The sequence below is a fragment of the Dermacentor andersoni genome, chromosome 6 (genome assembly GCF_023375885.2).
Source record: "Dermacentor andersoni chromosome 6, qqDerAnde1_hic_scaffold, whole genome shotgun sequence".
Taxonomy (NCBI): Eukaryota; Metazoa; Arthropoda; class Arachnida; order Ixodida; family Ixodidae; genus Dermacentor; species Dermacentor andersoni.
In genome coordinates, this window is record NC_092819.1 from 166,188,809 (window position 1) to 166,477,166 (window position 288,358).

Sequence of the window (288,358 nt, forward strand, 5' to 3'; positions counted from 1 at the left end):
CCTCGTTTTCCAACGCCGCAAACATCCCCCTCGTCGTTCAACCGCCCCGTTGTAGCCGGTGCCTTGCCCAGCACGTGCCTTTGACCGAGTAGGCATGGACACTTATGGACCTCTGCCAACCACATCAGACGGCAATCGCTGGGTAATCAATCAATCAATCAATCAATCAATCAATCAATCAATCAATCAATCAATCAATCAATCAATCAATCAATCAATCAATCAATCAATCAATCAATCAATCAATCAAGTTTTATTTTCGCCGCAGACAATACATTGTTACTGCGAAAATAGGGGGCCAGAGAAAAAAGCTGCATCTGTGCAGCTTGACTAAGCTCTAGCCACCCCTTACAACAGCAGTGACACGACGATTTGTTATCTTGATTCAGTTATATAAACATATCAGCAAATAAACGATAAGACAGTCCGATCACAAATGACAATTACAAGAACAATTAGAAGCATAAGCAGTTTCAATACAGTCAAACATATCGTGACCATCGACCATCTTACGCGCTATGCGGAAACTTCCCCTTTGTCCAGCGCTTCTGCACGTGACGTCGCCTTGTTTCTCCTGCGCCACATCATCCTTCGCCACGGAGCTCCCAGTGAATTACTTAGTGACAGAAGCCGCGTCGTCCTCTCCGACGTCATCGAGGCTCTCCTCAAAGAATGCCGCATCATTCATCGCACCACTACTGCATATCATTCGCAGACAAATGGCATGACCGAGCGCTTTAATCGCACTCTTGGTGACATGCTGGCGATGTACATTGCATCCGACGAAAGCAAATGGGACCATGTTCTACCATTTCTGACCTACACTTATAATACCGCCACGCAGACTACCACGGGATTTTCGCCCTTCTTTCTCCTGTACGTACGCGAACCTTTTTCCGCAATGGATTCTATCCTTCCGTACCGCCATGACACCACGGAAACCACTACCTTGTCCGAAGCTGTCGCACACGCAGAAGAGTGTCACAAGCTGCCTATGAATGCCTGCTCTATTTACGGCAGAAGAACAGCAACGCCAGAAGCACCATCGAGAAATTTCCCATGCCTCTGTATCCTATGCTCCTGGCTCGCTAGTGTGGCTTTGGATTCCAGCCCCTACCCCTGGACTGTCACCGAAGCTCGCGTCGAAGTACCAGGGCCCATACCGCGTGATCAACCAAACGTCTTCAGTTAACTATATCGTGGAACCCCTCGAGCTACCTTTGGATCATCGCCGTCGAGGACGTTAAATTGTGCATGTCCAGCGTCTAAAGCCGCGCTATGTGTTGTCGTACCTTCCTTTTTCGCGAGGGATATAACTGTACTGTAAACTATATATATACATATATATATATATATATAAATGTATATATATATATATATATATATATATATATATATATATATATATATATATATATATATATATATATATTGTTACGCGAACGAAGGATTAAGAACTGGAGACTATTTACAAAGGATAATGCAGTGCTGGCCAATTCAGTCGACAGCTCGAGAGCCAGAGACCGTGCGTCGTCTTCGTCGGGGCGCCCGGGTGCATCGCCCGCAAGAAACACGCAATGTGCAAGTATCATTATCTCCGGCGGCGGAAGCACCGTCCCTGTGCATCTAAATATCGGTGATAACAGGAGAGTAATATGGTTTGAGGCGTGCGACATGCAAAACGTCAGTAGAATTCGGGGCAGATGAGGCACTGGTACTGACTGGGGCGATTTCGTACGTAACTGGAGTCACGGCACGCAGCACTCGATGTGGGCCTGTGTACCGAGACAGGAGTTTTTCTTACTGGCCAACATGACAAATCGGGGACCACAGGAGTACCAGAGATCCAGGTGAAAAGTGGACGTCTCTGTGTTGGCGATCGTACAAACGCCATTGCTTCTCTTGCGAGGCCGGGAGGCGAGCGTGGGCAATTTCGCGTGCTTGGGCTGCCTTGGTGATGGCGTCAAGTGCATACTCGCTGGTCTCTGCTAAAGCGGACGGAACAGATGCGTCCGGTGGCAATGTGGGTTCTCGGCCGAACAACAGAAAAAACGGGGAATAACTGGCAGTGTCGTGACGCGAAGAATTATATGCAAAAGTGACATAGGGTAGGGCAAGGTCCCAATCAGTATGGTCGGACGAGACATACTTTGCAAGCATGTCTGTTAGGGTACGATTCAGACGCTCCGTGAGACCATTAGTCTGTGGATGGTAAGACGTAGTCAGCTTGGTGCTTGGTTGAGCGGGACTGCAGGATGTCGGCGATGACTTTAGAAAGAAATGTCCGACCACAATCAGTGAGCAGTTGGTGTAGAGCGCCATGCTGCAGAATCAAGTCGCGTAAAATAAAATCGGCGATATCCGTGGCGCAGCTCGTTGGAAGGGTTAGGGTGATGGCGTAGCGTGTGGCATAATATATCGCCACAGCGATCCACTGTTTGCCAGACGTGGATAGAGGGAAAGGACCAAGTAAATCTAGGCCAACGCGAAAGAACGGCTCCGAAGGAATGTCGAGCGGTTGAAGGCACCCAGCAGGCAGCGTCGCTGGTGTTTTTCGGCGCTGGCATATCTCACACGCCGCAACCTATTTCCGGACGGAGCGGACAAGACCTGGCCAGCAGAAGCGTCGGCGAAACCGGTCATAGGTGCGGGAGACGCCAAGGTGACCTGCCGTTGGTAAATCGTGAAGTTCTTGAGGAACAGCTGACCGGAGGCGCTTGGGAATGACGAGGAGTAGGGCAGGACCGTTGTGGCGTACATTGTGCCGGTATAATACACAATCTATGAGAACAAACAAGTGAAGGGACGAATCAGAAGACGAAGATTCCAAGCCATCAATGATGGCGTGCAAGGTGGCATCACGGTGTTGCTCGTTGGCAACGTGTAGCACCTGAAAAACGAAGAAAACGCAAACGTCGGCATCGGAGTCAGGGTCGGCAGGTGGTTCGTCTACTGGATAGCATGATAAACAGTCTGCGTCTTGATGTAATCGGCTCGACTTGCACACTATTGCATAGGAATATTCTTGCAGCCGCAGAGCACAGCGACCAAGCCGGCCGGTAGGATCCTTGAGTGAGGAAAGCCAACAGAGCGCATGGTGGTCCGTGATTACAGAGAAGTGCGTGCCATACAACTACGGGCAGAATTTGGAAAGCGCCCAGACGAGAGCCAGGCATTCACGATTTCTAATCGAATAGTTGCGCTCCGTTGCTGCGAGGAGGCGGCTAGCGTAGGCGATAACACGATCTTTGACCCTGTTGGCGCTGGGCTAACACGACTCCGATACCGTGGCAACTGGCATTGGTACGCACCTCTGTAGGAGAGGACGGGCCAATGTGGGGGAGTACACGTGGCGTGATGAGAATGTTGGTAATCTGGGCAAACGCGGCAGTTTAGCGGGACCCCACGTAAACGGCACGCCCTTCTACAGAAGATCAGTAAGCCGTCGGGCAATCGCTGCGAAGTCTTTAACGAAGCGTCGGAAGTCGGAACAGAGTCCTACAAAACTTCGGACGTCTTTGACAGACTGAGGTACAGGAAAAGGCGTGACAGCACGAATTTTCTCCGGGTGTGATGGAATACCGGAAGCGTCGACGACGTGGCCCAGCATTGTAATCTGCTGACGACCGAAGTGACACTTCGATGAATTTAGTTGCAGTCCAGCCTCGCGGAATACTTAAATGACAGCTGATAAGCGCTCAAGGTGCGTCTCAAATGTAGGTGAAAATACGAGAACGTCGTCTAGGTAGCAGAGGCGTGTTGACCATTTGAACCCTTGAAGCAAAGAGTCCATCGTACGTTCGAACGTTGCTGGGGTGTTGCATAGACCGAATGGCATAACCTTCAATTGATATAGACCATCAGGGGTGACGAACCACCTGATGGAGATTGATCCCCAGAAATTTGCCAATAACCCGACCGAAGGTCCATTGATGAGAAGTATTTGGCACCGTGGAGACAATCGAGGGCGTCGTCAATGCCAGGCAAAGGGTAGACGACTTTCTTGGTAATGTGGTTTAGATGACGATAATCTACGCAGAAACGCCATGTGCCATCTTTCTTTTTAACAAGTACCATGGGCGACGCCCAAGGGCTTGACGAAGGTTCGACAATACCTTTAGCAAGGATCTTGTTCTCTTCATCTTGAATAACCTTACGCTCTAAAGCAGAACCTCGACATGGCCGGCGATGAATAGGACTGGCACCACCAGTATTTGTGATGCTTAACAATTGAAGTCTGGCCCAATTGGCGATTGTTGAGGTCGAAGGTGTCGTGATAGGAAACGAAAAGGCGACACATAGCTGCTGCTTGTTCAGACAATAGGTCCGCAGCAATCATGAGACGAAACGTTGCGTCACGGCAAATAGCATCCTGTGGACATGGTGAAGAATCTAAGCAGACGTCTACTGAAAACGTCATGACGTGGTCATCTCTTATAGCGCGCAGCGTTGCAACCGTTATGTCTTTGGGTAGAACTTCCTTTGTCAGGCCAAAATTGACGACGGGGAGGCATGTCCCGTTATCGGCGACGGTGACGATGGAGTGGGGCACAGTGATATTGCGCTTGAAGATGACATCAGGAACAGGTGTGGCACCTTAATCACTAATCACGATTGGGCACAGGAAAAGACGATAGCCAATCGACGATTGTCAAGGCTTTAGGCGGCAGGCGGAAGAAGGCGGTCGTACTAAAGTTGTTCGGCAGTTCGGCACGAATATGCGCGAATAGAGGGAGTTCGAGGCAAAGGGTGCCGGCAGAACAGTCGATCAAAGCTGAATGCGCCGCAAGAAACTCCAGTCCGAGGATTAGGTCATGGGGACAATTGGTCAGCACTGTAAAAAGAACAGGAGCGTGTCGGTCGGCGATACTGACACGGGAAGTACACATTCCAGTGACGTCAACAGTGCTACCATTCGCCATGCGTACGGCTCGAGTAGTAGGAGGTGTGAGAACCTTCCTCAGTCGACGATGGAAGTTACAACTCATTACGGATACCTAGGTTCCAGTATCTATAAACGCCGTCAAAGGGAGACTGTCGACGTGAACATCAAGTTCTGGTTCGTTGGGAGCGTCAATGGAGGATTTCGACTCGACGAAGATAGCGCAGCACTACTCCCAGGAGCCATGGTCCGGTTTTCCTTCCGGGAGGGTCCATAATATGTCGGCGACGAATAGTGGCGTGGCTGGGGCGACGGGGACCAACGGTGCTGAGGTGACGGTGAGCGAGCGGGACGACTGTCATCGACGGATGCGCCTGAAGTAGGAGGCATACGGCGAGGCGAGTGACGGCGCGGGTCGGCATATGGGCGAGGAGACGGGGGAAAAGGATCTCGAATACGGTGACGTCCAGTAGGTGCGGCAGTAGCGAGCGACGTGGCCACTGTGGAAGCAGCGGAAGCAAATGGGCTTGTTGACCGGAGTTCTCCACTCGGAAGGGTTGTGGTATCTCGGAGGTGAATACAGATCGCTGTGAGGCGTAGCTGTCGGCACCGGTCGGGCGTCAGGTCGGGAGACAGAGCAGGCACTAGGAAAACCGAGGTTTGCAAATTCTTGCCGCACAACTGCTTGAATGAGAGAGATCGCTGGGGCCGGTTGGTCGATGGTGGGGTCAAGTGGGCGTGTATGGAACGGCGCAGGACTTGTAGCCTCAAGCTCGCGGCGAACAATACCTGTGACGTGCTCATTTAAGGGTGGTGAAGCGGTAAGGTCGACGCAAGACGACGTCGCAGCCGAGTTAGGGAGCCGGAAGAACTGTGGAATGACGCGGCGGATTTTGGCTAGCTCAAAGCGGCGGCATTCCTTGACAATGACGTCGATGGTGGACACATTGTTGAAGACCGACAAGTTGAACCCATCGTCCGCGATCCCTTTGAGTACGTGGCCGACTTTGTCGACCTCGGCTATTTTGTCGTCGGCTTTCCCGCAAAGAGCGAGCACGTCTTGTATGTACGAGACATACAATTCAGTAGAAGACTGAACTCTGGTAGCAAGCTCTTTTCTAGCAGACAGCTGCTGATCGATGGGATTTCCAAAGAGGTCGCTGAGCTTCTCCTTGAAAGCATCCCGGCTAGAGATCTCGCCCTCGTGTGTCCGGAACTAGACGTGAGTTCGGCCCAAGTAGAATAGGACATTCGCGAGCATAATGGTAGGGTCCCAGCGATTGCTTTGGCTAACACGCTCATACAGGTTGAGCCAGTCCTCGACGTCGCCATTATCTTGGCCGGAGAATATGCCAGGAAAGCGGAGGTTGGTAACCGTAACGTACATTGTTTGCGGGGTCGCAGGAGTAGAAGCAGACAAGGTGTCGCCGAGAGCCATGGCGGAATGCAGGACGGGGCGGCCGCTACGGAGCTCCGTGGCGAGGACGGGGAACGGCACCCTCCACCAAAATATTGGAGGACCCTTAAGCTTCGCCTTCAAGAGTGGAATGCGATAGCGTTATCGCAGCCCGTTCGCACCGCCCACTCCTTCGCTCGGCATGCTCTTGAGTCACACAAAGACAGTTTTCATATACGACACTTCTAAGTCCTCAGCACAACTTTGGCGCATCCTCGCACCGGTCCCCGTACGGCCCCAATGCGCTCAAACGAGACGAAGGGGAGAAGTGGGCGAGTGGCGCGCCACCTGTCGAGGCAGCGCCGTACATTGCGAGGAGGGGGTCTTCTGTGTTTGCCGCAAGATGGCTCTGCGTGTGCGCCAAGCATTGTAGCGGAAACGTACTTCGCTACTCGTTTAACTGCGACTTCTGTAATTTACATGCTCATAATTACAGATATACACCGCAGCATGCCTTTCTACGGCCCGTTTCTAAGGCAAAACGGCATTCACTAGAGGCGCTTTTGTCCCGCTTTGAACCATCGAACTCATGGCTGGGTGGTAGCGTCTCCGTCTCACACTCCGGAGACCCTGGTTCGATTCCCACCCAGTCCATCTTGCAAGTTGTTTTTATTTATGAATTGCCTTCCGGAGTTTTTCGCTCACGGCCAACGCCGCCGACGCCGACGACACCGGCTTTTCTGCGAGACGAGCTCCTTAACGCTGTCGCGTGAAAATGTTATGCGAACGAAAGATTAGCAACTGGGGACTATTTAGAAAGTATACTTACAAAGGGTAATGCAGCGCTGGCCAGTACAACCGACAGCTCGAGAGCCAGGGAGCGTTCGTTGTCTTCGTCGGGGCTCTCGTGTGCATCGTCCACAAGAAACGCGCAATATGCATGTATCAATATTATGGGAACTCCGCCATCATAATCATCATCGGAGCCACCGGCATCATCGGAACTCCGGCATCGGAGCCAGAAGTCGAAGAAGCAGAGGACAACGTGATGGCGTCGACATCACCTCCGTTAGTGGGTGCGTCCTTCGGCAATGTAGTGTGAGGACTTCCGCACACTAGGCTCGAGAGGACCTGGCGAGTGGTGCCCGGTGTTCCAGTGAAATTTCGGGCACTCGAGGCCAGTTGTCAACTGTAGTGGAAGCAGCACTCTTCGGGCAACAACAATCATGATAGCCTGGGATCTTGCCATCCTGTTACCGGCGCACCTGGGGTGGCTGGCACTTGTCTCTGTGCGGTGGCATGACAGTAAGCATGCGGCTGCACCTTCAGGCTACCTACTGCGTGCAATCCCCAGAACGAGGTCGGGAAAGAGGACCGGACCAAGTGTGCCAAGTGAGCAAGTCCACGTGTCCTTCCAGGCAAACGACACACCCGACGCCAAACAGCGGGACAGTTTCCTGGTCAGCTGCGGGACCCGCGTCTTCAGTCTCTTGCTCGACCTTCTCAAGCCAGGCACGCCGCACATTAAGGCGCTGGGTGAGCTGCTCGCCATACTGCGCTCGCATTTCAACCCAGCACCGTCCACACTAATGGAGCGCTTCCGCTTCAACAACCGGAGCCGCCGGGAAGGAGAGACTCCCGGGCAGTTCGTTGCTGCGCTACGAGGGTTAGCCAGTGCCTGCGCCTTCGGGGACCAACTGGACTCGTTGCTCCGGGACCGTTTCGTCTGCGGCATCAACAACACCGCCATGCAGACGCGACTCCTGGAGCTTCCCTACCTTTCGCTGGACGACGCCGTGAGGGCCTCGCTGGCAATAGAAGCTGCCGCCAAGGACGCCGGCGAGATTGCCCGTGCGACTGGCACACCGTCGGTGGAAGCGGCGGTCAACGAGTTCGCGACAAAGGGCAGTAGCTGCGGTCGCTGTGGTGGTGCCCACTCTCCCACACAGTGCGAGTTCTCTCAAGCACCATGCTTTACGTGCGGGAAAACTGGGCACCTGGCACGTGTATGCTGAAGGGGGAGGACGAACAGCAAACAGCAGCAGCAGCCTGATTCAAGCCCAGGTACGACACAAGCCCGCGGCCAGGGTAGCTATCGCAAGCGTAGGCGGCGGGGGCGTGCGGAGCAGGCGCAAGTTCTTCCGCTGCCAGGCTTTACGTCGTGGCCGAGGACCCGCCGATTTTTGACATGTGGCACATAGGCTTTGTACCGCCGTCTGTGCCGCCATACACGCTGACGGTCGAAATCTGCGGGCACCCCATTTCCATGGAGCTGGACACAGGGGCCAGCGACTCAGTAATGGCCAGGAAACTCTTCAAGCGCACCTTCCCCGGCGTGTCCATCGAGGCTTCGGGCGTGATGCTGCGCAGCTCCTCCGGGCAACTCTCCTGTGCCTGACCCAGGGGTCAGGCACAGGTCAGCGTTCGTTTTGGGGACAGCGAGGCAACCCTTCCCCTCTACTTAACGAAGGGGTCGTCGCCGACGCTACTGGGCCGAAACTGGATTCATGCACTGGGAATTCGTCTGCCAGAGTACCCAGAAGCCAGCCTGCATGTGGTGCAGAGCTGCCAAATCTGCCAGGAGTACCAGCGAGCCTCGCTTCATGTGGAAAGCACCCCCTGGCCGTTCTCACAGAGACCCTGGTCCCGCCTTATGTGGATTTTGGGGGACCCTTCAAGGGCCATTACTTCCTGGTGGTTGTGGACGCCTTTTCAATGTGGGTGGAGGTTCTACCTGTCACCACTCCGTCAGCAGGCGCGACCATTGCAGCGCTACGACAGGTCTTCGCCGCCCAGGGGTTGCCGGATGTCATCGTGTCCGACAATGGTCCTGCTTTCGCCTCCAAGATATTCAAGAATAAGATATTTAAATATCTTGTTGCGAGGTTTTGTGTATACGTGCAGTGAGCTTTGTTTCCAGTGACACTTTTTTGCCCTTTATCAAGCTGTATCTTCGCAATTGTATATTTCATTGTATCTTCGCATTTCTAATGTATGAGGGCGGGTCAAATGAAAGTCAGTATAGCCTTCCCGCGCAATAATGGTTCGGTTCATTACCTGCGAGGCATGCGCATAGCGCACAGGCATCTCTCATATACAAAAGTGACAGGCAGGTGTGAGGATAAATGTTCTTTAATGCTCCAATACACTGCTTTGAACATGGTTCTGTGTCATAATGGACACTGCAAAAGTTGAAGAGCATGGTGTCGTGAGGTTTTCGCCAGCTGAAGGTGTTTCCCAAGAAAGAAATTATTTGCCATACGGCTGCCCTGTACATTGAACGTCGTATTTCATTGGCCACCGCGAAGCATTGGAGCAAATGGTTCAAAGAAGGCCGTGAAAGTTGCAAATACGATCCAAGACCGGGCCAAAGCGACCTTGCAATCATACCCAACAAAATTGCAACGGGTTAATGAGCTGATTAGATAAGAACGGAAGATAAGCATCGATGAACTGGCAGAGCGTGCGACCATCAGCCACGGTTCGTTTTACAACATAATTCACGACAATCTCGGTTATCGGCTCTTGTGTGTGCAACGTATGCCTAAGATTTTGAACCTCCGCCAGAAGACTGAGAGGTTCGGCGCTGCCTTGACTCATCTGATCCGGTATCACAATGCGGGCGGCGACTTCTCGTCTGCAATTTTCACCGGGGACGAATCATAATGCCACTACTACGAGCCTGCAACACGATGGCAAATCTTACAGTGGAGACATTCGAATTCACTACTCCAAAGGAAGATTTCCGCCGGAAAGGTTTTGTTGACTTTTTTTTTCGAGCGGCCATTACTGATAGAATTTGCTAGACCTGGAGAGTATACCAATCATTTCCGATATTGTGAAATGCCGGATGGGATGCGTGTCGCAATCAAGAGCAAACGACGTGGAAATTTGACGAATCCGGTCATATTGCTCCACGACAATGCCCGTCCCTACGGCGCTGATGTGGTTAACAGAAAACTGGCAGCCGCCGTGGTTGCTCAGTGGCTATGGTGTTAGGCTCCTGAGCACGAGGTCGCGGGATCGAATCCCGGCCATGGCGGCCGCATTTCAAAGGAGGCGAAATTCGAAAACACCCGTGTACTTAGATTTAGGCGCACGTTAAAGATACCCAGGTGGTCGAAATTTCCGGAGTCCTCCACTACGGCGTGCCTCGTAATCAGAAAGTGGTTTTGGCACGTAAGACCCCATAATTTAATTTTTAATTTAAGAAAACTGGCAAAGTTGAAGTGGGAAACGCTGCAACATCTGCAATACAGCCCGAACCTGTCGCCTTGCGACTTCCACATCTTGGGACAATTGAAAAAAAAACAGCTCAATGGAACCAAATTCATGTAGGACGATGACGTGAAAGAGTCAGTTGCAGACTTTTTGAAGCAGCAACCCAAGGAATTCTATAAGACGTGAACCCCACTACCGGTTAGTCAGTGGGACAAATGTCTAAATGGTCATGTAGACTACATTTAATTAAAGTACACCGTTTATCATATATTCACATCGGCTCACTTTCATTTGATTCGCCCTCGTACACTTTGCAGAACACTGCTTTTTATATGTGCGCTCTGTTCCGACTACAATTTCGGTGCAGTTACTCACAATACACGACCGGTGACAGCTGCTCCTACGCAATACATTAGAACAAAGAACAGCGCCATTTAGATTTTTCCCTGGCCGTTGCGTATGTACAGAAATGTAAACAAGGTTCTTGAATGACAAAGTTTCATTAAAATATTTGTCCTCAACTTGTTCATTTCATGGCTTTTACATTTTTCATATCAGCGGCATGCACTGATTTGCTGGTTTCGAACTGATATAGTTCTAAAGTTCTTGCGATATTTTCTTAACTTGGTAAATAGACAAAAAACGTGGAAGCATAGATATCAGTTATTTCAGGTACAATTTTTGGGACATGCGAGTATATGCTTTCATGAAAAAAATACGTATTTTACTTGTCTTACAGTGCGTAGCGATCAAATTCGTTTGCAGGCATATTTGGCAATGGCATTGCAGTTATTATTCATGTATTTGATCCCTCAACAAATTCCATAACGAGGAGGCCGAGCTGCAACGTGACCCCCCCCCCCCCCCCCCCCTTAACGAATATTCTGGCCACGCCACTGCCCCTATCGTGGGCAGTCGACCTCGAAGACCCCCCGGTCTATCAATACATACATGTAGCACACATGACTCAGGGCACTTGCCGTAAGTTTCTTTTTTGAGCATATATCGTGCTGATGTACAAGACTGAACAAATGGCTATTCTACTTGGACATTCCCTACTGCTGCTCTACACCTACATTGTTGGATATTCAACTTCTGCGATGAAAGGAGTGTTTTTGCCGTCCTTGGAGTCTGCGCATAGCATCGAGCACCCGGCATGCAGTTCGCCACGTCGACAAGCATCGCAGCATAAATACGTGCACGCATCCTTGTTCACGCGGCAGCAGTGGCGCGAACGGCACGGCCACATTTCGTCCGGTCTTCCTCTTTGCAATGCAGATTTTACGGCTTTATAATTTGCACTGGTATTCGGTGGACTGTCGTGCCACTGCTGCCACTGTGGAAACGCGCCTGTGACACCTTCCTTTGCTGTACTGTACCTGATTACACTTGCAGGACATCGATGCATGCTTCAAAGTGGCATGGCTAAATTAAGCAAAGAGCTAGTTCCCGTGCTTGATGATTTGAAGAAGGAAATAAGAGCTGAATTCAAAGCTTTCAAAGATTCTTTTGAGCGCGACATGCGAAATCAACTCACGAAACTCAGATCCAGTTTATTTTTAATTGACAAGAAGTATGGCACTGTTCAGGCCAATCAAAAGAAAGTTCTTGCAGAAGACAACAACTGAAAGATGAAAACACGTCTCAGGAAACGATGGGACATGCTTGCTGCTCAGGGTATAACAAGGGAAGGGCATTTGTTATAGTGTGAACCATACTTACGTAATGCCAATGTTGAAGTAAAAGGAATACCAGTGGAAGTTGGCGAAAAGTTGACTGAGATAATGTCAAAGACTGGTAAGACAATTGGTGAAGATATTACCGCGGCAGGCATTGAAGTATGCCTTAGAATCACTGTGCCGGGCAACGCGTCAGAAAAGAAAATAATAGCTCAGTTCCTTCACCGGCAAAAGCGGAACGCAGCTCTCTATAAGGCCAGAAAAAATGGGTTCTTATGCGAGGAACTTGGTTTTGCAACAAAGGCGCCTGCATACGTAAATGAGCATTTCTGTCCGGATCGTAAATGCTTGTTTGCACAAGCCATAAACAAGAAACGCGATGCAGACGGGAAATTTGTCTGGGTTCGCGGAGGCCAAAACTATGCGGAAAAGATCAAAGTAGCCGCGCATTAAAAGTTTCAAACACATCTTATTTGGCAAAAATACCCTAAAACACTCAAGACGAATTGTCACGAGCTTGTTGCGTCACGGGCACTAAAAGCACTCACAGGTGAAAATAGTTTAAAAGTTTTATTTCACAGGAACTGCCACTCGGCGTACAATAAAACTGACGAGTTGCAGTGCCTCTTTGACGCCTTAGATACCGATTTTGACGTTATTATGTTTAGTGAGACTCGGTTGAGACGGAAGATTATGGTAAACGAGAACTTTACATTGTCCAGCCCAGACATTGAAATGTTAAAAGGTGAAGATGCACACAATGTTTCTTTTTTGTGCTGTACTGCCGACCGGACGGTGACATAGAAAAATGCCTTAATCTTTTAGAGGGTCTCCTACATTACGTCTAAAAAAATCAGCTTCGTTTATTCTTTTGTGGCGATATTAACATTGACATACAAGTTGTATCACTGAGAAAAAGAATTTGCATCATCGTTACATGCTTACGGTTTTCCTAATCTTATCGATGCCCCGACGCGTGTTACATGCTCCAGTTTCACAACCATACTTATTATAATCACTAAAGGCTCATTCACATCGGCGACTGACAGTGGTCGCGCGACCAAGTTGGTCACAAATGGTCGCTTTTCTCGAAAAGCGACCATTTTGGGCTAGTCGCTCGCTGCTCGATTTTTGAAGTCGCGTTACCGTGGTCACGAAGCTGATAAACCAATCAGCGGCGCACCGGAAGTGATCTTTCATGTGTCTACATTCGGCCTCCTGCGGCGTCGCGGCAAATTCCACGTAGATTTCGGGAGTTCTCTCTAATGACGATAATCTCCGGGATTGCGACTTGCGGGTCGCGCTCAGCGGGGCTTGCCGCTGTGAACATCAGTCGCCTTCGGTCGCTTTTTGGTCGCGAGTCGCCAATGGTCGCGTGACCTCCTCAAGTCGCCGGTGTGAATGAGCGATAATGCTGGTGGCCAAACGACTTCCGGTACAATATTTTTTGACATGAGTGATCATAGTCCTGTATTTGGCTTTTTACAGCGAAGCTGTAAAAAGCCAAAAGCCGTTGTCGTCTGGCTTCGCTAGAAAGGGGCCACACGACCTAGCGGGTGAGAAATAGAAGAGCTCAACCGGGGAAAAGTGGAGTGACCCCTTTTCCCTTGTGCCCCTGTGAGAATGCTATCTTATGCGCGAATCTCGTTCGGCTGTCACACGGTGCATTTTCGACGATCGAGCCAGATCGGCATCGAATTTATCGACCATTCTACCCTGCCGAAAAATGAACAAGTGAACTGGCAGTTTGCGGCTAACGAATAGTGCCAAGCGATTGAAACGTGATACTAGAAGCGCGTGGTTGCCGGCACTTCTCGCGCCAGCAGAAAGTGCCAGCAGCGATGTCTATGGTCGAGCCAATCCAGCGAGTCGTCAAAACGATTGCACCGTCCGAATCTCCAGTGGTGGGCCTTGCACCCACCACTGGAGTTGGATTAGTGGTTCCCCACATTGCATCTCAGCTACAACTATGGGAAGGCCACTAGTAGTGCGTACTCCTGAGGAAGAAGCCGCCTACCGCGAGCGTCAGCAAGAGTCAGCGGTGAAACGCGCAAAAAAACAACACTGGGAGAACCGCAATAGAAAAAGCACTCCTAAAGCATGGTCACCACGTGAAGCATGCAAAAGCGAAAATGAGGAGAAATAAAGGTGAAAAATTTTACAATATAGACTGCCTGCGAAGTTTGACTTGTTGGTGTAACACTCGGTGCAATTAACACAGCTTCGCTGTTCGACCATCTTACGGACTAGAAGGGGCGGTGATATTTTTTCTATGTGCAGCCCTCATCAAACTTCTACCAGTAATTCTTTGCAACATCAGCGAATCGATACAATTACTTTAGACCGTTTACGAACTGCAGTTACTGCACTTCAGTGGTGCGATGTGTTGTCTATGAACAACGTAGATGATTCGTACAATGCACTCATAACAAAAATCAAACCTGTGTATGACAAATGCTTTCCATTACAACGCACTCGAAAACAAAAAGCCAGCAAGCCTTGAATCACGTGCGAACTAATGCGCGACATAAAAACGAAAGGTAAACTGTTCGTTCAGCTTTTCAAACCTAGAGAACTTTCAAAATTGCAGACATACAAAAAATATCGCATCCTTTTAAACTGGGAACTCAGAGTAGCTAAAATACAGTATTGTAAGAAGGCATTTTCAAATTCACCTAACAGTGTGAAAAACCAATGGGACCATCTAAATAACATACTAAACTGCATTTCTAAAAACACTATTACGTCGCTTATGAAGGATGGCCCTGTACTAAGTGGAGAAGACCTCTCTAAAGAACCTAATATTTTTTTGTTTAACTTTACCGAAACGTTGTGTTGCTCCACAAATCGCGTACATCACGCCCCTGGCGTTTCACACTCGCTTCTTATGTTTACCACAACGAAAAGTGATTTATTTACAGCGTTTTCGTATCTTAGAACAAATAAAGCTGAAGACAGCGATGGATTTCAAATCAAACCTAAGTAAGTTGTGGGTTTGTTAGCTCCAGTGTTGATGCACAGCAGTTTTTTCAGAAGAAATGCAGGTAACGGAAGTTACAGTCATCCATAAAGGGGGTGCCGCATCAAATTTCCAATACCAATCTCAATACTTCCAGTGTTATCAAAATGCCTAGAAAAAGTGATATATGGTAGAATTATCAAGTTCTTAATGAACATGGTGTCTTATCTGATTGTCAATTCTGTTGCCGATAAAAAATGTCCACAGAAGTAGCACTCATGAAGCGAAAATACATTATAATTGACGGATTTGAAGCAAAGGAATTCGGGATATATGTAGACTTTTCAAAAGCATTTGATCTCCTGAATCACGACCTACTAATGCAAAACCTCGAGCACTATGGGATAAGAGGAAATAGGCTAAGATTCTTGGAATCCTACCTGAAACACTGAAAACAGATGGTTGTTCATAACCGCACATTTTCTAGAATAGCGCCCATCCGGTATGGTGTACCGCAGGGAAGCATTTTAGGGCCTCTCCTCTTCATTCCATACATTATTGATATTTTTTTGCCTCCACAGCAGTAACTATCATAGCGTACGCCGATGGCCTAACCATGCGAATTTCAGGTAGAACAGAACGAAAAGTATTTAATAATGTTAAATATTATGCTCCGAAAAAGAAAAGAAGAGGAAGTTAGGAGCGAGCGTGGACACGAGCGCGCGCCTGCATTTCTTTAGTTGTTTTTGCAAACTTCAAATAAACAAGACGTTCTCTACTTCGGCTCCGTTTTCAACAGTATGGGGCCGTGACCAGGATATCAGATCTACAGTTGAAGACCCCTGACGATCAAGCGAGCTCCCTGAAGAGGACGACCGACCAACGCGATCAACGCGACGACGCTGCGACAGAATCGAAGAACGATCCACGTCGTCATGCCTCCGATTATCGACGTGACGACATGGAAAGATTACGACAAAAGCGTGCTACCGTTAGAGCGGCGGTCACCAAGATCATCAACGACATGACAACTCTTTGCAGACGGAACCAACACCATCTGGTGAGCTGACCGACCAAATTATTCTATTGAAGGTAAATGAAACTGTGCTTACGGACCTTGATAACCAAGTAGAAGAGCATGTTACCGTTCATAACCTTGAAGATGAGCTTCAAAGCGTCGGACAGTATCAAGAATCTATCGTCCTCGCGAAATCCCGTGCTGAACGCATTTTATCCGCTCTGCAAATAACGACTACGTGCGCATCTCACGATGACTTTCATCAAGCACGCGCGCACACGTTAAGCTACCTAAGCTCGATGAGCCGAAGTTTCATGGTGACCCCATTAAACGGTCAGAATTTTTGGATCAATTTGAGTCTACCGTTCAGCAGAACCTGTATATCACAGATGTAGACAAATTGAAGTATCTTCGGAGCTACTTGATGGGTGAAGCGGAAGGTGTCATCAGCGGCCTGTCGACAACTAACGAAAGCTATAGCACGGCTACAGAACTTCTCAAAGAAAGATTCGGTCAGAAGTCGCTGATTGTTAACGACCACATGCGTCGTCTTCTAAACCTACGTAAAGATCTTTCTTGCGAAGATTTCCAAGGGCTTCAATGGTTGCATGAAGAAGTGCAGACTCACGTGAGATCCCTGCATAACCTTGGCGCCGAAGAAAAACAATATGGAGTGCTTCTGAAAGCTGCTATAATACAAAATCTTCCGCAAGAAATTTTACTCCATTATACTCAGGGCACCTTGTCTTCGACAAATACAGGCGTTACTAGTGACAGGCTAAATGAAATGCCTGTTATTCTAGACTTCTTGAGCCTTGAAGTAAGAAGCCGGGTAAAGGCTACAATGACGATTTCTGACAAGAGAGAACAAGTCTCAACCGCAAGACGACAATCTAATGAGTATTTCCAAGGTTCTGCGTCTATGTTAACCGTGAAACTGACTCTAGAGAGTTGTATACTATTCGAAGACAAAGATCACTCGGTGGATGTCTGCCCAACGGAACTAACATTAGACGAGAAAAAAGAGAAACTACACAAATTGGGATGCTGTTTCCGTTGCGCTAGACGATTTCACAATGCTAAGGAACGCCGAAGCTGGAAAAGACTAAGAGAGAGAGAAAAATTTATTTACAGAAAGGCAGAGAGGTCCACCTGAGCTGTGCGAAATGCAAGGCGCGATATATCACCACGATGTGTCACCCAAAATGGAAGCAGAATACAGAAACGCAGACAACTGTTTCCAGCTCGTCAACAGGCTCGCTAAAGTACACAGTTCTTCAGTAGACCGCCCAAGTTTTGGTTCTGGGCACTGGAGGCAGAATGTTGGTTGATGGTGACAGTCAACGCAGCTTCATCACGGAAGAATCATCTAGGAAGCTGAAAGCCACTGTGTTAGCCGAAGAGCAGCTCACCATCTCGGGATTTGGAAACGTCTCAGCACCGCGGAAATATTATAGGAGAGTACGAGTCACGCTGCATAGCCAGTAGGACTCAAACTCCCTTGAAGTAGAGGCTATATAGGTTCCCGAAATATGCAATGACTTGTCAGCATTGACCAAAACAAATGTACTTACAAAGTTGAAAAGCAAGAACTTACGTTTGGCTGACGTCAACGCTGTTCAGGTCTCACCTGAGCCTGGAATAAGCGTGCTTATAGGTGCAGACTATTAATCGTAGCTCGACTGCGGAAGAATTCATCGACTGGCCGATTCCTCGACCACCATCGAAACTATCATAGGATGGACACTTGATGGAGATACCAGCAGTCCACCTAAGTTCTACAAGCCGGAAACCGTAAGGAACTTTAAAATACGGCTAACGGAAGCCAATGTTTCCCAGCAACTGAGGTCTTTCTGGGAAGTAGAACATCCGGGACTGACTAACGAAGAGGGAGTTTCGAAAGATGACGAATACTTCCTGAAGCACTTCGTGCAATCAACTATTAGAAACAATAGTCGCTTTCAAGTTGAACTGCCGTGGTGCAGCAATTGTTCTCAGCTTAAAAATAACCGGAACGTCGCGTTAAAGAGGCTGGAGTCCTTGCAGAGTACGCTACATGGAGAACCAGAGTTTCAGAAGGAAGAGGACAGTGCCATTAGGAGCTACTATAACAAAGACTTCGCTGAGAAGGTCACAACGGACAGTACGAATAAACTTATCACGTACTATATGCCACTCCGAAGCAGTAACGCGGCGCGACAGAACTACGACTAAAGTACGGGTGGTATTCGACGCCTCTTCTCGTGCTTCGGACTCACCTTCACTCAACGACGTCTTGTGGACAGAGTCGAATTTGAACCCCAACATCCTCGACTTACTGCTGAAGTTTCGCAGCTTCAAGATTGGAATTTCCGCCGACATCGAAAAAGCGTTTCTTCAAGTGTCGCTGGCTGAACACGACCGAGACTCGTTCCGTTACTTCTGGTTTGAAGAAGGGTCTTCCAATATTGAAGAACTACGCATGACAAGGGTTCCTTTTGGCGCCTGCAGCAGTCCCTTTATCCTTGCTCAAACTCTGCAACACCACTTCCAACTGGTAGAAAACAAATACCCTTCTACTGCCAAACTATTGAAAAAATCATTTCTACGTAGATGACTTGGTCATCGGGGCACAGAACAAAGAAGAAGCGCAGCAAGTCGTTAGCCATTGCTTCAGTATCTTGAAAGAGGCAGGAATGAATCTAAGAAAGTGGACGGCAAATGATGGACACTAACGAAACTTTTACAATAGTAGAGACTTAAAGGTACAGTTCGATGTAGAAAACAAAAAGAAGATTCTTGGTGTCGTTTGGGATACCGACAAAGACATCTTAAAGCTATCACTAACGAAGATGCTTGAACCGTTGAGCGAACAACAGGTTACGAAGAGATAGATTTTAAGCTTCGCCTCACTCATGTACGATCCTTTTGGATTCTTAGCACCGTTCGTGCTGGCAGTCAAGCTATTTATACAAAGGCTGTGGTTAGAGAAATACACCTGGGGTGCGCCACTTCCTGAGTCTCTTATATATAGAGTGGACAGCGTGGACTAAAGGCCTCAGAACTGTTAATCAGCTGGAAGAGACATTTTGGCCAAACCCTTCTGGACAAGAATCTGCAGGTTACCATCCACGTCTTTAGTGACGCTAGCCCAGTTGCGTGCGGCGCCGTGCTTTACCTTCAGATACGAGACTTCAAGGAAGCCACAACAGCTCAGCTAGTGCTAGCAAAGTCGAGAGACTCATCCTCCACAAACGATAAATGTACCACCTAAAATCTGCTGGACAAGCTCCGCGTTGAAAAGAAACAAGCACACCGAAATTGTTCCGCCGGGAGCTGTTAAATATTACGCTCCGAAAAAGAAGAGAAGAAATAAAAGTTAGAAGCGAGCGGGGACACGAGCGCGCGCCCTTATTTTTTGGGTTGTTTTTGCAAGCGTCGAATAAACAAGACGTTCTCTACTTTGACTCCGCTTCCCGGTTTTCAACAAATAAAGACAATTATTTTCTGCAATATTTGATGCAAGGGGTACTCAAAGACTGTTTAAATACTGATACAAATGAAACTATAGGAATTCCGTTTACACCGAAAGGCAGAATATATTACTGTAATTTTCATCTTTCTTTAGAGAATAGTAAAATTGAGATCTTACCAGCTATAAAAAGCCTAGGCGTGGTTTTTAATTAATTGCTCAGTTGGGATGAGCATGTAGATAACGTAAGGTTAAGAATAAAGGGCATACTAAGTCGCCCTAGACAAGCACTTCCTGAAAAGGCAAATATTTTGATTTACAATGCATATATATTACGAATTATTTCGCACTGTTTTACTATATGGGGCAGAATGAAAAAGTAAAATGAACAAAAATATTGTTGCTAAAAAACAAGCAATACGTCTAATGACGAATGTACCAGGGTACACACAACACTAACCCATACTTCAGTGATATTGATATTTTCAGTCACCGAGCTGTATGCTACAAGTTGTTTTGCATGTACAAAAACGCGATTTGGGAAATAAAGACGAAATCTTGTACTTGTTTAAACTAAACTGTTCCATACCAGCTTACGATACCCGACATGCTGTCTAATCGTGCCAACATTATTGTTGCACTACATATCGCCAACAGTCGCTATCCTATATTTTACCTAGGTACCTTAACATTCTTAACGCAAATAACATTTCTGTTGTACAAATCCCAAATGGCAAGCTGATTAACCACCTTTACTTGTTTGAAATTGTGTAGTAATAGTTTGTCTGACCTGTTTTTAGGTGATCAGCGTTGTAATACAATTTACTTATTGATCTATACAAAGACTTGTATTAATGGCCTATAGATACCAGTATGTTTCAGTGGAAGTATCTCTGTGACGTAAGTGTTTTACGTCGTATTTACTTTGCTTGTTTATTTTTTTCGATGAAAGTAAGTCGGTTTCTCTGTCTCTGTAGCAGGAGCAGCATCGGCGTCGCATGAGAATTACGTAGACGCTCGCGTCTACGCAAGGCACGAGCGGCTGGCACGCTCCGGCAGGGGCTAGCGTTCGAAAAAGAGGATTAAAAAAAGAATGCTACGCCAAGAGATCGAGTGTCGGGTTTGTTTTCTCCCGCGAGAGCCCGGGACTTTACCGGTCTACGTGGTCGCTCGTCGCCACAAGTCTTTTCTTCGATCAACTGATTTTCAGCAGCTTTCGTATGATAACATGTACATCACTGCATCCACGCGAAGCTTCCACGACGCCTTTCACGGGACGCATTTAGCCTTTAATGCCTTTAATTGGGCTGCTGCAGGTACACACATCGCCGAACCTCTGGTACTCGTGCGGGGTCGCATAATATCCAAAACAATTATTCGTCTCGTCTCGTGCCAGCGGCTTTCAGAAGCGAGGAGCAAATATTTCAAACACACCTTGCTGAGATCGAAGTCAGCCTTCACATTTGTCGTTCCGAAGAAACAGCCTGAAAAATTGCATAATAATAGCATCTCCGTTCAAATAAATGTTTCTCCCGATCCCCTGCGTGATTAAAAGAAAGTTTTTATCTCGTTAGCTAAATACGTCAAACAGGTGATGTTGTTTTATTTGGCGACTATTGTACCAATTCTGATGAAGTTTGTTGCAGATTAATAAAATGTTAAAAGTATGTGAATGTATAGGAAGCCTACAGTCTGCATGGGCCGTCATTATTGAATTTTACAAAAATCAAAATTGCAAAATCGTAATGCACTCAAGTACCAAGTTTTCAACTCGAACACACAAATGAATTATATCACAATTATGTACTGTAGCCTAATAAAACATGTATATCGAACGAAATTGATGTATTATACATAGATGCCAAATATATATCAATAATGTGTGAGTAGAGCATTTACAACGCCCTCGTAATAACGATTACAATTTGACGTCATCCGTAAGTTGTTTATAAAATTTGACGGCTTGAAATTTGCTCACAGATGCAGCATGCAGAACTGGGATATCCGTTTTTCTGCTGAGTTACGCATTGTATACTTTATACTTCAATTTTGAAATAACGAATATTCGATAATTCTCGTAAAACTTGCAAGCCATAAATCAAATTTGTGCTTCCTGGCTTCTTTAGAATTTAACTTTCTCCCTCAAATCCAACAAATTTATTTCAAATCAGTTCAGCGGCGGTCTTGTCGAATCAATTCGACATGTTACGTGCATTTAAGCAGAAGGTTGGAGTTGGCCCCGAGATAAATCTCTTTTCATAAGACGACTTCTTTGACTTTCTGCGCACACAAACAACGCATTCGAGGCCAGGCAAAGCGTGGCGTTGCGCCGAGGCGTGTTGTCGACACTCGTGGAGGTTCCCAGCCAGAACTGCACATGAAACCCGCCAGGGTGGCGCTTGGCCTTTAATTGTCGTCCTGCTCGAGGGCCACAGCCTCAGCAGTGCATATGTATAAACTGTAAAAGAAATGCGCACCAAGTTTAAACTGCGTACCATCCACGTTAAAGAACTCCAGGTGGCCGAAATTTATTCGTTGCCCTCCAATTGCACGGTGTCTGTCAAGGAAAATTTATTATAGCATGACACAGGACTGAAAGAAGAATGCAGGACAGAGTGCTTTGTGTTGATTTGGGACGCTCGAGGGAGATGTAGATGACGCGTGGCGTGCGGGCCCGTTTCTTTCGACGCGTTCACGTCAGGCGACATTTTCATAAAGTCAAACATGGGCTTCAAGTGAAGGCGTCTAGTGATTCTTTCGTCCGTGTGCGCAACCTAAAGTATGAGTGGGCAGTAAGCTTTCAGCTCTTATGTTGTAAATATATGGTACGCTACTACGTGCAGGTACAAATGGAAGGATACCAAGGCTGAAGTGTTTCAACATTCCAGATCTTCCTTTCTCACTTGAACACACGGTCGACACTACTGTATATATTTTATGAGACCACTAACAATGCCCAACAAGAGATAACGACGCGTTCTTTGTTTCGAGATAGGTCTCATCGTTCGAAACTGGCAATGAGTCGTCTTACTACTATCACAGTTAACGTCATATAGTCCGGTTTTTAATCCATATGCTGCCGTATATATATTTTTCTTAGAGGTGACTGAACGATGCAGGTTGCGCTACGTTTAAAAGCATGCAAGTTGTCTGTGCAAGTGGTACAACTGTCTGCGCGGCTTTGCATCGGCCAACGTGCTCGCCACGACACGGTCTCAGAATTGGAGTGTGCCACTTAGTCTCGCCAGTTGAGCAAGCATATCATATGACACCGTATTTCGTGCATGAAAAATTGACACTGTTCTCATCACAGACCTTAGCAACCACCACCTTCCCCCGTTCTTTTGAAGGGCCCCTCACCAGGTCTGGCCATATTGCGCTGACTAGCGCAGAACATACAATGCGCGCTAGCGATCGTGTTTGCAAAGAATTACATCGCTACGCGCCATAGAAAAATCTGAAATTTCAATCCGAACGCCATTTTCCCTTTCCTTCGCGGCGACCGCGCTCCAAGCCGGACGATGACGTAGTCGCGTCCCTGCGCCTACGTAGTCGTGTCCGCAGTGTGACGTTGCTCGTCGTGACAAGTTACTTTGAGAATTATTCTAGGCGACATCTTTTATTTGTGTGATATGGTGTTTGAATTGACGAATTGAATTTTAGAGAAACAATAGAACACACAAACGGAATCTCTGCGTGTTTTTTGTTTTACTTCGCACTGAAGCAAGAGAGATGTACTTCCGCTTCGTCTGCTTGTTCCCACGGTCGTGCAGTCACACGCGCAGGTACCGAAACTATGCCATCTTCTACCGTGCTCCAGCGCGTGATCATGTTCTGGGATCCGCTTGCTCTGCCTCAGTATTGGTGTTGCACTGAATTATACCGCTAGTCATGCGCCCTTGCGCACAGCGCGCTAATTCGTGCGCTGCTTGAAACCAATCTCAACAGCTCGGGCGCAGCGCCGCAAAAGAAAAATAGAAAGCGAAGAGAATAAAAAAATGAAGGCGGGGCCCTTGACATATGCGTCACGCGGTCCTCGAGGTCCGGTATGGGAGAACGCAGGGAAGGAACTTCGCTTACGGTGGCTAGACAGGGCGAGTGGAGTGAGCGTCTCGCTATGCAGTGGAGCTCGCCTTCTGAAATCATAGGTTCGCGGCACTGAAATATTTCTATCGCAGCTATTAATCAACCGATTTCAAAAATGCTTGTGACAGAACGCTCCCTAGAGGACACGTAACAACTTCCAGTGTATAACCAAAATTTGCTATGGGGCCTGGTGAGGGGCCCTTTAAGCAGCTCGCCGTCTTATTGTTAAGTTATGAAAAAAAAAACTGTTATTCGTAAGGCTGCGGGAACAGGCTCTGTCATAGAATTTGTTTTGAAATGCGGAAGTAGCGGCACTATCTCGTTCAGCACTGTGAATTCGCTTCGGTGCGTACACTTGGAGTTACGGTACTGCCACTGCAGTTCCTTTGGCGCGTGTTTACGTAGCGTTGTGGTTGCACAGCCGTGCGAGACTGACACACTGTCGAAACGCAGGCGGCGTTGGGGAGGAGCGAACTGCGCTCTCCTATCGGTTCCAACGGGCACCATGAATGCGCGCATGAGGCGCGAAAGAAGTCGACTTGGGACCCTTCCCGCGGGACCAGGGCGACAGCCAGGCAGACGCGCGCGTAGCAGTTGCAAGCACATCCGCTCAAGTGGCACCGAAGTTCAGATGGCGGCCAGGGCGGTGTCGTTGGAGGCCAGCGGCGATACGTGGTGGCCGACGAATCCAGCGACGCTTGGGTCTTGGATGTTCTCGAGAAAGAGGAACGCGAGCAGCAGGAAACCGGTGCCGCACAGGTCCCCGAAACCCGTCAGAAGCGGAATGAGCGCGTTGTCCGGGTCGATCTTGCGCCGCCACATCCAGTAGGCGCCACAGCGGGCCAGGTACAGCAGAACGGTCAGCTGCAATGCATCGAGAGTTTCGCATGCATGCTAAACGTCTTTTTTTACCGGTAACTAATGACATCCATAGAAGCCTCTAACATATTTTGGTCAAACGATAAACCTCATTGTTGAATACTGTTTGGCATAAAAAGAAGACAACTCTCAACTCGCCTCCCCTAATAGGCTCTGGATTTCATTCCCCGTGTTTGATTCAAACGGCTGAATAACAAGAAGCAATGAACAACCTAAATGTCTAATAGGTATAACAAGCGCAGCAGCTAAAAATTTTCTGTCTTAAGCGAGGTGAAATGCTATGACCGGATGTCGGAGTAAAAATTCTGTGGGTGGAAAGTTGGCCTAGATGGTTCACGGTTATATAGGTAAAACGCGAGGAAGACTAGATGCACAGCTTTCCGTCGGACAGACAGCAATATAAAGCGGGAGCATGATTGCAATGTCAAACGCGCTCTTTTGGGGTGCTTGATTGTCCACTGTAAATCGTCCGAACGCTCTCCCGTGTTCAGCAATTCATTGTTTTGAGCAAGCACAGGATTTGCCTAACACGCAAAATTTTTGAAGTTGAAAAGAATGCACAGTTATGCGATACCTGTGTAAGCACTCCACAGGTATCCTTCATAGACATTATCGGCAAATGTGATATGGCAAAGTGAAGTACTTCTTTCTCTTAGTGTTTTATCGGCATGCGAGGATATATACACCTGATGTCCGATGCATCTTTGCGCAGTGCAGGGCCACATTGCGATATGCAGGTGCGATTATTTATGAATTATTTCGAACTACCTTACAGGCGGTATATACAGGAATTGTGATCATAACAACTAGTGAATTATACAACAAATTATGCAACAATTATACAAACGCTACAGAGGGAACGACGAGAGCCTCTACGTTGCGTGTAGTTATAAAGCTTCAACGTTTCTCAGCTCGTTGCTCAATTTCGCAGCAAAAGAAGTGAGCGAGAAAGGTGCGAGAGGTACCAGGAGGTTCTCCTCGTACTTAGGTAGAGGAGTCTGAGGTAATGTGACATAGAGCTTGGCTCCCTCCACCAGATTGTTGCCCTCCACGAAACCAACGTATTGTACCCGTCATCGTTCCATCGACGCCATTCCTTTTTTGTCGTTATATCTTAGTGACGTTGTCGTCATTCAATTGCGATTACGAAGCCGTTGTCCTGCCATCGCAGACATTGCGTCGTGTTATGCCGTCCTCGTCGTTCCATCTTCGTCACCCGATCTTTGTCATGCCGTCTTCGTTGTCGTCATACAGTCGTCGTCAAACCATACCACGCCATCGTTGTAGTCGTCCTATTGTGGCCGTCATCCGATTCGCGTCATACAGTCATCGTAACGCCATCTGAGGCCATCATTGGTATATAGTCGTCGTCATACAAGCTACCTCTTTCGATTCCCGGATAAATTAGTGCCCATCTAGCATCGTCATGTGGTTCTAATTTAGCCGTCGTCGTCACGCCATTGTCATCATACAATCATCGTCACTCTATATTACACCATCATCGTCATGCATTCATCGTCATCCAATTGTCATCATATCGTTGTGTTAATCCAATTGTCCCCCATGGCGTTGTCGTTACGCTGTTATTATTTCAGAATCGTCATTGCGCCGTGGTCATACATTCGTTGTCACACCGTCGTCGTCATGCTTTCGTGGTCGAAATTTCGGCTTCGTTATCCGATTCTCGTCACGCCATCGTTTATCATACAGTCATTGTCACGTCATTGTCGTCATACGTTCGTGTCCTCCCATTGTCTTCATGCCGCCGTGGTCACACTGTCGCCACCATTGTCACCGTTGTCATAATCTCGAATTCGTCATTGTGCCGTTGTCATACAATCGTTGTCATGCACTCGTTGGCATGAAGTCGTTGAAATGCTGCCGTGGTGGTTGCATTGTTGTCATTCGAGCTTCGTCAACTGATTCTCGTCACACCGTCGTCATCACGCCGAGTCGTCGTCGCGCTATAGTCTTCATAGGGTCATCGTCATACGCTTGTCGTTATAACATTGTCACCATGCCTTGGTCGTCCCGCTGTCATTGTTATATCTCTGTCATCATTTCATAATTTGCGTCACATTTTAGCCGTGCCGTCGTCTTGTCTTGGATCCTCAACAGTGGCGCGTACCCACTCTGGGGGATTGGCCAAGGAGCAGGCGGTTTTCCGTATGCTTAGAAGTAAAGCGAAACTAGGAACGTGGGACGACAGAACCATAATTTCGAAGTGTAATGAAAATAGTGTTAAGAATTTAGATAAAATAACTTAACATAAAGTACTGAAGCAATAGAAATTATTGGTAATTTTAGAAATTCAGCAAGGTACTCTTTTCGTCTCTAGTCGTTATCACACAGCCTTCAGCTTCGTCAGTGTATGCTTAAGAAAGCCAGCGAGAACTCGTGCATCGGCGAGAAGCGTAGCAGTTCAAACGAGAGCGCTATGAAACATCATTTACACTGTAGTGTCACGGAGCAAGCGGGACCTACAGAGCCTCCTAGCGATTCGGCGAGCTCGAGATCGAAAACGCCTAAACCGCATCACAGATAACGCTTCAAGGGCAACTGCAGCCGTTTTTTGATGTGAGCGGAGGCAGAAAAAAAAAAGAGGAGCGAGAAAAGAGCAACAATCCGTTTTCCTCCTTCAGGCCGGTGAGCTCCTCCGTTACACGTGACGGTGATGATGATGATTTATTGGCAACCCCTTTGAAACCCTCCCCTTTGGTGAAAAATTTTGGTGATTTCTCACCGTCCCCTTTGGTGAAAAATCGTCACCTAACCTGCTTCAGTTACTCAGGTATACTAGCAATGCTTTTCCTTCTAGCAATCTTGTATGCCCCCATCTCTTTATTCTTCTTTATTTATTTTGTACCGCTGCCTATGCCGGTAACGGATCCGGTCGTATTAGTCTGTCTCTTCGCTGCTTTTTTCCACCAATACTCTAAAGGTATATTGCTTATGTAAACTGCTGACCGGTTGATATTTCCGTCTATTTTAAACCCAAGCGCTTCTGGAAGTTGTACGCTGCATACTAGTGTCGCTGGGGGAAAGCCTTTGCATTCTAATAGGATGTGCTGAGTGGCCCACGAATTTTTGCTGCAGCATGCACATGCCTCATCTAAATGCGAATATTTTCTCTGGTATATTTTTATCCTTAGGCAATCAGCCCGAGCGTCAAAGAGCAAGGCACTTCCCTTCGTGTTATCGTACAGATGTTACACCTTAATTTCTTTTTTTCTCATTCTTGTAAATCTCCATGCTAGTTTTCGTTTCGATTCCTTGCATCCAATTCGCTATCTCTGTTTCTCTTACATTCTTTCTGATTACTCCTGCTTGTCTATCTACGCTTTTAATTACCCTGTACCTGGTTGCCAACTTTCTTGACCTCATCCTTCATTCTTTCTCCACGCTTTTTCTGGTGCAGATACTTGTGCACTTTAGTGGCCCAATTATTTTGATCCATGTTCCGGAGTATTGCTTCAAAACTAGTTTTGCTTTGCGCTTCTCTGACTTCAAACAAGGCGCAACCCATTCCTCTTGCACCGGCTCATTTATGCTGTTGCCGTGGGCTCCCAAAGCAAACAGGGCCACCGATGTTTGGTTAACTTCCAACTCTGTCAATGTATCCGATTTTAGCACAAAATGGCACTTGCCGACGTCAACGCTGCTACCATGACTCCTTTCCAGATTCCACGCACCACCTCACATTTATTGTGATCCCTAGTGCCCTATGTTTCATTATTGCTCCGTTACGCTGGCCTTTTATATTGTTACGGTTAACGTTAAACCGGCTTTATTTAAGGGACGAGATTGATGGTGAACTTAAGATGGCGTCCCGAGGCTGCACCAGCTAACCTCTTCTTCCTCTTCTCCTCGCCCGGCTCATGACGTAGCAGTCCCCGGTTGCCAGACGAAGCCCGCTGGGCAAGTCCAAATTACTCGGAAAGCGTGGGGTGAAACCGCTTAAGACGGGGCAACATGTACTAACTGGGTCCGGCTAGACCGACGACCTGCGGACGTCAAGCGTGCCACCACGTACAAGTCACTCAAGCGATCTACAATGACGAATCGGCCCGTGTACTGGGGTAAAAACTTTTCACATAAGCTACGTTTACGTTCCGGAGTCAACAACCACACAAAGTCTCCTTTAGCGTACGAGACAGACTGGTGTCGGCTGTCATAGCGCTCTTTCGATCGGTGTTGCGATGCCACAGTACGAAGACGAGCGACACGCCGGGCTTCTTCGGCAAGACAAAGCGTCTTGGCAACAGAGTACTCGCTGTGAAAGTCAAACGGTAGTATAGTGTCAATGCAGTTTAGCGGTGAACGTGCGCAAAGGAGATAAAAAGGACTGTAATCGGTCGTCTCATGCTTTGCAGTATTATAAGCATAGGTGATGAAGGGGAGTAGGTCATCCCAGTCCTTGTGATCGGAAGACACGTACATGGCCAGCATGTTCGTTAGAGTTCTGTTTGTACGTTCTACAAGCCCATTTGTCTGAGGGTGATAAGGCGTTGAATGACGGAACTGCGAACTGCAGAGACGAAGCAGTTCTTCTACGGCGTCCGCAACGAACTGACGACCGCGATCGCTAATGATGACACGGGGGGGACCTTGTCGAAGAATAATGAATCGAAGCAAAAACGTTGCAACGGACGGAGCTATTGAAGATGGTACGGCCGCCGTTTCCGCGTAACGGGTCAGATGGTCGACACATACGATCACCCATCGGTTGTCGTTAGATGATCGGGGAAATGGGCCCAGAAGATCGATACCCACTTATTCAAATGGCAGGCGAGGCGGCGGCAGAGGTTGGAGAAGACCTGGCGGAGCGGTCGTAGGGCGCTTGTAGCGTTGACATTGTTCGCAACTGGCGACGTAGTGCTTGACTGTGTCCCGCATTCTGGGCCAGTAAAAACGCTCCTGTGCCCGGTTCAACGTTCTGATGAATCCTAGATGGCCAGAGGTCACATCGTCGTGCATGGCTCTCAATATGTCCGTTCGCAGACTCTGCGGCACCACCAGAAGGAAGCGTGCGCCTGTAGCCGAATAATTGGTCTTGTAAAGCAAGCCGTCACGGACACAAAATCGACCAGTGACTCCAGGACGCTATGCGGCTACAAATAGAGGTTCCAAACTAATATCATATTCCTGCTCTGCTTTGAAAGTCATCGAGTCTGGGAATGTAGAAGAAATGGGAGCAAAACAGTCATCAAAATTGTCTTCGTCACATTCCGTCGTCGTCAGAGGAAGGCGGGAGAGACAGTCCGCATCTGCGTGGCGACGCCCGGACTTGTAGGAAATAACGAAGTCGTACTCCTGCAGTCGAAGAGCCCAACGTGCCAGTCGACCACTCGGGTCACGGAGATTCACCAACCAGCATAACGCGTGGTGGTCAGTAACGGTAGTGAACGGGCGTCCGTAGATATAAGGCCGAAATTTGTGGACAGCGAAAACAGCTGCCAAGCATTCTTGCTCGGTGACAGTGTAATTGCGTTCCGCCTTGGTCAAAGAGCGACTAGCGTAAGCCACAACGTGTTCAGCTCCTTGATGACGTTGCACTAGTACAGCACCGATGCCGATGCCACTGACGTCAGCGTGCACTTCCGTAGGTGCGGATGCATCGAAGTGACGCAATATGGGCCCTGATGTTAGCAGAAATTTTAGCTGGCGGAACGCGTCGTCGCAAGCCGATGTCCAGTTGAAAGGGACGGCTTTTTGGAGAAGACATGTTAGGGGTACACCACGTCGGCGAATCTTGGGACGAAGCGACGAAAATACGAGCACAGGCCCAAGAAACTCCTTAACTCCCGCACTGACTTCGGTGCTTCGAAGGAGCTGACTGCCTCAATCTTCCGTGGATCTGGCCTCACACCGTTTTTGTCGACCAGATGCCCAAGTACTAACGTCTCGGTTTTCCCGAAACGACATTTCTTGGAATTCAGGATCAAGCTGGCTTGTTTGACACAATCCAGAACAAGACTGAGACGGCTGTTATGCTCACTCAATTTGCTGCCAAAAATAACCACATCATCGAGGTAGCACAAACAAATTTCCCATTTAAGTCCTAGGATAGTATCCATGAATCGTTCGAATGTTGCTGGCGCGTTACAAAGGCCGAACGGCATAACGTTAAATTCAGAAAGACCGTCTGGTGTCACGAAGGCCGTTTTCTCCTTATCGTCTGGGTGCATGGGTACCTGCCAATACCCTGATCGCAAATCCAGTGATGAAAAGTAGGCAGCGGTATGTAGACAATCGATGACATCATCAATTCTAGGAAGCGCATACACATCCTTTTTGGTGACCGCATTCAGTTTCCTGTAATCAACGCAAAACCGCCACGATCCATCCTTCTTCTTTACTAAGATTACGGGTGCTGCCCACGGACTAGAGGACTCTTGAACAACACTTTTCCGCAGCATGTCTTTCACCTGTTCAGCAATAACTGTCCTCTCTGTTGAAGAAACGCGGTAAGGCTTCTGCCGAATGGGGTGCGCAGATCCGGTGTCAATTCTGTGGCGAGCACGAGAACGCGGGAGTGAAGCCTGCTTGTCGCTTTGTGTAAAATCGAACACAGAAAGGTGTGCCCACAAAACTTGTGCGAGAGCGTGACGCTCATGTGAGGGTAGCGCCTTGTTGATCATCCGTTGGATCTGCTCTTCAGAAGTGCTTTGGTGGGGATCGCTAGTATGAGACTGCTCCTCCTCGCTTAGAACTGTAATGGAGCTGGAAGTAATCTCGTCGAATTCAGCGAGCTTCATATCGCGCGGGAGAACAGCAGGGATGCAAGAACAATTGAAAGCCCACAAATTTGAGGCGCCATTCACTACTCTCACGACAGAGCGTGGTACAAGTACATCTTCCTTTGCGCAGCTCGACGTAAGTGGCTGGACTTGCGCGTCAAACGATGAAAGGTCGGCAGCAGCGAAATTGACCGGGATACGTGACAGCGACCAAGGCGGTAGCAGCAAATCGTTCGAAACAACACAATAGTTTTTCACTGGTAAGGATGTGTCGGCAAGGGTGGCGAGAAGCGCGCTATTCAAAGTAATTTCGCCTGTGCCACAGTTAACGGATGCACCGCAATCCTGAAGAAAGTCAATCCAGAGAATCACATCATGAGTACACCACGGTAGTACGAGAAATTCTGTTTTAAGATCTTCTCCTCCGAATAAAACACTTGCAACACAAATACCAAGGGGGACTAGGAACTCTCCACTGACACCACGAAACGTCACACCATCATTCCACGGGAACATAACTTTCCGACCCAGCCTCTCTTTGAAGGAAGACGACGAGCGATAGGCTCGCTTCCGAACGCCTGTCGGTAATTTTAAGTCTTTTTTAGCAAGTGTAGAGCGCCTTTTTACTCTTTGTGCCTCTCTTTCACCGAACGCCGGCCTGGGGGTCACCGTCCTGCGAGAGAAGCGCAGCAAGCGGCTCCCGAAGCGCACCGGACCGAAGCAGCGCGGCGAGCCTCCGCCGTCGGCCGCCCTTCGTGATGCTGTGATGGCATCCGTCGCAAGCAATCAGCAATCAGGTCAGCACGTTGCTCCTGTAGACCACAGAGAAGATGAGCAAGCAAGGAAAAGGCTACGTGAAGATGACATCGACGCAAGGCAATCTGCAGGAGACAACGAAGAGATGGACCAGACAGCCTTCACTGTTGTCTCTTACAAAAAGAAAAGAGCCGCAGGTGTTCCTGTTATATTCAAGCCAACTCAGCCTGACAGCAGCTTATGGAAAGTAAACCCAAATCTTCTGGCTTCTGCGGTCGTGACAACAGCACAAGAAAAGATACTCAGCCACCGTCTCAACAAGGATGGCAGCCTCATGGTGACAGTGTCTACACTTCCTGCAGCCAATCGTCTCCTCACAGTGACAGATCTATCGGGTATTCCTGTAGAAGCTCGAGTTCCATACTCCTACTCTGCCACGTACGGGAGGATACAGGACGTTCCTGTTGAGTACTCAGATGACGACCTCAAGGAGTATTTGAGCGAACAAGGAGTCATATCTGCTAAAAGGCAAGTTTTCTACGTCCCTAACGAAGATGGCGTAGTAACGGAAACCCGAAGACGCTCGGTCATCCTGGAATTCTCTAAGGACGCCCCTTTACCAAACCGAGTGTCGCTTGGATTCTGCAGTTATCCTGTGACGGAATACATGGGGTCTGCTACTCAATGTTTCAGATGTCAAAGACATGGACATATAGCGAAATATTGTAAAGGCCCCATCCGCTGCAAGATATGCGCTGGTGCACATACGCATAAGGAGTGTACGTCACGTTCCCAGCCTCGGTGTGCAAACTGTGGAGCTGAGCATGCTGCGTCATACGGAGGGTGTCCTAAGAAGAAATCAGCCACTCTTGCACGGACGATGGAGCAAATCCAAGGAAAAGTGCGGAAACGACGAGAACCACCACCGAATACGGATGTGATGTATACATCTACAAACCAAAAGGAACACGACACGGTGCAGCGCAGCGACACGGCTTTGAAAAAGTCCTACGCCTCAGTCGTGAAAGAAAACCAGCAAAGGCCTTCAACTACAACGAATCCATCAAAGCCCTCAAGTGATATAACCTCAAGCCCACGACAGCAACAAGTGTCCTCAAGGTCGCAGCAGAAGAACAGGAAGAACCAAGAAAAGTTGTTAGATGGTAGCACTGCAAATGAGATACCAAGTATGCTGATTCCCATGATGTTCGCCGCAATCAAGGCTATTCTGCGTGCCAGCCCATCGTTTAAGAGCATCCCTGAAATAGAGGCCGTCCTGGCTTTGGAACCGCTAGTGTCGTCTTCTTTCACGGCGCAAAGCCGTGATTCTTCGCAGTAGCAACGATGGCTTCGCCAACAATCATCTCCCAAGCGGTGTCCACCAACAAACACTTCCGCACATGTACTATATTCCAGTGGAACGCTCGCGGCTTGCGCTCGAAGTTAGCAGACTTTAAGCATCTTACGCGAGTGTACCGATTCCCTTTTTTAGTCATTTCCGAGTCTCGCGTCGACGAGCACTTTAGGATAAAGGGGTATTATTTTCATCATTCAAGGCGACAAAATGGAATTAGCCGACTGCTCGTTGGATTTCGCAACGACATACCTGCCTCTGCGATTGACGTAGCACCACATGACAAGAACGAATATATTTGCGCAACCACAGTGATTTCATCTAAAGTGTTTACCCTGATCGGCGTCTACTTGGAACCAGGATCACCTTTCGACGTGACAAGATTGGAAAACTTGTTAACAAACACTCAGTCTCCACATATTATTTGTGGCGATTTCAATGCACATAACGAGATCTGGGGCAGTTCACATACATGTGCTCGGGGTGCCAAGCTGGCGAAGCTTTTTGCAAAATACAATATAGAGCCCTTGAACGATGGCAGCATAACATACCTGAAAAATCCGACGACTGTTAGCTGCATTGACGTCACATTCGTATCAAGTCAAGTGGCCCCTATGTTCGGGTGGTGTACAGATTTCGAGACTCGAGGTAGTGATCACTACCCGATCCTAATCTCTGCCCTCCATTTTCGGACGTCGCCCAGAAAAGTGAAACTGAAGTCGGTAGACTGGGAAGCTTACACAGCAGCCGTAGACAAAGGAATCACAGCCTCAACTACGAATACAGAAATAATACCGACAATAGCTCATTGCCTCAAACAAAGTACCCGCTCTGCCACTAAGCATTGTAATGTACCAACAAACGACGAGGAATTTGAAAGGTTATGTGCCATTAGAAGGCGTGCCGAAAGGAAGGCTCTCCGTACGAAGGATATCGAAGACCTCAGAACTTGTCGACGGGCACAAAGACATATACGACGTTACCTCACCAAACTGGACCGAAAAAGGTGGAGGGACTTTTGTGGGACACTGGACATACGACAACCGCTGAGCAAAATCTGGCGAGTCCTCAGAGGCATTCGCAAAGAGCCGCAACAGCTGTATCCTTTTATCGCCCTCTCATTACATGAGCGCGCATCCCTGAAAGAGGTGGCAGAGCAGTACTGCAGGCTCCTTTCCAACGGGGCACAACCTTTGCGGCAAATTGCAAGTCGTCAGCCTAGTCCACCTCGAGCTACCCTTCCTGACTTAGAATTACCATTCACCATCGAAGAGCTCACGGCAGCAATCGGCGACGTAAACAAGCGATCATCACCTGGCCATGACGGCGTGAGTTATGAAGCGCTCGCAAATCTATGCCACACATCTCGCCTACGCCTTCTGGAGTACTACAACGCCTCATGGATAACTGGGGAGGTTCCTACGGAATGGAAGCTTGCGAAAGTCATTCCTATATTGAAACCAGCGAAGCAGCCAACAAATTACGCCTCCTTCAGACCCATATCTCTGCTTAGCTGCGTAGGGAAGCTATTCGAAAAAATGATCTACAAACGACTAAATTGGTTCTTGGAAACTGCAAAAGTTTACCCGGAGGAAATGAATGGCTTCCGGCAAAATAGATCCGCAATTGATAATGTCATTGCCTTGGTCTCATCAATTGAAGAGGAATTGGTCTCTGGAAACATACCTACTGCATTATTTTTAGACATTAAGGCAGCATATGATTCGGTCTATCATAAAGCAATACTTGACGCTTTGGAAACCCTTGGTCTTGGAGGACGGCTCTACGCATGGATTGAAGACTATCTTCAAGGACGCCAACTTTTCATGTGTACCCCGGATGGCCCCACGGCGCTTTATGCCGTCGAGAAGGGAGTGCCACAAGGAGCTGTGTTAAGCCCGGTATTATTTAATTCAGTCCTCATCCATCTGAAAAGAAACCTGCCCCCTGGCGTCAAAATCACACTGTATGCGGACGACATCTGCATTTGGAGTGCGGCGCGTTCCCGCAGTACCACCCAACAACGCCTCCAGAGAGCGCTAGCAAATATATCGGCCTACCTAAATCCAAGGGGTCTGAAATTGTCCCCCGACAAAAGCGTTGCCATGGCTTTCACGCGAAGGTGTATGGAAAAATACCCACTAGTGTTGGGTGGTCGTGCCCTTCCATACGTCAAGACGCAAAGGTTTCTTGGAGTGACGATCGATAGGAACCTCACATGGTCGCCCCAAGTGAAAAAACTGAGTGAGAAGATTTCCTCGGCGTCGCACGTATTCCGATTTTTAGCCGGATCACAGTGGGGCAGCAACTGTAGATCAATGGTGCTCCTCCATAAGGCCTACGTCGACGGAACACTACGATATTACCTCCCGATCCTGCACAAAATATCTCCCACAAGCAAGAGAAAACTCGAGGCAGCACGAAACAACTGTCTTCGCGTATGTCTTGGCCTTCCGAAGGGGTCGTTCCGGTCAGGGACTGTAGCAGAAGCTGCATGCCTGCCTCTGGAAGTGCTATGTTCGCAGGAGACACTTCGGATACACCTCCGCCACGTCATTCATACGAAGACTCACTTTTTAAGGGATATTTCCAGAACCCGTGCTACATCTAGCTTTGGGCAGGCCGTCGGAAGCATATCTATTTCGATTCCTGCTCAGGCGTCACAAATTATGCCGCGAAACATTTCACCATGGACACTGTCCCCACTGGAAATCGTGCCATATATACCTGGAATCAGTGCGAAAAAGAAAATGCCTCAGGCAGCGACTTATCAGATAGCTTTAGAATATATGCACAAAGAATACGCAGCCGCAACGCACATTTTCACAGATGGCTCTACAACTCCACATCGTTCATCATGCGGACTTTTTGTAACCTCTACAGGGCAACGATTCTCGTTTCGTCTTGAGCGAGCGACATCATCTACTTCAGCGGAGCTATATGGCATTAAGGAGGCCCTTGTGTATGTACTTCGACAGCAGCCGCCAAAGACATGGGCGATTTTCACAGACTCAAAAGCAGCCCTACAAAGTATCTGGAACAGGCACAAGCGTTGCAATAATCAACCAGCAGCATTTGACATTGCTTATCTTCACCACAGGGCTAAGATTGCTGGGCATTGCATAAAGTTCCAGTGGATACCTGGCCATGCCGGCATTTCGGGAAATGAAAGAGCGGACGAAGCCGCCAGAAATGGACTCCAATACCGCAAGTTCAAAAGAACATATTTTACAAAAGCCGATGCTTCAAACATGGCAAAAAAATACGCCTATCAAGAAAAAGACCGCATCTTGAATCTGCCGCTTCACCAAGATAACTTCCTACGTTACATTGACCCAGAAATGAGACCGAAAATTCCACGACCACTTCCTCGACACTTAGAGACATTGTACCATCGTCTTCGACTGAACGTGGCATACACGAACAATTATCTGTACCGCATAGGACTTACCACTAACCCATACTGTGATAACTGTCGCAACTTAGAGACAATTGAGCACATATTACTAGAATGCCCCGCGTACCGCGACGAGAGACAATTTTTTGAGCACCAAATGGACATGATTTGCCACGAACCGTTAACGTTACCGAGCATCTTAGGTCCAATGCCCGGCCCTTCAAAACAGCGACGGGTGTTGGATTTATTGTTCAATTACCTGACAGAAATTGGTCAAATAGGAAAGCTTTAAAAATTGCATCCTTCCTATACAAAAGCTGAAATTTACCCGCCATGTCACCTGTAAACATTAGTATGAGGTCCACTCGGACATTTCATATTTACTTTTATCCTTTTTTCTCCAACTCTTTTCTGGAATCTTTTAATCCCATTCCCCATCCCTATACAGAGTAGCATGCCAGCAGTTATATACGCGCCGGCAAAATTCTCTGTTTTTCCAATAAAGAGCCCTCTCTCTATCTCTCTCTCTCTTTGAAAGTCACACTCATGACGGAAACGGTAGCACCAGTATCCACTAATGCTGTTGCAGGTATACTATCAGTTAAGACACGCACTTTGTTCTTCACCATCATAATACGCAGAGGACTATTTCGCAGAGACGCAGACTGTCCGGCGACCTTACCTCCATCGGCCGCGCCGGCTAGTTTCCCGACGGCGGTGGAGACGTAGCACGTCGCCGTGGTGACGGTGAACGGCGTTGGCGACTGGTTGGGGGCGTCAGGCTGCTTTCTGAAGCTGGCGAGCCACTGCTTCTACTATATTGACGGAAGGTATTCCGGGGTGACGCGCCTGTGGTGTTGGCAGTATCAGGGTCTGTCGGCCAGCGGTCGTCATAACTGTCACGTTCAAAATTCGGCCAAGTTGGTGGTGGGCCATATGTTGTTGTCTGTCGGCGCCGGCGACAAAAACGAGCAATGTCTCCTGAGGCGCCACAGCTGTAACAAACAGGCGATGCGCGACCGACGTTGTAAGCCTGGGGGTCAACCCTGGGACGCTGCGAATAATAAACGTGATCTTCCGAATTCCGATTCGTGGTGGTAGCTCGACGAGTTCGTTGATCGTGCGCCATGTCATTGGGAAAGGTACGTCGGTGCTGTCGCAGCTGATCGACTCGACAGTCTGCAACGCCTGGCATGGCAGACAATGCGGACACAGCAGATGCATGTTCTTGACGTTGGTTGGAAGCGCATCCAAGCTGTTCGACATCCGCCCCTTTGGTGTGTCGTTCAAGTTCTTCGCGGACAATTTGCCTTATAGTTGCCGCAAGGTCAAATTGAAAACCGTAGTTGTCGCTTTCGTCAACGCTTGCCACCGTTGTGACATTTGCTAACCTGCCGAACTTTGGCGTGATACGGCGCAACTTAAAGGCCTCAAATGTGCGGCAATGCTTGATGAGGTCGGCGACCGAGGCGAGACTCTCCTTTCCGATTAAATAATTATAACATCCTCGGCTATGCCTTTGAGAAGGTGTCCAACCTTGTCCTCTTCGGACATTCGAGGACTGACCGTTCTGCAAAGCTTCAGGATTGCCTCTATGTACGTAGTACAGGTCTCACCTGGTACTTGAGCGCGCTGAAGCAATGTCTGCTCCACCCGCTTCCTTTTCGTTGTGGAATCGCCGAAGCACTGTGTGAGGTGAGTAACGAAGCTGTTCCACGTTGTGCAGGTATCTTCATGGTTCTCGAACCACACTAGCGCAGTGTCTGTGAGGAACAGAACCACATTGTCGAGCTGAGCCGTGGAGTTCCAGTCGTACTTGCTCACACGCTTGTAGTGGGTGAGCCATTCCTCCACGTCCTCACCGAATTTTCCTGAGAAAGGGCGGGGCTCCATCTGATGCACCCAGGCGCCGGTTGTTCGCACTGGAGCAGCCAGAGAAGGCTGTTGGTCGCCGCTGTTGGACATCGGGATCTCAAGCGGTGTTGGAGGCAGTCGAGCGAGGCGTCGGCTCCGGCGTGGCACTTGCTGCAGCAGCTCCGTCGTCTTGGTCGAAGTACCCCGCACCTCCACCACAAAACTGTTACGGTTAACGTTAAACCGGCTTTATTTAAGGGACGAGATTGATGGTGAACTCAAGATGGCGTCCCGAGGCTGCACCAGCTAACCTCTTCTTCCTCTTCTCCTCCCCCGGCTCATGCCGTAGCAATATTGAGATAACCTTTGTGGGTGTTTGAATAAGTCTTTCCCTTGTTTATGTATTCTTATACTATGGGTATGACATACTGTTGAATAAACACTATGTAGTTACTCGTCTCTCCATTAAAGATAATAATTCCCGATTTCTTTGTGCTAAATTTCAGGACAAGAATTGCCGTTGCGCTACTTCACATATTGAACAGTGTGTGTAAATCTGTGGCATTGTCCGCTAGTAGCACTATGCCATCCACATGTATCATTGTGGGGACCTCCTGTTGCGCCATTTGTCTATTGCGCGTGTATGACAAATCAAATTCCTATTGACCGTTTTCCAGTTGCCTTTTGATGCCCTTCACAAAAGCGTGAACGACAATGCAGACAGAGGGAATCTGTGCTTCCGTCCTTGATTAATTTCCACCGCTTCAATACGATTTCGGCCTTCCCATACAACATTTAATTGGTTGTGTTTATATATCTCCCTCAGAAGCTCCACGAAATCGTCATTTATGTCTTCGTGCTTCAGAATATCCCATAACAGCTCCCTGTCTACGTTGTCGAAGGCTCCCTTAATATCCAGAATTGCTATCCACAGAGGTCTATTCAGAGCTACTGAAATTTCTATGCGATGAGTTAGAACAAAAATACATTCTAAGTGTGTGTCTGGTTTGAAAACGTTCTCTAGCTTCCAAAGTACATAATTTGTTTCCGCCCCTTTACACAGTTTTAATTTTACAGCTGGCATTGCCATACAATATAGCATCGACATTACTGTAATTGGCCTGTACGAGCCCGTCCTATGCATATCACTTTTGCCTTTGTAGATGAAGTTCATCTTGCTTTCACGCTATTTAAACGGAATTTTCTGAGCTTGAATCACTTGCTCAATAGAATGGTAGTCAGCGGTGCCTTGTGCTTTGGACTGTTGTGCATGATTAGTTATATTAGGATTTCATGGGGTCCAGTGGCGGTGTTATTAGTACGTTTTCTTCGATTTTTTTCAGTAAATGCTTTTTACGGTGACTCTTAATCTCTCAGCCTACTCTGCTGATGCTGCACCTACTAATCTCTCAGCCTACTATGCTGATGCTTCGAATACGTTAACGCCTTCAACCATTAGAGGAGTACATGGTTTCGGAATCTTATTGGTGCGGCTTAATCTCTTTTGTAAATGTTATGCACCCAACGTTCACTTGTGCGCTAAATTTTCTCTTGCACGAACTCATCACCTAACCTTTTCTTTTCTCAGTATTTGTACCATCAAAGGAGCACACCTTCGTGTAATCCTAACTTTCTGCCTTCTCGATGATCCCAATATGCATGCTGTCGCTCTTCTATACCTTGCTTTATTTCCTTGTACCATCCCTTTTGCGATTTCCTCTTTCCAATTGAACAGTTTCATCTTATCTCCTTCTGCATCATCAGCCTGGCTACGCCCACTGCAGGGCAAAGGCATCTCCCATACTTCTCCAACTACCCCGGTCATATGCTAATCGTGGCCATGTTGTCCCTGCAAACTTCTTAATCTCATCCGCCCACCTAACTTTCTGCCGCCCCCTGCTACGCTTCCCTTCTCTTAGAATCCAGTCTGTAACACTTGATGACCATTGGTTATCTTCCCTCCTCATTACATGTCCTGCTCATGCCGATTTCTTTTTCTTGGTTGCAACTAAGATATCAACTCCTTCTGCATAACGCCTACCAAGTGCTTAGATTCCAGGCTGTCGTAGGAAACGCCTACATTTTCTTCTCTACCTGTTTTTCGATCTCTGTTATTAGCTTCTCGTTCACTTTAAGACATTCTGACGCTATTGTTTTATGTTCGTGGGCTCGGCGGCTTTGTACAGGCGCAAACCGCTAACCCTTACAATCTTGTCATGCAGGGGTATCAGGTCGCATTCGTGAGCCTCTTACTCGCAGACCTAGTTACAGCTTCCCCGACAGCGCCTCTGCTATATCGTGCTTGGCCAAGTGTACATGACGGGACTGCCTGTCATCCATCCGTAGTGTGCGCCTCTGGATTTCAGACTGTACCACCCTTTAAGACATTCGATTTCGTCGGGAGCGACAGTTCTGCGTTTTCACTGCAACCGCTAACGGAGACGGTGGTCCTCGATGCAGCGTGGCAGAATCTGTCATCGACATCAACATTCCGGCCAACAATAAAAGAGCAGGCACTACCGGTGGCGCTTTGTGGGCTCGGCGGCTGTGCACAGACGCAGACCGTTAATCCTTACACTCTTGTCATGCAGGTGTATCAGGTCGCATTCCCGCGCTTGTTGCTCGCATTCCTAGTGACAGCTTCCCCGGCACCCCTCTGCTACATCGTGCTTGGCCGAGTGTGCATGACACGACTGCCTGTCATCTATCCGTAGTGTGCGCCTCCGGATTTTAGACTGTACCACCCCTCAAGCCATTCGATGTCATCGTGAGCGACAGTTCTGCGTTTTCACTGCCGCCGCTAACGGAGACGGTTGTCTTCGATGCAGAGTGGCAGAGCTTGTCATCAACATCAACATTCCGGGCAACTATGAAAGAGCAAGCACTACCTGTGGCGCTTTGTGAGCTCGGCGGCTGTATGGAAACACAGGGAAAAACAATAACCGTGAAGGGGAAGGTAAATGCAGCTATAATGAAGCACAGAGCGCTATGGGGTGTACGAGGTGCTGCAGCGTATGTTGAAAAGTGTATTTGGTTCCAGGACTTACGTTTGGAAATGCGGTTGTTTGCTTTAAATCAGGGGTACTATCAGGACTCGATGGGAACCAAAGGTCAGTGGGTCACCCCGCATTGGGCGCTCACGGGAAGACTACAAATGAAGCTGTGCAGGGTGATATGGGCTGGACTAATTTTAAAGTGGGGGAAGGTCGCAGTATAATTGTTTATGAAGAACGACTGAGCAATATGGAAGGAAGTAAATGGGCTGGGAAAGTGGCATCTGTAGAAAAAACATTGAGTCACAGTGGAGGAAAACAACTAGGAGCTTACCAGCAATTAAGTATCCGGCCTGCAGGGCGGGTGACACAGCAACAAAGAACGTCAAGCGAAAAGTCAGAGAGGCTGAAATAATCCCATGGGTGGCGGCAATGGAAAAGAAACCTGCCATGAGTAACTACTTAACAGGAAAAAACTAGATCGAGAAAAACATTTCCTGATAACTCAAAGGGAAGCTCATTAAATACTTTGTTCAGCGCGATACAACGGACATAAGAAAGGCGACCAGGACAAGGCACTACTCTCAACTTCTGTATTGTCGCCTTTCTTGTGTCCAATGTATTGCGCTAAACAAAGTATTTACGGATCCGCACCAACTAGCCCGCCAACGCATTGTGCGGAAGCTCATTACTTTTCGAAGCGACATCGGGATGCCTTAGAACACGCACCTATAAAGCGAGATATAGGAAGAAAGAAGAAGCATGTGCTTGCTGCGGTAAAGCTAGAGAAACGATGAAGCATGTTTTATTAGAACGTGAAGGCGTCTGCCCAGCAATCGATTTAGGGACCACTGGCCTCCTTGAAGCCCTTGGGTTCAGCGGGAGCGGTGGAAAAGTAAACATGTCCGCAATAGAGATTAGTAAGAGGCGATTGGAAGATTGGTGGAAGTAGGGAAACGACGAAAAACTGAGACGTGCAAAAGCTAAGTTCGCAATAGGGGATCAGAAAATTTGGTTGTGAGAGTTCATAGTGTTTTCTTTTCTTTCTTTAAACTAGGTAGGACATGAGGCAGTATAATAGCAAGAGCTTGGTGGCACAGCCCACCGCCTCGGTCCAAAAGGGACGCTCAACATCCATCCGTCCATCCACCGGCTGTGCACAGACGCAGACCGCTAATCCTTTCACTCGTATTATGCAGGTGCTTCAGCGCGCATTCGTGCGCCTGTTGCTCGCAGCCCTTGTGACAGCTTCCCCCCTAGTGCTCGTGTTGTTGGTCTGCCATCTAGCCTGCAGCCGTCTCTCTCCGTACATATTTTGTAAATACAATTTCCTATCTATTTTGCTGTTCTCATCCCTGTGGCAATATGAATATGATGAGTGAATAAACCTAGTAGCAGGACTTTGTAGTTACTCGAGTGCATTTATGATATAGGTTTGATGCGGGTTCCAGATGGGAGATGCATGCTCATGTTTCGATCTTACAAATGATTGATAGGCTAACACTTTTACTTGTTGTTGAGTGTGACGCAGATGTGTTCTAAGAAATCCCAGTGATTTATTAGCAGCTGAGATGATGTTAGTAGTATGCAAGCGCAGGGACAGATGACAAGAGAGAGTGACACCGAGGTATTTGAATGATTGGACTGATTCCACTGGGGCGTTAGCGACGAAATAGATCAATCTGAGGGGGTTATGGGCAGCGAGTGAAAGACACAAGTTTGCGTTTGTTAGGATTTAGGTTCATTAGCCAGCGGTTACGCCATTGTTGTGCATTATTACGGTCGTTCTGGATGAATGTGTGGTCAAGTGTGTTTGTAACTGTGCGGTAGAGTGCACAGTGATCTGCAAACACACGAATGTTACCTGATACATACGATGGTAGATCGTTAATATATATTGAGAAAAGAAGCGGTCGTAAGACTGATCCCTGCGGGACGCCTGATGTTACGGGGAGCCTGCTAGAATAATGTTTATTAACGAAGACAAACTGAGACCGGTTAATTAAGAATGCTCGGTCACCCTGTAGGTGTCCACTGGGAGTATTTCGATCACAGTCAGTGGAACTCTGAACTTCCTTTGGGTTTTGTTGGGGCGCCGGTGTGCTCTGGAACGCAGCGCATGTCTTCTATGTCTCCAACACTCAGCTGGTCTGCTGTGAAGTGATGCTTGTCGAAGTACTGCTTCGACTTTTCTTGCTGGCTCACTATTCCCTTTTGAGCCGTCTCTTGAAGTTGCTCCGGACATACCGACTCGTTATTCTACGTGTTTAGCCATCTTAGAACAGCATCCTGCGTCCTTGGTTGATATTCATGCAGAAGCCTGAAAGGGATAGTGCCTGTTGAGACATTGTATGCAGTGTTTAGGTAGCTCTCTAACTCCTTGATGTTCTGGTCCCAGTCCTTCTGAGTAGGGTCCTTGATCGTAGCCATAATACACGGTACTAGAGTTCGATTCACACGCTCTACCTGACCGTTAGCCCTTGGATGGTGAGCAGAGTTCAGTGTGTGAACCACACCATTTTCCTGACAGAAGCCTTCGAAGCCGTGGGACGTGAAACGGGAACCACGGTGCGAGATGATGCGCTCCGGTAGTCCGAACTCGGTTATAAAACTCCGCACGCACCGTAGTACATTTCTCGCTGACATGTCTCGCATGGGGTAGAGACGCACAGAATTGGTTAGATTGTCCACTAACACCAAGATCCACTGGTTTTTATTGGAGCTTCTCACAAACGGACCAACATGGTCAACGTGTACAACTTGAAATGGTATCTTCCCTAGTAGATAGTACGGGGTGTAAAATTCCAGGTTTCTTCTCTCCTGGAATCATTGTGAGCAGGTACACTTATGGATGTGCTGGTCCACATAGCGCTTCATCCGAGGAAACCAATAAAGTTTCTTGATTTTCGTCACTGTTCGGTCTGTACTAAAATGCCCTTGTAAGTCGTGGAACTTGACACACAGTGTTTTATGCATGCGCTTAGGCATCACGAAAAGAAGTCGTCCATCTTCCTCCACGTAAAAGAGCCTTCCATCCTTCAGCCGTAGGTTTTTGACCTTGACACTTTCTTCCTCGGTCCTTTCCTTGATTGGCTTCTCGAGAATTCGTGCGAGGTTAGCTGCCAAGTCCGCATCTGATCGCTGGGTGATCACAACTTGGTCCTCTAAACTCAAGGCAAGGCACACTTCATTCCTTGTCTCGATAACCTCATCGAGCGTGTCCTGCGGCGTTCCTACGGGTTCACGACTCAAATAGCCCACGTGTGCGATTTTCTCATCTGCTCGGTTATTCACCTCAGTCACATTCTTGAAGTAAGTCGAACCACCTTGCTATCTGTGGTTTAAGAGTCTTGTGCATATTCAGATACACAATTGCTTGGTAATCGTTTGCCAGCGTGAACGGAATGCCTAGGAGGAATGAACGAAGTCCTTCCATACTCCAGACTATTGCCATCAGCTCCAGTTTACCATGCTCCATGCGGGAGCATGGTAATTCTTCTCAGCCTCAACGGTTCATTTACTGACACAAAACACCAAGTTCCAGCGTCCCGACTCATCTTCTTGAAGAATAATTCCCGCAAGTCCATGCTTGCTTGCGTCCGTGTGGAGTTCTGTTTGAGCCGAAGCGTCATACAACTTTAGAACCGGAGGCTCTGACAGTTCTCTTCGGAGCTTGTTGAAAGCTTCCTGTTGCTCCACTCTCCGAATAAACTTTGTGTCTTTCTTGGCCAGCGAAGTAAGAGGTTCTGCCTTCAGAGCATAATGGGGAATGAACCGTCTGAAAAATCCTGTCAGGCCCAGAAATCTCTTGACATTGTGAACATCAGTTGGCGTGCTAGCGTCCAATATAGCTTGTTGCTTCACTTCACCTGGCTGCAGGTAGCCTTTCATAATCTTGAAACCTAATAAAAATAAATTATGGGGTTTTACGTACCAAAACCACTTTCTGATTATGAGGCACGCCGTAGTGGAGGACTCCGGAAATTTCGACTACGTGGGGTTCTTTAACGTGCACCTAAATCTAAGTACACGGGTGTTTTCGCATTTCGCCCCCATCGAAATGCGGCCGCCGTGGCCAGGATTCGATCCCGCGACCTCGTGCTCAGCAGCCTAGATCTTGAAACCTAAATAGTCGAGTTCATCACTTCCAAACACACACTTGGATAGCTTCAAGATTAGACCAGCAGCTCGCAGAGCATCCAGTACTTGTTGGAGCCGAACCAGCAAGTCTTCCCAGTCCTTGGCTGGAATCAGCAAGTCGTCCACACACTACACAGTTGCACAGAGATGCGAGGACCTTGTCCATTAATTTTGACGTTGAAATACAGCAGGACCGTTTATCAACCCAAACACCATACGTTCAAACTGCGCGATCTCATCAGGCGTGATGAATGCATTTTTGGCCTTCGATTCCTACCTCAGTGGAATTTGAAGGTATTCTTTAGCACAGTCTAACACACAGTACATTTGTGCTCCGGACAGTCGTTGCAGCTGGTCATCAATGTTTGGCAAGGGAAAGTGTTCCGGCACCATGTGGCTATTTAGCCGTCGATAGTCTATGCGTACACGATTTTCTCCATTTTTCTTCTTTTCGAGTAGCACTGAACTTGCGTATGGCGAAGATGTTTGGGCTACAATGCCAGTCGCTTTCTACTCTGACAATTTCTTGGACTGCTTCTCTTTCCTCTGCATTAGTCGTGTACGGTTCGCAGCTGACTGGAGTTTTTCCGGAATACCCTGTGATAGTCATTTGCAGTTGGTTACAACACCCCAACTCTGACAAATTTAGTGCAAAGCAGTCTCTGTATTCATTCAGCATCTTCAGCAGTGTATCCACTTGTTGTTCATTGACGTCTTTCCCGACATTCAGCATGCTACGTGAGATCGTGCTACGTGAGACCGTGAGACCTGTGCTTCGGCTGAAGCACAGGTCTCACGGGGGTCAACACTTCGCTCCCTGAAAGCAGTTCAGCGTGAGCCAACAAACTTCCCTTGATCAGCTGTTGGTCTTCATCCTTGTCGCTTAACATGGGTATCTCAACCCTTCCGTTTTCGAAGAGAAGTAGCATTCCCTTACCAGGCCCACTAGGTAAGATCAGATTTCCTTCACTCTTACCGGTCTCCACTGTCACCCAACACACAGTTCTTTTGGGCGGTACAATAGTTTCCTTGACACGGAGTGGTTCCTTGGAAGGCTTCATCTGGGTAAGGTCGATGTTACAAAATGGAAGATCATCTCGGTAGCCAATCCTGAGTTCGTCTCCTATGCGTAGGTATGCAATGTGCTCTTGTTCCGTACAGGTTCTGCCAACCAGCATGTCCACGGACAAGGCACTGTTGTCGACGCCTCCATCGAAATGCGGCCGCCGTGGCCGGGATTCAATCCCGCGACCTCGTGTTCAGCAGCCCAACACCATAGCCACTGAGCAACCACGGCGGGTTGTGATCACTTGCTCAGGTGGACACGCGACAGTCCAAAATCCTTGAGGTCGGAGGCTTGGCACAAGGTGTCGTGGCACCTGTATCACCACCTTGTGGCTTGGCCCCTGGTGACTTCTGCATTCTCGATTCGGTTATTCGCTCCAGTCTTCCCAAGTCTGCCAGCAATTCATCCTCATCCTTGTGTTCCTTCACCGTCATGGAGAACGTGCGTCTCTTAAATCGCAGCCCCACTAAAAATTGCTCTTTGGTATCTTGTACACCGAGGCCCGATCCCTTGCATAACAAGGTCTTTTCGAGGAAGTACGCCGTGGTGGACTCTCCCCTCATCTGGACTCTTTCCTGCGTTTGCTCCAACTTTTCGGCCGTGCTTGTCTGGCCTACAAATGTCTTTTTGAAGGCAGTCTTGAAGTCCTCCCACGTAGTGAGGTCATCCACATGGGCATGAAGTCAAAATCAAGCAGGTCCCTTCATGTGAAGCCTGGCGTTTTCTAGTTTGAAGCTGTCCGGCCAGCCGTGCAGGACCGCCATGGAATCGATACTTTTCAGCGACGCCCCAGCTTCGTGGGATAAGCCCTCGCCGTCGAAATCGTAGATAGCTTTATTCAGGTCCGGCATAACGTGGATCGCTTCAGGTTTTCTCTCGAGGAGCTCCAGTAACCGCCGGTTTTGCTCCAGCAGAGCTTGTATCATTTGGGTTTCGCGAGTTCCGCCGCGGTCTGCCATGTTCGGGGTTGTCTAGGCGTCTCCCTAGGCGTACACACAGTTTTTCGCCTCGAGCTAAGCGTCTAGGCCTACGAAATCACAGAGAGTCTGCACACACGTTTGTGAGGCGGCACGAAGACTCAAGTTTTCGATGTCGGTACACCACGAAGACGGTACCGTTGCGTCTCGTAGACGTGACACAGAGCGTCCGCACGCACGTTTTTCAAGGCAACGCAGAGGGCCCCTTTTACGGTCAGTACCTTACGAAGGCGGCACCAACGCAGCGTCCATTGAAAAGTCAGCGAGCATCACCGTCGACGTCGGCTCCAACAAGATCGGCTTCCACGATCGTCTCATCACGAAGGTTTCGGTGTATTCCACCTCTGGGATGTTAGGAATTTCTTCGCAAACACACAAATTTTAAAGAAGGGCGCTCTTTAATAGATAAATAAAAGAAAAAAAAACGAGTTCAAAAAAGCGTGACGACTGCCTTCCTTCGCACCACGATCTCTCTCCTCTATGTTGCCAGCCTTCGCTTCCGATTCCGCTAACACGCTAAAGCATTGAACACGGTTCCTCACCAACGTTTGCTATAAAATTGTATCACTTAAATTTACACTCCAATGTGGAAAAGTGGATTGAAGCATTCTTGACTAACCGATCTTGTTTGTCTTCGTTAATAACCATTATTCTAGAAGACATCTTAGTGTTACGTTTTGCGCCAGGCGTGCCGAAAGGATCAGACAAGTTCCGGGTGAACGACGTTTATTAACCCATGCTTGTTGGTTGGGGCTCGGGCAAGAAAAGAGAACCGCTAGCAAGCTGCACTCCGCTTTTAACACTTAGTGGCGCATGCGCACTTCGCAGAGTGCTCTTATCAACATGAGCGCCAGCCGACACAACACTTAGGACCGCTTCTGTTTTCAATATATATTAACAATCTACCAACCTATATATCAGGCAACATTCGTATGTTTGCAGATGACTGTGCAATCTACCGCACAGTTACAAACACACTTGACCACACATTCATCCAGAACGACCATAATAATGCACAACAATGGTGTAACCGCTGGCTAATGAACCTAAATCCTAACAAACGCAAACTTGTGTCTTTCACTCGCTGCCCATAACCCCCTCAGATTGATCTATTTCGTCACAAACTTCCCGGTGGAATCAGTCCAATCATTCAAATGCCTCGGTATCACTATCTCTTGTGATCGGTCCAGGAATTTGCACACTACAAACATCATCTCAGCTGCTAATAAATCACTGGGATTTCTTAGGAGGTATCAGCGTCATACTCCACAACAAGTAAAAGTGTTAGCCTATCAATCATTTGTAAGATCGAAACTTGAGCATGCATCTCCCATCTGGAACCCGCATCAACCTTATATCATAAATGCTCTCGAGTCACTACAAAATTGTGCTACTAGATTTATTCACTCATCATATTCATACTGCCACGTGGATGAGAATAGCCAAAATGGATAGGAAATTGTATTTATAAAATATATGCAGAGAGGCGGCTGCAGGCTAGATGTAAACAATACGAGCGCTACTGTGATCGTCGTCTTCACCGTCTTTTTGGCGCATTCTCCCATGCTCGGCAGGATGCGTATTTCTGTAAGCGTCTCGGCGCTTAAGAAGTAGGATCATGTCCGGCAACATAAGGCTTAAGTCGGGAGACGTGCACGATATCAGTGGCGGACGCGGCAGATGATCGACTGTCCACTTGGGCGATCTCGTACATGATGTCAGTGATCTGGCGTAGGACCTTGTAATGCCCGGAGTAGCGGGAAAGAAGCTGTGGCGACAAGCAAAGTGCCGGCAAGGCGTCCAGAGGAGGACCAAAGAGCCCAGAGAGTAATTAACGACTCTGCGATGGTGATCGTAACGGGCTTTCTGGGACAGCTTGGAGGCACAAAGACGATCCCTTGCAATCTGGCGCGCCGTTGCAGCCCGAGAAGCTGCATCGCGGGTGTAGTCTGAACAGGGTGCACAGGTGTTGGTAAAAGTATCGAAGGGCAACGTGGGATGGCGGCCAAACAAGAGATAAAAGGGGGAACAGCCAGCGGTGTCATGGTGTGACGAGTTGTAGGCTAACGTCACATAAGGCAAGATGCTGTCTCCATCACGCTGGTCTAAGGAAACATATATGGGGAGCATTATGGTCAGCGTGCGGTTGAGGCGCTCGGTAAGCACATTGGTTTGCGGATGGTAGGTAGTAGTTAGGTTGTGACGTAAGGAACATGAACAAAGAATGTCGTCGACGACTTGGGAAGGAAATGAGCGACCATGGTCGGTCAGCAGCTGTCGAGGAGCGGTGTGTTGAAGAAGAACGTCTTAAAGGATTAATTCAGTCAGTGGCAACGTCAGTGGCACAGCTTGTTGGCAGTGCTCGCGTGACAGCGTATCGTGTCGCGTAGTCCGTAGCTACGGTAATTCATTTGTTCCCAGTCAGAGATGTTGGGGACAGCCTGATGAGGTCAAGGCCGACGCGGTAAAACGGGACACCGGGAATATCTATGGGCTGAAGAGGACCGACTGGCGAGAAGGATGGATGCTTGTGGTGCTACAGGACTCACAAGCAGCAACGTATCGGCGCACAGAGCGGTGGAGGCCTGGCCAGAAGAACCGACGCCGAATGCGATCGTGCGTGCGAGTTGCTCCGAGATGACCAGCGGTTGGGGCGTCATGAAGCTGTTCGAGTACAGCGGAACGGAGTGTTTCGGAAACAACCAGTAGAAGCTCTGGGCCATCGGAGCTGGTGTTGCGTCTGTATACGATTTCGTCACGAAGCCCGAGTAATTGTAGGGACGGGACAGTGGGATGAGAGTGTAGAAGGTGGATAATTGACTGCAAATTGGCATCGCGGAGCTGTTCGCTGCGTATGTCGGGTAAATCGGTTATAGCGAAGACAGGCATCTGAATCGTGCGCTGACAAGTCGGGAGGATCCACTGAATGACGGGATAGGCAGTCAGCATCTTGGTGCAGTATGCGAGACTTGTAAGTGACGTTAAAGCTGTATTGTGCAGTTTCATTGCCCAGCGGCCAAGTCCTCCAGTCAGATCTTTGAGGGAAGACAACCAGCAAAGCGCATGGTGGTATGCGATGACCAAAAAGGTGCGGCCGAACAAGTATGGTCGAAACTTGCCGACAGCCCAAACTAGTGCGAGGTACTAGCGCTCAGTGATCAAAAATTTGCACTCTGAAGAGGAAAGAAGGCGACTGGCATAGGCGATGACGCGGTCTCGTCCTTTTTGCTGCTGGCCGAGAACAGCGCCGATGCCATGTCCACTGGTATCCGTGCAAAGTTCACCGGAGGCTGACGGGTCAAAATGGGCCAAGATGGGCGTTGACGTAAGTTAAGTCGTGATCGTGCGAAACGCAGTGGCATGTTCAGAGCCCCAAGAAAATGACGCTTCCTTCTTCAAGAGTTGCGTGAGTGGACGGGGTAAGTCGGCGAAGTTCTTGACAAAACGTCGAAAATGAGAGCACAAGCCGACAAAGCTCCGCACGTCTTTAGTGGAACGTGACATAGGTAAGTATTTGACAACGCGCATTTTTCTGCGTCAGGTTGCAGGCCTTCAGCACTCACAAGGTGGCCAAGCACAGTGATTTCGCGGCGGCCAAAACGGCACTTGGCAGAGTTGAGCTCAAGGCCTGCTTGTAGGAAAACTTCAAGAACTGCCGACAAGCGGCCAAGGTGGCTTTCATATGTCGGTGAGAAGACAATGACATCGTCAAGGTAACAGAGGCATGTTGACCACTTGTATCCCCGAAGGAGGGAGTCCATCATCCTTTAATATGTGGCTGGGGCATTAAACAGTCCAAGGGCATGACCTTAAATTGGTAAATTCTACCGGTCGTAACAATTGCGTTCTTTTCACGGTCTTGATCATCGACGGATATCTGCCAGTATCTTGACATCAGGTCGATAGAAGAGAAATAGGCAGAGCCGTGTAGACAGTCGAAAGAGTCATCGATCCGCGGCAGAGGGTAGACGTCCTTTCGCGTTACTTAGTTTAAGTGGCGGTAGTCTACGCAGAAGCGCCAGCTGCCATCTTTCTTCTTGACTAGGATGACCGGTGATGCCCATGGACTGCATGAAGGTTCAATGACGTCCTTGGTGATCATCTTGTCGACTTCACGCTGTATCACTTCTCGCTCGGCATAGGACACTCGATGAGGACGTCGTCTGATTGGGCTGGCGCCCCCAATATTGATCTTATGAGTGACCACAGATCTCTGTCCCAAAGGACGGTCATTAAAATCAAAGATGTCGCGGTAGGACTTCAATATGCGCCTCATATCGGCTGTCTTAGCAGGAAGGAGGTCAGACGCTATCATCTTGTCAATATCACCGTCGACGAGATTTCGCGAGGAATGGGAAGGGGCAGCGGACATAAAAGCGTCGGTGACGAATGCAGAAACGGCACACTCATCGATAGAAGGTATGTGGGCTAGAGTCATGCCGCCTGGTATAAGTTGTGTGCACCAGCTAAAGTTCAATATGGCTATAGACGTTTGATTATCCGTAACTCTAATAAGGGTGTGAGGAAGAGCGACGTCCTTGGCGAATGAGACGTCAACGATCGGGATGAAGATATAGTCGCCATAGCGAATGGGAGAAAAAGACCGCAAGTTCACATATATAACTGCTTGAGGAGGTAGACGAACGTAATCCACTGAGCACAAGCGCGGTTAGTGTGCAGTAGGAGCGTCATGGTAGCACGGTAGCTCTAGCTGAAGCAAGCCGGTTCCACAGTCAATAAGGGCAGAATAGGCAGACAGAAAATCCATACCGACGATGGGTTCATGGGAGCATTTCTTGAGCATGGCAAGTAGTACGCTTGTGGATTGGTCAGCAACACTTAATCGAGCGAAGCACATCCCTAGTACGGGAAACGTTCCACCATCGGCGACACGAATGAACGGTAGTGTGGGTGGTGTTATGACCTTCTTAAGGCGGCGACGTAAGTCAGGGGACCAATTGCAATGCATGCTCACTGACCTGGAAAGGCAAAGGAGAAGTGTGGGTCTAAAAATTAATCTGCAGTAAACTAAAGTAATGCTCAACAGTCTCGGAAGAGAAGCAGTTTATGATAGGTAGCCAGGCACTGGAACTGGTAAGGGAATACATCTACTTAGGGCAGGTGGTTACGGCGGATCCGGATCATGAGACAGTATTAATCAGAAGAATAAGAATGGGTTGCGGTGCGTTTGGCAGGCATTCTCAGATCATGACCAGCAGGTTGCCATTATCCCTCAAGAGAAAAGTGTATAAGAACTACGTCGTACCAGTACTCACGTACGGGGCTTACGAAAAGAGTTCTACTTAAATTGAGGACGAAGCAACGAGCTATGGAAAGAAGAATGATGGGTGTAACGTTAAGGGATAAGAAAAGAGCAGATTGGGTGAGGAAGCAAACGCGAGATACTGACATCTTAGTTGAAATGAAGAAAAAGAAATGGGCGTGGACAGGACATGTAATGAGGAGGGAAGATAACCGATGGTCATTAAGGGTTACGGACTGGATTGCAAGGGAAGGGAAGCGTAGCAGGGGGCGGCAGAAAGTTAGGTGGGTGCATGAGATTAAGAATTTTGCAGGGACAACATGGCCACAATTAATATATGACCGGGGTAGTGGAGAAGTATGGGAGAGACCTTTGCCCTGTAGTGGGAGTAACGAGGCTGATGATGATGATGATGATGATGAAGGCGGGGACGAAGCGCCGAATGCATTACTGATATCTGAACCACAGTATCCACTAGAGCAACAACATGTGCGTCATTCAGTTTAACGTCTATCAGGTTCCTTCTGGTCTGCAGTGTGATCAGACGATTTGGCAGGCGAGTTGTCGATGCAGGATCACCTCTGGGAGATGCATCATCTAGGTTTTCCCGAGGGAGTCGTTCAATCGGCGACGTAGGGCGGCGGGATTGGGGCGACCTAGATGATTGGCGACGAGACAACGGCGAACGGGACTGGTGACCACGTGGCGATGGTGTACGACGATGCGGCATGGAAGGAGCGTCGTCGCCAGTGGTTTGGGGAGGCTCGCGGTAGGGCTGAAATCGGCCATAATCCATATCAGGGCGACGGTTGTGTCCATAGGGGCCTGATACCAATACCACCGGCATTTACAATGACGGGCCACGTGTCGCATATGACGGCAGCTGAAGCAAATGGGACGGCCATCAGCAGTCATCCACTCGGCTGTATTGCGAGTACGGAACGGGGGCCTTTGACCTTGGCCGTGCGGAAGTGTGGAAAGGCGGTCGATCGGCTGGTAAGGAGCTGCGGCGCACCACTAAGAATCCAGGCCAGCATTGGAGAGCTCCTGATGAACGACAGCTTGAACTAGTGGTACCACCTGGGAGCTGTCAGAGGTACGGGCATACTAAGAAGCAGGAGACGCAGCATCACGTTGACGTCGGAGCGATGGCTCAGGTACGTCTTCGCACGACCACGTTGCTGCCGTGTTTGGAAGTCGAGCGAAATGATGGGCAATGCGTCGACTTTTGGCGGCCTCAAAGCGCTTGTACTCTTGGATGATGGGATCGACAATTTCGCCGTCTTTACAGATTAGCAGATTGAAGGCATCATCTGCTATGCCCTTTAACACGTGGCCCACTTTCTAAGACTCCGTCATGCCGTCGTCGGCTTTGCGCCAAAGGGCAAGCACGTCATCTATATAAGTCAGGTACGATTCTGTCACTGTCTGCGCACGAGATGCCAGCTCCTTCTTTGGTGCTGCCTTTCTACCTGAAGACTTGCCGAACAGGGAACGCATCTTCTCCTTACATGCATCCCAACTCCCAATTTTGTCTTCGTTATTCTCAAACCACACCTTCGCGGTTCCTTTGAGGTAAAATAATGTTTGCCAACATGATCGTCTCATCCCAGTGATTGTTCTTACCTGCACGCTCGTACAGGGGCAGCCAGTCCTCGATGTCGACGTTGGCGGCCCCGCAGAATGTACCTGGGTCTTTTAGCTGAGCGAGGACGACCGTTGTCGTTGCAGTCGCCTCGTTGGGCGCCGACCCCTCTTCCGTCATCGTGGAGAAAGCCAAACGTAGGCCGCTGCGGAGCTCCGTTGTAACATGTGGTCACCCCGCGCCTCCAACCAAAATGCCACGGGGATGAGAGTAGCCGAAAGGGATACGAAATTGTATTTACAAAATATGTACAGAGAGAGATGGCTGCAGGCTAGATGGCAGAACAACACGAGCACTTCTCTGATCAACGTCTTCACCGACTTTCTGACGCATTCTTCCATGCTCCCCAGGATGCGTGCTTCAGTGCGCAGAGATAGCGCGTAACAATATATCAGCATGTCATCGTTGAAAGCGGAATCTGGTTTGGCAACGCTTTGTTTGCGTGGACAGGTTGCCACCCTCTCTCCCCTTAATCACCCACCTTACATCGTGCCCCCTTCGTACATTTAGCACCAGTCATCCTCTTTAAGTTGCACGCGCACGTGCCCGGACCACCACTTCTCAAGCATCATTTTTTATTCGAGCAGCAAGGGACTGGAATGGCCGTCCACACGCCAACGCAGGCATCACAAGCCCATCTGCCTTTACCGAAGCTATTTCAACCCATATTCGAAAATGACCACCTGTTTCCAATATTTATTTTATTAACCACCCCTTACGTAATACCCCTCCAATGGGGTTTTAAGGTAATAAAGTCAAGTGTATTGCGTTAGTATCTCTCGCAAATTTTAAGGCTAAACGTTTATGATCGCCACCCAGGCTATCTTCTCAGTGTTGATCTAACATAATTTGGTCTATGAGCAAAACGTGAACAAGGTGAATGCGGGAGCCAACTTTGCGACTTTGTCTTCTTCAAGGCGGTGTACGCTTACGTCGTCGCAAGCGTACGTCGCCTTGAAGAAGACAAGTCCACTTGTCGAAACGTTGGCTCCTGCATTCACCTTGTTCACGTTCCGCTCATCGTCTTGAATTTCCATCTCCCGCATTCCCCATGTTTCCCCATAATTTGGTCTAGTCGTTCGTAGACCGTTCCTGAGACTAAGGCGTAATCGACACGTGACTGCCTATTTCCGCATTGTCACGTTATCTGTCCACGACACTGATTCTCTCTGTTAGCTACTATAAGGTTCTGTTCATCTCACAGATCCAGCCCCAGAGAACCGTTGTAATCAGTATATCCTTCTAAATCATCCATGTGCGCGTTCATAGCTCCCACTAATATCACCTGCTCTATTTTCTTCAACTCATTAATATGGCTTCTAACGCAATCAATCAAGTGCCTATTTTAGAGCGCAGCTTTAAGCGCCCATTCCTGCGCTGAGCGTCCAAGTGTCTCAGCGCTATACCAGCCCCTGAAAGGCGAGTGCTAGTTTTGGTTTCAAAGAACATGCGCACTCCAAGCGGTTGCCGGACATCGTAACTTATCTTTTTATTTCTCTTTTGGTGAATCGGGCGAAGCGCGGGAAGTGATTGTCTTCGCGCGTCCGTCGAGCTTGCCTCCGTTCACCCTTGCCACTCGCTCAGCGATATCAAAAGTCGGATCGCGCTTGGTCATCTGCTTCGGTCATCGTCCCAAGTATGAAGATGGAAAAGATTCGACAGAGAAGCCTGATCGGGCGTGATAGGGACGGAAGACACAGGAAAGCAGGGCGACCAATTATTAGACGAAGATGGCTAAATCGAGGCATCACATTTGTTAAGCGGCTCTGTGGTGCTTTAACACCGGAAATGCCGGAAATTCCAGTTCAACAAAGTTTTTTCAGGTTTCCTAATGACAGGAGGTAAGCACAAGTACTTCTCTTCTATGCAAGCCTGAGTGGACTAAGATAGGAGCAGTGTCTCTCGGCCCATTCGTTATGACGGCAGGCCACCTGCTGTCGGTGAAATACTTGTACCGCAGGGCTCGAGTGTGTGTTTGTTGGGTTACACATTTCGTGCACTTTTTGTCTACACATACATCCAAGGCTAAAAAAAAGACACAGCCGTGCTGTTTTATGAAACTTTAAGAGCAATGACGGCAAAAGTATGCACGCACGTAATTTATTGTTGCGTTTTGATTCACCACTGCTAAGATGTCGTACTGAAGAAGGTTGAAACACTGTATTTTATCGGAATTTTGGAGCGTACATTGTACCATACGCTCAGTTACATTGCTTTAGGCTCAGATTCATTGTGTGAAAGCTTTTGAGCACTTTTAATATAGAGGAGGCGCTATGTTATTTGTTGTGTCGGCAAAATGTCGTTAATAACACCAGTAATACAAGTATAGAGTATCTAATGCATAAAAGTACGAACTGGTAATCCCCCTTGTGATGAAGAGTGCTATTAAGTTTTTTATGAACGGTTAGTTGCTCGCGTTGCTGCTGTGCCAAATAGTGTCCTAATACTCCCCGTGCTTTTCTGTATATATGAATATAACGTAAAGTATGTGAGCGCTATAGAAATATGCTCCCTCATTCGGCATGTACTTCAAGTATTGAGAGCAATCATAGGCTACTTGTTGTTCATGCAGATGCATGTAGCCAGTTTAAAATTCTGTAGCTCCTTACTTCTCATACTGTCAGTGAAATACAGGTATCGTACTCTACATTCTTTCAGGAAGCCACAAAATGTGTCGCCGTCATAACATACGTGATAGTCAAGTTCCATGTGACCATCAAGCGATGGTTAATTTTCGCTTTGGTTTGGATCTTCTGGAAACTATGTTCGCTCATCATGTACAAATTTCAGTTGTGAATGAAAATTGCTTCTGTAGATTGACACTTTCGCAATGCGTGTAGGTCAGTCTTCTTGCAGTATGGAATATGTAAATAGAAAGAGAAACGTTCAACTTTTAGTTGTGTTGAGTTTTAGCTGACTGAGAAATCGGCCAGTTTTAGTTGATCCACTTCACAACAGAGGAACAAAATTAACGATTCATGGTGCCTGAAGTTATTTTCTTCATACTACCCACCACTATACCTACGGACTGGTTTAACTGTAGCCCTAAACTTAAGCACAAGTTAGGAATTTGAAAGCTACAACTTTCACGAAGTGATGAAGTGTAATATTTCCTCTAGCATTGCGAGAACAAAAAGACGACCGCCACATCCCAACTGCGTTTCAAAGAGCCACCACACCGCAAGCGTCAAGCAAAGCACCGCAAGGCAACACTGGGCCGGTGCTGACAGACCGGCGGCTCGTGCGCGAGAATCGGACTGGCCCGTGACAGGAGGCGACAAAGAGGAGAACGACGTTTGAAGAAGCGAGGCTCGAGGGACGTTTTTGTTGAGTGCACAGTCGGTTTTTGTTGACGAGCACTGGTTCGCCCGGAATAAATAAGTTTTCATAGAAACGGCTGTCGTAAGTGTTGGTTACATGTCTGGTGGAGGTGCGGGGTATGATTCGAAGCCCCACACACGCCAGGGAAGGTAGACCGGATCCCCGAAGCTTGGAGCCAACGCAGTTAACGCCTGTCCACCAACGCACGAGCCGCCGCATACGAGGTGAGGCCCCCGAGTTTGCTCCTCTCGCCGATTCACCAAGGGCAGCGGCGGCAATCAGCCTAGGTACCAGTGCGATGGCTGCTCAAGTAACCCCTCCTCACGTTGTCGTTGACTCACCCCGGACGCCAGAATCCTTTCAAGGAGACACATTCGAGGATGCCGAGGACTGGCTCGAAAACTTCGAGCGCGTCGCCAGATGTAACGGTTTGGACGAAATAAAAAAACTCCGGTATGTGTACTCCGCGCTGAAGAAATCTCCACGCACGTGGTTTCAAAACCACGAAGCGTCGTTATCATCGTGGAATGACTTCCGACGAGAGCTACTTGCTACGTACCCGAGCACGGAGCGCAGAGAGAGGGCAGAAGCCGCTTTTCAGGCGAGGAACCAGGGAACAACGAAAGTGTGACCATGTACATTGAAGACATGACCCACCTCTTCCGCCGAGCCGACCCAAACATGGCTGAGGACAGGAAATTTCGGTACCTAATGCGCGGTGTGAAACAGGAGCACTTTGCCGGCCTGGTTCGTAATCCTCCCCTCACTAAATTATGGGGTTTTACGTGCCAAAACCACTTTCTGATTATGAGGCACGCCGTAGTGGAGGACTCCGGAAATTTTCACCACCTGGGGTTCTTTAACGTGCACCTAAATCTAAGTACACAGGTGTTTTCGCATTTTGCCCCCATCGAAATGCGGCCGCCGTGGCCGGGATTTGATCCCGCGACCTCGTGCTCAGCAGCCCAACACCATAGCCACTGAGCAACCACGGCGGGTAATCCTCCCTGCACTGTAGCCGAATTTCGATCAGAGGCGAAGACGATGGAGAAGACGCTGCAGCAGCGTGCGAGGCAGTACAACAGAGATGTAAGCGTCTCATCATTTGACGTTGGGTCAGGAGCCCTCCCCAAGAACATGGACATCCTACGTGAAATGGTGAGGTCCGTCGTAAGGGAAAATCTGCAGAACCTGCAGCTGGCTCAAAGTCCTCCTACGGTGTCCTCAATTGCCGATGTGACACGCGAAGAAGTAGGGCAAGTAATTTGTGAGCCAGAGCCCCAGGAACGGCCCCGCGCACAACCAGAGCGTCAGCCGCGGATATCGTACACCCAATTTGTACGTCAGGACCTAGGACGCACCGACTCTGGACGAACGGCCACAATACCCCAGGTACTTCCTCGCAATGTACCGCCCATGGCAGAAGGAAGACCACGCAAAAGCGATGTATGGCCCACTGCAGACCGGCGTCCCCTTTGCAACCTCTGTGGAGTGGCTAGTCACTTATACCGGGAATGCCAGCATCGCCGAGTAGGACTGCGTGGCTGCTCTGTGAATGCGCCTTGCCCTCAAAACAGTGGGCGCCCTGATGAAATTGAAGCATTTTTGTATACGCGCCAAACTATTCGGAACCCCCAGCAACATCAACCTCTATAGGCAGCGCCTATGCGTTATAGGTCGCCCAGTCCGCGTCCCTCTTCCATTTCACTGAGGCGTCGCTCACAAAGTCCGCGACGGGAAAACTAGAGAAAGCGACCTGTGGAGGCAAGGCTGCTGACGCCCGGAACACCGAAGGCCCTCCATAGCCAATAAGACCAGACGACGGCAGTGACGAAACGACGAACAAGTGCAGTGATGATGCCATTACTTCTGAGTTGCGCGTCATCATCGACGACTTCGAAGTGACTGCGTTGATAGACACTGGTGCGGACTATTCAATTAGCAGTGTACTCGCCAGAAAATTGAAAAAAAGGTATTGACCCATTGGACCGGATCTCCAATACGTACCGCGGGGGGACACTTAGTCGACCCCATAGAAATGTGCACAGCGTGAATCGGAATTAGAGGCTTTACATACGTCAGCAGCTTTAGTGTTCTCCCTGAGTGTTCCCGTGAGCTGATACTGGGCGTGGACTTTTTGCAAACCAATCGCGCAATTATCAACTTGCAAGAATCACGCGTGTTGTTTTCTACAGAAAATGCTGTTACCATTTCTGATACAGAACAGCCACATATTTCCTCTCTCCATATTGACACGTGTACTTATATTTATCGGGCGACCACGTTTCGCCGCCTAACAAATCTTATCGCACAGCGCGGGACGCGCCTGCATGTATCCGAGGATTCTGAAATGTTATCGATAGTTCCATCCACTGTCTGTGACCGAAACTTGCGTAATCTGATTGCATGTGTGCGCGACGCGAATAATGCAGAACTTTGTGGAAGGTGCGCGGGTCACAGCGATTAGTCTGGAACATTCGACGATTGATGTATAAAAGCCGACGCACTTGACCCGTTGATGAGATTTTCGACGATCGCCGACCGTGTTCGCCGCTATCGTTGTGCTATAAGTGTAGCCTGTGTTTGTGGGCACAGGTTCCCCCAATAAAAGTTAGTTTTGTCCTTCACAGTATTGCTACTGTGTTCTTCAACGTCACCATCACGTGACATTATTGTGGATGAACACGTGACGGTGCCGGCATGGTGCAATGTGACTTTCGTTGTAAGGAGTGACGTATTTCGTAACTATGAGGGACTTGCAGACAGAAATATCGGGCTGCTACTGGAAAAGCAAATATGCGTGGCAAGAGGCCTGGTTCACCTGCATAAGGGATGTGCGGATGTCCTCTCGACTAACTTTGGCAATGAGGCACAACACGTGGCGAAGGGAACAACCGTAGCGTCTCTTCATGACTATGCCCAACTTGCGGATGTGTCAACCCTCGATGCAGCATCACCAGCTTCTCTCACTGTAGACAGTGTCCTTACCTCCATCGACATTGAGCGAGAGCTGTCATCACCACAAAGGGGTGAGATTTTGAGCTTGGTCACAGAGTTGCTGAATGCTATTCTAATTCACCAAAAGTCCGTCGTACTCCTGTCGCAAAACACCGCATTGTGGTCGAAGAACCTGCAAGACCAGTGCGCCAACACCCGTACCGAGTGGCTCCAAAAGACAGAGAAGCAAGAAGAAGTCAAGTGCGGGAAATGCTCAAGAACGATGTAATACAGCCATCCAATAGCCCCTGGGCATCCTGGTCAAAAAGAAGGATAACACCCTAAGATTTCGTGTTGATTGCAGGAAAATAAACCTCGTCACCATTGCAGGAAACTAAACTTTATCCACTCCCACGCATCGATGAAACGTTGGAAAAACCACGCATCTCTTCTTTGAATCTCAAAAGCGGATACTGGCAGATAGAAGTGGACGAGCGAGATCACGAAAAAACGGCATTCGCGACACGGGATGGTATATACGAGTTTAAGGTGCTTCAATTTGGTGTGTGTTCTGTGCCTGCCATCTCCCAGCGGATGATGGACACTGTTCTCCCCGGACTGAAGTGGCAGTCGTGCCTCGTCTACCTTGGCGATGTGGTGGTCTTCTCCACTACATTCGAGCAGCACGTGCAGCGACTGAGAGTAGTTCTGGATGCTGTTCTTACGGCGGGATTGACCATAAAACCCGAAAAATGCCACTTCGGCTTTCGCGAGCTCCGCTTTCTCGGACACATTATCAGTGCTCAAGGCGTCCGCCCCGATCCTGAGAAGACCACTGCAGTAAAAACGTTCCCGAAGCCACTAGGCAAAAAAGCTATTAGACGTTTCCTGTACTGTGTGCCTACTGCAGGCGTTTCGTAGAAAATTTTTCTAAAATTGCCGAACCATTCACGAGATTGACAAAAGAAGATGTACCTTTTGTGTAGAAGAAAGAACAAGAAGACGCCTTCTCTCAGCTACGGTGGCATTTGCAGAGTCCTCCTATACTTGCCCATTTTCATGAAAAGGCTGAAACGGACATCCACACCGACGCGAGTAACGTTGGTCTCGGTGCCATACTTATTCGGTGGCAGAATGGAGAAGAAAAAGTTATTGCGTACGCAAGCCGTGCCTTACCAAAAGCCGAGACAAATTACTCAGCTACAAGAAAGGAATGCCTGGCGGTTATATGGGCCATCAGTAAGTTCCGGACATCATAGTTCCGGACCGTTTCGAGCCATCAGCGACAATCATTCATTGTGCTGGCTGGCGAGCCTCCAGGACCCTTCTGTAAGACTCGCTAGATGGAGTTTGCGTCTACAGGAGTGTGACATCATGGTCGTTTACAAGTCCGGTCTCAAGCACAATGATGCTGATTGCTTATCACGCGCACCAATCGAAGCTACGCCACCTGAATACGAGCAAGATTTCCCATTTCTTGGGGCTGTGAATACGACGAAAATGGCTCATCATCAGCGTATTGATCCGGAATTACTTCTGCTCATCGAGTACCTGGAGGGTCGACAAGTGAAAGTGCCTCCCGGTTTCGTCCGCGGATTGTGTTCGTATGTTCTCCGGACCAACGTCCTCTACAAACGAAACTTCGAGCACAGTGGTGAGACGTTTCTACTTCTCGTACCATCATCGCTGCAAGCTGAAATCTTAAAAGCTTGCCATGATGATCCTGCAGCTGGCCACTTAGGCGTTAGTAGGACTCTGGCGAGAATCCGCCAGAAATACTACTGGCCGAAGTTGATGAATTCAGTGCATCACTATGTCAAATCTTGCCGAGATTGTCAAAGATGCAAAACACTGCTGCTCAAACCAGCAGGTTTTCTGCAACCGAATGAAGCCACCAGCAGTACCATTTGAACAAATAGGAGTGGATTCTCTTGGACCATTTCCCGTTTCAACCTCAGGAAAGCGGTGGATTGTGGTAGCAACCGATTATCTGACACGGTATGCTGAGACATCTTCTCTAACAAAAGGAACCGCCATTGAAGTGGCTCAGTTTTTCGTCACACACATAGTGTTACTACATGGCGCACCTAAAGTACTAATAACAGACAAAGGAACAGCTTTTATGGCCCGTTTGATGCAGTCTATTATGAAACTAACACATACTGCTCATAGAAAAACCACAGCTTACCATCCGCAAACAAACGGCCTGACTGAACGGCTCAATAGAACGCTCGCTGACATGATGTCAATGTACGTGGACATCGAGCATCGGACATGTGACAGCATTCTACCATATGCTACCTTTGCGTATTTTACTGCAGTACAAGAGACGACAAAGAGACGAGGATCTGGTGCGGATGAAAAACTTACCCAATGGATTAACGAGTTCTTATCTGGTTGCTCTCAATCAGTAACCATTAATAACAACCAATTTACTTTCTGCCGCGTTAGGTCAGGGGTGCCTCAAGGGTCAGTGTTAGGCCCGTTATTATTCCTATTATAGATTAATTAACCTAGACCTGAGGAGGGAACGGAAGAAACTGGTACATAAGAAACCGATCAATGAGTTAGCGGTAAGAGGGAAAATAGAGGAATTCCAGATCAAGCTACAGAACAGGTATTCGGCCTTAACTCAGGAAGATGACCTTAGTGTTGAAGCAATGAACGACAATTTTGTGGGCATCATTAAGGACTGTGCAATGGAAGTCGGCAGCAACTCCGTTAGGCACGATACCAGTAAACTATCGCAGGAGACGAAAGATCTGATCAAGAAACGCAAATGCATGAAAGCCTCTAACCCTACAGCTAGAATAGAACTGGCAGAACTTTCGAAGTTAATCAACAAGCGTAAGACAGCTGACATAAGGAAGTATAATATGGATAGAATTGAACATGCTCTCAGGAACGGAGGAAGCCTAAAAGCAGTGAAGAAGAAACTAGGAATTGGCAAGAATCAGATGTATGCGTTAAGAGACAAAGCCGGCAATATCATTACTAATATGGATGAGATAGTTCAAGTGGCTGAGGAGTTCTATAGAGATTTATACAGTACCAGTGGCACCCACGACGATAATGGAAGAGAAAATAGTCTAGAGGAATTCCAAATCCCACAGGTAACGCCGGATGAAGTAAAGAAAGCCTAGGGAGATATGCAAAGAGGGAAAGCAGCTGGGGAGGATCAGATAACAGCAGATTTGTTGAAGGATGGTGGGCAGATTGTTCTAGAGAAACTGGCCACCCTGTATACACAATGCCTCATGACCTCGAGCGTACCTGAATCTTGGAAGAACGCTAGCATAATCCTAATCCATAAGAAAGGGGACGCCAAAGACTTGAAAAATTATAGACCGATCAGCTTACTCTCAGTTGCCTACAAACTATTTACTAAGGTAATCGCAAAGAGAATGAGGAACACCTTAGACTTCTGTCGAGCAAAGGACCAGGCAGGATTACGTAAAGGGTACTCAACAATAGACCATATTCACACTATCAATTAGGTGATAAAGAAATGTGCGGAATATAACCAACCCTTATATATAGCTTTCATTGATTACGGGAAAGCGTTTGATTCTGTCGAAACCTCAGCAGTCATGGAGGCATTACGGAATCAGGGTGTAGACGAGCCATATGTAAAAATACTTATATCTATAGCGGCTCCACAGCCACCGTAGTCCTCCATAAAGAAAGCAACAAAATCCCAATAAAGGCGTCAGGCAGGGAGATACGACCTCTCCAATGCTATTCACAGCGTGTTTACAGGAGGTATTCAGAGACTTGGATTGGGAAGAATTGGGGATAAAAATTAATGGAGAATACCTTAGTAACTTGCGATTCGCTGATGATATTGCCTTGCTTAGTAACTCAGGGGACCAATTGCAATGCATGCTCACTGACCTGGAGAGGCAAAGCAGAAGAGTGGGTCTAAAAATTAATCTGCAGAAAACTAAAGTAATGTTTAACAGTATCGGAAGAGAACAGCAATTTACAATAGGTAGTGAGGCACTGGAAGTGGTAAGGGAATACATCTACTTAGGGCAGGTAGTGACGGCGGATCCGGATCATGAGACGGAAATAATCAGAAGAATAAGAATGGGCTGGGGTGCGTTTGGTAGGTATTCTCAGATCATGAACAGCAGGTTGCCATTATCCCTCAAGAGAAAAGTGTATAATAGCTGTGTCTTACCAGTACTCACCTACGGGGCAGAAACCTGGACGCTTACGAAAAGGGTTCTACTCAAATTGAGGACGACGCAACGAGCTATGGAAAGAAGAATGATGGGTGTAACGTTAAGGGATAAGAAAAGAGCAGATTGGGTGAGGGAACAAACGCGAGTTAATGACATCTTAGTTGAAATCAAGAAAAAGAAATGGGCATGGGCAGGACATGTAATGAGGAGGGAAGATAACCGATGGTCATTAAGGGTTACGGACTGGATTCCAAGGGAAGGGAAGCGTAGCAGGGGGCGGCAGAAAGTTAGGTGGGCGGATGAGATTAAGAAGTTTGCAGGAACGACATGGCCACAATTAGTACATGACCGGGGTTGTTGGAGAAATATGGGAGAGGCCTTTGCCCTGCAGTGGGCGTAACCAGGCTGATGATGATGATATATTAATGCTATAGCTATGAATATAACTTGAAGAATACGGCTTTTTGCCGATGATCGTGTATTTTATAGACAGATAACCACCCCTGACGATGTTGCCATATTGACAATTGCCAAAAAGATTTAACCAATTAGCTGAGTGGTGTCGCGTACGGAAGATGGAAATTAATGCAGATAAAACTAAGGTCATGACATTTTCTTCCAAGTTAAGCTTTCGTCCAACGTACAGACTCTACGCAATTGCATACTTGAACCTCTTCTTTTAAATACCTGGGCGTTATTCTTACATCTGATTTAAGCTGGGTCATGCATGTTGGGCATATTGCTAACAGGGCACTAAAGAAACTTGGCTTTTTAAAGCGCCATCTGTAGCTTGCAAACAGTGACACAAGGCTTCGTACATACATTTCCTTTATCAGAGCAACCCTCGATTACGCCTCCATTATTTGGAACCCTCACACAGCTAACCTTTCTAATTGCATTGAATCCATTCAAAATAAGGCTGCCCGCTTTATTTTGCGCTCCTACTCCCCATAACAAAGTGTGTCTGCGTTAAAGCAGACCCTTAGTCTTCCGGATCTTGGCACACGACGGAAATATTTCCGTCTTTCTTTTTCACTCCCTTTACTATTGCACTTCATCTTTTTCATCTGCTCCCATCTTGCCCGCCCATTATCTGTCCAACCGCAATGACCATGTATGCAAAGTGTCTCCCATATTTGCTAGGACCAAAAAAATTCCAAAATTCCCCTTTGGTGTTATCAGTGAATGAATGGAACGCCCTACCCCAAGATATTGTAACCATCACTGACTCATCTGCCTTGGGATCTGCCCTGCGCACATTCTTAAATGCATAAAATGTTCAGCTGCCGCTTCTTGTCTCGCCTGTTTTATATTTCCATAAATTTTTTAAGTGTATATTTTTCCAACGCCCACCTGCCACGCATGCCTTGTTGAAGCGTGCCATATATATCAAATGTGAATTATACCATGTACTGTCACCCTAATTTCTTTTCGTTTTCTTTCTTCTTTTCTTTACAGCTGTATATTTTACCGAAATCTGTGCTTGATTGTTGTCTTCAGTTGTCTTTATTGTGTTGACATATCATGTGTGAATTGTATCCCCGCCTAAGTAATGCCTTCTGGGGCCTTTAGCGCATTCAAGATAAATAAATTGTTGCGAAGAGGAATGCTCGGCGCTGCAGACACATCGCCAGTCGTCCGGGAGGCGCGAGATTGCCTGAGCTTCTCTGGTTAAGACACGCTGCCTGCTGCTCTCTTGGACCGTATTCATATTAGATTCTGGTGGTTTTCCACCAGCCTGGAATTACGCACCCGAACCCTGCCATGCCAGACGCCCGACATCCCCACCGGTTACTCCAGCCATCGTATGTGCCGGTGCCCAGCGTCAGCGGGATCCTGATACCTTCAGCGGCACCGATGAGAAAGACGTTGGAGATTGGCTGGAATCGTATGAACGCGCGAGCAACACAGAAGAAGCGAACGCTGGCAGCGCGCTGACGTGGCCTGGTTCCTGAGCTCCCGAACACCGGTTCTGGTCAAGTAGCTGGCGGTTTTCTTTTAATCTGTGTCATTTACGTATTTATTTTTGACCTTTTGTTTCAATATCTGCTAACCTTCCAGAGTAATTTCCTGTTTCTTTGCAATGTCACTGTCATCGCCAGGCCAGGAGGCTTCCTCCTGGTCGGCTTCTGTTCCTAACTCTGATTTGCCGGTGGAGCTTTTCTTACGCAGTGGGACGAGCAGCGTACCTGTGGCCTTGGTTCCCAGTGATGGCGGAGTGATTCGCATGAAGAATCCCAAAGCAATTCAAACCGAACTCCGGATGGCCTCGGCCAGTTTTCAAAAAATCACCGAGGTTAAACAGTTTGGCCGAGGGGGGATTATTTGCTGCTCGTCAGACCAGGCTTGTGTTCAAGATTTACTGAAGTGCGATGTTTTCGCGACACATCCGGTGAGCAGTTTCATTCCTCATCTCCTTGCATGTACCAAAGGCCTAGTCCGCGCTGTCGACATAAGTCTATATCCGGCAGAAATTTGGGAAATGTTTTCAGCGGCAGGCGTGATTTCTTTGTATCGTTGCAGCCGTGTCGTTGATAATAAGCGCATGCCCACTGAAACAGCCATTGCTACTTTCGCTGGAATGAACCGCCCATCGGCAATCAAGGCATGGCCACTGATATACCGAGTTGAGCCTCTATCACCTCGTGTCCTTCAGTGCCTAAAGTGCTGGTGGTTCGGGCACTCCATAAAAGGCTGCAGATCCAACACACGATGCCAAATTTGTGGAGAAGGCCATCACTCAAATGACTGTTCTTCCCAAATAAGTCTTGCTGCCTTTGCAGTGGTCCCCACCCCGCAGATGAGCCTAATTGCCCTGCAAGGTCGAAAGAAGTTCAAATCCTTGGAATAATTGATAGACGTCGATGCTCTCGTCTAGAGGCCATTGGAGAAATTCAGAGCAGGACTCAGGGGTATGATGGTATAACGGCCCGTCAAACGATGTGTATGGAAAACTCAATCTCTGAGACTGTGGCAGCTTCCGTAGAAAAGGCGCCGGAGAAAGCAATGGAGAGCATCATGGCAAATCTCACCGACTCCCTTGTTCAGGTGCTGTCCTCACAACTAGCTCCGTTGCTTCAACTAACTAATAAAGCCAATATTGAGGATCCGGTGTCGGATCTACCGCGGAGTCCACCAATTAAAATATCGTCCACGTAGTCATTCACAAATAACGAGTCATCAAAGCCATCATCTTCTGAGAAAATCGACCAAATCTGTCTTTCCGACACAGATGGGATGGAAAATCAAAATGTAGATATGGACCCCCGATCTCTTAAACGAACAAGGTCACCGACAGAGAAAAAACCTAGCTCTCCCACCAACTCCAAGGCAAAAAAGTACGTTAGAGAGATTCCTACTAAGAAAGACTTCTTAAAAGAGAGCGTTTTAGACCAAGAAGTTTGTACTGCTCGGATTTATTCACCATAGGAACTTTACCAGTATTTCTGTGGAAGTGTCGTTCCATACTTCCCGCTGCAGCAGATTTATTATATCTTATTTATAAATATTCTCCAGATATTATTATTTTACAGAAAACTTGGCTTGTTGCTGGTCAGACTTCATCTAAAAAATTTCCGATGTTTTCGATTGGATCGCCTATCCCGAGGCGGTAGTTTAGTTTTGTTTGTCTGATCAAAAATATGTCATAGAGCTACTATAACATACCAGATAATGTCCCCAGACTTTGAAATCTTAGCCGTGGATATAATACTCCCTTATTGCATAGCTTCTTCTATAATTAACGCGTACTTCCCCGCTGGAGTGCAAGATACCCGCTATCTGGATACCTCAATTGCACGCAGTCAGAAGAACATCATACTGGTGGGAGATTTTAATTCTCATCATGTATTGTGGGGTTTCCGAACGGACACTTGTGGCAAACGCTTGTGGGATTGGGTCTTAACGAATCAGTTCTCTTACTTAAATTCGAGAGCACATACTTTCGTTCGGGGTCAGTCGCGATCTGCCCTAGATCTTACGTTTGCTACCTCGAGCATGTCTGTCACCTCCTGGAAGACTGTAGACTCCGGAACTAACAGTGATCACCTCCCTATAATTATTGAACTGCTTACCCCGTTAACTAGTTTAGATAGTATTGTGCGCACTTTTGTTAATTACGAAAAATTCAAAAATGCATTAAAATCAGCTTTACACGCTCAGGAGGGCATGGAGACGGATATTAAAGCAATGAGCCTATGTTCCATTCTAAAACAGTAATAAAAAAAAGCTCAGTTGTGCAATCTACTAAGGGTGGATCATATTGTCCCTGGTGGAATTCTGACTGCGAGCGAGATTTTAGGCGTATAAAAGCAGCATGGAAGAAACTTTTATTCAACCGAAGTCCTGTTATTGGGCTGATTATACATATATAGCTACTACATTTAAACGAACAGTCTCAAAAGCTAAGGAGGATTATGATTCCAAGCACTACACATACCTTTCGAAGTCTTGCAATAAAAAAGGCTCTGTTTAAATTTCTTCGATCTCGTAAAGTTATACCGGCGCCCGTGAATGTCGATTCTGTCGTTCTATCAACAAAAGAAGTATCGGAATCACTTGAGGAAATTGCTCAAGGACTTGCGCGACGTTTGAAACATAAATTACCCTTAGGCCTAAAGAAACCTCCCTTGGCAGACGACTTTGAAACAGTAACAGCGACAGAGATTGAAAGCATTATTAGTTCGTTGCCAGCGTCAGCCCCCGGTCCAGATGGAATTACAAGAGGAATGCTACAAGTTTTATTTGATTATGCGCCTTAGGACCTCTTAAACATACTAAATTTCTCTCTCAAGAATGCATGGGTTCTAAGAGAGTGGAGAGTAGCTGAAATTATTCCACTATTAAAGAAAAAATAAGCTGGACTTAGACAACAAAAGACCAATTTCTTCTACTTCCAATGTTGTCAAATTAATAGAAGGAGTTCTTCACGGCCGTATAAGAAATTTTATGCAGGATGATACCTTTCTCAGTCCTTGCCAGATTGGATTTCGTCCCGGTCACTCCATATGGTGCGCCCATGAAGATTTAGAGAGCCGCGTTAAACTTGCTCGCCGCAAACGAGAGTACGCAGCTTTGGTGACGCTAGATGTATCAAAAGCATACGACTCTGTAGAACATTGTATTCTATTCGATAAACTTCAGTCTACGAATTTCCCAAAATATATAACCGCTTGTATCTAATAATTTATAAGAGATAGAGAGTTTTTGTGTTACCAACACGGTATTTCGACATCCAAACACAAGCAGACAAAAGGTGTACCACAGGGTTCCGTTCTTTCCCCTATATTATTTAAAATTTTGCTAAGCACAATTCCTTTGTGTCCGGAAGTACATGTTTATGTTTACGCGGACGATATCGCATTTTTACGTCCGCAAATAATATACACTCACTACAACAGTCGTCGCAGAATTACTTAGGAATGCTGGAGACATGGCTAGAGGGGTTATGCATGTCGTTAAATATTAGCAAAAGTGTGGTATTAATATTCCCATGAACGGCACAGGTGCATATAACTTTACAATATCGCAGGAAATCACTCCTCAAGTTGACGAAATCAAGTACCTTGTGGTATAAAGTTTGTAAACAGGGATAAGGTGCCTCTGAAAGGCTTGGCAACGTTTCGATAGGAGGACCTATCTTCGTCAAAGGCGGCCTCGTCATCCTCGGCATGTTAGTTTTAAACGGTTAGTGCAGTGACGTCACGTGCGGGTGTTGTCGCTCGCGGCTGGTTTTAAAGGGAGAGACTTCAGAGAAAACGAGCGCTGCCGTCCGACGTCTGTGAGCTTCATACCCAAGAAGGGGGGACAAGAGCCGAAGAGTGTTAGCGCGGGGACAAAAGAAAAGAAAGGCACAGAGAAAAAAAAATAAAAGAAAAGGAAGGGGGGGGGAAGCCAGGGCGACACCAAGACAGAAATTCTTGATTTTGGACTTCAAGTACCTTGGTGTCGTTTACGATGGCAAACTCACCTGGTGCAGTCACATTGAACATATTAAAACAAAGGCAGAACGAGCCGTAGCTATGCTCCGCCGACTCAGCCACCGAAGCTCTGGACTACGCAGGGATATCTTACTGATGATCTATAAAATGTATGTTCGGCAAATATCAGAATTCGGCTGCGTAATATTTTCCGGTGGTCCCGCCGGCAAAATTAAACCTACTACACTTTGACCCGTGTCGGCCATTTCTACGTTCGCACTGCCCTCTCTTTGTCGGCGTTCCAAGCGCTCGCGATTCCTTTCCTTCCGCTCTCCCGTGGTGGCGGTCGCGTCGAAGCGTTACGCGTGTTTCCTCCGAATTCACGGGGCGGTGGCCCCATCATCCACGCGAATGTATATAAACATCACGGTGAACGAGTCCGTATCTGTGTTCAAAATTTTGTGTCACGCCGTATGCTAAACGGCTTCGATGGTCATCTATCTTCGCAGAGTGGAATGGCTCATGATTTTTTTATGAATGCGCAGCCCTTAAGCGCTCGTTCCTACGGCGAGCCTCGGCGCAACCGAACGAACCAGCACAGCGAAAGATGAAAAGGAACGCGGAGCGCAGGGGGCGATGAAAGACGTGAATACGAAAGCGGAGAGGAGGGTGCAGCGAAAAGGGTGATGAGCGAAGCGGAGTGCCGGCACGACCAGGCATGCGCGCAGAAACAATGCGCTGGCGTGTTCTTCGGACCCACTGCGCATGCGCTAGTTCGCCTGCGGTGCCGCCGCCGCTGGGGAATGCACTCCGCACGAGCCACGCATTCTCACTTTCTTTCAAGACTGTGAGCGACGCAACTGGTGGAGTTGCTGAGTCTGTCGCTGCTGAGCAGAGGCTCCGCGCAGCAGCTGAGAGAACCCTTGACCTTCACAATCAAATTCTTTGCCATAATATATCGCGGATTCAAAAGGCCTAAACAGCTGCGCTCGAAATTCGCATTAGGGAGTATCGTTATAGTCGGTGAATTTTTTGGTTCATTACATGTTTTGTACTCCGACTTCTGCCCATTCGCACGTGGCAGGTGGGAAGTGCGAGGCACGTTCCTAAAGTAAGTTTCGTCACTTTTCTGAAAGATATGATGGTACACCAGGTGAAACAAACAATCCCCATAAGAATCCACGTCCGTGGCTGGTTTAACGACGGAAGGAGCGTCAACGGAGGAGGAATGAAGCGTACGCAGAGTGCAGAAGAGAAAGTAGCAGCAGACAGGCGTGGTTAGTCGAGTACTGATCACGATGGCCGACAGATGTGTGCAGACAACGCGTTCGCCAGTGGAAGTGGCTGCTGTTATCTGGTATGGATGGGCGCGTGGGACTAGCGCATTTGTCATCCATGAACGCCTACAGATCGTGTACGGTGAAGAGGTCATGTCTCAGGCCGTGAATTGCAGGGCACAGAGTTTCAGCAGTGATTTAATGATTGCATGATGCGAAAAATGCATCAATGTCGGTGGCGACGGTGTGGAAAAATACTGCAAGGCGTATAGACCATGATGCCCTGGTGTACTTTTTTTGGCAATAAGGTGTCCGTGTGAAAATAAATGACGAAACTTACCTGTGGAACGTCCCTGGGTATCATGCTGAGTAAGAGCAAGCAGGCAAAAGTAAAACGCTCGTCCTCACTGCGTCAGAATGCTGCTGTCGCAGTGAGTGAGTTCAGAGCCGAAAGAATCGCTCAACTAAGCACTCTCTATAGCAATCGGATTTCGTGCGCGAGCCACTCATCGTCGTCTTTCCTGTGACAGACTATCGATAGTTTCCTGCTGAACTTTGGATTTTGCAGGCATCATTTATTAAGTAATTGCTTTATGCTTATACAAATATTTTCACTGCAATATCTAAATATCTTATGTTGACATCTTGATAAGTTTTGACATTGACGTGTCAAAAGCAATTATCACACTTGTAACCCTATCTTGCTGCCACTTGCTCGAATCTCGCTGATAACTATGCACAGTACACCTTACCAGTTTAAGCATTCCTTCAGTACATGTGTCTGCGGCGCTTATTCTATGTGTGGTGATATACCGCACCTTAATTTAGGCCTTGATTGTCACTTTCGTTATTTTTTTATTACATGTGTATGCTTTTGCGCCCTGCCTCGGTGTCGTATCTTGGGAACGGAGCTTAAGGTACTTTAAGCAGCTTTCTTCGCGGCCATTTCCTCACCCTCCTCCATTGTTGAATAGGAAATTCATTAATTCACCGTACGCACCAGCACGACAGAGGCGACCAGGTAGGAGAGCACCAGCCCTACGGTGAGGCGGACGTGGGAGTCGCTGATCACGAAGATGAGCAGCACGAACAGCACGTGACCTGGGATGGAGAGCAGCAGGAGGAGCTGCGACACCCGCGCTTGCCGATCTGTGGGAGATACAATGATGCGATATGGTGTGCACCCGCTTTCGTGGCAAGCTCCGAACGGAGGATCACGTGAGGTCTACCAAACGCGCAACACCAACACAATGGTTCTCTGCAGTCACTTATATATGTTGGGTCCGTGCAAGGGGCCTAGTTTAGTATGGATGCATGGATGTTATGAGCGTCCCCTCTGGAACGGGACCGGTGGGTTGCACCACCAAGCTCTTGCTATTATACTGCCTAATCTCCTACCTAGGTTAAAAGAAAGAAAAAGATGAAAAACCCACGATAAACTCCCTCAACCAAATTTTCTGACCCTCCATTGTGAACTTTGCTTTAGGACGTCTTCGTTTTTGTCGTTTCCCTACTTTTCTTCCACCAATCTTCACATAGCCTCTTACTAATCTCTATTGCAGACATGTTTACTTTTCTCCTGCTCTCGCTGAACCCAAGGGTTTCAAGGAGGCCAGTGGTGGCTAAATCGACCACTGGGCATTTGTCTTCACATTCTAATAAAATATGCTCCGTCGTTTCCCTAGCTTTAACGCAGCAAGCACATGCTTCTTCTTCCTTCTTATATCTCGCTTTATAGGTGCGTGTTCTAATTAGGCATCCCATGCTTGAATTAGTAAAGGCAAGGCGCAGAAGAACAGCACTCAAGAAGAACACACATGACAGGACCGGCGCCTTGCTCTTCTTGTGTGTGTTCTCGAGTCCTGTTCTTCTGCGCCTTGCCTTTACTAATTCAAGCATGAAGCAACTAGTGCAAGCAAGAGTTTTACTTAGGCATCCCAATCCCGCTTCGAAAAGTAAGGAGCTTCCCTTTGAGTTATAAATTCTTTCTTTCGTGATTTCGTTTATTCCTCTTAAGTAGTTACTCATGGCAGGTTTCTTTTCCTTTGCCGCCACCCATGAGATTATTTCAGCCCCTCTGACTTTCCGCTTGACGTTCTTTGTTGCAGTGTTGCTCGCGCTACAGGCCGCATACTTGTTGGTAAGCTTCCTACTTCTTTTCCTCCACTGTGAATCAATGTTTTTCCTGTACAAATACCTGAACACTCTCCCAGCCCATTTACTTTATTCCGCATTTCTCAGTCGTTCTTCATAATCAATTTTACTGTGAGCTGCCCTCACTTCAAAACTAGTCCAGCCCATGTCACCCTGCACAGCTTCCCGTTAGTGCGAGGCGCCCCACTTGTTGCCATCGAGTACTGCTTGTACCCCTGATTTCAAGCAAACAACCGCGTTTCCAAATTCCTGGAACCTTTCCACATACCCCGGAGCACCTCGTACCTATTGCATCCCCGTTATGGGTACCCTTTAGTGTTTTTTCGTTACTATACATAGATTTGCAGCGCTGTTTGCGGGAAATTGTAGTGGGTCACTCAGGCTAGAGCACCGTCTGTTGCTACGTGCTTTGTCTACTAAATAATTTTTTTCTCTTGGCGCACTGAGTCGCTCGCTACTGTCGATCTTTTGATGAGGTGATTGACAAGTGACCAAGCATTTTGATAGAGCTGGTTAGGGCTAATTATTACAATCTTATTCTAAAGATTGAAGTACTGAATGCCAATCTAAAAGAATTGAATCTTCGGCGCAGCATATGTCAGTGATATAGTTTTGATAGTGTCCTAACGAGCCTTAGAACTATGTTTCAACTGTTGTTCATTATCAGTTGTAGAAATCGGAATGTCGCTTCAGGCAAACTGCGTTTCGACAAGAGGCTAGCCTTCGTCAGGGAAGCAGCTGAATTAATCACTTCGAGCCTCCTGTGAACCTATTTTTTCCTTTGGACACGAACTGTTGAAAGAATGCGGAAAGAAAGACGGGATAGGCGAATCTTATGTGGCGCCCCATCTTAGACCGCACCAGTCACTAATCGACTGGAGCGCTTTTTAGTTCCATCATACTTGATTGTTTTGCCTTGCGCCTTAGATGTCGGCTGTGTTCTAGTGATGCCAAACTCAATGGACAACCACGGCAATGCGTTCGTGGTGATCGCCGCCAAGAATAGCAGAAAAAACGCGGCGGAATCCGTCTCAAGAGGACTGTTGATGTTCATAGGATTAGCATTCAGGCAATGTAGCGACATGCTGTGCTGCTGAAAACACCTTTATTTACATTCTGTAGTGCTAATTCTGAGATTTCCAGAGGTTTGGGTTCGTTACCAATGGCACACATAAGGGACCCGTTCTTTTAGCTCGGCAACTGATAAGACCCCCTTAGATGACATGTCTCAAGTGCAAGGGATGTTATATAACCAGATTTACACATAACGGTGGTTAAATTCGCAGCGGAGCAACGTACAGCTGTTGTATTTTGCCTTGTGTCTTTGCTCGCACCTTTGGACGCCACAGCGGGTCTATATTAAAATATAAACCGTCTGTCAGCTTCGGACAATCAGTCTTGTGCCGAACATATCGCACCAGCCGCCGCAAACGGAGCGTAGCTTGGCGCCACTGCCTCGCCCCAAGCCGTCAGCGTTAATACCTGAAGCAGACTTCCGGTTTCGGTTCTGTGCGCGCGCGTATTGAATATTAGCTGGTACGCGTCACGCCGGCTCCGTTGGTGTTTCCTTTCTTTTTTTGCTTTTACACTTCAATCGCGCGCGGTCTTCACGCGAAATCATTTTATTATTAAGCAAAATCGATTCCGAACGATCTTCACAAGCCTCCACCGATAATGTGCCACGTGCAATTTCATAAACACGCAAGACACCTTGTGAAATGAGGAAATGTTTGTTTTATTCTTTATAAATGCTCGTCGCGGGCTTTTTGTGCATTCGTCCAACGTTGTGGTACCAGGTAAGCAGCAGTAGTTTCCGCAGGAAGTTCCACCAGACGACGTGAGCTGAAGAAATTACAAGCAAGTGTTATTTTGGTATTAACATGTAAGAATAATGCGTGTAGAGGCGAAGCGTGCGAAAGTGGTTAATGGGCGGCATTACAAAAAAAAAAAGCAGTTCGTATTTACACACACGGCGTACAAAATACCCGACTCATCCGAAACAATGCCGTGCATACCGCAAAGACATTCTAATTCCAAGCATTCCCCTCTTCCCGGGACTTATTTCCTGCACTTTATTTGCATGAATGCGCGGGCTACGGTGCGTTTCGCGAACTTTGCTAAACCGACGCGATAGTACGCTACGAATGCAGAGGTGGCCACAACACAGGCTCTCAACCAGACCATGCTGGACGCTCGCACAATTCCTTCTACTCGCACCCAAGACAAATGCGTGGGTGCCGTTCAGAAGACAAAATTTTCGAGTTGCTAGTTCCTGGCCTTTGAGCTCCTTGGCTTATCTCTTGCGCCTTCTGCAGGCGCAAGCAACGCACTCCTGTGTTATCACTCCTGACGATTGCACGTCGCGTTTTCGACAAGCGTGGGTATCGAAAGAAGGCTTAAATTATTGCGGGGATATAAAAATTGCCACAAACTTGTCGCAGTAAGATTCAGTACGCGCCAAACTAACTTTGTCACCACGGCCGAGCTGCTTTTCGCTGCCTCACGACAGGCGCGGTGAGCGGGCCTCATAGGTAACATAGAAGTACCGAAAATAATTTTCAACAATGCTGGGCGTCAGAGAAAGCGCCATGAACATGTCAGTGCATTAAAGCGCGAAACCGCGCACCACGGCCGAGCTGCTTTTCGCTAACCGCGTCACAGCGCCAGGCGCGCCCACTGCGCTCGAAAGGTAGCCCAAAAAGTAATGAAATTAGTTTCAACAATGTTGGCAGTCAGAGAAAGCGCCAAAAGTTGCCGCAGTAAAATGCAGTACACGCGAAACTGCGTCACAGCACCCTGTGCGACTAGCGTGCCCAAAAACTACCGAAATTAGTTAAATATTGGGGCTCACAGAAAGCGTCGCAAACATCTCCCAGTACGATTCATTAATTCAAATTAACTGCTCTACGACGGCCACGCTGTTTTTCGTTAACTGCGTCACCAAGTCTAGCCTAGATGCCGGGCAGTAAGCCTAATTGCTTGAAGTGCGTCGCAGACTGTCGAACAGAGTTTCTCACCTTGCCGTAGTCCAATAGTGCAGTGGCGCCATGTCGAAGTTCCGAAGGAACGCAAGAATTCGCCGGGAGGCCACCAAACCAGGCTAAATCCCAAAATAGAAAAACAGGCAGACGGGTGCCCGAACAGTCCAACGCTCAGATGCGCGGCCGGTCTCTCTCGCTTCGGCGGTTTGTCCATACGGAAAGAAATTTCAACAGGAGCGGACATTCCCACAGAGCCCAGCGGCCGAATTGACTGTAGCACACCAAGCGGATGGTATTAACTCCTTCCGGTTTTGGTTTTGGGCGCGCGCGTTTTGAACACCAGTTGGTACGCGCCGCACTGGCTCCGCTGTCCTGCGCGGCGTTTTTTTTTTTTTTCGCTTCTGCTGAACTCCGCGTGGCCTTGGCGTGGAATCGTTTCATTATTTAGTAAAAGTGATTGCGAACGACCTTAACAAGACTCCGCCGAATCCGTCAGGTGCAATTTCATAAAGAAAAAGCAAGACATCTTCTGAAATGCTGAAATGTTTGTTTTGCTGTATATAAATACTCGTTCCGGGCTTCTTCAGCATTCATCCAAAGTTGGGGCACCAGGTAAGCAGCACTCGTTGCCGTACGAAGCTCCACCGGATGCCATCAGCTGAAAGTAAATTACAAGCAGGTATCATTTTGGTATATTCACCTAACAGGAGTATTGCGTGTAGAGGTTAAACGTGCGTAAGTGGTGCATGAGCGGCATTACAGATAAATTCACTTTTACGTACATTTCGCAGCAAGGACTCCTCCCAAACAATGCCATAAAAGTTGAACAAAACGTCCTATTTTCAAGCACCCCTCCTTTCCCGGGCATTATTTCCTGCACTTTAAGTGCACAAATACACGGGTGACTGCGCGTTTCCAAAACAACTTGGCCTCAGTCGACGCGATGGTACGCCAAGTACACAGAGGTGGCTACAACACAGGCTCAGCCAGACCATGTTACACGCTCGCAGAAAGCCTTCTAGTCGCACTCGAGACAGATTCGTGGGTCCAAAGGCTGTTTTCAGTCGCTCAGGATACATAAATGTCATGTTCTTGAGCTCCTCCGTGTTATCTTTTACGCGTCCTGCCAGCGCATGCAACACTCCCGTGTTATCACTCTCTGCAATCGCTCGTCGCGTTTTCGACAAGCGTGAGTACCGAAATAAGGTATATGTTGTTGCAGGGCTATAATATGCGTCACAAACTTGTCCCACTAAAATTCAGTACACGCAAAACTAACTCACTGTGAACGGCTTGCTTTTTTGCTAACAGCTTCACGACCCCAGGCGCGGCGAGCATGCCTCAACATATACAAAAAAATTACCAAATAAATTACAATACTTTTTCGGGTCAGAGAATGCGTCACGAACTTCTACCAGTAAGATTCAGTACACGCTAAACTAACTGCGGCACACAGCCGAGCTGCGTTTCGCTAACTGCGCCACTACGCCGAGCGCGGTCACTGTGCTTGAAAAGTACCCCAAAAATAGTGAAATTAGTTAAAATAATGTCTGGGGGCAGAGAAAGTGCCAATACTTGTCCCGGTAAGATTCAGTACACGCGAAACTGCGTCACACGGCCAAGGTGCTTTTCGTTAGAAAGCCAGGTGCGGCGAGCGTGCCCAAAACCTACCGGAATAAGTTATAATTATGCTTCGGGTCATAGAAAGCGTCTCAAACATCTCCCAGTACGAGTAATTTACTCATATTAACTAGCCTTGGATTGCGGAGCTGTTTTTCGATAACTGCGTCACTATATAGGTTCAGTTTTGTGCAGTAAGCCTAAATGTGCTTGAAGTGCGTCACTGACTGTCAAACAAAATTCCTCACCTTGCTGTAGTCCAGTAGTGCAGCGGTGCCGTGTCGAAATGCAGACGGAACACAAGAGAACGCCGGGAGCCCAAAAAACGGGCTACATCCAAAAGAGACGGGTCGCCGAGCACGCGAGCTTCACATGCGCAGCCGGCCTCGCTCACTCCTGCGGCTTGTCTGGCGCATGACGTATGCACGCCCGTCTGGCGTGCCGCTAGCTTGTTGCTAGGCAACGCAACAAAAATAAGTTGCAAAATATAAGTTCATTTACACGCAAAACTTTTTCACTTTTAGTGGGAAATAAAAAAATAAAACGTTGTCTGGAAGTTTATTTCACATTCTTTTTTTCTGATGCTCGCGTCAACTAACGGATGGAGTTGAAACTAGGTGTGACGTGTTTCCTGTTGCCAGTTTTTGAAGAGTGTCCCCTCTTGTTGAATTTCTTTCTCTACACTCTTACACTCTAAGACCAGTGTACACCCTTTGGCTTGCCCCTTCTGCCACACAACAATAATCGTCATCTGCCTTGATGCGTTTCCTTTCTTTATCGCTGCAAGCCCGGAACTTTCCAGTGACGAACGGCACGCGCGTTATCAGAAGGGGCACTCCGAAGGGTGTAAATTGTTCTATGCTGATAACGCGCGTGCCGTTCTGGAGAAGTTTTGAAGTGAGGGAAGCTCAGAGTAAAATTGATTATGAAGAACGATTGAGGAATATGGAAAAAAGTAAATGGGCTGTGAGAGTGCTGAGTTATCTGTACAGGAAAAACATTGATTCACAGTGGAGAAAAAGAACTAGGAAACTTACCAGCAAGTATGCTACCGGTATGGTAAGCCACATGGCAACAAAGAACGTCAAGCGGAAAGTCAGAGAGGCTGAGACAAACTTATAGGTGGCGGCAATGGACAGGAAACGTGATGTGAGTAACTTCTTGGGAGGAAAAAACAAAATCAGGCAAGCAACAATTTATGATAACTCAAAGGGAAGCTCATTAGTTTTCGAAGCGAGGTTAAGATGCCTTAGAACACGCAGTTATAAAGAGAAATACAGCAAGGAAGAAAAAGCATGTGTATGGCTATGGTAATGCTAGGGAAACGATGGAGCATGTTTCATTAGAATGTGAATATATCTGCCCAGCGGTCGATTAGGCACCTCTAGCCTCCTGGATGGCCTTGGGTTCAGCGAGAGCAGGGGGAAAGCAAACATGTCCGTATTAGAGGTTAGTAAGAGGCGATTGGATGATTGGTGGAAGTAGGCAAACGATAAACAACGGAGGCGTACAAAAATGAAGTTCCGAATACAGGTTCAGGAAGTATGGTGATGGGTATTCGTCGTGGATTCGTTGCCTTTTTTTTCTGTTTACAGCAAAGCTGCATACAGCTAGGGCATTTCCGTCGTCGGCGAACGCACCCCGAACTAGCTCGTCGGCGGCGCAACCGCGCGCCCCTGGTGACACACGCTCGTCGTCCCCTTCCACAGCTGGCTCCGTTGCCGCTCATTGCTTCAAGGGACACTAACGTGGAAAACGATTTCTTCTGCATCAGTAAATTACCGTTCTACAACACCAAAAACACCACTCTTACAAGGATGAGACGTTTGGTAAGCCAGAAAAAGCGCACGAACGAAATACGGGTGGTGACGCGTACCTAGGTTCCCGCACTTGGTGGCTGTGACGTCTTGGATTTTGATGGCATCTTCTGGGGCCTACTAATTATATAGAGCGGTATAGATTGGCTACATTGTGTTCTAAATGAACCAAACATTAAACACGGCAAGTTTCGGGAACTTTTATCCAGCCAACGCGGCCCAAATGCGAAAACATACTTTGGTATCCCTGGCGTCACGGTGACGTACCGGCGCTGGGGTTCCGGCGCGAAATTCAAACACTGATACTTCGACCTTCATTTTCTCATCTAATAGTCAAACTATTTTTTTGAAATGACTACCTGCAGGGTTCTGAAACAATGTTTCATTAGTTTAAACTGATTAAATGTTTCGCTTTAGTTTCCCTTTAAGGGGGGTATGAGACATTCATTGGGAAGAGGAAACTTTCGCCGTCATCATCATCATCAACTATTATTATCAGCAATGGCTCGAGCGTCTTCTTCCCCAGCTGGCTCCATTGCCGCTCATGAGTCCAGTGTAGAATTTCATTTCGCTTCTCTCGTCCTAATGGGGAGGCCGCGTTAAATTTTTTTTTATTTACGGTGGTATAAACCATTGCTTATGGGGATATGAGGTACGTTACGGACGCATTTAATAAAAGGGGTGATACGACAATGTGTGTACCTAGCTATCGTCACGACGACCACGGCTCAGGAGAATATGTTCTTACCTTTGTTCAAAATTCTGTCACCTCTGTTTCGATTGCTAAACAGACTCACTGCTTATCCACCTTCACAAAGTGGAATGTCTCGTGATTTTTTTTAACATAGGTGGGACTTTAGGCAATATAATGATAAGAGCCTGCTGGCGCAACCCACCGCCCCTTTCCAAAGGGGACGCATCCATTCATCCATCCCACGAGAAAGCTGCGGTTGCCGGGAAGCGTGACAAGCAGCAAGGGATCTTTGAAGGCTATCGCGTTCCACTCCGAAAGGTGAAGCTTAAGCATCCTTCAAATTTTGCTGTAGATTGTGCTTTGTGTGTTAACTTTAAGTGTGCAGTGCAAAGGCTTCGTAGGTGTGGCTAGACACTCTTAATAAACGTTTATTATTAATTTTTATGATTATAGATTAAATAATAGTGATTATAAGCCTATTTCTTGAGTTCCGCACAGTGTTAAACTGCCGTTTTCGTTTTTACTTGCCTTACGTTTTGTAGTACGTAGGCTCCTCTTTTCATAATTGTTCTTTTTATTCCTTGTTTTTTACCTATATTACTCTGTAGTTTTTGGTGGGTTTGCTTTGTGTCTTGGTTTTTAATGCAAGCGTGCAGGGGCCATTACTCGGACCTTACGTTTGTTCCTGGGCATGGTGAATGAGTGATTGAGTGATTATTATTATCGACCGTTTTCTCAGATTACTACTGCTACTGCTACTACTGCTTTTCATAGCATAGGTTTACACAGGGGGTGATACTGAGAAGCTCGGCTTGAATTTCGGCCCTTTCACAGAAGGCGGACGACAGGGAACCCCGCATACACGTGTGTTATTGGTGGCACTCCTTTCCTTAGGTAGAAATACAGTTAGAACTTTATCTAACGAAACCAGATTTTATGGAGTTCCCGATCTAACGAAGAAATTTCCATTCCTCTGCAGGTACCCATAGGGTTGGTTTAACGCTGTCATCAACCCGAATTATCGAAACTAACTTGGCCGAACTCGATTCAACGAAGTTTTTCCTGAAATAGATGAGTAAGAGAGCGGTGATTTCTTTCTAATTTTGACAGAGACTTCTTTCTTCGAGCGTGCCCAATAAAGCTAACGCGATCAAACGTCTAGGTGACGTAGTCGCGGCCCAAGCTTTACTTTGACGAGGCTGGACGCCGCGCCTATGCACGGAACTGCGGTCTAAACGCCGCCCCGGTAGGGGCGCCGGTGGTTGCTTGTGTTATTTCATAGTTTATGCAACAGGTGGCTGGATTAACGGCAAATAGGTTGCCGTGGTAGCTTTTGCATGTAGCTACATTAGAATTTTAGATTTCGAAGGACCAAAAATTTCTTTCTAGGTTTTACAAACTTCCCGATTTAACGAAATAATTCGAGAGTGGTAATGACTTCATTAAACCGTGTTTCAACTGTAATTGTAGGATAACTCTTCTGCCGTGATTTGAGTGCGCGTGCTTCAGGGTGCGTGTCATCACTGCTGCACATACAAGAGGCATTCGCGCCTGTGTTGCCGGATCTTTTGCCACTCCCACTAAACCTCGTTCGGGCACAAGCCTACGCTAAGCCCGCGCTGCCCGCTCGGATCACCACAATAACCTATTGCGGGGCTCAGTATGACCTCATAAGCGCCGCACACGTGTGCAAAGCACGCGCTAGAAAAGTACTCAAGCTGTACACTACCAACAAGCAGAATAAAGAATAGACAAAGAGAGAGACAACTACTTCATTGTCAACATAAGAGCTTGAGCAAACTAGACACTGTAGGATGCATGCATGTATGCAGAATTTGAATAGCCTGACATTGACTGGCTCTACCCGTGGCACGGCCAATAATATACCAGTATATATATGGTCATGTTGAGCAACACGGCGGTGAATTGCAATATAGGAGTGAGGACTTAGTACGTCGACGTTGAGCACAAGACGTGGGATGCGGTCTTTCCATACGTAACCTTCGCTTACAACCGGCAGTGGAAGAAACAACGCAGATCACGGCGTTCAGGGTGGCTTACAGAAGGAACCCGACGCCGACTCACGACGCCATGCTGCCGCACGTTAGGGTCCAATAGAATATAGTCACGTTACTGTATATATGACAAAAACTCTTAAGTTTAATCTAATGGAAGGAGACAGTTCCCATCCGACACCTTCACTGAGAGAGCGTCTTCGTCGTCGTCGCCCTCAGCGTCTGCACAAGCGGCAAACCCACTACACAGCCAACTGTTATGCTTGTGGCATTAGCCCCTTCCAGAAAGCATCGTCTCGATACTTCAAATGCGAAACAGAGCAAAGAAACGAAGCACATACAGGGCAACACTGATAAAGTTTGTGAAGAGGAAAGTGCCACACAAGCGGCATGAAGGCGAGTGAAAGTGAGGATGGCCTCCCTCTTCAACGTGAGTGGTAAGGTTTCATCATGGACACATGGACAGCATCCGTAGGCTGCACGCGACGGGATCGCTGACTCGTGTCTTCAGGGAGAACGTCATCTCGCTGAGGCGACGGAGGACTGTAGGGGCCGAAGTAGCAGCGCAGTAATTTTTTCGACCAACCGCGCTGGCGAATCGGGGTCCATACCCAAACTTGATCACCGGGTTGGTAGACAACCTCGCTATGGCAAGCGCTATACCTCTGGGTTTCTATGTCTACGCCATGGGTTGTTTTCAGTCGGCTTTGAGAAAAACTAACAACTTGCAAGCACAAGTTGAGTGAAGCGTTCCTTGAGCAGGGGCTTCGCCTCGATAAGGCTGGATACCCTACTTCAATGCTGCTCACTGCAAACGAAAGGCGACTGAGGAAAACAAAATCGGAGGACAATGGTATTGAAAGAAGCCGAGAGAGAGAGAGAGAGAACTGAACGTTTATTTTTCGAAACAGTGACCCGAATAAGGCCCGGTATCATCCGAAGGTGGGAAGGCTCCTTAGTCCAGGCACCCTCTGGCTTCGGCTGCCCTCTTGGCCCTGGCGACGAGTTGTCGTTGGTCTTCCAGGTCCCAGAAGGCGAGCTTGGTCTCCCACGTTTCGGATAGGTGGTTGGCTTCTTGTGCTCGTTTTGCTTCCATTTCCGGTTGCATTTCGCTGCGTTCCTGCCACGGGAATCCAGAAGCTAGTGTGCCAGAGTGTCGGGTACGTTGCAGAACGGGCAGAGGTAGCCGTGGAGCGTCGGGTAGAGGCGATATATTTAGTTCCGTGAGCGTACGTGTTACTTTGCAGGCGTCTAAGGATCATGCTTTCTTCTCTGTCGAGCCTGTAGTGTTGTAATATGGCCAAATAGTTGGTGGGCACGGCTTCGGCCTCTTTTATCGCGGATTGTAGCTCAAGATAATAGGAAAATTCAGTAATCTCGTATGCAGGCGCGTAGCCAGGGGAGGGGGCTTATGGGGCTTCTGCCCTCCCCTCCCCCCAAATTTTTTCGTACTGTCTATGCACCGCCGACCAAAACAACTCCCGGCGCCGGAAATCATTCTGGATATTGTGTAGAATGCATTTTTCTCGCTCGGAAAGACATTTCAGCGCGCACATTGCGAACTCGGGCTGGATTTCACGGCAACGCCCATACACCGGGAGTCACATAACTCAAGGAGCCCCATCCGAGCACAAGGTTTCAAGGGCGTTTTGATGGTGAGCGGGCTTGTCGCGGCATCTCGCGGAGGCCGCGGAATCTACGGAGCGCATGGATTTCAATTCCGAAATATTATGGGTATAAAGTTCTATAAACTTTTGATGCGAAAGGTACATGAACATTTCCAAAGTCCTGCTTTAGATTTTCAATTCCGAAACTTTGTGGGCTTAATGTTCTAATAAACATTTTACGGCAAAGGTGCATTGACTTTTCTAAAGTCGTACATCCGAACATACAACAAGACAAGCCAAATAAACAGATCATCAGCCAAGTTGACAAAGCACGCAGCCAGGTCCGATGAGACGCAACGTTTTGGTGTTTCATTTGTGCTGTCGTGTGAGAAAAAAAAATATTGAAAATTTTTTTCACTTGCGCCAAAGCCCCTAAAGACTCTAAAGCCAGAAAGCGCAAATACATTCACATTTATTTTTCTACTTTGACTCTCACTCGCGAGGACACATCAAGCCTCTTCAATTTTCTGGTTCTCGCTGTCCGCGGGCTGCCAAAGCCAGCCTGAGCGCATGCGTTTTGCTCGTGTTGCTACGACCACCGCACGGCGCACTTCGGTGCGCGTTCGTTTTTCTCTGGCTGAGTGGGTTTTCACCAGGTAGAGTTTTGGACGCATTCTGGCTAGCAGACGAGAAAAAGAAACAATGGTTGCTCTCCGCCATCACTGTAGGGACTCGACGCACTGTCACGCGTTCGCTTGAGCGCAACCTCTCTGGAAAGTCTTGTCTCACCAGTGTAGGATACCACACAGTATGCGTATGGTTCTCTGCGGAGGAAGCGTCTCACGTTTTCTTCGATATTCCTTCTGTAGGCACTTTAGGTGCCCAAAGTAGGCATTCGATTGTGGTCAACATGCTTTCCTTTGCGTTTTTTTTTTTTTTCATTTCGGTGCCCCCGCCCCACAAAATAAGGAAAGACATTGTTGCGGCGCAGCGAATTGTCGCGTGGTGAAGGTTCGATTTTGTTAATTCTTTTTTTGCGGAATGTGATGGGCCACGGGACACTTCAGTTGCCGGATACTCTTATTATATTGTTGCGAGAGCAACTATATGGACACCCCAGGCGCATTCCTGCCGTCGCGGTCACCGTCATGTTCCCTATGAAGTCGAAGGGCCCATTTACGCTCAAACCGCCCATGGCCGCACGCCGCACCGCAAGCGAGCGGTCCGCCAGTAATGGCCGACGTGCCGTCACGAGAGGCGGTCGTGAACTTTTGCCTTCGTGCGGCGACCGCATAAACATGGCGCTGGTTCGTAGCGAAGCGGAGCGCGAGGCCTAGGCCCCAAGGCATCAGCGGCAGTTTGTTTTTTGTGTGGTTTATTGTGACCATTGCAAGAGCTATTCAGCAGCTGCAAAGCTATTTGTCGAACGCAGCAAGCCGCTGTGCTCTTCCTGACCTCTTCAGTACGTGCGATCGCCAAAGGAAACAGACGGATGTGTGTTGTGTTTACGCGAGAATCGGAAGGAATGAAGCCGCCTATTTCGTGTGTTTTAGGCCGTTTTTTGCATGTGCATTGCAAACTCGAAGGCCATCGCATACAGATGCACTCGAAGCATGACACTAGTTCGGAACGCGCTAAAATGAAAAGATTGCGATCGCCCACCTCATCATATGGTGTTCGTAGGTGTTGTGTGTGCGCGCTTCATCGATACGAAGATTGCACGTTTGTGCAGGGCTGGTTTGTGTTTCAGAAGTGATGACACGATGTGTAGCGATGAGCTTGATTGTCGTCTCATTGCAGGCATTCGTAATGTGCTGTTTGTGTCTTGCTTCGTGTGAGCTGTTTTGCCGGCTGCGATGCTCATTGGTGACCGCTAACACGTACAGAACGTTCGAGCGCTAGGGTTCTTACTTTTACGAGGCGTAAGTGTACTATGATGTGTACGTGCAATGTGTCGCAGTGGTGCTAGGCGTATAAGTGTTCATTTCATGCAATATGCATATGTGCCGAAGTGAACCGTGCATAAGCGTTGCGTGCGAGTTTTGGTTCCGGCTCGTTCTGCCTCGTTCACGTATCTTGTGCGTTTTTCAGTAGTTATTTCTGTGCTATAAAAGTGTTTATAATCGATTAAGGCAATATAAGGAACAGCTTAAAAGTTACATGAGTACATGCGCGCTGTCGTGAAATGTGGGAGCGCTTATGCACTGTTCGCATGAACGCAAATTTCGGGCACTCTTCATTTTTGTCATGTCGACATTGGTGTGAACAGCAGAAATCCTGAGGCGTATTTCTAGTTTAAGCAAAGTATACAGTCTTATACTGAGGGATGTGAGCGCCTTGCATGTGCAAGAAATTCAGCTGCTTCTTTCTTGTTAGTGTCTGAGTACACACTGTTAGTGCCAACACCAGTGGCACAGCGTGATAAGCATATAATCTGTGAAAACTAGATACTTCATTTTGATTCTTGACAAATTGCATTTTTTGATAAAAAGCCATATGCATGTTTTAACAAAGCATGAAGATGACAACACAACTGGTATGGTCAATATATGATTCGAGGATTGTAGCACAAGAACTTACAGAATGCAGACACAGAAGGAACGACTATAGTCGGATACAACTTTAGAAAGAAGGGGAGGCCCCGCCCAGATGATCAAAGCGCGATGTCCGATTGCCTCCGTGACTGAAATAATTCCACTCAAATAATTGTGCTTCTGAAACGCGCAATTCTAGGTATAAATAAAGACTTTTGTATTTTGATAACTGGTTTAGTAGAGTTCTCATGTGCTACAGCACATGCCGGATCGCGACCAAAAAATAACCCCTTGCCTTCCACAACGCTGCCCGTCGTCTGCTCTTTAGATTCATTGCAAGTGACAAAATTAGAAAGAGCAGCTCTGGCTTTTGCGCGTCTTTGCATGTACACGGCACATTTACTACTCCTGTTCCGAGCTTCAAATGAATCAGTTGCTATTGAACAAGTACTTATATAAAACAATGCATTTATCGCAACCATTACAAACTCAAGATGCTCGGTGTCAGCGAAATAACAGTGTTCAAGGTGAGGAGGGAGGTCAAAGCTTCGCATATTTCCGGTGGCAAACTGTCGACGCCTTCGCGAAAGTGCCCACGAAATACGGAGAAAAGAAGACGCAGCACGAAGTATGACACGTTGTGCGCACTGAGGTCCTGTGCACGATTTCTTTCACCGCAACGAGATAGCGACGGTCGAGAAGATCAGTAACGAGTTCTCGAAGCGTATATGGTGTATTGTATGTGCCCTGGGATTTGTGTGACGGAAGGCGAGTGCTATGGTGTGTCGACCGTGGAGGCAGCATTCATCCCCGCAAGGTCCCTGCTTGGGCTAACGACTATGTGCACGACTCGGCTTTCCCCGCGGCTGCACGGCGTCCACGACGGAAGCGGCCACCGGATCACGGGCTGCTATTCGGCTCCTCTCCGTGCTGGCAGCAATGCAACCCCCCTTCCTTTGTCCGGCAGCGCCCGCAACACGAACGACTCCCGCTGTGTTTGGGACGGTTCCCAAAGGAGAGCTGTGTTTCGACCCTGTGCCTTACAGTTGGTTCCCTTTGTCCTATGCGGGCCATAAAACTTCCCCGGCGCACCATTCTGATCGGCCGCCAGATAGGCCCGACGCCGCAGCGCGGTTTGAGGAAGTTCCGGCCACCGAGAGTGGCGTTAGGACCACGGAGGCTGCCCAGACCCTCTCTCTCGACCTTGTTTCGTCCTTAGGGACTGTCTGGGGAATCTGTGGCCCGAGGGGTGTTATTTGAGCAGCTTGCAGCTGCTCTGTTGGCCTCTCTCCTGATAACGACGACAACATGTAAACATTGTATAAAGAATTCTTCACCGAGAAAGCTCTCCTCGTCTCTGACTCTGCGTGAAGTGGGGTCCAGACCTCCTGCCAGCCACACATACCTCGACACACGCAACAATGGATCTCCCACCACTGAAGCGGTGTACTGTGCGTCGCCTGCTTGTCGAGATCTGATTCAAGCACAAGAAGAGGAGCCGCAATTCGCTGCTGATCGACCGGGATGACATCGCTGAATGGCGGAATCGCTACCTTCGTGACGTGGAGCGCTATGGGCAGAAGGCCAAAAGATCTTTTTCCTGGACGAGACATGTGTGACCGCGGTGCACACTGGGTCGATCGTGTGGACAGACATCGTGGTGCAGAAGCGCGGACACCTATACGCTCGAGCAAATGGCCTGTCGACGGGTCTGAAACAACCTTCTGGAAAAGGCCAGCGCCTGATTGTGACGCACATTGGCAGCGAGGATGGCTTCGTCGACGGCTGCTTAGATATAGTCCGAGGCCAAAAAACAAGCGACTACCATGAAGAAATGGACAGCAATCACTTCGAGAGATGGTTTAATGACGTTCTGCAGAAGTTGCCTGCTGGTAGCGTCATTATTTTGGGCAATGCACTTTACCATTCCCGGCTAGAAGAGAAATTGCCGACAACAGCTTGGAAGAAGGAAAAAAATGCAGGAGTGACTCAAAAGCAAACACATCACCTACAGCGAAAGGGTGGTTAAAAAGCAGCTCCTTGAGTTGGTAGCATCTGTAAAGCCACTCTTTCTGAGCTACATCGTAGACAATGCAGCTGAAAGGGCCGGTTGCATTGTACTCAGGCTCCCACCGTACCACTGGGAATTTAATTCTATCGAGCTCGTGTGGGCAAAGGTAAAGAATGGCATAGCTGCGGACAACAGAGGCGTCAAGCTGTCCATGGTCAAAGACGTCTTGAGGGAAAAAATCAAGCACATAACGGCAGAAGACTGGAGGAAGAAACTTCACCATGTGATGGACCTGGAGGCAAAGTTCAGGCTTGATACGTCTGGAAGTGACCGCATCCAACCCATCATCATCCAAATGGGTGAAGATGACAGTGAAGAAAGCTACTCTGACTGCGAGCTGTCCAGCATTGAGCCACTCGATGAAGCATAAGAGCTTCTTATTAATGAAAGAAGAGCCCTTATTAGGGCTACCAAAATCTTGCCGGTGGGTTCGCAGCAGCCAAGCATTCTGCCGTCATCTCTCAAATAAATAAGCAGTTCATTTGGTGACGTATTCCTTTTAATGGAAGCCCAATTCTGAAAAAGCAACGTCCTGCACAGATCGTGCTCAATATAAAAGTATTGGCATGGAAACGTGCTGAAATGCTGGAAAATCTAAATGCAAATACAGTTGTTAACCCTGAATAACTATGTGGGGCCCAAAATGCTCATTCGGGCAGCCAGTGTCCAGCTTCACACGAAAAAGCAGCAGTCAACGGGAAAGTGACAGCCGCACCAATGTGCACGCCAAAGCACATTGTGCTTTGCGTGCAGTTGTGCTGCCCCTACTGTTATTTCCAGCCCAATGAGATAAATAATGCTAATGTCAGAAGGCCCAAAATACTCTATTGGGCAGCCACCTAGAAGGATGACGGGCCCTGTGATGAGATAAAAGTCGTCAGGGCATGCTTGAAAGGCACCTTTAGCATCTGCACTTCAAAGCGAAGCCATGTCGTAGACATTGTAGGTGAAACAGCAGCAGTCAACGCGAAATTGACCGCCACTTTTAGCAGTTTGCATGCAAAAGCATGTTCACGTGGTCAGTGGCGTAGCCAGAAAGTTCGTTCGGGGGGGAGGGGGGGGGGGGGGGGCTCACATTGCAGCTCGACCTCCTTAAGACGAAGCTTTAGCTCGTGTGCACGCACCTGAATACATGTAGAAGGAGAATTCGTTTTTCTCGGCAACCAATGCAACAAATTTGACGAGGCTTGTTGCATTTAAAAGAAAAACTAAAATTCTAGTGACTGCTGGTTTCGAATTTGCCATTTACGTTGTCAATTATTTATTAAAAATTGACCAAGATCGCAAATTTTCAGAAAACGATACTATCAAGTTTAAAACTCCAACTCAGCAATGAAAAATGACATTACAATTCTGTGAATTGCACCTAATAGTACATATACAGCGGAAAAAATTGCTATATTACAAATGAATCTCAAGAAATTTAGCAATATGGAAATACGGCTTTCGGAGAACCCTTGTAGACAAAGTAACCGATTCACGCAAGATACAAGTTGACACATCAGATTTGTCCGCTTTGACTGTTATAATAGAGGCCGTTTACAGAACAGCGACATATATAATTTATGCAGAGCTATTAGTTTGTAAACGTCGCGCTTCTACTTTTTGGGACTTTCGAGTTTTTCAAAATATTTTGAACAGTGTTCAGGCCCTAAATGGAAATTCCGCTTCCAACAAACACTAAAATTTAACTTTCTCTCTCAAATGCAACAAATTTCATTAAAAGCGATCCAGAGGCCCTATAACGTAAAACTATTCTAATATGTTTTATTCCAATCTCCTGACGTCAAATTCGCGTAACCGCCGACGCAAGCACCGGGCGGTCACCCGCAGGGTTGCCTGTACAGACCAATCAAATGCTCTGCTCGTTCATAGGAAGTCACTTTTGTTTGTTGAAAAACGAATAACATTGCCTGCACTGAGCGGCTTCTCTTATCTAATTGGCTCACAAGAGCCGAAGAGCATGCTCAAGTGGAGGGGGGATACGATGGGGCCGAGCCACTGCACTGAATATCGATAACCGGATGAAGAGGGTGGTGCCAGCATCTGCGATTGTACCGGTTTTTCTTACTTAGCTTGCGGTGGCTCGTCGACAATTGCGGCGGCATGCAACGGAAGCTTAAGAATGGCGCTAAAACGGATCCTCCGCAAAGAAGAGTTGGGAGAACGGGGTCGCAAACGTGCCGAAAGTTCTCGAAAACGTTACACGACCACGCAGAAAGTTTTATTACACGCAAATAAACCAATGCTCTCCAGCAGGGGCGAGTAGCCAGTGCCGGAGCGATCGGCGGCAGCCATCTTTTATTCCTTTCGGAACGGGGCAGCCTGCGGCTATTCAGAAGAAAATTCAGTTTTGTTCCGCATATTAATGCATCTTTAAAGCGTACGCGTCACTTTGACGCGGTAAGTTTTTACGGATTTGTGACGTCGCGTGAGAGACAGGTGAAGTGGGTGCAGCCCGAAAACATTTGACCAATAGCCGAGGGCTAATCACAAAAATGCGTCGAATCAGAAATAACTATTTTTGTTTTGTTCGGTCAAATTATGCGTAATAAGTGTGCACACGTCATATCAGATGGGGAGCTATCACGGTTTTCGTGACGTCGTGTAACAGACAGGTGAAGTGGGGGTGGTCCAAAAGAGTTTTTGAGCAATCGCGGTGGGCTGATTGCAGAATTGGAATAAAAAAGTTTGGAATAGCTTTACGTTATAGTGCCCCAGTTCTGCCATGTTTGTTGGCACTTTCTACACGAGTACGCATTTCTTTTTTCTGCTCTGTATCCCTCTTTGTCGCTCTCTGCACTTTTCTGCGTCCTTTTATTTGGCCTCTCCATTCCTTCCAATGCATTATGTGCCGGAGAGTTGCAGAAGCAGGGCCGATTGATGCGGGTGGCCGGTTTCCGGCACATTACCTTGATGGATGTTCTCAGCCATGACTAGCGAAACGCCCATCAAAATCATCCTGGCGAATCTTGCCGGCACACGCGGTTCCACCAAGTTGCTCGTGGTGCGTAGGCTAGCGGGCGACTTTCATTTCGCGCGGGTGTCCGAACCCCATACGCGCAACAATCACATCCCGCATGTGGCCCGCTCCATCGTTCCTTTTCATGCCTCGAAGCACCCGCAAGTGATCGTGCTGGCGCAGGCCCCGGACTTCGACCTCTTTCCCGTGTACGTGTCCCAGCTGATTGTCGCACTCAGCTGCGAGAGCGCCGGATGGGCGTTCGTGCTTGTTGCCACTCATGCCCCACCTCATCGTCCGCTGGATCCATTTTTGGATGAACTGAGCCAAGTTTCCTCTCGGCACCTAACCCAAACCTTCGTTTTTGGTGGCGACTTTAATGCTAAAGACGCACTTTGGGGTCTGACGTCAGTGATGGGCATGTGGCGCAATTACTGCAGTTTGCATGTGCAAACGAATAACAAATTTTAAATCACTCCGACTCTAACTTCGGCTTCGACTCTAGACGCCTTCGAGACGCCTTACGCACGATCGTGGATTGACGTGTAGCTCGCATCTTTTCCCCTCACAGAGCGGGAATATCGTTGGTTGGTCTCCGAGGTGGAGACGCTGCCGGACCATAGACATATTGAGTTCACCCTCTTCGCCGCCACGACGGCGCCGTTACGTCGTCGGACCAATTTTGCGCGTGGACAGATACTAGAGATTCTTCAGGACCATCGCTGGTTCCACGGCGTCTCCCGCTGTCGCTTTTCATCGGCTATCCTGCTTGAATCTGTTTTGGAGGGTTTTTACTCTCTCTATAACGCCCTATGCAGGAGCCACCTTCGAAGGGTTCGCCCGCTTGGCGAGGGGGCGTAGTCGTGGTGGTAGCCTGAATTGCGGGACGAACGTGTCAGGGTGCGCGCGATCAGACGCCGGTTACAGCGCGCGTGTGAACCCGCCATGCGTGAGATCTTTTGTGTCCAGTAGGCCGCCGCTTTCGCTGCTTACAAAGACAACATCGGGCAAGCGAAAGCTGCGGCAGATCGGGCGATGTATCACGACATCACGAGGCGGAATCTCTTTGGCGATCCTTTCAGGGTGGCCTTGGAGAAACTACCTCCCGTTCTAAATCTTCCTCCGCTCGAAGGTCCCTACGACACTTCTACATCATCCGCCCTAGAATCAGCGACCCTTTTATTAAGCGCACATGTAGCCGAGGATGACCCTACAGCCGACAGCGAATACCATCGTCGAATTTGGGCTGTAGTCCGGTGTCCCTATCCTGAGGTACGGGACGACTTCCCCTTTACCACGGCCAAGATCGAGTGCGCGGTGTACCGGGGCAATGCGCAGTCGGCGCCAGGGTTGGACGGGCTCACCGCCATGTTCGTGCGTAATTTATGCCGCTTGCATCCTCGTTTCTTTTTTGTCGTCTTTAATGCCGCCGTTAAGTTGGGCCATTTCCCCTCTGCCTGGAAGGTCGGTCGAATAATTTTTATTCCTAAACCCGGCCGTCCCGCTGACCTACCTTCCGCCTACCGCCCCAAAGTCATGAATTCTCTTTTCGGTAAAATATTGGAACGCCAACTAAACTACTGGCTTTCTTATTTTTTTTAATTCACACAACCTACTTCATGCAGGCGCGGTGTGCGCCTGCCCTGCACGCACTTAAACAGCGCCTCAGTGTGCTCAAAGCAGCAAAGACGCCGACGGTCTTCATTTCGCTCGACTTCACCGGCGCGCTGCACAGCGTGCGGCACTATTCGGTCCTGTTTTTTCTGCGTTTTTTCAGTTTTTTAGCACCGGTGCCCTGCGAATCTGTACCATCTCCTCCAGTCATTCGTGGCGGGCCGCCGGGTCGTGTTTCGTGCATAGAGTTTCTCACTATGACGCCTAGAGGGAAATCTGGCGCCACCGTCTATGGGAGTTTCTTAAGGGGGCACCGTGCCGTCATGGGAATGACGGTATAGACCAGAACACGCTAGCCTCGCACCCAGGCTAATCGAACGCATACTCTCGCACCCGGATTGCCCGGTCAACCAGCGCCATTTTGTTCTGGGCTGCCAAAGCGTGTTCGCCGGCGACCAGCAGACATGGCTAGCGCTAGCTCTAGGACTCCAAAGTGCGGAAATGTGCCCGTTAACGCGAATCCAAAGTACAAGAAGTCATCTGGGCATCGTTGCGTCGTGTTTGGATGCCAAAATAACCAGCGGAAAAGGAGCAGGTTGCTTAGCGCTGTTTGCGAAGAGCACAATACACGTAGGGAATCGTGCCGGTGCGGTGTTTTCAGCCTGCACCGATTTCCATCCGCAACGAAGAATGACAAGCTGCGCCACCGGTGGATAGCTGCAGTGAATAGGAAGAACTACCAACCCAGTGAAAATGCACGAATGAGTATTCGATCTGTGTATATTTTGGTGCCACGTTCAACTTTGCGCCCTACGAACGTAATATGTGTAACACGCAGGTTTGCTCCGAGCACTTTCTGGACAAGCCCACAGAGCAGAATCCCGCGCCGGTGCTTCGCCTTGGCTATAACAAGAAGGCAAGCCTTTTCGTGTTTTCATTCAGGCAGAGCTCCCGACGGTTAAGCGGAACAGTTGAGTTTGCGGTTAGCGATACTTGCAGCTGCTGCACGGCATGACCATTAAGCGTGAACGACAAGTTGTAAACGATAGTATGTTGCCCTGCTGGTGAGCGTTATTGCTAATGAAAGTAAAACGAAGTCTGCTCGTCACGTAGCATGCGTCGACAAAAACGTAAACAACGACTGCTCGTCGCCGAAGGCGTTCTTGCAGCGCGCCTGTCTTTACGAGCTGGTGTTGCAGGTGTCATTCGTAACGAATTCATTTGAGCATCCTGAGCTCTAAACTGCGTGCGGGCTGTTATGCAGGGCAAAGCGCAAAATTTTTCCGTTCATAAGGCGAGGAAAATAAGGTGCTTAATTAGTGTTGTATTTTGTAACAAAATTTTGCTCGTTCTCACCAGTTTCTTTTACTATTTTCTAAGGGAGCGCTAACAATCCGATATGGCCTCGCACAAGCGATACAGGTCTGATACTAGGTAGCTGCAGTTGGTGGGGCTAATTTTTTGGAATGCAGGTGCGGTTGTTGTCTTGTACCAAAGGCTTCCCTGATGATGCAGCTTTAAGTAGGGATGGTAATTTTATGTGCCCTGTCATGGTTTGTGCAACTGTACAAAACCTGCATCCGTCATGCTCGCCCTGTTATATGGGCTTTGACTGCACATGTAGTTGAACATTATAACTACTGTAGTTCCTCATTTTCCAATGAGTGCAGGTTTAGCATCACATGCTGCTTGTTCGAGTACTGTAGGCTTGTGTTCTTAATGTTGTACTCTTAAGGGGTTGCACGATACAATTGGCCTGGTGCATTTTCTATTTCATTTTGAGAGGACTTTATGTCTTCGCAACAGTGATGGCATGGGAAAGAACTACAGCCCTTCTTACTATAACATATATATTGTTTTCAATGTGCAGGTGGTGAAGGGCAGGCGTCTGCTAATCAGGCAGTCAAACGACCTCGCCAGTTGGTTGCCAAACGCGGCCAACCCAGTAGTGACCATGACAAACAAGACCAAACTGAAAGTGCAGAGGACAATGTTCTGCGTGCTTTAATAAAATGTGGCACCAACACAGTGCTGTAAAATCCTTCACAGGTTACGTGCTTACGTGGTTACCCGATGTATTCGCTTCTGCAGTCTGCACATCACTCAGTGTGGCCATTGCGGACTTGCATGAGGTCTTGAAGTTTGATTGAATCGAGACAGCGAAAATGACAGGCTAGAAAAAACGCGAAACACGCCTTCCGCCCAGCTAAAAAGCCCAAGTTTCGCTTTCGCGCCGGGTCGCATCTCCCGGCGTGGCAGCCCAGGCCTGCTACTTCGCGGCGCTTGGGATAGATGGCGCGACCGGCGCTCATCAATATGGCGGCGCGCTTTGAATTCACGGTGTTCTGGTGTATATGTGTCTGCGAGGCTTGTGTTGGCTGGTGTTGTAAGAGTCTTCGTCTAAAACGTGGATATGGCTACACAAATAATGCGTTTTCAATGTGAAATCTTCATAAAATGTTTTCATTCACGCATATTATATCTTTACTCACCTACAGTTACTCACCTAAGAAAAGCAAGAACAGACTAAAAACTGTTTCAAAGCGAGCGCGAACCTTGTCGTGTGTTTTCCAACTTTAGCGGCCCGCTGGTACTTTTTACTTAACATATAATCGTACACGCAATACCAAGTTCTCATAGTTAAACAAAACATGTATTTGCGTAATAATAAAGCCAGAACAGTTTTTCACGTGCTATTTTCATAGAAAATAAATCATTGTGACAGACAAACATTGTGCTTGCCAAGCGCGTCTTCAAGGTGTCCTGTCTCTCCGAGAACGATGCCAATCCGAAGTCACAATATACTGGCATTCCCATGCATACCACAGCACAGCAGCGCCAGATTTCCCTCTAGGTAATGTAGTGAGAAACTCTATGGTTTCGTGCAAATGCGGGAGACGCAGCGCCGCGTCTGTCCACTGGAAGTGCCCAGGGATCGCCGACCAGCCCCTTGTTGTGCAATTTGGTCATTCATTCCATGCTAGTCCTTCCACTTTCACAAGGGGTTCACATCCAGGCGTACGTAGACGACACCATCGTACGTGTTCCAGTTCCTCGCTCTGGCAGAATCTATGCTCACCTTGGTTTGCAATTAGGCCCGGCAAAACACGGTCGAAATTAGTCATCAAAAGTCTTATTTCGTCTTCTTCAACAATGGGCACATTGGCACCTCTAAGCGACGTCCGTCCATTACATTGGATGGCGCTTACCTAAAACAAAAAGACCATATTAAAATTAGCGGCGTGGTCTTTGACTACAAACTTAATTTCCATGCCCATGTTGACTTTATTAATACCAAAGCCGAGGTATTGGTTGCACGATCCCTCAAGTTTCTACGCATGCACTTCTCCCTGCGCCCCGTGCTTATAGGGCGTCTGTAAGACAGGTTCTGCTTCCTGCGATTGCATACGCGTCTCCGATGTGGTGGTCGGTTTTTCCATCATCTTACTTGACCACCCGCGCGTTATCTGTGCAGCACTCCATTCTAGTGGCTTTGACCGGCGCGCATGACACACCACGCGCACCACGGCACTGCATTTTCTGGCGAACTGTCCACCGCTGAATGTGGAGCTGGATTGGTTGGCGGCGGAATTTTCAATCTTTGCGCTGCACCAAGTATCTCATTATGGCCAGGACACATTTTATCCGAACTCCATCGCGCGTCTTTTTGACCAGTGGTCGCACCATCCTCATGCTGCTTGTCGCTTTTCGTTCGAGCGCTTGACGCCCGGCCAGGCTGCCATTATATCGACATCGCCTGCGTACCATCTGTGCACCTCCACGGGTGTCGCTGCGGGTGCAGCGCATGTGGTATTCGACTCGCGCGGTCGGCTCCTCGCAGTTTAGGGCGGAGAACGCCACAAGCGCGCACAGTGCTGAGACCATCGCTTTTTGCAGGGGTTCTGGACTTCATCGCGAAATTGCGCGGAAAGGTTGCGGTGCACATCTATACCGATTGCCTGTCCATTTTGACGGCGCTTTCGCTCCTTTATGTCACGGATGAGCGCATATGGCAATTTAAGAGAATCCTGCGTTCACAAGAACTCACAGGTCGCCGAGTCCTTCTCTACCCCGTCTTGGCCACGGGGGCATGGTGGGTAACGAGGTGGCAGACGCGTCGTCTGCGGCGGCCGCCGGCCTCGTTCGCTGGTGTCTAGCTTCCGTGCGATCGGTCCGGACTCGACTATGTAAAACGCCTCAACATCACTGGCACTGCTACTGGCAGCGCGAGGGCACGGACATTAGTCTTGTCCGTAGTGTGTACGCGATTCCGCGCTGGTTCCCTCCGACCCGTCTTTTAACCCATTTCTTCACTGGGCATGGACATTTTCTGTACTACCTTCATCGCTTTCATCTTAGCACCTTTGATCGGTGCGCGTGCGGTGCTCCTTGTGAGCACGAGACCCATTACCTGACCTGCTGCGCGCGTACAGCGCACATTGCGTCGCAATTGCGAACTCTCTTGCGCCTCGAAAATATTTCGCCTGACGTTTATCCGGCCTTGATACGATCAAAACGTTCCCGTGCCCTGCTCCTGCAAAATCTCATCACTCTTTCTGTTACTTCCTTTTCCGCTGATCCCGATGGGCACTAGCCCACTCCTCAGTTTCACTAATGTCTCAGTGTTTCATATTACTTTTTCATCACTGTTTCCCGCCATCCACACTGTATAAGTCAACTATGGCAGGGCTTCCCCGTGCTGGATGGCTCTAACTGCATGCTTCATTCTCATTATTCACCGCTTCCTCTTCACCTCTGTTATCAATCTCTTTGTGTCACCCATCATTGTGTCAAAACATTGCAGAGCACCACCCTGATGAGCCTCATGGTCACCTCATACTACGCATTACCCTGCCTACCAGACCACTGGCATCGAGTCGAGGCGGCAGGAGTCCGGCAGAGAGGAAGGATGCACTGGCGCATGTGAAATGATGCAATACAGCATGGAAGCTTTGCGGGTCCCTGCGCGGGCGTCGGCGCGTGGCCCTGGGGGACGGTCTGGGTGTGGGCGCTCGTTGCAGACGGTAATTTGTTCCTTTCCGGATGCAGTTTTCAGAGAGGCTTCTCAAAATGGGCCTTTTCCACCCACTAACCTGTTTGTTTAACTATTATTTTTCTGACATTTCCAAGCTTAACTCCGCCTTATTTTTTGTATATTAACGTTTTCTCTAAATTCGTCTTGGGTTGCCTCTGCAGGCCCTTTTCATTTATTTTTAATTGGCCTTTCTGCCTACAGTACCTTTCTGGTGGTGCGTGCTTCCCCATTTTAATTTATTTTTATTGTTCGGGGACATACAAAAACAAAGCTCGATGAGCTGATTAGACAAGAACAGAGGATAAGCATCGAACTGGCAGAGAGTGTCAACATCAGTCATGGTGCGGTGCATACCATTATTCATGAACATCTCGATTATCGGCCTTTGTGTGCCAGACCAGACCGGACGACTTGACCAGACGATATTCCTAATGAAATCTTAGTGAGGTATGCTGAATGGGTGTCTAAGTTCCTTACAACAATATTTAATTCCTCAGTATTGAATGGTTCTTTCCCTACCGCATGGAAACTAGCGAGAATAGTACCAATTCATAAAACCGGGAACACTTCAGACATTAGCAATTACCGACAAATTCTCCTCACAAGTACATGCTGTAAACTTCCGGAACATATCATATCCAAACACTTGTCACAATACCTTGATATGTATAGCTTGGTATCCCCTGTGCAGCATGGATTCCGTAAAGGGCTATCTACGATCACTCAATTAGTTGAATTGGTTCATGACACTTCACAAACAATAAATTCCCGTGCACAGATGGACCTCATTTATTTGGATTTTGCCAAAGTACTCGATAAAGTTTCCCACTACAAACTTTTGTTCAAAATAATACTGCGTTTAAGAATCCTAACCTCACAAAGTGGTTTACATCGTACTTACAGTGACGTCAGCAGTACGTTCAAAAAAACGCGCATAGGCCCAGTCTTCAACCGGTGTTGTCTGGAGTACCTCAGGGAAGTTGGACCTCTTCTATTTCTTATTTTCATTAATGACCTGATGCACCACATTTCTATTTGAATAAGAATATTCGCTGACGATTGTGTTGTTTATAATGATATAGAATCTTCCAGTGACCAAATTAAATTGCAATGCAACTTTGATAACATTATGAAATGGTGTTCTGACTGGCAGATGGTTATAAATCCAACTAAATCAGTAAGCATGTCTATTACAAGAAAAAGGAAGATCCTGCAATTTGCTTATAGTAGACATGGCAACAAGCTTAAAGAGGTAGAGGAGCACTAATATTTGGGATTATTATTTAGAAGTGACTTAAGCTGGAATAGGCATGTAGATGAAGTAAGTAAGAAGGGGAATAATGCGCTTTGGAGCCTAAGACAAAATTTACACAGAGCAACCTCTGAAGTTAAAAACTTGGCCTATAGAACACTGGTCAGAACAATCATTGAGTACGCGAAAATTGTCTGGGATTCTAACACAGAGAAAAACCGTAAGAAACTGGAAATGATTCAGAGGTTTGCTTCTCGATTCATCTTCAACAAATATGGTCGACCTCACTCCGCTTCAAATCTATGTCAGCTTGCAAATCTTTCCAATTTAGAATAAAAGACTAAGTAGGATAGGCTGAAGTTCTTGTTCCTTATTATTCTTAATGAAATAGAAATTATGGGACGAACTATTTTGAAATTTCTACAAACGAATCTTCTAGACATCGTCACAGCATGTATATTCCCCCTCCTGTAACCCGTAATGACACATTTAAATATAGCTTCTTTCCCTGAACGATAAAAGAGTGTAACATGCTTCCCGATTTCGTAGTTCAGTATGTCTCTTTAAATAATTTTCTGAGTAATTTCCATGCCATTATTTATTCCAAGAGCGCGGTGCGTTAATTATCTGACTTTCTGAATCACCTGATTTTATGGTTTTGTTATTATCTGTGTATGTTGTTCTTATTTTACATGCCTCAAGGTACATTGATTGGTTTTTTATGCTTGCTGTATTACAATGTATATGCAATACAATTTCTTGTTTGAACGTTGTATTGAGATGTATTGTACGTCCTGCCTGAATCAGATGTGTTGACATTGCTTGTTTTATTATTTTTTCTCCACTCCTGTAATGGCTTTAAAGAAAGGGCTGACAGTATCAATAAAGAAGAAAGAAGAAAGACATTGGCTGCCCAAGAGCTTGAACCACCGTCAGGAGACGGAGAATTTCGGCGCTGCCTTGACTAATCTGAGCCGGTATCACAAGGAGGGCGACGACTTCTTGTCTGCAATTGTGATCGGAGACGAATCATGGTGCTACTACTACGAGCATGAAACACGACGGCAAAGCTCACAGTGAAAACATCCGAATTCACCACCCCAAAAGAAAACAAAAGACGTCATTTCCACCGGAGAGCTGTGGCTGACTCTTTTTTGTCGTCAGGAGCCATTACTAATAGAATTTTCTGAACCTGGGGAGACTATCAATCGTTTCCGATATTGAGAAACGCCGGATCGGCGGCCTGTCGCAATCAAGAACAAACGACGTGCAAAATTGACGAATGGGGTCATCTTGCTCCACGAAAAGATGATCCCGGCCCGTGCCTACGTCGTCGATATGGTTAATACAAAACTGGCAAATTTCAAGTGGGAAACGCTGCAACATCCGCCATACAACCCAGACCTGTCGCCTTGCGACTTCCTCACGTTGGGGGAATAGAAAAAAACAGCTGAAGGGAACCATGTTCGTGTTGGACGATCACGTAAAAAAGTCAGTTCCAGACTTTTTGAAGCAGCAACCCAAGTAGTTTTACGGGAGTCGCGTGACTCGTTAGTCAGTGGGACAATGCTCATGGAGACCACTTTTAAATAAAGCACTCTGTTTTTCATATATTCGCATTGGGTGACGTGCATTTGACTCACCCTCGTATATTTTGCAGAACTGCTTTCTATATGTGCTCTCGGCTGCGACTATAATTTGGGTGTAATTACTCACAATACACGATCGCTGACAGCTGCTCCTGCGCAAAACAATGGAACAAATGACAGCGTCATTCAGATTTTTCCCGGGCCATTGCATATGTACAAAAACGTAAGCAATGTTTCTGGCTGACAAAGTTTCAATAAAATATTTGTCCTCAACTTGTTCATTGCATGGCCTTTACATATTTCAGATCAGCGGCATGCACTGCTTTGTTTGTTTCGAATTGATTCTAAATTTGTATGATATTTTCTTTACTTATTAATTAGTCAATAAAGAATGGAAGCATTCATATCAGTTATTCCGGGAATAACTTTTAGGATATACGAGTATATTCTTTTGTGAAAAAATACACATTTTCTTGTCTTGACAGTGCGTAGTGTCCAAGAATTCGTTTGCAGCATCTTTGGCAATGACAATGCAGTTATCATTCACGTATTTGATCCCTCGACAAATTCTGTGAAGAGGCCGAGCTGCAACGTGAGCCCCCTCCGAACGAAATCTCTGGCTGCACCACTGCCCGTATGTGCATGGCTGATCGCATAAGCTCAAGAAGGTTGCTGCCAAATATGACGTGAATATAGGTTTTTTCGCCAAGAGACAAAGTGGTTGGGGGGAGGTGTTTGCCCTGCGACAAATAGTATGTATGTAACAAGGTGAACAGTCTTACTAATAAGTGCCGGATGCGTCATGTGCACCAGTTTTTGCAATGTAAAAGAAATGCGGTATATAAAATTCCTTTCAAGTGTGGGCAGCACTATGTCGGTCAGCCTGACCGATGCATAAATGTAAGGTTAAGAGAGCACTTGGCCTGCTTGAAGAGAAGGCCCTATGCGAATCTTGCAGTGCACTGTGCGCAATATTCATTGTGTAAACTGCTGTTTGACCAAAGCGCTATTTTGCATGTTAGTCCTAATCAGACAAAAAGAGATATCTTGGCACATGTCTGGACTACAGGGAGCATGTGTCAGACATCCGTGTGTCGCTCTGTATGATAGTGAAATTAACTTACTCAATATTAGACGATAGTGGGTGTCGAATATGATGCATTTTATTTATTTATTTATTTATTTATTTATTTATTTATTTATTTATTTATTTATTTACAGCACCCTCAGGGCCCAGAAGGGCGCTACTGAGGGGGTGGGTACAATAATGCAACGAAAATGCAACACGTTCAAACAATTATTAGTATTTAGAGAGATAAGCTCAAAATATAATCAGTTATTGCAATCTTGAAAGATGATTCCTCCTCGATGTAAGCGATGGAGGGGGGAAGGCGGTTCCACTCGGCACTGGTTTTTGGCAGAAATGAATCGGAGAAAACCTATGCGCGACAGAAAGGAATGAACACTTTAAACCGATGATCAAGACGCGACGACATGTACGAAGGCTCTGAAATGAAGTCTTGTTTGGGCGTGTTATTTTGGTAACATATTTTTTTGAAAAAGGCAGAGACGGGCCATTTTTCTTCGAAGCTGCAAATTTATAAGGCCGAGATTTGACTTCATTAAAAAGGCTAGCTGTGCGGGAATTATTTGAAAGGATGAAACGTGCTGACTTGTTCTGAACTGACTCAATGGTGTCTGCTAATGTTTTTTGCCCAGGGTCCCAGACAGATTATGCATACTCAAGCTTCGGTCTAATTAGTGTTTTGTAGAGCAGTAAATTCAAATGTGGTGGGGCTTTAGAAAAATTCATGCGAATGTAGCAAAGAGATCTGTTTGTTCGTGATATGTTGGATGTGCGCATGCCACGAAAGGTTACTGTTTAGCTGGATTCCAAGATACTTGTAGGAAGTCACGTGCTCAAGGTTGGTTTCATTGATAATATAGCCGAAAGGAGTTGGTGAGTTTGAGCGACGCGAGAAAGACATAATTTTGCATTTAGTCGGATTTAAGAACATTAGCCATTGTGAGCACCACCTTGAAATTTTATCCAGATCTGGCTGAAGCATAAGGTTATCATGCTGATTAGTTATTTCATGGTATAGAACACAATCGTCGGCAAAAAGTTTAATAGAAATATTAACTACGGCAGGTAAGTCATTTATATAAATTAGGTATAGTAACGATCCCAGGACAGAGCCTTGAGGAACACCTGATTTCACGCGCAGTGCGGGGATGCAGAATCATTAGCTGTTACAAACTGGGTACGGTTGTTTAGAAAACGTTCCATCCATTTCAGAATATTAGGTTCAATGTTAAGAGTACTAAGTTTAAGAAGCAGTAAGTGATGACACACCTTGTCAAACGCTTTCGCAATATCTAGAAAGATACCGTCAATGACTTGGCCTTTGTCTAAAGATGAAGAAATGTTTTGTATAAACGATATTAGTTGTGTTTCGAAGGAGTAGTTTTTGCGAAACCCATGCTGAAACGAAGTGGAGAAAGAGTTGGATTCCAGAAATGAGACAAGATTGGAAAATATGACGTGTTCAAGGATTTTGCGCTGGTAAGTGAAATGGGTCTGTAATTGAGAGGAGAATGCGGGTTACCTGATTTCAACATAGGGAGCACCTTCCCCACCTTCCAGTCTGCGGGCAAAGTTTAGCACTCAATAAATTGGGTGATAGGTACATAAAAAATATAGAGGGATAGACAGCAGTATTCCTCCAAAAATTCGAATGAGTGTTGTTATCATGGGGAACGGAGGCTCAGTTGCCCATGCGTGGTGATCATGTGATTTGTATGGAGGGTATATATGTGCCGTTTTTAGGAATAGACGTTGAGTTGTCAGTCTGCGCTGGTATTTGTGTCCTTTCCTTGTTGTCCTACTTCATTCAGTGTGCGCAAAACTTTCAACAATGGAGTGATTATACAGGCCACGAGCACGTTTCCAAGCCACAGATAGGCACCCGAATTCTTTACCTAGAGTGTTATAGGACGTGCCTCGACAAGTGGTACCACCAAATGAATGAAATTTTCGTATATTTGTTCGAAGAGAAAACTAAGAAAATCACAAAATGACCTAGAATATTTCAATACCACATTCGATAGAGCGTTTTCTGTAATTGCACTGTAAAAAATGGTATGATATTACCTTTACGTAAAGTGAAATTACTGAAACAGCACTAAAGAGTGTATTATTAGAAGATCCTAGATATTCATTCCTCTTTACAATGGAAGGCCCACCTCTCCTTTTCGTTTCCTTCCCAGAAAAAGGGAACTTATGTAGCACTGTCGCAACTGCGAAAATATGTAGCTGAGTTTGGTTTAAGTTTTTGATGGGCACCTTGGTAGTACTTAATTTGGATCAGTCTTTATACATTTGTAATTTAATTTTCTTGGCTGTGACTTACCTTCCTTATTGACCTGTTGAAACTTATTGCTCACATTTTGCATTTATGTATGTTCTTTCTTTATAGTTGTATGCAACTTACGCTCATCCTGCTGGCCCTCACTGGAGCCTGCAGTATGTTTTAAATAAAAAAAATTGAAGGGGCTCTTAGTTATCGCAACGTGGATGAATGCGAAAGCCTTGCGGCCACGTCAGCAGAAGTGCCGCGGCGTGACCAACGGCGTCGTCACAAGGTGCGCTCAAAGGATGATCGTGGGTTCGACCCCCACCAAAAGTTACCGGTTCGAGCGCCCTAATTAACTCTTCCTGCGCCTTAATAATTTAGCCTTTAATAACACCAAAGGTCGTGGGTTCGTAGCTTGTTTCGGACCACAGTGCAGTCACGGCAACAAGGCCGGACTTTCCGCTACATGAGCCACATATAAGGCCCTAACAAACCTTGCCCGCACGAGTGGTCAGAGCGTACTCACTGCGGCCGCAGAGTCCCGTGAGCGGGTCGACGCAGCGGCGCTTGTCGTCCTCCGGATGCCAGCCGAGCTCGGAGCGCTGCGCGAAGAGCGTCGACAGCCGGCTGGCGTGGATGGCCGCCAAGTTGCCGCTGACCCCTGCGGCCGGGTTGGACAGTGAGCCGGGGGAGCGCGCGAGACGGACGCTTCCCCCCTCACTGTGGTTTGCGCCCAGGCGAACTCAACCATCTCTTTAGTAACAAACAAATGCACACCGCCACGATGATACAACGCAAGATTAGGCGGATTAGCATGGCAGAACGTTTATTTACATATTTCGTTTATGTATTTGCTTGCTTGTTTATTTATTTACAACACTGTGAGTCCTTTGGGGCTCTTACGGGGTGGTTGTTTGCATTGCAGAAAAAAAGTACGCACACAAAATAAAAAAAGGCAATAAGAAACTACAGGTAGCGTACAAATAGCACACTGTATGTGGCATATACTGCATGTACAAATAACACATGGTACGTGCAAGTAACAGCAACTACAAGTAAGTAATACAATGCAATTACATTATAGAAACACCATTACTGTAAACTCCATTATTAGCATTAAAACAACACACAAGCATGGCGATAAAACCCCAAAATAAACAAGTAGAAACTTGCGTTTCTTTAAAACATCGCTAGAGAATTCGCGCCTTAAAATACCACTGCGATGAGTTTACAATTTACAAATGGCACCGATATGCGGCAACCGCCTGCAGAGCGCGCAAGCAGCGGACTGTCTTTCCGGAGTGTCACGCCTCCGCGGATTGTTGCAGACCTGCACTGCACCTCGTTCTTGGAACTGCCTCCAGATTTCAGTCGCTAACTGTGCCGTTGATTCCTTTGTGCTCCTCACACGCCACTCCTCAAAGAGCCTCCGCTGTGCGACTTTGCATCAAACGCAGCTGTCGTCGATTCTGTCCCCAAGCGCAGCAACTCAGTCAGGCCGCTCAGTGAACGGTCGATACTCCAGCCACCAAGAACTTCCGGTGCATGCTCTACACCGTACTAATGTCGTTTTGCGGAAAGCTTGTCGCGGGAATGCCGTGTACCACTATACACCCCACTGATGGAGAGAAGAGTGGCGTGCTCACCGTTGATGACGGGTTGAAACACGACCAGTCCGCTGAAGTGGGTGACGGCCAGGTCGAGAATGTAGCGGCCGATGCTAGAGAAAAAAAAAAAACGAAAGTGAGCGCGATATAGAAGTATGCTGAGCCCTATGTTTGATTACGGGGAAATATTTTTAATGCTTAACAATGTTTATGCCTACCCAACGAGGAAACCCGTCTGTCTATCCGTCCGTCACGTAAGGCGATCGCTTTCAAAGCAAGGCCCGCATCAGCGAGTGAATTGACCTTTTGCTGCCTCTCGCTTCAATATGGACTAAGCTGTGAGAACACAGCGCGCACGAAGCTATCAGAACTCGGTGCGCTCCGTTCGCACCGCAAATCGCTTCAAGATAGGCCCCGTGCGGCAGCGCCATATGCAAGCGCCGCCGGAGCACGGCTGATCACTGTTGATAATGGTTCGCATCGAGAGGAGCCAGCGTCATCGACCACGTGTACGTACGAGGTCTACCGAACGTGACACTGTCCAATTGCGTCATGTACTACAGCAAACGTCGGCTAGTGCTCATCTTCCACGAATCAACGGCATCATCCAAACGCACTGACAACCAATTTGACGATAAAGAAGAAACGCAACAAGTAGAGATAGTGTACATAATAAATGTTGTATATATTTGCTGCACTTGCAAAATCTCTCTTGTCATTTAATACCACATCTACATCTTCTAGGAATTATCTATAACATAAGCGAATATTGCTGCTTGTCGCCTCTTTCTTGTCGTCTCATGCTGGCCTAAGTTAACATTTCGGTGTTGCAACCGCGCTACTCCGCTTCACGATCCTCTCGCGGTGTTTCTCACAGTTATACCAAACACAGCACCATAGGACAACGAAACTGCAGCTGATTAGTATGAAATGCTCGCGCATCGTTTCGATAGCTCCCACAAGAGATTATGTGTGTGATTTTTCCAAAGCCAAGGATGGTCAAATGACGCCTACCCGAGCTTTGCCAGCGTCTTGCGTTGCCCTGTGTGTCTTGCCTCTAAAAATGGCGAAAATCACCCGGAACACAGCAAGTCTGCTCTGCAACGAATTTTTCCGAGCGATACGAAATTTGGATGACTGCAGCTCGTATGCCGCTCTTGGCTATGTCGCGGTTTGTATGTCGCGACTTGGGCACCCGCGCTAGTTTTCTATTTTTGTGTCTTGCGTAAACGCGAACGCAAGAAGAAGCTGACTATTGTGATTGCCGATACACAGGCACACCCTGTACCATGTGCTGTCATTGACACGAACACAAGAAGACAGAGTTATTGTCAAAATGTAAACCTTCCAACTCCACACAAATCTCGTGCATTCAAAAAGCAATCTCTTCAGATGTGACTGGCTTGGGTTTTACACGTCCCCAAGTCGCTTGTGTCCCCAATTCTAAAACTCTCTATTACTGTCATGCCGACGCGTCGTGCAAAGTTTTCGATGTGTGACATGGTGTGAACATGTAGTGGGACCGCCGTACGTGGGTGCCCTACCTTGGACCCTTCGCCCTTCGTGACCTTCTTGAGATCAGGGAATCCCTGAAAGGTTGGCCAAAATGCATTCGGACAAGCACCTGAGCAGGCGGCGTATTTACAATACAAATCTGATCTGAGCTTGATGCGGGGAACAAGTTCAAATCAGCCTTGGACAGCAAATAGTATGCAATTCCTCCGCCTCATAAATCGCACTTGACTTCACCAGTGTTGCCGGCCGGTGTCATTGCTTATGCTTATGACCAGTGTCATTGCTTATGCTCCTTTTTTTTTGTTGGCATGCAGATGTGACGTTGGATATCTTTAATACCGTGATCACGTGGTGCACTGGGTTTAGAGGCCGCACGAGACGTTCAGAACGCTGTCAAGGCTACGGTGCGTGCTTTTGTGGCGCATGCTCGGGGGCCGCTCTCGTTTGTGTGATATGTACTCAGCTGCGGGGAAGTGATACAACCGACTACAGTTTTTTCACACGCTCAGTGCCTTGTCTGGTGTGCAATATTTCCGATGTCAGATGCTATTTAGAGCTTCATACAATAGGGGGCAAGGAAAGAGAAAAGAAAGACGAAGCTAGCAGCACCTGGAGATGATCATGGCGACGATGATTGGCCACCAGCCGACGGCCAGCACCTTCCTAGAGGTCGGGTGGCCACGCGCCAGGCACACCCACGCGGGGCACACGAGCACCAAAGCAGCGCCGAACACACTGGCTATCCAGGGCCGTGCTGCGAAAAAGAGAGGTGTTTACTAACAAAAGCAAGAGAAGGATGACACGAAACACGGCATGAGCGCTGTAATGCGCGAAATGGCCGCTTCGTGTCACGAAAGATAATGACCTCTTGAAGGTCGCAATACAGACATAAGACTTAGCCAGTAGACAATAAAACGTAGAAATTTTTCGGGAAAACCGTTTTTGAACGTTTGACTGAAATGTAGAAACAATGGGGACATACACAAAAATAACGACGAAAGTGGACAGGAGCTGCACAGTGAGGCATCGCGCGTGTCACGTGGACGTTACGGATTCGTTTACCACTGGCGAGAAGATGTCTTTTCTTCCAATTTCATTTAACGTTTCCTTATTTCGATATTTCAGTTATACATGAACACTTATTGCTCCTATAATTTCTTAAGCGTCGCTGTATGTAACATTATCATGGTTGTTACTAAAAATTCCGTGCGCTTGGTTTCTGCGATTATTCGAAACCCTTACTTTGGCTCATACCCTAGCTTTACCCAAGCTATGCTCAAGCTGATACTCACTAAGAATGTGCTCAACACGGCTCACTTCGCAACAGAGCTCATAATATAAGACCCGGCCTGGCTCTCTCAGACTCACCGGCAATCAGTCTTGGCGCAGCTCGTTCGCGCTAATTCGATTCAGTCGATGTTATTCGATACACTAAGATACTGAATAATATAGGCAAAACATCGTGATTGCCGATACACAGACACACTCGCTACCATATGCAGTTGGATTGACATGAAGACAAGACAGAGTTACTGTCAAACTGTAAAGCTTCAAACCTCACATCAATCTCGTGGATTTAAAAAACAATCTCTTCACATGTGATTCAGACTTGTTTCAATACACTCAGACTCGCACAAGCTTTCATTCACTGGTACTCCCTCTGACCCACAATCATGATCATTCCAACAACCCTCGACTTGCACAGATTGAGGCCACCGTGGTTTACCTCGGCTCGCTCGGCTTGGGTTTGCTCAGGCTTACATACCAATTGAACTCACTGGAGCCATCGGCTACCAGTTTAACTGAATCAGCTAATAATTGTAGGGCTCGACGAAAATTCGTCTGGTCAGCGGAAATAATGAAGTTGTGCTCAGTGATCAATTGAAGGTGAAAAAAAGTTTGGAGGGCGCTTAAAGGGAAGTTGAAAGGTTTTCCAGAAAAAATGAGTGAAGAGCAGTACGCCGTTGTTTTCAACCCTCTGAATTAGAATATCGCATCGAAATTGAGTGAAAGAAAGCGCAAACATATTTTATTTCGACGAAAAGTGCAGCAGCAGACACGCCCAGCTCACGCGCCTCGTTTCCGCCTGTGATTGGTCGGGCGCCTCGTGACGTCAACAATGGTGTTCGTCCGGACCGACTGCTGCCGCTACACACGAAGCACGGTGCAAAGTAGTTTGGTGGTGTTTTGCTGAGACGGTCATGGAAATTTTCGAGAGCTTGAGTTTCCCTGAGTAGTTCGGCGTTAAGTCCAAACTCTACGAGAGCGATTTTGCGCGCGACGGTGACGGGCGACGGCTTCGAGCGACAAAACGGGCCGTCGCTTGAACAAATCGCTCGGTGTTGTCGCTCGATCGCTCGTTTCTAGAAATCTAGAACTCGTCGCTCGTCGCCCGGAATTGCTATGAGGGACTAGCCAATTGTGCGAAGCCGAAACTGGATGTACATAACTCAAATACTGCTGTTTGTCGCACGGAACGAGCACACTATTGAATTTTACACGTGCAAGAATAAGAACCTAGTGCAAGACCTTCAGAAATATTTTATGCTCCTTCTTGAGTAAAATACGTCAACTTAAATTGATAAAGCTTGCGTCACGCTAGTTTCGGCGCGTATATTGTTGCCCTCATTCCGGGAAGTCGTCGCTCAAAGCCGTCGCTCGCGTGGAGTTCGGCTTGCAGTCGACGAGTGAACGTGACAGCCATCGCCTCGCTTGTAGCGCTGTCGCTGTCGCGTGCTAGATCACTTGTAAGGGGTTTATACTTGTACATACTACACGTACGTACATACTTGTACATACTACATGTATTAGCCGATTGCGAAGAGCCGGCCTCTCCAAGAAGCAAAAAATGCTGGCGCAAGCACTGCTTTCCACGCGAACGAAGGTGAAGTGTTAGCACCTCCTTGTGTTGGAAATGTTCTTTGGCGAGTATGATTTTTGCTAAGCTGAATCCAGCGTTCCAGTGAGTAAGTTTCCGGGCAAACAACTGTAGTGTTATGTTCCTGCATGCCTCCTCGTAGAACGTAAGCGGTGATGCGATCTTCAGCATTTGTGCGCTGCCCCCAAGCTGTCGGCAATCTACACAGACGGTTTAAACGCGGGAAAAGTTTACCGGCTGTTGTAGCACGTGTAGTATAGAACCTTCATCAGCGCGCCATCCGCACGCTACTCGTGACCGGCGAATTCCGCCGGCTACGTGAGATGGTCGGTTTCTTATGTGTGCGAGAGAAGGGGGAGTGCAGCGTCTTTGCGTGAGCAGGCTTTCCAACACATGCAAACTTTAAGCTTGCCCTGCGTTACGGTAGCTGCATGCAGGCTGTTTCACAACACACGTGCGAATAGAAAATTCGCGGCGCTGGGCGATGAAACCTGCGTCAAGGGTGGGCGATAAACATGCACCTTCCGTTCGGCGTGCTAACTGTTTTTTTTAGGAGAACCCAAAGCACGCATTATTGATAAACTCCGGTAGTAATCGTCACGGAAGTGGTTAAAGCACAACACTTGTTCTTGAGCGCTTGAAGTTGTTTCGCTTCACAGCAGCCTCCCACTTAGCTGAAAGCTTCTTGTCTTGCAGGAATTAATGGAACATCGGAACATCGTCGCGGCCGCTGGTGTTCGTGCAAGCGTAGGCTGCACAGAACGCCGGCATGACCGGCCTACAAGTTCAATTGATGCTGCGCACGTCAACTACCACTCCTATATACACAAATAAAGGAATGTAGGGCCGAGCGAAGCAGATTAGGACGAGACGCACGGAGAAGTAAGCCCGGTCAGGCACGGTCGTGGAGGCTGCGAAGGAGCGGAACACCAGTGTTGACGTCACTACGCCGCCGTTTCCGGCCTCCGCTCGCATCATCAGCGTGAGCGGCAGCGCGCGGCGCTCGACGGGGGGCGGAGCTACAGTGCAATTTTCTCCGACGATTGCGTCGCTCCTAAGTGAAAAATCCCCCCCAAAATCTTACCTTCATGGTTTATAAGGTTCCCGCCTCCGTATATGAGCGTCTTATTGAATTCGACAGACTCTTCAGCTTCCCTTTAAGCTTCGTCTTTAAGACCGGAACGCGATATCATTCAAAGATCCACGACTTCTTATCACGCTTCCCGGCAACTGCAGTTTATGTAACCGCAATGTTTTGCAGGCAACGCTGGCGGTGAACGCTGTACACACAAGTGAGCTTTATGCTTTTTTTTTTTTGATGACGTTGCAAGGAACCGAGCGTGCCGTGCCACTCCTACTAAGGCCTCAGTTGCGGAAATAAGCGCGCGCAAAGCCACGCGCCTAAAAACGCGCGCCGCGAAAGCAACAATGCTCTGCTCGCGCGAGGATGGGTTCTTTCGCGGCGCCGCCTTTCCGCAAACCCAAGCGCGCCAATCACAGGCGCCAAAGTCGTCGCGTGGGCGGTCAATGCTGTCAGCGGCAAGCCCGACCGGCGCGCGTGCCGTGTTTTCTCGGCAGGCATCATTGGCGCACGGTGATTCCCGAGGCACCTCGAGAGAAGGCGATGATGATGATGAAAAACTTTATTTATCCCTCTTTAAAGGGAAGGGGGCAATGGAATAGAGGGTGGGGGGAGGAACTAGTTGAAGTAGGCCTCCTTTATCCTCTCAGCCCACTCCAGGATGGCCTCCTGAAGTTCGGGCCTGGAGCTGCGCAAGGCACCCTCCCACTGCTCCTCAGTAGATATTAATTGCCTGAGGAAAGAGGGAAGGGGGTGCTTCGGGCACCCCCACATGATGTGGTAATAAAATTACATTTTCTTGTATATTCAAATTACAATAGGACGCTATCATGTTTGTAGGTTGTGTGTAAGTTGTACTTTGCGACTTTTGTGACACATTTTACTTCGAGAAATTCAGTTATTTTAGTAATGCCTGTGCCTGCGTGTTTCGGGATGCGTGGTCCCGGGATGATTTCTCTCGCCCACAACGACGCCGGATTTTCTGTGACGGTTCCTTGATAGCACTAAGTCAGACAACAGGCGTTTGTCGTTTTTTACGCCAGGATATGATGCAGCGAGTTGAATTTGTAGCAGGTAGGTTTCAATCTGTCCTGTTTAACGGAAAGGTGTGACAAAAACAAGCAGCGGCTTCCATCTAAATTTTATTTGGGTGAATCACATATGCCGTGTATTCCAATTAATGCTAGACAAGCTGTCCGAAGAAAAAATTCAAGAGACACTTGGTTATCCCTACATGGATGAATGCAAAAGTATTGCGACTACCCCGCAATGCTTAAACATTATGGCACAACGCAAGGTCGAGGGCTCGACTCCCAGCAAACGTCGTGGGATCGAGTGCTTTAACTCTACCCTAATTCGCTGTGTCTTAACTAACATTAAAACTAAAGGTGGTGGGATCGACTCTTCCCAAAGATTATGGGTCCGAGTGCCTTAACAAACTGTACCTTAATTCACTGTGCGTTAATTACCTTCCGCTTAACAATAAAGGTGGTGGTTTCCACTCCTACCAAGTGTGGTAGGTTCGAATGCCTTAACTCTATCTGAGTTAACTATGCCCTAGCTAACTTCGCCTTAATTACCACCAAAAGGCGTGGGTTCGACTCCTACCAAGGGTCTGGGGTTCCAGTGCCTTAACACTAGCTTAATTCACTACGCTTTAATTAACTTCGCCTTAACACTGAAGGTGGTGGGCTCGACTCCTACCAAAGGTCGTTGGTTCGAGTGTTTTAACTAACTCTATCTAGGTTAACTCTTCCCTATAGTGGTGGGCTCGACTCTTACCAAAGGTCGTGGGTTCAAGTGTTCTACCTTAATCCACTGTGACTTAATTACCTTCACCTTAATACCAAAGGTGGTGGGGTTCCGCTCCTACCGAGCGTCATGGATTCGAGTGCCTTAATTAACTCTGAGTTTACTCTGCCCAAACTAACTCCGCCTTAATTAGTACAGAAGGTCGTGGGTTCGACTCCTACCAAAGATCATGGGTCCCGTGCCTTAACTTAACCTTAATTCACGGTGCCTTAATTAACTTCGCCTTAAGAATAAAGGTGGTGGGCTCAACTCCTACCAAAGGTCGTGGGTTCGAGTGCTCTACCTAACTCCACCTTAATTCAACGTACCTTGATTAACTTCCCTTTAACACCAAAGCTCGTGGGTGCTGCTCCTACCAGGTGTCATGGGTGCGAGTGCGTTAATTAACTGAAACTGAGTTACTTCTGCCCAAACTATCTCCACCTTAATTAGCACCGAAGGTCGTGGGCTAGACTCCTACTAATGGTCGTGGGTTCGAGTACTTTGCCTTACTCTACCTTAATTCAATTTCTCTATCACCTGATTGATAGTGTGAATATGATCTATTGTTGCGTAGCCTTTACGGAATCCTGCCTGGTCCTTTGGTTGACGGAAGTCTAAGGTGTTCCTGATTCTATTTGCAATTGCCTTAGTAAATACTTTGTAGGCAACGGACAGTAAGCTTATCGGTCTATAATTTTTAAGTCTTTGGCGTCCCCTTTTTTATGAATTAGGATTGTGTTGTTGGCTTTCTTCCAAGATTCCTGTCCACTCGGGGTCACGAGGCATTGCGTATACAGGGTGGCCAGTTTTTCTAGAACAATCTGGCCACCATCCTTCAACAAATCTGATGTTGCCTGATCCTCCCCAGCTGCGTTCCCTCTTTGCATAGCTCCCAAGCCCAAGGCTTTGTTTACTTCTTCCGGCGTTACTCGCGGGATGGCAAATTCCTCTAGACAATTCTCTTTTCCATTATCTTCGTGGGTGCCACTGGTACTGTATAAATTTCTATAAAACTATTCAGCCACTTGAACTATCTCATCCATATTAGTAACGATATTGTCGACTTCGTCTGTTAACGGATACATTTGATTCTTGCCTATGCCTAGTTTCTTCTTCACTGCTTTTAGGCTTGCTCCGTTCATGAGAGCATGTTCATTTCTATCCATACTATACTTCCTTATGTCAGCTGTCTTACGCTTATTGATTAACTTGGAATGTTCTGCCAGTTATATTCTAGCTTTAGGGTTAGAAGCTTTCACACATTGGCGTTTTTCCATCAGATCTTTCGTCTCCTGCGACAGCTTACTGGTATCCTGTCTAACGAAGTTACCACCGACTTCTATTGCACACTCCTTAATGATGCGCATAAGATTGCCGTTCATTGCTTCAACACTAAGGTCACCTTTCTGAGTTAAAGCCGAATATATGTTCTGTAGCTTAATTTGGAATCCTTCTATTTTCTCTTTTACCGCTACCTCAGGTAAAATAGAGGACTTCCGAATCAAGCTACAGAACAGATATTCGGCTTTTTTCTGTACTTTGATTCCCTCTTTCATGTCTAGGCTAATTCGAGTTCTTACCATACTATAGTCACTGCAGAGCACCTTGCCGAGCACGTCCACATCTTGTATAATGCCACGGTTGGCGCAGACTATGAAGTCTATTTCATTTCTAGTCTCGTCATTCTGGCTCCTCCACGTCCACTTTCGGCAATCTCGTTTGCGGAAGAAGGTATTCATTATCCACATATTATTCCGTTCTGCAAACTGTACTAATAACTCTTCCCTGCTATTCCTAGAACATATGCCATATTACCCCATTGACTTGTCTTCAGCCTGCTTTTTGCCTACCCTGGCATTGAAGTCGCCCATCAGAATAGTGTATTTTGTTTTGACTTTATCCATCACCGATTCGACGTCTTCATAGAAGCTTTCGACTTCCTGGTCATCATGACTGGATGTAGGGGCGTAGGCCTGTACGTCCCTCAATTTATACCTCTTATTAAGTTTCACAACAAGACCTGCCACCCTCTCGTTAATGCTATGGAATTCCTGTATGTTACCAGCTATATATTCTTATTAATAAGGAATCCGACTCGTACAGAGTTTTTTTTTTTTCCGAGAGCGGAGCGCAGGCACATTGGCTACGATGTAAAGCGCGATCTATCCCTCAGTATTTGCACCGTTGGATTGTGTTCCCAAATCTTACACCGGGGCATACACTATCTCAGCTGCGTGTCAAGACATGCCCCGTAGTAAGGCATCGCACTCGTGTAATACTAAGGATAGGTTTGTTGATTGCACAATGATATCCTTCACTCCATTGGCCTAAGGTACGGACAGGCCTTAATGGAAGATTACATGAGCACAATATAAAGGTGCAAAAAGGGAGAGAGGCATTTTTCGCTATGCATTGCAGCCAATGCGGCTGTGCTCAATCAATCTCACTGTGGAAGTAACTGCTAAGCATACAAGCGACAGCACCAGGTTGAAGCCGCGGCTATTGCTGCGGGTAAACCTTCTGTCTTCGAAAAGGAAATGTGTTTACCTGGCCGGAGGCGACTACGCCTGTCTACGTAGAGATTTGAAATGTTCTCCATGTTTCGGAAGCTGTGTTTGTGATCTCGTGAACCTTTCTATATTTCATTTATTCATATTTTGTTACTTTCCTTATACAAGATTCCTTATATATTATCTCGCGACACAGAGGTACAACTGCACATGAGGAACAAAGAAAAATGAGTCCAAAACACAGACCTGTCGCAAGGAAAGAAAAAGAAAAGAACATGTTTAAAACACAACACTCAATAAGGTTGCAGAAGCATTGCTTCGGTCAGAGCACCCTTAAAAGCAGCTACTGATGAGTGTCGTTCCATTATTTCAATAACGTATTTATTCTCGTTCAAAAGTTTAGTTATTTGATAATGTATACTTTGTTCGCAGTTATGGCACTCTGCATCCTATTGTTATAATATGAAAATTTAGATTCATTAATATGAACGATAGTTCGAAACTTTGATGGTCTTCTTTGTTTCTGTATATATGTAGGTCGCAAGCTTGCGTTTGTAAAGCTGGTCTACCCTCAAAATGCCTGGCAGTTTCGGAAAGACTGCATGCCTTCGCAATGTTTTAAGCCCGCTTAGAGCTCCAATCCACTTCTTTTGGGCAATGAAAATGTTTTCTATATTGGAAGCAGTAGTGGTGCCCCATATGCGGAGACAATTATATGTGAATGAATCATTGGAGTGTAAAGAATTGGTATGATATTTCTGGGAATTATATTTTTTTTTCTAGAATGCACCTGTACGTGTGCTCCTTATTCAAGGTTTCCCAGCTAACTTGAGCCACATTAAAGACATTCAAATGCCTCCTAGCTGGACCGAAGAAAGGCAACGCAGTTTGCCGTCGCTTGGAGGCACTCAGATTACTTTTTGAATTCCACCTATCTAGATAATTAGTCTTAATTAATCAACTTCTCAAACAATTAATTGCATGAAAAGTTCCAGTGAGGAAATTTTGTAGCGACATTAAAAACTAAAAATACAGATTTCTGTTGCTCCATACGTTCTACATAAGTGTTTTTCCGAATGGGAAAGAAGCCCGCAAATGCACATAAAATTGCCGCGTGACCAGCCGCTCGAGCCACTTTGCACATATTCGAGGGCTACTTCCACTCTCCGAAAAACACTTTTATGCAGCACGTATTGACCAAAAGAAGCTGTACTGGAAGTTTTTCCTGTTGCTCTACAATGTCCTCATTGACTGTATTTTTATCTAATTATGATATTCGAGAAATTGATTATTTAATTACGAGTAATTACCGAATTAGGCGGAATGAAAAACGTTATTTGAGTATATCCAAGTGACAGCAAACAGCATTACCTTTGTTCTATCCAGCCACTTGGCATACGCATATTTTTAAAGTGTATTCACGCAAATGAGATTCATTTGCAAGTCAGCGGCCCCACCGTGCGCTTTCGTGCTTGGTCTGCTGTCGTGCTGTGCACATCATGGATTAACAACTAGCGCGGTCTCAAACAACTACAACTATAGTACGGCTACGTCGCCTACGTTTCTGGTGGCCCCGAGAGTGAACGAGATAGTAGGACATAACGCAGCCACCATGACTCAATTTTTTTGCTACTTACGACCGTGAAAGTCAACTTGATAGGCGGTGCGCGTCAAAGGAGAACGTGTCTGCAATACAGAACCCAAGCAGCGTTGGTTTGTCTTGTCGGCGGGTGGAAACGACCAATATCGGAGTCACGGCGGGAACGGGAAGTTGCGAAGTGGCGCTCGGTTCAAGGGGACGCCAAGGTCGCGGCGGCTGTGGGCCAGCCACGGTCTCCACACAGACAAGTAGGAGCGATTGGAGTCGCGACACTGGGGCAAGAAGAGCTACATAGGCTGGGGGCCGAAGATATCGATTCTCTTATTGCGCTAGACTGAACTAGACTGAGCAGGTGAAGTGTATGAACAGGTTTGCACATCCCTTAATTAGTCTCGTTTGCTTGTGTTCGTCCTTGTTCAAGCTATTTACTCGCTCTATAGCGCAAGAAAAGAAACTTCACAAACTAGCCCAATTCTAAACTTCGCTGGCAGACAAGACGCAAAATAATATTGGCGGTGCATCTATCCTTCAGAGATGATTGGCGAGCCTAATGCAATTAACAATCGATCTTATGGTTAGTGCGTAATTGAAGATATTGTTAGAAGCCCTTCCCGCACATTGGAGAAGGCCCAAGCAAGGGAATGGAGACGAGCATCGAAGAAGCGCTCGTGTGGTTGTTGTTGCGCCATTTCGGCTTCTCTCCGCATACATTACCTAAATACATCTTCCCTTTTGTTTGGCCTAGTCTTATCCCCGCCGCATTTTTGGTGGAAGTGCGAGGTATCGATTCCGGGACCTTTCGTATGTGACTTCACTGTGCTGGCGCAGAAACTTATAAGGGCCAGAGTAGCGAGACAGACGCTTCCAAGACAGGCCCACGTGGCGGGACGGCGTCCAAAGAAGGACCAAAGAGGAGAAGTGAACGGGTCTGTGGTGGCTGTAACAGCGGGCCTTTTTGGAATGTCTGCGATACACAGTGACGATCTTGTGCAATCAGGCGAGCTGATTGAGCCCGAGCAGCAGCATCGCGGTCGTACTCTGTAGGAACGTAGGAGAGTCCCAAAGAGCAGCGTTGGGTGGTGGCCAAAGAACAGGTAGAAAGGAGAAAAGCCGGCGGTGTCGCGGCGGGAGCAGTTGCACGCCAATGTCGCAAAAGGCAGAGTGCTGTCCCAATCACGACGATCTGCGGAAACGTACTTAGAGAGCATCATGGTCAGCGTGCGATTAAGACGTTCGGTAAGCCCATTTGTTTGTGGATGGTAGGCTGTGATTAGCTTGTGACATGTGCGACACGAATGAAGGATGTCGTCAACGACTTTCGAAAGAAATGAACAACTGTGATCAGTCAGCAGCTGTCATGGCGCGCCATGGTGAAGAATGACATTGTGAAGCAGAATGTCCGCGACGTCAGTGGCACAGCTTGTTGGCTGTGCCCGGGTGATGGCATACCGTGTGGTGTAGTTAGTGGCCACGGCAATCGACTTGTTCCCCGTAAAAGAAGTCGGAAATGGTCTAACCAGATCTCGGCCCAAGCGGTAGAACGGCACAGTTGGGTTCTCGATATGCTGAAGTGGACCGGCGGGCAACAAGGACGGGCGCTGCCGGCGCTGGCAGGACTCAATAGCAGCAACATACCCACGTACAGAAGGGTAAATCTCTGGCCAGAAAAACCGACGCCACACCCGGTCGTACGTACGGGACACTCCGGCATGCCCATTGGTTGGGGCATCGTATAGCTATTGGAGCACAGTGGAAAGCAGAGATGTTGGAAGTACAAGCAGAAAGTCTGAGCTGTTGGATTAGTATTGCGTCAGTCGAGAATACCATTACGGAGCACATACACGTGGACAGATGGGTCCGATTGGTGAGAGGTGCAGCTTGTAGATTATTGGAGCGCAATTGTGCACCAGTTAGCTATGCCTCCTGGACATCGCTAAAGTCACAGAGGGCACACGCGCCGGCATCGTGAGCATAGAGGATCCACAGGACGACGGGAGAGGCAGGCGGCATCCTACTGCGTACGCCCGAGCTTTTAATTGATATCAAAGGTATACTTCTGAACCTTCAATGCCCAGCGATGAAGTCATCCAGTGGGGTTTTTAAGGGAGGACAACCAGCATAGTGCATGGTTGTCTATGATGACCTAAAACGCACGGCCAAACAACTATGTTCAAAATTTTGCGACCACCCAAACGGCATTCCCGTTCAGCGATTGAAAACGTTGCAGTTCGGCCGACTCATTACAGAACTAGTCGAGGGATCAAATACACGAATAATAAATGAATTGTCATTGCCAAAGATGCTGCAAAAGAATTCTTGAACGCTACGCACTGTCAAGACATATAAAATATGTATTTTTCATAACAGAATATACTCGTACGTACAAAAAGTTGTGTCCGAAATAACTGATATCAGTGCTTCCATGTTTTTTGTCTATTTAATAACTAAAGAACTTTAGAACTATGTCAGTTCGAAACCAGCAAAGCAGTGAATACTGCTCATATGAAAAATGTAAAAACAATAAAATGAACAAGTTGAGGACAAATATGTTAATGAAACTTTGTCAGTCAAGAAACATGTTTACATTTTTGTACATACGAGTATTCAACGGCCAGGGAAGAGATCCCAATGACACTGTCGTTTGTTCCAATGTATTCCGCAGGGGCAGCGGTCACCGGTCGTGTAAATTACAGTGGCAACAGGTAGTAGATATAAGAAGTAGGAGTTCTGCAAAATATGCGAGGGCTAGTCAAATGAAAGTGAGCCGATGCGAATATATTACGACCGGGGTACTTAATTTAAAAGTAGCTTCCATGAGCGTTTAGACAGTTGTCCCACTGACTAACCAGCCACGTGATTCCCCTTTCATAAACGTCCTCGGGTTGCTGCTTAAAAAATTCCGTAACTGACCGTTTCACGCCATCGTCCAACACGAATCTGGCTCCCTTGACTGTTTCTTCAATTGCCCCGGAATGAGAAAGTCGCACGGCGACAGGTATAGGCTGTACGGCGGATGATGAGCCTTTCCCACTTGAACTTTGCCAGTTTTGTAATAATGACATCAGCGACGTGGGCACGGGCATTGCGGAGTAAGATGATCCCAACCGTCAATTTTCCACGTCGTTTGTTCTTGATTTTTGTTCTTATTTGTTCTTGTTCTCGTCGACATGTTAGCAATGTACGTTGATCGACGTCGAATACAAAGACGTGGGATACCGTCTTTCCGTATGTAATCGTCGCTTACAACATGGTAGTGCAAGAAACAACGCAGGTCACGACGTTAAATCTCGTTTATGGAAGAACCCCGACCACAACTCTCGACGCCATGCTGCCGCACGTCACTGACGAAGAGAATCTCGACGTCGCCACTTACCTTCATGGCACCGAAGAAGCCCGACGATTCACCCACCTGCGCATGCACTGCATGCGCAGGCACTGTAGTGCCTGCGCTTGCAGCAGGCACTACAATCTTTGACGACGCTACCTAGAATACCAGCCCCGCAATCATGTTTCAATTTGGCCCCTGACACGCCGACGAGGACTTAGTGAGAATTTTTTGCGCGAAAAATTTCGGACCTTGCAAGACCACTTTAACGTCGTGCCAGGCGGAATTTCGCTATCATAGCAGCACCGCGCACAACCTGAAGTCGTCCACGTTGTGCATGTTAAGCCTTTCTACGCCCGCTAACGAACTGTGGGACTTCGTTTCTTCGCTGCTTTATTACTTCTTTTTCCGTAGTGCTCCTTCGTTTTTCGCTCTCCTGTGATGTTTGTAGTGGAGGGACAATGCTTTTGAAGAGCATTGACACGTGTGCTTGTTTATCTTTATCGGGTGACCGCTTTTCCTCGGCTAACAAATGTTAAAGGTTATTGCTCAGCAGCGCAGGACGCGCGTGCATGTATACGAAGTTTCTCGAGTGTTATAGATGGCTCTATCCGCTGTCTATTGTCAACGAACCTTATGTAATCTGATTCTATATGCGACGCGAATTGTGCAGTACTTTCTGGAAGACACACGGGTACCAGCGATTACTCTGGAACCTGCGATGACTCATGTATGAATCATCGTCTTGATGACGCGCTTGACTCGTAGATCAGATTTCAGCGATCGCCTACTATGTTCGCCACTATCGTTGTTGAATGATTGTAACTTGCTTTTGTGGTTACAGGCTCACCGAATAAAAAGTTTCTTTCGTCATTCACAGATTTGTTGCTGTGTTCAGCATCATTACTGCGTGACACTATAGTCGTAGATAACGAAATTCAACAAAGGGAGACACTCGGCGAACAATGGCAATGGAGACTAGTCTCGTCTAGTTTTAATCCCATCCGTTAGTGGACCCGAGCATCGAAAAAAAAAGAATGTGAAATAAATTTACAGACGTTTCATCCTTTTTATTCTTTCCCGCTAAAACTAAGAAGTTTTGCGAATAAAGGAACTTATACTTCGCGACCTGGTTTTCCTGCGTCACTTAGCAACAAGCTAGCGGCACGCCAGACGCGTCATATGATGCGTCATGTGCCAGACGTGCCACCGAAGTGAGTGAGGCCGGCTGCGCATGTGAAGTTCGCCTACTCGTTGACTCGTCTATTTTGGATGTAGCCCGTTTGTTGGCATCCCCGCCTTTTCTTGCGTTATTTCTACAATTCGACAAGGCACCACTGCATTATTCGACTACAGCAAGGCGAGAAATCTTGTTTGACAGTCTGCGACGCATTTAAAGAAAATTTAGGCATACAGCACAAAACCGAGACTAGTGATGCAGTTAGCGAAAAACAGCTCGGCCGTCCCGGCGTAGTTAATTTGAGTTAATGGCCCATCCTGGGAGATGTTAGCGAAGCTTTCTATGAGCACCAGCATTCATGATCATCATCAGGACCAGCGTGGCTACGTCCACTGCAGGCCAAAGGCCTTTCCCATACTTCTCCAACTACCCCGGTCATGTGCTAATTATGGTCATGTTGGCCCTGAAAACGTCTTCATCTCATCCGGAAACCCTAACTTTCTGCCGCCCCTTGCTACGCTTTCCTTCTCTTGGAATCCAGTCCGTAACCCTTAATGGCCATCGGTTATCTTCCCTCCTCATTACATGTCCTGCCCACGCCCATTTATTTCTCTTGATTTCAACTAAGATGTCATTAACTCGCCTTTGTTTCCTCACCCAATCTGCTCTCTTATTATCCCTTAACATCCATCATTCTCCTTTCCATAGCTTGTTGCGTCGTCCTCAATTTAAGTAGAACTCTTTTCGTAAGCCTCTACGTTTCTGCCCCGTAGGTGAGTACTGGTAATGCACAGCTGTTATACACTTTTTCTCTTGAGGGATAATGGCAGCACGCGGTTGATGATCTGAGAATGCCTGCCAAACGCACCCCAGCTCATCCTTACTCTTCTGATTATTTCAGTCTCATGATCCGGATCCGCGGTTACTACCTGCCCTAAGTAGATGTATTCCCTTACCACTTCCAGTGCCTCGCTAACTATCGTAAACTGCTGTTCTCTTCCGAGACTGTTAAACAGTACTTTAGTTTTCTGTAGATTCATTTTAGACCCATCCGTCTGCTTTGCCTGTCCAGGTCAGTGAGCATGCATTGGAATTGGTCCCCTGAGTTACTAAGCAAGGCAATATCATCAGCGAATCGCAAGTTACTAAGGTATTCTCCATTAACTTTTATCCCCAATTCTTCTCAATCCAGCTCTCTGAATACCTCCTGTAAGCACGCTGTGAATTGCATTGGAGAGATCGTATCTCCCTGCCTGACGCCCTTCTTTATTGGGATTTTGTTGCTTTCTTTACGGAGGACTATGGTGGCTGTAGAGCCGCTATAGATATCTTTCAGCATTTTTACATACGGCTCGTCTACACCCTGATTCCGTTTTGCCTCCATGACTGCTGAGGTTTCGATTGAATCAAACGCTTTCTCGTATTCAATGAAAGCTATATATAAGGGTCTGTTATATTTCGCACATTTCTCTATCACCTGATTGATAGTGTGACTATGGTATATTGTTGAGTAGCCTCTACAAAATCCTGCCTTCTCCTTTAGTTAACAGAAGTATAAGGTGTTCCAGATTCTATTTGCGATTCCCTTAGTAAATATATTGTAGGCAACGGACAGTAAGCTGATCGGTCAATAATTTTTCAAGACTTTATGGATTAAGATTATGTTGGCGTTCTTCCAAGATACCAGTATGCTCGAGGTCACGAGGCATTGGGTATACAGGGTGGCCAGTTTTTCTAGAACAATCTGCGCACCATCCTTCAACAAATATGCTGTTAACTGATCCTCTCTAACTGCCTTCCCCCTTTATATAGCTCCCAAGGCTTTCTTGACTACTTGCGGGACTACTTTACTACTTGTGAGATGTCAAATTCCTCTAATCTATCCCCTCTTCCATTATCTTCGTGGTTGCCACTGGTGCAGTGTAAATTTCTATAGAACTCTTCAGCCACTTTAACTATCTTATCCATATTAGTGATGATATTGCCGGCTTTGTCTCTTGACGCATGCATCTGTTTCTTGCCTATTCCTAGTTTCTTCTTCACTGCTTTTAGGCTTCCTCCGTTCCTGAGAGCATGCTCAATTCTGTCCATATTATACTTCCTTATATCAGCTATCGTACGCTTTTTGATTAACTTGAAACTTCTGCCAGTTCAATTCTAGCTGTAGGGTTAGAGGCTTTAATGCATTGTCGTTTTGAATACTGAATACTTAAAGCGTAACTGACACAAATTTTTTTTGTCGTAGCCACGAACTCTGTAATGAGTGGGTGTGACACTGTTCCTTAAACGAGCAACTCATGAATTACATATTTTATAGCGATGAATTAAAAAAAAAACGCATCAAATGTTTTGCCGAAGGGTTAGTTTACAAGGGACCTTTGTATGTCATGAGCATTGGTCGTGGTCACAAGGTATCACTGATGCAGTAGTAGCAGCTGCATTGTGATCACCTTGTAAAAACGTTCAAACAGTATAATAGGAGAGAAAGGGGCGAGGGATAAACGGCGCTGTGCATTTTGGCAAAATTAACAATAGAGGACCAAGCTCATCCTTTCTTGTTTAAAGCCGGGAAGCGCAGAGTGAAAGAGGACAGTTGTATTTTCGGCACTTAAGCTTTCTGAAATACATGGTCATTGTGTAGCTTGCAACCAGTCGACTTGACTGATGAACATGTGAACCACCGTCTCTTAATTTCATGACATGCAAAGATGCTTTGTAAGCAGACCTTCTTTTACAAGAAACTGCCCTCTATTTGGTGCACATATTGAAATGGTCATCTTAAAGAAGGTATGAAGGGTGATCTTTAGCTTATTCAAGAAATTATGCCGTGCATAATTTGTTTGCATGATTTGACAGCTGTCTGATAAACCAGCCGTGGTTGCTTAGTGACCATGTTGTGGTGCTGCTAATCACGAGGTCCCGGAATCAAATCCTGGCTACGGCGGCCAGGATTTGATCCCGGCGGCCGCATTTTGATGGGGGTGAAATGCATGAACACACATGTGGTAGTTTAATTTAGGTGCACAATAAAGAATTATTATTATTATTTGTTTTGAACACATACACATATACACAGGTATCAGGAAAGGGAAAGCGAGGAGCAGGCTGGCAACTGCCACCGGAAGGGGCACAACGCCTGCCTACTCTTCTGAAGGGAGGTGACAGCAACACAGAAATGGAAGGAGGGGAGGAAAAAGGAAAGAGGAAAGGAAGAGCAACAGGACAAATCTAAAGACCAAAGTAGAACACTGCAACAGGTAAAATCTAAAGACTAAAGTAGAACTCTGCAGCCGGAGTTAAAGTGACGCCGCGTCGAACAGCCTCCACAATTATCAACAACATCCATGGCTAGTTCGCTATGCGGCTAATTGTGTTCTCCACGATGAGACGCCAAGTAAAGCTGCACGTTATCACCGTTTCACCGGTAGTCGGTTCACAATGTACACTATAAGGTGTTTGAACCCGCCACCTCCCATCTTCGAAGGAAGAAGCGTTAGGGTACAGTACTGATCACACACAGTAGAGTCGGTCACTGAACGTCACGCTACTATAGAATGTTATTGCTACAAACGTGAATCCAAGTGAGTTAGTTCTATAAAGGTTAGTAGGGCGCGATGGGCCTGATCACGCTTAGATGCACAGCCACTGGGGTATAAACATTCCTCGAGTGTCGCACACCGCAGGCCAAGGAGATGATAGTTTCTCACTAGCGACATGCGCTGCGCACTGAAAGCGGGACACTCAAATATAAGGTGCTGAAGTGTCTCGTAGCAGCCACAAGACGTACACAATGGACTTTCCGCACGCCCTTGTCTGTATAAACGTTCGTGCACGTTCACGCAACCAACCCTCAACTTGAGCAGTTGTGCTCTAGCGCGACGAGGCAAGCCTCGACCACGAACACGGGGCGGGAACGTTCCATTTGCGACGCGCTGATCTGGATGCTGCTTGAGTAGGTGGCGACGAATCAGCAGACGAGCGTCATCAAGCTTGCACAAAATTTCTGGGCAGTCACAGTTGTTATGAACGCAACTTGAAGCGAGCCGATCAGCCTCTTCATTGCCGGCGATTCCTACGTGTGAAGGTATCCATTGAGCAACGAGAGATACCCTACGTGATGCAATTTTGCTCGCAGAGTCATTAATGCTGCGCACAAGTGGACAATCAAGCTCACTGCGTTGTAACCTGCTAAGGGCAGCACGGGAGTCCGTAAAGATGACAACCTTCGATGTATTTAACTCCTCTTGCACGTATTTCAGTGCAACATTAATCGCTGCTAGTTCCGCAGTTGTTGACGAAGTTGGATGAGGTATTTTAAAGATACGTCGTAGTTGAGTTGAAGGGCAGTAAAAAGCTACAGAGGCGCTTTGACCGTCGTTGTGTACAGATGCATCTGTGAAAACTTGAAGATAATCTGGAAACTTTTCGAACAAGTGAGACTGAGCCAATTGGAATATTGCCGAAACAGCCATATCAGACTTTTTGTGCATGTCAGGGATTGTGAGGAAAATGGGGAATACGTGTTTCGTAATACCTTTTGGAGGCGGAGACGTATCTGAAGCAGCATGTTCAGAAATCGTAGTGATATCCTTAAATAATGCTGCCATTTTTCCCATGCGAGATAATGGGCGGTGAATCAGACGATCAAGGAGCGATTGACCATTCGATGTGCGGTGCAGACGCTCAATATGATATAGAGCTCTCTGATCTGCTTGCTGCCTCAGAGGTAACTGATGCGCTTCAGTAAGTAATGCAATAGATTGCGCCTCACGAGGTAATCCAAGCATTAGTCGAAGGGCAATGCGATGATCTCGCTCCAGTTGAGCCATCAAACTAGGTGGTATGTTCAAAATTGGTAATGCGTACAGCATGCCTGAAAGTACAGATGACTGGTGCACCTGAAGAGCCGTTGTTTGGTCGCAACCAGCACCACGAGCAGTCAAGGCGGCCACATACTTAAGAAGGGAGTGTGATTTGCGTCGTACACATTTAACAGCAGGACGCCAAGAGATGCGATCATCCACAATTAACCCCAAGTAACGGTGTTGACGCACCCAGTTTATAGGCGTTTCGTCAAGATACAGTCGGCTCATTGTTCGACGAGTGCGTTGTTTAGGGTGATATGCTATTGCAGCCGACTTAGCAGGTGATATGAGCAGGCCAACTTCACCCAAGTACTCCGAAGTAGCGTTGAGAGCTCTTTGCAAGCTTGCACGAAGCCGCGGACCAAGGTGCGAAGGACCGCTTATCCACAGAGCAATGTCATCTGCGTAGACAGCTATGCTCACAGGGAAGTCAGTGTCTCGAGGCAAACGACTTGGAAGCGCGGCGAGTACCGCGTTAAACAATAGCGGCGATAATACGCTGCCCTGTGGAACACCGCACTTCACATTTCGGTATTCACTAGTTACTCCTCCGACACGCACTTTCATCCGGCGCTCCGATAGAAAATTATGCACAAACTGGAGCAGACGACCCGAAATTCCCGCGGTTGCAAGAGCGAAAATAATCGCCTTATGCGGAACTGAATCGAAAGCTTGCTGTATGTCTAGGAAGAGCATGTAGGCGGAATGCTTGTTTTCTTTAGCAAATTCGAGTGCTGAGACAAGGTCAGATATGCTGTCCAGAGCCGAGCGGCGGCGACGAACGCCACTCATGACATCAGGGAAAAAATTCAGCTCCTCTAGCCTGACATCTAAGCGAAACAAGACCATTCGCTCCATTAACTTGATGATGCTTGAAGTTAGGGATATTGGTCGGTAGGACTTGAGGTGCCTTGCTGGACGCCCGGGCTTTAAAATTGGTATTACCACGGACGATTTCCACTCAGCAGGGATTACACCGGTTCTCCATACTTCATTATACTCGTCCAATATACGGTCATGGAAACTCTTATCAACGTTCCGCAATGCTTGGTACGTCACACCATCTGCGCCTGGAGCAGTGCGGCGTTTGGAGAGGCTCAGCGCGTGTCGCAGCTCCTCAAGAGTGAAATCTGCCTCGTCCATCTGGCAAGCTGGACCGTAGGAAGCGGTTACGGTGCCAGATGGTCCAGATTAATGCGGACTCTGTTACTATGGCGTGCCTCATAATCCGATGGTGATCTAAAATTCTCACGTAAAACCTGAAAAGTTATATTTTTTTATCTATATGATAAAGAAAGAAAAATCGGATCCACAATTGTTTTCAGTACTCTTTTACGTGAATCCGCAGCAGAAGTGCCACATGCTCATAGAGCTTGCGAGGGCCACATTATTTCGTCAGAAATACTCTTAGCCACACAAACTAAATGTGGCAGCTGCTCTCAAAAATTAGCTACAATGAAGTATAAGACACGTATCATTTCTTGTGTAACAGCTGTTTTCATCTTCCCAGTGCCTTGTGCAAACTACGATAACATTGTCATCTAAGCTTGGGAACATCCCATTTATTATGTTCTGTACAATTTTAATGCGTGTATCAAAGCGGTCACACCTTATCAGAGTTCTGTCAACGACTTTGAGGAAGCTGGGATGTGGAAAAGCTAGTTAATACATATAGTTGCGTTCAAATGAAGCACTATATGCGCACAAGCATATAAAAAAGAGGGGAAATGCATGAAATTTGCCGACTAATGGAGTTCAGCATAATGCCACAATTGGGCTACGCTTATACAGTGAAATCTCATGAAACCATAGTTGGTAGGAGCGTGGGAAAAGTATGTACTGAACGGTAGTACTGCTTAACAAAAATAGCATGAGATTGCCCACTTAGCTGTCAAAAACGGAACTCAGAAACACTGCGATGGAAGGACAAAAACATGCAGTATTTATTCACTTTGCACGTCAAAAGTCTGCTATTCTCATTTTAGTTTGATGACGTGGTGGCCTAGCAGCCTAGCTTAGCGGCCTCAAACTTGCTGAAGCTGCGAGCCACCTATTCAGCCAGCCTCCGCTTCTCGGCAAACACTCACATGGCAGATTCCTCGTTGGCGCTGCATATTCTCCACGCACGCGCATGGCAGTGCTGCAGAAGTCGCCGACCATCTTTTTCATTGCGGGTGCTGTTCTTGTCGGTACGATTGCATTCATGACGCTGATATAACGTGCAGCTTCTGCTACTGTCAGGCCTGAATCGCTCGTGCTGTTGCTTTCGGTGTCGTCCTCATCACTGTTCTTAGGCGACACTTCGGCAACGATGGCAAAAAGCTGAACCTCGTAGCCGACATCCTTTCGCAACTTCTTTGCATTATAAATGCCACATACCGTAGTCAACAGTAGATTCCTGTTGCGTGCCAGCGCCGACTTCATGCCACGTTTGATAGCACGAATGATGTCCAATGTTTCTTCTACGCTGAGCAGCCAGTACTTTTTATCTGAGCTTCGGCATGGTGCGAGTCCTAGCTCGCACGACGCCGGAACGATGTTGATGCGGCTCCACGAGCAAACGCACCAGGCGCTTGGAGGCTGTTTTCCCTGATATCTGACGCTTGTCGTTCTCACGAACCGCCCAATGAGGACGACGCACCGCCATGATTGCGCGACGAAAAGTCGAAACACTACGCGGTAACCGATACGTACGCAATAAGCTGGTGCGGTTTGTGCGGATACAAAACCAATTGTGTTTAATGGCCGTGGAGGTGGGGATTTGATTTTACTGCTTTTGAAACTAAACTACTGTTTAGGCAGGTACGTTTTAACGAGGTTTTATTGTAATTGCATTTTTTTTACTATGTAAGCATATGCAATTTGGTATGGGTGGGTTCAACTATATTTGGTTCTAAGGGCATAACGCTACCACACAGTGTCCTTTAGCATTGCATTTGAGCTGAAGAAGCACGATGGCGACTATTTATTTTGATGTAATGCTACCAATTTTGCAGAGATACAAGTCTGCACTTTCAGCGCCCCCATGCTTCACGAGCGCAAGCCAGGCACCAGCAGGCTTGTTCGAAGATGTAAATGGCCAGGTGACATTGCTTATGATTTATTGAGATTGTAATTAGTGCGGACAGTTAAACGTTCTTTTGCCAAGGATTAACTGCAAATTGTAAATACCGTCCAGTATTTGTTGTTTAGCTTATTTGGTCTGGTTTAATGATATTTCATAGTTTGTGGGAGTTCTGTGTTGTGTACATACCGGTGCAAATTTGTAAACTTCGAAGTGGACAAAACCAAAGCAAGCTCTTTATGAACTTGCTTACATGTGGGCATAGTGCACAGAAGTACCGTGAACTTGGGTTACGTGACCAGACTTTGGTCAAAGAATATTGTAGGGGCACATTCTTCTTTGTGTACACTAGAGATTTAAAGATTGCTGCGGCATTGATTGACACTGCCATTTGAATCTGTCCATTATGATATATTTCTGCTGATAATGATTTCTAGGATCAATTTAGCAGCAGAAAAACAGCAGACGGCTACAATTCCGTTTTGCTTTAGCATTTGATATCAAGCAACTGCAGAAATTAAATCTTAAAGGTGCCACATATGGCATACAGGGAGTGATAGCACCCTTTTAAAGCAAAAAATTATGTTGTTGATGAGGAGGATTGGTGTCCGTATACCTTCTCCTGAGGCTAAGTAGAAAGGGGCTTAACTGAGAAGCCCGATTCTTGTTAATCATATCACAAAAAGCCAACAAACAAAGACACCAATGAAAACATAAGGGAAATTCCTTGTACTTACTAATTTAATTAAAGAAATGAGAAATTAATGGCAATGAAAGTGGATGAAAAAACAACTTGCCACAGGTGGGGAACGATGCCACGTCTTTGCATTACGCATGCAATGCTCTAACCAATTGAGCTACCGCGGCGGGGTTTCCCCATCTAGTTTCTTGTGTTACTACTAGAACTAACCTTGGGGGTGTTCTAGTAACTACCTAACCTAGCGCCACCACTCACAAACCTTGACAGCAGATGTGGAACATCTTTTCTGCCGCGGGCGTCCCGAGTACGTGATCTTTCTGGGTGAAAGCAACTAGTTAATAAACCCGCACGTGCGACATGAAGGCATCAATGTTGCCGGATTCGAGACCCTCGTTATGTAAGAACGAGAAGAAAGGGGGTTAACTGAGGGGCCCAATGTTTATTAATCATATCATGAGAAGCCAACAAACAAAGACACCAACGAAAACATAAGGGAAATTACTTGTGCTTAGTTTGAATTGAAGAAATGATAAATTAAATGAAAAAAAAAACACAACTGGCCACAGGTGGGGAACGATCCCACGTCTTTGCATTCCTCCTGAAGCTGTGGTGTGCGCAAGCTTATATTGATGATGACTGTTTCACATTACTAGGCAGCGGATTCTTTTTTCTTTTCTTGTGCAATATCTGCTTGACTGCAACTTTATAGATGATTATATTTGAGAAAAAAATAATTGTTACTTTTCATCACTATCTTTATGAAGGTAAAAGTTGGGGAAGACGTCTTCATGCCTCTTGACAAATGGCTGTTTGTCATGAAGAAGGTATCGGATGCGAAGTGCTGTTTGTAACTAGCGAAACATTTTTGTGTACGCTCTGAGGCTGACACACGCAGTCTTACGGGCCAGGCTTGCCTCAGAATGGCCACCAACGCAACAAAACTGCCGGCCACACCAGAGAAGGTTGAAATGGTGAAGAGTAAGTATATCCTACAGCAGACATTTTTTGCACACTATTACACATATTGCACTGCAGTGGCTATGGTGTTATGCTGCTGACCGTGAAGGCTACAAGCTCGACTACCACTCACTTCCAATACGGGAATAATTCAAGAACATTCCTGAAGAAGCCAAAGTGGTCATAAATATTGGGAGCCCTCCACTACAGCTTTTCTTCTAGCTCAGCTACTTTTTGCTATGTTAATTCACATCATTTAATCAATCGGTCTACTCAAATAAGTCTGTGGAACCGAAAACGCATATACTTGACTCAAGTGATAGAAAACTCACCTCAGCGGAACTACTGTATCAACTTAAATAGGGTTGTGACATTGGCTGGCTGCCCATGGAATGATAATGATATAGTATATTTCCGTTAGCTAGGCCGGTTAATTCGATCCTGTTCTGAAATCTCCAGCTGGCGTTCATACATTTCCATTGGCTCAAATGCATTATTTCTATCTGAAGTTGGCCTTGGCTAGATAATGAAAATTTAGGCAATCATAATTAGCATGCATGCATGTGAGCCCCCAAAAAGGTGTTCAATAGCTGCTGCATTTGTCTTGGTGTTGTTAAGGGACAGTGAATGCGTTGAAGGTATCTTCCTCCAACTACACCATTTATGGCCTCCATGTAGGCATTTTGAGAAGGGAAAAGAGTTTGCAATGAAATATACACTATTTACCTGAATTTAATGTGCACCTTTTTTTCAATAACATTAGTGCAAAAATTTTCTCCGCAGTACAGTCTAATGAAAAAGACGAGAAAACAGTGCCGCGCACACCTAGCGAAGATATGTGGGCTGGATGCAGTGCGTGGCCAGAGATCAGTTGGAGACTAGTGGTATAGACTATCAAAACACGCTACTAGTTTAGATTACCTAGCATTACACAGAATATGATAGCTGCACCTTTCTTTGGCAACCTTTTGTGCACAGGTAGACATATTGTGCAAACGAAGCAGCATACAGTACAACCTATTGCCTTCACTTAAATGTCCTCAATCCATGTCTTCACTTAAATGAAACTTCATTGAACCGTACACTTTTTTCCCCTCATGTTGTTTAAGTGGATTCCACTGAGCGTCCCTTCGGCAATATTTTTCCGACTGCCTCGCAAAGTACCTCGAGTTACATCCTTCACTACAGCCACCTAAGCAACATCGGAATAATACAGTGAGAAAGTACCTGCGCACTTATTTTACTGAATCTGCACGGCAAGGCAAGAGGGTGCGCAGAGCACCAAAACATGCTGATGGTCAATAAATGGATTCACTAAGCAAGGGTGTTGCACCACTTATGTCAAGCACGGTGTTATAGTGTGTGTTAGGCCTAATACACATGTTTTACCTGACTTCTTTTTTCTCCCTGGGCAAGCTGCTTTTCTTGTTTCATGTTTCTTGGCTCTGAAATTATACATGGTAAACATCAACATTATAGGACTGTTCGATTCACCTGCGCCACTGATAACCAATTTAAAGCAGGCCGTAAGTAGTTCAGAAATTATGCAGTTCATATTTAGTGGTGCAAGCCCAACGCTAAAATGCGATACTGTCCAGACGCGAAGCATGTTTTCTCTGCCTCAAGTGTGCCGCTCGCATCGGTTTAAGAGATGATTTGCCATCCTTGCCACCGCCCACCATCTACTCTCGCCCACCATCCATCCACCATACAACCCGCCCACCATCCACCCACGATGCTAGCTGCCCACCATCCAACCAGCATGCTCGCTGCCCACCATCCACCCAGCATGCTCCCCACTACATTTATCCACTATTATGATGGATGCTGGACTCCTGCGATAGCTTACCGCTATCCTGTCTAACGAAGTTACCACCGATTTCTTTGCACACTCCTTAATGATGCCCATAAGATTCTCGTTCATTGTTTCAACACAAAGGTCCCCTTCCGGAGTTAAAGCCGAATACCTGCTCTGTAGCTTGATCTGGAATTCCTCTATTTTCCCTCTTACCGCTAACTCATCGATCGGCTTCTTATGTACCAGTTTCTTCCGTTCCCTCCTCAAGTCTAGGCTAATTCGAGATCACACCGTCCTATGGTCACTGTAGCGCACTTTGCCGAGCACGTCCACATCATGTATAATGCCAGGGTTAGCGCAGAGTATGAAGTCTATTTCATATCTAGACTCGCCATTCGGGTTCCAGCACGTCCACTTTCGGTTATCCTGCTTGCGGAAGAAGGTATTCATTATCAGCAAATTATTCCATTCTGCAAACTCTACCAATGACTCTCCCCTGCTATTCATAGAACCTATGCCACATTCCCCCACTGAATTGTCTCCACCCTGCTTCTTGCCTACCCTGGCATTGAAGTCGCCCATCAGTATAGTGTATTTTGTCTTGACTTTACCAATCGCCGATTCCACGTCTTCATAGAAGCTTTCGACTTACTCGTCATCATGACTGGATGTACGCGCGTAGGCCTGTACGACCTTCAATTTGTACCTCTTATTAAGTTTCACAACAAACCTGCCGCCCTCTCGTTAATGCTATAGAATTCTTGTATGTTACCAGCTATATCCTTATTAATCAGGAATCCGACTCCTAGTTCTCGTCTCTCCGCTAAGTCCCGGTAGCACAGGACGTGCCCGCTTTTTAGCACTGTATATGCTTAATTTGTCCTCCTAACATCACTGAATCGTATTCTCTCCCATTTAATGTCCCGCTAATTCCTCCAATATCACTGCTAGGCTCTCCTCACTAGATAACATTCTAGCTTTAAACGTTGCTAGGTTCAGATTCCAATGGCGGCCTGTCCGGATCCAGAGATTCTTAGCACTGTTACGTTTCGCCTACAACGCGCGGTAATGCCGGCGCGGATGCAACGGACGCCGGGGCTTCGTTCAAAGCGGCGGACATTTTGGGCCGTTCGACGCCGCCGCAACGCCTCCCCGCCAAGCGTGTCCAGGCGTGTTTCAGTGCCACGTGTCTTCGTATGTGCGTGTGTGTGTGTGTGCCCACGCTTGTCAAAGCGCGGCAGCCGGGGAGCGGAGCTCCCCAAGTGAGGTGCCAGGAGGTTTGTCCGTCGGCGGGTTGGCGATGCGTCACTACACTCGGTTCAGCATGTCTCTCGGCTCGACCGTGCGCGCCGTCGTGGGCTCATGCTCCGCCGTCGCGTGGGCTCATCCCGTGACCTTCCTTCTGGCCCGCGACGCCGAGAGTATAAGAGCAGCTGCCCCCGGACGCCAGGAGAGAAGCTCCGATTTGTACTGTTGAGTTACGTGCTCTCCCGTCTCTCCACTTCGGTCGACCTGACCGGCCGCTCTTTTGCTATGTTAGAATAAACAAGTTGTTCTGTTACCAGTCTTCTCTTGCTTTGCCGGGACCTTCGGATGCTTCCAGTGCCCCAGGCCGCCAGGCCAACGCTACCCTTGGGGCTTGCGACCCATTGGCAATAACGGGCGTCAGCACCGAGACCCCAACAACTGGTTGCCAGCGGTGAGATCGCGACAACGGAGGCCAGCAGCGAAGAGATGCGGTTGAATGTATGCTGAGCAGCACAACGACCATCCGGGAGCAGTGCAACGAGCCCTGTGTGATGACTGGTTGCCTGCAGCGGAACGACTGCGCTGAATTCTTGGCTGCGAGGTTTGGTGAGTGCGGGACTTTCTTCTTCTGAGTTTTGCCAGGCTTTTGTTAGTGTCAGAAACAGAGCTGGTAATTGTGGTTGTCGTTGCTGCCGGGTTAGTTTGCGGCAAGACAATAGTAGGCAGTAGAGAAAGCAGCATTCAGAGCAGCCATGGATTTGAAGTCGTTGCGCAAACCGAAATTGCTGGAGCTTGCAAGAGAGTTGGGTCTGGATGTCTCAGACAAACTCAGAAAACCAGAACTGCTAAGGGCTATTCTTGAGTTAGAAGCTGAGGATGACGAGCTGTCGGAATGCCTTGAGACCATTGAGGAGAGGGAGACGGCAAAAAGACAGGAGCGCGAACTTAAAGAGCAAAAAGAGAAACAGGAGCGCGAACTTAAAGAACAGAAAGAGAAAGATTAGCGTGAACGAAAAGAACAGAAAGAAAAAGAAGAGCGCGAACACGCTTTGGAAATGAAGCGTCTCGAGTTAGAGATGGAACGCGCTCGTAATGGAAGTCAGGCACACGGTGCAGGAGAACGAGTATTGTTCAAAATGACTGACCTGATGCGGCCGTTTAAGCTTGGAGAGGACATTGGTTTGTTCCTGGTTAACTTTGAGCGAACGTGCGAGAAGCAGGGGTTCTCTCGGGAAACGTGGCCACAGCGCTTGCTCACTTTGCTACCCGGCGAGGCGGCCGACGTAGTCGCTCGCTTGGAGAGAGAGGAGGCAGAGGATTTCGACAAAGTGAAATCGAGTCTGCTAAAAAAGTACAGGCTGTCAGCGGAGGCGTTCCGTCGGAAGTTTCGGGAAAACGAGAAAGGCAGAAGTGAGTCATATACAGAGTTTGCGTACAGGCTTATGTCAAACATGCAGGAGTGGCTCAAAGAAGAGAAAGCGTTTGGTGACCACGAGAAAGTTCTGCAGTGTTTCGGGCTAGAACAGTTTTATAGTCGGTTACCTGAGAACGTGCGGTACTGGGTCTTGGATAGGCCAGACGTTAGTACGGTGGCTCGAGCCGCTGAGCTAGCCGAGGAGTTTGTGACGCGTCGGGCTCGCGGAGCTAAGGACGGTCAAAAGGGTGAATTTGGCTCCAAGTTTGAGAGGCCGAAGTTCACGCCCATGAGAAAGCGGTTCGAGACGAGGCAAGCGCGCGTGTGTTATACGTGCCAGAAGCCGGGTCACTTTTCGGCGCAGTGTCCGACCGAACGTGAGGAGACGGCGGCAGCCGAAGCCGAACGCAGAAAGCGGTTCGAGATGAGGCAAGTGCGCGTGTGTTATACGTGTCAGAAGCCGGGTCACTTTTCGGCGCAGTGTCCAGAAACAAAACCAAAAGTCGTGTTTTTGTCTTTATGCAGCACTGACGAGAACATGAAGCTTCTCGAGCCTTACATGCGAGACCTCCTCGTGAACGGGAAAGAGTGCCGAGTGCTTCGCGATTCAGCAGCTACGATGGATGTAGTTCACCCCTCCTACGTAGAACCCGATATGTTCACGGGCGAGTGCGCATGGATCAAGCAAGCAGTGGAAGCTCATAGCGTGTGTCTGCCGGTAGCAAAAGTGCTTATTGAAGGACCTTTCGGAGCACTTGAGACGGAGGCCGCAGTGTCATCTATGCTGCCCCCCCAGTACCCGTACCTATTTTCGAACAGGTCCGATCACCTCCTGCGCGAGAAGGGGCTTTTGTTTGGTGAGGCTAGCGTTCAGGCCTTAACCAGATCAAAGGTTCGGGAGCTCGCTGCAAAGGCGGTAGTTGCGGGGCCGACGTTGTTGAACGATGAGAAAGGGTCAGAGGCGCAGCAAGCTGGTATTCAGAGCACGCCCGAACGGAATAAAATTGTGCCTGTAGCGTTAAAGGCACCAGATACTGGAGAGGAAATTCCCGATGCGGGAAAGTTAGAAGAGCTTCCGGTCGAGCTTCCGGGACTAGGCTCAGTGACGAACAGGAAAGACACCGATCAAGTCATTAGTGACTTAATAAGTAAAGCATCGCTGTCGCCTGAGCAGAAAACCGAACTACACCAGCTCTTACAAGAGTTTCAAGGTCTGTTCTCTGAGAGGCCTGGTAGGACTTCTGTCCTTACTCATGACATAGAACTTACCTCCCCAGAGCCAGTACGATCCAAGGCATACCGGGTGTCACCCCGCCAGAGCGATATTATGGAGGCTGAGGTAAAGAAAATGCTACAGCTCGGTGTTATTGAAGCGGGTGAGAGTGATTATACCTCCCCTTTGATTTTAGTTGAGGTACCGGGCAAGGAACCTCGTCCTTGCGTCGATTACCGCAGGCTTAATTCCATCACTAAGGATCAAATTTATCCGATCCCTAACATCGAGGAGCGCCTTGAGAGAGTGAGTAGCGCTCAGTTTATTTCCACCCTAGATCTTGTCAGGGGTTATTGGCAGGTTCCACTTACAGAAGAGGCTAGTAGGTATGCGGCGTTCATTTCACCAATGGGGACATTCCGTCCTAAAGTTTTGAGTTTTGGTTTGAAGAACGCGCCATACTGCTTTTCAAGCCTCATGGATAAAGTGTTGCGGGGACAGCAAGAATTCGCTTTACCGTATCTAGACGACGTAGCGATATTCTCCGCATCCTGGCCTGAGCATATGGCGCACTTGCGGGCAGTGCTAACCCGCCTGCGCGATGCGGGCTTGACAGTCAAGGCTCCCAAGTGCCAGTTAGCACAGGCCGAGGTTGTCTACCTCGGACACGTGATTGGTCGGGGTCGTCGCCGCCCCTCTGAAATAAAGGTGGCCGCTGTGCGAGACTTCCCGCAACCGCGCACGAAGACCGATATTCGGTCGTTCTTAGGTGTCGCCGGCTACTATCAGAGGTACATCCCCAGGTACTCTGATATCGCGGCTCCCCTAACGGATGCTCTAAGAAAGACAGAGCCGCAAACAGTCGTCTGGGACGAGGCAAAGGAAAGAGCTTTTAGCGCCCTAAAGAGCGCCCTAACAAGCCAGCCTGTGCTACGATCGCCAGACTACACAAAAGGTTTCGTTGTTCAGTGTGATGCTAGTGAGCGAGGCATGGGCGTTGTACTGTGCCAACGGGAAAATGGAGAAGTAGAACACCCCGTCCTGTATGCTAGTCGTAAGCTGACGAGTCGTGAGCAGGCGTATAGCGCCACCGAGAAAGAGTGTACGTGTATCGTGTGGGCCGTTCAGAAATTGTCATGTTACCTAGCTGGCTCGAGGTTTATCATTGAGACGGATCACTGCCCTCTCCAATGGCTGCAGACCATCTCTCCCAAAAATGGCCGCCTCCTGCGCTGGAGCCTCGCTTTGCAACAATATTCCTTTGAGGTGCGTTACAAAAAGGGGAGTCTCAACGGTAACGCCGATGGCTTAAGTCGAAGCCCCTAACGTGGGAATCAGCCTCAAAATTGCTTGTTACTGATGTTTTTCTTCCTGAGGTAGGATTTTTTAACTTATTGCTTTTGTGTAGTGTTTCAAAGTGATGATGTGCTTTCTAGTGCAATTTTCCGATTTGTGGACGCGTTCTGAGTGCTGCTAAACTACTGTAAGGAACTAGGCAGCAGTATAAAAGGGGAAAGAGCCTGGTAGGGCTTAGTGAGGGTTGTGCCGTGCTTGCTGACTGAGCGGTTGACTTTCGGCGTAGTTCTAACGCTTGCCGGAAACGAGAACAAAAATGTCAACTCTCCCGAAGTCACTTTGCAGTGTCCTGTGTGCACCTGAACGTGAGAACGAGGCCTTCTCTGTGCGCTGCGCTCAAGAAACGCCAAAGGACGCCCGACTTCGGTTATGAGCATCATCGAGCGACATCCCTCCGGACAGCGGATGCAGTCCCCTGACCATCGGGATCTCCTTTCCCCGGCGGGGCGGTCTGTTACGTTTCGCCTACAACGCGCGGTAATGCCGGCGCGGATGCAACGGACGCCGGGGCTTCGTTCAAAGCGGCGGACATTTTGGGCCGTTCGACGCCGCCGCAACGCCTCCCCGCCAAGCGTGTCCAGGCGTGTTTCAGTGCCACGTGTCTTCGTATGTGCGTGTGTGTGTGTGTGCCCACGCTTGTCAAAGCGCGGCAGCCGGGGAGCGGAGCTCCCCAAGTGAGGTGCCAGGAGGTCTGTCCGTCGGCGGGTTGGCGATGCGTCACTACACTCGGTTCAGCATGTCTCTCGGCTCGACCGTGCGCGCCGTCGTGGGCTCATGCTCCGCCGTCGCGTGGGCTCATCCCGTGACCTTCCTTCTGGCCCGCGACGCCGAGAGTATAAGAGCAGCTGCCCCCGGACGCCAGGAGAGAAGCTCCGATTTGTACTGTTGAGTTACGTGCTCTCCCGTCTCTCCACTTCGGTCGACCTGACCGGCCGCTCTTTTGCTATGTTAGAATAAACAAGTTGTTCTGTTACCAGTCTTCTCTTGCTTTGCCGGGACCTTCGGATGCTTCCAGTGCCCCAGGCCGCCAGGCCAACGCTACCCTTGGGGCTTGCGACCCATTGGCAATAACGGGCGTCAGCACCGAGACCCCAACAGCACCCTCTACCGCGTCACAGGTCTGACCACCGCCGTGGTCAGTTGCTTCGTAGCTGCAGGGGACTGAGGGCCGGGACTTGATTGTTGTATTCATATTGGTGGTTGTGGCCAATCCTGCTTTGGTGAGGGAGTGCGTTATTGGTTCTGGTCAACGGGATCAGCCCGCACTCCAGGCCTGTTTAGGCAATTTTATGAGCACGCGAATTTTTTTCTTTTTTTTTTATTCTGGTCGAAAATTGCGCGGCACGGAATTTGAACCATGGTCCACGCGAGGCGAATGCTCTACCTCTAGGCCATCGCGGCCGCCTCCGCATTACTGTAACTTATTTCGGTTGTTTTCGGGCACGCTTTGCGCACCCGGATTTGTGACGCAGCGAAACGCCGCTCGACCGTAGTGGTGGTTTTGCGTGTACTGAATCTTACTGGTACAAGTTCGAGATGCTTTCCCTGACCTCCAACATAATTGTATTTCGTAACTTTTTTAGCATACTTCTGAGGTACGCGCGCCGAGCCTGGCGTTGTGCCGCACTTAGGGAAAAGCAGCTTGGCCTTAGTGAGGCAGTTAGTTTTGCGTGTACTGAACGTTAGTGGGACAAGTTTGCGACGCTTTGTGTGGCCCCGCAACATATACTTCTTTTGGTACTCACGCTTGTCGAAAACGCGACGAGCGATTGCTAAGAATAATGACACGGGAGTGTGCTGCTTGCGCCGGCAGGACGCGCAACAGATAACGCCGAGGAGCTCAAAAACCACGAACTTGAAAATGCTGTCTTCTGAGAGACGGAAAACAAGCTTTAACCCACGCATTCGTCTTGAGGGCGATCAGAAGGAATTCAGCGAGTGTGTAACATGGTCTGGCTGAGAGCCTCTGTTCTGGCCACGTCTTTGTACTTGGCGTACCATTGCGTCGACGGACGCCAAGTTGTTTTGGAAACGCGTAGTCGCTCGTGTATTTGTGCTCTGAAAGTGCAGAAAATAATGCCCGCAAAGGGCGCGATGCTTGAAAATCAGATGTTTTCTTCATATTTGGTGGCATTGTTTGGGAGGAGTCTATTTGCTACGACATCTATTTAAATGTGAATTCATCTATAATGCCGCCAATTCACCATTTAGCACGTTTCGCCTCTAAACGCACTATTCCTGTTAGGTCTATATACCAAAATGATACATGCTTGTAATTTACCTTTTTTCAGCTGATCGTGTCCGGTGGAGTTTCGAACGGCAAGTACTCCTGCTTACCTGGTGCCACAACGTTGGATGAAAATGCAAAAAACCCGGAATGAGCACTTATAAAGAGGAAAAAAAAACATTTCAGACTTTCAGAAGACGTCTTGCGTTTACTTTGTGAAATTGCACGTGGCACAGGTTCGATAGAGGCTTGTAAAGATCATTCGCAAGCATTTTTACTAAATAATAAAATGATTCCGCGCCAAGGCCGCTCGTTGTTCAGCAAAAGAAGCAAAAGAATGCCGCGCCGAGCAGCGGAGCCGGCGTGGCGTGTGCCAGCGGGCGTACAAAACGCGCGCGCCCAAAACCGGAAGGTGCTAATCCCATCCGCTTGGTGCGCTACAGTCAATTCGGCCGCTGGGCGGGAGTGTCCTCTCTTGTTGAATTTCTTTCTCTCGCCCTCCAAACTCTGACGAAGCCACCTGTCGCGGCACTAACCCCACTGGACATGAGCACCTCGCACAATGCCAAGACTTTCCCGACGTGTCAGCCTTTTGGAGAACTGCGCCCTTGGAACCTGGAGAATCTGCCGTGACAACAATTATTCATGCGAACTGGTCAAATGGCCCATTGAGCGAGAAAGCCGGTGTCTGCCTTCTGTAGCAGCGAAACGACAGGTACATTCCCACTGACTGCGACGTGACGTCACGAGTAGAGCTGGCGAAAGGAGAGACCTGCTGCTACGATAGCGCGCAAGTGTTGCGGAGAGGGCATCGTTGCGATGCCAGGACACCCTCGCTCTCGGAAGCCTGTGCACTGTTCCGTTTCTCCCAGCCCCACCATGCCTGCCGGCCTTGGTGGCCGCTGCTGCTTCCTTGGTCAACTGTCGACGCGCGGGACATCGGTGGCCTGCGGCGTTGGCACCACAGCAGCTTGCAGGCGCGGGCTGCACGTGCCGTTATGGTAGATTACTCGCAGTGCAAAACTCGGAGGACCGCTCAGCGGCGTTGTACTGGACATAAATGCGTTCGCATTCACCACTCATAAGAAGTGCTACGGTGACCTCGGATTTTTTTGTTAAACTCATGGATAGCTTAAATCTGTTACCAATTTCCCGCGCTGAGTTTGCAGCTCAATCGAACAGCACAAGTCTTGAGAAGCAGGTTAGGCCCATTTGACTTCAGGCGTTTCAGACACGTATCGAGCCTCCGCAGCGAGGAAACTTCGAAACGTCGACAACATGCCCCTCCAAGGCCAACCGCACTCCGTGTACGTCTACCAACCCAAGGATCACAGGAACTCGCGGGCGTGCGACATGGGGTCCTTCTATTGCTCTCAGAGAACGCTGTGCGCGGTCAACTCGTGATTCAAGGGCGCCACATTCTTTAGTTTCTCCGGCTTTAGCAGAGGCGTAGCATCTGCTTTTCGACCATTTATCGACTATGCCCGCAAAAAAGACTGAGTCAGTAGTGTTTAAGCATCGGATTGACGTGTGCCCCGACGCTGCCATGTGCTCTTGTAGCGCTTTTTGCAGCCAACGTTTCCCATCCGGCACGAAGTCGTCCACTACGTCCTGTGAGTTTGGTGAACAGTGCAGCATCTGCGGTGGAGCGCACCAGCAACTGGTCGAAAGCGGCTAGCACGACAGGTGGTGGACGAAGCAGCGCTCCGCCGCTAGGGGTTCAACCACAATCAGTGACAATGCTCTACTTACCGACCACACGCCGCAGTTGCGATCGTAATCGCTGCCGGACAGCCAGATGTATCCAATAGCTGTAGACCAACAAAGTGCAGCACAAACCGACAGTACAGTATCGCGCATTCAATTATAACATAAACGAAGAAATCTCGCACTGAAGCACTGCGACCTTCCCGCAACAGCACTTGGAACCAACACCTTCAGCTGTTCTAGTCCCAGAACGCACACCTTCGCGATCCCAAAACCAGCACCACCCAGTCGGGATCTGACTGCTTCAAGAGAAACTGCCAGTGGCCTGGCTGCATTGCTTACCGCCGTTGTGCCCAGCGTCATCTATAGTGTAATTTGGTGCATATTCCAACAAACGTGAGCACGATGTTGCCCGCTTAATAAGCGAGTCAACCATCGGCCAAACGGTTCGGCACTTTCCCAAATGAAGTTACCGGTTTCAGAGCCACCGCACAAAGATCTTGGTAGACGTTGTACATGAGACTCCGCTGAGCACTTTAAGCAGACGTACGGTACTTGGTAGCATAAAGGTGCGTCGTATATCCCTCTGGACAGTGGTTCCACTTCCGTGGTCATTTACGATGTGGACGGCTGTGTTTGCCGCGTTGACTTACCTATTCTAGAAAAGCTAGCTTATAATGGCCTCACCATAACTCATGTGTCCCACTTCCGCACATCCTACTGCATGAAGATAATGTTCAAGGGCGAGTCTCGTGCTCCCTTCCCACGTCAAGGTGGCCCACTTTAGACACCTCGTTCAACCACTTATCTCAAAGCCACTCCAGTGCCGCAATTTCGTGAGGCTAGGACACGGGAGCGCAGAGCCTTTGCAGCCACCGTTCTCAAATGCCCTAATTGCCTTCGGTCCGGTGATGCTTCCTCGAGGGCCTGCCCGAAATTAAAGGAAAAGCGCCCTCGTAGATTGAAGTATTTCTTCCCTTTAGGTGGGCTAAAGCCCGAACGAGCTGACGTGCTCCCGCGGAAAGCTTACTCGAGGACCGCCACACTCTGACGTCGTATGATCGGAAACAGAGGTGGTCGTCGACGCTACGTGAAGGAACCGAATTCGTCTTTGACCAAGTACTTTTGAAACTGCGCGACGGCGTCTCGCAAATGGTGGTCCTCCAATCGGAGCCGCTTGGTCTCGGCGGCTTGTTCCGCGGCCGTTCGCTTGGCGGGTCGCTGCTTCTCTTGTACTCCGTCGGCAAGTCGCTTCGCCTACTCCCTCGGCACTATGGTATGCAACGCATGCCTCTATAGTGACTACGGATCCATTGCTATACACTCGTTTTAAGTGCTCTTCAAATTCGCCGAAAATATACCGTCTATACCTAGCCGCGTTCATGGCCGCATGCGTACGGGAGACTCCGAAACCACGATGCTAGAACCATTGAGAAAGGCTATGTTGTGCCACCTCTTGCGATTAACAAAACCTGTATGTCGCGGATAATTGAATTTTTTCCCAGAGGATCCTATTTTCAAGCATGTAGGATCCTCTGGGAAAAAATTCTTCGACGTAAGGTGGCCTCACTCTGCCTCTGGACACGGACGTGTTCGGACGAAAGATGTCGAGCTCTGCAAGAGTGGTTTCAGCGGCCACGTCTGGCCGTGGCAACAGGTCTTTTGTCGGTCCACTGGTCTATCGGTATGTACTACCAACTTTGCCATCAGGTGAAACTATGAAGGAGTGTCTGTTCTTACACTGTGACGTTGCCGGGGCACCATACCGCCTCGAAGATTTCCGTGACCCGTTGCAAGAGCTCGGTGCACTGAAAGACGTGGCCGGAATCGGGTCCTTCCAAATGACGCATGTGTGGCTCATCAAGCTACGAACTCCAGAGGTGAAGGAATTGCCGATTAAAGCGGATAGCCTGGAGGTAACAAGGCCCTTTTGGGCCGTAATTGACCCAGTGCAGCAAGACATCAACTCAATATGTACTGGGTTCCATTCCACGTTACCGGGGAAGCATTGAAGAGGGCTTTCGACCACTATGGCGAAGTGAAAGAAGTACGACAATAGGATCGGAAGGTGAGGGGCTTCGAGCAAGCCGAGTCTACCGCGCGTATTGTGCGGATGCCTCTCCGAGAGAACTTAACACCGGATGCTCTGCCCCATTTGTTCAAGATATTTCGTGGCGCAGTGCTGGTCGTCGTTCCTGGGAGAGCTCCAGTTTGCCTTCGATGTCGACGCAAAGGACACATTAGAAGAGACTGCAGAGTGCCAAGGTGTTCTGAGTGCCAGGAATTCGGCCTTGAAGCACATGACTGCGTGCGTACGTATGCAAGAGTTAGTGACAGCACGCAACCTGACGACGAAGGTCTCGAATTGATGGAAGAGGAGGTAACGAAAAAACTTACAGCGTCCTCCGAAACGCCTGTCCAACGGGGCAAGTGTCACGAAAAAGGTGGAAACGCCATCCGCCTCGACACAGGACGTCACAGCAGGAAGAAAGCAGAGAGAAAGAAGAATGAACAAAGAGAGCACACAGCCTGCACCCAAACAGACGCACCATGGGGGGCGACGGGTTTAACGTGGAACTGAGGACGCGGAGCCAGAGACGCCATATGAGACGCCGGATGAGACGGCCACTGAGGAGCCGGCCATGCCTTCCAAGCGGCACCGAAGTGATGCTCCAGATCAGGAGGCTCCGGCGGACAATGTTCAACGCCTGCGGCCGCAGTGGATGGTGGTCCGCTCGACCCGGGCCAAGAAACGGAAGTACGCCCCCGCGCAAAGGTCAGCGTCGCTCACCCGAGAAGGGCAGGTGACGCAGTGACCAACGCGACTGGCGTCGCGGGTGCCCGTTTAAGCTGTCGTGCCGACAGGGACACTCGGTTTTTGAATGTTGCTATTTGCTGGGAGCCCTACCGTTGTTTTACTCTTGCTGTGTGAAATGGCTATGTCATTAGCTCCGTTGCGCGTGGGAACGCTCGACGTTAGCGGTCTCGGGACGAGACGGCGGCAGCTCCGACGCGTAATGTTGGAAGAAGGTTTAGATATATTGGCGATTCAAGATACTAAAATAGAGAGTGAGAGTCAGACTGACGGTATGGTTGCACAGTTTAGTTACCGCTATACCGTATGCGTTAGCCATGCTGTCAGCACAACGGCCCGTTGCTGCATGTTTATTAAGAAAAGTTTGGGAATAGTTGAAGAAACAATTATAAGTTGTCAGAGTGGACGATTCGTGCTGTGCAATTTTGTATATTGCAACATAAAATTCCGAATACTCTGTGTGTACGCACCAACGAAAGTGAATGACCGGCTAAGTTTCTTTGAAAAAATATCGCAATATCTGAAAACAGACAGATGTTTGATAGTGTTAGGAGATTTCAATTGCGTTTTGAGCTCGGACGATCGTTCGAGGGATGGATGGATACTGGGCTGATAAGAGCGTTGTCTTTCTGAGTGGGGCCATTGGAAGAGCTCTGTTGGAGGACATTGCACATTACGCGAAAGGAGGCAATAATCGGCATTATACTCATATTCAAGGCAATAGCCATGCAAGGTTAGACAGAGCTTATCTTTCGCAAGAAATCGCCATAGTGTGTGATGATTACAAGGTGCTGAACATAGCATTTAGTGACCATTCTTTAGTAACCTTCACGTTAGGGAAAAAGATCACCGCAAAACCTAGAATGAAATGGGAAACATGGAAATTAAACGCGATACTCCTGAAGCACGACCAATTTCTGGGTGGGGTGAGCGATGGGAGCGATTTAAGGAAGTCGTCAAAATGAATGCGATGGAGCGAGCCGTACAAATACGTTTTGAGAAGCGCCAAGAGGAAAAATAACCTTAAAAATGCTTCAGGAATTGGTGAATGCTGAAACTGCAACACCAGGCACCTATATGGAAGAAATAAGGGAAAGAAATAATAAAATTGAGGCTATCACCACAGGAAAATACCGTGGCGCACTTATTCGCGCACGAATGCGAAATATCTTGGCTGATGAAATGCCAACAAAGCGTGCTTTGGGAACTCAGACAAAGTGTGCGAGGAGAAACGAAATAGTTGAGTTTGAATACAAAGGGAAAATATGTAGAGATGCCGAAGAAATCAATTATGCGTTTACGGAATATTACAGGGAGCTCTTCAAGTGTAGAATACCGAGCAAGGCTGGGCATGAAAGCCATTTTCGAACCTCTCTACCTAGGCTAGACACCGAAGAAACAGAAAAATTGTCAGAAGATATCACAGCAAAGGAGATCGAAATGGCCATTGAAAACCTCAACCCTCGAAAATCGCCAGGACCTGACGGCTTAAAAGCTGTTTTTTACAAAGCCTTTTGCTCGAAGATAGCCGTTGTATTAAACGTGTTCTTGTGGAGGCGTATCAAGAAGGTCGTATGCCACCGTCCTTTAAGAGGGCGTATATAGTCTTGATGCCAAAAAGCGATGACGCGAATAAACTTAACTAAGTAACAGGCTACAGGCCAATTACGCTGACATACGTAGATTATAGAGCATTAATGAAGATATTTGCGCGGAGTCTACATGGGTTTATTGGTGCTTTAGTAGGACCGCATCAGACCTCCGGGACAAGAGGGAGGTCTATATTTACTAATATCCATGTGGCTCGCAGCATTCTTGAAACTTGTGATGCAGATTTTGGGAAAGTCGCTATGTTACAAATTGATCTAGAAAATGCATTCGACAGAGTAGGTCACGATCTCCTGTTTACAATTCTTGGTTACGTCGGTGGTGGATCACGGATAACAGAGGGAGTTAAAATGGCATACAATAATTGTACAACTAACCTCATTATCAACCATAACCTAACTGAAAGGATTGAAGTACGTTCCTCTGTTCGTAAGGGATGCCCCCTAGTCACCTCTTTTGTTCGCAATATATCTAGAGGCCCTCTGTAAAAAAATTATTGATAGTCCGTATGTGCGTGGATTCAGCCTAGAAGGGTGTGAGGTGCGTTTATTAGCTTACGCTGATGATGTTCATTCTGCGCTGATAAGGAGAGTGTTCGAGTGGCCATGACAATATGTGTGAGTTTTGTGGCATGACGGACAGCAATATAAACCTCAATAGGTGTGCAGGCTTGTGGCATGGCCGGTGGCAAACAACGCCGCGTGTTTTTTAAGGTATGCAGTGGAAGCCCACGCCTGGGATTTATCTTGGTGTACCATTAGGCACGCATCGAGACACCAAAGATTTATGGAATGGCAAAGTGCAGGAATTAAAAGCTCAAACTGATAAGCGGGCCTGGCGTGACCTCTCCATATTCGCACGTGCGTCTATTTGCAGAATCTTCTTGGTGAGCAAGCTGTGGTATCTCATGCAAGTCCTGAGCTGTTCCCGATTCAATTTTAAGAAATTTCATAGAGCGTTTGCTGTGTTTGTGTGGCAGTCTAAATATGAACGAAAAAGCAGGAACTACTTGTTTCACAAGTTGGATCAGGGGGCTTGTTATTACCGAATTAATACGCAAAACAACTGGTTTCTAGATTTTTATTCTTACGAGACGCGACAAATCATTTCTTGCGAACAGTTATTCAAGTCCGATTGAGCAATGTCTTACCTAACTTTGCTGTCTCGATGAGGGAGGGTGGGTGTTCCGCAACGAGTAAATATTTATGTGAGGTGTTCGTAGCATTTAGATTTTTAAACCATCGCTTTTCCATAGAATACTTGGCTACAGTGAGACGTAAGCGGATAAGCTCGAATTTAATAGACATTCTGTTCCCAGAACCATTATATCAATTATTGTACCGCCAAGGCCAGGAGAAGGATGTGCTAAAACGTGTGAAACGAATGTTTGTACCAGGGGGAGTGAAAGCATTCTTTTTTAAACTACATACTAATACCTTGCCTGCGATAACATGGCTACAAGAAAGAGGGGACTATTTACCATGCGGGGCTAACTGTTTGATTTTCAAGAAACCAGAAACTATGGAACACCTTTTTCTAGACTGTTGGAGTGCCGTGCTCTTTTGGGGTTTAATAGTTCTTATGCAAAGAACTATTAAAAAAGGAATTGCCGTTAACACCGCGTGGTATTCGTTACCTAGCCACAGTGCAAGACAGTATACCTTATGGCATGTTCTTTCTTCTCAGCCTTCATAGTATCTGGAGAAACCTCATGGCTGTAAGGAATTATAATATAAGTGTGAGAGCAGTAAAATCCTACTTTGCCGAAAATATTGTTACGGTGAAGTGAAGGAATAAGTTGAATTGGACTAGAGGAAGACGAAGTCTGGCAGTTGCCTGAGCGCCATATCCACCATTTGTAATATACATTATTTTACACTCGTGGGCCTGCTTTCTTCCCTCAACATTTTGGTGGAAGGTGCGGAGTACAACCACGGAACTTCGCAGCGAACGTCATCTACCTGCCGCCGCAATGGCAAATCAAACGACACAAGCGACAACGCCTCAGCAGCCTGTGCCAACGGTCATCCTAACTCATCCGCGGGACCCGGGGACATTTTGTGGCACGGACAACGCCGACGTCGAGGACTTGCTTACGATGTACGAGCGAGTGTGCGACAACAGGTGGGATCCAACAACGATGCTAGCAAACGTGATATTTTATCTGAGGGGAACTGCGAAGCAATGGTACGACACACATGAAGCTGACCTAACGAACTGGGATGTCTGCAAAGAAAAAATGCGAGACCTGTTTCTCAGACCTGTCGGTCGTCAGCTGGCGGCAAAAAAAGCACTTCCGTACCACGCTCAGACGTCCACAGAATCCTATGTCGTGCACATACAGGATTTGCTGGCCCTCTGTCGCAAGGCTGATGACAACGGGACCGAGGCAGACAAGATTGGTCACATACTGAAAGGTATTGCAGATGATGCCTTAAATCTCCTGATGTGTAAAGATTGTGCCACTGTGGATGCAATTACAAAGGAGTGCCGGCGATTCGAACAAGTGAAGGGCCGCAGCGTCGCTCAAACTTTCGACCGATTGCCCAATACCGTGGCGACATTTTCTTGCGAAGACTTGCCGCGGTTCATTCAGCCCGCAGGACCGGAAGAAATAACGCGCATCGTTCGCCGTGAGCTTGAGGCCATGGCCCCGGCTCCAGTTCGTTGAGACTGTCGGGAAAACGTGCCCGCTATCTCCCTTATACAAGCGGTCGTTCGGGAGGAAATAGCAAGTTTGGGCATTCCATCTCTCTGCTCAGTCCGCGATACGAACACCTACCAGATTTCTCCGGCCGCTCGCTCCCTGACGCAAAGCTTTCCGTCACGCCGTCGCAACCCAGCTGACTGGCGCACAGCGGATGATAAACCCATCTGTTTTAATTGTTCCGGTATTGGACACATCGCCCGTCATTGCCGCAACCACTGGTCGTCGCCTCGTCGGTGGTCGTCTCCGAGTCACTACCGCCAAGTACCAGACAATCGTACTTTCTCGCCCTATACGCCGACAAGGAGCATCAACGCCGACAGTGCTTCACCAAGATCCAGCTGCTCCCCGTCTCCACAAGGTCGTAGGTCCCGTTCGCCTCTTCTTCATCGCTCTTCATCCCCTTCTGCAACAGGTCGCTTCGCTTCGGGAAACTAGGCGGTGCAGCTCCCGGAGGTGAAGCTGCAACTCCGACCCGGCCCACAAATCCTCTGTTGACCCTGCCTACATGTGGAAATCTACTGGACATTGAAGTTGATGGCGTTCCTGTTAGATCTCTCGTTGATACAGGAGCGCAGTTTTCAGTTATGAGCGCTGCTCTCCGCCGAAGGCTCAAAAAGGTTCTGACACCTGCCATACCGTGCACTGTGCGAGTCACCGATGGGAGTACTTCACCTGTCCTTGGAATGTGTACAGCACGTGTGACCATTGGGGGCCATTATACCGTTGTTCTATTTATCGTCCTTGAACACTGTCCACACGACCTAATTCTCGGCCTCGACTTCCTTTCTCAACACTCTACCGAAAACACTCTGCCCAAATTGACTGCTCCGCAGGTGTTGTACAGTTGGATCTGCCGCTTCCTGCCAACGCAACAACTTGCGCTTCACACCGCTTATGTTCTGCTGAGTTTGCAAGGCTGTCTCCACAGGCGGCTACAAATGTCCTCCTGACGCCCTGTCCTGCGTCGTGTCGCCGCTTACTGACGTGGTTTTGTCGCGCAATATTGCCCTGCCGAGTACCTTAATCCGGATCCGCGAAAAATGCGCTCGCATGCCCATCCTCAATTTCGGATTTTCGTCACATGTGCTGCCACACGGTATCTGCTTTGGAAGAATTTGAGATTTCTTCTTTGACCTCTGAATTCTTCCTCAGTACCAACGGACCTTTGTCGCCCACTCCTTCGTACTCGACGCGTGCGGACGATGTTTCTAAGATGATCGCCCCTGACCTTCCTTCCGAGGAAACTACAGCTCTTCGTCACCTCCTGTCATCTTATCGGGACATCTTTGATTTGGACGACCGTCCACTTGGCCAGACATCTGTTGCCACGCATCGCATCAACACCGGTGACGCCAGCCCCATTCATAGGCGGCCATATCGTGTCTCCGCAACAGAAAGGGCCATCATACAAAAAGAGGTAGACAGGATGATGGACAAGAACATCATTGAACCTTCCAGAAGCCCGTGGGCATCACCGGTTGTCTTAGTAAAGAAAACCTTCGTCACACCGAACGGTCTGTACCAATTTAAGGTCATGCCCTTTGGATTATGCTACATTCAAGCACATGATGGACTCTCTCTTGGTCGGCCTGAAGTGGTCTACATGCCTATGTTACCTCGACAATGTGATTATGTTTTCGCCGAACTTTGAAAGCCACCTGCGGCGCCTCCCAACCATACTCTCCGTGTTTCGCAGGGCTGGCCTTCAGCTAAACTCCTCCAAGTGCCATTTCGGTTGCCGTGAAATTAACATGGTCGGCCATCTCGTAAACGCCGCCGGAATCCAACCTGATCCACAGAAAGTTCACGCCGTGCAAAATTTTCCTGAACCTTGTTCAACAAACGATGTCCGCAGTTTTCTGGGCTTATGCTCCTATTTCCAGCGATTTGTGAAAAATTTTGCCGACATCGCTCACCCTCTCACTGACCTTCTGAAGAAAAACGTCTCTTTCTCTTGGGGACCACTGCAAGGGAAAGCCTTCTCTACCTTGATTAAGTGGCTTACAACTTCCCCGATTCTGTCACACTTTGACCCTTCTGCGCCCGCTGAAGTACGAAGTGACGCGAGTGGTCATGACATTGGCGCCGTCCTCGCTCAGCGTCAACAGGGCCAAGACAGTGTTATCGCTTACGCTAGCCGTCGCCTTTCCATGTCCGAGCGAAATTACTCCATTACTGAGAGAGAATGTCTCGCGCTCGTAGGCCGGTTGCGAAATTTCGACCGTACCTTTTAGGTCGGAGCTTCTGTGTCGTAACCGATCATCACGCCCTCTGCTGGCTCTCCTCTTTGATGGACCCAACTGGACAACTTGCACGTTGGGCATTGCGTCTACAAGAATATATATTTTATATTATGTATAAGTCAGGGGGCCTGCAAAAAGCCGCTAACTGTCTGTCCCGCAATCCCGTAGATCAACCGGACGATACCAATGCAGACTCGGACATCAGTGTTCTATCCCTCTCCGGCTTTCTCCATATTGGCGACGAGCAGCGCAAAGATCCTGTTCTTCGAACACTTATGGAACGCCTAAGCTCCTCGCCCAATGACCCGTCCCTTCGGATGTTCACCTTGCGCGATGGAACTTTATACCATCGCAGCGTTCGTCCTGACGGCCCGGAGCTCCTCCTAGTCGTTCCCAAGCACATTCGAGTCGCCGTGCTCCAGCAACTTCACGACGCTCCTACTGCTGGACATCTGGGCATCACTCGTACTCACGACCACCTGCGGCACCGCTTCTTTTCGCCCTGCATTTATCGCTATGTGCGCCATTATGTCGCTTCTTGCGACCTGTGTCAACGCCGGAAGACGCAAGCTATGCCTCCGGCTGGTTTGCTTCAACCAATTGATATACCTACAGAGCCTTTCTTCTGTGTGGGCCTCGACCTCCTTGGCCTCTTTCCAATTTCCATCAAAGGAAACAAATGGATTGCTGTAGCACCTGATTATGCTACGAGATATGCCATCGCACGAGCGCTGCCAACCAGCTGCGCTACAGATGTCGCCGACTTCTTACTATACGGCGTCATCCTGCACCACGGCGCCCCTAACCAGTTGCTGACGGATCGCCGCCGCTACTTTCTATCGAAGGTCGTCGATGATCTGCTCCGCTCCTGTTCTACAGAACACCAGATTGCTACCGCGTACCACCCCCAAACGAACGGCCTCACCGTGCGACTCAACCGCACACTAACTGAAATGCTCACCATGTACGTTTCCGACGATCACCGCGACTGGGACGTCGCTTTACCGTTCATCACTTTCGCATACAACTCGTCCCGTCAAGACACTGCCGGATTTTCACCATTTTACGTTTTGTATGGCCGCGACCCCACCTTGCCCTTTGACACGTTGCTACCTTCCGCAGTACAATCACCCAGGACTGGTTACGCTCGCGATGCTATTGACTTAGCCACCCAGGCCCGAGATGTCACCCGTCATTGCCTCACAGTGTCGCAAGCTTCTCAAAAGCGACGCTATGACCTTCGGCACCGAGACCGCCATTTTTCACCAGGTTCCCTTGTTCTTCTCTGGACGCCTTCACGTGGCGTCGGCTTGTCGGAAAAAACTAGTTTCCCGTTATTCTGGTCCATACCAGATCTTACGCCAACTTTCAGATGTGACGTACGAGATCGCCCCAGTCGGTCAGCCTTCAGTGCCTCGTAACGTAACCAGAGATGTTGTTCACGTCGCCAGGCTGAAGCCCTATGTCGCCCCATTAAGTGAGGCTCTATAACTTGCACTGGGATGGAGCATGGAGCTACCCCGCCGGGAGGGTGATGTTACGGTGAAGCGAAGGAAGAAATTGAATTGGACTAGAGGAAGACGAAGTCTGGCAGTTGCCTGAACGCCATCTACACCATTTGTAAAGATACATTTTTTTACACTCGTGGGCCTGCTTTCTTCCTGCAACAATATGAATAAACTACGGGAAGTATTTCAGAAATTAGCGTATGACGATGAACCGTTGTTATTGATGGATGCCCTTGCCAAAATGAAAGTTTTGTAATCTCAACCTCTAGCTCCAAGTGCCGTGGTGGGAAAGTGAATATTGTCAGATGGTGGCAACAGTGTGCATTGATGTGTTTGCCGATTGTCTGGAAATACAGAAAAAAAAAGACGTAAGGTGGCCTGACAGCCCGCTGCGTTATCTGACTAAGCTAGCTTGGATGCTCGGTTGCCACAGTGAGAAGTTCGAATCCACACGTTAGATTTTTTTATTATTTTGTGTTTTAATATTTCTTTTTTCCTGGTTTTTCTTTTTCTTTTTTTTCTGAAGTTGGGAAGCCTCACCTCCCCCAGTACGCTACATCTCCAGGCTTGGAGTGGCGCCCGACACTGGCCAAAACGCCGAGAGCAAGTGGAGCTATACTAATCCAGGTGCCAACCAAATTAGGAAGACCCGCTAAGCTTCAAGAAGAGACTCCCTCACCAGAACAAGAATTAGCCTCGCTGGTGCAGTATTCGGCCACTCCTTCCAAATGACTCATTAAATTAACCAATGGCACTCTGTCCCCAGCAGCTGAGGAGCAGCTGACCAAGGCGGCGGTCCGACCTGTAACGCAGCAGAAGGTGCTAAGAATCTGTGGACCCGGACAAGCCGCCAATGAAAACTGACCCTGGAAACCTTTAACACTCCAACTTTCTCGTGTGAGGCTCGCTTAGCAGGACTTTTTGAGGAACTGTCAGGCATTGTTTTGGATATCATTGGCCTTATACATTGCTGACAAATGGCCACGTCCTCTGCTATAGAGGACTTCCAGATAAGAAACAGTACGGAGTAGGAAACACAGTCATTGAATACTTATCGCCCAACGAATCACTTAAGTTCTTGAACGTTAATACATTTTCTCTTATTGCCAGCATGGTTTTCGAGCTAAAAGATCGACAAACACATCAGTATTAGCTTTGTCTGACTACATAAATTCTCACTTGGCCAACAACAAATGTGTCCTAGGCATATTTATAGATGTGCGAAAAGCGTTTGACACTGTAGGTCATGTCATACTGCTAAATAAGTTCGAATGCTATGGTTTTTGAGGTCTAACTCTTCATTTTCCTGCAGCTATCTCAATAACAGCAAACAACTAGTAGCCATTGCAGATACCAAATCCGACGTTTCTGACATTGTTACAGAGGTCGCACAAGGCTCAGTACTGGGGCCAACATTTTTTTCTTTATTTGTAAACGATCTTCCGGACGCCTTAGAAAACTTCTCTGCTGTGATGTATGCAGACGACACTGTTTTACTTTGTGCGCTGGACTCCTTGGACAGAATGTTTCAAGTGGCTAATTATGAACTTCGAAGTGTTAACCAGTGGTTCGCGTCAAATAATCTAACTCTGAATACCAAGGAAACTAAACATATTATCTTTACTTCTTCGTGGAAAGCACTTCTAAGAGATTGTCATTCGCTTTCTCTAAACCTTCAGCGGGAAAGTTCATTTCAATACTTGGGTGTCACACTAGATGAGCATCCATTGGAAGCCTCACATTGCATTGCTGTGTAGAAAGTTGAGCAAAGCTTGTTTTATGCTGTACGAATGGCGTTATTGCTTTTAAAGTGCCACTCTGAGAGCAGTTGACTTTAGCATATTCCATAGCCATCTATCCTACTGTATTTCATCTTGGGGTAACACGTACGTTCCATATGTAGAATCTAGTGTACTTAAGAAAAGGACCTTGCGATTTATGACCTTTTCAGATTAGAGTGCTAAATCAATGCCGCTGTTTCAAAGTTTAAATATACTGCTTTTTAATTAAATACTGAATTCTAAAACTATATTACAGACTCATAATAGCACAACCACTAACTGCCCTTTGAGTTTACCAAGTTTTTTACATTCCAGAAGAAATAGACGCAGCACACTTAAGGTAAATTTTCTCTTGCCAAAAACGCATAATGTATATGGAAGGCGAAGGTTAAACAGCACTGGAGCACTCCTATGGGACAGCTTACCATGGGAAGTAAAACAAGCAAAATGTTTTTCAATATCAGTGAAATCCCATTATCACTCACTACTCTTGTCTGCATAGAGTTTTCATCACTCTGTTGTACATATCTGTTTTCCTTTTTCACTTGCAGTGTATATTTACTACATACAAATTGCTTTCTATAGGTTTCTCGTAGCTATTACACGTACCCTGCCTTGTGTTTATAAATGAATATTTATGTATATATGATTTATTTATGCTTTGTGATATTGCCGTTATGATTGTGAGTTATAACTAGCTTGGATCCCAACAAGCCTTGAGGTAGGGATTCAGAAGTGCTGTACAATATTTCCTGTGTACTTTTCTTATTTTGAATAATCTTCAACTTCAACAACTAACCAATAAGGACATAGCGTGCAACATTGACGAGTTATACAGCATTAATGAGAGGATAGCAGTAGTTGTAATGAAACTAAATAAGAGGTATACATTAAACGTAGTACAAGCCTACGCTCCAACCTGCAGTCATTCTGATGATGAAATATATCAGTTTTGGGAAGATGTAGAATTTGCGATGAGAAAAGTCCAAACTCAGTATACTGCAGTTATGGGCAACATCAATGCAAAAGTGGTGAAAAAGCAGGGTGGTGAGCAAGCAGTTGGCAACTTTGGTGTGGACTTTAGGAACACTCGAGGAGAGATGTTGGTAGAATTCGCGGAAAGGAATAAGCTGCGTATAATGAACACCTTCTTCAGGAAGAGTTGGAAGAAAAAGTGGACCTGAAAAAGCCATAATGGTGAAACAAGGAATGAAATTCATTTCATGCTTTCTGCCGATCCCAGCACAGGAGGTAGGAGTGTTAGGTAGGGTAAAGTGAAGTGATCATAGGTCACTTAGGGCTAGGGTTGACCTCAATTTGAAGAGAGAAAGAGTAAACTTGGTCAAGAAGAAACAGGCCAGCCTAGACGCAGTAAGGGTAAAAGGAGACCAATTCTGGTTGGCACTTGCAAACAAATATGCAGCCCTAAAACAGAGAGATGAAGATGACATAGAGGCAATGAATCAAACCGTAACTAGCCAGCAATATAAGTGTGAGGTAAGCCACCAAGTCAACCAATAGGTAAATTCTCCCAAGTAACAACAGACCTAATAAAGAAACGACAAAGAATGGAGGTGCCCAACTCAAGAGATCGGATATATTTCGCGGAACTGTTAAAGCTCATCAACAAGGAGAAAATAAGGGATATATTCGAAATTACAACGTAAGAAAGACTGAGGAAGCAGTAAAAATAGGACGCAGCCTGAAATCAATGAGAAGGAAACTTGGCATCGGACAAACGAAGATTTATGTACTGAAAGATAAGAAAAGTAATATCACCAGTAATCTCGAAGATACAGTAAAAGCAGCGGAAGCATTCGTTACTGACTTTTACAGTACCGAAAGCAGCCAAGACGCGTCGATTCGAAGTCATAATGAACAAGTTACAGAGGCTCCTTCTATAACTAGCGATGAAGTTAGAAAGACCTTGCAAGGCATGAAACACCCACCGTGGTTGCTCAGTGGCTATGGTGTTGGGCTGCTGAGCGCGAGGTCGCGGCATCGAATCCCGGCCGCTACGGCCGCATTTCGGAAGGGGCAAAATGCGAAAAGACCCGTGTACTTAGATTTAGGTGCACGTTAAGGAACCCCAGGTGGTCGAAATTTCTGGAGCCCTCCACTACGTTATGCCTCATAATCAGGAAGTGGTTTTGGCGCGAAAAAACCCCATAATTTAATTTCAATTTAAGACATGAAACAGGAAAAGCAGCAGGTGAAGACGGACTAGCAGTCGATTTAATCAAAAATGGACGAGACATAATGCTTGAAAAACTAGCAGCCCGTTATACGAATTGTCTATCGACTTCCAGAGTCTCAGAGAACTGAAAGAATGCCAAAGTTATGCTAATCCACAGAAAGGGAAACGCTTAATAATTGAAACATTACAGGCCTATTAGCTTACTTACAGTATTATATAAAATATTCACCAAGATATTCTCCAATAGAATAAGGGAAACACTGGACTTTAGTCAACCAAGGCAGCAGGCAGGTTCCAGGAAGGGATACTTTACAATTGGCTTATCCTTGTGATCAATCAGGTAATCGAGAAATCCGCAAAGTATAATCAGCCTCTCTATATGGCTTTCATAGATTACGAAAAGGCACTTGATTCAGTAGAGATACCAGCAGTCATAGAGGCATTACGCAATAAAGGAATAGAGGAGGCTTACGTAAATATCTTCGGAAATATCTACAAAAATTTCACTGCTACCTTAATTCCCCAAAAGAAAATTGGGAAGCCGCCTATAAAGGAAGTAGTCAGACAAGGAGATGCAATCTCTCGAATCTTATTCACTGCGTGCTTGGAAAAAGTATTCAAGCTATTGAATTGGGAAGGCTTAGAGATAGGGATCGACGACGAATATCTCAGCAACCTTCCATTTGCAGTTGACATTGTCCTTTCAGTAACACTGGGGACGAGTTACAACAAATGATTGAGGACCTTAAGAGACTGTGCATAAGAGTGGGGTTGAAGAATAATAGTCAGAAGACAAATATAATGATCAATAAGGGTGCAAAGGAACAATAGGTCAGGATCGACAGTCAGCCTCTAAAGTATGTGATGGAGTGCGTTTACCCAGGTCAATTACTCATAGGGGACCCTGAGCTTGAAAAGAGAATTTACAGAAGAATAAAAACGGGTTGGATCGCATTCGGCAGACATTGTCAGATCCTGACTGGTAGCTTACCATTATCATAAAAAGAAAGGTGTACAATCAATGCATTCTACCGGTGCTGCCATATGGTTCAGAAACTTTGAAACTGACAAAGAAACTGGAAAACAAGTTAAGGACCGTGCCAAGCGGGATGAAACGATGAACTCTAGGTATAACGTTAAGAGACGGAAAGAGAGCGGTTTGGATCAGAGAGAAAACGATATAGCCGATATTCTAATTGACATTAAGAAAAGAAAATGGAGCTGGGCAGGTCATGTAATGCGCAGATTAGATAACCGGTGGGCCATTAGGGTTACAGAATGGGTGCCAAGAGAAGGGAAAGGTAGTTGATGACGGCAGAAGACTAGATGGGGTGATGAAATAAGAAAATTCGCTGCTCTAGTTGGAATCGGTTGGCGCAGGACAGGGGTAATGGACGGTTTGCATAAAACTCCTTAAACTTCGTAAAGTAGCGCCACGCTTTCAAGAATGCCGCCTCCTCCTCGCGCGCTCTGGCCGAAGCCGACGCCGCGTCGCTATTGGCCTAATGGAATCACGTGGGATTTCGCACCGGCTTCGTTTGTTTACAGTCGCGCTTCAGCGCCATTTTCGCTTGAGAAGTGTCTGCGGAAGGGCGAGGAGCTCATGTCGGCACCGTTGCTCTTCTGTGTCGTTTCGATTTGCGAGCGCCTTCAAATAAATATTGTGGTAAGTGCGACGTCGCTTCGCGGCATTTTCCATGACGATGATCTGCTGCGCCTTGAGATGCCAGAATAGTTTAACAAAGGCGAAAAACTATTCTCGATACCGTCCGGTAAGCGCGATGGGTTAAGAAGAAAGACATGGCTTCACCGAATCGGAAGGGAGAACTTCAGACCAACAGCCTCCACACGACTATGCCAGGTAACTTGTGAGTCTCTCACAGTACAGTTTGTGTCAGGCTCGCGTAATTTGTTGCGGGCGTTAACGTAATACGTATTGCACAGTTCACTGAGCATGTTGTGGTTAGTCTGCATGTTTTAACACCATTCCTACGCGACGTGTACTTTGTTTATATAAGCAGTACGTGGTCTCGTTAGTCGTATTTGGTGCGCTTAATCATGTTGTGCGCCAACAAGCTTAAATTGGCGGGCACGCGAGGCTGGGTGCGATAACCTGATTACTACACTTTTTAAGATTCAGCACAGCATTTTGACACAATTCCAGGCTCGATCATGAAATCTCCTGTTAGGGAAGCAACTATATGCCTTTTGTGGTTACTTACTAGGCTTCTTTAGGTAGAATAGCTTTGTTTGCCTGATTTGTTTGTAGTCGTCGTTGGTGGTCGCCCGGTGGATTTGTGATACAAAGGCACCGATGAAAAGCGTGCGTGTTCTCCCGAAACCGAGGTACACGGTGCGTTCGTAGCCGAGCGTCAGCATCTTCAGTCATTGAGCTAATTTGCGTGAGCTTTAAAGTGTGCAAAGGTTAACATGCACCTGGGGAGCACTAGCAAAGAAAACATGCGGTCGCCCGCTCGTTCCCTGGAAGGTTTAGCCGCCGTTCGAGCTCGTTCAGTCACTTGCTTGTTCGTTTAGTTCGCCCGGTTGTTTAGTCGTTCGCTTGCTCGTTCGTGCCACTATAAGTTTCACTATGTTTCTGAGGCGCACCTGCTGTGATTTGTGACTGCTGTTACGTTTCGCCTACGACGCGCGGTATAGCCGGCGCGGATGCAACGGACGCCGGGGCTTCGTTCAAAGCGGCGGACATTTTGGCCCGTTCAGCGCCGCCGATACGCCTCCCCGCCAAGCGCGTCCAGGCATGTTTCAATGCCACGTGTCTTCAAGTGTGCGTGTGTGTGTGTGTGCATGTTGGTGCCCACGCTTGTCAAAGCGCGGCAGCCGGGGAGAGGAGCTCCCCAAGTGTGAAGCGAGGAGGTCTGACCGGCGCCGGCCTGGCGGATGCCTCACTACACTCGTCTCAACGTGTTTCTCAGCCTGTCCGTGCCCCGCCGTCACGTGGCCTCGTCACGGGGCCTTCCTCTTGCCCTCGACTCCGAGAGTATAAGAGCAGCTGCCCCCGGACGCCAAGAGAGAGGCTCCGATTTCTTCCGTTGAGTTACGTGCTCTCCCGTCTCTCCACTTCGATCGACCTGACCGCCCGCTCTTTTGCGATGTTAGAATAAACAAGTTGTTCTGTTACCAGTCTACTCATGCTTTGCCGGGACCTTCGGATGCTTCCAGTTGCGCCCCAGGCCGCCAGGCCAACGCTACCCTTGGGGCTTGCGACCCATTTGCAACAACTCGTGCTAGCGGTGCGATTGCAATAACGGGAGTCAGCGCCGAGATTCCAACAACTGGCTGGTAGCGGTGAGATCGCGACAACGGAGGCCAGCAGCGAAGATATGCGGTTGACTGTATGCTGAGCAGCACAACGACCATCCGGGAGCAGTGCGACGAGCCCTGTGTGATGACTGGTTGCCTGCAGCGGAACGACTGCGCTGAATTCTTGGCTGCGAGGTTTGGTGAGTGCGGGACTTTATTCTTCTGAGTTTTGCCAGGCTTTTGTTAGTGTCAGAAACAGAGCTGGTAATTGTGGTTGTCGTTGCTGCCGGGTTAGTTTGCGGCAAGACAATAGTAGGCAGTAGAGAAAGCAGCATTCAGAGTAGCCATGGATTGGAAGTCGTTGCGCAAACCGAAATTGCTGGAGCTTGCAAGAGAGTTGGGTCTGGATGTCTCAGACAAACTCAGAAAACCAGAACTGCTGAGGGCTATTCTGAGTTAGAAGCTGAGGATGACGAGCTGTCGGAATGCCTTGAGACCATTGAGGAGAGGGAGACGGCAAAAAGACAGGAGCGCGAACTTAAAGAGCTAAAAGAGAAAGAAAAAGAAGAGCGCGACCACGCTTTGGAAATGAAGCGTCTCGAGATAGAGATGGAACGCGCTCGTAATGGAAGTCAGGCACACGGTGCAGGAGAACGAGTATTGTTCAAAATGACTGACCTGATGCGGCCATTTAAGCTTGGAGAGGACATTGGTTTGTTCCTGGTTAACTTTGAGCGAACGTGCGAGAAGCAGGGGTTCTCTCGGGAAACGTGGCCACAGCGCTTGCTCACTTTGTTACCCGGCGAGGCGGCCGACGTAGTCGCTCGCTTGAAGAGAGAGGAGGCAGAGGATTTCGACCAAGTGAAATCGAGTCTGCGAAAGAAGTACAGGCTGTCAGCGGAGGCTTTCCGTCGGAAGTTTCGGGAAAATGAGAAAGGCAGAAGTGAGTCATATACAGAGTTTGCCTACAGGCTAATGTCAAACATGCAGGAGTGGCTCAAAGAAGAGAAAGCGTTTGGTGACCACGAAAAAGTTCTGCAGTGTTTCGGGCTGGAACAGTTTTATAGTCGGTTACCTGAGAACGTGCGGTACTGGGTCTTGGATAGGCCAGACGTTAGTACGGTGGCTAGAGCCGCTGAGCTAGCCGAGGAGTTTGCGACGCGTCGGGCTCGCGGAGCTAAGGACGGTCAAAAGGGTGAATTTGGCTCCAAGTTTGAGAGGCCGAAGTTCACACCCATGAGAGCAAGGGGGAACACACGTAGTGCGGATGCGAGTGAAAGCAGTCCAACCGAACGTAAGGAGACGGCGGCAGCCGAAGCCGAACGCAGAAAGCGGTTCGAGACGAGGCAAGCGCGCGTGTGTTATACGTGCCAGAAGCCGGGTCACTTTTCGGCGCAGTGTCCAGAAACAAAAACAAAAGTCGTGTTTTTGTCATTATGCAGCACTGACGAGAACATGAAGCTTCTTGAGCCTTACATGCGAGACCTCCTCGTGAACGGGAAAGAGTGCCGAGTGCTTCGCGATTCCGCAGCTACAATGGATGTAGTTCACCCCTCTTACGTAGAACCCGATATGTTCACGGGAGAGTGCGCATGGATCAAGCAAGCCGTGGAAGCTCATAGCGTGTGTCTGCCCGTAGCAAAAGTGCTTATTGAAGGACCTTTCGGAGCGCTTGAGACGGAGGCCGCAGTGTCATCTATGCTGCCCCCCCAGTACCCGTACCTATTTTCGAACAGGTCCGATCACCTCCTGCGCGAGAAAGGGCTTTTGTTTGGTGAGGCTAGCGTTCAGGCCTTAACCAGATCAAAGGTTTGGGAGCTCGCTGCAAAGGCGGTAGTTGCGGGGCCGACGTTGTCGAACGATGAGAAAGGGTCAGAGGCGCAGCAAGCTAATATTCAGAGCACGCCCGAACTGAATAAAATTGAGCCTGTAGCGTTAAAGGCACCAGATACTGGAGAGGAAATTCCCGATGCGGGAAAGTTAGAAGAGCTATCTGCAGATTTGCTCATCGCGCCTACGTCAGACGGACTTAATAGGTTGCTAAAAGTCAGCCGGTCGGCTTTGATAGCCGAGCAAAAGAAGGATGGCAGCCTAGAAAACATACGCTGCATTGTCAAGGAAGGTATCGCCAAGAAAAATGCTCGCTTTGTGGAAAGAGGTGGGGTCCTGTACCGGAAGTATCTAGACCGCAGGGGAGTGGATTTCGATCAGCTGATCGTGCCTCAATGCTATCGTCAGGATCTGTTGCGCTTGTCGCATGGGGGTTCGTGGTCCGGACACCTAGGAGTTAAGAAAACTAAGGACCGTCTCTTGCAAGAGTACTATTGGCCAGGTGTTTTCGGGACGCAGACCACTTTGTGAGGACATGTGACACCTGTCAGCGGGTGGGCAAACCAGGGGACAAATCGAGGGTGCCGTTGAAGCTGGTACCTATCATTACGGAGCCTTTTAGACGGCTCGTTATTGATACAGTGGGACCTCTGCCGGTAACAGCCACGGGGTACAGACACATTTTGACTGTGATCTGCCCAGCGACAAAGTTCCCTGAAGCAGTGCCGCTTAAAGAACTCCGCTCAGTTGAGATAGTCAATGCACTACTGTCCATATTTGCGCGAGTTGGTTTTCCTGCGGAAATCCAATCAGATCAGGGCACAGTGTTTACTAGTGCTTTGACGTCAGCCTTTCTCGAAAGGTGCGGGGTAAAGCTGTTACACAGCTCAGTGTACCACCCCCAGTCGAATTCCGTTGAGAAGCTCCACTCCGTCATGAAGCGAGTGTTGAGAGCATTGTGTTTTGAACATCAAACTGACTGGGAGCTGTGTATGCCTGGGGTGATGTTTGCATTAAGGACCGCGCCGCATGCGGCTACGGGGTTTTCGCCAGCTGAGCTGGTGTACGGTCGCTCGCTGCGGTCTCCGCTTCGCATGCTTCGAGAATCGTGGGAAGGCAGGGGCGACGACCCAGTCGTGGTGGAGTACGTGCTTAAGCTCCTCGAACGCTTAAGAAGGGCACAGGAGTTGTCAGGTGAAGCAATGGCAAAGGCCCAGCAGAGGGCCAAGGTTTATTATGATCGGACAGCCAGGGCCCGTCGTTTTGAGGTGGGCGATGAGGTCATGATATTGCGCACATCGCTAAAGAACAAACTCGACGTGCAGTGGGAGGGCCCAGCACGGATTGTTCAAAAACTGTCGGACGTTAACTACGTGGTGAGTCTGCCAGGAAAGCGGAAAGCACAGCAAGTTTACCACTGTAATCTGCTCAAACCCTATAAACAACGGGAAGCAGTGGTGTGCATGATGGTAAACGTTCCCGAAGAGCTTCCGGTCGAGCTTCCGGGACTAGGCTCAGTGACGAACAGGAAAGACACCGATCAAGTCATTAGTGACTTAATCAGTAAAGCATCGCTGTCGCCTGAGCAGAAAACCGAACTACACCAGCTCTTACAAGAGTTTCAAGGTCTGTTCTCTGAGAGGCCTGGTAGGACTTCTGTCCTTACTCATGACAGAGAACTTACCTCCCCAGAGCCAGTACGATCCAAGGCGTACCGGGTGTCACCCCGCCAGAGCGATATTATGGAGGCTGAGGTAAAGAAAATGCTACAGCTCGGTGTTATTGAGGCGGGTGAGAGTGATTATACCTCCCCTTTGATTTTAGTTGAGGTACCGGGCAAGGAACCTCGTCCTTGCGTCGACTACCGCAGGCTTAATTCCATCACTAAGAATCAAATTTATCCGATCCCTAACATCGAGGAGCGCCTTGAGAGAGTGAGTAGCGCTCAGTTTATTTCCACCCTAGATCTTGTCAGGGGTTATTGGCAGGTTCCACTTACAGAAGAGGCTAGTAGGTATGCGGCGTTCATTTCACCAATGGGGACATTCCGTCCTAAAGTTTTGAGTTTTGGTTTGACGAACGCGCCATACTGCTTATCAAGCCTCATGGATAAAGTGTTGCGGGGACAGCAAGAATTCGCTTTACCGTATCTAGACGACGTAGCGATATTCTCCGCATCCTGGCCTGAGCATATGGCCCACGTGCGGGCAGTGCTAACCCGCCAGCGCGATGCGGGCTTGACAGTCAAGGCTCCCAAGTGCCAGTTAGCACAGGCCGAGGTTGTCTACCTCGGTCACGTGATCGGACGGGGTCGTCGCCGCCCCTCTGAAATAAAGGTGGCCGCTGTGCGAGACTTCCCGCAACCGCGCACGAAGACCGATATTCGGTCGTTCTTAGGTGTCTCCGGCTACTATCAGAGGTACATCCCCAGGTACTCTGATATCGCGGCTCCCCTGACGGATGCTCTAAGAAAAACAGAGCCCCAAACAGTCGTCTGGGACGAGACAAAGGAAAGAGCTTTTAGCGCCCTAAAGAGCGCCCTAACAAGCCAGCCTGTGCTACGATCGCCAGACTACACAAAAGGGTTCGTTGTTCAGTGCGATGCTAGTGAGCGAGGCATGGGCGTTGTACTGTGCCAACGGGAAAATGGAGAAGTGGAACACCCCGTCCTGTATGCTAGTCGTAAGCTGACCAGTCGTGAGCAGGCGTACAGCGCCACCGAGAAAGAGTGTGCGTGTCTCGTGTGGGCCGTTCAGAAATTGTCATGCTACCTAGCCGGCTCGAGGTTTATCATTGAGACGGATCACTGCCCTCTCCAATGGCTGCAGACCATCTCTCCCAAAAATGGCCGCCTCCTGCGCTGGAGCCTCGCTTTGCAACAATATTCCTTTGAGGTGCGTTACAAAAAGGGGAGTCTCAACGGTAACGCCGATGGCTTAAGTCGAAGCCCCTAACGTAGGAATCAGCCTCAAAGTTGTTTGTTACTGATGTTTTTCTTCCTGAGGCAGGATTTTTAACATATTGCTTTTGTGTAGTGTTTCAAAGTGATGACGTGCTTTCTAGTGCAATTTTCCAATTTGTGGACGTGTTCTGGGTGCTGCTAGTCTACTGTAAGGAACTAGGCAGTGGTATAAAAGGGGAAAGAGCCTGGCAGGACTTGGTGAGGGTTGTTTCGTGCTTGCTGACTGAGCGGTTGAGTTTCGGCGTAGTTCTAACGCTTGCCTGAACAAGAGAACGAGGTCTTCTCTGTACGCTGCGCTCAAGAAACGCCGAAGGACGACCGACTTCGGTTATGAGCATCATCGAGCGACATCCCTCCGGACAGCGGATGCAGTCCCCTGACCATCGGGATCTCCTTCCCCCGGCGGGGCGGTCTGTTACGTTTCGCCTACGACGCGCGGTATAGCCGGCGCGGATGCAACGGACGCCGGGGCTTCGTTCAAAGCGGCGGACATTTTGGCCCGTTCAGCGCCGCCGATACGCCTCCCCGCCAAGCGCGTCCAGGCATGTTTCAATGCCACGTGTCTTCAAGTGTGCGTGTGTGTGTGTGTGCATGTTGGTGCCCACGCTTGTCAAAGCGCGGCAGCCGGGGAGAGGAGCTCCCCAAGTGTGAAGCGAGGAGGTCTGACCGGCGCCGGCCTGGCGGATGCGTCACTACACTCGTCTCAACGTGTCTCTCAGCCTGTCCGTGCCCCGCCGTCACGTGGCCTCGTCACGAGGCCTTTCTCTTGCCCTCGACTCCGAGAGTATAAGAGCAGCTGCCCCCGGACGCCAAGAGAGAGGCTCCGATTTCTTCCGTTGAGTTACGTGCTCTCCCGTCTCTCCACTTCGGTCGACCTGACCGCCCGCTCTTTTGCGATGTTAGAATAAACAAGTTGTTCTGTTACCAGTCTACTCATGCTGTGCCGGGACCTTCGGATGCTTCCAGTTGTGCCCCAGGCCGCCAGGCCAACGCTACCCTTGGGGCTTGCGACCCATTTGCAACAACTCGTGCTAGCGGTGCGATTGCAATAACGGGAGTCAGCGCCGAGATTCCAACACTGCAAAGGCAAAGCTATAATGCATCTATGCTGAAAATAAACTATAAACTTGCAGCTCGAATGCTGTTTCACATAGTTTTGCCCTCCATAAAACACCATTTCACTTACCACAATTGCGGCCGCGTCATAGCACGGCAATTCTTTGCGCGGTCATCACTTCACTGCTACTTCGGAGCGTGCGCAACGGTCCTCATTGCATGCACCTTAATGCGACTCGGTTCGCAACAAGTAGGTCACTTAATGAAGACACAAGGAAATGTTATTCGTGATAAGTCACTAACGAGAAAAAAATTTACTCAAGCCCACTATGTTCTTGTTTGAGATTGTGTGAAGCGCTGTTATCGCATTTCCGCTTAGAGAACGAATGCTAAAAAAACTTTTTTTTTATTTTCTGTGTACGCAGAGTCCTGACACGATGATCGGTCGCGGTATTTCTCTCGACTTAGAGGCACGAGAAAGATGATGGCACCAGCGCCCACCTATGAGCCTTTTGGGCGCTTAGAAGATTGGCGAGCACGTATGTTGGCGGCACTGTAGTTTGTAGCACTCTTTCGAACCTTCAGAGCAGCGATCGTTCGTGCCCTCTGTCAGCCATTGTACGTCACAGCTTATACGCGCCGCGAATTCACATCGTACGGACGGTGCAGAATATTTAGGCTACTGAGGGCTAGCTGGGAGTCAGGATGTTGGCATCCGATCGTACATGTTTTATATACAACAATTCGCAGTAATGTCTTGTGACACGCACTTGACGAAGGTTGCTTACCTAATTGTAGTGCGCGCGATACATTCGGAGTCGTCATGGCCGTTGGCGCTCGTTCAGATATTTTTTTATAGTTGTCGAAACAGGAAAAAAAGCTGCCGTCACTGAATTTGTATAGCCGTTCGTATGGAAATGCTATGCTGTATACAAAGTTACTCGGAGCTAGAAAGCCAACGCGAACGCTAAAAGCGCATGGCATTACTATGCGTGCATTTTCTCTACGAAAGGTCGTCTGCTACACTCGAGCGGTGTAGGTGGCGCCATGGTAGAAGAGGGAGCGTGAACGAGAAGAGAAACGAAGAGGAGTGAAAGTGGAGGAGGAGAATGTCGCTACTTCACGAAGTTTAAGGGGTCATAGGTGGGTGTATGGATGGATGAGTGGATGTTATGAGCATCCCCTTTGGAACAGGGCGGTGGATGGCGCCACCGAGCTCTTGCTATTATACTGCCTAATGTCCTACCTAGGTTAAAAAGAAAAAAAGAACAGTGTATTCCCACAACCAAATTTTCTGACCCCGTATTGCGAACGTTGCTTTTGTACGTCTCCGTTTTTTGTCGTTTCCCTACTTTTCTTCCACCAATCTTCCAATCGCCTCTTATTAATCTCCACTGCGGACATGTTTACTTTTCCACTGCTCTCGCTGAAACCAAGGGCATCAAGGAGGCCAGCAGTGCCTAAATCAACCGCTGTGCAGACGTCTTCACATTCTAACAAAACGTGCTCCATTGTTTCCCTATCTTTGCCGCAGCAAGCACATGCTTCTTCTTCCTTCTTATATCTCACTTTATAGGTGCGTGTTGTAAGGCGTCCCGATCTCGCTTCGAAAGGTAATGAGCTTCCCTTTGAGTTATCATAAATGGTTTCTTTCCTGATTTCGTTTTTTTCCTCTTAAGTAGTTACTCATGACAGGTTTCTTTTTGAGTGCCGCCACCCATGAGATTGTAGTTACTCATGACAGGTTTCTTTTTCAGTGCCGCCACCCATGAGATTATTTCGGCCTCTCTGACTTTCCGCTTCACGTTCTTTGTTGCTGTGTTGCCCACCCTACAGGCAGCATACTTGCTGGTAAGCTTCCTAGTTCTTTTCTCCCACTGTGAATCAATGTTTTTCCTGTACAGATACCGCAATACTCTTCCAGCTCATTTATTTTTTCCATATTCCTCAGTCGTTCTTCGTAATCAATTTTACTGTGAGCTTACCTCACTTCAAAACTAGTCCAGCCTATATCATCCTGCACAGCTTCGTTTGTAGTCTTCCCGTGAGCGCGCAATGCGAGGCGACCCACTGACCTTTGGTTCCCATCGAGTCCTGATTGTACCCCTAATTTCAAGCAAACAACCGCATTTCCAAAAGTAAGTCCTGGAACCATTACACATTTCCACATACCTCGGAGGACCTCATACCTATCGTATTCCTATAGCGCTCTGTGCTTCATTATGGCTGCATTTCTCTTCCGCTTTACTGTTATTGTTCTTTCCTGTTTTTCCATATATCTATTGCCTTCGTTTAACCATATACCAATGTATTTATATTCTGTTACCATAGATATTTCCTGGCCCTGTATTGCCACTCTCTGTTCACTGTTTTCATTGAATACCATGACACCTGAGTTCGATATTACTTCCTTCTAGCGCGCTTTCGAACTTCACCATGTACATCATAAACAGCAGTGGGGATAAAGGACCCCCCTGCCTCAGTCCCTTGGTGATATCGACTTTGTGCTCGCTCCTGATCCCTTCGTATTCAACGCAAACGCTATTTTCTAGGTAAATCTCTCTCAAAAGCTGTAGACAATCGTCACCTTCCCTTTCCAGAATACCCCGCAAAATGTTGCGGTCTACGTTGTCATAGGCTGCTGTAAAGTCTAAAAAGGCCACATACAACGGCCTGCTTTCTGCAAAATAGCGAGCGCCATCTGGGGCACATCAGACAAAGCTGCAGCGCTCTGCGTGCGAGAGCATATGCTTAGAAAAGGAATTTCTCGCTTTCTTCCCTGGCCTCTGCCGCGGCAACGCCACATGTTCACTGCGGCAAAAATAATTGAAGAAGCCGTCACTCCGTTGCAGTTCTCGTACATGACATGGACCTCCGACTTCAAGCGTGCCATTCAAACTGATCGCGTGTGGCAGTATCTGCTTTCTATAAGTGCCACTATTCGCCAGGCTCATCGAGGTTTCATAATTTCATAATTTAATTTCATAATTTATTTATTTATTAGTAAAAATACAGATAATTGCATGTGCGTAGTATACATAAGGAGGTCCCATAGTCAAAGACTGTATCGGGACCTGTATCGGGAAGATTACGTTAAGGATATCATATATTCGGAGGCTGCTGCTGCCAGCACGGACTGAGGCGAGCGACATGCACTCCTTCAGAAAGTATCGCAATGCACGTCGTCGAACCGCGCTGCCGAGTGTGCCCACGCCTGGCTTCGCAGACTGGCCGCAAGGCCGTCTGCGAACCTGACCACCTACTGACCACCTTGCAAGGCCGCTCGCCTTATTCGGCCTTTGCTGCCGATCGAGTATGGAGAGAACCAACTCTGTGTTCATTTACCCGCGACATAATCGTCTTGACCCTAAAACGCTAACGAAAATAAATGCTTTATGACTCGCGGCGTTTTCATTACAAGCGCCGTCGGCTTCGACAACTGGGAGATATAGGCCTACCGGCTCGAGCGATCGGCGGCTGTCGACAAAGTGATCGCAGCTAGCGTGACGCTCCACTGAGGAGACATTAACGTACTAACACGGCCCAGCTGCAACAAAGCAAAGTTGCACGGAGCTGTTTGTCTTATTACGACGGTACTTTTTCGCGTACGGTAAATACGGACAAGTCTAAAACGGGCGCGCCGTTCTCTCGACTGTATGCACTAACTGCCCTCGATGAGGATGGAAGGCTTTGCTCGCTGGCCGTGGGTGTCGCCGGTTACGGAGGAGGATAGGATAGGAATAAACTTTATTTGTCCAACGGTTATTTAATGTTGGCGCCCTGGGCTAGGCTGCCAGGGGTCCATCGCCCGAGGAAAATCTTTCGAGATCCTCGGCAACGGCCCTGGCCCGCTGGACGGCCCACTCCTGGTCTTCGGGTGCCTCGCCCAGGAGGGCGGCTTGCCATCTCTCACTGAGGCGCCCCGCTTCAGAGGGTCCTGATGTTGTCTTCTTCCTTCCTCCTTGTCCTTCTTCCTCATGGCGTTGGCATTCCCAAAGCACATGGGCCATATCGGCCCGTTCTCCGGTTACGGAGAGGCTTCTGCTAGCAATTGAACGCATAGTTTTCTGCGAACTCTTTAACGCGTGCATGAATACTAAGAGCATAAATTAAAAATGCATTTGGATATCTGTACACCGTTGGCAGAATAAACCAAACCAGGCGAACAGCGCCACACGGTGGTCGCTCGGCGCTGCCCGTCGGCGACACCTACTGACCTCTGGTGGCGTGTTTCGATCGTTGCAGTGGCGTCGTGCTTGCCGCTGATTGTCACGCGCTTTCGACGTCACTTTATAATATTTATTATAATTACTCGTCACCGACAACTCGGGAGTCATAAGCTGTGATATCAGCGATAATATGCCTATATATCTTTTTCTAGAAAGTAAAGGCGCCGTTAAAAGTGCGTGCACTGAAAAGACAACGCACAGCAACATATCCGCTCAAACGCTAGATAAATTCAGAGAAGCCGCGCGCGAAATAAACTGGTGCGATATTTTTGCCATTGAAAATGCCAATGAGTCATATGATAAGTTTATGAGTAAACTCAAAGCGCTGTACTTCAAAATATTCCCGTTTGAAAACTATCGCAGTCGAAGAATGTCACGCAAGCCATGGATTTCGAAAGAACTCGTCAAGCAAATCAACCAAAAAAAATAAGTTTTATCAGTCTTTTATCAAGTCGAAGGACTTGTCAAAGTGGAGAGAATATAAAGAGTTCAGGAATAAATTGAGCAATGAAAAAGAAAAGGCGAAAATGACTACTACAGCCGTATATTTAACAATGATTGTATGCGCATAAGTAACAAAGTAGGGAAAAAAATAAAGGAAACACTAAATCGGAAGTCAGTCGATACACGAACAGATACGTTGAACATTGATGGCACTTTTGTAGGTGGCACAGAACTTGCGAACCATTTTTACAATTTCTTTGTTAAAGTAGGATGCGTAGATCATGACATTCAAGATACAATGCATGCAGCTTCATTAAGAGAATCTTTATTCCTAAAGACTACTAGCTCCCCTGAGGTGATCACAACATTTTCATCCTTGAAAAATAGCCACAGTCGAGACTTAGATGATTTAGAAATTAGGCCAATTAAGTACGTCACCGACTTACTTGCACCAGCAATAATGCACATTTATGGAGGCGCAATGCGAAAACACCCATGTACTTAGATTTAGATGCACGTTAAAGAACCCCGGGTGGTCGAAATATCCGGAGTCCTCCACTACGGCGTGCATCATAATCAGAAAGCGCTTTGGACACGTAAAACCCCACAATTTTTTAGCAATGCACAATTTTAATATTTCCCTGTCAACCGGAGTTTTCCCGCGTAATATGCAGGTAGCTAGAGTAATAGTTATTCACAAAGGAGGTGACACAAATAATATTGGCAAATATCGACCAGTATCTATCTATACCTCCTGTGCTATCAAAGGGACTCGAAAAAATTGTGAACTTTGATATTGATAATTTTTCGCAAAAACATGGCTTGCTAACGGATTGTCAACACGGGTTTAAGAAAAAGCGGTCTACGGAAACTGCTTTAAGTATACAAAAGGAGCTTATTCTAGAGAACATTGAAAAAAAAGGTCTAACTTTAGGGTTATGCTTAGACTTCAGCAAAGCCTTTGATAGAGTCAACCATAATTTTCTGCTGATAACGCTGGAAAAATATGGCTTCCGAGGAATAACACTTGAACGTATCTCATCTTATATAGAAAGCCGACATCGGTTTGTTTAAATTAATGAGAACAGATCGCCGATAAAACCTTTGACAGCGGGTGTGCCCCAAGGTAGCATCGTTGGCCCGACACTTTTCCCCTATTACATTAATGATAAAGTGCAAGTAAGCGATATGTGTAAATTTGTCGCGTATGCTGATGACTGCTCTGTCTTCTTTACAGGTAAAGGTTCAAAAAAAATAACGCCTATAGCAAGCTCCGTTTGTTATGGACTTCGAGCATGGTCTAAGACAAACGGCCTCACCCTCAATGAAACCAAAACAAAATGCGTTATTTTTCATGCTCCGGGAAGTTCTACTACATTGCCAGGTAATATTGTTTTGGGTCCGTATAAAATTAACATTACGTCATCCATAAAAACCATAGGCGTAATATTCACAGCGCAGGTGTCCTGGAATGAACACGTTAGTCATGCTAGCGCAAAGGCACGAAACGTTTTTGGTGTGTTAAATAGGAATCGAAGCGCATTACCTTTTAAAGTTAAGCGTCTCATTTATCATGCTCTTTTCCATTCACACCTCAGTTACTGTTTACGTATATGGGGTAACACTACAGCGCTAAATATTCAAATGCTAGAAATACTTCAAATAAAAGCGATTCGCGCAATAGCGAACGTTTTTTTTTTTTTCACATTTCAATTCACATTTGCACGCGCCCACGCATGCACCCACGCACAAAAATTTACGCTCGCACGCACGCTCGCACACTCACACAAATGCACGCACACTGATACGACACGTGCTTTCACATTTACACTCGCCCACGCATGCACCTACGCACAAAAACCTACGCACACAGATGCACACACGCATACACGCCCTTGTGCGCATGCATATTCAAATACTGAGACACAAACACGCGCGCACACGCAAATACAAGTACACACGCACGCACACTCAAGGTGTGTACACGCATACACACTCCCTCTTCTTCCCTTCTGCCTCACAATAACATGCGCGTGCAAACAGACTGAGTGACACTCGCTCTGCAATTACCGTTCAAAACATAAGCGGTAATAAATAACTTTACTGTTTAAATTTCGCGCTTCTTGAAGTCAATGCGCCCTATACTGAGAGGGGGTAAGACCGTTTGCTCCTGTCGTGTGACGTAACGACATCACCGCCCATCTCCGGCCAAAACACTGCTTTAACGCACCACCAATGTTCCGACTAGGTGCCATAAATGCATATGTTGTTGCAAAAGACTCACCTCTTGGCGCAGACAGTTCAAATTTGTTGATACTCGGCTATTATACAGAAATAAAATTGCTTAAAAATTTCTACATTCGGTTGCGAATGTGCATTGCCGTGAAGTTCTACAAGATGGTGAAGGTGCAATGTCCCGAATTCCTGATTACATCCCTGCTACAAGGCACGATAGTATATTTTTTAACGTAAGACAAAGATATACTCATGCTTGTCGCTATGCTGTCCAAGGAATAAAATCTGATAATAAAAGCTATGATTTAACAAATAACCAACCCATTCCTACATTTTCGGAAGCAAATATAGAAAAAATAACATTTGAATGGCCCTCCTGAAGAAAGCAAAACAGAAACCTGATCCTGACTTTTGTATTCGGCCACCTGGTGGATGACTGTCGTACTCAGTACTACGTGGCGTAAAAAAAAAAAAAAAAAAAAAAAAAAACATCACGCCGCACGGCATCGAACGACTGCCAGCATAACGTGTAAGGATAGGTGCGAGCGATTAAACGACAAGGCCACGGCTTTCAAAATTTTCGCGAATTGTACGCTCGGGTTTTTATATATACCACGTCAACTTGCACTGCTGTGGGTCAAAAATTGCTTTTGGGAACAGTGTTACGCCATGTGTAGAGAGTCGAAATAGGCATAAATCGAAAGCTGAGTCTCCGGACTACATACGCTGCTGCGACGTTTACGATAGACGCCGTAATTTTATCACAGCTACCGTTTTTGTTTTGAAAATCGAGTACAAATTTTCGTCGTTTCCATGGGCCTCCATCGCTGAATCTTTTAACCACTCTGGGAACAAAATTCTTGCTTGCCAGGGAGTGATCACCGCATTTGGCTCGTGTGGATTGTCTTCCAGAACATGTCTGTCAACTGCCTTTCTCAATAATCGACCTGCAGCTTTTGTTATTGGCGAAAGCCCCGCTCGTTCCATTGAAAACGGGCTAGCTTCTTGCCGAGGGCGCTTGGGGCGCTAGTTGGTACGCGTCCAGAAAAGCTGGATATGTACACATTGTATTGATTTAATAGCTCAAGCAGGCTAGGTGACTATTTGTCGCCCGCCACCCCAAACCCACTTCAAAGGGGATGTGATTCCAAAGCAGCATCATTCTGATGTTCATTATCCGGCGCCAATAAAGCTCCAGCTGAACCGCGGAGAAGCGGAGTAGTATAGCACGAAAGATTGCACTGATCGGAGGCATGTCGAGAGCCATGCGTCGCATTCTACCGAACTCGTTCAGAGTTGCAGTGACATCATCGCTAGAAATGGTGAAACACCGAACAATTGTAGTGGTTATTTCTTAGCTTTCACCTAACTATAGCCATCAGTCATTCGCCGCTACAGGTGTATTCGCAACAGCTTGGACTTTGAAGATACGCAGATTCTGGCGAGTTGTGAGGGCGGGGCTAGTGGCGTACCTGTTATTTCGGTTGTCGCTAGAAAAAGTCTAGAAAGTATTTGTGGACAATATTTTTACATGGTTTTTCGCACGTGTACTGAAAGGTCATAAGCCCCGAGGCCTCCTAGCGGAACAGGGCGGCAATGCGGGCCAGTGGCGATAAAGATCTCGTACGAGACCGTGGAAATAGTATTTACACAGAAGCGTATATATAAAGGAATATCGATGTTTCAGTTCAACAGGCAGCCGCAGATTGCCAGACATATTTAAGACAGTAAATTGTCAAGCACAAAAGGTGTTCTAGAAAGAGTGTCACAGATTAAACCAGCTTGGGTTATTGACACGAAGGCTCAAGAAAATTGTCCCTTGGGCCAGCAGCGCAAGCTTGTCATCAGCGCAAGACAATGGCGATCCCTGCAGCAGGTCATCTTGCCGGAAGCTATCGGTTGATAGAACGAGGCCAACTATTTTTAATCGGCAACTCGAACACTTTTTAGCTCGGCGCCATGGATACTAAACGCGCTTTATACCGAAGTGATCTAATTTGAAGTATCGTTTTATTCCAAGGTTTTTGTGGTCTAGGTCGCATTTACTGCATGTTAGGCCGGATTACTCGAAATGCAGTAGCCCCGGACTCGGAACTTAGTACGAAACGCAAAATCAGTACGGGATCACATGACCCAGAGAGCACTTTCGTTTCATCCTACCGGGTATAAGAGCCCTACGTAGGTACTTCTGCCGCGTGTCGGTATGACATTCATTTATTTGCTGATTTATATTCAATTAATTAATTTAGGCATACTGCGCATAAGCATACGGTCCGGATAGGACAATATCTGGCGACGTTCACGGGTATGAAATTTGTTCCGTTGGACTCGGGTGGCCATCAGCTTTACTAAGAATGTTTAACAATATTTTTGGCTTAACAAAATAAAGCCAAAATCTGGCTTTATCAAAATATTACTCATAGTAAGGGGAATTTTCCACCTTGATAATTTAGTTATAGCGAGCGTTTCCTGTAATGGCAAAATGTAGATACTCACCTATTTGTCCATGTAGGAGTGTAGAGAAACCAGCCAAGATGGCCAATGTGGTCATGTCACCAAGTGCGTCCACCACTGATGTGGCCACATTGTCCGGATTGATGCGGCAGCGGCCGGAATACGCAACCACCAGAACCATCACCGTTCCTGCGTCAACGAGTATATGAATCAAATCGAGTACTTAACTGCATGCTGCAGCTACTCCACTCAGGGTGGGACCAGGTGACCGTTTTTTCATAGGCCCGAACTGCCCGCTGCGCATAAAGCGAACGTAGCGCGATAGGTTCTCAGTTGTGGTGTTTACGCGGGAAATAATCGGGCGGCCCGTGTTTCCTTGTTTGCGAATCTTCGGGAACATGTACAATCTACCAGCCACAGCACTGATAGGTACCAGTGACCGAGCGGGTTTTTCATCCATCTTTTTCGCTTTTAGTAGTGCCATAAGCGTATCCTACAAGCTGCCCTTAACGTTACCGGTTGGGTCATCCGGAATCGCTTCGTAGAAAGTGGCATCCGAGAGTTGTCTGGTGCCACTTTCTACGAAGCACTTCCGGATGACCCAACCGGTAACCTTAAGGGCAGCTTGTAGGATACGCTTATGGCACTACTAAAAGCGAAAAAGATGGATGAAAAACCCGCTCGGTCACTGGTACCTATCAGTGCTGTGGCTGGTAGATTGTACATGCTCCCGAAGATTCACAAACAAGGAAACACGGGCCGCCCGATTATTTCCGGCGTAAACACTACAACTGAGAACCTATCGCGCTACGTAGGCTCCCTTATTTAGAAGATTCCCGAAACATTTCCGTCATTTGTAAAAGATACCAATCACTTTCTTCAAGATGTATTAAATCTTGCCATTCCGCATAACGCGATCCTTGTAACACTCGACGTCACCTCTCTTTATACTAACATACCGCATGCCGATGGAATTGCAGCAGTCTTTAAGACTTATAAAGATTCCTATTTCGAAAAACCTGTTGATAAAGAAACCCTGGGATTGTTGTGAAAGCTTAGTCTTGAGCTCAATAACTTTGAATTTAATAATTGTCATTAAGTTCAGATTAGTGGTACGTCAATGGGAACTCGTATAGGCACAAATAACGCTAATAACTTCATGGGTGTTCTGGAAAATGATTTTTTATCCTGTACTAACCTGCAACCTTTCTTTTATAAGCGCTTTATTGGCGATATCTTTTTATTTGGGCTCACGGAGAGGCCAGCCTGTTAAAGTTCTTAGAAGGGTTAAATCCCTTTCACCCTTCAATCAAATTTTCGCACAATTACTCGTCAACTTCGGTGAACTTTCTGGACGTCACAGTTACGCTATCGACAGGTTATTATTGAGAAAGCTTTTTTGTCAAACCTACTCATAGGAAACAGCTTCTACATTTCCGAAGCAGCCATGTGCTACATTGCAAAATCGGTATCCCCTACAGTCAGGCTCTCCGCTTCAAGCGATTTTGTTCGGATCGCAAAGATTTCATTTCGAATTGCGAACAACTCAAAAGTTAATCTCCTTAAACGGCAGTATCCGTCAAAGTTAATTGACGACGCCACATGCCGAGCAGATATTCTTAGCGAAAAACGGCTACCCGAAAAACGTAACAGCACCAATCTTGTTCTAACATTCTCAGCATCAGCGCCAAAAGCCTTTTCTATATTGAAACGCCACCACAATATCCTTTCCCAAAGTGAACATCTTCTCGATACTTTTCCTGAACCGCCTCGCGTCGTTTACCGACGGTGTAAGAACCTCCGCGATATATTAACGTCCTCCAAATTAAATGAGCACAACAAGACGTCTGGCTGCGCCCCATGCAACAAAGCACGTTGCAAGTTGTGTGTGCACAGGGAAACCACAGAGAGAGTGATTAGTACGCCCTCGGGCTTCACCACAAATCTTCGCGGATCTTTCAATCGCGATACCTCGAATGTTGTACGCGTGCTTGTGTGCACAGTCTGCAGAAAACAGTATTTTGGCCAAACAGAAGCCTCGTTTCGAATACGCTTTAATAATCACAGATCGCATGCTAATACACTTTCTAACCTACCATTATCAAGACATATTCCCATACCAGGCCATTCTTTCGAAAAACTCAGGGCTACTATACCTGAATCAGGCTTTCATTCCCGTCGCGATCGTGAAGTCTGCGAGTCTTGCCGAATCTGTAAGTTTAACACCGTGTCATCTGGCATTAATGAAAGCACAGGCACACTAACCAGCGTGCCTACTGAGCATCCTTGACATTAGCCGTGATGCCTTATGTATGCCATGAGAGGCAGCTTTCTTTCAAGAACCCTTCATTATTATTCTCTTCTTTCGCAGTTGCGTCAATTCTGTGTCACATAATGTCCATAGTCTGCACACGACACTGTATTCCACCGTAGGCATGCCAATAAAATCACTGGTCATTCATCCTGCTAGGTATGACGACTACTGAGCATTGTGCTTCACCCGCACCCTGAATGTACTATCGCGCGGTGCCTTATAATCTCCATGTTTCTTTCTGTTGTATTATTTTTTTATTTATTGTTGATTTCAAGTGGTTTGCATTGTAATATTGAGTAAACGAACGATTCGTTTCTGCCCTGTGCGCCACGTGTATGGTGTCACTATATTTATGTTGTTTTTTCTTGTTATTACTATTGCGCACACCTTTATCGGATGTATCGCGGGTTTATAACGAAGCTCAAATGCATGTACATGTTACTTTGACAAAGTCTCGTCCACCAGCCGAAACGTCAGTGAAACATGCTGTGCTTATTGAACGTACGTCGTACTCTTCTTCACACACACACACACACACACACACACACACACACGCACACACACACACACACACACACACACACACACACACACACACACACACTCACACTCACACTCACACTCACACTCACACTCACACTCACACACACACACAAACACACACACGCACACACGCACGCACGCACGCACGCACACACACACACACACACACACACACACACACACACACACACACACACACACATATATATATATATATATATATATATATATAGGGTGTCCCAGCTAACTTGGACCCACATTTTATAAATACCCAAGAGCTCTAGCGAAATTGTACCGACTACATAGTAGCCGTAGTCGTATGTACTTAAGGCCAGCCTGTCTTTCATTACGAAGCATTACTTCCCTGATTATGTTTACTTAGTGAACTTTCTAATTGTAGCTTGAATCGCAAACATATCAATTACAAAGTTGTAAGGCACCTTAAATAACCTCCGAATCAAGCCGTTATTTCGTGCTGACGTGGTACTGGTTGTTTTTTCGAAGAAAAAGCAAAAGCCCGCGAAATACGCGAAATACGAAATAGATGCATACTTGCACGCCGGTATTCAAGCGCCTACAAGCAACCATTAAAATATACTGCTGCATTCTCTTATCGCCGCATCGTACAAGGCTCCGCAATGCTTATCAATGCGTCAGAGAGGTATTGTCCTGATGCCACAACCATAACATAGCGTGAAGCCCTGTATCGAGCTGCCGCCGCATCGTAAAGCCATGTATCCGTGGTTATTCGCTTGGGAGCGCATGAGTAGCGGTGCGCGTGCGCCTATCTATTTCGTATGTTGGATGTTTCGCGCGCTTTTGTTTTTTCTCGGAAAAAGCAACGAGGCAAAGCTGCGCACTAAATAAATGCTTGATTCGCAGGTAATCTGAGGTGCCCAACCACTTTGTAATTGATATGTTTGCGATTCAAGCAATAAATAAAAAGTTCACTACTTGAAAGTAATTAAGTAATCCTTCGTGATGAAAGAAATACTGGCCGTAGTACATACGTCTACGGCTACTATGCAGTCAGTACGATTTCTGTAGAGCTCTTGGGTATTTCTAAAATCTTGGTCCAAGTTAGCTGGGACACCCTATATATATGTGGGTCATTCCATCTCTAAGTGCACTCGGTGTTTTATCGACCATCTGCGATTCTACTGAAAAAAATCATACTGATTTATCTCAATGTGGGAAGTAATTATTCAAGCGATTTAAAAAAAAAACATTTTATAATGCCGTGAGGACGCTTTGAAGTTTGCGCACACAAGTGAAACTATGCCAGGTAGAAAAATTTTTACAAAGTTATTGCTTTGACCTGTTACTGCGAATATTTTTTAAATTGTCGCCAGACGGTACTCTTTCGTGACTATTGTTGTTTATTACTTTCTGTTTTAATTTACATAATTTTTAGCCGTAAGGAAAAGTCGACAATGGCCCCCTTTTTAATATTTTTTATAAAGGAAAGCAACATTTCCATGAGGAATATATTCACAATAGGAGCTTGGTATGCGTGTATACTAGATGATAAAAATATTCTGAAATAAAAAAGAAATAAAACCTATACTTTGGCTTAATGTCATGGTAAAAATGAAAAAAATTACGTTCTGACTCAAATTGTGGCTTCATTTCCGCAATGTAGCGTTTCAAGTAAATATATGGCATAGTCGGCATTGCATAGTATGCTTTGTTGTCTATCTATGTACAAAGATTTAAAAGATTAAATTTTGTTTTAAGCGAGAAAAAAATTTTTGAACTGCACAATCACAAGGTTGCGCGGAGCATCTCTTTGCTTCGCCTTCACTGCATAGCACGCCGGCCGGCGTTTCAGTCTGGCTCATTTTACGTGTTTCTTCTTTTTCTTTTTGAAGACGACGTCTTCTTTGGCGACTTTAGGTTGAATTGCGGTTCGTGGGGACTGAGTTTCTGGCCATTGTCATCTTGTGAAATTAGATCATTGCAGGCCTTCTAGTGCACGGAGGACAAGAAATAGGCGTCTGAGTTAAGCTTGGAACGAAAAAGATCGCACTACTACATAAAAGAACGCACTACTACATAAAAGAACGCACTACTACATACGGAGAAGTTACAACGCCTAATGGCGAAATAACTTTACATGTGCCCGTTCGCACAGCATGAGCTTAAAACCGGAACCGGTAGTGTGGCTCTACGAAAGATATGGACCAATCCCGGAGAGATTGCTGTCTAAAATTTGTGGCTGATCCCAAAGGCAGGACACTCTAGACAACAAACCACATGGTGCCCTAATGTGCCATGGAAGACACTTTCTTCGATGACCACTGCTAGATGTTGAGTCGTTTTTTTTTTTTTTACCCAGCGCTTCGTTTGCAAATATTTACGATGCCCAAAATAAAACATCACAAATAGAATATACGTTCTCATGGCGGCCTGATTTCGCACGGCATTATTTCAAACCTACTTTGATATAACTTATATAACTGTCCGTCTTGTCTCCGTTCGCGTGTAGCCTTCCGCTGTAAGCATAGTTCACTTCGATACTCGAACTACCTCGGTTGTTGAATAGGATGTAACCCCAGCGAGAATTGAAGCCGACGAGAAGGGCTTAGAGTGATGAAACTTCCGTGTGCCTTTTATGGTAGTCACTTTGCTGAACCGCGGGGATAGCACAATTTTTCTTTTTTGAACAGTTTCCTTCGAAACCCAAAGAATAGTTATCCCTTGGATACTCTCTTTCGCCCATGTAAACAGCTGATGTGGGGTCATGATTTGGTCACGAATTGGCCTCTGAAGACTGGCTCGGGCTGCTAGCCGTTTCACAGTGCCGCCAAGACCGTCACAGGCACTCTTGCCATGAGCTGTAGCATAAAAATTCCATTCTGCACCAATTCCGAAGTCATCTTCGTGATTGCAGAGGTTCACAAGGTTCCTTTTGTTTTTGTATTGTGCTGGAGCTCCGTCAGAAAAGTGGAGGATTTTTCGTAGATGTGACAACTGTTGCTTGAGTACTGTCACAACTTCTGCCTGGAACGCGGACACTGCAACGGCGTCGTGCTCTGTACAGTCAGAAATGACAGCGTAATTCTTGACTACACTTTCTCGGTCAGGGCAGCAATAGACTACAAATGGGTGGAGCGTTCCTTGCTCATTCACCCAGTGGTAGGCCTGCGGGGCATCTTGCACAATGAATGTATAGTTCTCTGAAAAGTCTAGAAGAACAAGCGCTTCGGTTTTGGTAAGCTTTGACTTTGCATGACGAAGGTAGGATGCTTGTTTCTTGCTGATATAATGACGAAATTTCACTTTGGCTAGCATCTCCAAACATTTCTCGCGAAAGTCATCCGGGGTTAGCAGAGGAGTTTCGAGTTTGCATCGTAGGCCACCTACCCACTGCTGTACATGCATGTGGTCCACTTCGTTGTTAAGTAGTGGGCTGTTACGGAGCGCCATTTCGGCGTTTTCAGTACCGGGGCAGGTCTGGCACCTCCCACGCATGCAATCTTCATTTTCTATGTCACACACAGTTGTTGTCAACAATTCTTGCAGGGATTTTCTTAATCCGGAACTGTGGATCATCAACTTAAAATTTTGGTGATCTATGCACACGCAAATGGAGTGTGCGCCACTTGGCCCTGCTACCACGCAGTTTGATGGTCGCAAACTTGCAAAGATGGAAAATCTACACTTGATGTTATGAGTACTTTTCCACTCTGCATACAGCTCCTTTAAATTCAAAAGCAACAGTCGCTTTTGTCGGCCTGCTATTACATCTTTCTTCCCCGGGAGACAGTATGAAACACTATCGTCTTCATAGAAGTCCCTTATCAAAGTCTTCACGCTTTCGCTGATTGTGTGGCCTTTCTTCATTGGTGGGGTGCTGAGGATTCCATGTTCAGCTCTCAGTGTGATTGCTGCCCGTACTTGTCTTTGCGAAGCTCCGAAATAGTCCATAATTGTTTTTTTTGAGACCAAGACACAGGAGCAAGGGTTAAGAGCTATATCTTCCTTTCGCGTTTTCCTTCGACGTGAAGCCTTTAACTTAGATTTCTTATTAAAGTCACATAGTCGCTAAGCATAAAATCGATGCGTTGTCTCTTTGTCCTTGCAGTCTGACTGGGTGCCGGAAAGGTTCGCGCTTGTCTCTATGCAGCGGTTCCGTGGCTCAGGCCTTCGTCTGTTACACAATATGTTGGGCTTCCTTCATCACTTGCTCTGCTGGCAGATGTCTCCACAGCAGTGGCACTCAACCCATTCACACCTCCCACATGTGCGACTACCGAAAGGGCCGGCACCTTTAGATACCGAAGTGCCTCTCGAGAAGAGCGCCTCTTCTCCACCTCAGAGCACCGGCGCAGGCAAGCTTGGCACAATCTAGTTCCTGGAATCAGATCCAAAGATGGGTGCGAATCTGACAAGGATACTGATATCACAGATGAGCCTCGGTAATTCCTGATGTGTGAAAGAAACGGATTCGAGCACCATTTGGATGCTATGTGCGATGTGTACTTCTTTACGTAGAGGCGGTGATGATGGCCACATACTGTATCATCCAGTGTGCATTTTGAACGCAGAATCAAGAGCCGGCGATCAAGTTCGCTCAGTTATTTGACATTACTGATGTACTGATTTTTCACGTAGATTGTCCTGTGGCACCCATTCGGTCCAAGTGAACGGTTCGGTAATTCAGCACCTGAAAATAAATCGTAAATATACTATTGCCAGGAAAACGTGCCATTGAGTTATATGTTGGCGCATACATGCCAGAAAGAACTGACGTAAGCCACCTGTGCCACACAAAAAGAGCAAGAAATGTAATTCAACTTTATGGCCACGTTTTTTCGTCATCCTGCGAATGTAAGGCTACAATTTTTATGTGCGTCCGGCAACACAGTGGTGTTAAAACCACCCCTTGTCCTCGAGAGGAAATACGTGAACTAGAGACATCGCGTAGTTTAAACGTGCCATGAATTATTACGCAAATCCATGTACCTGAATTCTCAGAAACTGAAGGCGCACTGAAACTGTCGTCCAGACCGTCGACTTGATACATTTTCTTCACACATGGACCATAGGAAAGAAACTGTAAACATGAACGCCGGTTTGCTTCGGTGACAGCTGTAGCTTTGCCTGAGATAAAGAGGAGCAATAGCAGACGACACACCTATCGTCTGCTCGTAATGCACGCTCCTCCCGTCGTCTTGACGTCGCTTTCCCAACATCGGTGGGTGGCGTCGCGGGACGCGTTTACGATACGAATACGTGTTCCAACGACATATTTAAAGCCGCTTCGCAGACAGTCTTGGTATCAAGCGGGTCAGTGGCCTTTTTCTTTGATTTAGGTTTAGCAGAACGCCACAAATCGCCTGTTGGTTGAATAAAGCCACAGTTCTGGTTCCTGCTCTGGCGCGTTTTTGGTGAATGGTGACATGTGGATCGAATTTATTTCGCCTTATTTTTTAAGAATTACGCGTTATAACTTCTCCGTATGTGGTAGTACGCTAACTTTGTGCATCTTTTTCGTTCCAAGCTTAACTCAGACGCCTATTTCTTGGCCTCCGTGCACTAGAAGGCCTGCAATTATCTAATTTTACAAGATGGCAATGGCCAGAAACGCAGTCCCCACGAACGGCAAGTCAAGCTGAAGTCGCCAAAGAAGACGTCGTCTTCAAAAAGAAGAAGAAGAAACACGTAAAATGAGCCAGACTGAAACGCCGGCCCACGTGCTATGCAGTGAAGGCGAATCAAAGAGATGCTCCGCGCAACCTTGCGATTGTGCAGTTCAAAATTCTTTTCTCGCTTAAAACAAAATTTAATCTTTTAAATCTTTGTACATAGATAAACAGCAAAGCATACTATGCAATGCCGACTATGCCATAGTTTTACTTGGAACGCTACATTGCGAAAATGCAGCCACAATTTCAGTCAGAAAGTAATTTTTTTCATTTTTACCATGACATTAAGCCAAGTAGGAGGAGGAGGAAAGAACTTTACTGGGTCCTGAGGAACCCCTTCCCACCCACTCTTGGTCTGGTGGTCGGCAGGGGTCGCGGGCCGCACCCACGTTGGGACGGGAAGTCCCTGAGCCTCCGCCCTTTCGTGAGCCCTCTGGACGGCCCGGAGCTGGGTCTGGAGGTCGTCGCTTCGCAGGGCGTCCATCCAGTCTTCTTCTTTGCTGAACACGGTGCCGCTTAACGCGGAGCATCGCCAAAGCATCTGCGATAGCGAGCAGTACGATTCGCCGCAATCCGGACATTGCGGCTCTACGTCCGGTGAATAAAGGCTCATTCTGCCTCTCGAGGGGAACGACCTTGTTTGCAGCATTCTGAATATAGATGACTGTGGTCTAGTAAGTTTAGCGTGGGGGAGCGGGAAGGTCCTCCTCGACAGCTGATAATGCGTTGTTATTTCGTTGAAAGTGAGCAGCGGGTCTCGGTGCTCCCCTCCCTCCCCGCCACTTCGCTCGCCACGATCGCCGCGGTGCGTGAGTCCTCGCGCGCGTCCGTGTGCCAGCTCGTTGGCGTTGGGAAAGTCGGGGTGCACGTCGGCCCCCATGTGGGCTGGAAACCATTTGAGGATGTGATGACCCGCGGCTCCCTCGCTGCCGAGGGCGGCCACCGCTTCCCGCGATATCGAGCCCGAGGCGAATGCTCTGGCCGCCGATCGCGAATTTGTGTATACGTAAGGACGTTCGGGGTCCCTCATTGCCATGGCTATTGCCACCTGTTCGGCCACCTCCTTGACCGATGCTGCGTTAATGATCGTACCATCCCAGCGTATCGAGACGGCTGCGTACCGGTCGCTGCGCCCGTACTGGGCCGCGTCTACAAATGCCGCCAGTCCCGGAGAGCTGGCGGTCGATTTCAGCAGTGCTCGGGCCCTCGCCTTTCGGCGCCCCTCGTTGAATTGCGGGTGGACGTTTCTCGGAAGCGGTTCTACCTTGAAAGTGCCCCTGACCGCCGCGCTGAGCGCGACGCGGCGTGCGTTGCACTCTGCCTCGGCATTTATCCCTGCTTCTTCTAGGATGCTTCTTCTAGGAAACATTAAGCCAAAGTTTAGGTTTTATTTCTTATCAGAATATTTTTATCATCTAGTATGCACACGTACCAAGCCGGTGTTGTGAATATATTCCTCATGGAAATGTTACTTTGTTTTATAAAAAATATTAAAAAAGGGGCCATTGTCGACTTTTCCTTACGGCTAAAAATTATGTAAATTAAAACAGAAAGTAATAAACGACAATAGGCACGAAAGGGTACTGTCTGGCGACAATTTAAAAAAGTATTCGCAGTAACAGGTCAAAGCAATAACTTTGTAGAAATTTTTCTGCCTGGCAAACTTTCACTTGTGTGCGCAACCTTCAAAGCGTCCTCACGGCATTAGAAAATGTTTTTTCAAAAAAATCGCTTGAATAATTACTTCCCACATTGAGATAAATCAGTATGATTTTTTTCAGCAGAATCGCAGATGGTCGATAAAACACCGAGTACACTTGAGATGGAATGACCCATATATATATATATATATATATATATATATATATATATATATATATATATATATATATATATATATATATATATATATATATATATGCTACGAACCATGACATATCTTATATTTACAGTTAAATAGGTTCATCCTTGCACTAACCCATGAGTCACCCACCAATCACCTCCATCTGTAAACCCAGTCTACAGCTACATATTGCCTGCATATTGTCTGCTCACACCCTGCGAACGGCAAGTAGGAATGCTTGTCTCTAATGTGCGTGCCCAGTATACTGGGTGTTTCAGCGAACACTTTCAAAAATCTTTAAACGTTGCCAGTGGCAGATGTCACAATTCTAGTTCATGAGCTGGTTTACTCGAAGCGGCGGACAATAATTGCTCAAAAAATTGAGATGCAAAATCGACGAATTATTAAAAATTCACTAATTAAGTTTTTAACTAAATGCATTACGGCCCATATTGCAATTTGCAAATTCTAGCCGTGGAGCTCGCAAGGCGGATGCACTTCGAAAAAATTTTAAATATAACACTAGTTCCGAGATATAAATTCCCGAACTGTACGGAGAAATGCATTGGTAGTTCCAGTTAATTTGCAAACAAAACGTAGTTTCATGCATTGAAGCAAACAAGTAACTGAAACGCCATTGCATTTCTCCGCAAAATTCGGGAATTTATATTTTGAAACTGGTGTCATCCTGAGGATTCGTTCCAAGTGGATCTGCCTTGCGAAGTCTCCTGCTAGAATTTGTTAATTGCAATATGACTGATATGATAATTGTCTAGAAAGTGAATAATTGAATTCTTGTTAATTATTACATTTCGCATTTGAATTTCTTGTGCAAGTAGTGTCCGCCGCTTCGAGTAGACCGGCTCATCAACCAGAATTGAGCTATCTGCTACAGGCAACCTTTAAAATTTTGGAAGTGCTCGCTGAACCACCCTGTATATAATGACACATATACTTGTATATCTTTTTCGTGCGAGCACTTATCACCGTCTCAAAATGACATCGCTCTGCGCGGGACGCGCCCGCACTAATCACAAGTTTCTCGAATGTTATCGACGGTTCTGGCTGCCATCTGTTGTAAGCGAAGCTTGTGTAATCTGATTGCATGTGCGACGCGAATTGTGTAGAAATTTCTGGAAAACACACGGGCAGTAGTGATTTCTCTGCAACCTTCGATGGTTCATGTATAAAAGCTGACGCGCTTGACCCGCAGATCAGTTTTCGACGATCGCCGACTGTGTTCGCCGCTATCGTTATGCTTTAAGTGTAGCCTATTTTTGCGGGCACAGGTTCGTCCAATAAGAACTAGTTTCGTCATTCACAGATCTTTGACTGTATCCTGCGAGATGTACTACGTGACATCTGGTGGAGTTGCTTTGCGTTCATGTACCGGACGCCCACACAGAGCCATGACCCAAGCATGGACACGGAAGACAACACCAAAGTAGCCATGAATCAGCGAGTTAGCCGCAGGCTGCAAGGACTGCCCCGAACGATCTGCCTGAGACGACAAGGCAGATCGTCGCCAAGTCAACCTCAATGGTAGCCCCAGCGTCCCCCATCGTGCTGCAACAGCCTAGGGAGCCACGACCTTCCATGGATCATCGTCTGAAGACTCAGTAACCTGGCTGAAGACCTATGAAGAAATCGCTACTTTCAGCAATTGGGACTCCGACGAGAAACTGTGGCATATATACTTCTCCTTAGAAGACGCCGGCAGAACGTGATTTGAGAACCGGGAGTCGACCCTGACAACATGGGAACTGTCCCGTAGCGGCTCCCTGCGGACACTTACAAGCGTCGCTCGTAAGGAAAGGGCCGAAGCTATGCTGGAAGCCCAATTACCCCACGAGACCATACCGATCTTCACCGAGTAGATGATGCGCGTGTTCCGCCACGCTGACCCGGATATCCCTGAGGAGAAGAAAATTCGGTTCTTCGTGCGTGGGTAAAGCAAGACCTCTTCGCCGAATTGATACGCAACCCGCCCAAGACTGTTGCCGAATTTATATCCGAGGCCACAACTATCGCGAAGATGCTCGATATGCTGACAAGGCAATATAACCGCCGACCGCTGACCGCAAGCCACACCGAACTTCAAGCACTCGGCAGCGACGACCTGCGAGAGACCATCAGAGCAGTCGTTCGCGAGGAACTGCATATGCTCTTTCCAAGGTCGCAGCCACAAGTAGCCTCAATTACTGACATCATTAAAGAAGAGGTTCAGCGATCGCTTGAAGTTCTTGATGTACAGCCACAATCAGCGCAGTCCCAGCCAGAAGCGATGACCTACGCATCCATCGCCCGCCGTCAAGGGCCCCCTCTGCGACCGCGGCAGGGCCCTGTAACACCGCAATTCCGTCTTTCACCGCCGCCGCTACCAGCACGCCCACCCGTCGCCCCGCGCTACTACGCGAGGAAGGTGGACCTTTCGCTCGTCTCCGACTACCGTCCACTCTGCTATCACTGCGGAGAGACCGGCCACATCTACCGCCGATGTCCTCACCGCGAGAGGGGATTGTGAGTGTTCGCCGTAAACGTGCCGCAACCGCAGGAAAGGCAACGCCCTCGTGATATCGCCGACTACTTCGCCACAACTCAGTGAAGCCCTCGATGACTGTCCCGTTCGCCGTCACCAGGCCGCTACCTGTCGCCGCAGTGCCGTCCATACACCCAGGCCAGGGCCAGTCCGTCAGCCCGTATCCGGAAAACTAAAAGCGCAACCGATGGAGGTGCGGTTGCTGTTCGTCGAACTGACGACAATGTCGAAGAGACTATCTCGACGACATAACATCGACAGGCTGTCATCACGACGAATCCTGGAAGCAAAGAATGCACCGACCAAAGACCTGACGGTGCGACGGGCCAGCCACACGTCAGCACGACGCAGCCGTGATCCGGCGCCAAGACCTAACTGCCATCATCATCATCAGCCTGGTTACGCCTACTGCAGGGCAAAGAAGTCTGCCATACTTCTCCAACTACCCCGGTCATGTACTAATTGTGGCCATGTCGTCCCTGCAAACATCTTAATCTCATCCGGCCACGTAACTTTCTGCCGCCCCCTGCTACGCTTCCCTTCCCTTGGAATCCAGTCCGTGACCCTTAATGACCATCGGTTATCTTCCTTCCTCATTACATGTCCTCCCCATGCCCATTTATTTTTTCTTTATTTCAACTAAGACGTCATTAACTCGCGTTTCTTTCCTAACCCAATCTGCTCTTTTCTTAACCCTTAAGGTTACACCCATCCTTCTTCTTTCCATAGCTGGTTACGTCGTCCTAAACTTAAGTAGAACCCTTTTCGTAAGCCTCCAGGTTTTTCTGCCCCGTACATGAGTACTGGTAAGACACAGCTGTGATACACTTTTCTCTTGAGGGATAATGGCCACCTGCTCTTCATGATATGAGTGTGCCTGCCAAACGCTCCCCAGCCCATTCTTATACTTCTGATTATTTCAGTCTCATGATCGGGATCCGCGGTCACTGCCTGTCCTAAGTAGATGTATTCCCTTACCACTTCCAGTGCCTCGCTACCTATCGTAAACTGCTGTTCTCTTCCGAGACTATTAAACATTACTTTAGTTTTCTGCAGATTAATTTTTAAACCCACCCTTCTGCTTTGCCTCTCCAGGTCAGTGAGCATGCTTTGCAGTTGGTCCCCAGAGTTGCTAAGCAAGGCAATATCATCAGGGAATCGCAAGTTACTAAGGTATTCTCCATTAACTATTATCCCCAATTCTTCCCAATCCAGGTCTCTGAATACCTCCTGTAAACACTCTGTGAATAGCATCGGAGAGATCGTACCTTCCTGCCTGACGCCTTTCTTAATTGGGATTTTGTTGCTTTCTTTATGGAGGACTACGGTGGCTGTGGAGCCGCTATATATATGTTTCAGTATTTTTACATACGGCTCGTCTACACCCTGATTCCGTAATGCCTCCATGACTGCTGAGGTTTCGACTGAATCAAATGCTTTCTCGTAATCAATGAAAGCTATATATAAGGGTTGGTTATATTCCGCACATTTCTCTATCACCTTATTGATAGTGTGAATATGGTCTATTGTTGAGTAGCCTTTACGGAATCCTGCCTGGTCCTTTAATTGACGGAAGTTTAAGGTGTTCCTGATTCTATTTGCAATTACCTTAGTAAATACTTTGTAGGCAATGGACCGACCACCTACGCCTAAGCTGATCGGTCTATAATATTTCAAGTCTTTGGCGTCCCCATTCTTATGGATTAGGATTATGTTAGCGTTCTTCCAAGATTCCGGTACGCTCGAAGTCATGAGGCATTGCGTATACACGGTGGCCAGTTTTTCTAGAACCATCTGCCCACAATCTTTCAACAAATCTGCCGTTACCTGATCCTCCCCAGCTGCCTTCCCCCTTTGCATTGCTCTCAAGGCTTTCTTTGCGTCTTCCGGCGTTACTTGCGGGATTTCGAATTCCTCTAGACTATTGTCTTTTCCATTATCGTCGTGGATGCCACCGGTACTGTATAAATCTCTATATAACTCGTCAGCCACTTGAACGATCTTATCCATATTAGTAATGATACTGGCGGCTTTGTCTCTTAACGCGTATATCTGATTCTTGCCTATTCCTAGTTTCTTCTTCACTGCTTTTGGGCTTCCTCCGTTCCTGAGAGCATGTTCAATTCTACTCATATTATACTTCCTGAAAAAAGCTTTATTGGCGGCTCCTAATGTAAAGGCACAGCAACCGGGAACGGCGAAGCAGCCCGAAGCACTGTCCAAACGGACGTCAGCAATCAACAGCGCGAGCCGAGACGAGCCGCGCGTTGGCGATGCGGCCGTGCCGCGAGGCGCGTCTTCTTCTTCACAATCTCCCCCCGGACAAAAAGAGCCATCCTGGCGCATTAAGAATCGGGAGGCAGAGGGTCGTGGTAGGGCTTGAGACGCGAGACGTGCACAATGTCACGTCCACGCGGGCGAAGTCTTCAGGTGGTGACAGGGGCTCAATGAGAAAATTCACCGGGGATGCTTGCTCCAAGACTCGGTAAGGCCCTTCGAATTTTGGGACGAGTTTTGAGGAAAGCCCCCGCGTTTGGAAAGGGACCGACAACCACACAAGAACGCCTGGAGCGTAGGTGGTGTTTGGAAGCGTGTCGATTCGGTTTTCTTTCTGGCGCTGCTGTTGCTCTGCCGTGAAGGAGCACGCTAGCTGGCGGCATTCTGCGGCTGGTCGGGCGACGTCGGACACAGGTAGACACTCGGAGGCGTCAGGACGGTATGGAAGGAGTGTGTCAGGCGTAGGCTCGCGGCCATACAGGAGGAAGAAAGGTGAAAATCCCGTAGTGGCCTGGATCGCGGTGTTGTACGCGAACGTGATGAATGGAAGGACGCGGTCGCAGTTACCATGATCAGATGCCACGTACATAGAGAGCATATCACTAAGTGTGCGGTTAAATCGCTCTGAGCCCGTTAGTCTGTGGATGGCATGCCGTGCTTGTCCAATGAATAATATGGCATTCCGAAAGCAAACTTTTCGACGACTTCGGAGAGGAAGGCGTGACCTCGATCGCTGAGGAGTTCTCGAGGTGCGCCGTGTCGAAGCACGAAGCGATGTAGAATGAAAGAGGCTACATCCCGCGCTGTAGCACTTGGTAAAGCAGCAGCTTCGGCGTAGCGTATCAAATGGTCAACAGCGACTACGATCCACCGATTGCCGTCTGGCGCCATAGGAAGCGGGCCGTATAGGTCGATGCCGAAGCGATCGAAGGGTGTCGCAGGGCACGGGGGTGGCTGTAAGGCACCAGACGGGCGTAAAGGCAGCGATTTGCGGCGTTGACAGTCAAGAGAGCACCGAACAAACTTGTGTACAAAATTGTACATGACGCACCAGTAGTAGCGGTGGCGAATTCGTTCGTACGTCTTGAAGGCTCCGGCGCGGCCACACTGAGGATCGTTGTGGAAAGCGGCACATATTTGAGACCTTACGCTGCGGGGAAGCACCAGAAGCCACCGACGACCTTCAGGAGTGTAATTGCGTCCTGGTCACGAATGGCAAAATGAACTGCTTGTCGTCGGAGGGTTCGGGATACAGGGACGGTCGAAGATCCAGAAAGACAGTCGAAAAGAGAAGCGATCCACGGGTCACCATGTTGTGCGTTGGCAAAGGAGTCCATGTCGAGAGATGACGCGGAATGTGCGGAAGTTGTTCCGCAGGCCGAGTCTGGAGGTAAAGGTGAACGAGACAAGGCGTCTGCGTCGGAGTATGTGTGTCCGCTGCGGTATACGACGCGAATATCGTACTCCTGGGTGCGTAGTGCCCAACGGGCTAGGCGGCCAATGGGATCTTTCAAGTTGGCGAGCCAACAAAGCGCAACAAGTGACCAAGTCGAACGGGCGCCCGTACAGATATGGTCGGAACTTGCCAAGTGCCCATACCAAAGCCAAGCACTCTTTTTCGGTCACGCTGTAATTGCCCTCAGGCTTCGTCAGCGTGCGACTCGCATAGGCGACTACGTATTCAGGGTAGCCCGGCTTTCGTTGGGCGAGGACGGCGCCGAAACGGACCCCGCTAGCATCTGTATGTGCTTCAGTTGCAGCTGACGGGTCGAAATGGCGCAGAATAGGTGGGGAGATGAGAAGACGACGCAGCGTAGCAAAGGCGGAGTCGCATGCAGGGGACCAGCAGGAGAGGGCGGCGTCACCGCGTAGAAGCTGAGTCAATGGCGCCAAGATCGATGCGAAATTTCGAACAAAGCGCCGGAAATATGAGCATAGGCCCACGAAGCTTCGAAGTTCTTTGATGGTCTGAGGCTTCGGAAACTCAGCGACTGCTCAAAGTTTTGCAGGATTGGGTAGAACGCCATGCTTGGACACAACGTGGCCGAAAATGGTAAGCTCTCGCGCGGCGAAGCGGCACTTCTTGAGGTTGAGTTGAAGGCCAGCGTTTGTTAGACAGGTCCAAACTTGTCTGAGGCAGAGCAGGTTAGTAGGAAAATCAGGCGAGAAAACCACGACATCGTCGAGGTAACACAGATATATAGACCACTTGAGGCCACGCAGCGTGTTGTCCATGAGTCGTTGAAAGGTGGCAGGGGCGTTACAAAGCCCGAAAAGCATCACCTTAAATTCGTATAAGCCGTCAGGCGTAATGAATGCGGTTTTCTGGCGATCGGCCGCAGCCATCGGGACCTGCCAGTACCCTGAACGCAAGTCAAGGGACGAGAAGAATTCCGCTCCCTGAAGACTGTCGAGGGCGTCGTCGATGCGCGGCAAAGGATAGAGTCTTTGCGCGTTACCTTATTTAACCGACGGTAGTCGACGCAAAAGTGAATAGACCTGTCCTTCCCTTCTTGCGAACGAGAACGACAGGAGATGCCCAGGAACTGTGCGAAGGTTGAATAACATCACGGCGCAGCATATCTTCGACTTGGGTGGTAATGACACGACGCTCTTCGGCAGAGACGCGGTACGGTGTTAAGAATGGCCGTACGGGGTGGCAACGTGCCAGCTTTCAGCCCGCTGCACGTGTTCCAAGCCCACCAGACGGGGTGCCCTTCGGAGAACTGCGAAGGGCCGGCGGCCACGTGGCGCGCGATCAGCTCAGGAAATTGGTACTTGGCGGAGCCATCCGGGACAAAGCAGTTCTACGAAGCCCTCTGACGTCGGCACTGAAAGCTGGGCGGTACCGAGAACTGCGGATGACCGGCAGCCACGTGGCGCGCGGTCAGCTCAGGAATGTGGTACTCCGCCGCGCCACCCGAGACGGAGCACAGTTCTACGAAGCCCTCGGTCGTCGACTCCGGAGCCTTTGTGTGTATGTGCTCGAACGTGTGTGCCTTTGTGTGTGTGAGCCATACTGCGGGGCGGCGGCAAGTTTACAATGATTGGACGAACCTTCCCGACCATTCCTGCTCCGTCCCCGCCGAACGATGACGTCGAACTATGACGTCAAGCGGAGAGCTTATAAGCAGCGTTTGCCGGCTGCTAGAGTGTGCTCGTGTCGTGCTCGTTGTCGGGAGCTGAGTGCTCTGTCATACTAGAAATGTACTAGTGAGCTGTGTGCTCGTAAACTGTTTGCTGCATGTTAGTCTTGCGGGCTCCATATGGGAGTCGCGCTAGTCTGCCAATGTATGTCCTGTTTTAAATGGAAATCCTGCAATTAAATCCTGCTCATCTAGCCCTGTCGTCCCAAGTTCATCTCTACAGCTACGACCGCCAAATCTAATAAATGAATGGCAGCGGTGAGATCGGCCTACGGCTCCTAGATCGGCCTACGACTCGGAAACAGCAACGGCAGCTGACGGACGTTGGCACATGGTGACCGACCGGCATCCTGATCAAGTTGGAGGCGACTTGAGATTGACCACCTCTTGCAACTGACTGGATACGGCGGGGAAGGACTGGTGATATGGTGCTGCTTCAGTGGGTAAGCGTTTGGTTTTGGCTGTAAGATTTACCAGGCTTCAATTTCACCGTGTTTTTGGGATTTGATTCGCTGGGATCTTTTACTTGTATTTTGATTTGCGTGGGTATCGCAACAAGTATTGTGTGACAGCAGAGCCAAAGCTTAAAGTAGCGACCATGGTCCTAATGTGTTTGACGAGAGCTGACCTGTTGTGGTTGTGTGAGGAGATCGGGGTAAACGTAGATGAGAACTTGAAGGAATCAGATATTCGTAAGACAATTCTCGAAAGTGAGAATGATTTGAAATTCATAGAGCAAATGGGCAAACGAATTCTAAGTAAGAAACGAGAACAGGAAGCAATTAGGCAAGAACAGAAAGAATTTGAGCAAGAACAGGAAAAAGCTAGGCAGGAACTGAAAAGCATTACACAGGAAGAAGGCCTAACAGAAGTAACGAGGCGGTACATTTATGCATTGAACAATGAGATTCAAGGTTTTGAGCAGTCAATCGAGCGAAGTCAACAGCGGCTGGAGAAATCTGTAGGCTGGACGCAGCGAAAGTGGCAGGAAGTAAATAGCAGATTTTGTTCAAAAGCCGAGGAAAGTAGTAGTACCTGTGAGAGTAGCAGCACGTTCACAAGTGAACTCGAAGTGCTAGCAGCTAACGAAGCCTTAGTGGCAGCGGAGGCCGTTAAAGGCCAGAGTGAGAGCGACGAGGTGCTGTGCCAACAGATGACTGTAGAGACAGCTAGGCCAGCTGCGAACAAATTGGCACAGTTACCGCGCGTGTGCGTCGCATCTCATGGTAGCGAGGTCGTTAGCGAGGTACAGAATACTGCGGACTTGACAGACGCGAGCACCCATGTCGAGTCAGATCTGCGTGCAGAAGTGAAGTGCGAACTGGACGATGCAGTTGAGAATAGTTCTCGGGGTGGCGAGCTCCGTAGCTCACGAGAGAACAACTGCATTGTTCAGGGATCGGTGCGGCTCTCCGCCAGTCTAGATAGCCTAGATAGGGATGATTCAGTTGTTAATCATTCGGACTGTGCGCGTGAGACAGCGATCGATACCGACGGGCTGTGTGCAGATGCAGAGCGTGAGCTGGGCAATGTAGTAGAGGGCAGTTCGCAAGAGTGCGAGTTGTCTAACTCGAGTAAAGCCTGCTGCATTGTTCCAGAGTCGGTTGGGCTGTCCGCCAGTCGAGGCAAAGTGAGAGTAGATTTAAATGTAAATCACTCAGACTGTGCGGGTAAGAGACCGATCCGGGCCGACGAAATGTGTACCGGCCAGCACGAGGCACGAGAAGGCGACATGAAAGCGAGTGCAAAGAGAAAGCGCCGAAATAGAAAGCGTGGTAAAGACCGAAAGACGGTAACTAATGTAGCGCCGCCAAAGATGGCGAGAAACCCAAAAGGGCAGGGCGCGAGGAAAAAGGTGCGGTCGTCACTGATGATGTTGACGCATCAAAAACGTTCGAGCCACCGGTCAAAGGGGGACCGAGAAGCTTGTTCTGCACGGACGCGGACAAAGGGCACGGGGCAGTTAAATTCCTCGTCGTTCCGTCGTTCTCTTCGAAGCTCAGCGTGCAGTACAAAGAAGCGCAAGGTAGCAAGACGAGACCAGGTGGGGAGTAGCGACGCGGTCAGTCGAGGTCATGTTGAAAGCGGGGCGCGAGGACGCAAATTGGCAGGAGACCGTAACGTCTTGGGGAAGCTGATAGTGAGTCAGCCCTTTTGTTGTTCCTCCGTAGCCAGAGTAGCTTTTAAACCGCGACCACCTCGGGTTCGGCTGAAAGTATGAGTCAGTCGTAAGCAATCGGTAACGGGAGGCCAGGAGAGCTTCCGTAGTAGGAAAAACGTGTTGTTTTGTTTTATTTTTGAACATTTGCAAATTTTCGCGATTTGAGACTAGGATTTCTTTCAATATGTAAGGTATGAGCTCTGTTTATGATTTGTTTGAGAAGCTCGAGATTTGAGAGACGCGTTTTAAGTAAACCTGTAGTCTCGCGAGGTGTTCATTAATAAGTAGATAGGCTTTCTTTTTTTTGTGTATGCGTGAGTAACCTGAAGGTCAAGGTTATCGTTGAGAGGCCTATCGTAACGCGCGTGTGTGTTATTTAACCTTCTTTCTTTTTAAGTGTTTCTGAATTTTCTAAGGTTAAGCGCGTAGATTTTCAGTAAGTGCATGATTTGCACTGAGAAGAGCTCTTAAGTCCATTAGCGCGTGTCCTGTGTGGACGGAAAGAATCAGATTTATGTCTGGGTTGCTCGTGTGTGTCGAGGGCAGCCGTATTCTGACTTCTCTAGTACGCGTGCGTAGAGCTAGTTATTAGAAGACACATTTGTTCGAAGGTTCCTCTGTGTTGCGTAAGTTACGCAAATTTGGTTGTTTATTTAAGGAACGTGTCCTGTGTGGACTAAAGGAACAAATGTGAGTCAGCGTGATGAAAACTTTGTATGATGCAAGCACGTGTTCGGAATAGGGACCACAAAGCTAGCGCGATTGTGATTGCGTACCTGTGGAGTTGGCCAGACTGTTCAGTGGCAACAGTACGTGAGATAAGTACGCCACTGCGATAGGGTAAGAACAGGCTGTTCGTGAAGTTAGGCTGCTTATGTTATGTTTGGGTATTGGTGTTTGAGAGCCTTCGGTTTAATTCTGCGTAAACCTTTACTCTTGTGCAGCACGACAGTCAGGTTTGGTCGAACTGAAAGGGAACGGGAACGCTCGCTTTGGCGGCACGAAATTTTGGGGCAAAATTTGGGATTCCCAGTTGAGTGACTTGCATTGGAATTGTGATAGGAGGCCTGGTGGGTTAGCAGCTGATTCCGGGCGTTTGAACGCTGAGCGGTATTGTGTTGCCGGGTCGGCTCTTCTGTGCCAGTTGTTGTAAGATGGTTGAAGGCATTCCAAGTACGCAGGGGTTGCAGAGAGCAAAGCCATCGTCTTGCTCGCCAGCCATTCTCTTCCTGCCCAGCGGTTGCCAGCACTGGCCAGGCGAGATTTTCCGGGCCATGGAGGAGCTGTTAAGAATGGCCGTACGGGGTGGCAGCGTGCCAGCTTTCAGCCCGCTGCACGTATTCCAAGCCCACCAGACGGGGTGCCCTTCGGAGAACTGCGAAGGGCCGGCGGCCACGTGGCGCGCGATCAGCTTAGGAAATTGGTACTTGGCGGAGCCATCCGGGACAAAGCAGTTCTACGAAGCCCTCTGACGTCGGCACTGAAAGCTGGGCGGTACCGAGAACTGCGGATGACCGGCAGCCATGTGGCGCGCGGTCAGCTCAGGAATGTGGTACTCCGCCGCGCCACCCGAGACGGAGCACAGTTCCACGAAGCCCTCGGTCGTCGACTCCGGAGCCTTTGTGTGTATGGGCTCGAACGTGTGTGCCTTTGTGTGTGCGAGCCATACTGCGGGGCGGCGGCAAGTTTACAATGATTGGACGAACCTTCCCGAGCATTCCTGCTCCGTCCCCACCGAACGATGACGTCGAACTATGACGTCAAGCGGAGAGCTTATAAGCAGCGTTTGCCGGCTGCTAGAGTGTGCTCGTGTCGTGCTCGTTGTCGGGAGCTGAGTGCTCTGTCATACTAGAAATGTACTAGTGAGCTGTGTGCTCGTAAACTGTTTGCTGTATGTTAGTCTTGCGGGCTCCATATGGGAGTCGCGCTAGTCTGCCAATGTATGTCCTGTTTTAAATGGAAATCCTGCAATTAAATCCTGCTCATCTAGCCCTGTCGTCCCAAGTTCATCTCTACAGCTACGACCGCCAAATCTAATAACGGTCGTTCACGTAACGGCTGATGTGAACCGGTGTCAATGTAGTGCTGCACTTCCGACGTGCGGCCCAGGTGAGGTTGTGAAACGTCAAATGAACTTCTAAATTTGTGCAGGAGATCAAGAAGGTCGGCGCGTTCGGCAGGTGTGAGGGTATCGGCAATGGCATAGAACGCATCCCTGGATGTTTCCTCAAGCGCGGATATCGAAGACGGTTGGCCGGAGTCGACATCAAAAGAGTCTCCGGAGACGTCAACCAAAGACGAAGAGTCGAGGAATTCACGAAGCCAAGGCATTCACCAACGAGCAACGTAATAGGCGCACAGAGGGGATTGTAAAAGTATATATTGCTGCAGCCGCCAGCCATGTCAAGCGTCGCGAAGGGTAGTGGGAGAGATTTACGGCTCATGAAGACGTCGGACGGTGTGAAGAGGACCGTTGCATCAGCAATGGCATCGCAAGAGACGGGTACGAGGGCGAAGGAGCCAGGTGGAATATCTGTGTCCTCGCGCACGGTAAGTTTAGAAGGGCGGTCGCGATCTTCGTCCAAGGGTGCGTCATAAGGGGAAAATTCAACTTCGGCGCGTGCGCAGTCGATCACGGCTTTGTGACTGGATAAGAAGTCCCATCCGAGGATGCCGTCATGCGAGCAGGTGGAAAGAACAATACACTCGACGATGTAAACAATGCCGTGAATAAGCACACTTACTGTACAGGCTGCGTGCGGAGTGACGTGCTGCGTGCTTGCCGTACGAAGCGACAGTCCAGAAAGCGGCGCGGTCACCTTGCGCAGCGTACGGCACAGTTTGGCGGCTATTACAGAAACGGCTGCGCCGGTATCCACAAGAGCGAATTCAGGAACACCTTCTACAGAAATTTCGACCACGTTAGCAGGAGAGGTGCGAGGACTTAGACAGTTCGAAAGGGGCGCAGTTCTTGCCTCTTGAACTGCTACGTTCAGTTTTCCTGGTCAGGGGGTGCGGGTCGCATACGCATTGGGGAGAGCGAGCATCGGCGAGGGGATGGCGAGCGAAGCGAAGGAAATTCTGGGATGTCAGTACGGGCGTACGGTTGGTGGAAGGAGCGGCGTATTGGCGAAATGGCTGGCTGCCGTACTGGAAGGGCCGCGAGGCGTCGCCGAACGCTTGCGGCAACGGCGGCAATATCGAGCGGCGTGTCCGGGAGTGCAGCAAGAATAACAGATGGGTCGATTGTCAGGCGTCCTCTAAGGATTAGCTCACGGTGCGGTCCAAGATGCAGCATGGGCTTCCGGTGGCAGCGGTTGGGACTGGGTCGCGAAAGACGCCTGTGGAGGCCTGCGTACTGCCTGCGCGTACGTAAGAGGCGCGGCCACAGGCAGGACAGGGTGCGCATAGGTGAGAGGCGTGGCGACAGCCTGCAGTGCCAGCGCAGAGTTGAGATTCGCGGCTGCAGGCGGCTGATGGTGTGCGGAAGCGACAACTTGGGCGACCCCTTCGGAAATGAGGGTGCGGAGCGTGTTTGGAAGACGGGAGGTGGGCTCCTGAGTGAAGGAGACTAAAGAAAGTTGGCGGGCAACTTCCTCACGCACGAAGTCCTTGACCCGCTGAAAGAATGAGGATGGGTCGTACATGTTCTCAAGGCTCGCCAACAAGTCGTCGCTTCCCAGAGGACGCCGAGTCGAAGCGCGTTGCTTCCTTAACTCATCGTAACTTTGGCATAGGCTGACAACTTCAGACACAGTGCGCGGATTCCTGGCTAGGAGCATCTGGAATGCGCCGTCATCGATGCCTTTCAGTATTTGGCGAATTCGCTCAGCTTCGGGCATTGCGGAGTTGACTCGTTTACAAAGGTCCACTACGTCTTCTATGTAGCTTGTGAACGTTTCTGCCGTCTGCTGTGCTCGGGCGCGCAAGCGTTGTTCGGCACGCAGCTTGCGAACAGCGGGTCGGCCGAACACTTCCGTAAAGGTTCTCTTGAAGACTGACCATGTGGGTACGTCACTTTCGTGGTTGTGAAACGACCCTTGGGTAACACCAGCCAGATAAAAGATGACGTGGGTTAACTTGGGTGGATCATCCCACTTGTTGTGTGCGCTCACCCGTTCATATGACGCAAACCAGTCGCCTACGTCTTCGTCGTTTGCACCGCTGAAGATCTTGGGGTCCCGTTGTCGCGGAACGCCGGTGCAGGTGACGGAGTGTGGCGTCGGTGCCGTTTGGGATGAGCTGTTGGTCATGGCGGGCGGTAGCGTTCTTGATCTCAGCTCCAGGGTTTCAAGCGACGGGGTTTGAGTCCCAGCACCTCCACCAATTGAGAAAAGGTTTATTGGCGGCTCCTAATGTAAAGGCACAGCAACCGGGAACGGCGAGGCAGCCCGAAGCACTGTCCGAACGTACGCCAGCAATCAACAGCGCGAGCCGAGACGAGCCGCGCGTTGGCGATGCGGCTGTGCCGCGAGGCGCATCTTCTTCTTCACAATCCTTATGTCAGCTGTCTTACGCTTGTTGATTAACTTGGAAAGTTCTGCGAGTTCTATTCTAGCTGCAGGGTTAGACGCTTCCATACATTGGCGTTTCTTGATCAGATCTTTCGTCTCCTGCGATAGCTTACTGGCTATCTAACAGTACAGTCTAACAGAGTTACCACCGACTTCTATTGGACGTTCCTTAATGATGCCCATAAGATTGTCGTTCATATCTTCAACACTAAGGTCCTCTTCCTGAGCTAAGGTCGAATGCCTGTTCTGTAGCTTGATCCGGAATTCCTCTATTTCCCTCTTACCGCTAACTCATTGATCAGCTTGTTATGTACCAGTTTCTTCGTTTCCCTCCTCAAGTTTAGGCTAATTCGAGTTTTTACCATCCTATAGTCAATGCAGCGCACCTGGCCAAGCACGTCCACATCTCCACGACCACGACCAATACCACGAGCACGTCCCCGACCGAAGCTTGTGTAATCAGATTGGATGCGCGCCGCGAATTGTGCAGAACTTTCAGGAAGACACGCGGGCACGAGCGATAACTCTGGAACCTTCGATGGCTCATGTATAAAAGCTGACGTGCTTGACCCGTAGATCAGACTTCCACGATCGGCGACTGTGTTCGCGCTATCATTGCGCTTTAAGGGAACCTGTTTTTGTGGGCACAGGTTAGCCCAGTAAAAGTTGGCTTCGTCATTCACAGTGTTTCCACTGTGTGCTTTGCCGTCACTACTAGGTAACACTATATACATATATATATATATATATATATATTGTAACGAAGAAGAGTTGCCTGCCTGCGCCACAGCACCATCGCTACCGGTATGAGCTCGTGGTTGCTGTCCTTGCCGAACGCTTCTGACTGTTACCCATTCGCCTGCACCCGTTGCTAACAAATCTCTTAGCAAGTGGTGGATGTGCTGGGTTTCAACCGCCCTGGATTTTCGGAGTCGCACTCTACCCCCATCATGCCCGACGACGCATGCACTCCTCCAACTCCTCCAACGGCGCCGGCCACCTTGGTTTGTGCCGGTGCCTTGAGTCAGCGAGATCCCCCTATCTTCTCCGGCACAGATGACGAAGACGTTGAAGATTGGCTCTCCTCTTATGAGCGAGCGAGTGCCCATAAACTGTGGAACAATGTTACCAAGTTGGGAAACGTCGCATTCTATCTTACGGACGTTGCGAATCTATGGTTTCTAAACCATGAATGTGACCTCACTTCGTGCTTGGTCTTCGAGACCAGCTTTACCCCAGTTTTCGGTCGGCCAGCAGTACAAAAGCTTCGTGCAGAACAACGTTTACGCACACGATCCCAAGAGGCCGGAGAGAACTTCACGAGCTACATTGAAGACATTGTTGACCTTTGCAAACGGACGAGAAGATCAAACATATATTGAAGGGTATTCAGGACGACGCGTTTCAAATCTTATTATCGAAGAGTCCTCACACTGTCGCTGAAGTGATAGAATTGTGCCAGAGTTACGACGAGTTCCGGAGGCAATGGCTTCACACCCGGCGTCCCACTCCGCGTGCCGACTCTCTGTCAAGCCTTGGAGTCGACGACAACCATGCTGATCTGTTCATAAAAATTCACAAATTCGTTCGCGCAGAGGTCACCCGCCAGCTATCTTTGATATATTCTGTCCCGGAACCACCACCCGCTTTGCCTCCTGCGATCCGCGACTTCATTCAAGAGCAAGTATCTCAAGCCGTTCCTCCAGCCGCTGAACAGACACCAGTCACTGCACCTCTCACTTAGGCTGAAGCAGTTTCCCGATCTCGTCCACAAACGCTCTTGCCACCATCTATGCATCGACCACCGACATTGTTGCCGCCATCTATGCCGCTACCCGACCGACAGCATTTTCCCACTCCTCAACCACGACTCAGACCTTACCCCCACCAGTGGCGCACCTTCGATGCCCGCCCGATATGTTTTGCTTGTGGTGGTGCTGGTCCCGTGGCGCGCCATTCCCGTCGATGCATGCTTCCTCTTCGGAACACCCGGCGAGCGCCCCATTTTCCAGCTCCGTTTTGTTCAATCCAATTTATTTCCAGAATTATAAGTGTTCTGGTGGATACCAAAGGTTAAAAGCTGTTGGGAAACAGCTTGACCAGACCGATGGTCCGTTACAAGGCATACATGGTGGTTGCATCAAAATGGTAACATTGTTAGACACTCAGAATAAATTAATTATATAAATGCACGATAACAAAACCGAAAATAATATAGAGACTAAAAAAAAAACATATTTGATACTTCAGAAATATGGAAGTATTTGTGTAAGGCTTACTAACAAAGCTAATACAATTCGCTCTGATATAGAGAATACATAATACAGACTAAAAAATGAAGAAACATTCGATACATCAGAAGATAGAAATACATGTGTTTGGGTTACAAAATCAATAACACGTACAGTTTTCTCTGAAGAATGATAAACAATCACTGATCACATGTTTACAAAATGCATTCGCAGTTCCTTGGATGAAGAAGTATATGTACCTTCATATTTATTTAAATATGTGGTAGATTATGTTTTAATGACTGTAGACTATATTTATTTCGAAACCACGGAACATACCACGTATCACTATTTCTTGTATTGCAAGAATTGAATTTTGGTGCCAAAGATGCACTAGACACTAGGAAATTTTTGAAGGCAGTATTTGAGAAATAAAATGAATCTAGAAGACGAAAAGTCTAGAAATATTCTATTTTTGTAATTTTATGCTTTAAGAACGCTGGCCGCGTTGTCTCCAGATAACCCATGTTGTCAATGTGCCGAATCATTTTCTTTTGCAAAGAAAGGATTTTCATAACATTTGTCTTTCCTGTAGTCGCCCACACTAAGCTACAGCAATCTAAATGAAAAAAAATAAGGCATAATAAATGCTAAGTTTTACTGTGGTTGTAAGAAGACGCCGACATCGAGACAGAACGCCTGTGATAGCAGACATTTTTGTGCAGATATTTTCAATATGTTTATCCCAAGTAAGGTGCGAAGAAAAAGTGACGCCTAATATTTTATGTTCATCCACGATTTCCAGTTCTTTACCAGCACACACTAAAGTTTGATTACTAGTAATAACTTTATTTTTTGCGCGAAATAACGTTACTTTAGTTTTCATAGGGTTTATTTTAGGCAATTAGCGACTGACCATTCAGATAGCTTAGTGAGTAGATACATCTTTTCATTAATTCTTGGGAATTCGGACCAGAAATGAGAAGATTAGTGTCATCGGCATACACGATGAATCTTACAGTTGTGTCAATATTGCTGCCCTCGTGTTCCCATAAGTGACCCTGTGGTTCCTCTCCGCCTTCCAGCCTTCCTACCTCTTCCTTTCCCCTGACCGCCCAACCGCCTCTACTCGCTCCTCACCATCTCCCCGTCGTCGCTCGCTTTCTCTGATGCGGCGCCGTCCCATGTGCACCGAGCAGGAAAACTGATGGCCGCAGTTCCCGAGGCACGAATTGCGTCCACATCGCAATGCCCAAGTCCTCGTCCCTCTCCAGCCAACATAATTGAAGTCTCTGTCGAAGGAATTGCCGTCCTGGCACTTGTAGATACAGGAGCCGCCGTATCCGTAATTTCCGCCGAACTCTGCCGCACACTACGAAAGGTTTTGACGCCTCTCTCCGACTTCTCCCTTCCAACCGCGAACACTCAAAATATAACGCCTCTCGCTGCTTGTACTGCTCGCGTCTTCATTCAAGGTCAACTGTATACCGTGGAATTCGTCGTGCTGCCCTCGTGTTCCCATGACATTATATTAGGCTGGGACTTCCTTGCAAATAATAACGCCGTTATTGGCTGTTGTCACGCCGAACTCGAACTTTCTGCACTTCCGGACCTTGAGACTGTGGAAAACGGCTCTTATAGTGCTAAACTGCTTGTGTCCGAAGACCATGCCGTCCCTCCACGCTCTTCCCTGCTGGTGCCTGTGTCGTGCGCCGCTACTTCTGCTGGCAGACTTCTCTTTACGCCCTCTCAGGTATTCGTTCGCCGGCGATGTTCTCCGCTGCCCTTTGTTCTCCTTACTCTTCGCAGTGGCGTCACGAAAATAATCGCCGACAATCCCACGGCCTGCCCTTCACCTTTATTTCATGGTGAATGCCTACGGCCTCGTTCAACCAGTCGACACATTTTGCATCTTTGACGCTCTTGCCGTTTCTACTTCTGCGGACCTTGGCGCAGTTACTTGTGACCCTGCGGTTGATCAGTCACTCCTCGAAGCTTTTCACTGTTCCATCGACGATGGAACGTCATCTCCAGAAAGAAGCCAGCTTATCAGCGCTTCTTTCGACAGCCATGCTTTCGGTTTGGGCCGCACATCGACCGTTTTTCACCAGATAGATGCCGGCAGTCATGCACCTTTACGGCGGCGCCCTTACCGAGTATCCACCTCTGAACGCCATGTCATTGACCACCAGGTTGCTCACATGCTCAAGCGTGGCGTTGTGCAGCCCTCCAACAGTCCCTGGGCATCACCGGTCGTCCTCGTGAAGAAAAAGGATGGCTCTATTCGATTCTGCGTCGACTACCGACGTCTGAACAAGATAACGCGCAAGGACGTTTACCCGTTATCGCGCATCGACGACGCCCTCGACTGTTTGCAGGGAGCGGAGTTCTTTTCTTCGCTGGATTTACGTTCCGGATGCTGGCAAGTCCCTTTGGCACCATCTGATCGACCTAAAACAGCATTTGTAACACCTGACGGATTGTACGAATTCATCGTAATGCCCTTCGGCCTGTGTAACGCTCCAGCCACTTTTGAGAGAATGATGGACAATATTTTACGCGGCCTCAAATGAAACACATGTTTATGCTACCTAAATGACGTAGTTGTTTATTCCGCTGATTTCCGAACACATCTCAGCCGTCTCGAGCACGTTCTTAAATGCTTTACTGACGCGGGCCTTCGACTCAACTTAAAGAAATGTCGTTTCGGTGCCCGAAAGCTCACTATTCTTGGCCATGTTGTATCGCGAGACGGCGTCCTTCCGGATCCAGCCAAACACCGCGCTGTCGCCGACTTTCCACACCAAAGAAGTTAAAGGAGCTTCAAACTTTCCTTGGTTCATGCTCCTATTTCTAACGTTTTATTCAAAATTTCGCTTCCAAAAGTGCACCCCCGACAAAGTGGCGACAAAGAGCTTTCCGCTTGGTCGACCGCCTGTGATGACGCCTTCACGAAATTACGCCGCCTGCTAACCTCGCCACTTATCCTCCGCCACTTCGATCCTGCAGCGCCCACAGAGGTCCACACCGGTGCCAGCGGTGACGGACTCAGCGCCGTACTCACGCCACGAAAAGCGGGATTCGATGAATATGTCGTTGCCTATGCGAGCCGAACTCTAATAAAGGCTGAGGCTAATTACTCTGTTACAGAGAAAGAGTGTTTAGCCATTATTCGGGCCTTTGGAAAATTCCGTCCTTACATGTATGGTCTCCTTTTCGATGTCGTCACTGACCATCACGCGCTTTGTTGTTTGTCTACCCTTAAGGACCCATCTGGCCGACTTGCTCGTTGGGCCCTTAAGCTACAGGAGTACGACATCCGCGTTCTCTACCGTTCCGGCCGCAAACACACGGACGCTGACGCCCTTTCTCGCTCACCGGTCTCCGCTGACTGCGCTTGCCTATCCGCCCTTGAGCCCACACTTCCATCTCACGCCCTGCGCAACATGCCGTCGGAGCAGCGCAAGGATCCCTGGATCAGTGCTCTCATCAGCATCCTTTCTGATCCATCCACCTCTTCACCATCTCGCGCTATTCGCCGCCAGGCTACCCACTTATGCATTCGCGACGGCCTTCTTTATCGTCGTAATTACCTCTCTGACGGTCGCAAGTGGCTTCTCGTGATACCCCGCCATCTCCGTGACCTTATCTGCGACGCTTTCCACGCAGACCCTCAGGGCGCACATGCCGGCCTCTTCGAGACCTATGCTCGACTACGCGTCCGATTTTATTGGCGCGGCATGTATAACTACGTCAGAAAGTTCATTCGCTCCTGTGCTCAGTGCCAACGCCGAAAATTACCTCCCGGACAAGTCTACCCGTCACAACCCCTTCCCTGCCCTAGTCGGCCCTTTGATCGTGTTGGTATAGACATAAACGGACCGCTACCCTCCACTCCAGCAGGCAGCAGCTGGATTATTGTTGCAGTGGGTCACTTGACCCGCTATGCTGAAACAGCCGCTCTGCCGAATGCCACCGCCCTCGACGTTGCATCGTTTCTGTTACGACGTTTCGTTCTTCGCCATGGTGCCCATGGCGAACTTCTGAGTTATAGAGGCCGCGCTTTTCTTTCCGATGCTCTGAAGGCGCTACTCAACGAATGCCGAATTGTCCACCGCAGCAGCGCAGCGTACCATCCGCAAACTAACGGCATGACCGAGCGCTTCAACCGTACTCTTGGCGATATGCTCTCGATCTACGTCTCCTCGGATCATTCAAACTGGGACCAAGTTCTCCCTTTCGTGACGTATGCGTACAATACCCAAGCAACTACTGGATTTCCCCCTTACTTTCTCCTACACGGACGAGCACCTTCTACTACGCTCGATACCATTCTTTCATATACACCTGACGCGTCCGAAACTACTCCGCCATCTGAAGCTGCTCGTCATGCCGAGGAATGCCGCCAGCTTGCCCGCTCTTTTTCCACCGAGGACCAGTGGCAGCAGCAATCCCGTCAACCTGCCGGCCGTTCTGCACCAACTTTTTCTCCTGGTTCTCTTGTATGGATTCGGGTACCCGCTACCACACCAGGCCTTTCCGCAAAACTTGTCGCAATATACCTAGGACCCCACGGCGCCCTGGAGGAAACGTCCTCCGTCAGTTACATCGTAGAGCCCCTTACGCCATCGACGCACTTACGCCATCGCGGCCGCGAACTTGTTCACGTCTTTCGCATTAAGCCGTACTACGACCCAACAGTAGGCTCTTCGCCTAAAGCGACCAGGATGACGCCTTTTTCTGCGGAGGGCGACTGTAACAAAGAATAGTAGCCTGCCTGCGCCACAGCACCATCACTATCGGTATGAGCTCGTGGTTGCTGTCCTTGCCGAACGCTTTTGACTGCTACCCATTCGCCCGCGCCCGTTGCTAATAAATCTCTTAGCAACACACACACACACACACACACACACACACACACACACACACACACACACACACACACACACACACACACATATATATATATATATATATATATATATATATATATATATATATATATATATATATATTGTCACGTACTAGTGACGGTGAAGAAAGCACTAAAGCCGAGAATGACGAAACTAGTGTTTTATTGGGCTAGCTTTCGCGCTCAGAAATAGGCTACACTCAAGGAACGGCGACAGCGGCGGACACAGTCGGCGATCGGTGAAAATCTGATGAGCGGGTCAAGCGTGTCGGCTTTTATACATTAGTGGCCGAATGATCCAGAGTAATCACTGGGACCCGCGTGTCTTCCACAAAGTTCTACACCATTCGCGTCGCGCACAACATGCAATCAGATTACACAAGGTTTGGTGACAGACAGCATATGGAACCATCTATAACATTCCAGAAGCTTTCTATACATGCAGGCGCGTCCTGCGCGGTGCGATAACATTTGTTAAGCCTGTTCCACATGATGCGGTTTCCGTCGCACCGGAAGTGCGATTTTCGTCGTTTGCGACGAAATCGCAGTCACAGTGCCTGTAATGAAATATCATGCTACTTGCAAGAACATATCACCCGAAGATTTTGGAAGAAATTTCTGCATTTCAACTGTACACAATATGTGGTTTATTCAATAGAGGACCACAAACTGTTTTTTTTTTTGCAATGAAAACTTATTCCAAATTTTACTTACATACAGGCAAGAAAGAAACCTACGGACAAAAATATTGTTCTTCAATTTATTCACCTGCCACTGTGGCTATAGCAATCTGTTGCTAACACAAGGCGAGGGGTTGATTTGCCATCCATGGAAGTCGCATTTCGATGGGAGTCATAGGTAAAAAGAGCTCTTGCACTTATATTTAGTTCATCACCTTTTATTGAACCGTTAAATTTCCAAATACTATTGCATAGGGGGGCATGCTTGTGCAAAATCTAACACCAATCGAAAGCAAAGGGCACAATTGTAAAACAACCATCTTTCGGTATAATTCGAGTGTGTAAACATTCATTGCATCAATAGGTATTTTTCAACAGCACTGCAGAAATAAGCATAATCAGGTATAGCAAGTCCTCTGTTAGGAAGCTGGTTCTACAGATGTATGTCAAGACATGAATGCTCATACTGTGTCGCACACATATCACAAAGAAAACTTTTTTCAAGAGTTGTCCCTTCTGGTAGACATGAGTAAGCCATAAGTAGCAGAAACTTTATTGCAGGGCATTGTGTAATACCGCTTATGAAAGAATAAAGAGAGTGAAAAGGCTTTTAACAGCAGTACATCATGCTACTCCAATAAGAGGAACGATGAGCAAAAACATTTCTGGTAGAGCACCTAAGTTAAACATAACTTTTTGAAAGACATAAAACTCCAGGTGAGAGCTGGAGGTGCATTTGGTCCACCGACACCAAAAACACAGGCAGACTACAAGGAATACTACAGCCTATGGTGTACTACAGTCTATGGGAAAGTTATCTTATACGAAAATCAAGAATGATGTAACAAGCCGTCAACAGCACTGCAGACTTTCTAGGCCAGTCTGGCCTCTCGATTTCTGATAAGTCTGCTTACATCGACGTCGGAAAAAAGGCTAGAATCAAGAACTACTCCAGATTGCACATTGTTCTCCCAATAGCTGGAGAAACAAACCCGCAACTCATCATCCACAAAACCTCAGCTAGTGTAAGACCATGGCGGCAGAGCCAACACGTGGGGGAAACAATTATGCCATGCCTGGATGCAAATTCTACACCTGCTGGAAAGAATAACCTTGGAATCATGGGGGTGGACGAGTGGATACTATGGAAAATCGCAGGTGCTGTGCCTGTGTCCAAGGTATTGTACGGTATGAATTACCACCAGCACACAAAAAAGACAACTCCTCAAATACAGGCGTCGGGTAATAACAGGTCTTCCCGACTTTACCATGCTTCAAGACCTCTATGAGAAAGAGCAAATGAACAAGCACCTAGAAAGAGTAGAGTTGCAGCCTGCAGCACAAATTATTTGCCTCAAGAGCTCAGGACCTGGTCCCGAGATAGTATGCCAGCTAGCATATGAGATGCAAAGACCTCTCCCTTCAGAAACAACCTCGGGAGCACCTGAACTTGAAACACAACAGGCCCATACCGTGAAATATGGGGGAAACAATTACGCCAGGAGACTATATGCAACTGCCAAACCCACAGAGGAGGCTGATAATTTTTATTTATTTTTATTTATACATACTGCAGACCACATAACGTGGTCCAAGCAGGACGGGCATTTTTAACAAATCACATCGAGTATATGGGTGCACATACATTCTGTTTTACATCCAGATACAAATGAATAGCAAAAATGAACCCAATGGCTAAATGTATACAATGCTACACGATGGCAAGACGATCGCGCTCTGGTATAGAATTCCATTGAGACACTGTGTGCGGGAAAAAGGAAAATTTATAAGCATCTGTTTTTGCGAAATATGGCTTTAAAGATCTTGGTTGCTGATGTCGTGTATGTCTTGTGGATAGGGGGGATAAATACAAGGAAGGATCAATAGCGAATTGCTGGTTAAGAAGAGAATTCAGGAAGCCCAAGCGAAATTGCCTTCTTCTGTACTGAAGGGGGGGTATGCTATTCGCTGTCATTAGTTCCGACGGAGAGTCCACACGACGAAATTTAGAAAAGATAAATCGAACAGCCTTTCTTTGAATTCTTTCGAGTTTATCAGTGTTATGTTTTGTGTAGGGGTCCCATACTATGCTTGCATATTCTAGCTTTGGTCTGATGTACGATTGATAGCATAGAATTTTTACATTTGTTGGTGAATTACGAAGCTTGTGTCTTAGGAAACACAACTTTCTGAAAGCAGAGGAACAAATGTTATCAACGTGTGAATTCCAGGAGAGGTTAGCAGTGAACGTTACACCTAAATATTTGTAGCTATCGACATGATTAACTGTAGATGAACCTAGGGAGTAAGCATACTGAAAAGGGGATTTTCTTTTAGTTATAGAAATGGAAACTGTTTTTTGTGCATTTACGACCATGCCCCACTGGTTGCACTATTGGTATACGTAATCTAGATTTTTGTTTCGTTCTTTTTGATCATGTATACTGCAAACTTCACGGAATAATATACAGTCATCTGCGAACAATCGAATTTGAACCGTTGGATCAATTATATCGACGATATCATTTGTATAGTACAAAAATAGCAGCGGCCCTAGCACACTGCCTTGGGGCACACCCGACGTGACTGGTAGAAGGCGCGAATTTTGATCCTCGACTGTGACAAACTGCACCCGATTTCTCAAATATTCAGCCACCCAAGCGACCAACACCTTCGGAAGACCAATGTTGTTTAGTTTATAGATTAGTTTGTCATGAGGAACTTTATCAAAGGCCTTACAGAAATCTAAAAAAATTGTGTCTATCTGAATATTATTATCAAGACCTTTGGCAAACTCATGCGTAACAGTGACGAGTTGCGTCACTGTCGAATACTTCTTTCTAAAGCCTTGCTGAAAACTTCTTAATATGGAGTGTTTGTCAAGGAATTCTGTAATTTGAGTGGCTATAATATGTTCTATAAGTTTACAACATGAGGAAGTTAAAGATATCGGTCTGTAGTTAGATAGTAATAATCTGTCGCCTTTCTTGAAGATAGGGATTACTCGGGCCGTCTTCCAGTCACGCGGCAAGGTTGCTGTTGACAAGGAACTATTAAAAATAATAAAAAGGAACTTGGCAACGCATTCGGCATATCGTCGAAGAAACACATTTGGAATATCGTCAGGACCGCAACATTTTTTCATGTTTAAGTTTAAAAGCATAGAAACCAAACCAGGATATGAAATAAAATTGACTTCGTATGGTTGAAATGACATTGCGGTAGGCGTACATGGTCCGGATACTGAAAACACGCTATGAAAATAGGCATGAAATAATCATGAAGACGCAAGCAAACATCAGGCACACATAGTACACTGATGTGGCAATAGCAGCGTAAGAGTAGTATGACACTACATAAAACTAAACCCCATATAAGTGAGTAACATTCCAGGTCATCCTACTCCTAGAAAGCCTGAACTGAAAGCAATCAAAGCAGCACTTGTAGCGCAGATTACACACTGCACAAGACCTTTCACACCTGCATGGATTCCGCAGAAACTGTCTGGGCCTGCACATCACACAAGATTGTCAGAAAAATCAGGAGATTGACGTGCGACTTGCAAGCAGATGGCCAGAAATTAAATTACAGGATACATAGCCATGCAGATATTCCAGGACACAAGTGGGCTGATAAGCCTGACATAATAACTGAAAACTGCACGAGTTGGTGTGTATTCATTGTTAACTAAAGCGCAACCGAGAATGAAGAAACTAGCGTTTTATTGGGCGAGCTTTCGCCCTCAAGAAATAGGCTACACTTTAAGAACGGCCATGGCGGCAAACACAGTCGGCGACCGTCAAAAATCTGATGAGCAGGTTAAGCGTGTCGGCTTGTATACATCAGTGGTGGAATATTCCAGAGTAATCGCTGGGACTTGCGTGTTTTCCAAAATGTTCTACATCATTCGCGTCGCGCATACATGCAATCAGATTACACAAGGGTCAGTGACAGACAGCGGATGGAACCATCGATAACATTCCCGAAGCTTCCTATACATGCAGGCGCGTCCTGCGCTCTGCGATAACATTTGTTAGGTGGTGAAACGCGGTCACCCGATAAAGAAAAACTTGTTAAATTAAATTATGGGGTTTTACGTGCCAAAACCACTTTCTGATTATGAGGCACGCCGTAGTGGGGGACTCCGGAAATTTCGACCACCTGGGGTTCTTTAACGTGCACCTAAATCTAAGTACACGGGTGTTTTCGCATTTCGCCCCCATCGAGATGCGGCCGCCGTGGCCGGGATTCGATCCCGCGACCTCGTGCTCAGCAGCCTAACACCATAGCCACTGAGCAACCACGGCGGGTAAGAAAAACTTGTACAGGTGTGAATATATATATATATATATATATATATATATATATATATATATATATTCACATATATATGGGCAGTACATGGGATATAATAGGACTCAGTGAAGTTAGGAGGCCAGAAGAAGCATATACAGTCCTAAAAAGCGGGCACGTTCTGTGCTACCGGGACTTAGCGGAGAGACGAGAACTAGGAGTCGCATTCCTGATTAATAAGAATATAGCTGGTAACATACAGGAATTCTATAGCATCAACGAGAGGGTGGCAGGTCCTATGATGAAACTTAATAAGAGGTATAAAATGAAGGTTGTACAGATCTACCCCCCTACATCCAGTCATGATGACCAGGAAGTCGAAAGCTTCTATGAAGACGTGGAATCGGCGATGGCTAGAGTGAAAACAAAATACACTATACTGATGGGCGACTTCAATGCCAAGGTAGGCAAGAAGCAGGCTGGAGACAAGACTGTGGGGGAATATGGCATAGGCACTAGGAATACCAGGGGAAAGTTATTAGTAGAGTTTGCGGAACAGAATAATATGCGGATAATGAATACCTTCTTCCGCAAGCGGGATAGCCGAAACTGGACGTGGGGGAGCCCGAACGGCGAGACTAGAATTGAAATAGACTTCATACTCTGCGCTAACCCTGGCATCATAGAAGATGTGGACGTGCTCAGCAAGGTGCGCTGCAGTGACCATAGGATGGTAAGAACTCGAATTAGCCTAGACCTGAGGAGGGAACGGAAGAAACTGGTACATAAGAAGCCGATCAATGAGTTAGCGGTAAGAGGGAAAATAGAGGAATTCCAGATCAAGCTACAAAACAGGTATTCGGCTTTAACTCAGGAAGAGGACCTTAGTGTTGAAGCAATGAACGACAATCTTGTGGGCATCATTAAGGAGTGTGCAATAGAAATCGGTGGTAACTCCGTTAGACAGGGTACCAGTAAGCTGTCGCAGCAGACGAAAGATCTGATCAAGAAACGCCAATGTATGAAAGCCTCTAACCCTACAGCTAGAATAGAACTGGCACAACTTTCGATGTTAATTAACAAGCATAAGACAGCTGACATAAGGAAGTATAATATGGATAGAATTGAACGTGCTCTCAGGAACGGAGGAAGCCTAAAAGCAGTGAAGAAGAAACTAGGAATTGGCAAGAATCAGATGCATGCGTTAAGAGACAAAGCCGGCAATATCATTACTAATATGGATGAGATAGTTCAAGTGGCTGAGGAGTTCTATAGAGATTTATACAGTACCAGTGGCACTCACAACAATAATGAAAGAGAGAATGGTCTAGAGGAATTTGAAATCGCACAGGTAACGCCGGAAGAAGTAAAGAAAGCCTTGGGAGTTATGCAAAGGCGGAAGGCAGCTGGGGAGGGTCAGGTAACAGCAGATTTGTTGAAGGATGGTGGGCACATTATTCTAGAAAAACTGGCCACCCTGTATACACAATACCTCATGACCTCAAGCGTACCGGAATCTTGGAAAAACGCTAACATAATCCAATTCCATAAGAAAGGAGACGTCAAAGGCTTGAAAAATTATAGGCCGATCAGCTCACTGTCCGTTGCCTACACAATATTTAGTAAGGTAATTGCAAATAGAATCACGAACACCTTAGACTTCTGTCAAGCAAAAGACCAGACAGGATTCCGTAAAGGCTACTCAACAATAGACCATATTCACACTATCAATCAGCTGATACAGAAATGTGCGGAATATAACCAACCCTTATATATAGCTTTCATTGATTACGAGAAAGCGTTTGATTCTGTCGAATCCTCAGCAGTCATGGAGGCATTACGGAATCAGGGTGTAGACGAGCCGTATGTAAAATTACTGAAAGATATCTATAGCGGCTCCACAGCCACCGTAGTCCTTCACAAAGAAAGCCACAAAATCCCAATAAAAAAAGGCGTCAGGCAGGGAGGTACAATCTCTCCAATGATATTCACAGCGTGTTTACAGGAGGTATTCAGAGACCTGAACTGGGAAGCATTGAGGATAAAAGTTAATGGAGAACACCTTAGTGACTTGCGATTCGCTGACGATATTGCCTTGCTTGGTAACTCAGGGGACCAATTGCAATGCGTGCTCACTTACCTGGAGAGGCAAAGCAGAAGAGTGGGTCTAAAAATTAATCTGCAGAAAACTAAAGTAATGTTTAACAGTCTCGGAAGAGAACAGCAATTTAAAATAGGTAGCTGGCACTGGAAGTGGTAAGGGAATACATCTACTTAGTGCGGGTAGTGACGGCAGGTACGGATCATGAGACGGAAATAATCAGAAGAATAAGAAAGGGCTGGGGTGCTTTTGGCAGGCATTCTCAGATCATGAACAGCAGGCTGCCATTATCCCTCAAGAGAAAAGTGTATAATAGCTCTGTCTGACCAGTACACACCTACGGGGCAGAAACCTGGAGGCTTACGAAAAGGGTTCTACTTAAATTGAGGACGACGCAAGGAGCTATGGAAAGAAGAATGATGGGTGTAACGTTAAGGGATAAGAAAAGAGCAGATTGGGTGAGGGAACAAACGCGCGTTAATGATATCTTAGTTGAAATCAAGTAAAAGAAATGGGCAGGGGTAGGACATGTAATAAGGAGGGAAGATAACAGATGGTCATTAAGGGTTACGGAATGGATTCCAAGGGAAAGGAAGCGTAGCAGGGGGCGGTAGAAAGTTAGGGGTGCGGATGAGATTAAGAAGTTTGCTGGGACGACATGGCCACAATTACTACGTGACCGGGGTTGTTGGAGAAGTATGGGAGACGCCTTTGACCTGCAGTGGTCGTAACCAGGTTGATGATGATGATGAGGATGATCATGATGATGGTGATGGTGATGAACCATAGCCCACATTATAATTAGGGGTAACTCTGACCTTTGAGCCACCCACGAGTCACTCACAAACACGCGCAGCCTGACGGATGTGTGTGTGTATTCTGCACCATGACACATTTTATCATTACGGTCAAGTTTGTCAATTTAACATTTCGATAGCTTTGCCACTTATTGCTACAAGCAGTCGATAATGGCAGGTCCTTAAATCAATTATTTTCAACTGATTTAAGGTAATGTTTACATGACTTTCCAATTAAATGCAGCAGTTTTACTATGGGTCGATTCACAGCCTGGATGTAGGTTCATAAATACCACGTTACGCCATCGCCATCCATCCTGCCACCTAAAGCATGGTTGCTTTCCGTGCCGGCTCTTAGGAGGCTCTGCCCCAGTGGCATCAGCGCTTTTCAGGGCTCCGTGGCGGCGACGAAATCATAACTTTTTTTGTGTATGCTATGAGCTTGCTTCTGTTTTTATTTGCTGATTCTTTTAGCCATTGAATAATAATTGGGGAGTTTTCTTTTTTTTTTTGTCTCTTTTTTCGTGTGCGCGGGTGTGTTTCGTGTACATTACGTTTTGCAGGATAGTCAGCGCGTCCTTTCGCGCCACGTACTTGAACACGTGCAACCGACTGGGACGTTAAGTCGTTACAGCTTTTAAATAGTAGCTTGGAAATGACAAGAGTAATAGCTATTAGTGGTTTTACTGTGTGTGCTTTGGTATGGGGCATATGGCTTCGGTAGGAAAGTCAGAGTGCGGCCGCGTAGTTCAACATGTGAACACGTGTCATTCCTTATGTCTGTGCAGCATTGATTGCCTTTAACACATTGATCAGAATTACTTACGGCATTATAAGGGTTTAGATTGTGTGCGTATTGGTGTTTGCCAGTAGGTACGGGCTCTGAAAGCTTCGGTATTTGCGTTAGAAAAAGCCGCGAAATACATGGCAAGAAAGCCGGGAAGGCGTGCAGTGGGCGGGGGGTCTCTCAAAGCAGACGAGGGGACAGATGAGAACGGAGAAGGAATGGAATAAATTGGCAGACGCTGTGATGTCGATGGTAGGCTGAAGAAAATGGAGGCTTTCGAGGATGAGCTTGTCAAACTGGCCGAAAAGTTCAAAGATGAGCTAAATTTGGAGCGTGGTGCACGGAAGTTAGTGGAAGAAAGACTTCAAGCAAGCTGAACAGAGCCGTCATTGTGAACGAGAATGGTTGTGACAATGGAACGCAGTCCGCCGACGTGCCAGGAGAGGGAGTCTCAGCAAAGAAATTGGAATGCGTGCAACGGGGGGAGGAGGTAGCTGGAAAGAGCAGCACCTACCTTGAGGCCGCCACACACAAAAAACAGGAGTGCAGAGGCTATTACCCCTTGTCGAGTCCGAATCGTGCATGAAAAAGGACAAAAGTAAGCTGGAAGAGGTAGGAGAGAGTGAAATGAAATGAAAGTTTATTTTTCCATCTTGTAAGGTACAGATCTTGTAAGATACAGATGGGGGGTGGAGGAAAAAAAGCTGTCCATTGAACAGCTTGACAAGTCCCCCATCCCTCATTTGGGCAGAGGCAGCATCACATTCTTTCATTCAAATATACACATGTATAACGTACATACATAATATTGCCCATCATATACATTACTCAAGAAGTCACGAAGATGATCAAGGAAAAATACACTGAAGTCGTGATTATCGCCGGAGACTCAAACCTGGCTAGGTGCTCACAAGCAATTGTGGAGAGTGTGAAAGGCGATGAAAGAGTGGCGGTAGGGAAATTTCCAGGGCGGACACTGGGATCGGTCATGGAGCGTGAAAAAGCAATGCTCGCGGAAAATTCCTACGTGCGCAACCACGTCTTAAAGAGGAAAGGGACAGGACTAGCCCAGCGCTTGGCGCGAACCATTCCATCAGGTGCAGATCGTGGTGTGCACGGTTCCGGAGGTTCCCGTACGTTACAGTCACGTACAAAGAGCCGTATTGGCTGCTAATGAGGCGATATGGTAAATGAGTCGAAAGAAAGGTTTCGTGGTTGTGGAAGTAAACAGGGAGATGAGAAGGTGTGGTGATCTTGAACGATACGGCATCCATTTCAATTACAGGCTTGCACGAGAATCGGGTCCGCGAATTGCTGTTCGCGCTGTTGCTTGTTTAAGGGGCCTGAGTAGGTAGTATTGAAGAATAATTGCCGAAAATCATCAGAATAACATCGCCGTCAATAACAGAAAAAGAAAAAAAGAAAAAAGACCTCGCCATGCAATGGGCTACATAAAGATGCAGGGCGGCAGAAGAAAGTAAATGTGGGCAGAGATTGAGCAGCACTTAAATAGAGAACAAATAGGGGTGTATGCGGTTACAGAAACGCACCTTAGAGACTCGCAAGAGCCGCCAGGTATTGAAAAATAATGTCTTGGAAGGGTGTAACAAAACAAAGTCGGAAAGAAAGGGCGGGGGAGTCGGAATGCTCATTCATCAGGGGGCCAAAAGGAAAAAAGTACATTGAAAATGTCGAGAACATTTTTGGTTATGAAGTACAACATCATCATCATCAGCCTGGCTACGCCCACTGCAGGGCAAAAACGTCTCCCATACCTCTCCAACTACCCCGCTCATGTGCTAATTCTGGCCATGTTGCCCCTGCAAACTGTTTACTCTCATCCTCTCACCTAAGTTTCCGCCGACCCCTGCTACGCTTCCCTTCTCTTGGAATTCAGTGCGTAATCCAGTCCCTCATAATGCCTTGCCCATGGCCATTTGTGTTTCTTCACTTCAACTAAGATGTGATTAACTCGCGTTTGTTTCCTTACACAATCTGCTCTCTTATCCATCAACGTTACACCAATCATTCTTCTTCCCATAGCTCGTTGCGTCGTCCTCAGTTTAAGCAGAACCCTTTTCGTAAGACTCCAGGTTTCTGCCCCGTATGTGAGAACTGGTAAGACACAGGTGTTATACATATCACTTGTTGCATGTCATATATATTGCACCTGTTATATATCAGGTAAAATAGGTGGGAAAAAACTTGGCTGGGTGTTACATATTTGTGAACCGGAAATAATTGCTCCGAGAAAAATAAATTGCTAGTGGAATGCATAACTGCTGAATTAAAGGATTTCGGCAATGATGCCGAAGTTATGCTATTACATGACATGAATGCTCACATGCAGGATTTAGATGGCTATATGGACAACAACGAGAGATTAATGCTAGATTTTAGTGCGCAACATCACCTTGTTATCGCTTCGCTGCTTGATCTTCCGTTTGCTGAAATCCATGGACCACAGCGGATGCGCACCCTGTCCGGCGCCGCCCTCGACGAGGTGGACTGGCGGGAGAGCGCACCCTACCGCTTCACTTCTACAACTGAGATGGCAGCGATACCAACTGCGTATAAATGGAGCAACTTGTCCATCGTCGGCATTGGGCACGGCCGCACCGCAGTGAGCTTGGCGCTCACGAACCATCTTTCTCGCCCAGGTGAGGAAGGATTACGGGAAATGTTTTCGTAGTAACGATGTCTTTCTTGTGGTGCTGCCGTGCCCATGGCAAATGTGTTCACTTGTTGCCGAGTATGCTGTTTCCTTAAGAGATTTATTACTCTTGTCTGGAGACATAGAAAGCAATCCTGGTCCTACTATTCAAGAAGTCATGAACGAAATACGCGAAATGGCTGCAGATATTAACGACATTAAAAGCGAGAACAACGCGGCTTCTGAATCCTTAGCAACCATTCACGCCAAACTGGATGGACTGTCGCACATCGAGGGTAGGGTAGGGGACGTAGAAGACAAAATTATCCGATTGGAACGAACCGTGACTAACCTAGCACGGTAGGTTGACGACCTCGAAAACAGAAGTAGGCGATCGAACCCAATCGTTTACGGAATTAAAGAAGAACAAGAGGAGACTGCCGAGCGCCTTGAACATGAAATATGTGTGAAACTCATTCAAAATAAACTTGGTGTCACTATTTCTGGAGTAGAGAGGATTCACTGCATTGGGCCCAAAAAAGAAAACAAGACACGTCCTGTCATTTTTAAGCTGCTTGATTCCAGAGATAAAACTAAAATATTTAAGAACTGCACCAACTTAAAGGTACCACCATATCAGTCAGCGAAGATTTCTCGTTAAGGGTGCGTATATTATCCGTCCTGCGCAGAAGCACTGCTTGAAATTGCCCTTAACTTTAGTCTCAAGCAGATTATACATGCACCAACACGTGTAACCACGAAAACCAGCAATATATTAGACCTCACCTTCTTAAGCGACAATATTCCCGATAACACAATCTCTTGGGAAACAGTCAATGGCATTGCAGATCACAAAGCAACCATATGCTCATTAACATTACACAACCGACCGCGAGCGCGAAAGAAAGACTCAAATATACGACTGGACAAATGCCGATGACGTTGGTGTTCTTGACTTCCTAGAAGAACCTTACCCAGAATTCCTTCGGTGTTTCCACGATGGAAGCATGCCAACTGATAACCTATGGGTACTTTTCAGGGCCAATGTTGAGCACTGTCTCAGAAAATTCATTCCTAGGAAAATAAAAACCGTACGCAAAACGAACCCACGGATATCAAGAGAGATTATACATTTAAAACGCAGAATTGCAAGGCTCACAAGACTTAGAAACAAAAGAACTGTTTTCTTCAAGTGTACAAGAAAAATTAGCGAACTTTCTCACGCGTTGAAGATATCAGCGAAAACGGCTAAACAAAAGTACTTAGGTGAAACCTTAAATAACTTCATTAAAAAATCCCCTCATAAATTTTGGCACTATCTCAAATCTAGGGTTCCGAAGAAGAGCAACTTTTTGCCTACAGAAGCCTTAACCAAGGCTACCCAATTTAATCAATTTTTCCAATCAGTTTTCACAGTACACAATAACACTATCCCAGACAAGGTCGCACAGACAAGTGACATAGGTGAAGTACCATGTGAGCTAAATATGACGGAAGCGGGAATTCTTTCTTTATTACTTAATCTTGATATAAAAACATCCAGCGGCCCATACAACATTCCAAATACTTTTCTCAGAAGGTACGCTGAATCGGTTTCCAAATACTTATTGCTAATTTTTACAAAATCGTTGCAAACTTCTGAGGTTCCTCAAGAATGGAAAATTGCAAAAATTATTCCGATGCATAAATCGGGTGATGCTACAAATCCTTCAAACTTCCGGCCTATTTCACTCACTTGTACAGCGGGGAAAATTTTTGAGCATTTAATATTAAAACACATCGTAACTTTTGTTGAAAGTCATTCTCTAATTAACCCTAACCAACATGGATTGAGGAGTGGTTTGTCTACAACTCAATTAATAGAGACTATTCATGACCTAGCATTAACAATCGATAAGCGAGGACAGGTAGACATAATTTTTCCAGACCTATCAAAAGCTTTTGATCGGGTATCGCATCCAAAACTAATCCATAAGCTGCAAGGAATTCTGGGACACGGTATTCTTACAAAATGGTTAAAAGCATATTTGTCACGACGTCAACAATTCGTTCATTTCGAAGGGCAATCCTAAGACTACGTTGAAGTTTTATCCGGTTTGCCTCAGGGCACAGTTTTAGCACCCATTCTCTTCCTTCTTTTCATCAACGACATAGCAAATGGCAAATGGCAACGGTACGCATGTTGGCAGATGCCTGCATTATTTATAAATCAATACAGACCAAGAATGATCAGGTTGTTTTGAATGACGCCCTTAAAAATATAGCAAAATGGTGTCAGGACTGGCAGATGACGCTAAATGCAGAAAAAACTATCTGCATGACAATCACGAGAAAGAAAGCACCACTAACTTTTCCATACCAAATTCAGCAAAGAGAACTACAAAGGGTAGAAGAATATAAGCATTTAGGTATCATTATTTCTTCCGATCTAAAATGGAACAAACACGTGTCATACGTTGCAACAAAATCACTCTCAGCGCTTTTTTCCCTCAAACGCTCCCTCAGATACGCTTCACCCAACACCAAACTACTCGCGTACACGTCACTCATTCGCTCCGTTATAGAATACGGCGCCATATGCTGGTTTCCATACACTAAATGTGCCATTGCGAAGTTAGAGAACGTACAAAGAAAAGCAGCCAGATTCATTTATAATAAATATCGTCGTCATGATTCCCCAACTGAACTTCTACGCTTAGCTGGATTCCCAACAATTAGCGATCGTGCTAGATATCTCCGACTAAAATTCCTGTTTATTCTCCAGAGCAATGCCCTAAATATAGACAAAAAGAAGTTTTTAGTACACTCTAACGCTAGAATTTCAAAAACGAAACACAATAAACAATTATGTGAGTATAGGTTTTACAATGACGCCTTCAGATATTCGTACTTCCCACAAGCTATCAGAGAATGGAATATGTTACCACAAGAGGTTGTCGATTGTACAACCCTCGATTCCTTTTTGTCTAAGCTGTCTAACCATATCTTTGTTGCTACATGATAAAATGTGGTTTTACACTATGTTCTATTGTCACCAAGAATGTGCATTGTCTATATCACTGTACGTATGTATGAATAAGCTTGTTTTTAAACCAAAGCCAAGGTCTCTTGTAAACGATTATCGTTGAACCCTGTGTGAATGATGTATTTTCCCTTTTATGAATGTACCCTTTCCTGCCAAAGCCTTCGTTAAGGCTAGCAGTATGAACCAAATAAATAAATAAATAAATAAATACAGGGCCTAAGTGTGAAGGGCAGATCACACGGGAAGTGGGAAACCAGCAATCGACTATTGATTACTGTCTGTTGACAGAAGGAATTCATGATAAGTTGAGAGAAATAGTCATTGACGAGGAATAGTATAGCTGCATAGGGAATGACCATTATCGCATCATTTTGAATATGGGATATGTAGTTGGGAAAGAGACCAAGGAGTGCAAAATGGACAGTCCAAATTTAAGCGCTGAACAAATAACAAATAACAAATAAAGTCATTAAGTCTAGGAAGAACTTGGCAAATGGCCAATGATACAGTGGGAATATAGTGAGCTTCTAAGTGTAATAACGACAGAAATGCGGAAAGGGAAACAACATGTTCGTTCGAAAGGAAAAAAGAAACAGAAAAGCTGGTGGAACAGGAAGATACGAGAAGTGATCGCCGAATGACAGAAAGCATCCCGAGAGCACAGACAGCAAAGAAGGCGCAGTTGCCGCAGGATGAAGTGGCCAGTAAATGGGAAATACACCGGGAGAAAAAGTCTATGGTTCAAATACTGGTGCAAGCAAAGATAAAAGGTGAAATTGAACGTTGGTTGCCAGAAATACGTGAGAAAAGGAAGGTCGCACCTAAAATATTTTGAAACCACATAAAATTATTAGGCAGGAAGTAAACAGCAATACAACCACATATCCTAGACGAAAATGGAAATAAACTGGAAGGGGAAGCGGCATTAAATTACATCCGAAAAATAACAGCCGAATCTTTCCAAGGCAATGCTGAGGTTGTATCTGAAATAAAAAAAGAGCATGAAAGAGACCCAGGTGAAAAAGGAGCTGGTGCTGACAAATTTCAACTGGAAGAAAGCCGAAGAGAAAATTCCTAAGCGCACAGCCACAGGGCTAGACGAGGTTCCCGTTAGGCGGATTAATGAACTAGGACCTAAAAGTAAGGAAGCTCTGATGAAAGCAGAGGAAAAAAACTTTAAAAGATAGACGAATACCAGGCAGTTGGCGACAAAGTAGAATGAATTTAATTCATAAAGTTAAGGGGGAAAAAGAGCGAATGTACTCGTATAGACGGTTATCCATTACATCGGTAATGTACAAGCAAGACTGGGGCAGAGAGTAATGGGATTTTGGGAGAACTTCAGAATGGCTTCAGAATAGGTAGGCATTTGGATGATAAATGGTTTGTTCTTACTCAGTGTATTTAAATATCGAGAATAGAAAGCAGACCGTTATATGTGGCCTTTTTAGACATTACAGGAGCCCATGACAATGTACACAGCAGAATTTTGTGGGATATTCTGGTAGGGGAAGGCTTAGGCGACTATTGTCTACAGCTTTTGAGAGAGATTTAACTAGAAAATATCATTTGCATTGGTGGGAAGGGATGAAGAGCGAGGAGAAAGTTGATGTCAACAAGGTATTGAGGCAGAGGTGCCCTTTATTCCCACTGCTGTTTATGATGCACATGGTGAGGAAGGAGAGGGCGCTAGAAGTAAGTAATATCGGGTTTAATCTCTCATACAAACAGGTGGGTGCAGTAGTAGAGGAGCAGCTTCCAGGTTTATTTTATGCCGACGAAAATATGTTGCTAGCTAATGAGCAAAGTGATTTGCAACGTCTGGCTAATATCTGTGGACAGGAAGGCGAGAATTTAGGCTAGAAATTTAGCGTTAGAAAATGAGGTGTTATGGTATTCAATGAAAACAGTGAACAGGCAATGACAATACAGGGCCAGGAAATGCCTCGGGTAAAAGAACATAAATATCTTGGTATATGGATAAACGAAGGCAATAGATGTATGGAAACACAGGACAAAAGAATAACAGTAAAAGTGAAGATCAATGCAGCCATAGTGAAGCACGGGACCCTATGGGGATACAATAGGTACGAGGTGCTCCGGGGTATGTGGAAAATTGCAATAGTTTCAGAACTTACTTTTGCTAATGCGGTTGTTAACTTGAAATCAGGGTATACCCAGGACTCGATGGGAACCAAAAGTTAGTGGGACGCCTCGCACTGGGCGCATACGGGAAGACTACAAGTGAAGCTGTGAAGGGTGATATGGGCTGGACTAGTTTTGAAGTGAGGGGAGCTCACAATTAGATTGATTATGAAGAACGACTGAGCAATATGGAAGAAAGTAAATGGTCTGGGAGAGTGTTGAGGCATCTGTACAGGAAGAACGTTGATTCACAGTGGAGGAAAATAACTAGGAAGCTTACCAGCAAGTATGCGCACTGTAGGGTGGGCAACACAGCAACAAAGAACGTCAAGCGGAAAGTCAGAGAGGCTCAAATAATCTCGTGGGTGGCGGCAGTAGAAAAGAAACCGGCCATGAGTTACTACATAAGAGGAAAAAAGGAAATCAGGAAAGAAACAATTTATGATAACTCAAAGGGAAGCTCCTTACTTTTCCAAGCGAGATCGGGATGCCTCAGAACACGCACTTAGAGAGATATAAGAAGGAAGAAGAAGCATGGTGCCTGCTGCGGTAAAGTTAGGGAAGCGATGCAGCACGTTTTATTAGAGTGTGAAGACATCTGCACAGCGGTCTATTTAGGGACCACTGGCCTCCTTGAAGCCCTGCGGTTCTGCGAGAGCAGGGGAAAGGTAAACATGTCCGCAATAGATATTAGTAAGAGGCGATTGGAAGATTGGCGGAAGAAAAGTAGGGAAACGACAAAAAACGGAGACCTACAAAAGCAAAGTTCACAATAGGGGGTCAGTAAATTTGGTTGAGGGAAGTCAGCTTGGTTTTTTTTTTCTTTTTTTAACCTAGGTAGGAGATTACGCAGTATAATGGCGAGAGCTCAGTGACGCAACCCACCACCCCGTACCAAAGGGGACGCTCACAACATCCATCTATCCATACATCCATCCATCCAGCGCCGGTTAAATTACGGTTGAGATTATTTTCCTGTCGTTTGCTGTCACGGCTGTCACTGTGCGTGCACGCTGCACTGACGCCGACCGATGTGGTGGTTTAATCGTGTGTATGCAGTGCCTAGAGAAATTGTGGTGCTTTTTGTCTGTATAAATGATCCGAGACCCCTGGAGCTGCTTAACGCAGCTCGTATTATCTTTCGTGTGGTGCGCCGATGTCAATTATTGTAGTTATGGCCCGTTCGCGCTTTCTTTGTTCCCGGCTCATGAAAAGCCGCTGGTACTATCGCCACGCTCGCATTCGATCACCGTGCACGAAAGAATTTGTTGAAAGTTGTGCTATCGGTGCTAGAGTTCATCTGCAATTCTACATTGTTTACGCCGGAAGCACCTTACACCGACTGTCCTTGCCGCGGTACTCTTACGATGCCACGGCACCTGTGTCACGAAGGAGCGTTTGCCGAGTACGCCTAGAAAGGTGAGTCCGGCACGTTCCCGTATTCTTGTATTCTATTTCCCGTGAAGTGTGCGTTGCTGTACTTATAACCAGATGATTCGTAAAGCGACAGAAATTATAAGTGTGCTTTTTGAATGTTCGTTCTTGTCGCTGGTTACATTTAGCGAACTGTGTGACGAAAATTGCCCTGAAACGTGTTAATGTTTTTAAAAGCTCTACCTATCCATTATTTGCTTTCTGATATTGTGGCGACGAGCGATCACGTAGACCGGTAAAGTCTCGGGCTCTCGCAGGAGCGGAAGATTCGACACTCCACTTCTTAGCATAGCATTCATTTAATAATCTCCTTCGGAGAGAGAGAGAGAGAAACATTATTTGGTTCTTTCAAGGATTTAGCGTCTCGAGGTCTCCGTCGTCTTCTTGGGCGCCGGCGACTTGAAGCCTCTTCCGGCAAGGGTGGGCCCCTATTCCAGGGCTCCACTGAGCCTAGCTACCTCACTAGCGTGCTGCACTAAGGCCCTTTGGACCGTGAGCTCGCAGCTGGTAAGCCGACTCTCCCATTGCTCCGCACTCAGGTTATTGTGTTGGTGGAATGATTGATTGCGTTTACATTCCCATGTGACATGATAGAGTGTGGGTTTGGCCCCGCACCATGGGCAGGTGTCTCTGTATTGTGTTGGGTACATTTTGTTTAGGATGTATAAATTTGGGAAGGAGTTTGTCTGCAGTCTGCGCCAACTCGTTGCTTCCTCCTTCGTTAGAGCTTTGTGCGGTGGGGGATATTTGGCTCTCGTCCCTCTGTGTAAGTTTAAGATTTCTGTGCATCCTCCTTCACAAGCGTGTGGGTGATACTCCGGGGCGTGCGACTGCTCTGCTCGGAACGTGGTCTCTCGAGCTAGGCTGTCTTCCCTTTCGTTACCCTCTATGCCTTCGTGGGCCGGAATCCAGACTAACTTGTGCGTAACGTTCCTCTCGGGGAAGTTGGCTCCGCCAAGAATTCTGAGGGCAGCTTTGCTAATCCTGCCCGTCGTGGAATTTCTGCACGCTTCCTTCGATTCTGTTAAGATGTTTAGAGGCCTGCCTGTCCTATATCCTTCTACTGCCGCCAGCGCCACGGCAATTTCTTCGGCCTCCGCAGTGCCGGCTGCCTTTGCCGTCGCACATGTGATCAGAGTCCCCTCGCCGTCCACCACCACCGCCATGGCCGTGCGCTTCCCTTCTCACGGGTACGTGGCAGCATCCGTGTATACCGTGCTGTCTAGTCGCGCTAGTGGTTTTTCCACACATTCGGCTCGCGCCTGCCTTCTGCTCTCGTGGAGGTTGGGGTCCATGTTCTTAGGTACTGGCCTAACGCTTATTGTTTTTCTTAGGCAGTCGGGCACGTCTGCGTATCTATCTACGTGTCCGCTCGTGTCCCGTCCCAGCCTAGTCAGGAGCGCTCTCCCTGCAGGGGTGCTTTTGAGTCTGGCTTTTTGCGTTTCGAGCAGGGCTTCCGCCAGTTCGCTGAAAGTGTTGCTGATGCCCAGTTGGAGCAGTTTTTCGTTTGACGTGTTTTTTGGCAGATGCAGAGCCGTCTCGTATGCTTTCCTGAGTATCGTGTCCGCCTGTTCCCTCTCTCCTTTGGTCATCTTGTGGTACGGTAGCGAGTAGATGACTCGGCTGACGACCAGGCTACCGACGAGTTTCAGTGTGTCTTCCTCTGTCATGCCGTATCTTTTTTGGGAGACCCTGTTGATCATCCGGCCCACCTGCTCCGTCGCTTTGCTCAGCAGGCTGATGGTGTGGCTGCATTTTCTGTGGCCCTGTAGCCACATGCCCAGGATTCTGATCATGTTCTTTTCCGGGATTTTTTGACCATCAAGCGTTACTTCCAGCGTTCCAGCGCCGATCCACACTGCTCGTGTTGTGCAAGAACTGCTGGAAAAGCGCGCCGTCACTCTCTTGGAGTGGCCGTCTCAATCCCCAGGCGCCAACATCATTTAAGATGTCTGGAGCTCGTTGAAAGTATCGGTGGCGCACCATCCCCTCTACCAGTCGCCCGAGATTAGGCTTGGATCCACCATCGTCAGCGACTGAGACGTGCTGCGAATGAACACATCCCTGATCAAGTCACTCTACACTTCACTGCCTTCCAGGATGAGCGCTGTCATCGCTGACGCTGCGGACATGACGAGATACTAACTGAAGTTCGGAGCGTGACGTGTCCCATTCCCCGCCGGCGGGCAGGGTCTGTCTGGTGCAGTGAATGATTGTCGAGAAAAATCACTTCCAGCTCATTGTCTTAACCTAAAACATTCCTTTATCGTATCCGTTTGTTTCATCGTGTTCGACCCCGATAATTATCATTGTTGAGTGCTTTGTTTTCCTTTCGAGTCAAATAAAGACTGAGCAGGTTGCGCGCACATCTTGGTGTGTCTTGTCGCTGCTTATTACGGTAGCACACACAGTGAAGAAATATACGTGCACGTGCTCAGTACCCCGGCCTTTCGAAAGAACAAACGAAGCATGCTGTCAAAAGAAGTTTGTGGAACTCCATTATCGCCAATGAAGGCTCAGAGTTAGGCGTCGCACAACGTTTAGTAAAGAATATCAGCTCAATTCCCACCATAGAGTTTCTCACTACATTACCTAGAGGGAAATCTGGCGCTGCTGCGCTGTGGTATGCATGGGAATGCCGGTATATTGTGGATTCGGATTGGCATTGTTCTCGTAGGGACAGGACACCTTGAAGACGCGCTTGCCAAGTACCGTTCCGTCTGTCACAATGATTCATTTTCTACTAGAACAGCACGTGAAAAGCTGTTTTAGCTTTGTTATTACGCAAAAACATGTTTTGTTTAACTATGAGAACTTGTTATTGTGTGTACGACTACATGTTACCTAAAAAGTATCAGCGGGCCGCTAAAGTTGGAGGACAGACGACAAGGTTCGCGCTCGCTTTGAAACAGTTGGTCGTCTGTTCTTGCTTTTCTTCGCTTGGTCATGCATCGTGGGTGAGTAAAGATGTAATATGCGTGAATGGAAACGTTTTATGAAGATTTTACTTTGAGAACGCGTTATTTGTGTAGCCATATCCACGTTTTAGACGAAGCCTCTTAGAACACCAGCCAGCACGAGCCTCGCAGACACATATACCGTCATTCCCATGACGGCACGGTGCCCCCTTAAGAAACTCCCATAGACGGTGGCGCCAGATTACCCTCTAGGTGTTATAGTGAGAAACTCTATGGTTCCCACAGTACCGATGAAATCGGTGCACTGCCCCCGACAGTAGCACGCTTCCCGACAATGCGGCAAGCGTGTGCGGCCGTAGCAGACGACGCAGATCACGACTCCGCCCCTCGAGCGTCTGCGCCTGCTCGAGCTACTGCCGCCGCACGACTCCAGTGCCTGCCGCGTCGCGATGCAATACGTTCTGAGTTTTCCCCTAAGTGTGAAGCAGACTGCACACGCCTCTATTTGCCTTCAAGAAGATCTGCACCCTTGACGATTACTTTTATGGCTGCAATGCGGCGAAAGGGCAGCGTCTGCTTAGCCATGTAAGTGACGCTGAGCAGGTAATCGGAAACGACATCGCGTGTGCCGCCGGAAAAATCGTCGGCACATACGATGCGGCACATACATACGGCACATACGAGCTAAAGTAATTTTTGCAGTTTCTCACAAGATGTTTGCTACAAATCCGTGTTGTCTCTGATGGCGACAACGGACTTCCATCGACACTGTGCGGAAATAAAATATATCGCTGCATAGCACAAGTACGACATGCGCACACAACTTTTACTAGTACGTCCCCTACAATATAGAATAGAGGCAGCAATGTAAATAGCTTGGCCATTTTTTAACAGTGCTCAAGAGGCGGAAGTTGAAAGTGTTAGTAATCATTTCTGCTTCAGCAATGCCGGCACGTCCAAGACGCGGGCGTGTATCGTCAGTAACTCGATCGATCGGTGCAGTGGTGATACAGGAATGAACTCCGGTATGTTCAATACATCGTGCACATACTCAATTTCTCGGCATGCGTGAACTTCGGCCACTGCTAGCGCATACAACAGAAGTGGTTTCTATTCGTGGGCAGCGCACACACAAACGAAACACGAAAATGAAGACAGGACAAGCGCTGATCGAACACCTGAAAGCTTTTATATGAATAAAAGGATTATATACCGAGTAATTATCAAATTCATGTGGGTTACATATAAAGACCCTCATACACTCAGGAGTGATCAATGAACGAGCTCGCTTCGTTTGCCAGTTGTTTACTCCGTTCAGCGCACCGCATTAATCCATGTCTGTCGTCTGATTTTTTCGTACCATTTTCTTGTGAATCGGCAGAATTTCACTGGTCGCATCAACCATCTCGTGTTTACATTGCTGTTGTGACAGTTAACAACACAATAATAATTTTCGGTCATCCAAAGAGGGGCCGTCGCAAACAAGAGAAGTGTCACGCGCAGCGCGAACTGAACGCGGACGCGGTCGTGAAGGGAAGCGGCAGCGGAAACCTACACCCGTTGGAGATTAAATCGTGCCGCCAGGGGAGAAACGAGCGCTGGCGTCTAGGATGAAATAGTGTTCCTGTATATGCTCCCGCAGGGAGCAGAGTTGCGCATACCTTTTTCGGCGCCGCTCGCACCGCTATTCGCCGAGCGCAATCACGTGCGCAAAATGACGTCAAATGACCAACCGCGTGCTCCGAAGCCAACTTTACGGAAACGGCGCCGACTCGTTTCTGTCAGTGCCACCAAAATTGCAATCAGCGGACCGTCGAGCGAGCGTGCGTAGCAACGATCGGCTCCGGTTTGCAGGTACGGTATTCGAGCATATTAAGTTAATGACTTTGGTGAAGTGCTACGAAGCAGATCATTTTGACACTTGTATTCGAGTATGACGGGTTGCAGCGCACCAAACTGCGCAAATCGCACGGAAGGTGGCAAAGCTATTTACGCGGTGCCGTGCGGACGGACGAGACCGGCCGGCTCCGAAAGGGACCGGGATATGCGAGGTCCGTTCGCCTTGTTTACAGAGGTGAGTTCAGCTTGTTTACACTAAAGCGGCATTTATCTCGAGTAACACTCGTGTACACGCTGAAATGCGTACGCCTGGCATGAGAAGTTGTTCAGTTGTGCAATTTTTGGTGTATATGTGCAGCGCGACACAGACGCGGTACAAAGAAAGGACGGCACGTCTGTGTCGCGCTGCACATATACGCCAAGAATGTTAACTTACCAACTCTCTCAATTCGCTTTGTTGCTTGTACTATTGTTCTGACTATGCGGCTCCAGAAAAGTGTGTTCAGAACAGAGTAAATGCCAGCAGGTACAATTTGCCCACTGCACCCTGGCTTTTCTCTGCACCGCTCTTTTCTTTTTAATTTGTCGGCGTTCTGATTTTTCATGTAAAGTCGATTGCTGTGCTGGTGTTCATTGTTTTGTAGTAAGCGAAGACACCGTGCGCTCCTGCTTATGAGACAGCTACGATAGCTTCAGCATTTACCGCCCGCAATATGTCGCTTGTTCGATCAGCCTTAGTCGACGTGAGGAATGCGAAATTATTTTTGTACGTTTAGTAAGCGCTGTGTTATAGTAAATTAACCTGGGTAGTATGAAGAGATAAAGAACGATGTGGTGTCATATTACAGTCTCTAATGTGTGAATAATTACTTTGCCAGTTTTTCATCCTATGTGATTAGTCCAATAAAAATAACCGGTTGTTACTCTTAATAACTTGTTGCCTTTCCAGTGTCTTTGAATTCTTCCCTCCGAGGCTCCAAGAACCAGCACTCATCCCCTGCTACTACCAGCCATTGCTCATCCATTCCCTTGTACGAAATAAATTTGATCTAGAAGCTCGTGCCTCTTCAATCTTTTTCCATTTGCAGATTTGCTGCTACGAAGCAGCTGTTAAGTTTGCGGTATGAATCGTAAAAATAAGCTTTGCATAAGATGTGCGCACGTGGACATTTGAAATGCGTTTAAATTTACGCGCCTGCACCGTATATATAGAAAACGTGCAGTTGCTGTGAACGACGTTTAGTGATGAATGACGGTCAACGGTCACTCACATAATTGCAGGCACGATAGTTCTGTTGGCGACATTGATTATTCGTCTCGTTTCGGCAGCCAAAACGTGCTCACATAATTGTCTACCACACGTGTGTGAAGTTTTCTTTAAACGCCCTCGAAAACATTTCTTGTCTTCCGCCTCCGCGAGAAAACTTCGTATACGTGCTGAAAAACATTGCACCGCTTTTTGTTGCAAGGTAATGCGCGTTTGCACGCGAACTTTTGAGCTGTTGGAGCCACGGGCGTAGTCAGGATTTTATTTCGAGGGATCGAGGGGGGGGGGGGGGGGGGGGGGGCTACTGTTTATATGTACATTCGTGCGTCTGTTTGTATATGTGCGTGTATATATGTACACACAAATTAAAAATTTCGGTGGGTTGGCGCCTCTCCGTCTGCGCCAATCGTTCGAGCTTTGCCTGCATTAAAAAGTGTCACCTTGCTCAGCGCTTGCGTACAGTCGCCGCATGTAGCTCGCGACCAGCAGACAAACAAGCAAATGGAACACAAATAGAACGACCCAGCACCCGTGTAACAAGAGGATCGGAAAAATGGATGATAAGGCACCATCGAACAAATTACTTTATGGAAACCCTGACATACAACGTACCCGCGCAATTAAATCAACTGCAGAAGTGTGTAAATGGAGATACGGTTCTATCACGCATGCTATTCCGCGTTATCTTTGTCTTTGATAAATTTCACCTGACTGTTTAAAATTTGTAAATTAGTTGGTTTTCATACCTATTCAGAATGTACTCGTCACATGTATATTCATTTCATTTCTTGTAAGTTGCACGTGCACATTCTTTACTGTTGTTTCACTTGCTTTTAATTATTGCTTTTAATAATGTTCATTTTTTTAAGTGTAACAGTATATATTTCCCTGGCGCTAATGTTATTCACCTGAATTTCAATGCGCTCGGAATGATTATGCATGTATGAAAGTCTATTCATGCCCAGGGAAGTGGATATACACCACGTGTTGTATTACTGAAGCTACTTACGAAAGCTTATTATTTGCACTGCGGATGTGTGCGATGCTGATGTTACCTGGTGGTGGCCCCCTGGCCTCGTCAAGCTGTATGTTTGCAGCTTTCTTGCCAGGGTGGCCTTCAACACTGTACTTTGTACATGTTGTAAATAAACTTGACTTGACCGCGCGGCATTTGCCTCCTGCGCGCGCGAGGAGTAGCTTCACTGCAGGGCTGGATCATAAACCGGACCTATGCGCAACTCTGCTCGCTGCGGGAGCATATACAGGAACGCTAGGATGAAATAAAATCCCTTGATAATTTGAAAGTAGCGACACTCTTTGAACTCTGCCGCCGCCGCGCGACCTCCTCGCCTCCTCCTCGCCGCTTGCGCGTTCCCCCGCGGCAACCAGTTTGCCCCCGCTTTTCTGCACGACGATTGGTCTCCCTGGCGTTGCCCTTGGAAACGCGCGAATCTTGAGTTTTGCTTGTGTTTTTCTTTTTCGTTCGCGCCATTTTCCTCCTGAGCACGGCTGGCTCGGCGCTTTAGCTCGGCGCAGCGAACGTTGTACGCTGTTTCCTGCTCCATGTGCTAGCGCTATGCCGGGCTGTTGCGCATATAAATGTCGCAAGAAGCCTGAAGATGGTTATGCCGTTTTAGAGCGCAGCTCTTTGGCGTCCGTTCCTGGGTTTCGCGTCGTCGTCGGCGTTGTCGTCGGCCTCGTAACCAGCTCCGCCCCCCTTTCATCCCCCCAGCGCTAGCAGCGACCGACTGATACCGCTGGATGCCGCTGACGCCGCTAGAGAGTCAAGATAACGTGACTGCATAGAACACCGTCGCCGCCATGCAGAAAGAGGAGGAAAGGGTCCCCCCCCCCTGTTCTTGTGTGGCGGATAGGGTGCTCTTCAGTTGCCGACGCGCCGGTTATTTCACGTAGGCCCCGGCACGTCGACGAATACGTGACCACCTTCCCACGGCTAGACCTGGTTCTTAGCGCTGCGGAAGCGAGGGTATCATATTGTTTGTGTCGGCATCGGCGGCGTTGTCCCTGAAACCAACTCCGCAGCTGGGGTTGACTCACTATCGGCGTCAGCGGCATCAGTCAGTCGCTGCTATCTCTTCCCTCCTCCCTTTATCGTGTTGTCCGCTTGCTGCGCGCGCTTCTGCCCCCATCGTTTGCCGCTGGGTGTACACGTCGCCCCCCTCCCCCCTCTTCCTGCGAGTCTCCGGTTGTCAAAGCGCCGGCTCGAACTTAATTCCTTTCTTCGCTCCTCCTCCAATGCAACCCCTGTGCGGTGGCAATCAGAGAGCCAGATCGGTGGCGGCGGATCTGTATATGTGCACCGCCCGAGCCGAAATTGCCGCTGCCGTTCGCCCTGTGCGGTGGCAATCAGAGAGCCAGATCGGTGGCGGCGGATCTGTATATGTGCACCGCCCGAGCCGAAATTGCCGCTGGTGTACCAAGTCGAACATATATCAGTCTATTTCTCCGACCACAAAGCTTCCTTCATGACTGTCAAGAACTGTTAGTGGAGTCTTTGTTAAAGGAATACGTGTGAAAAATAAAAAAAAAATTCTGTGATAGCGCATACATGTGTTGCTCGATTTCTTTGCCTCAGTCTATCGAAAAGGTGAAACAGCTTATTTGCTGCGCTCAAATTTCGCATTAGGAAGTAACGTAATCGTCGGTAATTTTTTTTTTTATGATACCACAAGGAAAGCGTGACGGCTTGCGCAGGAAGCAGTGGCTGCATGACATTGGCCGAAAGAACTTTGTTCCGACGACAGTGTTGTTTGGGAGCTGAGGTGTCCTTCTTATAGCTCGTAGCAAAGCATCCCGTAATGCTGCATTTTTTTTTCATTCTTCCGACCTGCTCACCAGCGTTCTTGTTGCCGTTGTCCTAAGTACGCTTAATATTCTGGGGTGACTCCATCACCTCGCATGTCGCTTGTTATTCAGTCGGAAGTGCAGCATTATAGATTCTGCTTTGCGCCCTGAAAAAATTAGTGGCAAGTATACCCGTGGTATTTCAGGTGATGAGCGTTAGCTAGTCAACATTGAGTTTCTTTAAGTTTTAAGGCGAAAGCCTTTGGATCTCTATGTTTCAAGGTCGCGTTGTAAACTGGAAGTATCACGTGACCCAAGGAAGGCCAGAGGTGACCCAAAGCATGTCCACCCCTGTTTAAGAGAATGATTACCCAAGTTAATTAATTAATCATTAGTGATTGACATAATGTGGATTAGGGAGCTTTAAGGTTGATTAGACTGTATTGAAGAAGATTAAGGTGGGTTAGAGTGTAATAAGAAGGATTAACATGCATGAATAAAAAATTAAGGTTGGTGGAGGAGGATTATGGAGGAATATAGTGGATTAAGGTGAAAGGTTGATGAAAGGGTATTAAGACCGATTAGGCTGGATTAGGGTACATGAACAAGGATTAGGGAGCATTAAGGTTGATAAAAGAAGGTTAAGGTTGATTAATGTGAATTGAGGTGAATCAGGGTTGATAAAAAAGGATTAAGGCGGATTAGGCTAGATTAAGGGGGATTAGGGACCATGTAGCTGGATTAGGTTTGATAGAGGTGGATTAGCGTGTATTACGGTAGATTGGGAGAAGGATTAAGTTGGATTAAGGTGCATGAATAAGGAGTAAGGCGGATGAAGGAGGATTAAGGGGGATTATGATGGATTAGGGTTGATAAAGGGGGTTAAAACCGTATGGGGTAGGCTAAGGTGCATTACGGGCGATGTAGATTGATTAGATTGTATTGACACGTGTACTTATCTTTATCGGGCGACCACGTTTCACCGCTTAACAACTGTAATCGCACAGCGACGGACGCGCCTGCATGTATCCGACGTTTCTGGAAAGATATCGATGATTCTACCCGGCTGTCTGTTGTCGCCGAACCTTATGTTATCTGAGTTCATCGCCTGACGCGAATGGCGTAGAACATTGTGGAATACGCGCGGGTCCCAGCGATTAGTCTGGAACATTCGACGACTGCTGTATAAAAGCTGACGCGCTTGACCCGCTGAGCAGATTTTCGACGATCGCCGAGCGTGTTCGCCGCTATCGTTGTGCTATAAGTGTAGCCTGTTTTGTGGGCACAGGTTCGCCCAATAAAAGTTAGTTTTGTCGTTCACAGTACTGCTACTGTGTTATTCAACGTCACGACTACGTGACATCTGGTGGAGGTGCTTGTGCGTTCATGTACCGAACGCCCCCGCAAAGCCGCGATCCAAGCCCGAAGCCCGAGGACAAAACCAACGTCGCCCAAGACCAGCGAGCTAGCCGCCGGCTGCAAGGACTGCCCCCAGAGCACGGACTCCTACCTGAGACGTGCAGGAAGATTGCCACCAAGTCCTCCCCAATGGCAGCCCCAGCATCCCCCGTCGTGCTGCAGCAGCCCAGGGAGCCCCCCACGTTCCGCGGTTCAACATTCGAGGACCCGGAAACCTGGCTCGAGACGTACGAGAGGGTCGCTGCATTTAACAGCTGGAACAGCGACGACAAACTGCGACATGTCTTCTTCGCATTGGAAGACGCTGCCAGGACGTGGTTCGAGAACAGGGAGTCGACATTGACAACATGGGACCTGTTCCGTACCGGCTTCCTGCGCACCTTTACAAGCGTCGTGCGCAAGGAAAGGGCCGAAGCTATGCTGGACGCCCGAGTGCAGCTATCAAATGAGAACGTTGCCATCTTTACGGAAGAAATGAGCCGTCTGTTCCGCCACGCCGACCCGGATATGGCCGAGGAAAAGAAAGTACGCCTACTCATGCGTGGTGTGAAGGAAGAACTTTTCGGCGCAATGGTACGAAGCCCACCGACGACCGTAGCAGAGTTCCTTCGCGAGGCCACCGGCATTGAGAAGACACTCGAAATGCGGAACCGGCAATTCAACCTCCGCACAAGCTCTACCCACTACGCAGAAATTCAATCACTGGCCACGGACGATCTGCGTGAGACCATCAGGGCCATTGTGCGCGAAGAACTGCGCAAGGTCTTGCCTTCGTCGCAGCCTCAAGTGGCCTCTATCGCCGACATCGTGAAAGAAGAGGTGCACCGATCCCTTGGAGTTCCTGAGGTGCAACCAGAACCACCGCAGCCGGAAACAATGACCTACGCCGCCGTCGTCGCCCGCCGTCAAGGCCCCCCTGCGCGACCGCGCCAAGGTCCTGCAACACCGCAATTCCGTCGTCCGCCGCCAGCACGCCCACCCGTCGCCCAGCGCACCTATGCGAGGAAGACGGACATTTGGCGAGCCCCCGACCACCGCCCGCTCTGCTACCACTGCGGGGAAGCGGGTCACGTCTACCGACGATGTCCATACCGGGAAATGGGACTGCGAGGTTTCGCCGTCAACGCTCCGCGCCCGCAGCAAGGTGAACGCCCTCGCGATATCGCTGACTACCTCGCGGCTACTCAGTGGAGTTCTCGACGACCGTCGCGTTCACCATCACCAGGCCGCTACCTGTCGCCGCAGCGCCGAACATACACTGGCCCAGCTCGGGGCCGGTCAGCGAGCCCATATCCGGAAAACTAAAAGCAGCAACCGATGGAGGTGCGGTTGCTGTCCGTCGAACTGTCGAAGATCCTCCGCAACCGACGAACACGCCGAAGAAACTACCTCGACGACATAACGACACGCCGCCGTCCCGACGAAGTCTGGAAGGAAAGAATGCGACGACGAAAGCCGACCTGACGACGTCACATACCAGCCACAAGTCAACGCGACGCAGTCGTGATCCGACGCCAAGACCGAACTGTAATGCAAGACAAAGAACCACCGACCTCGACGTGCTTCTCGACGGCCACGCAGTCACCGCCTTAGTCGACACAGGGGCTGATTACTCCGTCATGAGTGGACACATCGCCGCCCAGTTGAAGAAAGTTAAGACTACGTGGGAAGGCCCTCGAATTCGTACCGCCGGAGGACACCTCATCACGCCGACTGGGATCTGCACGGCAAGAATAACGATTCATGACCGGACTTACCCTGCCACCTTCGTTATCCTCCAACAGTGTTCACGAGACGTCATTCTCGGTATGGACTTCCTGGACCAACACGGCGCAATCATCAACCTGAAGTCGAAGTCAGTAACGCTGTCGGAAGATAAAGCAATGCCGCCGGAGAGCCCTCGTAGCCATCACGCCTTGAGTGTGCTAGAAGATCAAGTGAGCATCCCGCCTCGCTGCAGCATTGTTATTTCGGTCAGCACCGAAACACCCGCTGACGTAGAAGGCGTCATCGAAGGCGACCAACGTCTACTGCTAGACCGTGAAATTTGCGTCGCAAGAGGGATCGCTCGACTGCATGGAGGGAAAACTGAAGTGTTGCTGACAAACTTCAGCCAGGAGTTCAAGCACATCAACAAGGGCACGACGATCGCGTACATCGAGGAAATTCTGGAAACAAGTAATGCGTTTGTCCTCTCGGATTCCGCCGCATCTACCCCGACGACCATGGTTCCCGAACCAGACTACGACATTAATCCAAATCTCCCTATGATTAAGCAACAGCAGCTCAGAAGTCTGCTCCGACGATACAAAGGCTGCTTTTCGACGTCATCGAGGATTCGACAAACACCAGTCGCCAAGCATCGCATAATCACCGAGGAATGCGCTCGACCACTCCGTCAGAGCCCTTACCGAGTTTCGGCGCGAGAACGTGAAGCTATAAGAGAACAAGTCGACGAAATGTTGCGCGACGACATCATCCAGCCGTCGAAAAGCCCGTGGGCATCCCCTGTTGTTCTGGTAAAGAAAAAGGACGGAACCCTACGTTTCTGCGTCGATTATCGTCGTCTGAACAAGATCACGAAGAAGGACGTATACCCCCTCCCACAGATAGACGACGCATTGGATCGGCTCTGCAACGCTAAATACTTCTCGTCCATGGACCTCAAGTCTGGCTATTGGCAAATAGAAGTCGACGAAAGAAATCGCGAAAAGACCGCCTTCATCACCCCAGACGGCTTCTACGAGTTCAAGGTTATGCCATTCGGACTGTGCTCGGCGCCTGCAACGTTCCAGCGCGTGATGGACACGGTTTTAGCAGGATTGAAGTGGCAGACCTGTCTCGTATACTTGGATGACGTCGTCGTCTTCGCCGGAAATTTCGACGTTCACTTTAGGCGGCTGGCAACAGTACTAGAGGCCATCAGGTCATCAGGACTTACTCTGAAGCCGGAAAAGTGCAGCTTCGCTTACGAGGAGCTTCTATTTTTAGGCCACGTCATCAGCAAATCTGGAGTCCGCCCCGACCCGCAGAAGACAGCTGCCATAGCAAAGTTCCCACAGTCCATCGACAAGAAGGCAGTGCGTAGATTTCTTGGCATGTGTGCCTACTACAGGCGATTTGTCAAGAACTTTTCACGCATCGCTGAGCCGCTGACGCAGCTAACTAAATGCGACGTCGAGTTCAAGTGGGAAACGCCACAGGGCGACGCATTTCAAGAACTCAAACGACGCATGCAGTCGCCGCCCGTACTTGCGCACTTCGACGAGCACGCCGATACCGAAATACACACTGACGCCAGTAGCCTAGGCCTCGGTGCCGTCCTAGTCCAGAGAAAAGATGGACATGAACACGTGATAGCTTACGCTAGCCGATCATTGTCAAAAGCAGAAGGCAATTATTCTACAACCGAAAAGGAATGCCTCGCCATCGTTTGGGCCACAGCGAAATTTCGCCCTTACCTATATGGCAGGCCATTCAAGGTGGTCAGCGATCATCACGCGTTGTGTTGGCTAGCTAACCTAAAAGACCCCTCAGGACGGCTGGCACGGTGGAGCCTCAGGCTACAAGAATACGACATCACTGTAACCTACAAGTCCGGACGAAAACACTCAGATGCCGATTGCCTATCCCGCGCCCCCATTGACCCGCCGCCGCAAGATGACGAGGATGACGACGCCTTCCTTGGAATAATAAGCTCGGAAGACTTCGCCGAACAGCAACGAGGAGACTCGGAGCTAAAAGCCCTAATCGAGTATTTGGAAGGGCACACCGACGTTGTCCCAAGGGCATTTAAGCGTGGATTATCTTCGTTCACGCTTCAAAACAACCTGCTCGTGAAGAAGAACTTCTCACCAGTCCGCGCCAACTACCTTCTTGTTGTTCCGTCGGCGCTACGTCCAGAAGTACTGCACGCCCTACATGACGATCCGACCGCTGGGCACCTCGGTTTCTCCCGGACGCTATCGAGGATACAAGAAAGGTATTACTGGCCGCGCCTAACCACCGATGTGGCCCGTTACGTCAAGACATGCCGCGACTGTCAGCGACGCAAGACACCACCGACAAGACCAGCGGGATTACTACAGCCGATCCAGCCTCCTTACCGACCTTTTCAGCAGATCGGGATGGACTTGCTGGGACCGTTTCCGATATCAGCTTCCGGAAATAGGTGGATTGTCGTGGCGACGGACTATCTCACCCGCTTCGCTGAAACTAAAGCTCTACCGAAAGGCAGCGCAGCCGAAGTGGCTAAATTTTTCGTCGAGAACATCCTGTTGCGACATGGTGCTCCAGAAGTCCTCATCACCGACAGAGGAACGGCCTTTACAGCGGAGCTCACTCAAGCCATTCTGAACTACAGTCAGACAAGGCACAGGAGGACAACGGCCTACCATCCGCAGACGAATGGTCTTACGGAACGGCTGAATAAGACCCTCGCCGACATGCTAGCGATGTACGTCGACGTCGAACACAAGACGTGGGATGCCGTCCTGCCGTACGTAACATTCGCTTACAACACGGCGGTGCAAGAAACAACACAGATCACGCCGTTCAAGCTGGTCTACGGCAGGAACCCGACGACGACGCTTGACGCCATGCTGCCGCACGTAACTGACGAAGAGAATGTTGACGTCGCTAGCTATCTCCAGCGCGCCGAAGAAGCCCGACAGCTCGCCCGCCTGCGAATCAAGAGCCAGCAGAGGACCGACAGCCGACACTACAACCTCCGACGACGCTTCGTCGAGTACCAGCCTGGCGACCGTGTTTGGGTCTGGACCCCGATACGCCGACGAGGACTCAGTGAGAAGCTACTCCGACGCTATTTCGGACCCTACAAGGTCATCCGACGTATTGGCGCTCTGGACTATGAGGTCGTGCCAGACGGCATTTCGCATTCACAGCGGCGCCGCGCACGATCTGAAGTGGTCCACGTGGTGCGCCTTAAACCCTTTTACGGACGCTGACGAACTTCGTCATTTTTGTTCTTTTCTTTGCTACGAGTGCTTTTGTTTATTAACTTCGTTTGTTTGCAGCATCGGGTCGATGCTTTTTAAGAGGGGGGTATTGACACGTGTACTTATCTTTATCGGGCGACCACGTTTCACCGCTTAACAACTGTAATCGCACAGCGACGGACGCGCCTGCATGTATCCGACGTTTCTGGAAAGATATCGATGATTCTACCCGGCTGTCTGTTGTCGCCGAACCTTATGTTATCTGAGTTCATCGCCTGACGCGAATGGCGTAGAACATTGTGGAATACGCGCGGGTCCCAGCGATTAGTCTGGAACATTCGACGACTGCTGTATAAAAGCTGACGCGCTTGACCCGCTGAGCAGATTTTCGACGATCGCCGAGCGTGTTCGCCGCTATCGTTGTGCTATAAGTGTAGCCTGTTTTGTGGGCACAGGTTCGCCCAATAAAAGTTAGTTTTGTCGTTCACAGTACTGCTACTGTGTTATTCAACGTCACGACTACGTGACAGTATTAAGGTGGATTGGGAGTATTTGGCTGGATAAAGGTGGATGATGGAGCATTAAGGTGGATTAGAGTGGACTAAGGTGAATTAGGGTTCATGGAGTATTAAGACCGATTAGTCTACCACCACCGAATCCACACTCATCAACCTTAATCCTCCGTCATTTACTTTAATCCACCATAATCCACGAAAGTCCTCCTTAATGCACCCTACGCCACCTTCATCGACCTTAATCTACTCTAACCCTCCTTAATGCAATTTAATCCTCCTAAATAAACCCTAATGCTCCCTCATTCACATTAATCCACCCTAATCCACTATAATCGTCCTTAATTCACCTTAATCCACCTGAATCCACATTCATCTACCTGAGCCCACCATAATCCTCCTTAATATAATAATAATCTTTATTTCTCTCTTTCCACATAATATCGAATAATGCACCTTAATCCTTCTTAATCCATCCTAATCCACTATAATAGTCCTTAATGCACCTCAACGCACCTTCATCCACCCTAATCTACCTTCATCGAACTTAATCCAACCTAGACCTCCTTTATGGACCCTAATCCACCTTCATTCACCCTAATGCACCTTCATCGACATTAATCCACCTTAATCCTTCTTAATACCCCCGAATTCATCTTAATCCAATCACTAATCAATCATTACTTTGCTAATCACTAATCATCTCCTATACGCGGCTGCACATGCTTTGGTTAGCTTCCCGCCTTCCTTCGGCCACGTGATATTTTCTGTAGCTCACAATGGGAACTTCAAACAGAGGTCTAAGGCTTTCGCTTAATAAGCCACACACAAAGGGATGTGTCACAAGCAATACTAGATCAGACGCACGAAGTAAATCATCTGATCATGTGGCAGAAAGATTGTCTGCAGTATAGAACTCGCCTCAAAGCTCCCTTTACATCGGTATACCCCGTTCATACGGCTTCAAGAAAAAACCAACCTCCTCATAAACGTTGCCTCCAGCATTATCGATGCTGTTATTAGCATTTCTCAAAATTTTCAACCCCACTGGGGCGCGCAACTGGTCCAAAATAACACGCCTCCATAGAATTCTGCGGCCCGTCCGCGGGAGCCCAGGAGGAAAAGCGCGCCGTGCGCAGCCAACGGGCGAGGAGAATCGAGGAGGAAAGCGCCGTGAGGAGGAGAGTGTCGCTACTTTCAAATTATCAAGGGATTTTATGATGAAACGGCGTGCGGACGTCCATGGGTGCCTGTGAGTGCATATTGTGCGCGTGTGTGCGTGGGAGGGAGAGAGTGTGTTTCTATGCGAGGAAGACAAAGAGAGTGGGTGCGTGTGTGTGTGCGCTTGCGTGAGTATGTGAGAGGGAGAGTGTGTGTGCGGGAGAGGGAGAGCGTGCACGTGCGAGTACCTCCGTGTTCGAAATTGCATGCGCGTGAGTGCGTGTATGCGTGTCTCAGCATTAGCGGCGTGTGTCCATGCGTGCATTCGCGTGAGCGTGTGCACGCATGCATTGGTGCATGTGAACGCGCGCGTGTGCGAACGTGCGTTCGTGTTTCAGCATGCATGCGTGCAGACAAATGTGCGCATGTTTCTGTACTCATGGATATATGTGCGTGTGTATTGTGTGTGTGTGTGTGCGAGGGAGACAGTCTATGTACATGAGGGCGAGAGAGTGTGTGCGCGCGCGTGGGCGAGGGAGAGTGTGTGTGTTTGTGGGTGTGAGCGAACATTTCCGTACTTACTCCTACTCTCAGAAACAGACGCAATGTGGAGATCATTTAAGCCCATAATAAAATCAACGAGACAACAACGAAAGACACTGCATTGACAGCATGCATTTACGGCCTGAAGCAACACCGCTGACCGCGTGTTTAGAGGCATCAAGGAAGCCTTGGCCAGCGTTACGCTCCTCCTCCACCTAAAATGCGACGCCCCAACGTCTATCATGATTGACGCATCGACCACCGCAGTCTTGCATCAGTTCGTTGGTTATGCTGGGCAGCTCATCGCTTTCAAGTAGCTTGCGCCCCCTGAGCGCCGCTCCATTACGTTCGGCCGAGAGCTGCTCGCTATCTATTTGGCGGTGAAGCAATTTCAACATTTTTTGGAGGGACGGTCCTTTTAAGTCCTTACCGACCATAAACCATTGATTTCCGCCCTAGCGTGCAGCCGCACCTACTACGCTCCCGCTAAATCAGACAGCTCGCCCACATTTGCGAATATACCAGCGACATTCGTCACGTCAGCGGAACATCCAACGCCGTTGCCGACGCATTTTCTCGAGCCGCCATGCATGCAACGGACCACGGCCGACCGGTCATCGACTTCATGGCTATAACTACCGCCCAGAGAGTCGAAGCCGAGCTCCAGCTGCTTCGCATGAGATGTACCTGTGTGGTGTTTGAAGATATCTTGCTTCCTCACTGCGACGTGCTACGTCGTTAGTGATACATCCACCGGACGGCCTCGTCCTTACGTTCATCGCGCATAGCGCCGGGTCGTCTTTTATGCCCTCCATTCTTTGGCTCATACCGGCATTCGCGCAACAGAGCGACTCGACACTTCTCGTTATATGTGGCCGAGTATTAACGTACACATTCGTCGCTCGTCACGCACGTGCCTCCACTGCCAACAGTCTAAAGTGTATCGCCACACTGCGAGTCCTCTTGGCATATTCGGTTCCCCGGACGCCAGCTTCAGCCATCTGCAGGTCTATATTTTAGGCCCCCTTCTCTCCCTGCGGAAATCCTAGGTACCTGTTAACCTGCATTGAGAGGTTCACCATGGATGGATGGATGGAAGGTAGGAACGTCCCATTTAACCGGGGTGGTGGCAGTTGCCACCATGCTCAGCTTCTTATCATTGTTTAACTGTGTTGTAAGTTATTAAAATTGGCCATTTTCTTTAAATACGTCTTCCTAAACTTTTAACCTTATGTCACCTCTCTGCTTTTGAGCCATCAATCTTCCAATCGCTTTTTGCTAATTTCCACCACATATTTATTTGCATGACTATTTTTATCTCTAAACCATAGGGCCTCAGGAAGCGTGACTGTGCCCGCATCGACATCGCGATCAATACCATCACATTTTAGTAAGAGGTGTTCTATTGTTTCTACAAATTTAGCAAATACAGTACATGTGTCTTCGTTAAATTTCTTTTTATAGCTGCGCGTTTTAAGACATCCTGACCTAGCTCCAAAGAGTAGGGCACTGCTCCTTGAATTATCATAAAACGCTTCCTTGCTGATCTCCTGTTTCCAGTATCGATATAGTTCCGCACTATGCTTCTTTTCTATTGAATTTTTCTAATTTTTACCTTCCGCGTTTTTAACCTGTCGTTTAATGCTCTGTCTTCGTCCTCCTGTCTGGCATACTTAATGGTTAGCTGCCCACCTGTACGTCCTCAGCTGCCCACCTGTTAGCGTCCAATTTCCTCTGGCGTATTTCGTATAGGATTTTACTCTGAGCTTTCCGTGCGTCGAACGATGCCCAGCGCATACCCCCCCTGTACTGCTTCGTTTGTGGTTTGTGGCACCTAGTGCTAATCTTCCAACAGAGCTATGATTTACTTCTAGTCTCGAATGTACTTCTGCCCTTAAGCACAGGACCGCATTCCCGAAAGCCAGCCCCGGCGCCATTATTTCTTTCCAAATACCTCTCAGTACTTCATACCTGTTGTACCCCCACCATGCCATATGTTTCATTCTCCCTGCATCTCTTCGCCCTTTTGCTATGAGAGACTGTTCGTGCGTTTCCATCTACATCTGCTCTTTGTTTATCCATACCCCAAGATATTTGTATTCGGCCACTCGGGGTTTTTCATGGCCTTATATTTTAAGCTCCTGATCAGTTGTATCGTTGAAAACATCCCATCGGACTTTGCTGCGCTAAAACTGAAACCTAGACTGTCGCCTTCGTCTCCACAATAATTAACCAGAGTTTGCAAATCTTCCTGGCTATCTGCTAACAGCACAATATCGTCCGCATACATTAAACCCGGTAGTCGTTGTTCAACAACCTTCCCGCCTAATATGTACGGCAGATTATACCCTAGATTGCTTCCTTGTAGCCTTCTTTCCATACTTATCACATAAATCATGAACAGCAGCGGTGATAGAGGACAACCTTGCCTAAATGTTTTGTGAACCTCGATAATTGTCGTACTCCTAATTGCTTCCCATGTTATTTCAACATTATTTTCTCGATATATTTCCTGTAGGAAATCAATTACCTCATGACCGATATCTTCATCTTTTAATATGTTCCACATGAGTTCCCTGTTCACGTTGTCGCATGTACCGCTTATGTCCAGGAAGGATAAAAAGAGAGGTCTATTTTCCGCCTTAGCTATTTCTATGCACTGGGTAAGCACGAACAGGCGCCTACCACTTCTGAACCCGTTCTCAAGTTCTCCGAGTATTCTATTACTTTCTAGCCATGACTGCATTATTAAATTTCAGGCTTGCATTGCCAGACTATCTATACCTGATGTTATCGTAATTGGTCGGAAGGATTTTATGTTCGTCTTATCGCATTTCCCTTTGTAAATCAAATTCATTTTACTCTGTTTCCAGATGTGCGGAATTTGCTTATTTGTTATGAGTGCCTCCAATACTTTTATCAGTGTTTCTTTGCTTCTTGGGCAAAGTTGATTAATTAACTTGATTGGAATTTCGTCTATCCCTGCGGACGTGCATTTTGGAACATTTTCTTCCGCCTTTTTCCAGTTACGATTGGTCAGTTCTAAGCTCTTTACTATTGTGATATCCTGTGTTGCTCCCACATTTGGGGCGATTACCCTATCGTCTTTCCTAAATAACTCAGCTATAACTGAACCAATGTAGTTCTCAGCGTCATCCCCCAATAAACATTTTCACTCGGCATCGTAATCTGTTCCCGCTTTCTGTGGTTTGCTTTACCCAGCCAGATTATATGGTCCCAGAGTTTTCTTGACCCTCCTTTAGTTGCATCACGAACTTCAGCCAGCCAGCGATCAGAGGGCTGCTTTATTTTAGCCTGGACGAGGACCCGAACTTGTTTCTTTTGTCGATAAGATTCCCATTTTTGGCCTGTTTCCTCTTCGGATAACTGCGCCCTCTTTGCTTCTCTGTGTTGCCGTGATGCCAATCGTCGTTGTTCGATGGCCTCCCTAATTTCCTTATTCCTCCAAATTCGTGGCTTCCTCTTTCCTCTCCAGCGGTTTACGCCGGTTACATTTTATTTTTGTAGTAATGAGTTGTTCTAACAGATTATAATCCCTCTTTTCCATGCGATGTTTCTCTATTGCTTCCTCTATGTCGGCCGCTATTTGCGCTATTTGTTCGTCATTTAATTTTGCGTATTCTTTTTGACTTCCCTGCATTTCCTTTTTGAGCCGCGCTCCCAGCTGTAGACTAATACGCTTATAATGACTGCCAAGGCTGTATTTCCCCTTTTCGTCTATTTCCATTATTACGAGCTTGCTCTACATCCCCTGCGACATTAAGCAATGGTCGTTTGCCTGTCAAGGGATTCCCACGTGATTTGTACCTCACACTTAGTTTCTCTATTTACTATAACTAGGTTCTCTCGCTCACATAAGTCTAGTATCAACTTCCTGTTACGATCTGTGTATCCATCCAGATCGTCGATGTGGCCATTCATGTCACCCAGCAGAACAATATCGGCACCTTCTCCAAGCTGCTTTATATCGTCATTGAGACACTTCACTAGATCCTTGTTCTCTTGCTTGCATTTGTCCCCTCTCCCTAAATAAACTACTACTGGCCATGTCTTTTTACCGGCAATTGTACCTGATACCCAGACATGTTCACTAGGGTTGAGGATTGGGCGCGTTGGTATTGCATTCTAGAACTGGTACAGCGCAACACACAAAGGACTGGCCGGCTCGGCTTGTTACTTCCTTTGTATGTTGCGCTGTACCAGTTCTAGAGTTACAGACATGTTCGTTGCAAGTTGATTTTATTCTTTGCCAATTTGTTCCTTGATGTATCAGCATATCTACTATTATACTCCTTCCTTCCTCTCCGTTGTTGTTCTGTTGCTCCCTGCCCAGACATAGCCCTCAATAAACGGTGGGTCTTCTAGATCCCTGAGATGGGTTTCGCATAGCGCGTATACACCTACTTCTTCGTCCTTTAACTGCTGTTCTATTTATAACCACTTCGCTCTTTTTCTACCGCCTTGCATGTACCTGATCCTGGTGTTAAATTTCTTTTGTGTAGTTTTTTTCCTGGACCTCCTAGTGGCCATTTTATTGGCGTCAGCCTCTATTGTTGCACTTTCTACATTTTTTCTACCTACCCCTACGCCCTGAGCCACAGTGGACCCCCTAAAAAAGCTACTGCCCGGCCTGCCAGGCGCCAGCCGATTTCGGCTCCTAGCCTTCCATTAAAGTGGATGCCATCTCGTATAAAGCCTCCGCTAAAGCCTGCTCTATGCACTTCTCTGTTTATGTCTGCCACTTCAAATCCTTCCTCTTTTCTTAGCTTTCTTATCTCCTGCTTAACAGCCACGACATCCTTGGTAATTTCTCCGTTCAGTCCTTTCACCTCCGGCACTGCATACTACGATCTGGACTTGCTGTGCTATCGCCCTTAAATCGTCAACTCCCTCCGCTAATCTTTCCGCCACTTTTGCAGCTTCACCATTCAGTACATCATTTAGCCCCCCCCCCCCCTACCACTACCAAATTGCGCTCTGCAACATTCTTAGAAAGTTCGGTTTTTGTCTCTCTCAGTACTGCGTCCATTTTCCTGCCTGGGAAACTGCTACCCGCTTATCACCCTTTACACGCTCCATTATAGTTATTTTGCACCTACCCATACTAAATCACCACCGATAAGCACTAGGGTATTCCCTTCGTCCCTCCTAACTTCCAGATTATGCTGCCTCTTATTATTGACGGTGACCTCATTCCTTGGGGTTAGCTTGTTACCCTCCTCTCCATCGCCTCCTGACTTCTTAGTTGCCGCGTGTGCGTAGCTATTCCTGTCTGTACCTGCCTGACCATCTTTCCCATCGCTGTCCATGCCAGTGCAGGCCCCATACACGTGGCTGGTGATGGAAAGTCCGCCAATGTGACTTCGCATGGCGGTGCCAGCCATTTTTTTCGTCCAATAATTCGCTAAGCTGCTCTTGGAGGTTGCGCTCCTCTGCCCTCTCTACCTGTCGCTCCTTTTCTAGAGCATCCATACGTAACGCTAGGCTGGTGTTTGCTTCGTCAGCCCTGTCCAGGCGTGCATTTAATACGTAGTATTTGAACATAATATCTGTGCCTTCGGCCTGCTCTACACATTCGAACCGTGTTTCCTCCAATTCACCGACACCTCATGCTCCTTACATTTAACATTCAGTTGCTTGACCATCTTAGCAGCACTCTATTATCGCTACCACAAGAAGCTAGAAAAAACCACTTGGAACCACATGCCCAAATAAAATTTTGCCTACTGTAAAAAGCCGATCACCTAGAAAAGAAATACTAACTGCCTGTCTAAAGTAGTTAGCTCACAAATGAGCCCTGCAAATCTATAGCTCCAGGCCGGAGAAGACCTGGCCGTTAGGTCACTGACCTGCTCTTTCTCCAGCACTTCGCCTGACTAGACTACACCTAAAAACTAGCCTAAATCTAAATTCTAAAAATATTGAAGGAAAGAACTCATCTATTTGTCGTAGTCACCGCGCTCTTGCAGTCGTCCGCCCGTTCGGTCCCGGTCACCACGCGTAATCCGAAGAGCACCGAAACAAGCGTCCGCACTGCACAACTGCATACTCCAGATGGCCTGATGATGGCCTGAAGCATGCCAGATGGCCTGAAGCGATGCCCCTTCTGGACATAACGGTGGAGTCAATAGCTCGAGCACTCGTCACACTCTCGATTAGCCGCTACGGTGTCCCTTCCACCATTACGACTGACCGTGGTCGCGTCAATTCGACTCAAGATTGTTAACGAAGCTATATCTGCTCTTCGGCATCAATCACATCAAGACTACCTTTTACAACCCGATACCCAATAGGATCCTCAAGTTTTTTTACCACCAACTGAAGGCTTCACTCATGACTTCAACTTGTCCTTCATCATGGATCGAGCGCCTTCCTTTCGTTATGCTTGGCATCCGCACCGCTCTTCGCAGTGACTCTTCCTCGAGCACCGCCTAGTATATGTTCGGTACCACTCTTCGAGTCTCTGGTGGATTCTGCGACGACTCGGCAACGTTACCGGCTGACGTTTCCAACTACACCTACAATCTACGTATACCGCTATGTGCACTGTCGTTTACCCTAAGAACTACATTCTTCGCGGAGTGTATACGTCAATCCTGGCCTTTGTGCGCGTCTTTGTGCGCCACGACGCTGTGCGTCCTCTATTACGGGCTCCGTATGACGGTCCATTCAAGGTACTCAAGCGTGCACCTAGAAACTTTCCATTGCTCATCGACGGCCTGGAAGATACGGTATCCGTCCATCGGCTGAAGCGTTTCTACTTGGACTCTGACGCTTTAGCCATTTCTGCTTTCACATTGCTTCCCGTCCAGACCAGTCCTACTCGCCGCGTGCGCTTTGCAGCAGAACCGCTTTAATCCGCTCTTTGCCATTCATCCTGCCCACGGCTTCCTCGTTAAAAGGGTGGCCCTGTAGCGCAACACTACGTGCCAAGTTGTCCGAACATAAAAGACGACGACGACACGCCCGGCACCTGACGGTGCGCGAGCAGCGGAATCAAACATGATTGAGCGGGATCTGCTGAAATATAATTTGTGGACACCAGGAACCAGCGTCGTTCTGGTTTTTCCTCAACCACATCTCTTTCGGAAAGCGAAGCCGACAAAAAAAATGGCTGAAGGCTTAGCCTGGTTAAGCCTGGAAGATTGCGAAAGCAATACCCTTGGCTGCGCCTTGGTTCGGCTGATGGTGTGGACATGGTTGCCTTTTGTTAAACTTATGGCTATACATCATCCGACATAGCGCAAGGCAGCGCGCCGACCACTGCGCGGAGCAGAGCTGTAGCCCCATTTATCCTCCTAGCGTGACGTCACACCAGCGAGCGCCCTCCCTCGGTAGCGCCGCAGCAGCGGCGCGCAAGGCTTCGCCTCCACCATCGATGCCGCGAGCTGGGGCCCCGTCTCTCGGTCTGGCGTGACGTCACAGGGTCACGTGACGCGCAGCTGTGTAAGGAGGCGCCACGACCACCGATGGGCCGAAAGTGCGAGCAGTATTGCTTTCGCAATAAAAAGCGTCTGTGATGTCAGCATTGCCAGCCTTGATGGGCATGGCCCCGGGAGAACCTGCTAAGCGGTTCACTTTCGCTACTTTGCCTGCGCCGGCAGCAGCGCAATGTCTTGAGAGCAATGACGCTCTAAATCTGCACCATCACTGCATCGTGTATCATTTCTGTGACCAAGCAAGCTTTGGACGGCACACGTTCGCTGCTACGTGGATACTGAAACTTTAAACGGCTTGCCATTGGAAAAACAATGTGCATAAAAAACTAGAGCCATCTGGCTGCAAGGAACATGCTCACGGAGCCCAACCTTTGATGAAAATACCACAAAAGTCTGGGAACGCTCAGGACCAACAATCTTTTCCCGAGTAAGTTACGCTTTCAGAAAACACCTAATTGCAAAATATTTGTTCTCAGTTATTGCAGGAGCATGTTTAATAAACGTTTTTTCGCTAAGCTAGTTAGATCTCGAGGACGGGCTCCAAACTACTAATTTGCTTTAGCCACCCAAGATATTTAAGTCAATTAACGTAGCTTCGCGAATTACGCCTACAACTGCTCAACTTGCTCCGTATCCGGAGGTTACCATCTGAGTATTCGAATGATAATAATATGAGGAAGATTTATATTGGTCTATTTCTTAAAATTTGGTGCCGTTAAAAATACCGCTGGTATGTTCACATTGTAGTACCCTTCTGATAAAGCAGGTGCGAATGCTTGGATAGGTTTTCTTGACGGTATTCAAGTTCATGAACTAAGAACGCGTAAGCGCCAGGGCACATCACAAAACGGTTGCGGGAACACTGTCTGCGCTCCCGATTAGATTTATGACCGTTAGTGGCAACAGGCTTGCTTTCCTGACGTCATTAGGAATGAAAGGAGCACATACCTAGTAGCCTAAGGCGGTACATTACTTTGGGCACTGGGTCGGCGTAAGATCATTCATAAATGGGTAGGTACATAGATAAATAGATCGATCCTGAATATAGCTGAAGTATAGGGAAATAATGCTTTTCGCCTTAATACCAGCTTACTGGGGGAAAGAATTGCATAATTTCTTCAGTAATTCGTAAGAGATCGGGCACTGCTACCCGATTAGATTTGAGTTGGGACAGAAAATGCAAAAAATTTTAGGATGAGTACATTGCGGCATATTGATTGCTTATGGTTAATTATAAAGTTTTAGGTTTTACGAGCAAAACCCAAATATGATTATGAGGCACGTTGTGGTGGAGGCTCCCAATTTATTTTGACTACCTTGGGGTTCTTTTAACTTCCACACAGTGCGCGGTACGCGTGCGTTCTTGCGTTTCGCGCTCATTGATGTGTGGCCGCCGCGGCCGGCATTCGATCCCGCCCCCTCGGGTTTAGCAGCACAACGCCAAAGTCACTGCGTGGCTAGAACCAGGAGGTGCGAAAACCGGCTTCTGGGGAAGCTTGTCGGGATGGGCGAGCCCCTCGCCGTGGCACTGTCGCCGTGGCACTGGGCGACTGGAAAACAGTGAATGAAAGTTTGCTTTATCCTACGCGCATAGTAGACGAAGGGCGCAAAAGAAGGTTGTATGCGGACGACATTATCCTATTGGCGGACAGTGTAAAAGATTTACTGACACTGGCGAAAGTTTGTGACAATGCAGTGACAAATCTAGGCCTTAATTTTACGCAGAGAAATCGAGAAATATGAGCTTTGAAAAAAATGAGCAATTACGTGGTGTCAATTCAACAGCAAGTTATACCCATAGTTTAACAATACAAATACCTGTGCGCATATTTAAACGGATGAAAGATTTAGTCAAGCACCCACCAAGATAAACCAAAATAAAGGGGAAGCGGAATGCAGCAATAATGAATCACGGATCATTTTAGGCCACAATAAGTATGAGTTGGTTGTTGGAATCAGGGAAGGAGTAATAGTGCCACATATAACGTTCGCAAATGACATTCTGCACTTAACATCAGATATTTTATTGGGGTTAAAAGTTAACCAAAGATCGGTGGGCCGGTTGGCTTTTGGGGGCCCAAAGTAAAACCACAAATTATGTAGTGGAGAGTGACATGGGTTTGGGCTCTTCTGAAGTTAAATAAGCGCAGATTAAAATTGGTTTTGACGAGAGACACATCAACATTCTTTAAAATAAATGGGCGGCTAAAGTGCACAAATATCTGTACCTCAAAAGCGTGGTCACAGAATGCAGCAATAGGTGGAGAAAGTTGGCATCCAAGTACGGGGTGACTGAAAGTGTAAATAGACAACCGGGACTCATCAGAAAGGAAGTTAGAGAAAGAAAGACAACGAATTCAATGCAAGAAGTGGAAACATAAAGACTATGGAGACTTAGAAGAATGGGAAGAAAGAAATTAGAAGGGAAAATCTATACGATAACACACAAGTCAGTGCATTGCTATTTGAGGCTTGTTAGGGTTGGCGTCTGGCACCACGTGCAGAAAGGAATTTTAACCGACCATCTCTCACCCTGCCTCGTCGAAATGAGGCGTGACTTCGCCTGCTATTGTGGGCGTCCCGCTCCACGTGCAGAAATAACTTTCTTTGGCCCGCCCTGCTTCCACCAGGCCTCGTCGAAATGAAGCGCGACTTTCTAATTCGCCATGACCGTTTCGAGTGTCTGCCGGTCTGCCGGAAGCCCCACAGTGCACAGGCCTCTTTTGTGTGTGCGTGTGTGCGAGGGTGTGTGTGTGCGTGCGTGCGTGCGAGTTTAGAGAGACCCTTTCCTCGAACAAACTACAGGATAACTTCCCCGAGCCCGCAACGCGCAGAAGAGACGGACAGGCGTCTACAATTCCAGGAGGCGGGACGACCTCTTCCTTTCAGCAAGCTCGGTATAACCAGAGCAGGAGGGGCCCTCTTTCTGTGCCGGTCACGTGAAGTCGACGCAAGCAAGATCCCGTCCACGATTGTAGAGAGCCTATTTAAGGGGCTCCAAAATGTACTTTTAATCACTTCATGCTCTTCTCATTTTCTTTCATCTACCTTTGAATAAACCGTGCAAGTTTCGCACTAGAAATCGTCCCGCCCTTGCTTGGTCGCCATGGTATACCGGATGCCTGCAGCCCGCCGACAACGCCTCGTTACCCAATAGGTAACGTCGGTCGAGCTTCGATAGGCAGGCGTCGCTACTTCTCGGCAGCAGTACGATACGCTACCCTGGATTACGCAACAAACTGACTGGCAGCGATTGGGATACGGAATCCTGGAGACCCCAACTTGGACGACAACTACGAGATCGTAGCCGCTTCGCCCTGGCGACAACGTTCGGAAGGAAGGTGTCTGGATTCATGACTGCATATGGTCAGTGCACGGCTTTTCTTCATTGAGATATCACTTGGCTTTTACGTATTTTTTTGGAAAGTATAGCACAGTGATATTTATTGAACTGTTGACGGAAGTTTGAGTACGTCAAGATTGTTTTAGAGTGAATAGTTAGCAGCACTAAGAGCAGCAATGAACTTGAAGGCACTAAAGAAGCCGGACTTGTTGAGCTTGGCCAAAGAATTGGGCCTCCAAATTGTCGAATCGAAGAGAAAGCCGGAGATCATTGAGGCGATCGAAACGATCGGGGCAGACTACGATGAACTGACGGAATGCCTAAAGAGCATTGCAGAGAAAGAAGAAGAACGTAAGCGCTTAGAAGAAAAAGAGGAGCGCGAGCGGGCAGCACGTGAGGCCAAAGAAGAGCGCGACCGTGTTGCACGCGACGCACTTGAAATGAAGCGCCTAGAGGCGGAGCTCCTGAAAGCTCAAAATATTGGAAGACCTAGCACAGAGGCACGTGAAAGCGAGCGCAGAATGACAGACTTGATGGCACCCTACGCAGTAGGAAGGGACATAGGTCTTTTTCTAGTACAGTTTGAGCGCACATGTGAAAAGGCAAAATTCGCGAGAAACACGTGGCCGCAACGCTTGCTTGCGTTACTGCCACGTGAGGTAGCTGATATCATCGCCCACATGGGGAAAGAAGAAGCAGAGGACTTCGATGTAGTCAAAGCGAACCTGCTTAAAAAGTACAGACTGTCAGCGGAAGCATTTAGGCGAAAATTCAGGGAAGTCGAGAAGACCAAAAGTGAGTCATACTCTGATTTTGCATACACTTTGGAGGTAAACCTGAAGGAATAGCTCAGAGAAGAGGGTGCACTCGGCGATACCGGAAAGACAATGCGGTGCGTTTCTTTAGAACAGTTCTACAGCCGGTTGCCAATAAACATCAAGTATTGGGTTCGGGCTAGACCAGGCGTAGACGCTATCACGCGAGCGGCAGATCTCGCTGAGGAGTACGTAACTCGCCGTGCGGACGAAGGCAACGAAGCTCCTAAGAAGGAGATGATTAAATACAGACCCGACAAGCCAAAGCGATGGTCAAAGTCGAGTCGGTATAAAACAAAGGAAAAATCAGATTCAGTGAAAAGTAGTGACGAGGACAGCAAAGGAAAGGAGGAGTCGCCCGAACGGAGGACAGAAAAGCCAGAAAACAAGGCTTTCGAGGCAAAGAAACCAGTAGTTTGCTACAACTACCAGCAAACGGGGCATATCTCGGTGGGGTGCAGAAATCCCAAACTAGTATTGATGTCACTAAGTAGTAACGCAGAAAATGTGAACTTGCTAGAACCATACATTCGAGACCTCGTTGTAAACGGCAAACCGTGTAGAGTGCTTCGCGACTCGGCAGCCACAATGGACGTAGTGCATCCGTCGTACGTAGAGGAAGGACAATTCACAGGAGAATGTGCTTCCATAAGGCAAGCCGTAGAGGCCTCCAGTGTTTGTCTCCCGGTGGCCAAGATTCGTAACGAAGGCCCTTTTGGAGTACTGGACACTGAAGCCGCCGTCTCAGCACATCTCCCGCCACAGTATCCGTATTTGTTTTCTAACAAATCAGAGGATTTGCTACGAAGCAAGGGAATCGGGTTTAGTGAGCCCTAACTCGTTCGAAGGCAAGGGAGCTCGCGGCCAAGGCAACGAATGTCCAGTGGGGGAGGAAACAGGGTTGACGGAGGATTCGTCAACGAGCACCAAACAGGACAGCCCTATAGGGGATAGTGCGGAAAGTGCACCAGCTAAGCAACAGGTCAGGAAACCAGCGGAGCCGGAAATGTCTCGTGAGGCACAATGCAGAAAGTTATTGAACGTAAACCCTGCCACAATGATCACTGAGCAGGAAATGCGTAAGGCACGAAGCAATGCTGAGCATTACTATGACAGGACGGCTCGCACGCGACGCTTTGAAGTTGGGGAAAAGGTAATGATCCTGAAACCCTTGTTGAATAACCAACCTGAGGAAATGCCTGTCGACTTTCCAGAGTTAACAGCAGTGACGGAGGCAAAAGACATTGACGAGACCATTGACAAGCTAGTAGAACAGGCGGAGTTGAATCCCAATCAAACGGCCGAACTGAGGGAACTCTTGTTTGAATTTAAAGACGTATTCTCAGACACACCGGGCAGGACGACTGCGATCGTTCACGATATCGAGTTAACCTCGTCGGACCCAGCTCGTTCGAAAGCTTATCGCATTTTGCCTCCTCAACGTGAAGTCATGACCGCTGAAATAAACAAGATGTTAGAGCTAGGTGTAATCGAGCCAGGAGAGAGTGATTATACCTCGCCTCTTATCTTAGTTGACGTCCCAGGAAAGGAGCCGCGACCATGTATCGACTACCGCAGGCTCAATTTAATCACGAAGGACCTGACTTATCCAATACCGCATATAGAGGAAAGGCTTGAGAAAGTGAGCAGTGCTAATTTCATCTCTACGCTCGATTTAGTCAGAGGGCATTGGCAGGTTCCGTTGACCGAGAGGGCAAACAGGCTTGCGGCGTTTATTTTCCCGATGGGAGCCTTTCGTCCGAAAGTCCTGAGCTTTGGACTCAAGAATGCGCCGTATTGCTTCTCTAGCGTTATGGACCAGGTGCTACGAGGAATGGAGGACTTTGCACTTCCGTATCTCGACGACATCGCAATATTTTCTGCATCATGGGCGACTAAACGGAGACAGGAGACGAAAAGTTGCGAGACCTGCTTGCAAGACCAATTTCACCGGACCGGACCAGGGAGGAAAGTCACAAGGGAATCTACCCTGGAATCTACCTGCTACGAACTAAGGGTTCGTCACCTCTAAGGGGAATTCTGCTACCGAAACGCCGATCCCACGTACAGCGGCTGCTGGCCCCTACACGTCGGGATCTTCCTCCCCCGCCGGAGCTGCTGTTAGGGTTGGCGCCTGGCACCACGTCTTCACAGGAATTTCAAACGAGCATCTCACTCTGCCTCGTCGAAATGAGGCGTGACTTCGCCTGCTATTGTGGGCGTCCTGCTCCACGTGCAGAAAGAACTTTCTCTCACCCGACCTGCTTCCACCAGGCGTCGTTGCAATGAAGCGTGACTTTCTAATTCGCCATGACCGTTTCGAGTGTCTGCCTGTTTGCCGGAAGCCCCGCAGTGTACAGGCCTCTTTTGTGCGTGTATGTGTATGTGGGCGTCCGAGTTTAGAGAGACCCTTTCCTCGAACAAACTACAGGATAACTTCACCGAGCCCGCAACGCGCAGAAGAGACGGACAGGCGTCTACAATTCCAGGAGGCGGGACGACCTCTTCCTTTTTCAGCAAGCTCGGTATAACCAGAGGAGGAGGGGCCCTCTTTCTGTGCCGGTCACGTGAAGTCGACGGAAGCAAGATCCCGTCCACGATTGTAGAGAGCCTATTTAAGGGGCTCCGAAATGTACTTTTAATCACTTCATGCTCTCCTCATTTTCTTTCACCTACCTTTGAGTAAACCATGCAAGTTTCGCACTAGAAATCGTCTCGTCCTTGCTTGGTCGCCATGGTCTACCGGATACCTGCAGCCCGCCGACAACGCCACGCTACTCAATAAGTAACGTCGATCGAGCTTCGATAGGCAGGCGTCGCTACTTCTCGGCAGCAGTACGATACGCTACCCTGGAGTACGCAACAGGCTCAAGCGGGTTGCCTAAGGACAAAATCATATCGGAGGAAATATTCGGAACAAGATGAGGCGTGTGAATGTTGCAGCCAAAACCCCGAGAACACTCTGCACATCCTTACGGAATGCGAAAGAATTCACGCAGTGAGACCCATACGTAACATACACTTTGCAGAAGCGCTTGCATTTAAAATGGACTTAAGCATGAACCGGTCAGCCATCGAGATAGGCAAGAAACGTTTGAGTATCAGTGGAAAAAAGGCAGGGAAATAATTGATACGAGCAGGTCCGTTACAGGCCTAGGGTAGCGATACGAGATAGAGGAGGCGTGAGAAATAAAAATTAGGATGTATACCGAAATGGTAAAATAAAAAGACATGTATAGTATACCTTGTTAAATCAAGCAGGCTATTTGACTACTTGTCACCACCCCGTTTCAATGGGGATGCCAATAAATCGTCATCAAGAAGCGCCAAATTGAATCCTAAAGGCAGTTTATTACAGCTGGCTTTGGAACGGTGACGGCAGAGTGAATGCCATTCAAACTGTTTGTATGCGTGGGTTCTTGAGAGAAAGGAGGGAGGAGAGAGAGCGTATATGCGCGTGTACGTCTTGAGTGTGCGTGCGTGCTTTTGCATATGCGCGCGTGTTTGTGTCTCCATATTCGAAGCTGTGTGCGCAAAAGTGCGTCTAGGCGTGTGCGAGCATACGCACGTTTGTGTATTTTTGCATTTGAGTGTGCGTGCGTACTTTTTTGTGCGTGTGTGCATGCATGGACGTGTGTAAATGTGTATGCGGGTGAACTCGTATCTGTGTATGCTTGTGTGTGTATGCGAGCATTTCTTTGCTTACGAGGAGACCAATGGGATGCAGTTTTTTATACCCGTATATATATATATATATATATATATATATATATATATATATATATATATATATATATATATATATATATATATATATACAAGACAAAACCGGATGACCCTGCGATAATAGCGTTAGCTTTTTTCTGAAAGCGAAACCGACGTAAAGAAAGCACCTGAGAAGTCAATATGGGCCCCCCAGATTTCGTCACGGTGGCACTATTGGCAGGGCTCGTCTATCCTCCCTACCTCGGTGGCAGTGCGATGGGCAGTGACGCGCTGAATCTGCACCATCATTTGGTCGTGCATCGTGTCTGCGGCCAAGCAAGCTTTCGAAACAAAACAACGCGAAGAAAAATCACGATCGGACGGGCCGCAAGCAACGCGCTTAGGGGAGCAACACCATTGAGGACAATCTCATAAATGGCTAGGTGCGATCAGATCGGCCTTACGAACGTTATTTTTTGTGCCAGTTACATTTTAGGAGACCGTTTAATTGCAAAATACCTGTTCACAAAACTCTTACAGATAATAATAATAATAATAATATATGGGGTTTTACGTGCCAAAACCACTTTCTGATTATGAGGCACGCCGTAGTGGGGGACTCCGGAAATTTTGACCCCCTGGGGTTCTTTAACGTGCACCTAAATCTAAGTACACGGGTGTTTGCGCATTTCGCCCCCATCGAAATGCGGCCGCCGTGGCCGGGATTCGATCCCGCGACCTCGTGCTCAGCAGCCTAACACCATAGCCACTGAGCAACCACGGCGGGTGACTCTTACAGATGAATGTTTAATAAAAATGTTTGCTTGGCTAGGTAATTTCGAGGACTGGCTCCAAACTACTCATTTGCTTTCACCACCTACGATCAATTATTGCAGAGTTAATTAACGTTGATTCGCTAATTACCCACACAACTACTCAATTTCCTCCGTATCTAGATATTACCGATCAGAACACACGAATGATAAAATGACGTTACCAAGATTTATATTCATTTCGTATTTTTATTTCGTGCAGTTAAAAACATTCGGCATACTGATGGTGCAGTAGGATTCTCATAAAGCTAGTGTGAAAGACTCGACATGTTTTTCGGTGCAAATTAAGTCCACGAGCACATACCTAGTACAACCGTGCATGTGCACAACCGTGCACTTCTGCTTTTACAGTGGAATTTCCTACATCATACAAGAAGCACCTCAGCGCTACGGTATATCGCAGAAGGTGTGCGAGAACATTGTATGCGCTCCGTATTCAACTTCTGAGTGTTGGTGGCATCAGGCTTGGTCTCTTAGCGTCATTAAGGATAGAGACAGCTGCGTGGCAGGAAGCATTGTGTAAATTCTTTAGTACTTTGTAACAGATGGAGCAGCGTGGACGTGTGCATTGCAGAGAAATGTACTCAAGTTTTAGGATGAGTGCTTTGTGGTATATGTTTTGGCTGTCTAATATTAAGACTTAAAGAACGAAATGCTGCGATCATGTGACAATTGATGCTTACGTATGTACAGTCACGTGAAATGTGAGCTCTGCCACAGTGGCCCTGATGGAACTGGCCCCTGGACTACAGGGCTACATTGACACATGAAATGCTGCTTTAATTAATACCAATAATTGGTAAGTGTTTAGCTCTTGAAGTTTTCGTGTTTCATAACCTTTGTGCAGTCCTGAGGGCCCCTTCTACCATGAGCACTGAGCTTCAGCTAACACTTAAAGGAACTGTATATTTTTCTTTCTTTTTTGGGCGAGTTTTTTTTTTTTTTTTTGAGTCTAACCAGTGTTAAAAAGTTATCGCTCAGCTCAAGACGTGCCTCACGTATTTCAAATATCCTGAATGTTGTTACATATCCATAGCGAAAACGCGGTATCTAATCAGACTGGGCGCGTGAAGCGAATACTGCGTAGATTTTCGAACACATTCGAGCGACCACGATTGCGCTGCACTGTGCAAGCATTCAAGTCTGATGAACTGATGTCTTTATCCGTAGATCAGATTCCGACGAAGGACGACTCTGTGCGCGGCCATCGTTGTGTTTGAGTGTAAATTTTTTTTATAATAAGTTGAATTCGAGACATCCTCTTGAAACTGCCTTGTTCTTCACATCACTACAACGTAACAGTACAGACGTGCTACATTTTTCCAGAGTGAGTACTGGAAAATGATCTAGTACTTTGCTTGTGTTTGCGTTAATGCTTTTAGCAAAATTATTTACTATTCACAACTGACAGTTTGATCTACGAGGTTGTAAAAGCCAGCAACCCGGACATTAACAGGTGATCTCAAGAACAAAGAAAAATTAAATACTTATTACCCAGCTTTCACCTGATGGCAGGAAAGAAAATTTGAATAAAATCATGGCTATGTTAATTAAAAGCCCATCTGGCTCAGGGTGGCATTTACAAAGGCCTACTCGTTACACAATGGAATGGGGGTCAAGCCCATCTGCGACTGTTGTGGAACTATCTAAACAATTGAACATATCCTATGCCTATGTCCTCAGAACGACGTCGAGCTGAAGCTCTCCGGGCTCTTTTTACCTCACCTCTATCTTTCAATCCCCGTACGCCTTCCCCCCGTGCCGTGTAGCAAATCGGATGTGGCTAACCTTTCTTCTCTTTCATTCCTCTCTATCTCTCTCTGTCCGCTTGAAAACGTTCCCCCTATGCAAGCTGATACCGACTTGGCGGTGGTTCGTATCGTGGGGCTTCGATAGGTGTCTAACCGTCAAACGAAGGTTTCTTCCGACAGTTTCATATTTCGCGAAGGCGCGTCACCCTCTTGCCCCTTCACTCCGGTTCAGAACCACGCAAAATACTAAAGTGCTGTGCGAAGAGCGTTGTTAGTCCAAACGCACGAGCTACCGCAACTCACCTCGCCTGTCACCTCACTGTACTTAAGGCTAGATTGGAAATGTGCATCTTAAATTGACTTATCACGAAAGCGAAAAGAGCTGCCCGCGACCAGCCCAGCTAGGTTTCTTCGTACTTCGCCCTGGGGGAGATGAAGCAGGTCACTGAAAAAAGCAATGCACCACATCATAGAGAAAAGAACAGAGAATGCAAGAGAAAACGGAGGGAGGGTTAACCATGTACGCGCCTGGTTGCCTACCCTACAAATGGGGGGGGGGGGGGATTTAATGACATTTTAGCGCTAAATGAGAGAGAAATGCGGTAGGCATTTCGTCGCACCTCGTTGAGATCCTAGCTCCTTGGTTAGAAATACATTCACCACATTGCACTGTGTTCTTCAGGAACTCACTCGTCGCAGGCACTACCACACACACTCACACACACACACACACACATATATATATACATATATATATATATATATATATATATATATATATATATATATATATATATATATATATATATATATATATATTGTAGCGAAGAGAGACGCTAGTGGGTCGAGTGCTCCTGCTCAGCAACGGCTCTCATGCTTGGAAGCTGTGACTGCCCCGCCCGTCGACGTTGCGCTGCTCCGAGCTCTGCCAAATAAACACCTTTAGAATTGGCGGAGTGTGCGGGGTACCCTCAGACGATCATCCTGGAACTCCGGTCCCGTACCCTACCATCTACCATGCCCCAAGACGCCTCCCAGCAAACGCCTCCTCCTGCACCCACTGCCTGTCCCGGGGTGCCTCGTCATCGCGACCCTCCTATCTACATTGGAGCGGACGACACTGACGTGGACGAATGGCTCACGGCGTACGACAGGGTAGGCGACCATAACAAGTGGGACGAAGCGACCAAACTGAGCCATGTTCTGTTCTACCTCGCTGGAGTGGCCAGCCTGTGGTATAACAACCATCAAGCAGAGTTCCAGACATGGTCGGAATTTAAGACTTCCCTCGCCGATGTATTTGGTCGCCCTGCTGTTCGCAAGCTGCGTGCCGAGCAACGTTTGCGAGAACGAGCTCAACAGCCAGGCGAAACGTTCACCAGCTATATCGAAGATGTCCTGGACCTATGCAGGAAAGTCGATTCGACCATGGCGGAGTCTGATCGAATCCGAAACATCCTGAAGGGCATAGAAGACGACGCCTTTAACATGTTGCTGGCCAAAAGTCTACGCTCTGTGGCTGAAATTGTCACACTGTGTTAGAGCTATGAAGAACTCCGCAGGCAGCGGTCACTGACCCGTCGATCTCTACCGCGTGACGAACACCTCGCTGGTTTGGCTGCCATGTCCAACTAGGCAGCGTTGCTCGCAGAAATGAAGGCGTTCGTCCGCGAGGAAGTTGCCCGGCAACTCTCGTTGATAGATTTTGCACAGCCGCAGTCGGTACACGCGCCTACTCCAAGTTTTGCGCCTCCGCTTCGCCGCGTCATAGCGCAAGAACTGCACGAGGTTTTGCCTGAGCACCACCAGCGTGTTCCTGCGGCTGCGCCTCACAGCTACGCCGAAGTCATGGCCAGGCCCCAACAGATCCCGACAGCTGTGCCACTCAGCTACGCGTAAGCCGTCACCCAGCCTCAACAACTCCCTCAACGGGGACCTCTCACGTACGCCGAAATCCTCGCTATGCCCCCACAACAGCCTGCTATGCAATAACTTCACCAGCCGCCACGTCCAACGCGTCCTTCCACATGGATGGGACCTGCCGCAACGACTCGGTGGCGTACAGCGGACAATCGACCGATATGTTTTGCGTGCGTCTATGCAGGCCACGTCGCACGCCACTGTAGTCGCGTGCAGTCGCCTAGCGCTACACCATATGTGCCAAGTTCTATGGCGGGTTCTCCGCGCCCTTATTACGACGACGAACCTCGGGCTGCGTCACCACCATTCCGCCGGTCCGCCAACATCCGCCGCTCAATTTCTCCACGCCGACGCTCCCCATCACCGATGCGGCCTCGTCCCGAAGCTCGGGATGAGGAAAACTAATCGTCGCAGTCTATGAGGCAAGGGCTGCGACGCCGTCGAAACGCGGAAGTCCTCAACGTAGCCCGACCAATGTGATAGACGTGTTAGTTGAGGGTGTGCGCACATATGCACTCGTGGATACCGGAGCCGCTGTATCAGTTATGGACGCAAAGCTTTGTCGCTTCCTTCGAAAGGTTACGACGCCCATTGCTGGACTCGCCCTCCGAACAGCAGGCGCACAGCGTATCCACCCGATTGCGGCGTGCACCGCTCGTGTTCTCATCGACGACGTTGTATACGCCGTCGAATTCATTGTGATTTCCTCGTGCTCCCACGAAGTTATCCTGGGGTGGGACTTTCTCGCCCGCCACGATGCCGTCTTTCATTGCGCACGGGCCGAACTCGAACTGTCGCCGATCACAGATATGACGCTTGCCGATAATGCTTCTTTTGCGAACAAACTACTCGTCAGGCACGACACAAACGTTCCTCCCAACTCGTCAGTGATTGTATCAATGCATTGCAGCAGCCTCTATGACGCCATCGCACTACTTTCTCCGTCAGGCCACTTTTATACTCGAAAAGGTCTGCTGCTGCCTTTTGCGACTGTTAACGTCAAACAGGGCTCCACAGCTATTTTTGTCTGTAACCCCTTCTCATACCCTGTGATGCTGCTTCAAGGCGAATGTCTTGGCCACGTGGAAGTGATCGACGCCGTACAAATTACGGATGTTCCCGAAGACACGTCCTGCGCCAGTTACTACACGCTCGGTTCTTTCTCTACGTCGGACCCTTTGCCCACAGGTGTGTTCACTTCATCTATTGCCGATGGCCTCACCCCATCTCAGCGTTCGCAGCTTCTGCGCATCTTAGAAGAATTTCGTTCTTCTTTTCATGTCGGGCAACCTTCCCTGGGCCGGGCGTCTGCTGTCACGCACCATATTGACACTGGCTCCCAACCGCCATTGCGGCAATGACCATATCGCGTCTCTGCCACAGAACGTCGTGTGATTAATGAGCAAGTGGACGATATGCTTCACCGCGAAGTGATCCGACCCTCGAACAGTCCATGGGCATCCCCTGTCGTCCTTGTTAGGAAAAAAGACGGCTCGGTACGGTTCTGTGTAGACTATCGACGCCTGAACAAGATCACTCGCAACGATGTATACCCGCTGCCGCGAATCGATGACGCCATCGATAGCCTACACGGAGCAGAATTCTTTTCATCTCTAGATTTACGCTCCGGCTATTGGCAAGTACCCATGGCTGACGTCGATAGGCCGAAGACAGCCTTTGTCACGCCCGACGGCTTATACGAATTTAACGTCACGCCGTTTGGACTTTGTAATGCGCCAGCAACCTTTGAACGCATGATGGACACAGTTCTCCGCGGTTTGAAGTGGCACACGTGCTTATGTTATCTCGACGACGTAGTTGTTTTTGCCTCTGACTTCACCACGCACCTTCAACGCCTACGGCGTGTTTTGACGTGCTTAGCAAACGCTGGCCTCCAACTGAACCTAAAGAACTGCCGATTTGCAGCGCGGTAGCTCACGATACTAGGTTACGTCGCCTCGAAGGATGGAATCCTCTCCGATCCAGACAAACTTCGTGCCGTAGCTGAATTTCGTAAACCGACGTCGGTCAAAGAACTGCGCAGTTTTGTAGGTTTGTGTTCCTACTTCAGGCGCTTCATTTGCAATTTCGCCGCCGTCATATCGCCCCTGACGAAGCTCCTTGGCTGCAACGGACCTCTCCATTCGTGGTCGTCCGAGTGCGACGAGGCGTTCACTAAGCTCCGTCGTTTGCTGACGTCTCCTCCCATTTTGCACCACTATGACCCAACGGCACCTATTGAGGTACACACAGATGCCAGCGGTGTTGGCCTCGGCGCTGTCCTAGCGCAGCGCAAAGAAGGGTTTCCTGAATATGTTGGGGCATATGCAAGCCGTATGCTTACTAAAGCCGAGACCAATTACACCGTCACGGAAAAAGAATGCCTGGCGATCATCTGGGCGCTTACCAAGTTCCGGCCCTATTTGTACGGTCCACAATTTGATGTCGTCATGGACCACCATGCACTATGCTGGCTGTCGTCATTGAAGGATCCCTCAGGCCGTCTCGCCCGCTGGGCGCTTCGCTTACAGGATTACGATATCCGCGTACTGTACCGCAACGGACGCCAGCATGCTGATGCTGACGCCCTCTCAAGTTCTCCCTTGCCAGACGACAATGCCTGCTGCGCAATATCCCAGCTTGACGTTTCTTCCGTCGACATTGGGACCATCGCTTCTGAGCAGCGCAAGGACCCCTGGATTGCCTCCATCATAGAGTGCCTTGCTGACCCGTCATCGCAGCCAACCACTCGTGCATTGCGCCGTCAACCTCGCCATTTCGCCATTCGCGACGGCCTGCTTCACCGACACAATTACACCTCTGACGGCCGCCAGTGGTTATTAGTTGTACCTTGAAGCCTGCGTTCTGAAATCTGCGCATCGTTCCACTCTGATCCACAATGTGCTCACTCGGGACTTTTCAAAACCTACCAGCGCCTCCGACGACGCTACTACTGGCGAGGAATGTACAACTACATTCAAAAGTTCGTTCGCTCATGCCCCGACTGCCAGCGCCGAAAATCTTCACCCCACCACTCGCCAGCTGGTCTGCAGCCTCTACCCTGCTCTACCCGGCCGTTCGGGCGCGTTGGCATCGATTTGTATTGGCCACTTCCCCTGACGTCGGCTGGTAACCGCTGGGCCATTGTGGCAGTAGATCACCTTACACGATACGCTGGAACCGCCGCTCTCCCAGCAGCTACAGCGCGCTATGTTGCATCTTTCCTGCTTCGCCGATTCATCCTGCGGCATGGTCCACCTCAAGAACTGCTCAGCGATCGCGGACGCGTCTTCCTGTCGGAAGTAATTGAAGCGATTCTCAAAGAGTGCCACATTGTTCATCGTACGACTACAGCGTACCACCCTCAAACGAATGGCCTTACGGAACGCTTCAACCGTACGCTCGGCGACATGCTTTCAATGTACGTTGCCTCCGACCACACGAACTGGGACGCCGTTCTGCCATTCGTCACCTACGCGTATAATACCGCTACGCAGAGCACCACTGGATTTCCGCCCTATTTCTTGCTGTATGGTCGACACCCTTCGCACACCATCGGCACCATTCTTCCGTACCGGCCGGATGCATCCGAGTGCGTGCCTATTTCTGCCATGGTCAGACATGCAGAAGAGTGCAGCGACCTCGCACGGGCCTTTACTTCCGCTGATCCACAGCGCCAGAGGAGCACCCGCGGTGACGCCACTGCCACGGTCACCTTCGATCCGGGAGCGCTCGTGTGGCTCTCAGTCCCTTTAACTGCCCCTGGCCTCTCATCAAAACTGGCCCCTAAGTAGGAAGGCCCTTATCGTGTTCTCCAACGCGCATATCCTGTGAACTATGTCATAGAACCAGTTGAGCCATCTTCAGGCATGCGCCGCCGTGGACGAGACATTGTCCATGTCGACCGTTTAAAGCGTTACTACGACCTGCTCATCGTGACGAGCTGTTAGGTCGCCGGATGGCTCCCTTCTCTCTCCCGGGGGCTGCTTGTAGCTAAGAGAGACGCTAGTGGGTTCAGCGCTACTGGCTCTAAACGCTAGTGGGTCGAGCGCTCCTGCTCAGCAACGGCTCTCGTGCTTGGAAGCTGTGATTGCCCTGCCCGTCGACGTTGCGCTGCTCCGAGCTCTGCCAAATAAACACCTTTAGAATATATATATATATATATATAGATATATACATATATATATATATATATATATATGTGTGTGTGTGTGTGTGTGTGTGTGTGTGTGTGTGTGTGTGTGTGTGTGTGTGTGTGTGTGTGTGTGTGTGTGTGTGTGTGTGTGTGTACGTGCGTGTGTAAACATGCTCTCCTACGCTCCGATCTCTCGTACTCTACCACGTGACGTGAGACACTTCATACACATGCGTTTTTCCCAATTTGACATTCATAATGCTAACTCTGGAATAGGTGAACGAATAGATAAAGAAAAGTAGTATAAGAAAAATAATGGAGAGGTAGGAGAGTGAACACACTTGCGGAGGAATGGCCGCTCACACAAAAATTCGTTCACACAGTACAGTCACTCTCAGGAAGTACTGTAGGTCTATTGCGTCCATGCGCATAGGCCGAGCTTCCAGGATATGTTCCTCCGAGAGGGGCCTACCGTCGAAGCGGCTAATTTTAACTCACGGAGCAGAGCAGTGAGTGTGGAAGTGGCGCAGAACATGTTCTACTGTCTCGTCACCCAATTGCATGGTACGCTGTTGGCCATTCGAAAGTAATTGTAAATGCGATGCGCAGCCCTATGCAACACAACATAATTTTACGATGGGCGCGTCCAGGTGATTGAGAGGGTGATTATGGAGATGAAGAGCCGCTATTTTCCACCGCAATAAATAAATCATTGAGTGACTGAATTTATTTATTCATTAAGAAAAGGTAGTAAAAAGGAAGAAAACCTCATAATTAAGAAAAGGGAGAAAACGTCATAATTTAAGTTTAACAATAGTGGAGAAAGTAGCCCTTAACAGCTTCGACGTAAAAAAAAAAGAACAAAGAAAGAAAAAGAAAAAGCCCGCCTGAGCCGTCAAATATCTCCGCCCCACATTTCGTCATGATTGCACCGTAACCATCGGCACGGCTCCCTGAGAAGCTACCGAGCTGTTCACTTTCGTTATCTTCCTTGCCTCTGCGGCAGCACATTGTCTTGGTGCAAGCTAAATCTGCACCAGCATTGCGTCATGCATCGCTTCTACGACGAAGAAAGCTTTCGGCGGCGCACATTCGCTGCTATATTGACACTAAGACTTGCCTTGAAAAAAGAGCGTGAATAAAAATCGAAAGTGGATTGGCCACAAGGAACATGCTCACGGGGCCATACTATTCGTGACAACATCGCAAAACGCTCGGTGCGGTTAGGGTGACTTAAGAGGTTTCCAAGGATTGACTGACGGGCCAGTTGGTTCATTATCACAGAAAGAACAGCGCTTCAAGTGGTTAGCGCAGTGTGTGTGTGTGGTTCCTCCTTTGTGTCCTGTCTTGAAGCGCTGTTCTTTCTGTGACATTACACATGTTCCTTTCCTGTGTTAGTTACGCCTTCAAAGTGCGTTTACTTGGAAAATGTTTGTTCGCATAGCTCTTACAGAAGCATGTTTAATCGAAATTTCTTCGCTAGGCTGAATATTCTCGAGGACAGGCTCGAAACTGCTCATTTTCTTTAGCCACGTATGATCCATTACTGAAAATTTAACGTAGCTTGCTTAATTACGCACATAACTTCTCAACTTACTCCTCATCCAGAGGTTACCAATCTGAACACTACAATGAAAAAATGATGTCACCAATGCTTGTATTAGTTTAATAGTTTTCTTTGGTGCAGCAAAGAGCAGCTGGCATATTGACGGTGCAGTCATGATCATCTTCATCATCCGCCTATGTTATGTCCACTGCAGGACGAAGGCCTCTCCCAGCGATCTCCAATCAGCCCTGTCCTGCGCCAGCCGATTCCAACTAGCACCCGCAAATTTCCCAATTTCGTCGCACCATCTAGTCTTCTGTCGTCCTCTACTGCGCTTCCCTTCGCTTGGTACCCATTCTGTCACCCTAATGGTCCAACGGGTATCTACTCTATGCATTACATGACCTGCCCATCGCCATTTTTTTCTCTTCATGTCAATTAGAATGTCGTCTATACCCGTATGCTTTCTGATTCAAACCGCACTCTTTCTGTCTCTTAAAGTTATGCCTAGCATTCTTCGTTCCATCGCTCTTTTCGCAGTCCTTAATTTGTTCTCAAGTTTCTTTGTCAGTCTCCAAGTCTCTGCCCCATATGTCAGCGCCGGTAATATGCACTGACTGTATACCTTCTTTTTCAGTGATAACGGTAAGCTTCCAGTCAGGAGCTCACGATGTCTGCCAGTTGGCAGCAGCAGTTACGGCTGCGTGCACGCATACTGAACCGATTCATTCCGCCTGTACAGATCACAGCTACAAGGAACTGCCGGCAACAAGACTTCATCTACCCCGGCTGCGCCGCTTATCGCTCCAAGAAAAAGCATCCTGGCCGTGGCCGTGTCTACCGCCTACCGTCTACCGTAACGCGCCTGCGCGGGACCCCGAGCCCCTTCGTTTAAAAGCCCTGCAAGAAGCACGTTCGCATCAGTTGGCAGCAGCGGTTACGGCTACGTCCACGCATACTCAACCACTTCTTTCCGGCTGTACAGATCACAGCTGCAAGGAACTGCCGGCAAGAAGGCTTCATCTACCCCGGCTGCGCCGCTTATCGCCCCAAGAAAAAAATTGGCTGAATTGCGGGACCCCTTGGTTAAGCCTGGAAGATTGCGAAAGCAATAACTTTGGCTGCGCCTTGGTTCGGCTGATGGTGTGGACATGGTTGCCCTTTGTTAAACTTATGACTATACATCATCCGACATAGTACAAGGTAGCGCGCTGACCTCTGCGAGGAGCCGAGCTGTAGCCCCATTTATCCTCCTAGCATGACGTCACACCAGCGAGCGCCCTCTCTCGGTAGCGCCGCAGCAGCGGCGCGCAAGGTTTCGCCTCCACCATCGATGCCGCGAGCTGGGGCCCCGTCTCTCGGGCTGGCGTGACGTCACACGGTCACGTGACGCGCAGCTGTGTAAGGAGGCGCCACGACCACCAATGGGCCGAAAGTGCGAGCAGTATTGCTTTCGCAATAAAAGCATCCTGGCCGTGGCCGTGTCTACCGCCTACAATCTACCGCAACGCGCCTGTGCGGGTCCCCAAGCCCCTTGGTTTAAAAGCCCTGCAAGAAGCACGTTCGCATCAGTTGGCAGCAGCGGTTACGGCTACGTGCACGCATACTGAACCGCTTCTTTCTGCCTGTACAGATCACAGCTGCAAGGAACTGCCGGCAAGAAGACTTCATCTACCCCGGCTGCGCCACCTATCGGCCCAAGAAATAGCATCCTGGCCGTGTCCGCGTCTACCGCGCACCATCTACCGCAAATCGCCTGTGCGGGACCCCAAGCCCCTTTGTTTAAAAGCCCTGCAAGAAGCACGTTCGCATCACTTGGCTGCAGCGGTTACGGCTGCGTGCACGCATACTGAACCGCTTCTTTTCGCCTATACAGGTTGGTGATTTTTATGCCCGCCCTAAATAGTGGGATGCACATTTGGCCGTAGCTGCTGCTGCCACATTACAGTTCATGCCACATTGCTGCCACCTTCCTGTTACTGTTATTTGTTATTTAACTCGCGTTCTTGTTCGCTTATTTCCGTTTTGTCCCGCTCTCTGGTAGCAATGACAGGCAAGCAAGAGCTCTCTAAACTTTTCTAAGAACTTAAACGTGAGTTGAAGAATGAATTTAGGGAACTGCGCGAATGCCTGGAAAGAGATTTAAGGAAAGAAATTAGAGAAATGAAGGGATTCTTGGAATTTACGAACAAGAACTATGAGGAAATGAAAACAACTGTGAGTGAGCTGAAAAATGAAAACTCTGATCTAAGGAACACAGTGCAGGGTCTGGAAAAGGACCTAGATGCCCTGCTCGCAAAACTCAAGGATTAGGAAGTAAGGCTCATGCAAAATGACCGGCATACCAGGTGTTCCAACATAGAAATCAAAGATGTACCAACGAAGCCAAAAGGAAACACCCTGGATATAACCAGAAAACTTGCAGGTGCACTTGATGTGCCTTTCGAGGATTCTGATGTTGAAGTTTGCCACCGAGTTAGGACGAGCGGTAACGCTAATTGCCCTAATAGTGTGGTGCAGTTCACACAGAGGGCCAAGCGCGATTGTTTCCTAGAGGAAGCAAGGAAAAAACAGCTGACAGCAGAATATATACAGCTGGAGCCTAGCACTCCGATTTACATCAATGAACACTTATCTCCTTCCAATGAACACTTATTGGAACATGGTGGGCAGCGAATTTCTGAAGATGCATTACAAAATGCATTTAATGAAGTCTTTACTCTAGCACCGCAACAGGACGTAGAACACAGCCTCACTAACTACGCTCAGTTTCTACCAGTAAACAGGAATGGAGCATCGCTTTTCCTTGCTCCAACTACTTCTCCTGAAGTTTTTTTCGTGTATCAGAGCTACAAGCAACAGCAACTCACAAGACGCCGACGGTATCCAGATTCGCCCTGTAAAGTATGTGCTCGATATTATAAGGCCTATTCTAGCCCATGTTTATAACATAATATTATCAACAGGTGCCTTTCCTAAGAGGATGCAAATTACCCGCTCTGTTCCCGTCTTCAAGCGCGTGATAAAACAGCATTAAATAATTATCGGCCTCTATCAATGATTCCAGTATTTTCTAATGGCATTGAGAAAATAATGCATGTGCGATTACTCTCATTCTTTAACCGTCACCATTTGATTGCAGACTTTCAACATGGTTTTAGAAAGCATCGCTCTACGGAAGCAGCCCTCCTGAGCCAAAAAGAAATAATTTTAGATGCATTTAGCCGGAAGCATATGGCACTAGGCATATACGTAGATTTCTCTAAGGCTTTTGATTTAATTAATCATTCCATCCTTCTTAACAAATTAGAAATGTATGGTGTACGTGGAACCGCACACTGGCTTATGACATCTTATCTATCCCACAGATCACAGTTCGTAGATGCCAGCAACGCAATTTCTTCAAGGAAGCCAGTTATCACTGGTGTGCCGCAAAGAAGAATTTTGGGCCCACTTTTATTTTTGGTTTACATAAACGACATTGTACGCTGTACAGATAACGCTACACTCGTTTCCTATGCCGATGACACAACCGTGTTTATTACAGGCAACGTGGAAAGAGATATAGAAATAAAGTCTGATAAGACGCTGTCTGACTTAGAACGCTGGCCCGCGATAAACTGCTTAAAAATCAACCCTAAGAAAACAAAAGTAATCTTGTACGCGCCTGGAGGAAAGTTGTTGACAACTAATCTGAATTTGTGTCTGGGCTGTGAGCAGTTAGAGATAGTGGATTCCGTTGATATCCTTGAGGTGCGTTTTACAAAGCACCTTACCTGGAATGAGGATGCTGATCATCTCCAATCAAAATTGTCACCTGCCATTGGTGTTGTTGCTCGTTTGCGTCACGCACTCCCGACCAAGGTAAAAATAATGCTATACAATGCTCTGGTGGTATCTTTCATGCAGTACTGCGTCGTGGTGTGGGGCACAACTGGTGCGACAAACTTGCACAAACTACATTTGCTACAAAAAAGAGTGGTGTGTTACACAGCTGATGTCCATGTTACGCACTCCGCACAACCACCTTTTTCTAAATATGAAATTCTTCCTGTGTTTTGTTTTTACAATTACAGGTTGATGTTGTGCTACAAAGGTTTCGTAAAATTTGGCTTGATGATACAATTCATCTGGCAAAACTTCGAGAGAATACAAATATTCGTCAGACCCGACATAAAGAAATGTGGTTCGTACCCGTCCCGAGGACCTCCTATGATGAGCAATCTTTATCTTATACATTACCTTCGCTATTAAACTTATTAGACCGACAAAATTTTGATCCCTCCAGAAACCGAAACTCTCGCATTAAACGTTTTTGTCAACTTATTTATTTGCAAGACCAGACCATGCCTTCATATTCTCCTAATTTTGTTCCCTACTGTTGTTTATGTGTGTTGATTATTTCTTGCCGTCTTGTTTCACTCTGTATTACCCGTTGCTTTGTGATGCTTTTTTCATTTCTTGTGTATGACTAGCTGTCATCTTGCTGTTATGCCAACTTACAAGGGGTCGGGACCTCGTCAAGCTGTCCAAGCTTTTAGTCCTGTACTCCTCCGTTTTTAAGGAAATAAAAAGATTGATGGATTGGTTGATTGATATGTGATCCAACCCATTTTTATTCTGTGAATTTCCATCTGATGGTCAGGGTTTCCTGTAATTAGTTGACCTAGGTAAATGTGTTCCTTCACAGATTCTAGAGGCTGACTGGTGATTCTGAATTCTGGTTACCTTGCCCGGTTATTCATCATTACCTTTGTCTTCTGCATATTAATCTTCAGCCCCACTCTTACACTTTCTCTGTTAAGGTCCTCAATCATTTGTTGTAACTCGTCTGCAGCGTTAGAACAATTTCATCGGTAAACCAAAGGTTGCTGAGGTATTCACCGTCAATCCTTGCTCCCAAGCCTTCCCAGCTTAACACCTTGAATATTTCTTCTAAGCACGCAGTGATTAGCGTTGGAGAGACTGTGTCTTCTTGTCTGACTCCTTTCTTTATAGGTATCTTCTAATTTTCTTCTGAAGAATTAAGGTGGCTGTGAAATCTCTGTATATAATGTCCAAGGTATTTACGTAGGTGGTCAGTACTCCTTGATTACGCAGTGCCTCTATGACTGCTGATATCTCTACTGAATCAAATGCTTTTTCGTAATCTATGAAAGCCATATAAAAAGCATTATTGTACTCTGCGGATTTCTAGATAACCTGATGAATGACATGGATGTGATCCATTGTATAGAATCCCTTCCTGAAGCCCACCTGTTCCCTTGGTTGACTAAAGTCCAGTGTTGTCCTTATCCTATTGGAGATAATTTTGGCAAATATTTTATATAATACTTGGAGTAAGCTAATAGGCCCATACTTTTTCAGTTCTTGAATGTCTCCCTTTTTGTGGATTAGTACAATGTTTGCATTCTTTCAGTTTTCTGGGACATTTCATATAGAGAGCCGCCAGATTTTGAAGCATTATGTCTCCTCCATCTTTGATTAAATTGACTCTTATTCTATCTTCTCCTGCTGCTTTTCCCTGTTTCATGTCTTCCGAGGGCCTTCTGACCTCATCTCTAGTTATAGGAGGAGTTTCTGTTTCCTGTTCATTATCGTTCCCAATTGAGTTTTGAGTCCTGTGGGGACTGTACAGGTCCGTATAGAATTCTTCCGCTCCATTTATTATACCTTCGAGATTGCTAATTCTATTACCCTTCTTATCTTTCAGTGCATACATCTTGGTTCGTCCTATGGCAAGTTTCCTTCTCACTGATTTCAGACTGCAACCATTTTTTATGGCTTCCTCAGTCTTTCTCACCTTATTTTTTCGAATATCACTTATTTTCGCCTTGTTGATAAGTTTTGGCATTTCCGCAAATTCTATCTTATCTCTTGAGTTGGACACTTTCATTGTTTGCCGTTTTTTTTTATTGGGTCCTTTGTACAGGGAGGGCTTGCCTACTGGTTGCGTTGGTGCCATGCCTCCCACTTCAATTGCTGCCTCTGAAGCCAGCCTCGTGACGCTTTCATTCATTAGCTCTATGTGATCATCATCATCGTCATCTCTCTGTTCTGAGGCTGCAAATTTGTTTGCAAGTACCAACCTAAATTTGTCTGGTTTTACCCTTACTGCCTCTAAGTTGACCCGTTTCTACTTGACCAACTTTGCTATTTCTCTCTTCAAATTGAGGTGAATCCTAGCTCTTCCTAACCTGTGATCACTGCACTTTACCCTACCTATCACTTCTAAATCCTGCACTATGCTGGGACCGGCACAAAGAATAAAATAAATTTCATTCCTTGTTTCACCATTGGGGCTTTTCCAGGTCCACTTTTTGTTGCTACACTTCCTGAAAGAGGTGTTCATTATTCTCAGCTTATTCCTTTCTGTAAATTCTACTAGCAGCTCTCCTCTAGCGTTTCTAGAATCGACGCCGTAGTTGCCAATTGCCTGTTCACTCGCCTGCCTTTTCCCCACTTTTCGATTGATGTCGCCCATTACTACTGTATATCGAGTTTGCACTTTTCTCATCGCTAATCCAACGTTTTCATAAAACTGATCTACTTCCTAATCGTCGTGGCTGGATGTTGGAGCGCAGGCTTGTACTGCCTATAATCTATACTTCTTATTAAGTTTGGTTACGACTACTGGTACCATCTCACTAATTCTGTAGAATTTATCAATGTTGCCCGCTATGTCATTATGGATTACGAATCCTAATCCGTATTGCTCCTTATCGAGGAGGCCTCTATAGCAGAGGACATGGCTGTTATTCAGCAACGTATAAGCCTCACCACTTCTTCTAATCTCACTAAGGCCGATGATATCCCAAACAATCTCTGATATTTCCTCGAGCAGTACTGCTCAGCTAGCCTCACTCGACAGAGTTCGGCAATTAAATATTGACAGGGTCAGTTTCCATTGGCGGCCTGTCCGGACCCAGAGATTCTTAGCACGCTCTGCTGCGTTACAGGTCTGACCGCCGCCATAGACAGGTGCTCTGCAGCTGCTGGGGACTGAGGGCTGTGAGTTAATTGTAGATATTATTGGGGAAGTTGTGGCCGAATACTGCACCAGGGAGGCCAATTCCTGTCCTGGTGAGGGGGTGTCTTTCTTCAAGCTTAGTGGGCCTTCCTAATTTGGCTGCACCTGGATTAGTATAGCCCATTCGCTCTAGGCATCTTTCGCTGGTGTCAGGCGCCACTCCAACCCTGCAGATGTAGTGCGCTGGAGGATTTCATACGCAGATACTTCATCGTAGATTTAAAAACAAGTGGCGGGGAGATTTGAACTTCCGACTACCGCAACCGAGCATTCCACGTAGCTCAGTAAGACAATCCCGCCGCCGGCTAGGCTACCACGTCATCGAGAATTGCGGCCCAGAGGGCCCTACGTGCTTAAGAAATTCGCTGATTTGTCCGCCCTTTGCGGGTTGCACAATATAGTATAGATTCTTCCCGGTCCTAACCTCTTGTTTCCCGAATCACACGCACGCACGCAGTTCTTGAACGCGCCTAGGCACACGACATATTTTCGCTGAAGTTGAACAGCACTTAACACTTGCGTGTAAAAATAAAAAGGGAAACGTTTTCTGCGTTTACCGGGAGGCCCCGGGCCGGGTATAATTCGTTCGTAGCGTCTGCGTGCATATTAGCGTCCGAAAGCTAGCGCTGCCGGGTATCCGGAATGTTTAGTCCTGTCGCCGTACCAGCCGAACAAAAGTATCCTGCAGGTACGTAAATGAACCTACGAAACTACGTACACATACTTTCACGCTGTCAACACCTGAAAGTTTGGTATTTACGCGCGTGTTTGAGTACACCGCGTGCTTGCGTCGTGTTTCAGCAACGCGAACTCTCAACGTCGAGCGCTTTACGCCTTAAATACGCCTTGAATAATGGTCCTTTTCTCTATTTCTTCCGCAATCCAACACAAAATTCTAAAGGCCAGTTACCGACTGACGAAGAAAGATTTCGATTGAAAAGACTGCTCCGCAGGGCTCGAACGAACTTTTCTGCGGATTTCCTCCCGTAGCGTGTTAGCCGCCGTCTGCTACGGTAGGCCCACCACTGGCGGCGCCACCGTCGAGGCCGCGCCGAGCGGAGGAGGAGGGAAGTGAATGGCGCTACTTGGGGAGATTGAGGGGTTTTAGCGTAGCCAAGGGGAGACACCGGGCACTTGTGACGCTTACTAAAAGTAAACCTTTTGCTACTATGGCACTGGCCCAGCTCCTTCCCCTCTACGGTCAATTGGGACCCCCCCTAACACGAAACATTTTCTGACTACCTATCTTGAAAGTGATCTGCGGAACGGGCATAGGCGTCATGTGCTGAGAGCTTCGTGAGTGCTGTGTTCTCGCCACTTCAGTCGCGTTGGGAGCGAGAGCTAGCACGAAGGTGAATTCACTCGCTGCTGCGGGCTCTATATTGAAAGATATCGTACGGTACTGACTGACAGACGGATGGTTTTTCTTGTTAGGTAAGTATAGAAATGCTTACGGAATAAAAAAATCAAAGGGCCCGCGAATTTCGCGATAACAACCAACACCAACCTACTCACCCGCCCCCCGCTGAGCGATGCCGTCTTGGTCGCCCCCTCCCCATCCACGGGAAAAGGGACACTACGCCTCTATTTGAGTTGAAGAAACGATTATGAAACGCTAACGACAAGAACGGCGTTTCCTAACACGTTGTCTCATGGCCTATAGCATTGTCTCATGTCTCAGGTATAGCAAACGCGGGAAATTGAAAGTGGTGTGCCTGCTAGTTTCTCTTTTTTACGTTTCTTGTATTCAAAGCCAACGCACACAGCATCACTGATTTATTTCCATTTCTGCTGTACTTTATCAACCTCATGTGACAACTGTATTTGCTCGTTAATCTTCTGTCTTTATTGTGTGTTCAGCTTGGCTGCCTGGAAATGCTAGGATTGTTTCAGTATCCAAGTGACGGAATATTTCACTGACGGCCGTGTATGAAGCACGCAAGATGACGAAACTGATAGCAAAACGATCAGGTGTTTCTTTTATAGAGTATGAACTAGACTTTTGGTGAGGATGTTGATCGACCTTGGGCTTGGTGACAGCACGCCTGACATGGGCAAAGTGCAGCCTGTCAGTTGAGTGCCCTCGAATGGACCATCAACATCAGAAAACAAAGCAGAGCAGGTAGGGCCAATTTTCCCTTTTGGAAGAGCATACTAACAGCTGCCTTTTTTTGAAGAACGAAATAGCATATTTACAAAATCAATCCTTTCTATTTGTGCAGCCTACATAGAATTTTTTTCTTGTTATACAGATCTTGAGAAAGCAGTTCTTCTGAACCCTTTTTGCATGCACAAATAAATAAAGAGGAGTGCACTTTCTGAAGAAATTGTTGCACTGAAATGTGCATTGGGCGCACACAGCGATATAACATAACCAAAAACTTTAAAGCAGTAAAAAAAAACAGGTTTGAAAGATGTTCTAGCATCCTAATCCGCCTTGGCAACGGAACTAAATATAACAGCAACAGAGGTGTATGCAGAGAAGTGTTTGTAATTGTTTACAATATATGGACATTGCCTAAGAAATTGTTTTTATTTATTTGGAGCTTCTTGGTGCAATGGAAGTGCAGTAAAAGCTCATGATGTTGTCCTGCTCCCAATGAAGCACCTTTATGTTTGAAAATTAATTTCTCTGGTTTTATATGCCAAAGTCACAACCTGAAGTTTTGGCCACCTGGCCTTCTTTAATGTGCACCTGAATCTAAGTGCCCATAAGCGTTATGGCATTTTACCCCCATTGGCCGCCATCACAAGCCATCGCAGCAGAAGGCGACGAGGGCACTGTTGCTGTTTTTGAGGGTGACAGAATTGGACAAGCGGCTGTAGCCTGAACAGATGTTGATAGTGCTGCAAGTGTCACTGTGCTGTGCGATGACTGTATGCGGTGACAGTGACCGATTGTGATTATGTGTCTATGCTCGTTTCTTTTCTTATCTCTACTTTGTTACCACTTTACCTCCCCCTCCCCTCTCTCCCCAGCGTAGGGTAGCAAATCAGATCTTTTTCTTTGGTTAACCTCCCTGCCTTTCCCCTTTCCGCTCTCTCTCTCTCTCTACCCCCATTGGAGGGCAGCTGTCATGGCCTAGATTGAAGCTGTGACCAGCATGGCAACATAGTAACTGGGCTATAACACCAGGTCACGATGAGAAATACTGCTTAGAACTGCCAACTTCTTGGCTCACAAGCACTTAGCACTAGGTTAAAGGAGTATGGAGTACTGACTGCGACCGTTTATGTACCAATTTCTTTTTAGACTGCCGACTCCATAATTAGGGTGCGAAGCTTCAATTAGTCAAAACCACCCTAAATTACACAACCAGCTCAAAACACGCACCATGTATAGCAGGATTTGGACATGAAAATGGAGTCAATTCATGTCGCCGAAAATGGAGGTGGCAGCCACACTATTTCATGCATTTTGCTTAAAACATAGTGAATAATAATTAATCAATTTATAAAATATTCTTCTCTAAAAGTGTTTTTTTTAGCCTGGAAGAAGGAGCCAAATGGTGTTCAGGTGCACGAGCGGTTAGTTCCGCAGCACTTATTTCATGTGTTCACGGGCTTCATTCAAGCTTGAAAAAAAAATTAGTATTGCACCTATTGAGCAGTAGAAAGCTGGATTGGGAATTTTTCAGGGGGCTCTACAATTTTCGCACTGACACTTTTGCTTTTAATATAATATTTGAGCAGTTAAATAATCGTAATAACTAATTACCTAATTAGGCAAAATGCAAAAATTGGTTTCACTTGCTCGAAACGATGGCAAACGACATTACCTTGGTTCTGTCCAGCTACGTGGCCCTTGTACATATTTAAAGCTTTCACAAGTCCCACAGACCACCTGGTATGTATAGAAGCGGCTATGTTGTGTGAGCCAGCCATGTGTAGTGAATCATGAGAAAGACCCATATTTCTTTGACTTAAGGCACGATGAGGTTTACATGCTCGACACATTGTATCAGTGCGTTCTAGGCCTGTTGGTAGTTTAGCTGCTACATAAACCATTTTTCTGTGCATGTAAGCTCATATGCATCTTAAAAGTATATTGCCTCATGTTTCCAAAATAAACCATCCTCGTACTTCCTTCATTAGGTCTTCATCTGTTGCTGTGCTAAATTTTCAACATGCGACTGCACAAGTCTTCATCTAGTTATCATATTTCATTGTTGTATGATGGCTTTATTTCTGAACAAGTTGTTTTCTTTAAAACCTGTTGCACACGCAGTACACATCAGTGTTGTCTAGAGTGGGAATTGCTTTTTTTTTAAGATTGACAATGATACAGCTTACTTGGGCAATGTAAGGCTTTTTACGTAACACGGCCCTGCAATAATGTTTTATATTGCGTTCTAGCATCTTGCAAAAGCTGTTTACTTACCAGATGAGAATATGTATGTGTTGGAAGTAACAGAACTGGAAGAAGCCAGCAGGTAATGAGGCCAAGGAAAGCATACAGGAACGTGTTTTTAGTTTCTCTATATAGAGTATAGAAATGATAAATTCAAGGGAAATGAAAGTGGATTAAAAGACACCCACCTGTGGGTGGGGAACGAACCTATAACGTTGACATTACGCATGTGATATACTAACCACTGTGGTACTACGGCCGCGTTCTAGCCAGGGTTGCCAGGTCCAAAATGTGAAAAGTAGCCAAAAAATCTGGGAAAGTAGCCAGAAAAGTAGCCAACTTTGGCCACATACAGAAATGTAGCCAAAAAAGTAGCCATGTTATGGAAAAACGTTGCATTTTCATTTATTATCACAGACATTATCAGACATTATCACAGCCAACACTTAAAGCTGCTTTTAGTAAATGTAGGGACATACAAAAAATATTATGAAACGTGTATAAATGACTACAGCTAAGAGCGCTTTGATCAGCATGTAATATGACTAGAATATTATCACAAATCAGAATCACAGCTCCAGTACAGGTGTAAATGTCTGAGTTAATCTTGGCACACATTTCTCGAAGAATGTGCGCCAAGCAATGTCAGCAAAATTTTGAACAAAGGGACGAAAGCGATCGCTCGAGGCATCCTCGAGCGATCGCTTTCGCGATTATTTAGGTGCGATTTTGCGTCTTTGCATCGGACGCGTCGCAGGCGTTTTGTTACGCTCTGCAAAGTGAGATGCCCAGTCGCGCGAAATCTCGCAAAAGTGATCGTATTCTTGAATACAGCTGTATATTTTCAAGCTGGGAACACATAAATGGACCGACTACGCCGAGAGCGCGCCGGCCAGACCGGCCGCTGACATGCTGGTATAGCATGTTTACGTTTATCCCGCGGTCAGCTGTCCAAGTGTTCGATTTTGCAAACTTCGGGCGGCTTCGGGTTTTCTTAGGATCCCACCTCACGTTGACTTCCCATCAGAACCGGCACTAGCTGGCTGCCGTCTGGCTGCCAGCGGGCTGCCAGAACTCCGAAAATCGAAGAAGCCCAACGTGCGGAAGGCCTCATGCGGAACGTCAATGCGAAGATGGAACACGCTGTGACGTCACCAGTGCGAAATCCTTTGCATGAAATGAAAGCGCCCGAGTCAGATTGACGATGATGATGGACCAGCTTGAAAAGATTTGAAGTGTCGTCGTCGTGCATTGGCCTAAATATTTGCTAATGTTGCTGCATAATATGCGCCACACAAGTTTCCATTCAATTTTTACAATAGTCAAGCTATTTGAAAAGTAGCCAAGTAGCCAAGGCATTTTTTCCCCGCCAACAGCCTCGAAAAGTAGCCAATTTGGCGCAAAGTAGCCAAATCTGGCAACCCTGGTTCTAGCGTCAACAATCTGAGCGGCCGTTGTGGACGGTTAAATGCTGCCTTGGTAGCAAAGTGGTTAGTGCATCGCATGCCTAATGCAAAGGTTGTAGGTTCGTTATCCACCCATGGCTGCTTGTTTTTTTTTTTTTACCATTTTCATTTCCTTTTATCATTTCTACATTTTCAATATAAAATTACAAATAAGTTTTCACGTGCCTTCCCTGGCTTCTTCCAGCTGTGATTAGGAAAAATTGGAACCCACAGTTCCCTTTCAGCTCGTTTGGAAGAACAGGAGCTTCATTTTAAAAATAATGAATTCACCTTTTACAGCATCTCAATGTGGTCTCAAATAAATCTTATCGCAGCAAGTGCATTACTAAGTGAAGCTTTTGTTAAGATGATGATACAGCATGTAACCTAATTATAGCCTTTGTGTACAGAAATATGACTAGTCTAATAAATAAGGAGGATATTAAGAGGCACTTCTAGCATGGACTGATCATGTGTTTGAAAAACTTTAACATAATTTCAGGCATAACTGTTGCCCCTGAAATATATTTGGATTATCTGCATTGGCATTATTTTTAGAGAGAACCAATACTGCTTTGATTTAAGTAGCCTCGTGGAACATGAAGCATCGCTTCTTGCTGAGTCAAGGAAATCTTATCTGCATTTCTGAGGCACATGTGTCATGCCCGAATGCTGTTTAAAGGCTGCTAATAAGAAAATTACTTCACTATCCTTCCAGAGATTGCTGAGATTACTTCAGTAGTCTAGGCTACTCGATCATAACCAATTTACCAGAGTGAACTTTCATCACAGCTGGCTTTGAAATGTTTATGCTAAATACCACAATTGCATAATAGACATGTGATTGCACTAAAACTTGCAATTAATGACCAGTAAGATTTATGGGACAGCAAAAGTTAGTATATTACTCCAGAACAAAATGCCAGGCACTTCGGTTATTTCTGCGCCTCGCTGGTGCAGAAGCGGCACCACACCGGCTGCATAAACATGCACTACCTTTAGGCCAAGTACAGGGAATGCTGTGAACTCGCCCTATACAAAGCCTGCACTAAGTAAAACGAATCACAACGTGCAGTTCCTGCCATGTGGAACTGGTGGAACGAGCACTGAAATGCAGCACCTCCTGAACTAGTTCAGGAAGTGCAGGTGAATCGAGTGGAGATTATATAGTAACAGTAGTTGAGTGATTCTGCGTTACATTCACGAAATGTACTTCATGCTACCTTTCCAAGTATTTCTTTAGTTATTAAGAATCCATTTTGCATTCTTGGACAAAACTACAGTATGCCAACATGTTTTCTAGCATTCACTGGTAGCAAAGATATGAAAATTTGTTCTAGTTTCTGGATTGCCGCTTTACCCTTTAACTCCCATGTTAATTCCGGAAAAATTGACAAAATTTTCAAATTTTTTATGTACTACTTTTTTCAGTGTCATTCTCATTCTAAAAATATATTACTTCATTGGTCTCTGGTTAGAAATAACACAAAAATAAAAGCTGCTCTTGAGGGCTACTTTCCCTCAATGACCACAGTAACTCATATTTGACAGTCAGAGCAGCATAACATATGACAGAAAGAGTGTGACTCATCATTGGCGATATTGGTACTACCTCCAGTCACTAGTACAGCTCGGGATCAAGAGTTAAAGGTTGTGGCTTCGTTGTTGCGCAATTTCAATTCTGCAGCTGTTACACTTGGGTGTATCTTGTGCATGTACGTGTGCATGCATTAAAATGACTTCATGCTAGAGCAAACCAACTGTAGTGCAGAGAGGGCATCAGTCATGTTTATATATTTGCTTTGTAAAGATGCGCTAAGTTTACCTTTGCAGTATATACTTGGCGCTCTTTGGCCAAAGATGCCCTTGTGCTATTGAACATATCAATTAATTATCTTCTTGCAGTAGCACGTTCTTATCATTCTGTTTTCAGGATCGGTGCCCCAGTTTTAATTTGTTTTTCTTGAACCGTGCACTTCCCACTCACAGGACTGCATGTCATCTGAGGTGTTCCTTTTTCAATCAAGAGTTGAGGTTGTCTTTGTGAAACTCAATTTCTTGCCTCAAACGAGCTTGTACAAACTGATCAAACTGATAATTTTACCTGCTTATATATAAAATATGTTGCGGTGATGAACCCTCATAATGGATGACACATAGTACAATAATGTTGCATAATGAAACAAGTTCATGAAGTTTTTAAATATCATCGAAACTTGACCATGCTTTTTTTACCACAATTCAGGGAGAAAAAGTCCCGGTAACACCATTCATTCAGTATGGTGGCCCAGACGCTGTGTATGCAAGCAACCTCCTTCATGTTGTCCAAGAACTACTCTTCAGTGTCTCGCAGACTTCCATGCGAAGCCCTCAACATTCTCGTCTCAGTCGAATGGCTACTCATCTATCAGCGTGTCCATCACGAAGACTGCCGGTTGTAAAGCTTCTGAACCCCTTTAAGAAAGCTTAATGATTTATTTACTTTTCACGGATGGACGTAGAATCTGAACATTTTTGATGTTTCTAACGTTTTTACCTGGCACAAAGCGGTGCAATAACTTTTATACCAGTGTTCAATGTATTTCATCATCATCATCATCATCAGCCTAGTTACGCCCACTGCAGGGCAAAGGCCTCTCCCATACTTCTCCAACTACCCCGGTCATGTACTAATTGTGGCCATGTTGTCCCTGCAAACGTCTTAATGTCATCCGCCCACCTAACTTTCTGCCGCCCCCTGCTACGCTTCCCTTCCCTTGGAATCCAGTCCGTAACTCTTAGTGACCATCCGTTATCTTCCCTCCTCATTACATGTCCGGCCCATGCCCATTTCTTTTTCTTGATTTCAACTAAGATGTCGTTTACCCGCGTTTGTTGCCTCACCCAATCTGCTCTTTTCTTATCCCTTAACGTTACACCCACCATTCTTCTTTCCATAGCTCGTTGCGTCGTCCTTAATTTCAGCAGGACCCTTTTCGTAAGCCTCCAGGTTTCTGCCCCATGTGTGAGTACTGGTAACACACAGCTCTTGTACACTTTACTTTTGAGGGATAGTGGCAACCTGCTGTTCATGATTTGAGAATGCCTGCCAAACGCATCCCAACCCATTCTTATTCTTCTGGTTATTTCAGTCTCATGATCCGGATCCGTGGTCACTACCTGCCCTAAGTAGATGTATTCCCTTACCACTTCCAGTGCTTCGCTACCTATCGTAAACTGCTGTTCTCTTCCGAGACTGTTAAACAATACTTTAGTTTTCTGCAGATTAATTTTCAGACCCACCCTTCTGCTTTGCCTCTCCAGGTCAGTGAGCATGCATTGCAATTGGTCTCCTGAGTTACTAAGCAAGGCAATATCATCAGCGAATCGCAAGTTGCTAAGGTATTCTCCATCAACTTTTATCCCCAATTCTTCCCACTCCAGGCCTCTGAATACCTCCTGTAAACATGCTGGTAACGCCGTTAGACAGGAAACCAGTAAGCTAACGCAGGAGACGAAAGATCTGATCAAGAAACGCCAATGTATGAAAGCCTCTAATCCTACAGCTAGAATAGAACTGGCGGAACTTTCTAAGTTAATCAACAAGCGTAAGACAGCGGACATCAGGAACTATAATATGGATAGAATTGAACAGGCTCTCAGGAACGGAGGAAGCCTAAAAACAGTGAAGAAGAAACTAGGAATAGGCAAGAATCAGATGTGTGCATTAAGAGACAAAGCCGGCAATATCGTTACTAATATGGATGAGATAGTTCAAGTGGCTGAGGAGTTCTATAGAGATTTATACAGTATCAATGTATTTAAGTGATGCTTAATGCCTATCTGGTTTTCTTAGTGCTTAGGAAATTGGAATGTCTGATGAGGTAACAGCATTTGAATTTGCCGTCGCGGCTCGTTTCGATGAGCTGCTAGGAAATAAGACGCAAAACTTACCATACGCTAGATGTAGCATTTTTGTTTTCATGACTATAGCATACAAGTTTCAACAGACTGAAAGTGGTAAAAAAAGCCTCAAGAACATAATCATCCTATGATTGTCCTCTCCGAGTAAAAAAGAGCTTTGGTAAACAATAGGCGCACTTTCACTTGACCTTAAATGTAGTCTTTCATTACTAGTCACTCCATATGAAATCATGCTGACGGTTTACAGCTCTGCAATGACTAATGCCTCATGCATCTTGGGAGCACATTGGCCGCAATGCCTACAGGTATATTTGATAAGACAGTAGCTTGCACCTAGATTTGCAACACAGTTGATGGCTGATGGCTTTTTTTTTTGTGGTCTTCATGTGAATACCACGTATTCAATATTCATTTAGATGTAAAAGACACTACAGGTATTGAAATACCAAATGGCACTTGCATTTCTGGGGGCAAAGTGCCCAGCTTGCCTGTCACAAAACGTGTTCTAGGGGCTACCTTGCCTCTACAGGTAACTGGACACCAGATTCTTTGTGTACAATGTAATCGGTGTACTCGTCTGGAGTGCTTGAAAGATGTGCTACGGGCTGTACTTGCACTGTCTGCTGGTAATGCATGGTTTTAGAAAGTTTGCAGCTGAGCATCTGCCACCACGCTGAAGGAACTGTCCTAATTGATTTTGTCTATGTGGTTCAAATTTTAGGAACTGTAATGAACAGTTGTGACTGTGGCATTGCTGCCGAACTAAAGCACAAATTACACACCCCGACTCACACAGAGCAGTGTGAAAGTTTTGCTACGTGGTATTTGTGTTTGCTACCTGACCTTATGGCACCTTTACGAACAGTCGCCGGTGATTGCAGCTGCTGAAGCTTTGTCAACTGGCAAGGTGAAAAAATAATGCTGTGCCATCAGTGTGGCTGTACACTCCGAGGTGCAAGCTATCTTGAATCAGATGTTCGGTAGACGGTACCTGTGCAGCCAAAACATGGTATTTGAGCCCTATAGGCAACTGCGTTCACAAATGCACACAAGTGTACTGTCACAAGAGAAAGTTTAAAACAGGCAGCATTTTTACCGGTGTTTCTTCAAAACATTAGTGCAAGTCATTCTTTCACCAACGCTGGAAATCATGCATAGTTATTGAGAACAGCGCATTTGTGACGCACAAGGGGTCATGTGTCTAAAGTTTGATTAGATCCAGTAATCTATGAGATGGAATTATTAGAGGTATACCTTTTGTTCCTTAGTGGTCTCTCTTGCAGAAAGATGACCGTTGCCGGCATTTTAGTTTTGACTTTTTATGTCTAGATTTCGTGCGTATATCGCAACTATAACTAGCAGTCAGTGCTCTGTCTCTCCCAGTCTTTATGTTGTTTTTGTGATATTTGCAATATTTTGCAGTTACTTCAGCTGAGCGAAGTATATGCCTTTACTATTACTAGTTTTCATGTTCAACTTTTGTGCAGTGCTCACTAGATATTACTAGTCATACTTTGTTTACATAGACACACTCAGACTTGTTCTTTCTTATGTGGCCGGTTATTTTTGTACTTTATGGTAAGA

General features: G+C 47.6%; 1 protein-coding gene, 2 long non-coding RNA genes and 1 pseudogene across 3 annotated transcripts; 1 reads left to right on the forward strand and 3 right to left on the reverse strand.

The window, feature by feature from the left end:
* Positions 1-22,160: 22,160 nt before the first annotated feature.
* Positions 22,161-177,280, reverse strand: LOC126523405 (solute carrier family 41 member 1-like). Its single transcript, XM_050172027.3, has 6 exons — positions 177,112-177,280; positions 109,429-109,573; positions 107,344-107,417; positions 106,224-106,358; positions 73,397-73,545; positions 22,161-24,556 (listed from the first exon to the last, which is right to left on the reverse strand). The coding sequence occupies exons 1-6, from the start codon at positions 177,248-177,250 to the stop codon at positions 24,320-24,322; spliced, it is 879 nt and encodes a 292-aa protein (XP_050027984.1). The 5' UTR covers positions 177,251-177,280; the 3' UTR covers positions 22,161-24,319.
* On the reverse strand, positions 43,668-47,830 carry LOC140218896 (uncharacterized; annotated as a pseudogene).
* Positions 76,119-78,093, reverse strand: LOC129382681 (uncharacterized). Its single transcript, XR_008610717.2, has 2 exons — positions 77,568-78,093; positions 76,119-76,392 (listed from the first exon to the last, which is right to left on the reverse strand). It is a non-coding gene; the product is annotated as an uncharacterized lncRNA (long non-coding RNA).
* LOC140218855 (uncharacterized) lies at positions 95,235-96,509 on the forward strand. Its single transcript, XR_011895047.1, has 2 exons — positions 95,235-95,381; positions 96,336-96,509. It is a non-coding gene; the product is annotated as an uncharacterized lncRNA (long non-coding RNA).
* Positions 177,281-288,358: the final 111,078 nt, after the last annotated feature.

Coding starts and splice junctions, on each gene's coding strand:
- LOC126523405 (XM_050172027.3), bottom strand. CDS start 177,250: ATGGTTCTGGTGGTTGCGTATTCCGGCCGCTGCCGCATCAATCCGGAC. Junction 106,359..107,343: donor GTTTCAACCCGTCATCAACG/GTGAGCACGCCA, acceptor ACCCGGCCGCAG/GGGTCAGCGGCAACTTGGCG. Junction 24,557..73,396: donor TGGTCGCCTCTGTCGTGCTG/GTGCGTACGGTG, acceptor GATGCATTGCAG/CTGACCGTTCTGCTGTACCT.